Consider the following 272,379-nt stretch of genomic DNA (forward strand, 5'->3'; position numbering starts at 1 on the left):
AAATAAGTAAATAAAAATAAAATATTTTTAAAATATTAAAGCACCACAGAGAGAGGTCTAGGGAGATAGCTCAGTGTTAAAGGAGCTTGCTTGCAAAGCCTGTCAGGCCAAGTTCAACTCCCCAGCCACCCACATAAAGCCAGACAGGCATTTGATTGAAGCAGCAAAAGACTCTGACACAGCCAGGCGTGGTGTCACCTGCCTCTAATCCCAGCACTCGGAGGCAGAGGTAGGAGGGTCACCATGAGTTCTGGGCCATCCTGAGACTACATAGTGAATTCCAGGTCAGCCTGAGCTAGAGTGAGGTCCTGCCTCAAAAAAAGAAAACAAACAAATAAAAAAATTTTTAAAAAGACTCTGATACACACATACATGAAAATAAATTTAAAAAAAAATTTTTTAAAGCACCAGTGATCAAATGGCTTAAACAACAAACACTTGTTTCCCACAGTTCTGAAGGCTGGAAGTACAAAATCAAAGTCTTGGGCACTTTATGGGGGTCTCTTCCCAGTTTGCAGATGGCCATCTTCCTGCCATGTCTTCACAAGGCATAAAAGAAAGACAAAATACACTCTCTCCAGTCTCTTCCTCCCTCACCTTTTGATTTTTGTTTTTGTTTTTCAAGGTAGGGTCTCAGTAGCCCAAGCTGGAATTCACTATGTAGTCTTAGGGTGGCCTTGAACTCACAGTGATCCTCCTACCTCTGCCTCTCAAGTGCTGGGATTAAAGGCATGAGCCAGCACACCCTTTTGTTCACCTTTTGATTTGTGTGTGTGTGTGTGTTTTCAAGGTTATGTGTTCCTCTGGTCCAGGCTAATCTGGAACTCACTCTGTAGCTCAGGCTGGCCTCAAACTCACAGCAGTCCTCCTACCTTGACTCCCATGCGCTAGGATTACAGGCATGTGACACCACATCCAGTTTACGTGGTACAGGGCTTTGTGTCTGCTAAGCAAGCACTCTACCAACTTAGCCACATCCCTATCCCCAGCCCTCCTTTCTTTTATATATATATTTATTTATTTGCAAGTAGAGAGAGAGAATAAAAGTGGGCACACCAGGGCCTCTTGTCACTGCAAACAAATTCCAGGTGCACTTGTCATTTTGTGCATCTGGCTTTATGTGGCTGCTGGGGAACGGAACCTGAGCCATGAAGCTTTGCAAGCAACGTTAACTGTTGGGCCACCTCTCCAGTCCTCCAGTCTCTTCTTATAAGGGCACTAATCGCTTCCCCAAGGCCCCATCACCAAATATTGTTGGGAATCAGAGTTTCAACATGGGAGTTCCAAGGGAACACACACATAGTCTACAACAGAGTGACCCCACATACAAAATAGTGCCAAACCTGGAAGCCCATCTGAGTTTTATTGGTGGGTCAGTCATATAGGGAGGTGAGTCCACAGAGCAGTCCTTAAAATGCAGGCGTCCTGTCCCTGCAGAGACCAGATGGACACAGCAGAGCCCAGGGCTCCAGGTGATCAAAAACAGGAACTCACCACAAATCATGTGGCAGGGCTAGGAAGGCAGCTTAGTCGTAGAGGACTTGCTTAGCATGTGTAAAGCCCTGCATTCAATCCTAGCACCTGAGGGGAAAAAAAAAAAATCACACTGCTAACATAATCTATCTTGGGTACCCCAGGGTGAACCTCAGGTGAACAAACAATGCTCTTGTCAGGAAGGATTTTCCAAAGTTTCAGAGCTTACCTCCCAGGAGCCAGGAGGAGCCTGTCCACTCTTGCAACATGTGGGTTTGGGGCAGCCCAGGCTTGTTCCACTAATCCTTTATTGCAGAGTTCCCTGTGTGTACAGGCAGTTACACAGAGTTAGATTCTAAAGTGGGGCCAGAGGCTGGAGAGATGGCTTAGCCATTAAGATGATTGCCTGCAAAGCTTAAGGACCCATATTTGATTCCCCAGTACCCACATAAACAAGGTGGTGCATGCATCTGGAGTTGTTTGCAGTGGCTAGAGGCTCTAGCATGCCCATTCTCTCTCATTTTCTTCCTCTCTCTCTCTTTCCCTCTCTTTCTCCTTGCAAATGAATAATTTTTTTTTTCTTTTTCTTTTGTGGTTTTTCGAGGTAGGGTCTTGCTCTAGCCCAGGCTGACCTGGAATTCACTATGTAGTCTCAGAGTGGGCTCAAACTCAAGGCAATCCTCCTACCTCTGTCTCTTGAGTGCTGCAATTAAAGGTGTGCCCAGCTAAATAATTTTTAAAAATTTTAAAGTGTGAGGCCACAGTCACATGTAATCAGTTACCCTGGAACATTCCTCTGGACCATGCTACCTTGGAACCTTCATCCCCAGTCAGGACTCCATCACAGCCAGACTTCCCTCCGGGACTGCAGCTGGCTTACCCAAGACTACGTGTGTGAAAAAAACGCACTCTGCAAGTCCTAGCTGGCTCCAGCTGCAAACCCAGCCCTGACTCTCCACCCGCAGCTGCACCTCAGAGGGGCCTCTCCCACCTGTTCCAGGACTGGCGCCCAGCCAAGGGGTTTCAGCAACATGCAAATGACTCATTCTCAGTGGTTTACCAAATGTGTGTTTCATCCAAGTCCGCTCCAGGGAATAAGTCCTCTCCTTGGGGCAAAGTAAAGAATAATGCTGGCCTGGAGAGATGGCTTAGCAGTTAAGGCACTTGCCTGCTAAGCCTAAGGACCCATGTTCAACTCCCGAGACCCCACATAAGCCAGACACACAAGGTAATGCATGAGCTAGGTTGCACATGTGCAAAAGGTGACATATGTGTCTAGAGTTCAATTGCAGTGGCTGGAAGCCCTGGTGCTCCAATTCTTCACCTCTTTCTTTCTCATTAAAAATAATAATAAACCCAGACCCAGAAAGCCAAGCGCCACATGTTCTCTCTCATATGTGGATCCTAGCTACAGATGACTGGGCTTCTGCGTGAGAAGGAAAATACTTAGTAGCAGAGGCCAGTAAGTTAAAAGGGAGACATAAAGGGTAGAGAAAGGAAGAGAGGAGGATACTTAATAGGTTGATATTGTATATATGTAATTACAATGATTGTTTGTTAGCAGAAATAGGTTTTTTTGTGTGTGGGGGGTAGGGGATGCTAGGGAGCTGATCAATGGGTAAAGGCCTTGCCACATAATTGTGAAAACCTGAGTTCAGGCCCCCAGCACCCACATAAATGCTGGGTGAGTGTGGTGGCTTGCTTGCAACCCTGTCACTTAAGAGGCAGAGACAGGGTCCCAGAGCAGGCTGCCTAGCTGGACTACCTGAATGAGCAAAGTCTGGGTTCAACTGACATATCCTGCCTCTCAATAAATGAAGTGGAGAGGAAGGATTGACATTGACTGTCAACCTCTGGCTTTCACACACACGTACATACATGTGTACGCATACCCACATGCATACACTATACACACTCATGCAAAAAAGAGAGAAATAGATTTTTTTAAAAAAATCAGAATTTAATGCATTTAACACAACTATGCTACTGAACACATCTTCAACACAACGTACAATTGCTTCTTCTGGTGACAAGAACCTGTGGCTAGCTCAGAAAATTTCAAAATGCAGTGGGTTCAATCCCCAGCATAAAATGAATGAATAAATAAAAAATATGGGACTGGAGAGATGGCTCAGTGGTTAAGGTACTTGCCTGCAAAGCCTAATGACCTGGATTTGATTCCCCAGTACTCATGTAAAGGCAGATGCACGAAGTGGTGCATGTAGTACCCATTCTCTCTCTCCCTCTTTCTCACTCTCTTCTCTCGGTCTCCCTGCTTGCAAATAAATAATTTTAAAAAATAATAATAATAATAATGCTAACAGGAAGTAGGGAGATGGCTCAGTGGATAAAACACTTGGTGTGTAAGCATGAAGGCCTGAGAACGCCTCATTCGCCCTGAGTTCAATTCCGTGGCACCTACATAAACAGCTGGGCATGGCCACACATACCTGCAAACCCAGTCTTGTGAGGAGCAGTGATGGGACAGTCGCTGGGGCTTGCTGGTCAGCCAGTCTGACCAAAAACAGCAGCTCTGGGTTCAGTGTGGGACTCCTTCTCAACAAATGGATGAGCAACAAAAGACACCCGCCATTCTCCTCTGGCCTTTGCAGGCACTTACACAGGTACACACGTGTGTACATACACCACAAATATACCAGTCCCGTGCCAAACATGTTACAAACACATCCACAGAAAAATAAGAAGAATAAGGGCTGAAGAGATGGCTTAGTGTTTAAGGCATTTGCCTACAAAGCCAAAGGACCTCGGTTCAATTCCCAGGACCCATGTAAGCCAGATGCACAAGGTGGCACATGTGTCTGGAGTTCGTTTGCAGTGGCTAGAGGCACGCCTATTCTCTCTCTCTCATTCTCTCTCTCTCTGTCTCTCTCTTTCTCTCTCGCTCTCTCAAATAAATAAATAAATAAATATTTTTTTAAAAAAGAAGAAGCCTGGCGTGGTGGCACATGCCTTTAGTCCCAGCACTCGGAAGGCAGAGGTAGGAGGATCGCCGTTAGTTCGAAGCCAGCCTGAGACTACAGAGTGAATTCCAGGTCAGCCTGGGCTAGAGTGAGACCCTACCTTGAAACACCAAAAAGAAGAAGAAGAAGAAGGAGGAGGAGGAGGAGGAGGAGGAGGAGGAGGAGGAGGAGGAGGAGGAGGAGGAGGAGGAGGAAGAGGAGGAGGAGGAGGAGGAGGAGGAGGAAGAGGAGGAAGAGGAGGAGAAAAAGAGGGATGTTACTACATGGTGGGCTCTTTCTTTGGACAAGTACATTCTTTTTCTGTTTTGTCTTGTAGCATTTGCAATTTTAGTTTTTTGCTGGTTTGTTTTTGTCCTTGGTCTTATGTAGCCACAGGCTGGCCTACAGCCAAAGATGAACTTCTACTTCCGCTTCTTATCCTCCTGCCTCTACCTCCTAAGTGCTAGGACCATGGAGCGTGCCACTGTGCCTGGCACGGACTTCGTAGCTTCACCTGTACAAACCCACTGGGCTTTGACGGCATCCCTCTGAGACAGGATAATACACACATTCTGCACATTAGGAGACCAAGACTCAGAGAGCTTAATAGTGTGCCCAAGTCACACGGCTGGTCGGTAGAAGGGCTGGTGCCTTACAGCAAGGCAGGCTGGCACTCGGTTCTGATCTTAACAACCTTCTGCTACTGCTCAACAGACAAAGCAATGGACTTACTGAGAGCTCAAAAACTAAGACAAAGATGACCCCTCCAAAATGCCCTCTAGATACATATGTTTATGCCAATATGTTAATGCTACTCTCAGTTTGAGTTAGAGAAACTTTTCTTTTCTGATGGCAGTGACCACTGGGCAGAATCGAAACTCACTGACGTGCTGAGAACTGACAGTGGACACTAAATGAGGCTTCTCTATCATGTCCTCCAAGGCTCAGGGACCACTTTGGAAGAGAGAGCTTTGAGTTCAAGGGAGGCAGATGTGAGCAAGAAGGTGTGCCCAGAGACATGTGACTGGAGGACAAGAAACTCCTTAGTCTGGGGATGTTTCAGTAGTTAAAGGCACTTCCTTACAAAGGCTGATGGCCTGAGCTCCATTCCCCAGTACCCATGTAAAGCCAGACATACAAAGTGGCTCATGTGTCTGGAGTCCATTTGCAATGGCGGAAGGCACTGGTGCATCAGTTCTCTGTCTCACTCTCAAATAAATAAAATATTTAAAAAAATAAGTCAAGGGGCTGGAAAGATAGCTTAACAGTTAAGGCACTTGCCTGCAAAGCCAAAGGATCCAGGTTCAATTCCCCGGGACCCACGTAAGCCAGATGCACAGGTGGTACATGAATCTGCAGTTTGTTTGCAATAGCTGGAGGCCCTGGAACACTCATTCTCTTCTCTCTCTCTCTCTCTTTCTGTCTCTCTCTCTCTGCCTCTTTCTCACTCTCTCAAATAAATAATTTTTATTTATATTTATTTGAGACAGAAAGAGGGAGAGAGAGAGAGGATGGGTGTGCCAGGGACTCTAGCCAGTGCAAACAAACTCAAGATGCATGTGCATCTGGCTTACAAAGGACCTGGAGAATCGAACTGGGGTCCTTAAGCTTTGCAAGCATGTGCCTTAACCACTAAGCAATCTCTCCAGCCCAAGTAAATAATTTTTTTTAAAAAAACACCCTGGCCAGGCGTGGTGGCACACGCCTTTAATCCCAGCACTTGGGAGGCAGAGGTAGGAGGATCGCTGTCAGTTCAAGGCCACTCTGAGACTCCATAGTGAATTCCAGGTCAGCCTGGACCAGAGTGAGACCCTACCTTGAAAAAGCAAAAGAGAAAAACCAAAAAAAAAAAAAAAAGAAAGAAAGAAAAACACCCTGATTATATAATCAGTTTACCATGTGCACAAGAGAAATTTTTTAAAAAGTCAAAAGCCAAGCATGGTGGCACATGCCTTTAATCCCAGCACTCGGGAGGCAGAGGTAGGAGAATCACCTTGAGTTCAAGGCCACCCTGAGGTTATATCTGAGACTACATAGTGAATTCCAGTTCATCCTGGGATACAGTAAGACCCTACCTAGAAAAAAAGAACCAAAACTAAATAGATAAATAAGTCAAGGGACTTCTCTACAGTCACTGATCCAACAAAGTGACTTAGAAATGAGAAACCCACTATGGATCACCACACAAGGTTGAGCCAGAAGACTTCAGAGCAGGTGGCTGTCAGGAGCCAGCACCCCCAGAGCTGCAGCCCTGATGTTAAGGAGAGGTGCACCCCACAGGTGATTTCAGAAAGTGAGGCGCATTTGAGAGAAGGCTAGGAAGATAAGAACAGAAGAACAGGACTGGTCCTTAAGTTCTAGGGTGTCTCTGTGGGTTTAGGCTGAGATGACAGGTCAGAGTGAGACCCTACCTTGAAAAAGCAAAAAAGAAAAACCAAAAAAAAAAAAAAAAAAGAAAGTGCTTAAACCCTAAGGCAATGTGCTAAACCACCTTTGAAGCTGGGAGCCAAACTGAGCAGCCACAAGTAGATACCAACTAGCTCTGATGTTGGGTGGAGAGGGGGAATGAGCTGGGGGGGGGTGGCTTGTCAAAACAAAAGGGACTTGTGCAAAATCATCCCTAGTGACTTGCTGTCTGTCACCGTGGGGATGCCACAGGGTGGGCTCTGCAGGGTTCCCGGTCTGTACTGTCATGGCCCCTCAGTAGACAGAAACCATGTGCTTCTTCACAAAAGAAATCCAACATAAAGAATTACTAGCACATGCTTATAGCCCAGCTCTTGGGACACAGAGGCAGGAGGATCACAAATTGGATGTCAGCCATGTCAATGAGATCTTGTCTAAAACATGAAAATCTGAGGACTGGAGAGATGGCTTAGTAGTTAAGCGCTTGCCTGTGAAGCCTAAGTACCCTGGTTCTAGGCTCAATTCCCCAGGACCCATGTAAGCCAGATGCACAAGGTGGCACGTGTATCTGAAATTTGTTTGCAGTGGCTGGAGGCCCTGGTGTACTCATTCTCTCACTCTTTCTTTCTCTTCTGTCTGTCACTCTCAAATAAATAAATAAAAATAAACAAAAAAAATTTTAGATGCAAATCTGCCTAAAAAACTGAAGACTCCACATGCCAGGGCTGCAAGATCACCAAGAAATCAATCTGGGGCTGAACTGTAAACCTCCTCCCTCTAGACCAGCTGACTGAAAGCTGGAAAAAACTGCCTTGCATGCAGCTCTATAGGCAACAGAAGCTATCAGTGGTGAAAACAGTGGATACTGCAAGCCTCAAGTTTGGCCAGCCAGGCCAAATGACCATATGGGTGCAATAGTGGCATGTCTGTTATGGGAGAAACCAACTGCTCTCTAACTGGACTAGAGGCCCACTCTATGGGAGGGAATACATGCCCTATACTGAAAACCTAATCAAAAACCTATGGTGGGGGAGGTTATGAGCCTTAGGAGTGTAACACCTGCTGTTGTCTGGCTAAATGCATATATTATGCTCACCAAACTGCCCTGTAGGCACTTTATTTAAAGTTCATACCCATATATTAATGCTACTGTCACTTTTCAGATGGTGGTGACCACTGGGATGACTCAGAAGGCACCATGGTGCTGAGAAGAAGTGACAGAGGAGTGTTCTGCCCTGAAACGTCTCTATCACATAAGGCTCCAGGTCCAATGTAGAAGAGGTGGTGGAAAGAATGTATGAGCCAAAGAAAGGGTAGGACTCCTTACAATGCAATTGTCCAGACAGAAATTGGCCTTGATATACATGACCTCACAGTGCCTAGGACAGTGCCTAGAGTCACAAGACCCTCATAATAAGAGGAAAAGATGATGACATCAAAATAAAAGAGAGACTTGCCGGGCATGGTGGCGCATGCCTTTAATCCCAGTACTCGGGAGGCAGAGGTAGGAGGATTGCCATGAGTTTGAGGTCACCTGAGACTCCATAGTGCATTCCAGGTCAGCCTGGGCTAGAGTGAGACCCAACCTCAAAAAAAAAAAAAAAAAAAGAGGGGCTGGAGAGATGGCTTAGCGGTTAAGCGCTTGCCTGTGAAGCCTAAGGACCCCGGTTCGAGGCTCGGTTCCCCAGGTCCCACGTTAGCCAGATGCACAAGGGGGCGCATGCATCTGGAGTTCATTTACAGAGGCTGGAAGCCCTGGGGCGCCCATTCTCTCTCTCCATCTATCTGTCTTTCTCTCTGTGTCTGTCACTCTCAAATAAATAAATAAATAAAATTTTGAAAAAAAAAAGAGAGAGAGAGAGAGACTAATGGAAAGGGGATATGATGGAGTGTGGGTTTGCTTAGAAGCAAGTGGGGGAGGGGAGGGAATTCTTATGGTTTATTGTCCATAAGTTCAGAAGCTGTCAATAAAAAAATAAATGAAATGAAAGTCTGTTGCCAAGTGGGGTGATGCACACCTTTGATCCCAATACTTGGAAGTCTGAGGTAGAATTACCACAAGTTTGAGATCAGCCTGAGACTAAAGGGTGAGTTCCAGGTCAGCTTTGGCTAGCATAAGAAACCTGCTTCAAAAAAGAAAACAAGGGGCTGGAGACATAGCTTAGCAGTTAAGGTGTTTGCCTGCAAAAGCCAGAGGATTCCGGTTCGACTCTCCATGACCCACGTAAGCCAGATGCACAAGGGGGCGTATGCATCTGGAGTTCATTTGCAATGAGTAGAGGCCCTGCTGTACCCATTCTCTCTCTCTCGATAAATAAATAAAAATATATTTAAAAAAAAAAAAACAGCTGGGTGTGGTGGCGCACACCTTTAATCCCAGCACTTGGGAGGCAGAGGTAGGAGGAGCACCATGAGTTCAAAGCCACCCTGAGATTACATAGTAAATTCCAGGTCAATCTGGGCTAGAGTGAGACCCCACCTTGAAAAAAAATTAAAAATAAATAAGTAAAAAGTGATTGATAGGTATTTGCTTTATGATTGTGGTTGGGATGTGATTTGAATGGATGAACTCCAAGGGTTTGTGTGGTGCCCAAAGGTGCAGCCTTTGGGATGGTTAGATCGGATAATACCCATGGGTGGAGCCCCATGATTGAATATAAGAAGAGGGGGAGCCAGGCATGGTGGCACACCATGTAATCCCAGCACTCAGAAGGTGAGGACAGCAGAATCAGGAGTTCAAGGCCAGCCTCTTCTACATGAGACCTAGTCTCCAAGAAAAATAAAAAAATAATAAGGGGGTGATGGGCTTGGGGATACGGCTCCGTGGATAAAGTGTTCGCCATGCAAGCATGAGAGCCTGAGCTTTGCATCTTCAGCACCCGTGGAAAGCCAGATGCAGCAGCACGTGCCCATAATCCCCGTGTGCCTACGGCAAGACAGAGGTGGGCGGGAGAATCCCAGAAGCTCACAGGCCCGCTAGCCTCACACTCACAGCAAACAAGAGACCCTGCCTCAAGCAAGGTGGACATAGGGTCAGATTGTCCTCTGACCCGTGCATATACACCATGGCATGCGCACATCCAAACTCACACACAAACATGAACACACACATACACACACACCATATGCACACAGGATTTTTTAAAAGATAGATGCAAGAAACCAAGAAAGAGAGCAAGAGGGGCTGGAGATATGACTCAGTGATCAAAGGTGCTTGCTTGCAAAGCCCAATGGCCTGGGTTCAAGTCCCAGTACCTAAGTAAAGGCAGATGCACAAAGTGACACACATGTCTGGAGTCCGTTTGCAGTGAATAGAGGCCCTGGCTCACCCATTTCCTCATTCATTCATATTCTCTCTCTCTCTCCTTTTTCTCCCCTTGCCAATAATTAAAAAATAAAAGAGCAAGGAACTGTTAAATTCTGAAGAATAAGCATTTTTAGAAGAGGAGGAGGAAGAGGAGAGAGAAAACCCAGAGGGGACACACACACACACACACACTCCCTGTCTCTTGCCATGTGACGCCCTGTATCATATTGGGACTCAGCCAGCAGGAAGGCCATCATCAGTCGCCAGGCTGGGTGACATTGGACCACCAAAACAAACCTCTTTTCTTCATAACTTACCCACCCTCGCATATTTCAGCATAGTAATGAAAAATGGACTGATAGCACATTGAAGAACTGAAAAGGCACAGGAGAGAAGTCTGAGGTACCAGGCTGTGGTCCTTCTGGAAACAACACTGTGTCTAGGGCTGAGGGGACAAGTTAGGGGGTGGGATGACAGAAATCTAGAAGTTCAGAGAGCATGGACCATGAAGAAGCAGACCTGGCCAGAAGGCGCTGCCATCTCTGGGACCTTCAGGAGAGAGTGCCAACTGGATCCAGCTGTCACGCAAGAGGGAAGCCCTCAGGTGACAGGCAGCTAAATGGGTGATGCCCACAAGAAGCAGACAGGAAGGACCACAATCCTCACTCCTCTTCCAACCACCCAACAGGGAGACGGCAGGCAGAGGCAGCAGAAATTTGGTTTTCAGAATCACGACATAGTGCACAGGACATTTGGAGCTGACAAATAAGAACTTGGTGGCTGTCAACTTCCACTCCTTTGACTCCCTGGCACTTCTACACCCTCACTGCATGCATTTTTTATTTATTTTTATTTTGGTTTTTCAAAGTAGGATCTTGCTATAGCCCAGGCTGACCTAGACAATGCAGTCTCTGGCTGGCCTCAAACTCACAGAAGTCCTCCTACCTCTGCCTGCCAAGTGCTGGGATGAAAAGTGTGCACCACCACACCCAGCTGTTTGTTTGTTTGTTTTAAATATTTTATTTATTTATGTGCAAACAGAGAAACAGAAGGGGGGCTGAGAAATGAGCACTTATTGTGGGAAAACCTTTTCCCTCGAGTGACACAAACACAGATTATTTATTTATTTATTTATTTATTTGAGAGAGAGAGAGAGAATGGGTACGCCAGGGCCTCTGGCCACTGCAAACAAACTCCAGATGCATGCACCTCTTTGTGCATCTGGCTTACGTGGGTCCTGGGGAATCGAACCTGGGTCCTTTAGCTTTGCCGGCAAACACCTTAACCACTAAGCCATCTTCTCCAACCCTGTTTTTTTGTTGTTGTTGTTGCTGCTGTTGTTTTGTTCATTTTTATTTATTTATTTGAGAATGAGAGAGAGAGAGAGAATGTGCATGCCAGGGCTTCCAGCCACTGCAAATGAACTCCAGACGTCTGCAGCCCCCTTTGTGCATCTGGCTAACATGGGTCCTAAGGAACTGAGCCTCGAACCAGGGTCCTTAGGCTTCACAGGCAAGTACTTAACCACTAAGCCATCTCTCTAGCCCTGTTTGTTTGTTTGTTTGTTTGTTTGTTTGTTTTTTAATCAAGGTAAGGTCTTGCTGTAGCCCAGACTGACCTGGAATTCACTATGTAGTCTCAGGCTGGCCTCGAACTCACAGCTATCCTCCTACCTCTGCCTCCTCAGTGATGGGATTAAAGGTGTGTGCTACCACGCCCAACTATGTGCATTTTTTCCAACTTCCTTATAACAAATTCAGCCCTGAGGACTGGGCATAGAGCTCAGTAAAAGAGTGCATGCTCAGCATGCATGATGCTCCAGGTTCTTTCCCCAGCACTGCAGAAATATAAAACAACTCGGGCTTTATGTGGTAAGGTAAAGTCATCCTTCAGACAAAGACACACTGTCATCCCATGTTTGTCTGTTTAATAAAATGCCTCAAAGTGGCCTAAACTCCTAGAGAAATTTATAGTATCAGTTTCTGGCAGCCAGAAGTTCAAGACCAGCATGCTGTCAGGTTTGATTTCAGTGTATGTTTGGGAGAAGAGCTTTCTGGCTCTTCGATGTTCTCCTTACTGTGGAGAGAGACAGAGAGAGAATGAATATGAATTCCTGAATTAGAGCAATTTGGCAAATAAAGTACTCAACAAGTCTCCAGACTACACGCCTGCAGAAACATGTAAACAGACTAGAAGGTGAGAGCAAAGGAGATGGCTTAGCAGTGAAAGGCACTTGCTTGCAAAGCCTGTCTTCCCGAGTTCAATTCCCAATACCCACATAAAGCCAGTTGCACAAAGTGGCACATGCTTGTGGAGTTTGTTTGCAGTGGCAAGAGACCCTGGTGCATCCACTCTTTCCCTTTCTCTCTCTCTCTCATAAATAAAAGTAGGTTTAAAAACCATCTGGGGGGGCTGGAGAGATTGCTCAGTGGTTGATGTGCATGTCTGTAAAGCCTAATGACCCAAATTTGATTCTCCGGTAGCCACGTAAAGCCAGATACACAGTGGCACATGGATCTGGAGTTCGTTTGCAGTGGCTGGAGACCCTGACGTGCCCACATTCTTTCTCTCCCTGTCTCTCTCCCTTCCTCTTTCTCTCTCACTCTCTCTCCTTGCAAATAAATAAATAAATAAAATATTTTTAAAGATAAAATTAAAAAACGGCTGGGTTGTAGCTCAGTGATTCCATGGGTGAAAGCACTTGCTGTATAACCATGAGAACCTGAGTTTGATCCCCCCACGTAAAAGAGCCATACATGCTGGATGTGGTAGAATATGCCTTTAATCCCAGCACTCGGGAGGCAGAGGTAGGAGGATCACTGTGAATTCAAGGCCACCCTGAGACTACATAGTGAATTCCAGGACAGCCTGGGCTAGAGCCTACCTAGAAAAAATAAAATTAAAAAGCTGAACATGCCCATGCACATCAATAATACCAGTCCATGAGGCAGGGGTTGGGCAGAGACCAGAGACTCACTGGAGTTCACTGTCAGTCAGTCTCAAGGGTGAGGGAGAGAGCCCCATCTCTAGAACATGTATGGCTGAGTGATAAGACACCCAACATTCTCCCCTGGCCTCCACATGCCTGTGTATGGTCAGTGCACATCTGCACACACGTGAATACACCACACACACACAAAAAGTCAGATGTGGTCATGCATACAACCTACAATCCCAGTGCTAAGGGAGGTGGAAAGAGAAGGATCTCTTGATAGATGATTGATAGATAAATGATTGATAGATAGATAGATAGATATCACAACTCCAAGTTCAGGGTCAAGGAAATACAGGAGGAAGGGAGATAGAAGAGCACACCCAACATCCTCCTCTGACCTCCCCACACGCGCGTGAGGCACACACATTTTAGCAATGTCCCCCCGAGCACCAGCTGGGAACCTCAGTAGGGAGCAGCCCCAGATTGAAATAAACCGAAAGCCTGACCCCCAACACAGAACTGTACCCCAATGTCAGGGTAGAAAAAGCTCACATTAGACAAGTCCCAGAAAATTCAGAAAACAGTGGAAAAAGACAGGCCGCCTCAGGACCTCTGGGGACACCGACGTGGGAAGCCTCCACAGCTGGGCGTCGGCGCGGCTTCTCCAGCGAGACACCTGTGGCCCCGCGTGGCTGCTAGAAGTGGAGCGCTGGGCCGGGGATGACCCAGACAGCTGGGGGGCCCAGCCCATCCCGAGGAAGAAGAAAGAGAAGAAATCTGAGGTGCAGAGCAGGACCTACGGAATCAAGACCTTTGAAACATGCAGGAACAGGGTGACCTGAAGAGGGTGCAAGGAGCCTTGGTTAAGCCCTAGAGACCTATAGGCACACTAAGGCAATTTTTTGTTTGTTTGTTTGTTTTTTGTTTTTTGTTTTTTGTTTTTCTGTTTTTCTGTTTTTCCGAGGTAGGGTCTCCCTCTAACTCAGGCTGACCTGGAATTCACTATGGAGTCTCAAGGTGGCCTCGAACTCACAGCGATCCTCCTACCTCTGCCTCCCAAGTGCTAGGGTTAAAGGCGTGCGCCACCACACCCACTATAGCAAAATTTTAACTGAGCCAAAAAGACAAGTGTCCCTAGAGCCTGTACAGAAAGGAAGCTGTGATCTTGAGTGGCTAGGGCAGTTTCTACCAGTGGACTTATTGTTTTGTGTTTTGTTCCTTTCTTTTCCTCTTGTTTTTGCTGGAGACAGGGTCTCACTATGCAGCCTCGGTTGGCCTGGAATTCACTGTGTAGACCAGGGTGGTCTTGAACTTTCAGCAATCCTCCTGCCTCTGTCTCCTGAGATTATAGGCATGTTCCCTGACATCATACCTGGCCCCTGTAGAATTTATTTATGAGAGGGAGAAAAAGAGGTAGAGAGAATGGGCATGCCAGGGCCTCTTAGCCACTGCACACAAACTCCAGACCATGCGCCACCTTGTGCATGTATCTTATGTAGGTACTGGGGAATCGAATCATCTCTCCAGCCCGCCCTGCCCCCACCAGTGGACTTTAAATCATGAGTAGTGAATTTCTTGTATCCTGGTGACACTGGAACGCATTTTCATCTGTCCCCTGTGTACTGTGTGTTCCACCTGACCTTCTCCAGCTAACACCTATGCAAGGCTGGCCGCTGCCAAGTGAGCTGGGGCTGGAGCTGGCTCCCTGGGCTTGCAGCCAAGTGACACCTCTTCCTGTATTTGATTGTTATATTGTGTGGGTGCGAGGCTGGAGCTTGTGTGACTGCCGGACTGGGCAAGCCATTCTTGGCTACATAGCAAATGTGAGGCCAGATTAACCTACATGAAACCCTGCCCCGCCCCCCACCAAACAAAAAAGCAGCTCATCACAAAGAAGTAGAGAAAACAATAGTTCCCAGATAAAGGAGATAAGACGTTGGTCAGGGAGTCTAGTGTCACAGTTGGATGGGAGAAGTGAGTTCTACTACACCGTAGCTAGAAAAGAAGACTTTTGTTTTGCTCTTTTGGATTTCTTCTTTTTTTAATATTTTTATTTATTTTGGGGGCTGGAGAGATGGCTTGGCAGTTAAGATGCTTGCCTGAAAAGCCTAATGACCCGGTTTCAATTCCCCAGTACCCACGTAAGCCAGATGCACAAAGTGGCAGAGTTCGTTTATACTGAGTGGCTGGAGGTCCTGGTGTGCCCATTCATATTCTTTCTCTCTCTTCTTGAAAAATAAATAAATAAAATAGTATATTTATTTATTTACAAGCAGAGAGAAAGGTAGGAAAAAAGAGAAAGAGAGAGAGAATGGGCACACCAGGGTTCCAGCCACTGCAAACAAACTCTAGATGTATGCACCACCTTGTGCTTTTATCTCTACGTGGGTACCGAGGAATCAAACCTGGGTTGTAGGGCTGAAGAGATGGTTTAGTGGTTAAGGTGCTTGCCTGCAAAGCCAAAGGACCCAGGTTCAATTCTCCAGATCCCACATAAGTCAGATATACAAACCTGGGTGGTTAGGCTTTGTGGGCAAGCTCCTTAACCATTGAGCCATCTCTCCAACTCCACTTTTGGGTTTCTTTGTTTCAAGACCCAGGCTCCCTACATTGCCCAGGTTGGCCCTGAATTCCTGGGTTCAAATGATCCTCCTGTCTCAGCCACCAGAGTGGCCAGCTGGAAGAATAGACTTGTACCACTACAGACTAAAGAGAAGACTTTGAATACTTCACTAAAAAGAAATGATAAATGAGGCTGAAGAGATGGCTTAGCAATTAAAGTGCTTGCCAGCAAAGCCAAGGGATCCAGGTTCAATTCCCCAGTACTCATGTAAAGCCAGGTGCACAAAGCGGCACATGCGTCTGTAGTTCATTTGCTGTGGTTAGAGACCTGGTATACCTATTCTGTGTCCTCCCCCCCCCTTCTCTCTCTCTCTCTCTCTATGTCTCGTAAATAAAAATAAAAATAAAAATAAATGATAAATGTCTGAGGTGATGGATCTGCTAATTACCCTGATTTGATCATTACATGATGTATAAGTATACCAAAACATCCCTTTGTACTTCATAAATTGGTATAATTATTAGCCAATAAAAAAAAATAGATGGGCTGAGTTCCCAGACTTGTGAGGAAAGAGTGGGGGTGCCAGCCAGGACTGGAATGGCCTGGCTTGGTGGTGTGCAAGCGTCCTGAGGCCATCAGAGTTTGGTTTGAGCCCCAACGCTGAGCCTTGAGGCAAGAAAGTCTCTAGTTCTCAGTGTCTCGGCTTTAAATGGAGCTCTGGTAGGACCTACCACGAAGGCTCCTTTGAAACTTAAAGCAGTTATACCTACCACATAGTAGACACTCTTACTGTTTTTTGCCTAGTCACAAGGTTCCCAGACAATCAAGCTCTTTCTCTCCTCCTAGGGCACCCCAGTCACCTCCTGAGCCCTGCTGGCCTCTCAGTCCAATTGCAGGCTAGGAGAGACCACCTAAGGCAAATTGTTGCTGTCAGACAGCGGGCCAGCGATGGCTGCCCTGCAACTTAATGAATTCACTCACCAGCTCATAAATCACTTCCTGCCACAAGCTTGGTCTGGTCCCAAGAGAACATCTAAGCTCAGAGGAGGCCACGGCTGGTGCAACATCTCCCAAACTACATTCCAGGGAACCTGGCTCTCCCCAGATGTGCTTTGGGAACGCCTAGTCAAACAGGTGGGTACAGTACAGGATTTGGCAGAGCCTAAAGCACACTCAGAGACTTCATGGCTTTCTGAGAGGCGACTCAGTGATGAGCACATCACAGTGTCTCAACAGCAATCTGGAGCCAGCTTACTTACTCCAAGGAGCACAGTTTTAAAAACATTCACAGAGCCAGATGTGGTGGTATACGCCTTTAATACCAACACTCAGGAGGCAGTGGTAGGAAAATTGCCATGAATTCAAGGCTACCCTGAGACTATGAGAGAATTTCAGGTCAGCCTGGGCTAGAGTGAGACCCTACCTCAAAAAAAAAAAAAAAAAAAAAAAAAAACACACTCATAGAAGGGTTAGCACTTAAGGTGCTTGCCTGCAAAACCAAAGGATCCTTGATATGCCCATTCTCTCTCTCCCTCTCCCTCAAATAAAATTTAAAAAGAAATTAACAGCTGGAGAGATGACTTAGTAATTAAAGCATTTGCCTGCAGAGCCAAAGGACCCCAGGTTCAATTCCCCAGGATCCATCTAAGCCATATGCATAAGGTGGTGCACGCATCTGGAGTTCATTTGCAGCAGCTGAAGGCCTTGGCATTCTCTCTCTCTCTAATTAATTAAATAAATTTAAAATAAAAAAAGAAATTTAGGGCTGGAGAAATGGCTTAGTGGTTAAGACACTTGCCAGCAAAGTCAAAGAACCCAAGTTCTATTCCCCAGGATCCACATAAGCCAAATGCACAAGGGGGGGGGCACGTATCTGGAGTTCATTTGCAGTGGCTGGAGGCCCTGTCGTGCCCATTCTCTCTCTCTCTCTCTCTCTCTCTCTCTCTCTCTCTCTCTCTCTCTCTCTCTCAAATAAATAAAGAAGAAAATATTTTTAAAAGAAATTTTAAAAAAATTAAGAAACTGGGCTGGAGAGATGGCTTAGCGGTTAAGTGCTTGCCTGTGAAGCCTAAGGACCCCGGTTCGAGGCTCGGTTCCCCAGGTCCCACGTTAGCCAGATGCGCAAGGGGTGCACACATCTGGAGTTCGTTTGCAGAGGCTGGAAGCCCTGGCGCGCCCATTCTCTCTCTCTCCCTCTATCTGTCTTTCTCTCTGTGTCTGTCGCTCTCAAATAAATAAATTAATTAATTTAAAAAAAAAAATTAAGAAACTGGGTGTGGTGGTACATATCTGTAATCCCAGCACTTGGGAGATGGAAGTATGAGGATCACAAGTCCAGCCTTGGCCATATATCAAATCCAAAGCCAATCCAGGTCCCATGATACTGTCAAAAAAATAAAATATAATATAAAAGATCTGGGGATAGCTGAGCATGGTGGCACACAGCTTTAATCCCAGCACTCAGGAGGCAGAGGTAGGAAGATTGCCATGAGTTTGAGGCTGCCCTGAGACTCCATAGTGAAGTCCAGGTCAGCCTGAGCCAGAGTGAGACTCTACCTCAAAAAAAAAAAAGAGCTTGGGAAATAGTTCCGTCAATAAAGTGCATGCTTCATAAGCACAAGGATGTATATTTGGTTCCAAGTACTCTTGTAAAAGGCCAGGCATGGTGGCATGGCTTTATAATCCAGTGCTGGAGGAAAGAGACAGAAGGATTCCTGGGGCTTGCTGACAAGCCAGGCTACCCTATTTGGTGAGTTCTAGACCAACGAGAGACCCTACCTCACAAACAAAGTAGATTGGGGCTGGACAGATGGCTTAGCGATTAAGGCACTTGCCTGCAAAGCCAAAGGACTTTTGTTCAATTCTCCAGTACACACGTAAGCCAGATGTACAAGGTGGCACATGCATCTGGAGTTTGTTTGCAGTGGCTGGAAGCCCTGCTGTGCCCATGTTCTCCCTCTCTCTCCTCTTTCTCTCTCTCTCTCATAAATAAATAAAAACAAAATATTTAAAAATTTTAAAAAAAGGGCTGGAGGGATGGCTTAGCCATCAAGGCATTTGCCTGCAAAGCCAAAGAACCCAGGTTCAATTCCCCAGGACCCACATTAGCCAGATGCACAAGGGGGCGCACATGTCTGGAGTTCATCTAGAGGCCCTGGTGCACCCATTATCTGTCTCTCTATATATATATCTTTCTCTCTCTCTCTCCTTCCTCCTTTCTCTACCAAATAAATAAATAAAATCTTAAAAAATAAAAAATTACTGAGTGGCGGGGGGAGGAAGAGGGCAGGCGCTCACTGAGCGGTGGAAAAAATAAAAAATGAAAATAAATAAAAATGTAAAAAGAAGAAAAAAATAAAAATAAAAAATTTTTTAAATTTTAAGTAGACTGGTGCTGGGGAGATGGTTCCATGGTTAAAGATGCTCACTTGCAAAGCCTGCTGGCCCAGGTTTGATTCCCCAGTGTGCACAGAAAACCCCATGCACACTTGATGCATATGTCTAGAGGTCATTTGTAGCAGTCAGAAGGCCTGGCACGCATGCCCAGTCTCTCTCTCTCTCTCTCTCTCATTAATAAATAAACAATATTTTTTAAGGAAAAGTAGATGGAGCGGGGTGTGGTGCACATCTTTCATCTCAGCACTCGGAGGGCAGAGGTAGGAGGATCGCAATGAGTTCAAGGCCACTCTGAGACGACATAGTGAATTCCAGGTCAGCCTGGGCCAGAGTGAGACCCTACCTCAAAAGAAAAAAAAAAAAAAAAAAAAACAGAAAAAGTAGATTGGGCTGGAAAGATGACTTCATGGTTAAAGGCGCTTGCTTGCAAAGCCTAATGGCCTGAGTTCAAATCCCTGGTACACACACACAAAGTGACACATACCTCTGGAGTTCACTTGAAGTGGTTGAAGTGGCAAGAGACCCTGGTGCATCCAATCTCTCTCCCTCTTTCTCTCTCTCTCTCTCTCTCTCTCTGCTTGCAAATAAGAAAAATTGTAAATATCGTTTTAAAAGTAGCTGTTGGAAGGGCTGGAGAGATGGCTTAGTAGTTAAGCACTTGCCTCTGAAGCCTAATGACCCTGGTTTGAGGCTCAATTCTCCAGGACCCATGTAAGCCAGATGCACAGGTGGCACATGTATCTGGAGTTCCAATTCTCTCTTTATTTATCTCTTTCTCCCTCTATCTGTAGTTCTCAAATAAATAAAAATAAACAAAAAAAAAATTTTAAGTAGTTGTTGGGGGCTGGAGAGATGGCTTAACAGTTGAAGCATTTGCCTGTAAAGCCAAAAGACCTCGGTTCAATTCCCAAGGACCCATCTAAGCCAGATATACAAAGTGGCACATGTGTCAGAAGTTCGTTTGCAGGAGACCCTGGCATACCTGTTCTCTCTTTTTCTCTCTCTCTCTCTCTCAGCCTCTCTCTCTCTATCATTGTCAAATAAATGGCTAACTGTATATACTATGCTTATCAAACTGCCCAGTAAGCACTTCTCTTAATGTTCATAGCCTTCTATTAATGCTACTGTCACTTTTGGTAGAGAATCTTCTCTTTTCAGATGGCAGTGACCTTGGGAGGACTCAGAAGGTATCATGGTGCTGGAAAGAAATGACAGGAGTGCTCAGTACTGTAACATCTCTGTCACACCTTCCAAGGCTCAGGGTCCATTGCGGAAGAGGTGGCAGAAAGAATGTAAGAGCCAAAGGGATAGGACTCCTTACAATGTGCTCCCCACAGACACAAAATGGCCTGGATATCCATGACCTCACCGTGCCTGACAAGACCATCATAAGAGGAGGAAAAGATCATGACATCAAAATAAAAGAGTAAGCCGGGCGTGGTGGTGCATGCCTTTAATCCTAGCACTTGGGAGGCAGAGATTAGGAGGATCATCGTGAGTTTGAGGCCACCCTGAGACTACAGAGTAAATTCCAGGTCAGCCTGAACTACAGTGAGACCCTACCTTGAAAAACCAAACAAAAATTAAAAATTAAATAAATAAAAGAGAGACTGATTGAGATGGGGAGGGGATATGATGGAGAACGGAGTTTCAAAGGGGAAAGTGGGGGGAGGGAGTCTATTACCATGGGATATTTTTTATAATCATGGAAGTTGTTAATAAAAATTTGAAGCCGGGCGTGGTGGCGCACGCCTTTAATCCCAGCACTCGGGAGGCAGAGGTAGGAGGATCGCCATGAGTTCGAGGCTACCCTGAGATGACAGAGTTAATTCCAGGTCAGCCTGGACTAGAGTGAGACCTTACCTCGAAAAAAAAAAAAAAATTTGAAAAACAAATTAATTAATTAATTAATTAATTAAAAGTAGTTGTTAGGGGTTGGAGAGATGGCGTAGTAGTTAAGGCACTTGCCTGTGAAGCCTAATAACCCAGGTTCAACTCTTCTGTCCCATGTAAGCCAGATGCACATAGTGGTATGTGTCTGGAGTTCATCTGCAGCGGCTAGAGGCCCTGGTACACCCATTCTCTCTCTCTCTCTCCCTCTTTCAATCACTCTGTCTATAATCAATAAATAAAAAAATGAAAAGAGGGGGGAAATGTAGATGGCGGGCTGGAGAGATGGCTTAGTGGTTAAGGGCTTGCCTGCAAAGCCTAAGGACCCAGATTTGACTCTCCGGAACCCACATAAGCCAGATACATAAGGTGACCCATGTGCATAGGCGGTGCATGCACACAAGATGGCACGTGTCTGGAGCTCATTTGCAGTGGCAAAGGCCCTGACATGCCAATTCTCCCTCTTGCTTGCTCTCTCTCTCATAAACAAACAAACAAAAAAACGTAGATGGGCTGGGCATGGTGGCGCACACCTTTAATCCCAGCACTTGGAAGGCAGAGGTAGGAGGATCATAGGGAGTTCAAGACCACCCTGAGAATACAGAGTGAATTCCAGGTCAGCCTGTGCTACAGTGAGACTCTACCTTGAAAAACAAACAAAAAAAAGTATGAATAAACAAAATATTTTAAAAGTTAAAGGGCTGTTGGGGAAAGGTAGGGAATTATCATGGTTTATTGTCTGTAAATATAGCTGTCAATAAACAATAATTAATTAATTAATTAAAGTAATTAAGGGGCTGAGATATGACTTAGTGGTTGAGGCTCTTGCCTGCAAAGCCAAAGGACCCAGTTTCAATATTCCAGTACCCACATAAGCCAGATGCACAAGGTGGTATATGTGTCTGGAGTTCATTTCCAATGGCTAGAGGTCCTGGTATGCCTATTCTCTCTATCTATCTGCCTCTCTCTCTCAAATAAATAAATAAAAATTTTTTTAGGTCTGGAGAGATTGCTTAGTGGTTTAGGCGCTTGCCTGCAAGGCCTAACAACCCAAGTTCAATTCTCCAGGATCCACATAAAGCTAGATGCTCAGTGCACATGCATCTGGAGCAGCCGCAGGCCTTGGCATGCCTGTTCTCTCTATCTCACTTCTCTCTATCTCTCTTTGCTTGCAAACAAATAAAAATATTTTTAAAAATATTTTTTAGGGCTGGAGAGATGGCTTAGCGGTTAAGCGCTTGCCTGTGAAGCCTAAGGACCCCGGTTCGAGGCTCGGTTCCCCAGGTCCCACATTAGCCAGATGCACAAGGGGGTGCACGCGTCTGGAGTTCGTTTGCAGAGGCTGGAAGCCCTGGTGCGCCCATTCTCTCTCTCCCTCTATCTGTCTTTCTCTCTGTGTCTGTCGCTCTCAAATAAATAAATAAAAAATTAAAAAATATTAAAAATATATATATATTGTTTGGCCAGGTGTGGTGGCACACGCTTTTAATCCCAGCACTCAGGAGGCAGAGGTAGGAGGATCACTGTGAGTTTGAGGCCAGCCTGAGACTACAGAGTGAATTCCAGGTCAGCCTGGGCTAGTAAGACCCTACCTCAAAAAAACAAATATGTATATAATATATATATATATGTAGATGGTGTTCCTAAGGCTGATGTCTGAAGTTATCCTCTGACCTCCACATTCACACACACGTGTACATATTCCTAGACACACGTGCATGTGATGCCATATAGATGAACACACATACACATGCAAAAAAAAACTTAAATAAAAATTTTTAAAGAGAGCTGGAGAGATGGCTTAGCTGTTAAGACGCTTGCCTGAGAAGCCTAAAATTGCTTGTTTGAATGTCCAGGTCCCTCACAGGCAGATGCAAAAGTGACCCAAGAATGAAATGCTGCGCATTCCCACAAGAGGGTGCACAAATCTGGAGTTTGTTCACAGCGGCTGAAAAGCCCTGGCATGCCCATTTTCTCTCTCTCTCTCTCTCTCTCTCTCTCTCTCTCTCTCTCTCTCTCCCTCTTTCTCTCTCTCTAAAAAATATAATAATTTTTAAAACAGATTTAAAGCTGGGCATGGTGGCACACACCTTTAATCCAGCACTTGGGAAGTAGAGGTAGGAGGATCACCTTGAGTTCGAGGCCATCCTAAGACTACAGAGAGAATTCCAGGTCAGCCTGGGCTAGAGTGAGGCCCTACCTTGAAAAACAAACAAACACACCAAAAAAAAAAAAAAAAAAGATTTAAAAATATTAAAAGGAGTAGCTGGACATGGTGGAGCATATCTTTAATCCCAGCATTCAGGAGGCAGAGGTAGAAGGATCTCTGTGAGTTAGAGGCCACCCTGAGACTATGTAGTGAATTCCAGGTTGGCCTGGGCTAGAGAGCAAGACCCTACCTCAAAAACACAAAATAAAATAAAATAAGAAGTTGTTCAGAGTGCAACTCCCAATGAGTTTCCTGAGAAACTGAGGCTAAACAACACTCCCACCATCAGCAGGGGGCTGAGGAGTTGAACTGTTCTCCTGGGAAAAAGGTAGCACAGGGCTTGTGTTTTGTTTATTTTTTGTGAAAGTGTAGGTGTTTGTGATGTATATGCAAGTATGCGCGTTTTGTGGGTATAAGCTCACATGTGTACACACATTTAAGTATGTGTGCGTATGAAGGCCAGAGGTCAGCATCGGGGGTCTTCCTTAATCGCTCTCCACCTGAACCAGCTTGCCAAGGGAATCTGTTTTACTCTTCCTTATGAGAGCTGGGATCCCAGGCAGGCCACTATAGCCACCTGGCATTTTATATGGATGCTGGGGGCAAATCAGGTCTCCAGTCTTGCAAGACACACACTTTCTGACTTAAGCCATGTTTGCAACCCCTCTTATCTGCTTTCTGTTTGTTTGGGTGAATTGGTTTGTTGAGGGTGTTTTTGTTGTGTGTGTGTGTGTGTGTGTGTGTGTGTGTGTGTGTGTGTTTAAGTAGGGTCTCAATCCAGTCCAGGTGACCTGGAACTCACTCTGCAGCCCAGGCTGGTCAAGAACTCACAACAATCCTCCTGCCTCAACCTCCTGAGCACTGGGACTAAAGGCGTGCACCACCACACCTGGCTGAGACAGGGAGGGTCTCTTGCTAATGCAAAGGGCCATCAGACTACCTCGTTTTTGCTTTTTGTTTTGAGATAGGGTCTCAGGTAACTAGCCTTGTGCTTGAATTCCTTAAGTTGTTTAAGATAGTATTGAACTCCTGATCTTCCTGACTCTGCCTTCCAAGTGCCAGGATTACAATGTACACCACCATGTCCAGCCACATAGGTTTATGAAATTTTTGCATCGTTGTTCAAGTTGATGACAAGTGACTATGTCCTTTGTCCAGCCCTGTCCCCTGACCTGTTCATCAGAGAAGCTTCTTTTTTGCAGTTGGTGGTTACTATAGAGACACAAAACTCATTGAAGTGCTGAGAATATGTGACAGTGGAGTATTCAGCACTAAATGAGACATCTCTATCTCTCCCTCTAAGGCTCAGGGGACATTGCAGAAGAGGTGGCAGAAACAAGCTAAGAGCCAGAGGATGGGGTAGAGTGCTTTGGAACACTGTCTTCCAGACAAAGTGGCCACTGCATTCATGGCCTCATAGCAGCTGCCATTACCTACATAAGACCTGCATAATATCGGGCCCATCAACATTCTGTCATGGATGCTAGAGGAAGGGGAGATAAGTCAAAATAGAAGAGAGAGCTGAGCATCATGGCTCACGCCTTTAATGCCAGTGGAGGCTGAGGAAGGCGGGTCACTAAATTCAATACCGGCGCTGGCCTACAAAGTAAGTTCCTGGAAAACCTGGGCTAGAGTGAGATTCTACCTAGAAAAAGAAAATAAGAGCCAGGCATGGTGGCTCACGCCTTTGATCCCAGCACTCGGGAGGCAAAGGTAGGAGGATCACTGTGATCCTTTTGAGGCCACCCACCCTGAGACTACAGAATGAAGTCCAGGTCAGCCTGGGCTACAGTGAGACCCTACCTCAAAAAAAAAAAAAAAGGAGGAGGGCTGGAGAGATGGCTTAGTGGTTAAGTGCTTGCCTGTGAAGCCTAAGGATCCCGGTTCAAGGCTCAGTTCTCCAGGACCCACATCAGCCAGAAGCATAAGGGGGCACATGCATCTGGAGTTCATTTGCAGTGGCTAGAAACCCTGGCACGCCCATTCTTTGTTTCTCTATCTATCTGCCTCTTTCTGTCACTCTCAAATAAATAAAAATGAACAAAAAATTATTTTTAATTATTTAAAAAAAGAGGAGGAAAAAGAAGGGGTTCAGGTGCAGGAAAGATGGCTCAGCAGTTAGAGGTGCAGTCTCCCAGAGCACCCACATAAAGCTGACTTGGCCTTCATTGTTAGCGGCAAGAAACCCTAGTACGTACATATGTTCATTTATATGCACATACGTACATACACATATATACCAAAAAAAAATTCAAGGTAGGGTCTCCCTCTACTTCCAGGCTGACCTGGAATTCACTATATGTAGTCTCAGGATGACCTCAAACTCAGCAATCCTCCTGCCTCAACCTCCCAAGTGCTGGGATTAACAGCATGTGCAACCACACCTGGCCGTTTTCATTTTTTTAATATTTTATTTATTTATTTGCAAGGAGAGATGCTAGGCAAGCCAGGGCCTATAGATGCTGCGAACGAACTGCAAACACATGTGCCACTTTGTGCATCTGGTTTTATGTGGGTACTGGAGAATTGAACCCAGGTCATTACGCATTACAGGCAAGTGCCTTAACCACTGAGCCATCTCTCCAGCCCCATACATACATTAAAAAAGAAAGTTCTGTGGAAGGAGATAGGAGACAAAAGGAGGTAAAAGGAGGAGATTATGGTCAAGATACATTATGTACATGAATGGGATTTATCAAAAAAAGAAAGATTAGAAAGAAGAAGGATAGTTGGGATGGAAGAAATAAAGGTTACATGTGTCTTTAAATCCATTTGGTGTTATCATGCTTCGATTAGCAAATATGGAACAGGCTGAGGAAATAGGGGCACCTTGGGACCCCCATTATATACAGGTCCAGCTTCAAAATTGAAAGGGATCTATGCACTACACTCAAACCTTTGGCATCAGTTAAAAATTCACCTGCCTTGGGTTGGAGAGATGGCTTAGCAGTTAAGGCTAAGCCAAAGGACCTCAGTTCGATTCCCCAGGACCCATGTAAACCAGATGCACAAGGTGGCGCATGTGTCTGGAGTTTGTTTGCAGTGGCTGGAGGCCCTGGAGCACCTATTCTCTCTCTCTCCCTCTCTCTGCCTCTTTCTCTCTCTCTCAAATAAATAAAAATAAAGTTTTAAAAAAATTCACCTGCTTCCAAGTTACAGAGAACCAAACTGACAGAGACTAGGCAAAGATGGAAGTTAAGGGCTGGAGAAATGCCTTAGCAGTTAAAGTGCCTTCCTGTGAAGCCTAAGGACCCAGGTTCGATTCCTCAGTACCCATATGAGATGCATAAGGTGGCACATCAGGCCCCCATCTTGAGGTCACCCTGTGATCACAAAATAGCTACTATAGCTCCAGACATCACATCCACGCTCCAGACAGTGAGAGTAGAGAGAGGAGGCTCTCTGCCAGTGTTCCCACCCAGGACCTTGTTCTCATCCCTGGAGCTTACAAGTCTATCACTGTTGCAGTCAGGTTTGCATTGCTGGCAGAAAACACCCGACCGAGAGTAGCTAGTGGGAACAAAGATTTATTTTGCCTTACAGACTTGAGGAGAAGCACCATGATGGCAGGGGAAAACAATGGCATGAGCAGAACAAGGTGAACATCACCTCCTGGCCAACATCAGATGGGACAACATCATCAGGAGAGTGTGCCAAACACTGGCAAGGGGACACTGGCTATAACACCCATAAGCCCGCCCCTAACAATACACTGCCTTCAGGAGGTGTTAATTCCCAAATCTCCATCAGCGGAGAACCTAGCATTCAGAACACATAAGTTTATGGGGGACACCTGAATCAAGCCACCTCAACTACCATACTCCAGCACTATGAAGTGTTACAAAGCCAAAGGACCCAGGTTCGATTCCCCAGGACCCACGTTAGCCAGATGCACAAGGGGGTGCACACCTCTGGAGTTTGTTTGAGTGGCTGGAGGCCCTGACAGGCCCATTTTCTTTCTCTCTCTCTCCCTCTTTCTGTCAAATAAATAAAAATAAACTATTAAAAAAAAAATAAAGCCAGACCGGGTGTGGTGGCTCATGCCATTAATCCCAGCACTTGGGAGGCAGAGGTAGGAGAATCACCATAAGTTCGAGGCCACCCTGAGACTACATAGTGAAGTCCAAGTCAGCCTGCGCTAGAGTGAAACACTGCCTCAAAAAAACAAAACCAAAGAAAACATAAATAAATAAAAATAAAGCCAGGCACAGTGAGACATACCTGTGGCCCTGGCTACTTGGGAGACTGAGGCAGGAGGATTGCTTGAGCCAGAAATTCAAGACTAGCCTGATCAATACAGCAAGACCCCATCTCAAAATTTAAACTAATTTAAAGACTTACTCCTTTAAACCCAGCACTGAGGAAGCTGAAGTAAGAAGATCACTATGAGTTCAAGGCCAGCCTAGGCTAGAGACCCTGCCTCAAAAACTTAATTAAAAAATTGGGTTGGAAAGATGGCTTAGCAGTTAAGGCACTTGCCTGTAACTCAAGTTTAATTCACGAGGACCCACGTAAGCCAGATGCACAAAGTGGCATACGTGTCTGGAGTTTGTTTGCAGTGACTAGAGGTCCTGGCATGCCCATTCTCTCTATCTGCCTCTCTCTGGAACTTACTATGTGGTTTCAGGGTAGCCTTGAGATCACAGCCATCCTCCTATCTCTGCCTTCCGAGTGCTGGGATGAAAGGCATGAGCCCTCCCCGTTCTTACAAGGAAAGTAATTTTTTAAAATATCTATTTATTGTCAAAGCCGTGTGTGGTGGCGCACGCCTTTCATCTCAGCACTTAATAGACAGAGATAGGAAGATCACTATGAGTTCGAGGCCACCCTGAGACTACATAGTAAATTTCAGGTCAGCCTGGGCTAGTGTGAAACCCTACCTCACAAAACCAAACAAAAAAAAAAAAAAAAAGAAAGAAAGAGAAAAGAAATACATATCATAGTCTAGAGACATGGCTCAGCACTTAAGACCCTTGCCTAAAAAGGCTAATGAACCAAGTTCAACTCCCCAGTACCCTTATAAAGCCAATGCACAAAGTGGTACATGCATCTGGAGTTCTTTTGCAGCAGCTAGAGGCCCTGGCACACTCATTCTATCTGTCTCTCTACTTGCAAATAAATAAAATATTTATTTTATTTTTGTTTTATTTATTTATTTATTTATTTATTTATTTATTTATTTATTTATTTTCAAGCAGAGAAAGAGAGATAGAGAAAGGAGACAGACAGAATAAGCGTGCCAGGACCTCCAGCCAATGCAAACAAACTCCAGATGCATGCACCACTATGCATCTGGCTTATGTGGGTACTGGGGAAATGAAACTTGGTCCTTTGGCTTCACAGGCAAACACCTTAACCACTAAGCCATCTCTTCAGTCCCATAAAATAATTTTTAAATATTTATTTGCAACCTGAGGGATGGAGAGAGAAAAAGAGCATGCCAAGGTCTCCCGTCACTCCAGATGCCCAAAATCCATATGCCTGCGCCACTTTGTGCATCTCGCTTTATGTGGGTACTTGGGAAATTGAACCCAGGCCACCAAGCTTTGCAAGCAAGCACCTTTAACCACTGAGCCATCTCCCCAGCCCCAACAGAGATGTTTTAAAATGCAGCTGATCAGTACTCACTAGAAATTGGAGGACTTCTCTGACATTTTCAAGCTTGCGCCTCCTCTACCCTTTGTTTTCTGGCCTTTTTCCCTTAAAGCAATTCATTCTGGCACTCCGTTTCCAGTCTTTCCAGAGACAGTCTTCACATTGTGGTTTCAAATTGTTGACCAGAATGGAAAGCTGAGCTCAGATGAGGGATACCACAATGTCAAGTGATGACTGATGTGAAGCATTTCATAAAGACAGTGAAGTGAGCCACTGAGCTGGCCAGGCTGTTTCCAGCCCGGAGCCGGGAGCTGGCACTGCATTGTTTCCAGCTGTACCGACTCCAAGCCAGCACCAGGTTCCCACCCACGAAAGCTGAAATGTGAGCAGAAGAAAGGAAATGGCCACACACGTGGTCCAGAGAAACCGCTGGCCAGCTGGAGCCAGCTCTCAGAGGCAACATCAAGCCAAGGTTAAGAGCTGGAGTGTGAAGAGGCCCTTGTCCTTAGCTACAGCTCACAGCACTTGAGAGGTGGAGGCAGCAAGAGGAGGAGATGTTAGTTCAAGGTTGGGACTGAGGAGATGGATCAGCATTTAAAGGCACTTGTTTACAAAGCCTGCAAGCCCAGGCTCTATTCCCCAGTGCCCATGTAAAGTTAGATGCACAAAGGATTGCATGCATCTGGAGTTAGTTGGCAGCGGCAAGAGGCCCTGGTGCATCTGCTATTTCTCTTTCTCTTTCTCTCTCTCCTTGCAAATAAATAAACAAAATATTTATTTATTTATTTATTTATTTGAGAGCTACAGACACAGAGAGAAAGACAGATAGAGGGAGAGAGAGAGAATGGGCGCGCCAGGGCTTCCACCCTCTGCAAACGAACTCCAGACGTGTGCGCCCCCTTGTGCATCTGGCTAACGTGGGACCTGGGGAACCGAGCCTCGAACTGGGGTCCTTAGGCTTCACAGGCAAGTGCTTAACTGCTAAGACATCTCTCCAGCCCAAACAAAATATTTTTAAAAAGAGAGTGTGGTGGTTTGATTCAGGTGTCCCCCATAAACTTAGGTGTTCTGAATTCTAGGTTTCCAGCTGATGGAGATTTGGGAATTAATGCCTCCTGGAGGGAGTGTATTGTTGGGGGCGGGCTTATGGGTATTAAAGCCAGTTTCCCCTTGCCAGTGTTTGGCACACCCTCCTGTTGCTATGGTTCACCTTATGTTGGCCAGGGGGTGATATCCACCCTCTGTTCATGCCATCCTTTTCCCCTGCCATCGTGGAGCTTCCCCTCGAGCCTGTAAGCCAAAATAAATCTCTTTTTCCCAGAAGCTGCTCTTTGTTGGGTGATTTCTACCAGCAATGCGAACCGGACTGCAACAGAGAGAGAGAGAGAGAGAGAGAGAGAAGGGCTGGGTGTGGTGGCACAATCATAATCCTTTAATCCCAGCACTCAGGAGGCAGAGGTAGGAGAATTGCCATGAGTTCAAGGCCACCCTGAGACTACATAGTGAATCTCAGGTCAGCTTGGCTAGAATGAGACCCTATCTCAAAAAAACAAAAGAGAGAGGATGACAGAGAGAGAGAGAAAGAAAGATAGGAGGGCTGGAGAGATTGCTCAATGGTTAAAGCTTTTGCTTCTGAAGGCAAATGACCCAAGCTTGATTCCCCAGTACCCATGTGAAGCCAGGTGCACAAAGTGGTGCATGCATTTGGAATTCAGTGGTGGCAAGAGGCCCTGACGTACCCATTCTCTCTGTCACTCTTCTCTATCTCTCTCTACTTGCAAATAAACAGACAAGCAAGCAAATAAATAAATAAATGAATAAAAATTTTTTTTTGGTTTTTCGAGGTAGGGTCTCACTCTGGTCCAGGCTGACCTGGAATTAACTCTGTCATCTCAGGGTGACCTTGACCTCATGGCGATCCTCCTACCTCTGCCTCCCGAGTGCTGGGATTAAAGGCGTGCAGCACCACACCCAGCTTTTTTGTTGTTTTTTGAGGTAAGGTCTTGCTGTAGTGGAGGCTGACCTGGAATTCACTATGTGGTCTCAAGGTAGTCTTGAATTCACAGTGATCCTCCTACCTCTGCCTCCTGAATAAAAATATATTTTTAAAAATGAGAAGTTCAGACCGGAGAGATGGCTTGGTGGTTAAAGCATCTGTCTGTGAAGCCAAAGGACCCAGGTTCAATTCCCCAGGACCCACATAAGCCAGATGCACAAGGGGCACATGCATTTGGAGTTCATTTGCAGTGGCTGGTGGCCCTGGTATCCTGGTGTGCCATTCTCTCCCTCTCTCTCTCTCTCTCCCTCTCTCCTTATATATAAAGTAAATTATACTTTTTAAAATATTTTTATTTTTATTTATTTGAGAGAGGGAAAGAGGCAGAGAGAGAGAGAGAGAGATAATGGGCACACCAGGGCTTCCAGCCACTGCAAACAAACTCCCGACACATGTGCCTCCTTGTGCATCTGGCTTACGTGGGTCGTGGGAAATCAAACTGAGGACCTTTGGCTTTGCAGGCAAGTGCCTTAACTGTTAAGCCATCTCTTCATCCCAAATTATACTTTTTAATTAATTAATTTAATATATGTATGGGCATGCATGTAAAAGTCAGAGGACAACTTCAAAGTGTCTGTGTTCTACCTTCTTTTTTATTTTTTTAAATATTTTATTTATTTATTTATTTGAGAAAGAATGTTGGGCCTTAAGAGGCCCAGACGTGAGGCTGAGTGGAACTTCCTGAGCCTAGCTAAAGCTTGGCAACCTGTCTCTGGCCAGCTAGGACTCAGCAAGACACCTAATGGTTTCTTGCCTGCTACTTCTGCACAGGAGTTGGAATTATCATTTCAATAGTCACAGTTTACTATTGGCCCTTACCTCTCCCCCATCCTACAACCCCCTCCTTCGTTCTCAACATTATATAGGCAACTGCCTGTAACAATAAAGCGAGTTCCTGCTTCGACAAGACTCCCAACTCAGTGTGGTTTTTCTCCGGCGACTAGGAGAGGTTCTGAGTCGTCTGACGCTCACCCTCTTCCTCAACCCCTTGGGAGGAACCAGCAGGCCTGGTCCTTCCTGAGCACTACCCACCAGGGGAGCCCGGCAAAAGAATGGGTGTACCAGGGCCTCTAGCCACTGCAAACAAATTCCAGATGCATGTGCTTATCTTATGCATCTGGTTTATGGGGGTACTGGGGAATCAAACCTGGGTCCTTAGGCTTCATAGACAAGTGCCTTAACCGTTAAGCCATTTCTCCAGCCCCTATTCCTTTTTTCCTTTTTGGCTTTTTTTTTGTTTTAATATTTTATTTATCTATTTGAGAGCGACAGACACAGAGAGAAAGACAGATAGAGGAGAGAGAGAGAATGGGTGCGCCAGGGCTTCCAGCCTCTGCAAACGAACTCCAGACGCGTGCGCCCCCTTGTGCATCTGGCTAACGTGGGACCTGGGGAACCGAGCCTCGAACCGGGGTCCTTAGGCTTCACAGGCAAGCACTTAACCGCTAAGCCATCTCTCCAGCCCCTTTTTGGCTTTTTTGAGGTAGGGTCTCATTTCGCCCAGGCTGACCTGGAACTCACTCTGTAGTCCCAGACTGGCCTCAAGCTCACAGTGATCCTCTTACCTCTGTCTCCTGAGTGCTGGGACTAAAGGCACATGCCACCACACCCGGCTTGTTCTATCTTCTTTGAGACAGGGTTTCTTTCTTTCTTTTTTTTTTTTTTTATTGTTTCTCCAGCAGCAGTCGAACTCCAGATGCGCGCACATGTGTGACCTTGCACACTTGCGTTACCTTGTGCATCTGGCTTATGTGGGATCTGGAGAGTCAAACATGTGTCCTCAGGTTTCACAGGCAAGCACCTTAACTGCTAAGCCATCTCTCCAGCCCAGACACAGGGTTTCTTGCCACTGCAAATGAACTGGCAGACTGTAAAGGACCCTCAGACAAGCTGGCCCATGGGCTTTGGGGTCTCCTGGTTCTGCCTCCTATTGTCATTGGTGCACTGGGATCACATATGCATGCACCACCTTTCATCCAGTTTTACATGGGTGCTGGGAGTTGAACCTAGGCTGGCAAGCTTTGCAAGCAAGTGCCTTTAACCATGGATTAATTTAGGGGGCCATCTCTTCGGCCCCCTAAATTATGTTTTGAAACATGGGAGGCCTATCTTTGCTATTTCACACATTCCATTTTGAACTGCAGTGGAAGTTAAGAGACAGATTATGTCAGTCACAAACTCAAGGCCCTAGTAGAGTCAAGGACATGGAGGGTAGAGCCAGTGTGATACCAGGGTGTAATGGGGATGGTGACAAGCTGGACAGTAGAGGCCATATGTGTGGTGGCAGAAGAATTCTGCTCAGGATTAGACACAGGGCTGCCAGCCTTCTCAATGATCAATAAAGGTCAAACATGTAGACTTAATAGGCATGGCCTTGTAGAATATGAGTCTCTGCACTAGGAACAGGCCCACTTATCCCCTCTACATTACTGTGGGCTATTTTTGTTTAGAGGCCCAGAGAACACTAGGGAAAAGCAACTTGCCACTGATCACACAGTAGTTACTCCAAGATACAGACTACACCAACACCCCAACTTCAATTCTAACTCATTAGTTAACCATGACTGGGCAAGGGGGAGGTTCACAGGGTGCTGGCCCCTCCTGGGACACCAGCATTTCACTGGAGGAGAGGGCCCTAGAATGAAAATGAAAGCAGGCCCATGGCAGGAGGCTAAGGCCCACCCCAGCACCCCTGGAAGGGGAGAGCCTCCGTATAAGGCTGGGTTACTCAGGTTGAGGTCAAGGTATAGAAGCCAGGGCTGGGGTATAGTTCAGTAATAAAGCCATTGGCCAGCATGCATGAGGCCCTAGTACCAGAAAGGAAGAAAAATAACCAATAGAAAAAAGACAGACCCCAATCATCCTCTTGCCTTGGCTCCTCTGCCAGCCTCCACATTGCTGGTCCACACCCTGGCCAGCAGGTAATCATCACCTGTCCTAGCTTGAGGGTGGCCTATCCTCTGAGCTCAACTTCTTCTAACCACACCACCCCCTCCTCAGGACCACTTCTATCACCTGACCCCCACTTTCTTCACCTAAGCACACCTCTTCTGTAGGGTAGGTTGGGGGGTGTCCTGAAATTGAAGATAGGAAACATTTTTTCTTTTTTGATTTGTTTTTCAAGGTTAGGTCTTACTCTAGTCCAGGCTGACCTGGAATTCACGATGTCACCTCAGGGTGGCCTGAAACTCTCGCTGATCCTCCTACCTCTGCCTCCCAAGTACTGGAATTAAAGGCATGCACCACCATACCAGGCTGGAAACATTTTTTTTTTTTTAAATTTTTATTAACATTTTCCATGATTATAAAATATATCCCATGGTAATTCCCTCCCTCCCCACCCCCACACTTTCCCGTTTGAAATTCCATTCTCAATCATATTACCTCCCCATTACAATCATTGTAATTACATATATACAATATCAACCTATTAAGTATCCTCTTCCCTTCCTTTCTCCACCCTTTATGTCTCCTTTTCAACTTACTGGCCTCTGCTACTAAGTATTTTCATTCTCACACAGAAGCCCAGTCATCTGTAGCTAGGATCCCCATATGAGGGAGAACATGTGGCGCTTGGCTTTCTGGGCCTGGGTTACCTGACTTAGTATAATACTTTCCAGGTCCATCCATTTTTCTGCAAATTTCATAACTTCATTTTTCTTTACCGCTGAGTAGAACTCCATTGTATAAATGTACCACATCTTCATTATCCACTCATCTGTTGAGGGACATCTAGGCTGGTTCCATTTCCCAGCTATTATAAATTGAGCAGCAATAAACATGGTTGAGCATGTACTTCTAAGGAAATGAGATGAGTCCTTTGGATATATGCCTAGAAGTGCTATAGCTGGGTCATATGGTAGATCAATCTCTAGCTGCTTTAGGAACCTCCACACTGTTTTCCACAATGGCTGGACCAGATTGCATTCCCACCAGCAGTGCAGAAGGGTTCCTTTTTTTCCACATCCCCGCCAACATTTATGATCATTTGTTTTCATGATGGTGGCCAATCTGACAGGAGTGAGATGGAATCTCAATGTAGTTTTAATCTGCATTTCCCTGATGACTAGTGACGTAGAACATTTTTTTAGGTGCTTATATGCCATTCGTATTTCTTCCTTTGAGAACTCTCTATTTAGCTCCTTAGCCCATTTTTTGATTGGCCTGTTTGATTCCTTATTAGTTAACTTTTTGAGTTCTTTGTATATCCTAGATATTAATCCTTTATCAGATATATAGCTGGCGAAGATTTTTTCCCATTCTGTAGGTTGCCTCTTTGCTTTTTTCACTGTGTCCTTTGCGGTGCAAAATCTTTGTAATTTCATTAGGTCCCAGTGGTTAATCTGTGGTTTTATTGCCTGAGCAATTGGGGTTGTATTTAGAAAGTCTTTGCCAAGACCAATATGTTGGAGGGTTTCCCCAACTTTTTCCTCTAGCAGTTTCAAAGTTTCCGGTCTGATGTTAAGGTCTTTAATCCATTTGGACTTAATTCTTGTGCATGGCGAGAGAGAAGAATCTATTTTCATCCTTCTGCAGATATTTATCCAGTTTTCAAAACACCATTTGCTGAAGAGGCTGTCTCTTCTCCAATGAGTATTTTTGGCATTTTTATCGAATATCAGGTGGCTATAGCTACTTGGGCTTACATCTGGGTCCTCTATTCTGTTCCACTGATCTACATGTCTGTTTTTGTGCCAGTACCATGCTGTTTTTGTTACTATGGCTCTGTAGTATAGGTTAAAATCAGGTATGGTGATACCACCAGCCTCTTTTTTGTTGCTCAGTATTATTTTAGATATTCGAGGTTTTTTATGATTCCAAATGAATTTTTGGATTGTTTTTTCTATTTCCATGAAGAAAGCCTTTGGAATTTTGATAGGGATTGCATTAAATGTGTAGATTGCTTTAGGTAAGATTGCCATTTTCACGATATTGATTCTTCCAAGCCAGGAACAAGGGATGTTTCTCCACTTTCTAGTGTCTTCTGCAATTTCTCGCTTGAGTGTCTTAAAGTTCTCATTGTATAGATTCTTTACTTCCTTAGTTAGGTTTATTCCAAGGTATTTTATTTTTTTTGATGCAATTGTGAATGGGAGTGATTCTCTGATTTCATCCTCTGTGTGTTTGTTGTTAGCATATATGAAGGCTACTGATTTCTGTGTATTTATTTTGTATCCTGCTACATTGCTGTAGGTTTTGATTAGCTCTAACAGCTTGCTAGTAGAGTCTTTAGGGTCCTTTATGTATAGAATCATGTCATCTGCAAATAGTGATAACTTGATTTCTTCCTTTCCAATTTGTATCCCTTTTATGTGTGTCTCTTGCCTTATTGCTATGGCTAAGACTTCCAAAACTATATTAAATAGAAGTGGAGACAGTGGACACCCTTGTCTTGTTCCTGATTTTAGTGGAAAAGCTTCCAGTTTTTCCCCATTTAGTAATATGTTGGCTGTAGGCTTGTCATAAATAGCCAGGCTGGAAACATTTTGTTAATACTTATTTATTTTTATTTATTTGAAAGAGAGAGACAGCGAGATAAAGAATGGGCATGCCAGAGCCTGTAGTTGCTGCAAATGAATTCTAGATGTATGCACTACCTTGTGCATCTGGCTTATATGGGTCCTGGGCAATCGAACCTGGGTCCTTTGGCTTTGGCAGGCAAGTGCCTTAACTTATAAGCCATCTCTCCAAACCACTCCATTTTTAAACAGATAAAACATTTTTATGTGTCAAATCTACACATGGCAGTGTCCCATACTTGTGTCTGAGGATATAGACATTTTTCTCTTGTTTTATTTAGACAGGATCACATGTATCCCGGACTGGAAGACCTTGAGCTTCTGATTTTGGAATTACAGGTGTGTGCCACCATGCCCAATGTTTATAGGTGCTGAAGCTCAAACTCAGGGTTTCGTGCATGGTAGGTCAGCACTCTCCAAACTGAGCTACAACCAAGCCATTTCTTTAACCGTAGTTGTTTCACAAAACTCATATGTGATGAGAGAGAAGAGGCATGCCAGGACTTCTTGCTACTCACTGGATACAAACTCTAGATGCTTGCATCACTTTATGCATCTGGCTTTACATGGGTGCCAGGAAATTAAATCTGAGTCAAGGGGCTTTGCAAGCAAAAGCCTTTAATGGCTGAAATCATCTTCCCAGCTTCAAACTATAGTTTTTTAAAAAGTTTTTTTTTATTTATTTGAGGGAGCAAAAGAGGCAGAGTGTTGGGGGGGAGAATGGGCATGCAGGGGCCTCTAGCCACTGCAAACAAACTCCAGATGCTTATGCCACCTTGTACATTTGGCTTTATGTGGGTACTGGGAAATCAAACCTGGGTCCTCTGGCTTTGTACAGCACCCGAACTGTAGTTTTTATGAGGCTGCTTTCAGTCCTTTCTTGGTAGTTGTGATCAGAATATCTCCTGCACCGTGCTCTTCACGGTCTCTCCACCACAGCCTTTGAGGGAGATGCTTGTAACTTTTTACTGGTGTGTGTGTGTGTGTGTATGTGGTATGTGACATGTGTGCATGGCATGCGTATGTGTGAGCAGACGCACACCCCAATGTGCACATGTGCAGAGGCCAGAAGAGAATGTCAGGTGACATCTTTTTGCTGATCCCCATGTTTACTTGAGGCAGAGACTCACTCAACCCAGAGCTGCTGTTTTCAGCCAGTGAACCCCAACAATTCTCTTGTTTCTGTCCCTCAAAAGACTGAGCTGACAAGTACATATGACCATGCCCAGCATTTTAGCTGGGTGTTGGGGAACCAAACTCAGGAGACAGTCTCAAGACAAGCATTCTTACCAGCTAAGCCATTTCCCCCATCCCCAATGTTTATACTTTAATGCTGTCTTATTGATTTATGTTTTCCTTTCTCTTTTCCTTCCTTCCTTTCTTCCTTCTTCCCTCCCTCCCTCCCTCCCCCTCCCTCTCTCCCTTTTTTTTGGTTTGTTTGTTTGTTTGTTTATGTATTTATTTATTTATTTATTTGAAAGTGACAGACAAGGGCTGGAGAGATGGCTTAGCGGTTAAGCGCTTGCCTGTGAAGCCAAAGGACCCCGGTTCAAGGCTCGGTTCCCCAGGTCCCACGTTAGCCAGATGCACAAGGGGGCACACGCGTCTGGAGTTCGTTTGCAGTGGCTGGAAGCCCTGGCGTGCCCATTCTCTCTCTCTCCCTCTGTCTGTCTTTCTCTCTATGTCTGTCATTCTCAAATAAATAAATAATGAACAAAAAAAAAAAAAAGAAAGTGACAGACAAAGAAAGAGGCAGAGAGAGAGAGAATGGGTGCACCAGGGCCTCCAGCCACTCCAAATGAACTCCAGATGCGTGTGCCCCCTTGTGCATCTGGTTTACATGGGTCCTGGGGAATCGAGCCTTGAACCAGGGTCCTTAGGCTTCACAGGCAAACACTTAACTGTTAAGCCATTGCTACAGCCCCCTTCCTTTTTTTAATATTTTACTTTTATTTATTTACTTGAGAGAAAAAAGCAGAGAAAGAGTGAGAGAGAAGGGGCACGTCAGGGCCTCCAGCCACTGCAAACGAACTCCAGACATATATGCTACCTTGTACATCTGGCTTATGTGGGTCCTGGGGAATTGAACCTAGGTCCTTTGGCTTTACAGGCAAGCACCTTAACCGCTAAGCCATCTCCCCAGCCCCTTCCCTTCCTTTTGAGATCAAGGACTCAGTATGTAGCCCAGGCTGGCCTGGCACTCATACATTCTCCCTGCCTCAGGCTCTCAAATGCTGGGATTACAGAAGCACACCACTACACCCAGCTCCATTTTCTGTCCTTTTAGTTTGTTTGCCTTCTTTTTCCAGGCAGGGTTTTACTGTAGCCCAGGCTAACCTGAAACTCACTCGGTAGCCTTGGGTTGGCCTCAAACCTCCAGTGATCCTCCTACCTCAGCCCAGCCTCCTGAGTTATGGGATTAAAAGTATACACCATCATGTCCAGCTTCCATTTTCTATCTTAAAATGGATTTCCATGTGAAATGCTAAGGAGGGGCCCTGCATATTGAATTAACTCAGCACTTATTGGCTGAATGACCACACTCTGACACCTGTTAATACCTAGTGCCTTCTTGTAACACATGGGGAAGCCAGGGCTACTAGGTGACTGGCTTGTCACACACACACACACACACACACACACACACACACACACACACACATGGAGAGAAAGAGAGTCAGAAGTAGAGATGTGTCCCTGCCTCTTAGGAGCCTCACTCAGGGCCCTTCCTTGTTGCCCTCTCAGAACACCAGAATAGGACACAACCGGGCACCCCACACCACTCAGGTACACTTCCAAAGGGCCCCAACAGCCGGGCGTGGTGGTGCACACCTTTAATCCCAGCACTCAGGAGGCAGAGGTAGGAGGTCACCATGAGTCCAAAAGACCACCCTGAGATTATATAGTGAATTCCAGGTCAACCTGAGCTAGAGTGAGATTCTACCTTAAAAAGAGAGAGAGAGAGAGAGAGAGAGAAACAAAGAAAACCAAAGGGCCCCAACAGCCTGTCAGACCAGCAGCCTGTGCCCCAAGACCAACCTGGTTTTACCCTGACATAGGCACCTGGGGCTCTGCTCAGACCCTCAGGCTTCTGGGTGTGGTCTCCTCCAAAAGGCAAATCCAGGACAGTCCCAGAGGACAGCTCTGGGGAAAAGGGCTCAGGGGTGGCAAGGAAGGTGCTGTCCAGGTAGGACTGGCAGGATGTCCATATCATATGGATGCAAAGTCCTGTCCTGACCTGGAGGCTGGGGAGAAGGCTCATTCAGGAAGAGCACTTTCTGCACAAGCATGAGAACCTAAGCTGTGATCCCCAGCAGCCACATAAATGCTGGGCATGGCAGTGGTGTCTGGAACCCCAACACTGGGAAAGTGAAGATAGGCAGATCCCCAGGGTACACTTGCTAATTAGTCTAGTAAATTGGTGACCTTTAAGTTCAGCGAGAGACTGTGTCTCAAAACACAAGGTGGAAAGCGATAGGAGACACTGAATATCAACCTCTAGCCTACACACATGAAATACACATGCCCATGCATGCACACCACACTGAAAGAAAAAAGAAAGAAAGAAAGAAAGAAAGAAAGAAAGAAAGAAAGAAAGAAAGAAAGAAAGAGGGAAGGAAGGAAGGAAGGAAAGAAAGAAAGAGCAAGCCAGCAAGCCAGCCAGCCAGCCCTGACCTGGGGTGCCAGTAAGGAGGTGAAAGCCTAACTGCCCCAGGACCCTTGTCCCCAGGAAGGGTCTCCCAGAGAGCAGTGTCACACACCCTGGTGGAGGGCCAGACTCTACTGCTCTGATCCTTCCTGGTCACTGAGGCAAGCCATGTCCAGCTGAACCCACTGGCACCTTCCTCTACTCACCGCCCAATGAGCTCCAAGGAAGGAAATCTATAATCCAGACCCAAGCCATCACTGCATGGCATTCCCAGTTACCATGACTGGTTAAGGTTATCCACATAACCTAAGGGCACCCAATCAGAGTACAATTCAGGACTTCTTTGAACAAGTCAGCACTGAAATCTGAGTGCAAGAGTTTATGTCCACAGTCCCATCTCTAGCTAAGGTGCATAAAAAGAAGGCACTGGGTGGGGGGGGCTGGAGAGATGGCGCAGTGGATAAAGGCACTTACTTGAAAAGACTGATGGCCTGGATTTGATTCTACAGTTCACACATAAAGCCATATGTACAAAACAGCACCTGCCTCTGGAGTTTATTTGAAGCTGTCGGGCTTAGCATGCCCATATTCACTCTCTGTGTCTGTGTCTCTCTCAAATAAATGAAGAAAATAAAAATTTTTTAAGAGCTGGGCGTGGTGGCTCATGTCTTTAATCCCAGCCCTTGGGAAGCAGAAGTGGGAGGATCACCATGAATTCAAGGCCACCCTGAGACTAAATAGTGAGTTCCAGGTCAGCAAGACCCTACTTCGAAAAGAAAAAAAAAAAAAAGAAGACAGTAGCTCTGGGAGATGCAGTCCAGAGCATATGTTTGCACCCAGTTCAGTTTTAGAAGGAAGCTGCACTAGATTATGTGGTTACAAGAGCCTTAAAAAAAAAAAAAAAAAAAAACTGTTTGGGCTGGAGAGATGGCTCAGTGGGTAAAGTTGCTTGTTTGCAGAGCATGCCAGCCTGGGTTCAATTCCCCAGTACCCACATAAGTTAGATGCACAAAATAGCACGTGTCTGGAGTTTGTTTGAAGTGGCAGGAGGCCCTGCCATGTCCATACTCTCTCTCTCTGTCTCTCAAGTAAATAAATAAAAATATTTTTTTAAAAAGCAGGGCTGATAGCTTAGTGGTTAAGGTACTTGCCTGCAAAGCCAAAGGACCTAGGTTCAATTCCCCAGAACCCATGTAAGCCAGATGCACAAGGAGTTTGTTTGCAGCAGCTGAAGGCCCTGCCATGCCCATTCTCTCTCTCTCTCTCTCTTAAATAAATAAGGTAAATTAAAAAAAAAAAAAAGAGGTTAAGGATCACTGTGAGGTCAGCCTGGGCTACAATGAGACCATACCTCAGGAAAAAAAACAAAAACTGCATTTTGCTTAAGTAAGTTTAAGTTGGGTTACAACCACAAGGATCCTGATACCTGGCAGAGCTGCCCAGGCACACACCCAAGATTTTGGCCCTCTTACTGCTCATGTCAAAAGCCAAGGGCAGGACTGAGGATGTAGCTCAGTTGGTAGACTGCTTGCCTAGCACACAAGAAGCCCTGGAAGTGATCTCTAATACCACATAAAGCCAGGAGTGGTGACACGCTCAGCACTGGGAGGTGGGGGCAAGAGGATAAGAAATTCAACGTCATCCTTGGCTACATAATGAATTCAAAGCTAGCCTGGGTTACCTGTGTCAAAATAAAGGGCCAAGGACAAAGGCTGCCTGCCTTGTGGATACCCGGAGATCTACCCTGTTCCTCCCTCTGAGGTCCCAGACCCCAGTGGTTGGCAGTCTGCCTGCCCCTCTATTTCAGACACCCCTATCATGAACATAGGCACAAGGATGCCACACACAGCACTGAGTAGACTCTTATTTTAAAGTCAAAGGCACAGCCTGGAGGGGCTGAGGGAGGGGTTTCACCCTCAGCCAGGAGCAGCTGTGGTCAAGGGGAGTGGGGGCTGAGAAAGGGAACCCCACCTTTTAGGGCTTGTCTACTTCCTTCCTTAACCCCAATAGGGAAGAAGCAAGTGACATAAGGTGAGGCAGAAATGTATCATGGGGGGGGGAGGGTTCCCCCAGGGTCTTTCTCTCTCATTCCCCCAACACAGGTCTTTGGTGGACATAATTGCACACAGTCCATAAAGTGACATCTTGAGAGGTTCCCCCTCCGAGGGGTAAGGCCTGGGGGAAGTACAGGGAACCCCCATTGCTCCGCTGTGACAAGGAAGTGCTTAGGGATGAAGGTAGGAGCCCTTCAAGTAGTGGTGCAGCCCTCTTGAGAGAGACCTTCTGTCCCCTGAGGCAGCGTTGAGAACCTCCTTGCTCCTCCGCAAGTCCCCTCCTTCCCAGCGACCCTGACTATCCCGTAAGACATTAAAAAAAAAAAATCTTTGCTTATAAAAATACTTCTGCTCTGTCTGGGAGTGGGGGTGGGGGCAATTCCTGGGGATCTGTGCGCAGCTGCTGTCAGAAGGTCACAGTCCTATGAGGAAGGCGGGATCACAGTGGTGGGGGCTAGGAGGGGGACAGGGGGCCGTTGGCTCTGCGGGGGGGGCCCTTGGCCGGCGCCGGGGAGCCCCGACGGGAGGCGGCGGCGCTCCGCAGCTTCTGCTTGCGGCGCTTAGCGAGCGGCGCGTTCTCCACGCTCTTCAGAAAGAAGCCCTCGCGCTTGCCGCGGTTGAACGCCTGGGGTTTGGAAAGGAAGGACGCGTGTCTCCATCTGGCCTGACCCCGCCTCCCGATCTTCACTCTGGCCACTCCCCGACCTCCAGCCTCCAAGGTCAGGACCCCGACCCACCGGGGGAGGGACTCCGTCCGTCCCAAATTTCCGGGTTCTCCGCGAGACCCCGCCCGCCCACGGCCCCGCCCCCTTACCATGAAGGTGGCGTTGAGACCCGAGCGCACCGCGGGCCCGGAGGATTCCAGCACGTCGGGCGTGCGGAGCGGAGGCGAGGAGCGCGCGCTGCCGTCCTGCAGCCACGAGCTGCCCCGCAGCCCCTCGAGCTTCAGCCTCTTGGCCGGGTCCACGGTGAGGAGCCCTGGTGGCAGGTCAGCGTCGTGTTGGGGAGGAACCTTGCGGAGACCATGGCCCCAGAGAGATCCGGACCTCCCCCACCCATCCTTCAACCAGGACGTGCGACCCCACGTCTGTGCCGGCCCCGCATAAGTCATCCTGCCCGACGCCCTCCAGCTCCGCACCTCGGACCAGCTCCTTCGCTTCTTCGGACACGCCCTGCCAGGCTTCCCCATCCAGGGAGAAGCGTCCCTCTCGGATCTTGCACATGATTTCGGCTGCCTGGCTCTGTCCACCCTGGCCTGAGGACCCTTGGAAGGGGACCTGTCCCGACAGCATCATGTACTAGGAAGAAGTAGGAGAAGAGAGACCGATCCAGGCAAGGCCAGCGGTAGCCTCAACCCACCCATAGACCCACCAACCCAAGCGTGATGGACCGTGGCCCCGCACCGCGGCGACCCTGCCTCGGATCCTAGCCTCAGTAGAAACTCCCCACCAAGGTGACCAGACGCATCCAGAAGGATCATCTCTAACCCCAGGTTCGGGTGACCTTGAGCCCTCCTCGGGGACGAGAACCATACCAGAATGACACCCAGGCTCCAAAGGTCGCAGGACTCGTCGTAGCCCTGCTGCGCCAGCAGCTCCGGGGCCGCGTACTGCAGCGTGAAGCAGGGCGTCTGCATGGGGCCCGCTGGGCTCTGCGGCCGCAGCCGCGCGAACCCGAAGTCGATAATCTTCACCGGAGCCCCGGGCGTATCGTCGGCATACAGGATGTTCTGTGAGGGTGGCGGACAACAACGGTCAAAGGCGAAGGCCCGCCTGCCCCATAGCCCCTGCCTCTCATGGCGAGGCCCAGCGCCCACCTCGGGTTTGAGGTCACGGTGCACCACGCCCGCCTCCTCGTGCATGAAGCTCACGGCCGACACGAGGCTGCGCAGGATCTGGCTGGCCTCCGACTCGCTGAAGTGCCGCTTCTTCCGGATGTGCTCCAGGAGCTCCCCGCCCCGCAGCAGCTCCAGAACCAGGTACGTGTGCAGCTGCAAGGGCCGCAGAGGGCCGGTCACCACCAACAAGAGACCGACCGGCGACTCACAGCAGGCAGGCCAGTTCCCAGACTCTCAGGCACCCCCATGTCCCAGTCCCAACATCAAAACCACCCAAGAGGGGCGGGAGCGATGGCTTAACGATTAAAGGAGCTTGTTTGCAAAGCCTTGATGGCCTGTGTTCAATTCCCCGGCTCCCATTGTAAAGCCAGCAGCAAAGTGGCTCATACATCTGTGATCCCAGCCTTCACTGAGGACAATGGGATGCGGAGCCAGGAGTAATCAAAGCTCAAGGGTGACTTACTAGCAGCAGCACAAGACCATGTCAAGGTGAAGCACCCACCCAGATACATATACATACATATATGTACACACATGCAAATAAAGTAAATAAATTTCAAATTTTTAAAAATAATAAAACCACCCCCAAGACCATGCCTGGACTTCGTTTCAGGTCTGGGCCCATTGCCTTACAGGACGCCCCCCAAAAAAAACAACTTTGACCACCTTCGACCCCCAACCTCTAAAATCCTACCCTCTGAGTATCTTCAAATTCCCTTTATTCAGCCATCCTCAGGCTCTACGAGCCTTAGATCCCACCTCCCGGGGCTACAGGTACGTGGCCCCGCCCATGTCGCCCTCGGGCCCCGCCTCCTGATCTTTTTTCTCCCCTCCTCTCCAAATGCCTCCTCTGGCATCTGTCCCTGAGGTGCCCCCAGACTGGAAGCCATCACCTGGTCATGATGCACCTCGTGCAGATTCACCACGTTGGGGTGCGACTGGCACAGCCGCAGGGCGGCCACTTCGCGCTGCGTGTTCTCCTCCAGCCTGGGGGCGGGGCAGATGGGGTTACAGCGGCCGCCCCGCCCCCACGCGCGCCGCGGGCCCCGCCCACCCCGGCCGGCCGGCGGGCTCCGGGCTCGCACCTGCGGCTGAGGATCTTGACTGCGAACTCCTGGCCGCTCTGACGCTGGCGACAGCGGCGACACACGGAGAAGCTACCCTGGCCCAGCGCCGGCTCCCGCAGGTCTAGCTCATACTGCTGGAAGAAGGGCGAGTCCTGGAGGCGAAGGGGGGTTGCTGTCAGAAGCCTAACCATGGAGCGGTGCGACCTGCCACTCCCCTCCTCCGACAGGCTGGGGACTTCACACAAGGCCGCCAGAGCCTGGTGGATCCAGACCAAAGTCCTCCGACGTAAATGTCCCTCCTCGCCGACACACACACACACACACACACACACACACACACACACACACACACACACAAAACCAATATCTCACCGCCAGGCTCACCTGCATCATGGCGCTCCGGGCAACCGCGGCCCGGCCGGGCCTGTCCCCAGCACCAGGCGCCTGCAGCACGTCAGTCATCACCGCGTTGTTGCGGTCGAAGAGGATGGACGGGGCCACGAACGAGTATCCCTGCAGAGACGAGGGTCAGGGGCGGATGCGCATAGGGGCTGGGGTGCAAATGAGTGGAGGGGGTTGGCCTGTCAGAGGGATGACCGAGGACAAAGGGGATACTCTCCTCGCGTCCAGGTGCGCACAGCCTGTGGGGACACCTGGGAGGGGGGTTGTTGCTGCCGCTGCTCCTGCTGTTGTTTTTTGTTACTTTTTAATATTGATTTATTTATTTGAGAGAGAGAGAGAGATAATGAATGCACCAGGGCCCCCAGCCACTGCAAATGAACTCCAGGCACATGTGCCACCATGTGCATCTGGCTCACGTGGGTACTGGGAAATTGAACCTGGGTCCTCAGGCTTCACAGGCAAATGCCTTAACCGCTAAGCCATCTCTCCAGCCCATGTTTTGTTTTTTAAGATGTGTCTTTAGCCCAGGCTGACCCAGAACTCACTCTGTAGCCCATTCTGGTCTCAAACTCACATCTGTCCTCCAACTTCAACCTCCAGAGTGCTAGGATTATAGGTATGAGTCACCACACCCAGCTCCCACCTTGTTTTATAATCACTTGGCGCCATGTCTGTGTCTCCTCTAGTCTGTGGTCCCTTCCCCCCCTCCCCATTCCAGTGATGCCCCTCTTCCTCAAGCATCTGGCACAGAAAATGATGGGCCAAACGCATGGAAGACTGTTCCTAAAGTTATGAACACCTAGCCTACAAGACCTTCTATGCAGAGGGGGAAAAGACAAACAATACAACTTCATTCTTCCCCTTTAAACCAGACTTTGGCCTCCTCTGCAAGGCGGGGCTGCTGAAGAAACGCAAAGAAAAATGAAAGTCCTTCTTTGCCTTTCCTACAGACTCATGTTCTCAGAACTTCAGAGATTTTTCTCTTTTTTTACATTTTGTACAGGGACTTGCTATGCAGCCCAGGATGACCCCAAACTCATGGCAATCTTCCTGCCTTGATGCCCCAAGTGCTAAGATTTCAGATTTACACTATCATAACAGAAGTGACTTGATCACACCTAATGTTAGTCTTTTTTTTTTTTTTTTTTTGGTTATTTTTCAGGTAGGGTCTTGCTCCAGGCTGACCTGGAATTCACCATGTAGTCTTGCGGTAGCCTCAAACTCATGGCAATCCTTTTATCTCCGCCTCCCAATCGCTGGGATTAAAGACATGCACCACCACACTCGGCCTAGCACTCACTCTCACTTGAACTCTGGGAGGTCCTCTTACCTCAGCATCCCCAGTACTGAGATTATAGCATGTTCCACCACATCCGCCTTGACAGTCACCTATTCTTTTTAAAAACACATTTTTAGAGCTGGAGAGATGGCTTAGTGGTTAAGCGCTTGCCTGTGAAGCCTAAGGACCTTGGTTCGAGGCTCCATTCCCCAGGACCCACGTTAGCCAGATGCACAAGGTGGTGCATGCATCTGGAGTTCGTTTGCAGTGGCTGGAGGCCCTGTTGTGCCCATTCTCTCCCTCTCCCTCCCTCCCTCCCTCCCTCTCTCTCTCTCTCTCTCTCTCTCTCTCTCTCTCTCTCTCTCTCTCTGCCTCTTTCTCTGTCTGTCTGTTGCTCTCAAATAAATAAATAAAAATAAACAATTTTTTTAAATATATATATATTTTAGCTGGGTGTGGTGGCACATGTCTTTAATCTCAGCACTTGGAAGGCAGAGGTAGGAGGATTGCTGTGAGTTTGAGGCCACCCTGAGACTACAGAGTGAATTCCAGGTCAGCCTGAGCTAGAGTGAGGCCCTACCTTGAAAAACAATATGTGTGTGTATGCGCGCATGTGTGTGTGTTTGTTTATTTATTTATTTACAAACAGAGAGAAAGAGAATGGGCATGCCATCCACTTTGGGAATCTGGCTTTATGTTGGTACCAGGGAATCAAACATGGAGCTAGCACCTTTAACTACTGAGCCACCTCTCCAGCCCTCTTTTTTTAATATTTTATTTATTTGAGCAAACAAATGCCTTTAACTACTGAACAGTCCCAATTTAATTTACTTGAGAGACAGGCAGAGAGGAGAGAGACAGACTGAGTGCACCAGGGCCTCCTGTCATTGCAAACAAAATCTAGATGCATGCACTACACTGTGCATTGAAAGCGAGCTCCTTTAAGTGCTAAGCCATCTCTCCAGCCCATTATTGGTCTATTTTTACTGAATATGTTTGGACCATGTCCTTAGGCTGCACCTCTGGCTCTGGACTGAGCCTAGAGACACATGAACCAATTACACAGTCCCACTCCTCAGGGACTTCCATCCCCATCAGTCATGACAAACTGCTTGGCAAAAGGTACTGTGGGCCCAGGCTAACTTGGAACTCACTCTAGTTCCAGGCTGACCTTGAACTCACAGCAGTCTTCCCACCTCTGCCTCCCAAGAGCTGGAATCAAAGGTATGCCATCCCACTAGTTTTGGAGGGATATATATATGTATGTGTATATATATATATATATATATATAATACTTTTTTTTTTCAAGGTAGGATTTCACTGTAGCTCAGGCAGAACTGGAATTCACTCTGTATTCTCAGGGTGGCCTCGAACTCATGGCGATCCTCCTACCTCTGCCTCCTGAGTGCTGGGATTAAAGGCATGCACCACCATGCCCGGCGATATCTTATATGGCTTTAAACTTCAATGCTTCCAACTACTAATAGCTCCATCTTCCTCTCTAGCTGCTCTGCAGTGCCAGCTGTTCTCTGCACCACTGCTTCTTTTATACCACTTGTCCTATTACACTTCTAATAGGTCTTCATTAACATTCAAAGTCTGACTCAAGGCCGGGCATGGTGTCCCAGTACTCAGGACGCAGAGGTGGGAGGATCACTGTGAGTTCAAGGCCTGCCTGCAACTATAGAGTGAATTCCAAGTCAGCCTGGGCTAGAAGGAGATCCTACATCCAAAAACCAAAAAGGGCTGGAGAGATGATTTAGAGGTTGAGAGGCTTGTCAGCAAAGCCAACGGACCCAGGTTCAATTCCCCAGTATCCACATAAAGCCAGCTGCACAAGATGGCATGTGCTGGAGTTCATTTGCAGAGACCTTGGCATGCCCATTCTCTATCCCCCCCCCACCCCGCCTCTTAAAAAAATAAATAATTTTTTTAAAGGTACTGTGGCCAGTGGGCTGGACACAGGAAAGGCTGGCCAGGGTACCAGGTAGGTGAAGAGACTTGACCATTAAAGAGCTTTCAGGGCCATTACTATAGCCAGGCCTTCAGGTAGAGGGAGCAGCTTGTGCAAAGCACAGAGGTGTGCTTGGGAGCCTCTGGCCAGTGAAGCGGTGCCCTATGGAGCATCAGGCAGGAAGATGGTGAGCACGACGTACTGAGATGAATAAACCACATCATCAGGCCTCGGAAGCTGAGCTAAGTAAGACAGGCCTTACTCAACAGCCCTAAGCCTCCAAGCAGCTGTGTGATGTGCTGTGCCAGTGGCTTGCTAAGTTGTGGTATTAGCGTGGCCTCTCTCCCTAGGTGCCCACTTAGTCATTTTGAAAATTAGTAAGAAAAAAGCAATACATCACTAATAATATTTTTTCAGAGCCCCGGCTAGCCTTGACCTATGCTATGTAGCCAAGGATGATCCCCAAGTGCTAGGATGACAAATACGTAGTACCATATACAATTTTATGTGGCACTGGGGATCGAACATGCTACTAAGTGAGCTACCTTCCCCAGCCCTTGATTAATAATTTAAAGCAGTCTTTTTATATAACAAGGAAATGGTTCAGTAAAAAGGAAATTAAGAACAAGGCCTGAGGGCTGGAGAGATGGCTTAGGGGTTAAGGCATTTGTCTCCAAAGTCAAAGGACCCCTGTTCAACTCTCCAGACCCATGTAAGCCAGATGCACAAGGGGGCACATGCTTCTGGAGTTTGTTTGCAATGGCTGGAGGCCCTGGTGCTCCCATTCTCTCTCTCTCTGTTTCTTTCTGCCTCTTTCTCTCTGTCAAATAAATAAATAAAAATAAAAATATATTTAAGAAGAAAAAGAACCAGGCATGAGGCCAAAGAGATGGCTCAGTGGTTAAAGCACTTGCTTGCAAAGCCTGAGGGCCTGGGTTTGATTCCCTAATACCTACATAAAGCCAGATGCTCAAAGTGATGCATGCTTCTGGATTTCATTTGCAGTAGCAGGAGGCCCTGGCACACCCATACTCATTCTCTCCCTCTCAAATAAATAAATAAATACATTTTTTAAATATTTTTTTGTTCATTTTTTATTTATTTATTTGAGAGCGACAGACACAGAGAGAAAGACAGATAGAGGGAGAGAGAGAGAATGGGTGCGCCAGGGCTTCCAGCCTCTGCAAACGAACTCCAGACACATGCGCCCCCTTGTGCATCTGGCTAACGTGAGACCTGGGGAACCGAGCCTCGAACCGGGGTCCTTAGGCTTCACAGGCAAGCGCTTAACCACTAAGCCATCTCTCCAGCCCAATAAATACATTTTTATTTACTTTTTTGCTAGGAGCAAGAGAGGAGAGAGAGCAAGAATGGGCACACCTGAGCTTCTTGCCACTACAAACTCCAGATGCTTGTACCATTTTGTGCATCTGGCTTTATATGGGCACTGGGGAATTGAACCTGGACTGTCAGACTTTGCAAGGAGGCACCTTTAACAGCTGAGCCATCTTTCTAGCCCAACAACAATATTCTTAAAATAACAGGTGTGGTGGGGCATGCCTTTAATTCCAGCACTCTAAGGCAGAGGAAGGAGGATCACTGTGAGTTCAAGGCTACTCTGTGACTACATAGTGAATTCCAGGTCAGCCTGGACTAGATTGAAACCCTACCTTGAAAAAAAAAAAATTTTTTTTTAAATAACCCAGGCCTGGCTGAAGATGCAGCTTAGTGGAAAAGTGCTTGCCTAATATGATCGATCATGGCTATAGATTCGATCCCCAGCACCATAGGAAAAAACAAAACAAAACAGGTCTGACAGTGCAGGCTTGAAGGAAGGCTGAGGCAGGAGGATTGAAAGTGCAAGGTCTGCCTGGGCTAGATAGTGAGTTCAAAACAATCCTGGGTAACTTGAGACCCCGTCTCGAAATAAAAAGTGGGGCTGGAGAGATGGCTTAGCAGTTAAGGCACTTGCCTGTGAAGCCTAAGGACCCAGGTTCAATTTTTCAGGTCCCACAGAAGTCAGATGCACATGGTGGAGCATGCATCTGCAGTTTGTTTGCAGTGACTAGAGGCCCTGGTGTACCCATTCTCTCTCCCTCTCTCTCTCTCTCTCTCTCTCTCTCTTTCTCTCTCTCTCTAATAAATAAATAAATATTAGAAAAAAATACTTTTTTTAAATAAAAAGTGCAAAAAGGCTAGGGATGTGGCTCAGTGGTAGGGAGCTTGCATAACTTGCTCCAGGCCATAGGTTCACTCCCCAGCACTGAAAGAAAACTACAAAAAAATGAAATTAACATGAAGATTAAAACTAACCCATGGAAACCAAACACATACAGTGCCTGTGGTCTCTAGAACTGACAATTGCAGATAGGCACCCTGGTGAGTGGAGAGGTCTTGGGAGGTGTCCTGAACAGAACCTAGGGCCTATGCAGAATCCAGGCCAGCAGGGCAGGGGCAGGCAGCAGTGCCCAGCGTCTCTGCCGTCTGGGGTCCCACTCACCTGAAAGATTCGAGGGTCACCAGGTGGAGGACTGCCAGCAGGAGAGTAGACAGGCTCCAGCCGAGTGAATTCCTCAGCAAAGTTGCCCACATCCAGCTCTGAGCGGATCTGAGGCCGGAATGGGGCTGGGATCTTCCTGGCAGCAAGAGCAGCCCAGTCCAGACCCTGCGAAGAAGGAATCAGGAATGCGGGGTGAGAAGGCTGGGTCCGCTGGGGTTCCTGTATGCCACAGGGAATAGCACGGAGGCTGTAGGTAGCTTTGAATGACTCCAATTTATAAAGCAACAGCTTTGACTTCTGTTGCCCCATTTTGAGTCTAGGTGCCAAGAAAGAATGACTCTATCTTGTTTACGCAGGTACACATTCACCTTCTGCCAGCATGCCAGAAGGTACAACCTGATAAACATTTGTGCCAATTAATAATGACACCAAGAGCCAGGCGTGGTGGTGCACACCTTTAGTCCCAGCACCTGGGAGGCTGAGGTAGGAGATCACCATGAGTTTGAAGCCGGCCTGAGCTACAGAATAAATCCAGGTCAGCCTAGCAAAAGTAAGATTCTGCCTCAAAAATAATAATAATGACAACAATAATGACACCTGAAAATACACCAAATCATGGGCTACAGATGTGGCTCAGCTGGCAGAGTGCTTGCCTAGCATGTACAAAGCCCTGGGTTCAAGCCTCAGCACCACATAAACCCATCGTGGTGGCATACAGCCATAGCCTCAGCACTCCAGGGGTACCATACTGACAGACAGACCCAGACTCCTAGGATTAACATGACCAGGTGGTAGCGGAGAGAGAGGGCTATGGAAAGAGAGCTCTGAGACTCTAACACGAATGATGACCCCTCCAAAAGAAGCAGAACCAAGCTAATATAACAGAACCTGATAAGTATCTGCCTGGTAGCCATTCTCCCACTCGTTCTTATCACCACAATCCAAATATTTTTGTCCCAAGAACCAATAAACATAATCAAAAGAAACTATTCTCAAAAGCCGGACATGGTGGCGCACGCCTTTAATCCCAGCACTCAGGAGGCAGAGGTAGGAGGATTGCCATGAGTTCAAGGCCACCCTGAGACTACATAGTGAATTCCAAGTCAGCCTGAGCTAGAGTGAGACCCTGCCTCAAAAAATTTAAAAAAGGGCTGGAGAGATGGCTTAGCGGTTAAGCGCTTGCCTGTGAAGCCTAAGGACCCCGGTTCGAGGCTCGGTTCTCCAGGTCCCACGTTAGCCAGATGCACAAGGGGGCGCACGCGTCTGGAGTTCGTTTGCAGAGGCTGGAAGCCCTGGCGCGCCCATTCTCTCTCTCCCTCTATCTGTCTTTCTCTCTGTGTCTGTCGCTCTCAAATAAATAAATTAAAAAAAAATTAAAAAAAAAATAAGAGAGAGAGAGAGAAAGAAATACTATTTTCTTTTTGTTTGTGTTTTTGTTTTTTAGTTTTCTTTGTTTCTTTCTTTTGGCTTTTCAAGGTAGGGTCTCTAGTTCAGGCTGACCTAGAATTCACTATGTGGTCTCAGGGTAGCCTTGAACTCTCAGTGATCCTCCTACCTCTGCCTCCGGAGTGCTGGGATTAAAGGACTGTGCCACCACACCCAGCTTGATTTTTAGTTTTTGAGATAGGGTCTCGCTCTTGCCCGTGCTGACTTGTAAATTCACTATGTAGTTTCAACTCACGATAATCCTCCTACCTCTACCTCCTGAGTGCTGGGATTAAGGTGTGTGCCATCACACTTGGCCTGTTGTTGTCTTTGGATGTTTGGTTTTTGAGCTCTCACTGTAGCCCAGGCCGACCTAGAATTCACCCCAGTGCTCTCCCGGTACCCGGCACGTATGCAGCATGAGCTCAGGAAGGCACACTGGGCCATCTCCATGACTCTCCTCCTGCCCACCCCTCCACATAGGGTTGTGCACCTCAGAGACAAGGACGCAAGTGTGAAAGCAACACAGAAAGCCCTTCCAGGCTGGGATCCCAGCACAGAGGCCACAGGAAGTGCCCACTACTAAGTGCCCGGGATGCCATGTAAGACAAGTGCCAAATCTGATGCCCACATGCAAAGAGAAGGCTGCAGCTAAGAGCAAAGCAGTCAAGCCACCCATGCTGCAGCCTAACCTAGGCATGTGCAAGGAGAGGAGGGTCCCAGGTCAAAAGCTCTCCCGGAGAGCCAGGCGTGATGGCACACGCCTTTAATCCCAGCACTCGGGAGGCAGAGGTAGGAGGATCTCTGTGAGTTGGAGGCCACTCTGAGACTACGTAGTGAATTCCAGGACAGCCTGGGCTAGAGTGAGACCCTCCCTAGAAAAACAAACAAAAAAACAAGCTCACCTGGAAGAAGGGATGGCTCTTGACTTCCTGTGCACCCTGGGGACCAGCGCCCAACCTCTTCTTAGGATCCTTACACAAGAGCCGCTGCAGCAGGTCCTGAGCCACAGGCCCAATCCGGAGGGGGAAGGGAGGGGAGCACTTCAGGATCCGTCTGGGAGGATGGGTGGGGGCGTCAGGGGCAGTGAGCCCCTCCCCCATCCCAGCCTAGGCAGGCCCTACAGCCCAGGCTGCCCTCCTTGCTCGACTCACCGGGACACCTCGGCCTGCGTGTTCCGCTCACCCTCCAGCGTGAAGGGCGACGCCCCCGTGAGCAGCTCGAAAAGCAGGATACCCAGGCTCCACCAGTCCACAGCCTGTGGGGCAAGGCCAGGGTAAGAGACTGGGACCTTCTTACCTCACCCCTGCCAGCCTGTCCCCCCAATCTGCCTTCCCACCAACCCACCTTGCCGTGCCCCATCTTGCTGCGGATGATCTCCGGGGCCATGTACTCAATGGTGCCACAGAAAGAGAAGGTCCGCTCTTTCTAGGGGGACAAGAGCACCCAATTGGATGGCCAAGCTTCAGAGTGCCTCAGAGGCTGCCAGAGCTCAGAGCAGGACTGGCTTGACTTGAAATGTTGGAGGGGTAATTGACAGAAACCTCTCATCCCCAAAGGGTGAGCATGGAGCAGAGGAGACAGGCCGAAAGTCCAGAAAGAACCTGCTGCCACTTACCTCCTCTGTCAGGAACTCCTTGCTCAGTCCAAAGTCCGTGAGGACAATGTGGCCCTCTGAGTCCAGCAGCACATTCTCCAGCTTCAGGTCTCTGTAGATGATGCCCAGCTAACAGGAACAAAAGGGATACTAAGGACTACCTTGATTGAGACTGCCCCAGTTCCTAGAGTCACAGCCCAGCACTAGGTCCCACGGGATAAAGGTTGTCAGCCTCCAGAAGGATCTCCAGGGCAGGAGTGGGCCTGAGTAGAGCTGGCTGGTAGGTAAGGAAGACGACGGAAGCCAGGCACAGTAGTGAGTTCCCTTTATGCCTGCATTCAAAGAGGCTGAGGCAGAAAGCCAGTCTGGGCTCCATAGTGAGTTTCAGGAGTGCCTTGACCATAGCATGACTCTGTGTAAAAAAGTAAATAAATAAGCTGGTCGTGGTGGCGCACGCCTTTAAAGCCAGCACTTGGGAGGCAGAGGTAGGAGGGTCACTGTGATTTCGAGGTCACCTTGAGCATACATAGTGAATTCCAGGTCAGCCTGGGCTAGAGTGAGACCCTACCTCGGAAAAAAAAAAAAAAAAAAGTAAATAAATAAATAGGGAAATAAGGATTGGGGAGATAGCTCAGTTGTAGCCTAGCATGCACAGAAGCCTGGGTTCAGTCCCCAACACTCAGCACTTTACATCCCAGCATTTCAGAGATGGAGGCAGGGAAATCAGGAGTCCTCAGTTACATAGCAAGTTTGAGTCCAGTTTAGGATACATGCAATCTTACCTTAAGAAAGAAAAGAAAGGGCTGGAGAGATGGTTTAGCAGACAAGGCACTTGCCTGTGAAGCCTAAGGACCCAGATTCTATTCCCTAGGACCCATGTAAGCCAGATGCACAAGGTGGCTCGTGCATCTGGAGTTCGTTTGCAGTGGCTACAGGCCCTGCCATGCCCATTCTCTCCATCTCTCTCTCTCAAATAAATGAATAAAATTTTAAAAGAAGAAAGAAAACGGGGGGGGGGGGGACTGGAGAGATGGCTCAGCAGTTAAGTTGCTTGCCTGCAAAACCTAATAACCAACCATCGTAAGAGGAGGAAAAGATCATGACATCAGAATAAAAGGGAGACTGATTGAGATGGGGAGGGGATGTGATGGAGAATGGAGTTTCAAAGGGGAAAGTGGGGGGAGGGAAGGTATTACCATGGAATATTTTTTATAATCATGGAAGTTGTTAATAAAAATTTGGAAAAAAAAAACACTAATAACCAGAGTTCAATTCCCCAGTACCCACATAAGTCAGATGCACAAAGGAGTGCATGTATCTGGAGTTTGCAGTGGAGAGAGGCCCTGGTGTGCTCATTCTCTCCATGTGTGTCTCTGTCTCTCTGCTTGAAAACAAATAAGTAATTTAAAGACCCTGGAAGAATGGCTTAGCAGTTAAGTCATTTGCCTGCAAAGCCAAAGGACCCAGGTTCCACTCCCCAGGACCCACATTAGCCAGATACACAAGAGGGTGCACATGTCTGGAGTTCATGTGCAGTGGCTGGAAGCCCTGGCATACCCATTCTCTCTCTCTCTCTCCCTCTCCCTCTCTCTCTCTCTCTCTCTCTCTCTCTCTCCCTCTTTCTCTGTCAAATAAATAAATAAATAATTTAAAAATTAAAATGAATTGTAAAGAAAAAGAGGGCTAGAGAGATGGCTTAGCAGTTAAGGCACTTGACTGTGAAGCCTAAGAACCCATGTTCAACTCTCCAGATCCCACGTAAGCCAGACACACAAAAGTGAGGCAAGCAGAAGGTCACACGTGCTCACTAAGTGGCGGAAGTGTCTGGAGTTCAATTACAGTGGCAGAGGCCCTGACACACCAATTCCCACTCTCTCTGTGTCTCGCTCTCTCTGTCTCTCTCTCTCTCTCTCTAAAATAAAAAATAATAAATAAATATAGTTATTTCCTGTTGCAGGAAACTTTTAATTTTTTTTGGTTTATTTATTTATTTGAGAGCAACAGACACACAGAGAGAAAGAGACAGATAGAGAGGGAGAGAGAGAGTGGGTGCCCCCTTGTGCACCTGGCTAACATGAGTCCTGGGGAATCAAGCCTCAAACTGGAGTCCTTAGGCTTCACAGACAAGCAATTAACCACTAAGCCATCTCTCCAGCCCCTGCAGGAAACTTTGTAAAAGAGAAGGAAATGCCAGGCATGGTGGCACACCTTTAATCCCAGCACTGGGGTAGGAGGATCGCTATGAGTTCGAGGTGAGGCCTCCCTGAGACTACATAGTGAATTCCAGGTTGGCCTAAGCTAGAGTGAAATCCCAAAAATAAATAAATAAATAAAGGGAAATAAAAGAGGAGAAAATAAAAGGCTACTATAGGGGCTGGGAAGATGGCCCAGTGGTTAAAGGTGCTTACTGGCAAAACTCAGCAACCTGTGTTCAATTCCCCAGCCACTCTCACAAGCTGTATGAAAAAAAGTGCCCCAAGCGTCTGACATTCATTTGCAGTGGCAAGAGACCCTAACACAAACACACACACACACAAAAGTAAATATGTTTTTAAAGGCAAGAAAAGAGGTCCCATGGCACAGAGAGAAAATGTGACAACAGCTTGGTTTCACAAAGGCCTTGCAGGCCACAGAGACATGACACCTTTATTTGAGCAAGTCCGGTGAGAAGGACCCAGCACCGGGGAGGCAGAGGTGGAAGGAGCACCCTGAGCTGGAGGCCACCCTGAGACTACATAGTGAGTTTCAGGTCAGCCTGGAGTGGAGCGAGACCCTACCTTGATAAGAAGAAAAAGAAAAAGCAAAGAAAGAAAGAAAGGCCTTTCCAGGAGGTGCCAGGCAGAAGACCCTACTAGGTACTGTTGAAGCTTCCAGCCAGTCAAAAGCCCTGGCGCAAGCAGCTCTGTTCCCACTGAGGCCACCACTGCCGGCAAAAAGCCCCCTCCCCGGGTGTAGTGGAGCACACCTTTAATCCCAGCACTTGGGAGGCAGAGGTAGGAGGATTGCCATGAGTTCGAGGCCACCTTGAGATGACATAGTGAATTCCAGGTCACCCTGAGCTAGAGCGAGACCCTACGGGGGGGAAGGGGGGGAATACTGTATACACACACACACACACACACACACATACACTATATATATATATATATATATATATATATATATATATATATATATATATATATATAATACTATATATACATATATGTATATACATATACATATATATACATACACATATAATGCTGGAGAAATGACTTAGTGGTTGAGGCATTTGCCTGCAAAACCAAAGGACCCAGGTTTGACTCCCCAGGACCCACGTAAGCCAGATGCACAAGGTGGTACATGCATCTGGAGTTTGTTTGCAGTGGCTGGAGACACTGGCACGCCCCTTCTCCCTCTCTCTTTCTCCCTACTTCTGTATCTCTCTCAAATAAATAAATAAAATTTTCTAAAAGACCCCTCATCAGACCAAAAGCAGATTGCCATTGGCAGTAGCCAGAGCCAAATCCTCACGTACCTTGTGCAGGTGCTCCAAGGCCAGCACGATCTCGCCCCCATACACCCGCACCTCAGCCTCCTTGAAGTACTGGCGCTGGTAGAGGTGGGTGAACATCTCGCCGCCACTCACATAGTCTGAGGGTGCAGTGGAGGTTGGGATGTGTCCCCATCGGATGACCACCTGTCCCAACTCTTGCACCCCAAGTCAATATGTGACGTGACCTCACCCAGGATGAGGTGCAGCTTGGCATCCGTCTGGAAGGCATAGTGCAGTGTGACCAGGAAGGGCGCCTGGCGCACCAGCTCCAGCACCGAGCGCTCGGTTCGCGTGTGCTCCTGTGTCTTGGCGCGCTGCACCAACGCTGCCTTGCGTAGCACCTTCATGGCATACAGCTTCCCTGCATCGTGCCCGCCCGCCTTCCTCACCAGGAACACTTTCCCGTAGGCTGTGGGAGCAGCAAGCGGGAGGAGGGTGGGCTGTGAGTGGGAGGACGGCGCAGACTGGTGGGAAGGAGTGTCAAATGCGAGTGGGAGGCAAAATGCTGGGAGACTCTTGGAGGAAAACGGTATGCAACCCCTAGAAGGTGCTCGGCAAGGCCAGGGAAGCGATGCGCGAGTCAGCCTAGGGAGCACGCTACTCTAGAAGCCTCCAGGGTCGGGAGGGAGTGGGGCGTGTGCAAACCTGCAGAAGATCAGAGGGCTGAGGAAGGATGAAAACGCAGGCTAGGGAAGCAGTGGTGCGCTTGCCGCCACGAGAGATGCGCAAACGAGAGTTGAGGAATTTGCAAAATACGCGAGGGTGCCTCGCTATAGGAGAAAGGGGAGGAGCTGTGCAAAGCAGTTAGGAGGAGGCAGGCCCCCAAAGAGGCCAGCAAGTTGCCGCAGGGGGGCATGCACTCATAGGACCTGGCAAAGAGGAATGATGTCAACGTGGACGCCCTGGAAGTGGGAATGCAACCCTGGCACAGTAGGGCGGGGCAGGCAAGGTGAGCTGTGCCCGGGAAAGGACGGGGGGCCTGCTCCAGCCGCCAAGCCCAGGCCCAGAACGAGTGGCCGAGCAAGGAGGCCTAAGGCACCATGCCTTGGGACATCAGTCGGGTGGATAGGGTTCCTCACCTCCCGTGCCCAGCACCTTGAGCAGCTCGAAGTTTTCCACGCTCACCTTCTCCTCGTGCCCGGTTAGGTTGGCTGTGGGCACACAGGGCGGGGGGGGGGGGGGGCGCAAATGAGCCCAGCAGGTCTCTGACCCCTGGCCACCCGCTTGAGGCAACCATCTCCAGACCCCGCTACCCACCTTCGGTGATCTGCAGCTCCAACGCGCAGCCCTCGTCCTCATCCTCGTCCCCCATGACGGGCGGGTCTCTGGGGCCCCCGTGAGGCTCGGGCAGCGGGCGGCGCCGGTTACATGGCGGCTCTAGCCGGGGCGGGTGCTTCCTGGTGCCGCCTCCAGGGCCGAGCGGGCGCCGGCGCCGCCTCCCGGCTCCCCGCCCCGTGTGGCCTGAGTCAGGCGGCTGGAACGTGACAGCGCCGGGCTGCCGGTGGGCAGCCGGCGCGGGGGGGGAGGTTGTGTCCCCGGCGTGGGGCCGGGGTCGGGGCAGCTCGCTAAGGGAGCCCACTGGGCCTTCTCGAGGCTGGGGAGTTGGTAAGGCCGGTGGGAGCCACGCGGGCAGCTGCATTGCACAGAGCTTCTGTGGGGTGCGCGCCCAAGCCAGGTGTCTCTACCCATTGTGCTCGCAGCTCTTGGGGTGTGGAGGACACCAGTTTGGGGGAGAAGGGCATCCACATAAGTACATCAAGCCCTCCATCTCACGGGGCCCCTTAGCCACCTGGCAAAACAAGCAGTTTAGCGCAAATACAGCCCAGCCTCCTTTCTAATAGCTCCTTGACCTCGTCAAATAAAGAATCCTCATGTTCCCTTGACATAGAAGCCCTGGGCTCCGGAAACTGGACCAGTAATGGAGACATTAGGAGTAGGCCTCAAAAAGAGGGGAACCAAGCCTGGTGTGGTGGCGCCCACCTTTAGTCCCAGCACTGGGGGAGGGGGAGGGCAGAGGTAGGAGAATCACTATGAGTTCAAGACCATCCTGAGACTACCAGTGAATCCCGGGGGTCAGCCTGGGCTACAGTGAGACCCTACCTCAAAAAAAAAAAAAAAGGAAGGGAGCATGCAAGGCTTCTCATTCAAGGATCCCATGCGACCTTTCCCCAAGAGCTGGAAATGCCAGTGAGAACTGGAGAAATCCTCTCTCCCATTAGGCGCAGAGCCCCTGGCTGGCTTATCCTCCAGAGCCACCAAGCAGGGTTGAGCAACCATCAGAGCAGTTGCGTGTACACACAAACCCTACATCTGAGAGCTATGGGAAGAGGCCTTTGAGTTCTCCCCTTGCTGGAGGGCAGGGGCCTGATGTCATTGTCCTTGGAAGCTTCCACTGAAGAGGAAGGTGTCACACCATTGCAGGTAGCCCTGGGGAGGCAAGACTGTCTGCCTCTCCCAGCTCTGCCCATCATCAATTCATTCAGCCTGCCTCATCTCTGCCCTAAGCAGCCTCACCCTCCCCTGGGTGGCCCCAGGTACCCTGACTCACATCCTGCCACCCAGTCTAATTGTTCCTCTTCCCAATCATCATCTTAGCTCAGAGACTCGGCCTCCCATCTCTTGTGGCAGCCTCTGACACTAGGTGACAATTTACCGGTCCGTGAACTCCCTAGGATGGAGAGAAGATGAGGAAGTAGGATGAAATGGAGAGAGAAGGGGCTGCCCTGCCCTATACCCCAGACTCCATCCACTGTTGGCTCCTCACCACATCCAGGTTTTGGCTTGTCACATCCAGGTTTTGACAAGACTTATTGTATACGCCCAATGCCCTTTGCTGCCTAGTCCAGGCAGGGGCCCCCTGGCCACAGATGCCCACCAACAGGAGGTGTTTCTAGTACCTCCAGGTTCCCTGAGCCAGCCAGCAGACACAACCCAGATTCAATAGGTTGCACCTTTATTCTCATGTCCCAAATAAGGATCAGACATCAGCCCAGGCCTCTTGGAAATGTGCCTTGGGTCCCCATGTGGACCCAGCAAGGTGCTTTCTTGCCGGTTCCTGCCAGCCTCCTTCAGCTGGGGGATCTCCCAGTGATCGCCTCCTCACTGATGGCCATGTGGGGAAGCCAAAGCCCCGGCCAGAAGACGTCTTTTGAGGATAGCCATCCCACCTGTCCACAAGTCTGTCACAGTTCCATCTCAGGGTCCCAGTGCAGGCTGTGGAGGTCCTGGGGACAAAGGTCTCTTCGTTCAAGGACTCCCCTTGGGGTCCCTGACTCCCTCTGGGGGCCCCACTGATGCTCCAGAGGTGGCGGTGGTGAGAAGACTGCACTGCCAGGCCCTCTGTCCCCATGTCACTGGCTGAGGGAGGGCGTGAGGGGTTGCCTCTCCGGTTCCTGCTCCTGGATGCCTAGAGAGAAAGGCTAAGCTCAGGCCCTCCTCCCCAGGGAGGCTCCCAAAAGACCCTACAAATTCCGGCCCCCCTCTGCCCCTCTAGCCTCCTCCATACCACCTGCACCAGCCCATTCTTGACCATACTGAGCCCTTCTCTCTAAGCTGCTCCTAAGCTCTCACCTCGAAGCTTGTCTTAGCTTCACCTCCTCACACCCCCACTCAAATCCCAACCTGTCCCTAGGACTCCTGATCCTCACCTCCATTTCTTCCCTGGCATTTATCACAGCCTGTGTGTCTGGGTTGACCTGAACCATATACTGTGTGCTTGTGTGTAAAAAGCCCACTGGAGCCAGGAGTGATGTCGCACACCTTTAATCCCAGCATTTGGGAGGCAGAGGTAGGAGGATCATTATGAGTTAGAGGCCATCCTGAGAGTACAGAGTGTGAGTCAGCCAGGACTACAGGGAGACCCTACCTCAAAAAACAAACAAACTGGGCGTGGTGGCACACGCCTTTAATCCCAGCACTCAGGAGGCAGAGGTAGGGGGATCTCTTGAGTTTGAGGCCACCCTGAGACTACATAGTGAATTCCAGGTCAGCTTGAGCTAGAATGAGACCCTACCTCAAAGAACCAAAAAAAGAAAAAGAAAGAAAGAAAGAAAAAAAAAAAAAGCCAGGAGCTGGAGGGATATGGCTTAGCAGTTATTAAGGCACTTGTTTATGAAGCCTAAGAACCCAGGTTCAAATCCCCAGGACCCACATAAGCCAGATGCACAAGGTGGTGCATGCATCTGGAGTTCATTTGCAGTGGCAAACCCATTCTCTATCTACCTACCTATCTGTCTATCTATCTCATAAATAAATAAATAAATATTCAGGCCTTTAATTCCAGCACTCAGTGGGAGGCAAAGGTAGATCACTATGAGTTTGGGGCCAGCCTGTAACTACAGGTGAGTTTCAGGTCAGCCTGGGCTAGAGTGAGACCCTACCTCAGAAAAAAAAAAAAAAAAACTTAGCAGGAGGCTAGAGAGATGGCTTAACAGTTAAGAGCCAAAGGACTCAGGTTTGATTCCCCAGGACTCACATAAAGGCAGATGCACAAGGTGATACATATGTTTGGAGTTCGTTTGCAACAGCTGGAGGCCCTGGTGCACCCATTCTCTCTCTCTCTCTCTCTCTCTCTCAAATAAATTATTAAAAAATATTTAGGACTGGAGAGATGTATTAGTGGTTAAGGTGCTTGCCTGTGAAGCCTAAGGACCCATGTTTGACTCTCCAGATCCCATGTAAGCCAGATACACAAAGGTGAGGCAAGCACAAGGTCGTACATTCCCACTAGGTGGCGCAAGCATCTGGGTTCGATTGCAGTGGCTGAGGCCCTGGAGAGCCAATTTTCTCTCTGTGTCTCTGTCTCTGTCTATCTGTCTTTCTCTCTCTCTCTCTCTCTCTTAAAAAAAAAAAAAAAAAAAAAAAAAACAAGATGATCAAGAATTTGAAGCCAGCTGGGCGTGGTGACACACACCTTTAATCCCAGCACTCTGGAGGCAGAGGTAGGAGGATCGCCATGAGTTCAAGGCCACCCTGAGACACAGTGGATTCCAGGTCAGCCTGTGCTACCTCGAAAAAAGAAAAAACATTCTCAAGCTGGAGAGATGATACTTGCTTGCAAAGCCTGCCTGTCTAGGCTCAATTCTCCAGTACCCACATATAGCCAAACATGGCATATACAGTGTGTTGAGCTCATTGCCAGTGGCAAGAGGCCCTGATGTGCCCATACTCTATCTCTATCTTTCTACTCACAAATAATTTTTTTAAAAAATTTAATCTCATTTGCAATGTTTTACACAGATGACTTGTTGAAAATGGCAGTTGATTAGGTATATAGTTAAATAAGGTGCATTGTTAAAACTCATTTTAGAGCTGGGCGTAGTGGCACATGCCTTTAATCCCAGCACTCGGGAGGCTGAGGTAGGAGGACTGCTGTGAATGGTAGGCCAGCCTGGGACTACAGAGCGAGTTACTGGGCTAGAGTGAGACCTTACCTCAAAAAAAAAAAAAAAAAAAACCAGAAAGAGAAGAAAAGAAAAACTTCATTTTAACCTCTTGTTACTAGGAAAGTAAAATTCCCTTCCACACAGTGTGGTGGCACACGACTTTAATCCCAGCACTTGGGAGGCAGAGGTAGGTGGATCGCCATGAGTTCAAGGCCACCCTGAGACTACATAATGAATTACAGGTCAGCCTGGGCTAGAGTGAGGCCCTACCTGGAAAAACTTTAAAAGGGCTGGGGAGATGGCTTAGCAGTTAAAGTGCTTGCCTGCAAACCCAAAAGGATCTCAATTCAATTCTTCAGGAGCCACCTAAGCTAGATGCACAAGGAGGCGCATGCATCTAGAGTTCATTTGCAGTGGCTGGAGGCCCTGGTGCGCCCATTCTCTCCCTCTCTCTCTCACTCTCCACCTCTTTCTCTCTCAAATAAATGAAGAAGTATTTTTTTTAATTCCCTTCCCTTTTGGGGGCAGGGGGAGAGAGATCGGGTCTCCCCATGTTGATACTGGACTTAAACTCACAATCCTCCTGCCACAGACTCCCAGGTACTAGGATGGCATGTGACTGTGGCCATGGTGGACTCTACTGTACTGGGGGAGGGAACAGGGCTGATGTAGGAGAATGACTAGCTTTACACCCAGGGCTTGCTGTCTGCCTCCCTGTACCAGCATGTTCCCTGCTGTATCCCCCAGAAGCACACCAGCTGAAACCTGGAGAAGGGTCCTTGTTAGATGACAGAATGGATGAGTAAGGTATGCCAGGGGCCCAGACAAAACAGATACCTTCAGTCTCTCCCCAGGCCCCACTCACCCTCTCCCTTGCCATCTGCTTCATGTTCTGAGAGGGTGTCGACAGATCCGTCCCACTCCACGCCAGATCCTGGCGATGAGAATGCAACCACTGGGCCAGGGGTTGGGAGGAGGGCAAAAATGCCATAGGGTATGCAAGGCACAATGAATAGGAAGAGGCCCCCACCTAAAGAAGTGCTGGGTCCACGGGCTATTGAGGGCTCAGATGCAGGAATCCTTTCCCTCACCTTTGCTGTGGATGCTGGGGGCTCCCAGAGGGCCTGGTCGGCGCTGTCGGAACCGCTGCCGGGGAGTGTCCCCAGGGCTGAATGACTCAGAGCTTCGCCCCACTGGGAACCTCGAACTGAGCTTCCGCCGCTGCCTACCTGCCAGGGTCTCTTCGCACAGGCAGAGAGAGCTCTGGGCCCGGCGCATGGGTGCCGGTAACGGGGACCCTGAGAGAGGCACATGCAGTGGGAAGGGGGTGTCAATGAGGTACAAGAGCGACCAGCTGAGCAAAGGGCCCATGGGTGAAGCTGCACGGGGCAGGGAGAGAGGCACAGAACAGAGTGGGAAGGGGACCAGGCAGACGAGGGTGGTTCCATAGGAGGCCTGGTCCAGTGCTGGCTCACACATTAACTCACTGTGTAATTTTAGGCAAGGTGCCCCCCCCCTCAGTTTCCTCCCCTGCTGTCTAGGATGCCCTGAGGTCCTGAGGTCCTAGGCACCACTGAAGATGGGCTAGGAATGGGCAGGAAGCAGCACAGGTAGAAGAAAGGTGCCCGTGAGAGGGACCCTGCAGGCCTAGTCACTCAAAGCACCAGAGAAGGGTGGGAAGGGACGTGTGCAAGCCACACACTACAGCAGGCTCCAAGCAGAGTAGAGACATGGGGTATGGGCCTCCTGGTCACTTGGTCCCCAGACCCACCTGTCCCATCCGCCTCCCTGCCCTCGGGGAGCTCCGTCTCCAGGGGAACCCCCAGGCTCTCGGTGCTGCCAGCCCCATCGGCCCCCAGGCGTGGTCCCCCATGGAGGCCTCCCTCCCGCCGGGGCCGAATCAGCCTCTTCACCTTGTCTGCCAGCCAGCTGCCCTTCCTGGGGGCAAGAGGGCACAAGAGGGAATAAGCATACGGAGGAAGGAGGGTCCCACTGGGGATAGAAAGGGTTAGGCCGACCCGCGATGAGATCTGCACCCCAGCGGGGCCTACTGGATGGGGCTGGGGTCAGAAAGCAAGGCAGGGCAGAGGTTCGTAGGATCCCAACCCTGGAAATGTGAGCCTCACTTGGTCCGGGGCAGAGGCCCAGGCTCCAGCACCCGGTACTGGTCCATGATCTTCTCGACCAGCTTCTGCTTCTCACGGCGCAGGGCATTAAGCTGGTCTCTGGTGGGAGGAAGGGGAGAGGAGTAGGCAGGCCGGCAGGTGGGGGTGAGGCCTGGCTGGTAGCAGGGGCTGACCGCAGGTGAGGCTGCCCTCTGAGGTAGGCTGTGACCTTTCCCCAGCCCCGCCCCGAATGACCTCAGAGGTATAAGCCCACTCACAGGTACTCTCGCTGCTCCCTATGCAGGTGGTCCCGGCTCTCCAGGCTGCGCTCCAGCAGCTCTCTGTTCTCCCGGCTCAGGGCCTGTACTTCGGCCAGCAGCTGCCGGTTCTCCTCCTCCTGGGCGCTGCGCAGTTGGGTCAGTAGCTGTGGTAGTGGCAAGGATGGCTTGAACCTGCTTCAGCTTGGCCTGCCCTTGGCCACATTCCACCCCAGTCATTCCCTCTCCCCCCACCCCCTCCGGCTGCCACCACTCTGCGTCCCACCTCACACTGTGTGGTCAGCCGGCAAGCGCTCAGGTCCAGCTGCTGGTTGGACTCACGCAGCTGCTGGCTCTGCATCTCCAGCTGTGCCCGCTCCAGCTCCAGCCGTGCCAGGCGGCCCCGCAGCTCCCCACGTTCGCCTTGCAGCTCCCCTCGCTCCCGGGATACCTCAGCCAGCAGCATCTGAGCTCTTTAGAAGCAAGGAAAACTGCTCTCTGAGAGCAAGAGAAGCCACGCCGGGGAGAAGAGGCAACGCAGGATGTACAGGGACAATGACCCACGCGCTGCGGCCCACTTCACAGATGGGAAAACTGAGCCACCGGGCCCCAGGGGTGGAGAAGCAGGCCTGGTACCTGTCATGCTCGCTCTGCAGCCTCCGCAGCTCCTCCTCCAGGCCCCGCTGCCGATGCCCATCCTGCATCAGGCGCTCACGCTCTGCCAGCAGGGCGACCTCCTGCGCCTCCACGCTGGCCCGCTGGGCTTGCAGCTGCTCATGCCTGAATCAACAATGGGCTAAAAGAGCTGCAGAGGCCCCGGGGCCACGGCAAGCAGACACTGCACTGTGGGGACTTGGGGGGGGGGGTCTGACACTTCCTAGGCATAAAGCTCCCCAAGCAAGGCCACAGAGCAGAATGTCATGCCAGGTGCTACTATTCCTAATAGGTAAGCCCAACTCATAAATCAGGGAGCCCAGCCCCTCAAGAGGATACAGCAACAGCTGGGGCGTCACAGAGCTGGACAGTATGGGAGGGGTGTAGCACTTCCAGGAGGCTCAGACCTCCAGGCAGGTGGGCATGCCAGGAAGAGAGTCTGGGCACTTGGGTAGCCTCACCGGCCCTGCAGCTCTCGGTGGGCCAGCTCCAGCGCACGCATATTGGCCTTGAGGTCTCGATGCCGCACCAGCAGCCCCTCCAGCTCCGTCTCCTGCCGTCTCTGCAGCTGGGCGAGGGCCTCGTGGTCATGAAGCAGAGCCTGCTGCTGCCCCCGGGTCTCCTCCTGGGCCTGCCGGGCTGCCCTCACTTCCTCCTCCAGCACCCCCAGCTTCCTGTGTAGCTCCTGGCCCTGCATCTCCATCATAGACTTTTCAGCCTAGGGCAAAGCAGGAAGGCAGGAGCGCCTCAGTGGGGCACCAGCCAGGGAAAGAGGTAAGAGGCAGGGCTTAGACCCGAGGACTTGGAGGGAGCTGTGGTGGAGGCACAAGGGCAGCTGAAGGCTGAGGCAAAGGCACACGTAGGAAAGAGACATAAGTGGGGACTGGGAGGTGTCAGGTCATACCGGAGAGAGCAAGAGGCCCTGCACAGAGCATGGAAGAGGTGGGGCTGGGGTGAAGGGAATGGGAAAAGGGTGAGGAGTAATGACTAGCTGTGGAGGAGAGGGAGTGGGTGCAGATGTGGGAGGTGGCGGTACCGACAGGGAGAAGGGGTGCCAAATGGGATACCTGGGGTCCGAGGGCAAGCATAAATATGACTAGGGAACAGAGGTGAGACAGCCGGTTGGAGTAGAGAAAAGGGCACAAAATGAAATCAGACGGGCAGGGGACAGCCTCCAAGCAGCTGTGTACCTGGAGGCGGCTGCTGTGCTCCTGCGCCCGCTGGCTCTGAAGCAGGAGCTCCTGCGCCCGGCCCTGCAGGCTCCCTAGCTGCCCCTCCAGGTTGTGCAGCTGCCCCTGCAAAGCCGCCTTCTCAGCCACCAGGGTCGCGTTCTACAGGAAGAAGGGGTCAGCAGTGGCTAGGAAGCCAGTGTCCCAACCCCAGGATCCCTCCACAGTCCCCCACTCACACTCCGCTCCACTTCAATGAGCCGCCCGCTCTGGGTCTCCGTGGTCTGAGGCTCACTGTGCCGCTCTGATCCCAGTCCCACAGGGCCATGACGAAGCTGCAAGGACAGGATCAGGAAGGTCACGCGGGCCCACATCCACTCCAGGAAGTGGTAGATCACAGGCCAGAGAGAGCAGACATTTTAAAAAGGGGTCCATTGCGAGCCGGCATGGTGGCGCAAGATCCCAGCACTTAGGAGGCAGAGGTAGGAGGATCGCTGTAAGTTCGAGGCCACCTGAGACTACATAGTGAATTCCAGGTCAGCCTGGCCTAGGGTGAGATCCTACCTCAAAAAAAAAAAAAAAAAAAAAAGAGGTCCATCTGCTTGAAGAATGGAAGAGACAAGGCTGCAAGAAGGCCACACACCTGACTCCTAGCATATTGCTCTCTCTAACAGGCTCCAAAGAGGTATAAGGCTAGGCAGGATAGCCTTGAATTCAGGGTCAGCCTGGGCTACATAATAATTTTCAGGCTAGGGGATGAAGAGATAGCTTGGCAGTTAAGGTACCTGCCTGCAAAGCCTAAGGACCCAGGTTTGATTCCCCAGGACCTAGGTAAGCCAGATGCACAAGGTGGTACATGTTATTAGCAGTGGCTGAAGACCCTGGAATGCCCATTCTCTCCCTCTCTCTATATTATATATATATAATTTTTATTTATTTATTTGAAAGAGAGAAATAGGTGGGGCAGAGAGAAAGAGAGACATTGAGAATAAGAGCACCAGGGCCTCCAGCCACTGCAAACAAACTCTAGATACATGCACTCCCTTATGCATCTGGCTTACGTGGGTCCTTGGGAATTGAACCTGGGTCCTTTGGCTTTGCAGGGAAGTGCCTGTACCTCTAAGCCATGTCTCCAGCCCTCCCTCTCTTAAATAAATAAAATGAACTAAAAATGGTTTTTTTGTTTGTTTGTTTGGTTGGTTGGTTGGGTGGTTGGTTGGTTGGTTTTTTCGAGGTAGGGTCTCACTCTAACCCAGGCTGACCTATGGACACTATGGTGTCTCAGGGTGGCCTTGAATTCACGGTGATCCTCCTACTGCTGCCTCCCAAGTGCTGGGATTAAAGGCATACACCACCACGCCTGGCCTAAAAACGTTTTTTAAATAATTTTCAGGCCAGCCTGGACTATAGTGTGAAATCCTCTAAAATAATAATGATGATGAAGGGGCTGGGGAGATTTCTCAGTGGTTAAAGGCACTTGTTTGCAGCCTGCCAGTCCAGGTTCAATTCCTTAGTACCCACAGAAAACCAGAGACACAAAGTGGTGCATGTATCTGGATATCATATGCAGTGGCAAGAGGTCTTGGCCAACCATTTATTCTCATGCTTTCTCCACTGCCCCCCACCCATCCCCCTCTCTCCCTCCCTCCCTCCCTCTCTCTCTCTCTCTCTCTCTCTCTCTCACACACACACACACACACACACACAAATAAATCTTTCTGTTTTGGTTTTCAAGAGTCTCGCTCTAGCCCAAGCTAACCTGGAATTCACTATGTAGTCTCAGGCTGGACTCAAACTCACAGCGATCCTCCTAGTGTTGGAATTAAAATTAAAGGCAAGCACCACCACTCCCGGCAGTAAAATATTTTTTAATATTTTATTTTTTTATTTATTTATGAGAGAGAGAAGAGGTATAGAGAGAGGGAAGGAGAGGGAAAGAATGAGTGCACCAGGGCCTCCAGCCACTGCAAACAAAATTCCAACGCATGCACCACCTTGTGCATCTAGCTTACCTGGATCCTAGGGAATCAAACCTGGGCCCTTCAGCTTTGCAGGCAAGTGCCTTAACTACTCAGCCAAGTATTCATCCCCCCCAAAGCCAACAGGGCCCAGTAGAAATAACTTAAATGCTTATCTGGTGTTTGGCATGAGATATTTATTTTGTGAAACAATGCAAGTGATTGTAAGTTCCCACATACTATTAAGTGCAATAGCTACAGTGTGTAATCACACAGTAGCATCAATCTTTTGCCTTCAATTATTGCACAAAAAGACCAGTGAACAAGACATGTGGACTCAGACAGGCAAATGGGTCTACACAATGAGAAATTAGACTGACTGGAATGGTAAAATAATTTAAGTCAAATGTTTTAATGGTGCAATTAAAATCAAGGGTCCAAATATATTTTTTTCAATATATTAATTTCTTTAAAGTCACGTCCAGGCAAGGTGCTGTTGAAAAAATACTATTAGCTTTGTCCACAGTTGTTAAATTATCAAAAATTACCCAAGAGGTAATGTTGACGTTGTAGCTTTAAACAAAAAAAGTTTACTTCTTGGGCTGGAGAGATGGCCTAGCCGTTAAGGCTCTTGCCTGTGAAGCCTAAGGACCCAGGTTCGATTCTCCAGGTCCCACTTAAGCCAAATGCACAAGGTGGTGCATGCATCTGGAGTCCATTTGCAGTGCCTAGAGACCCTGGCACACCCATTCTCTTATGTTCTCTGTCTCTAATAAATAAATATTTTAAAAAAAAAAGTTTACTTCTCAAAGCAAATTTATACAATGAGCCCTCAAACTTGTAAACTAAACATTCTGACACAAGTGCATGAAATTAAGTTGGCAACATTAAAGGTCACATGTCTATGTTAAAAAAAAAAAAACGGAGCAAAGCTTGGTGATCTTGCAGACAGCCACTCATCTGGAGCGAGACAGGAGCCCCAGCGGCTGTGGCTGTCCACAGGCAGACTTGGGCAAGGGCAGGCACCTCGGCTCTTACTCTTACGGCAGCCTCACCTGGAACAGCTCCTCTTCCAGCTGCAGGGCTCGGGTCTTGAGCTCCATCAGTGCTTCCTCCTTGCTGGTTGCTGCTGCCTGCAGCTCAGCTTCCAGGCGCTGCTCCAGACCCTGGTACCTGCCAGGAGAAGCCTTAGCACCCAGCCTTACCTCCCTGCCCCCCTCTTTTCCCGAGACCCACTCTCACCTCTGGTGCTGACTCTCCTGCTCTCGGAGGAACTCCTGCCGCTCCAGGGCTGCCTGTTCCAGCTCCCGCTGCAGATGCTCCAGCCGGGTCCCCAGCTCCTTGCCCCGCACCACTGCCTTTTCCAGCTCCTGAGAGCAAGCAGGCAGGCTCAGTGGGGAGGGATGGAAATTGGGGATACTCCTCGTCCCCAGGGATAGAGGGCAGAAGACAGGTCTGAGAGGGGAGTCACTGGGCTTCCTGCCTTGCTCTGCCACATAGACAAATGTCTTAAACTTAGGGTCTCTACACCCCTACCTAGCTAGGCATAGTGGTTCACACCTGTGATCCTAACCCAGCATTGAGAAAGCTAAGACAGGAGGAGCACCTCAAATTTGACGCTAGCCTGGGCTACATAATGAGTTTTAAGCCAACCCAGACTACAGTGGGAGCTCCTGTCCAAAAAAAAACACAGGAGCAGAGGCTGGAAAGATGGCTCGGTGGATAAGAGCCCTTGCCACTCAAGCATCAGGGCCTGATTTGCATTGAGTTCTATTCCCCAGCACCCACATAAACATCTGGGCATAGCCATATGTGCCTGTAACCCCAGTTCTGTTGGGAACTGTGACAGAAAAATCCCGGGACTCACTGGTCAGCCAGTGTGAACAAATATGCCAGTTCCAGGTTTAATGAAAGACTCCGTCTCCAGGAAACATGGGAATGAGCAATAGGACCCCCATGTTCTCCTCTCGCCTACACACACACACACACACACACACACACACACACACACACACACAAAACAGGGGGCAGAATCTGGCGGCTTTTCAGGGTGCACATGAAAGAGCTTGGGCACAATGAGCCTGGTAGGGTGTGAGGGTGACATCCAGGCAGAGAATCAGAGATGTGTGCTAGGTAAGTGTCTTCACCTGTTTGAGCCCATAGTTTCTCATGGGCACAGGAGAGAGACGAGCCCTTCGGGCAGCCATCTGAGGGCAGAAGGGTCTTAGAGGTGACCTGCAAAGCGCCCTCTACCACAGGCTCCAGAGGGCAGGTAGCAAGCACAGGGAACTTGGAGATCAGAGGTCGAACTACCGTGGAGGCCTGGAAATGTCCCCCCAGGGTGCAAGGCCTTCGGCAGTTGGGCCACACCACTTCCAGGACAGGGGTGGGAGGTCCACTGGCTTATAAACCCAAGGGGTGGGGGGGAGGTAGGCCAAACCACTCTGCAACATGGGGAACCCGAGAGGACGAAACTGAAGGATAGTGACAATGCCTGACCACTGGCCACATCCTTCCTTTGGAAGTCCAACCTGCACAGACGCTGCTGAGCAATCCTCCTCAGTAACAAGGCTCCAGGCCTTGCCCTGGACACTGCACTGCCCAACACCTGCGGCCAGAGCCACTGGATAAAAAACTACAATTCCCACAAGGCATTGCTGCCTAATCAGTCATTAGGGTCCTGGCCCAGCTGGTTGGTAGGAGAGCAGTAATGCAGATAAAACCTGAGGTGGGTGCTCTGCCTTCTCCCCGAGGCCACTGGCCACAGCCTTCCCATGCACCCCTCCGCCCAGCCTGAGAGGTCTTCATGCCCTCCTAGACAAATGCGAGCCCAGTGTCCCTGCCCTGCCAGCCGGTTCCTCTAGTGCCACACCCAGGTGGTACCAGGAACTACAACAACCAGGAAATTCCCAAACTCCTCCTGTTCCCACCTTTTCACAACCAAGGGATCTTCAAAGCCGGCTCTTCCTGCCTCCAGCCCCACCCCTACCTTCACCACCCACTATCCCCCCTCCTGAGAAACTGCAAGTGTACTAGGGGTACGCACACCCCACGCTCTCTTCACTCGGTATCTCACATGCTCCTATGAGGCAGGAAGGAATACTTTTTGTTGTTTTGGTTTTTTTGAGGTAGGGTCTCCCTCTAGCCCAGGCTGACCTGGAATTCACTCTGTAGTCTCAGGGTGGTCTCAAACTCACTGCTATCCTCCTACCTCTGCCTCCCAAGAGGCATATTAAAGGTGTGTGCCACCACATCCAGCCAGGAATGCTTTCTTTGTTTGTTTGGCTTTTTTCTATATTTATTTATTTATTTATTTATTTGAGGGGGGAGGGAGAAAAAAGAGAGAATGGGCACGCCAGGGCCTTCAGCCACTGCAAACGAACTCCAGAACATGTGCCCCTTTGTGCATCTGGCTTATGAAGGTTCTAGGAAATTGAGCCTGGGTCCTGTGGCTTTGCAGGCAAGTACCTTAACCGCTGAGCCATCTCTCCAGCCCTGTTCTTTGTTTTTTAGGTAGGGTCTTGCTCTAGCCCAGTGAATTAGTATCAAGCTGACCTTGAACTCGGGGATTAAAGGCCATCACGCCTAGCACTTCTTCTTTTTTTTTTTTTTTTTTTAAGGCAGGTTCTCACTCTCTCCTAGGCTGACCTGGAACTCATTCCGTAGTCCAAGCTGGATTTGAGCTCATGGCAATCCTACCTCAGCCTCGCTACTGCTGTGTGCCTCCAACCATATCCAGCTCAATTTCTGCTTTTTAATTTTTGCTGTTTTGATGTTGTTGTTGTTGTTATTTTATCTGAGGTAGGGTCTCACTTTAGCCCAACCTGACCTGGAATTCACTATGTGGTCTCAGGCTGGATTTGAACTCAGGGTGATCCTCCTACCTTGCTTTTTGGTTTTTAACTTGCCTCTCTCTTTCTCTCTCTCTCTCTTATTCTCTCTCACTTTCTGCATCTCTATCTCTCTTGTTATTTCCCTTTGTTCTTTTTTTTTTAATATGGTTTCTCAAGGTAGAGTCTCACTCTAGCCCAAGCTGACCTGGAATTCACTATGCAGTGTGAGGCTGGCCTCGAACTCACAACAATCCTACCTCTGCCTCCAGAGTGCTGGGATTAAAGGTGTGTGCCACCACACCTGGCCCTTTGGTCATCTGAAGCCCAGGCTGGCATTTAGCTCTCAATCCCCCTGCCTCAACCTCCCAGGTACTGGGAGTACTCCACCATGCTGGATGCAGGCAGGCAGGTACATTTTTATTTCACTTTACAGATGAGGAAAACAACATTGGGGGAGGGGAAGTAACTTGTTCCAAGCCACACAGCTGAAATGCAGGAAGCCAGGTCTCTCAGACATAATTCAGTCCCTTTGGCCTGGCAGCGTCTTTGCAGAGTGGACCCTGAAGACAGCCTCTCCCTCTACAGCCTCAACTGCACCCGTTCTCACATTCTCTGCCCCCCCTTCCCTGATGCCTGCCCTGAAATGCCTACCTGAGGCAGCCCAGCTTTGTGTATCCCACTCCTTATCATTGGGAGCAAGGTGCTCTTTCTGAGCCTATGTCCTATCTGCATCCTGGGTAGAACTGGAAACACTGTGCAACCAGTTCCCCAACCCCCACCTGACTTGTGAGGCACCCACAGCTCCAAACCCTTCCTACTGCCCTGTGGTACCCTCCACTTTGCCTGAGATGCCTCCTGATGCAGAATGACCATTGTGCTCATCTTGGGCCTACAGTGGCTGCCAATCAACCATAAAAATAAAATATTTGAGCCGGATGTGATGGCGCACCTTTAATCCCAGCACTCAGGAGGCAGAGGTAGGAGAATCGCTGTGAGTTTGAGGCCACCCTGAGAGTACATAGTGAATTTCAGGTCAGCCTTGGCTAAAGAGAGAGACCCAACCTTGAAAAACCTAAATAAATAAATAAATAAAATAAAATATTTGGATGGGCTGGAGAGATGGCTTAGCGGTTAAGCGCTTGCCTGTGAAGCCTAAGGACCCCAGTTCGAGGCTCGATTCCCCAAGACCCATGTTAGCCAGATGCACAAGGGGGCGCACACATCTGGAGTTCGTTTGCAGCGGCTGGAAGCCCTGGCGCGCCCATTCCCTTTCTATCTGTCTCTTTCTCTCCCTCTCTCTCTGTCACTCTCAAATAAAGAAATAAAAATGACAAAAAATATTTTAAAATATTTGGAGCTGGAGAGATGGCTCAGCAGTTAAGACATTTGCCTGTGAAGCCTAAGAACCCAGGTTTGATTCCTCAGGACCCACATAAGCCAGATACTTGCGTCTGGAGTTCACTTACAAGAGCAAGAGTCTCTAGCATGCCCATGCTTGTTTACTCTCTCTCTCTCTCTCTTTCTGTCTATCTCTTGCACAAATATATATATATGAAATAAATAAAACTTTTTAAGAAGATTTTTTAATTTTATTTATTTATTTGAGAGAGAGAGAGAGAAAGAGGCAAAGAGAGAGAAAAAATAGGCGTGCCGGGGCCTCCAGCCACAGAAAACAAACTCCAGACACATGTGCCACTTTGTGCATCTGGCTCACGTGGATCCTGAGGAATCGAACTGAGGTCCTTTGGCTTTGCAGGCAAACGCCTTAACTGCTAAGCTATCTCTCCAGGCCAAATATAACTTTTTTTTTAGCCGAGCGTGGTGGCACACGCCTTTAATCCCAGCACTCGGGAGGCAGAGGTAGGAGGATCACCATGAGCTCAAGGCCACCCTGAGACTACATAGTGAATTCCAGGTCAGCCTGAGCTAGAGTCAGATCCTATCTCAAAAAAATGGGGAAAATAAAAGAAGAAGAAAAAAAAACTTTTTTTTAAAGCCCTAGCCTCTCCCTCAGTGAGAGATGCTGCTTCCACCCTGCCAGGCAGGAAACCTACTTAATTCATCCTCAGCGTCACCTCACTATGCGTACCTCAAACTTGGGCCTATCCTTCTGTCCCCTCCAGGAAGTCTTTCCTGGTGGGCCCTCTGCCAGGTCACCACTGTGTTCACAGCCTGGTCCAAGGCCCCACAGGAATGCTCACAAAGTATGTGAGTGAATGAGTACAAGTGTTTCCAGGCATTCTCCTGAGCCTCTGCCCTGGCCAGCCTCACTTGCCATGGATACCACCACCACCACCTTCTGATAACCCCAGGCTCCCCAACAACCTAGGCGACTCTCCTCAAACCCAGTCCCACTCAGGTCTGCCCACATCTGAGGTGGCACTCCCTGCCCAGGAACGGAGTAGCAACCCCTTCAAAGCTGGTGCCGGCCCCCACTCTTTCAGGGTCTCTAAGCATCTTCAGTGATAGTCCTGATCATGCCCCTTGCCCTACCACACTCCTCATTCCCCCTCCCCACACCAAAGCCCAAACAAACACCAGTGCCCCTTCCCAAGAGTGGCCTCTACTAGCACTTCATCTTGAGACATCTCTCTCTCTCTCTCTTTTTTTTTTTTTTTTTTGTCTTGTTTTGTTGAGACAGGCTCTCACTCTAGCCCAGTCCAAAATTAAAACTCATTCTGCAGGCTAGTCTGGTCCAGCACTCATGCCAATTCTCATACCCCAGCCTCCCGTGCTAGAAGTGCTGGCTTTTAAATATTTTTAGGGCTGGAGAGATGGCTTAGTGGTTAAGATACTTGCCTGCAAAGCCCAAGAACTCGTTTTTGAATCTCCAGGTCCCAAGTAAACCAAATACAGATATGCAAGCACACAATGTCGCATATGCACACAAGGGGGCAGATGTGTCTGGAGTTCATTCGCAGCAGCCAAAGGGCCCTGGCATGCTCATTCTCTCTCTCTTTCTCTCTCCCTCTTTCTCTCTCTCTCTCAAAAATAATAAGAGCCAGGCATAATGGCATATGCTTTTAATCCTAGCACTGGGGAGGCAGAGGTAGGAGGATCATCATGAATTCAAATCCACCCTAAGAATACGTAGTGAATTCCAGGTCAGCCTGAGCTAGAGTGAAACCCTACCTCAAAAAAAAAAAAAAAATAGGAAAAATAAAAAGGGCTGGAGAGATGGCTTAGGGCTTAAGACATTTGCCTGCAAAGCCAAAGAACCTCAGTTTGATTCCCCAGAACCCAGGTAAGCCAGATGCACAAGGGGGCGCATGTGTCTGGAGTTCATTTTCAGTGGCTGGAGGCCCAGGTGAGCCCATTCTCTCTCTCCCTCTCTCTGCCTCTTTCTCTCTCAAATAAATAAATAAAAATAAAGTAAAAAAAAAATAGTAGGGCTGGAGAGATGGCTTAGCAGTTAAGGTGCATGCCTGTGATACCTAAAGACACTGGCTCAATTCTCCAGGTCCCACGTAAGCCAGATACACATCATGGCACATGCATCTGGAGTTCATTTGCAGTGGTGAGAGGCCCTGAGATGCTCATTCTCTCCCTTTCTCTACCTCTGTATCTAATAAATAAATTAATTAATTTTTAAAATAAATATTTTTAGACAAATTCTCATAGAGCCCAGCCTGGCTTCCTACTTCCACTTCCCAAGTGCTGGGATTACAGGCATGTAGCACCACAATGCCAAGTGCAGGCCTTGCTGGGGATCAAACCCCAAGCAATCCTCTGCCACCTGGTCTACATCCCCAGCCCCTGAGTAAACATTCACTGATCACTTATCAGTAGGTCTTGGCCTCAGGCTGTTTCCATTATTATCTCCTGCTCTGCCAACAGACCCCAGAGGCAGCAAGGCACCACATCCCCATTTTGCAGGAGGTACTAGGGTAAAGGGGGAGAGACCACCACAGCCAGAGCACAGGACGTGTCACACCAGCAGCATGAACCCTCCTGCAACCCACCCCATCAGAGGCAGTGACCCCCGGCTGTGTCCTAGAATGGCAGGGCTATGTGTGGCCTTTCTACCCCCTGCCCCAGCTCAGGGCTGGGCACTCAGTAGCTGCTGATGACTCCGTGCCCTACAGGCCAGCAAGCACAGGGGGGCTGAATCCCTGTTTCCAGATTTGGCTGCAAGGCTCCACATACCTCCCTGAGGGCTTGCTTCTCCTGATGCTCCCTCTCGGCCTTGTCCTGGTGACTGCAGACCTCGCCCTCCAGGACCTGCACCCGCTGCTCAGCAGCCTCCACCTGGGCTCGTAACCTGGGCCCCTCACGTTCCCACTGCCTCCGCTCCCGGCCTGCTGCTGCCAGCGCCTCCGCCAGGGCATCCCGCTCCCGCGATGCGGCCTCCAGCTCCCGGCCAGCTGTGTCCACTGCTTCTCGCAGTCGAGCCTGCTCCTGCGCCTGGGCTTCTGCTTCCTGGTGGGCCTGGGCCTCTGCCCTCCGTGCTTGGGCCAACTCCTCGGAAAGGCGGGCAGCCTCTGCACCTCGAGCTTCCAGCCTTCGGGCCTGGGCTTCCAACTCAGCACCAAGGGCCACCACCTCTCTCCTCAGCTGTGCCACCTCCTCTCTGAGGACCTGCTCCTCTGCAACAGGGCTGGCCAGGGTTTCCCTTGGGATCGGGATTGGCTCTTTCCAATTCTGGGCATCAGGAGCTCCTTCTGACTCAGGCTGTGGTTTCTGCAGGGCCTGTTTACCCATACCCTCTGGCCTCTGTTCATGCCCTCTGGCCTCTGTCTGTTGCTTAGACAAGTCCAGCCTCTGGCCAAGGGTCTCCGGTTCCTCCAGGGGCACCAGGTGGCTGAGCTCTGAGAGTCCTGGCCTGTGCTCAGGGCCCTCCTGTCTCAGGATTTGGGTCTTGGGCCCCAACTCCCTTTGGGGAGTCTCCCTGCCCTCAGTCTCTCCTCCCAGCAATTGCTGCACCTGAGTTCTGATCTCTGGACCCTGTGGTGAGGCCATGGAGGTGGAGACCTGGAGACGGCCTCTGTAGCTAGCCTTCTGCAGGGACCCGTGTGTCTCCACAACAGGGTCTAAGTCTTGCAGAGGTAGGGCTGAGGTCTGGGGGTCCAGGGCATCCATTTGAAGGGATCTCTCCACCAGCTCTGGGTGTGTATCGGGTGCCTGGAGACACTCAGATGACCTGTTGGTATCAGACTCCAGGGTCTCCGAGCCATCATCCCCCACCCGGCAAGCCAAGAATTGGGGACTGCAGTCTGGAAGCAGGGGAGTCCGGGGAGCCCCATCATGCACAGGGGGTGCTGAGTCCTCACTGGGCTCCTCCAGCAGGGAGTTCTGAGGGCATATAAGAACAGTCAGGCTCAGGCAAATAGAACAGGGAGCAGTAAGGATGCGGATGGTGGTGTTGGGGTGGGGGTGATTCACCTGGCTGTCCAGCTGCCCCTGCAGCACCTGCAGCAGGCTTCGAAGCTCCCGGTTCTCTTGTTCCATGGTCTGGAGCTGCCCAGCCTCCGCCTTCCTCACCTCATCCTGCAGCGAGGGTACTGCTCCTGGTAAAGGGGCTGGGGGACGCGGAGGGCCAGGTCAGGACCCGGCCCAAACTCCCTGGCTCCTCACCAACGCTCCTCTGAGACTTTCCCCACTACAGGTGGAGGAAAAATGCAGACGGACTCGGCTTCACACTCCCATTCCCACCGACAGCGTGGCAGCTCACCCTCTGCAGGGGAGTCCGGGGGCGGTTCCTGGCTCCTCCGCAGCTCCAGCTCCAGCTCCACATTCTCCTCCACCAACTGCTCTACCTGATGCCGCAGAGAGTCCAGCTCCTGGGGAGTGGAAAGGCAGGTCAAACCAGCCCTCCCTACTCTGCCTAAACTAAGTGTGCAGGCGTAAGGGGTCCCTACAGATCACAGGAACCACTAGGGACACTTAGGGCATCCTTAGGACCATGAACGCACAGTTCAACCCAGCTGGGATCAAGCAAATGACCTTACCGCATGGGCCTCGCCCAGCCTTGCCCGCAGCAGCAGGCTCTCACGCTGGGTCTCGTGCAGCCGGGCTGTGCGCTCTCGGGCAGCCTCCAGCTGCTCTTCCAACAGCACCTTGGAAGCCTCCAGGGCCCCTGAGAGCACGCGCTCCTCCTGGTAGGAAAGCCGAGCGAATCAGTGATGTGATACAACCCCTATGCACTCCAGGATCTGAGAAGCCCGAACCCCTTACCCCGGGACAGCCTCCTCTCGCCACCTCTCCTCTCTCCAGGGTCTCCACAGTACCCTTCCCTGGCACCTGCCCCAAGGACCACCTTCCAAGGCCAGCCACATTTTTTGAGTCCCATACTAGGGTCTCCTCGCAGACTCAAGGCCCCTACCCTTGGCCTGACCCTCCTCTCCAGGACCTACTCTTACAATGCCCCCTCCCCTTCATCTTCCCACCCTCGGACCCCACCTGTCTACACCCTCTACCCATGCCACTGGGACTTGTTCCCCCAGCAAAGCGGGCCCACTCTTCTCCAGGCCCAATCCCCTCCCGCCCGCTCCGCCTCCAGACAGACCACGCCCGCGGCAAGCCCCGCCCCGCGCTGGCCCCGCTGGCCGCCTCACCTCCAGCTGGCCCTTGTAGGCCTCGGCCACCTGCAGCCTCTCGCGACAGCGCCGCAGCTCCTCCTGCAGGCGGGGCAGGCGGCTGACCCTCTCTCGCAGCGCATCAGCCTCCTCGCGGTACAGCTCGGCCCGCTTAGCTGGTCCCGACAGCGCCTGGACCTGGGCCAGTAGGTGTGCACTTAGGACCGCGCCGAGGAATGGCTCGCAAGGCGGGGAGGCAGTCACGGGGGACACCTGAGCGCACCTCCTGGCGGAGCCTTCGAATGTCCGTCTCCAAGCCCTGCACCTCGGCCTGGGAGTCCAGCAGCAGCTCAGCTTTCTCCTCCCTGGAGGGAAAAGGTGATGGAGGGCGACCCACAACCGCACCCCCAGTGCTGCCTAGGCCTTGGCCCTCCCGTCCGCATCTCCCCTTGCTCAGCCTGCGGGACACTCACAGCTCCTGCCGCAGGCGCCGCAGTTGAGCCTTGGCATTGGCCAGCTGCAGCGCCAGATGATGCGAGGGACCCTCCGCAGGAGCCTCCAGCTGCTGCTGCTGCGGCAACGGGGCCAGCTCCCTCTCCAAGAGCAGTTCAGCCACCCTCTTGGGAAGTCGAAGGTCAAAGGTCAGAGGGAACCACCCCATGCCCCTCCATAGCACCATCCTCACCCCAACCACCGCGAGTTGTTACAGCTGTTGACAGTCAGGCTCCAGAACCCCATCTCCCCTGAACCCGCTGGACGTCTCTGCTGCCCCCTCCCTACCTGCGCCCCCAGGTCACGCTCGCGGAGGAGCCTTGACAGTGTCCCCATCAGGCTCCTGGACAGCATCTCCAGTTCCGAAGTCCCCAGCTCTCCAGGCTCTGGCCCAGCCTGCGCCAGCACCACACCTGCACCAGGCTGGGTCACCTGTGGGCACACAAGGAGCAAGAGGGAGGCGAATATGAAGGATGTCTCTAGTGGGGGTGCTTGTCTCGGGCTGTCCTCCTGCCCCCGTACCTCCTGGATGGCAGCGGCCAGTTCACTTTGGACATCAAGGCTAAGGCCTTGGATGTGGCGAATGAAGAGTTCCCTGTGCCCACACTGCACGAGACAGGGGAGAGGAGGTTGGCACAGGGTCTCCATCCTCCTTGCCAAAACTCTACCGACTCCTCCCCTCTCACCTGCACTGAGGCGCCCAACAACAGCCGAAGGAGGCTTTCCAACTCCTCCACCGCCTCCTCTGCAGGGCACAAGCCACAAGGGGTTAAGAAGGAACAGGGGACTTTGGAGGCAGAGATAGGATCACCACGAGTTCGAGACCACCCTGAGTGAATGCCAGGTCAGCCTGAGCTAGAGTGAGGCCCTACCTCGAAAAAAAAAAAACAAAAAGAAGAGGAAGAGGGAGCAGGGGAGAGGAGGAGAGGGTCAGAGGCAGAAGTCTGGAGGGCTGGTAGGGAACAGCACCTGAAAGGGGGTCAAACCCCAAGGTCTGGAGGTCTGGGGGTGGCGACAGGATCAGCAGCTGCAGTTCCTCCTGGATCAAGACACAAGGACATGAAAGGCACCACCCACAGGGGGCACCCAGCCTCCACCTCCCCCACCCCATCCCTCACCTGGTAGAAGTCTCTCAGTCGGCCCCATAGATGATTCAGGTTGCACACCCGCCAGGCTGCGGGGCTGTCACGGCCCATGACCATGCGAGGTCCCCCTCGGGAACTGGGAACACTGTGGACACAGGGGGCCCAGAATCAGAGGTGGGCTTGAGGAGCCGCCTCTCTTAGAGAAGGCTCAGCCCTCCATCCTCAGATGCTTCCCACCACCCAGCTGCGGGGGGGCGGGGGCTCTCCTCAGGCCCATCCCTGATGTCACTTACATGATGTCCAGCACTTGGAGGAGCAGGGCCCCATCGCTCAACCGCAGGAACCTCTTCTGGGAGCAAAGGGGCCCTTCTTCCTCCTCTCCCTCCTCTTCCTCTGTTCCTACTGGCTCCTCCACCTCCCCCACCAGCCCTGCCAATCCCAGAGCCTACAGAGGACAAAGAGGAGTCAGCTGGACAGGTGGCACCCCAGCAAAATAAATCCTAAGCTTCCTTGACTTGTCCCAAGGCACTGCAGCACTCCCTTCTCACCAATTCCCAGCCCTCCCCCCCCAAAAAAAGTTCCTGGTCCCAAGCTCCAGACCTCCTCCCCCTCCCCAGTAGGCTGGACTCACCCCTGCAGAGAGCCAACGCTTCCCTAGCCTGCTTTGCCCGGCTGCTTACTTCCCCTCCCTGCCCACCCACCTGCCTCTTACCCAGGTTGCCAGGCTCCCATTCAGGAAGTCTCCGAGTCTGGGTCCCCTGCCCCCCTCCATCCTGGGGTCAGGGCGTCCTCCTGTCCCGCTGAACAGCTACACCTGCTGTGAGAGGAAGAGGAAGTCCCTGGTTGGGGGATCCCAGGGCCAGCCACAGACACCCTATGTAGCTTCCTCCTTCCGGGTTCCCGGGCCAGTCGCCCCCAGAGTCCTACCTCAGCACCCTCCTACCGCATCCTCTCAAGTCTCAGGCAAGGCCAGTTGCAAGGTTGGAGGTTAGCCGGGGTGGTGGCGCACGCCTTTAGCCCCAGCACTCGGGAGGCAGAGGTAGGAGGATCACGTGAATTCGAGGCCAGACTGAGACTACAGAGTGAACTTCAGGTCAGCCTGGGCTAAAGTGAGACCATACCTTGTTGGAGGTGCTGGGGGCGGGGGGAGATTGGAGGTTAGCTGAGACAAAGGCCCACAGGATTTTGGCATCCAAGGTCAATGTGAGGGAATACTTCCCACCTCTGAGCCAGAGAGGGTGACTTCAGCATCCTCCAGGGCCATTAAAGAACTCTGACCTCTCCATGGAGTCTGGGTACCAGGCACGAATCTTCTGCTATGCGGGGCTTCATTCAACAGCACCTCCTCACCTCCAGCCTCACACAAACCACCGCGATCCTGTGCCTGCCGCAAGCAGCCTCCTGCAACCCCAGGAGGCAGCACACTCCATACTCCAGACACACTGGACTGAGGAAGGATCCCGAACCACTGACCGCAGCTGGCTAACCTGTTTCCCATCTGTAAACCACCTCTGAAGGAAACAACACTATGCCAAGCCCAAGTTCTGGGGATACACAGACTATGGGCAAGGAATATAGCTCAGTTACAACGCTTGCCTAGCATAATAAGGCCCTGGGCTGGACCCCAGCACTGCCCAGATCACATGTGGTGATCTACATCTGTAATCCTCATAGTCAGGAAAGAAGAGGAAGTGATCAAAGGCAGCCTGAACTACCTATAGTAAGTTCCAGGCCAGCTTGATGAGACTTTGTCTCAAAAAACAAGAGTTCTGGGACTGAGGAGATGGCTAAGTGGTTAAAGGTACTTGTTTGCAAGCCTACCGGCCCATGTTCAATTCCCCAGTGCCCACATAAAGATGTAAAGTGCCCTCTCTCTCTCTCTCTCTCTCTCTCTAATAAATTTAAAAAATAAAATAGATCCTAGCTGGGCATGGTGGCGCATGCCTTTAATCCCAGCACTCAGGAGGCAGAGGTAGGAGGATCACCGTGAGGTCAAGGCCACCCTGAGACGACTCCATAGTGAATTCCAGGACAGCTTGAGACCCTACATTGAGAAAAACAAATAAATAAATAAAACAAGAGTACCAGGAGCTGGAGGTTTAGTTCAGTGGAAGAATGCTTGCTTAGCAAACGCAGGGCCCTAAATTCAGTCCTCAGCACAAAAAAAAAAGAGAGAGAGAGAGAGCTAGATGTTGTGGTGCGTTCCTTTAATCCCAGGACTCAAGAGGCTGAGATAGGAGATTCTGAGTTCAAGGCCTGTCCAGGGCTACGGAGTGAGTTCCAGGTCAAACTGGGCTGGAGCAAAACCCTACCTGGCAGTGGGGCAGTGGGGGTGGGGAGGATGAGGAAACCAGGAAAATAAAAAAAGTCCCCGGCCCCACTTAGGGCGACATAGTGAGGCCCTGTCTTGGGTAGAGGGGGTGGAAATCCCATGCTAAGTGCATGTTGCAGCACAACTAGGTGGATGTGACCTTGATGGGAAGGTCAGAGAAGGTGTCCCACAAGGGGGACATCAGGAATGACAGGTAACTAAGCAACATGTTGAAAAGAAAGGGAACAGCGTGTGCCAGGCCTTGGAGGCAGCTGGAAACGTGGCCAGCGTGAAGATCAGGAAGTACTCATGTTCAGTCTACCCCAAGATGCCTTGGATTTTTGCAATTAGCGCCTGTTGTCAGGTGATACAGTTACCTTGCTTGTCCTCCAGCTGGCTTCAGTCCCACATAGCTGTCATTGCCACCAAATGCCCACACTTCAAAAGCCCCAGTGTTGAATCTTGAGAAGAAACTGTCAGCCTTTTGGAAGAGAATCCAGGGGGAGGGGGCAGGAGCGGGCACAGAGGACTCTCAATCCAAGTCCCAAATGCTGGGAGGGACAGAGAGCGGGCTTGCTCTGGGGACTGCAAGGTGGTGGCAAGGCTCCAGATCTGTTTCAACTGTTGTGTGAATCTGTAGGAGTGCCACTCTTGTTCTTTTCTTTCTTTCTTTTTTTTTTTTTTTTTTTTTTTTTTTTGAGGTAGGGTCTCACTCTAGCCCAGGCTGACCCCGAATTTACTATGTAGTCTCAGGGTGGCCTCGAATTCACAGTGATCCTCCTACCTCTGCTGGGATTAAAGGCGTGCGCCGCCATGCCCGGCAGGAGTGCCGCTCTCCACAGCCGGAGGAGGAGCTGGCAATGAAACAGACAAGCTGGCTCTCACGCCAGAAGAGATCTGCCAGAGTTGGCCTTTAAATGGGAAGTTTCCCAGCTGCACTAACCAATTTGTTTTGTATCTATTATCATTTTATGTGTGTATCAGAATTATATATGATGAGAATCAACATCTAAGTCAAGCCGAGCACTTCTGGGAATTATAAAATGAAAGTTCTAGTGATAAACGAGGCTTGGAGTATGGTTAACAGACAGCATTCTTTTTGTGTTAATGGCATTTTCTACAACTGATGACATCTCAGAATTGATGAAATATGAGGCAATAGTAGCAACGGAACCAGGCAGGGTGGCATGCGCCTGTAATCCAAGCACTCACGAGGCCGGGACAAATGGATCAAGAGTCCGAGGCTAAACTGAGCATGGTAGCTCATGCCTATAATCCCAGCACTCAGAGGCCGAGGCAAGAGGCCATAAATTTAAGGCCAGCCTGGGCTACAGAGTGAGTTCCAGGTCAGCCTGGGTGGAAAAAAAAAAGTTCAGCCAGGCGTGGTGGCACACACCTTTAATCCCAGCACTTGGAAGGCAGAGGTAGGAGGATCGCCGTGAGTTCAAGGCTACCCTGAGACTCCATAGTGAATTCCAGGTCAGTCTGGGCCAGAGTGAGACCCTACCTTGAAAAACCAAAAAATAAGAAATTCTTAAAAAAATAAATAAAAAGTTCAGGGCAGTAAAAGTCTGTCTCTAAATAAATAAATAAATAATAAAAATCAGGTGTAGTGGCACTCTCCTTTAATCCCAGCGCTCAGGAGGCAGAGGCAGGAGGTCAGCCTGGGCTAGAGCAAGACCCTACCTCAAAAAAAAAAAAAAAGCTAGGTGTGGTGGTGCATACCTTTAATCCTAGCATTCGGGAGGCAGAGGTAGGAGGATTGCCATGAATGAGTTCGAGGCCACCCTGAGACTACATAGTGAATTCCAGGTCAGCCTGGGCTAGAGCGAGACCCTACCGTGAACACCCACCAAAAACAAAAAAGGTCTGAAGAGATAGCTTAGTGATAAAGGCACTAGCCTGCAAAGCCTAAGAACCCATATTTGAATTTCCAGGTACCAGGTAAACCAGATGCCCAGTGACACAAACCTGCAATGGTGCACATGTGCACAAGGGGCACAAGGCCCTGGTGCACCCATTTTCTCTCTCTCTCTCTCAAAATAAATTTTAAAAAAATAGGGCTGGGGCTGGAGAGATGGCGTAGCGGTTAAGCGCTTGCCTGTGAAGCCTAAGGACCCCGGTTCGAGGCTCGGTTCCCCAGGTCCCACGTTAGCCAGATGCACAAGGGGGCGCACGCGTCTGGAGTTCGTTTGCAGAGGCTGGAAGCCCTGGCGCGCCCATTCTCTCTCTCTCCCTCTATCTGTCTTTCTCTCTGTGTCTGTCGCTTCAAATAAATAAATAAATAATTAAAAATTAAAAATAAAAAAAATAAAAAAATAGGGCTGGGGTGATGGCACATGTCTTTAATCCCAGCACTCAGGAGTCAAAGTTAGGAAGATTGCTGCCATGAGTTCAAGGCCACCCTGAAACTATATAGTGAGTTCCGGATTATCCTGGGCCAGGAGACCCTACTTCAAAATAAAACAAAATAAATAAATAAATAGAGGGCTGGGAAGATGGCTCAGTAGTTAAAGGTACTTGCTTGCAAAGTTTGACAGCCTGGCCAGGCACAGGCCTTTAATCCTAGCAGAAGTAGAAGGATCACTAGGAGCTGAAGGCCAGCCTAGAACTATAAAGTGAATTTCAGGTCAGCCTGGGCTACAGTGAGATCCTACCAAAAAAAAAAGAAAAAGAAAAAAATGCCAGGCGTGGTGGTACATGCCTTTAATCCCAGCACTCAGGAAGCAGAGGTAGGAGGATCACCATGAGTTCGAGGCCAGCCTGAGACTACACAGTGAATTCCAGGTCAGCCTGGACTAGAGTGAGACCCTACCTCGAAAAACCAAAAAAAAAAGGTGGACAGCCTGTGTTCGATTCCTCAGTACCCACATAAAGCCAATGCATAAATTGGCACATGTATCTAGAGATTTAAAAAATAACAGCAGTCATAGTAAACATAGGCTTCCCATGAGACAGACATAATAAGTGTCAACATTTTAATTTATTTGCTGTGGCCTTGCCTATGAAATTAAAACCCACGGATTATCCCTCTATTTTACAGAGGAAGAGAGGCTAAGAAACTTAGTTAAGGTCACCCAGCTGTGAAGTGGCAGGCCGACTGAGGAAAGGTAGAGTGCAAAGACAGGATGGTGAGGAGAGAAGTGCATGTAGTTGTTAATTGTTTTACGCATCTGGAAATGGAGATTCTAGGCTCAAGGCGTGGCAAGGAGTCTATGAGCTGGGGCCCAGCACTGTCGTTGGTTTACTAACCCAGATGTGGCCCTGACCTTTGAACCAACAATATCCAGGGTGCCTCTGGCATGGAACCTCATCAGACCTCATTGCCATTTGCATCTAGAGGATGACAGTCCATGAATTGGTTGGAACGCAGCTGTGCTGGCCCAGCAAGTCCTCAGGGCCAGCCAGGCATGGTGACTAGCGCTCACTTCCGCTGTGGTGGCTGGAGGGAGGCCCCTGCCTTGCTCAATATCTAAGTCACACCCTTCCTTGGGCCTCTGAGGCAGGGACCATGTCCGGATTGCTCTCACATCCGTCACCCGGACAAGCCTGGCTGCACCTTGATAGAGTCCTCAGAGAGCTGAGTCTGAGGGAGGCTGGGGGAGGGTAAGACCTGGAGCCCATCAGCCCATACTGACATCCTGGGTTTCCAAGGCTCAGTCAGATATGGAGGGAGCACATGATAGGCATCCGCGGTCCTTAGGCTTGATTTCTCCTTTAAACATTTTCAGATATGTGCACAGGATTCAAAATGTTAAGAATCAGGGCTAGGAAGATGGTTTGGTGGTTAAAGGTGCTTGCTTGCAAAGCCTGCTGGGCAGATTCAGTTTCCCAGTATATAAGTAAAACCATATGCACGAAGTGATGCATGCTTCTGGAGTTTGTTTTCCCTGGCAGACCATTTCCCCACTCTTTCTTGCTATCTCTAAACCATATATATATGTAAAAACTTTGTTTATTTGTTTTTTGGATTTTGGAGGTAGGGTTTCACTCTAGCTCAGGCTGACCTGGAATTCACTATGTAGTCTCAGAGTTGCCTCGAACTCATGGTGATTCTCCTACCTCTGCCTCCTTAATGCTGGGATTAAAGGCGTGCGCCACCACTCCCAGCTAAAAATATTTTTTATTTTCTTTTTTTTTAAATATTTTAGATTTTAATTTTGTCTACTTATTTATTTGAGAGTAGTGACAGACACAGAGAGAGAGAGAGAGTATGGGTGTCCCAGGGCCTCCAGCCACTGCAACCAAACTCCAGACACATGCATGCCACCTTGTGCATCTGGCTTATGTGAGTCCTGGGGAATCGGGCCTCAAACCAGGGTCCTTAGGCTTCACAGGCAAGCACTTAACTGCTAAACCATCTCTCCAGCCCTTTTTTGTCTTTTTTGAGATAGGTCTCACTGTAGCCCAGGCTGACCTGGAATTCACTATGTTAGCATTTTTTTTTTTATGCTAAGCATGGCATGGAGGCATCACTTATAACCCACTGCTTGGAAAGTTGATACAGGAGGGTTGCAAATGAGAGGCCAGCCTAGAGTACATAATAGATCCCTGTCTAAAAACAAAAACAAAGGGGCCTGAAGGAATGAGGCAATAATTAAGGCTCTTGCTTGTGAAGCCTACCCACCCATATTCAAGTTCCCAGCTGAATGGGAGGTGGCCTGAAGCATCAAGAGACCCCAATATGCACACACATACATAAATAAATAAGTTGTTTAAATAGGGGCTCTGGAAAGATGGCTCAGCAGTTAAAAGTGTTTGTTTACAAAGCCTGATGGGCTAGATTCAATTTCTTAGCACCACGTAAAGCCAGACACAAGAAGCGGTGCAAGTATTTGTCACTGGTTTGCAGTGGCTACAGACCCCAGTACACCAAGACACATATGTGCAAATAAGTAAATAAAATTTAAAAGCCAGGGATTGGAGGATATATATATATATATATATATATATATATATATATATATATATATATATAATTTTTTAAAGAGAGAGGGCTGGAGAGATGGCTTAATGGTTGAGGCACTTGCCTAAGAACTCCTGCCCCAATCCTCCAGATCCCACATATACCCAGACGTGTGACACAAGTGTGCAATGCCACGCATACCCACAAGGGGACACATGCATCTGGAGTTCGTTCACAGTAGCTGAAAGGCCCTGGGGCACCCATTCTCTCCCTCTCTCTCTCTCTCCCCCTCTTTCTCTCTCTCTCAAAATAAATAAATAAGAAAGGTACAAAGAGAAACTCGAGTGTCCTCCCCACACACACCCATAACCCCCATCCTCCTGGCTACAGGCAACCACTGGTCCATTTTCTGGTGCCCTACTCAGCCTGATCCTTTCCATTCAGAATCATTGACCTTGACTTCTAAAGAGCTGCACAGGGTGCTTGCTTACAAAGCCTGATGGCCTGGGTTCCATTCTCCAATACCCACTTAAAGCCAGATGCACAAAGTGGTACATGTGTCTGGAGTTCATATGCAATGAATGAGGCCCTGGAGTGTCAGTTTCTCTCTCTCTCTCTCTCTCTCCTCTTTCTCTGTCTGTCTTGCTTTCAAATAAATAAAATAAGCTGGGTGTGGTGGTGCATGCCTTTAATCCCAGCACTCAGGAGGCAGAGATAGGAGGATCACCAAGAGTTCAAAGCCATCCTGAGACTATATAGTGAATTTCAGGTCAGCCTGGGCTACAGTGAGACCCTACCTAGAAAAAATAAAATAAATACATAAATAAAATACTAAAAGCTAGGCATGGTGGCACACACCTTTAATCCCAGCACTCGGAAGGTAGAGGTAGGAGAATTACCATGAGTTCAAGGCCACCCTGAGACTCCATAGTGAATTCCAGGTCAGCCTGGGCTAGAGTGAGACCCTACCTCGAAAAACCAAAACATAAATAAATAAATAAAATATTAAAACCTATCTTCAGGATTTCATTTTTATTTTATTTATTATTTACTTATTTGTGTTTTTTTGGTTTTGGGGTTTGTTTTGTTTTGTTTTGGTATAGTCTCACCCTAGCCCAGGCTGACCTGGAATTCACTCGTAGCTCCAGGCTGGTTTCCAACTCATGGCACTCCTGCTACCTCTGCCTCTTGAGTGCTAGGATTAAATGCATGCACCACCACACCTGGCAATATTTTGTTTTATTGTTACCCCAACTCCACTTAGTCTCCTGATAATATTGTAATATTCGCATCCTTTTCCATTACTACAACTTCCATGAAGAAAGGCTTCCTTAGATATATTGTTTTCAGCAACATTCCTCAAATTAAATTATTATTATTATTATTATTATTTTGGTTTTTCAAGATAGAGTTTCACTCTAGCTCAGGCTGACCTGGAATTCTCTATGTAGTATCAGGGTGGCCTCGAACTCTGCAATTCTCCTACCTTTGCCTCCCAAGTTCTGGGGTTAAGGTAGTGCACCACTACACCTGGCAAATCTTAAATATTTTTATTTATTTGTGTGAGAGAAAGTGAGTATGGGCATACTTGGACTTCTTGCATCTGGCTTTACATGGGTACTGAGAAATCAAAGCCAGGATAGGCAGATTTTGCAAGCAAGGGCCTTTAGCCATTAAACTACCATCCCAGCCCTAAACTGACATATTTTTTTAAATTTTTATTTTTTATTATTGACAACTTATAGACAATAAACCATGATAATTCCCTCCCCCCTCACTTTCCTCTTCAGAACTCCACTCTCCATGGTATCTCCTCCCCCTCTCCATCAGTCTCTCTTTTATTTTGCTGTCATCATCTTTTCCTCCTATTGTACCAGTATCCTGTAGGTAGCGTCAGGCACTGTGAGGTCATGGATATCCAGGCCATTTTGTGTCTGGAGGAGCACGCTGTAAGGAGTTCTACCCTTCCTTTGGCTCTTTCCATCATCTCTTCTGCAATAGACCCTGAGCCTTGGAAGGTGTGATAGAGATGTTTCAGTGCTGAACACTCCTCTGTCACTTCTTCTCAGCACCATGGTGCCTTCTGAGTCACCCCAAGGTCACCGCCATCTGAAGAGAAGATTTCTCTAACCAAAAATGAGAGTAGCATTAATATATAGGTTTGAACATTAAGAGAAGTGCTTACCAGGCAGTTTGGTGAGCATAATATATGCATTTAGCCAGACACCAGCAGGTGTTGACTTCCCCCGTCATAGGTTTTCAGTATCAGGTATGTATTCACTCTTGTGGAGCAGGACTACAGTCCAAGTAGAGAGTGGTTGGTTTCCCCCATAACAGACATGCCATGATTGCACCCATTAGCTCATTTGGCCTGGCTGGCCCAACTTAAGGCTTGCAGTTTATCACCATGGATGACTTCTCTCTCTCCCATGAAGCTGCATGCAGCATAGCTTTTTGCAGCTTTCTGTCAGTTGGTCTATAGGGAGGAGGTTTTCAGCTCAGCTCCAGCAGGGTTTCTTTTTTTTTTTTTTTTTTTGTGGTAGGGTCTCACTCTAGTTCAGGCTGACCTGGAATTTACTATGTAGTCTCAGGGTGGCCTCGAACTTTTGGCAGTCCTCCTACCTCTGCCTCCCAAGTGCTGGGATTAAAGGCGTGTGCCACCACACCCAGCTTCCAGCAGGATTTCTCAGTGGCCTTGCAGCACAAGCATGTGCAGTCTTCAGCAATAGGATCTTACCATTTTTTCCTGGTGGGAAACCAAGAGCCTTGGCAATGGCCTGCAATGTTTTGGGGATATTAGGGACCTCCCTGACCAACAACTCACTGGAAAGTAGCCCATCCCTGGCACTGAAAATTTTCTAGTAACAATCTATAACTTCTGGATGCACCATTGTCCAAAAATGTAGGCTTCCATATGACTTATTCATACCTTCTTAGATTCTGATTAACCCTCCCCCACCCTTCCTTTACTCAATCTCTTTTTTTTTTTTTTTTTTGAAGCAGGGTTTCACTCTAGCTCAGGCTGACCTGGAATTCTCTATGGAGTCTCAGGGTGGCCTTGAACTCACTGCAATCCTCCTACCTCTGCCTCGCAAGCACTGGGATTAAAACCACACCTAGCTCAATCTCTTTAAGACAGACAGAGAGAATAGGTATGCCAGGGCCACAGGCCACTGCAAATGAACTCCAGATGCATGTGCCCCTTGTACACTTGGCTTACATGGGTCCTGGAAAATTGAACCAGGATCCTTTGGCTTTGCAGGCAAACACCTTAACCACTAAACCATCTCTCCAGCCCTCTTCATTTTTTTTATTTTTTATTTTTTTATCGATAACTTCCGTACTTACAGACAGTAAACAATGCTAATTCCCTCCCCACCTCACTTTCCTCTTCACAAATCTACTTTCCATCATTCTTTTGTTTTTAACTTTTTAGAAAAATATTTAATTTGGGGGCTGGAGAGATGGCTTAGCGGCTAAGCGCTTGCCTGTGAAGCCTAAGGACCCCGGTTCAAGGCTCAGTTCCCCAGCAGGACCCACATTAGCCAGATGCACAAGAGGCGCATGCGTCTGGAGTTCGTTTGCAGTGGCCAGAGTCCCTGGTGTGCCCATTCTCTCTCTCTTCTTCTCTCTCTCTCCCTCTTTCTCTGTCAAATAAATAAATACAAATAACAAATTTTTTTAATATTTAATTTTTATTTATTTATTTGAGTGTGACAGAGAGAGAAAGAGGCAGACACAGAGAGAATGGGCGCGCCAGGGCCTCCGGCCACTGCAAATGAACTCCAGACGCGTGCGCCCCCTTGTGCATCTGGCTAACGTGAGTCCTGGGGAATTGAGCCTCGAACCAGGGTCCTTAGGCTTCACAGGCAAGCGCTTAGCCGCTAAGCCATCTCTCCAGCCCTTCTCTGCAGTTTTTAAGAGGGTGCACCCCTCTGTGCAGCAGGAGGTAAACAAGAAGCTGAGCAGGATAGACAAAGGGCGCACCTCAGTGTCTGCGCAGGGCAGGGCCGGGAAGGACTCCATGCCACGGTTCTCTTCTGGTTCTGAGTTTTCTCCATCTCCCTAGTCCAACCAGAGGCCAGCAGCACGAGGGCGCTGGAGTTTGGGGCAAGCAAGTACCAAGGCCTGGCCAACCAGCCTGAGCCACACTGAGGCTTTTTCTCCCTCCCTGGAAAGATCCAGACGGGAGGTGGGGGAAACCTCATCACCCTGGCTGAGGTTCATCTCTGTATCCACATTGACTCCAGGCTCAAAAGTGAAACCAAAATCCAAAGCCTCCGGGGGGCCTGCTGGCACCTGGACCTGATAAAAGACCGCACCCCCTCCTCCACACCCAAGCACCAGAGAAGCCAGTAAGGTCAGAAATGTCCAGTGGCAACTCCAAATAGGCTACCTAGGAAGTGGGAATCCAGATCCATCAGGTTCCACCCGAGCTCTCTAGCAGGGGCCCACTCTGTGCCTAGCTCCGTTGCAGCTGGCAAAACTTGGGCCCAGCAGCTGAAGAGAGCAGAGCAGAGCCAGCCCAGGCTTGCCACCTAGCCAGGCTTGCCTGCCTGCTCTCCCCAGCAGCCAGCTCCTGGGACACCCACCCTGTCTGTCCCTGAGCTTCCAGGTACCCCTGGGACACACCTTAATCCTCCTCCAGGCCAGTCATTTAAAAACAAAACCTGCTCCTGTGGCTTCTCCCTACACTTTGCATCAAGGTGGAATTCTCCACAACCCTAATGTTAGGGTATGAATCTGAAACGATCCCCACAGGCTCGTTATTTGAAGGCTTGGTCCCCAGATAATGGCACTATATGATCCTAACATTTGGAAGGTGGAGGCAGGAGGATCAGGAGTTCAAGGCTAGCCTCAGCTACATAATGAGGAGGGGAAGGAGGGAGTGGAGAAGACATTCTGGAAACCTTGGGAGGTGGCACCTACCTGAAGGAAGTAGGTCTCTAAGGGCAGGTACTTTGGGGGTATAGAACCCCTAGCTATCTCCTGTCTTATCTTATGACTTTTGTCTGCCATGATGTCAACTAAGCTGTTCCATCATGCCCTACCAGTACAATGGACTCTGCTTTCTGAAACTACCAACCAAAATAAAACTTCGCAGGCTGGGAGGGAGCTCCATTGGTAGACTGCTTGCCTGGCATGTAGGAAGCCCTGCATTCAATCCCCAGCACACCAGGCATGGATGGTGCAAACCTGAAATCCTAACACTGGGGAGGTGGACGTAGGAGAATTAGAAGTTCAAGGTTATGAACGCTAAGACCTTTCCTTTCTGTAGTAGACCTCAGCACCCAACAATTCCTGTTACGTTCTGTGATAGCCTTGCTGATACAAGAACTTTGAGGTTCCTTGGCAATGCATCAGTGTGATACAGGAATTGGGGTTCCTCTGCCAGTGTACCAACATATGCCAACACACTGATACAATAGGAGAATTTTGGGCTGTCCCCAGATTCTTGTTTTATGAAGTCAAAGGATTGAAATACACAGACCAAAGTGTAAGGTATAGAGATATTTTATTAGAATAAGAGATGCAAAGAAAGCTGGGCATGGTAGCACATGCCTTTAATCCCAGCATTTGGGAGGCAGAGGTAGCAGGATCACTGTGAGTTCAAGGCCACCCTGAGACTACATAGTGAATTCCAGGTCAGCCTGAGCTGGAGAGAGACCCTACTTCTAAAAACTTAAAAAAAGAAAAGAGAGAGAGATGCAAAGAGAATAGAGAATAAAGAGCTCCTGCCCATGAGAAGGTAGGAACTTATAAAGCCCATCTAGAGACCCACATTGAGGTCATTGATTGGCTGAGCTAACCAGCCTTTACACCAAGTTTATTGTTGTTGTTGTTGTTATATATTTATTTGAGAGTGACAGACAGAGAGAAAGAGGCGGGGCGGGGGGGGAGAATGGATGTGCCAGGGCCTCCAGCCACTGCAAACAAACTCCAGACACATGCGCCCCCTTGTGCATCTGGCTAACGTGGGTCCTGAGGAATCGAGCGTCGGACCAGGATCCTTCGGCTTCACAGGCAAGTGCTTAACCACTAAGCCATCTCTCCAGCCCTATACCAAGTTTTGATAGCTAAGCTAAGCAGCCGCTATGACAGATTCAAGTTTAATCCTTCCAGGAATCTTTTTGTAAAATATGTTTTACTTGTTATTTATTTGCAAGAAGAGAGAGAGAGAGAAGAAATGGGCATGTCAAGGCCTCTTGCCCCTGCATACGAATTCCAGATGCATGTATCAGTGGCTTTATGTGGGTAACTGAGGAATTGAGCCCGGACTGGTGGGCTTTTCAAACAAGTGCCTTTAATCACTGAGCCATCTCCCTCCCCACTTCAGGAATCTTAATTCTAGGAAAGGAGAACACCTTCCTAGGGAGGAGGAATTCAGGTTGAGTTCTAGGGAATTCCTTTAGGCAACAAGAGAGGCTGTACCCTTCTCTGACCATTAGGGGATGCTGTATGGGCAGGCTCAAAGACATTTCCTACCTTCCCTTTGGGGGGCCTGCTACCCCTAAAATACCTTACTGCATCTTCTGTGTCTTGGCCACAGTCTGCACAGCCATGGGGCCTGTGGCCACCAGAGAGTCAACATTTGCCAGTGATTCCAGTGTGTCCAGCACTGAACCTGTCTTAACCCTTCATCCTCAGCCATGAAACAGGAGAAAGAGACAGATAAAGAGAGAGAATGGGCATGCCAGGGCCTCGAGCCACTGCATACAAACTCCAGACATATGTCCCCTTACATGGCTTACATGGGTCCTGGGAAATCAAACCCTAGTCCTTAGGCTTCATGGGCAAATGCCATAGCCACTAAGCCATTTTCCCAGTCCCCAAAACAGGCATTATTATCACACCCACTTTACATGGAAGAAACCAATGGTCAGAGAGGTTAAATCACTTGCTGAAGGCTGTACAGCCAGGAAGCTTTGGAGCCAAATTACAGCTCTTAACCAAGATTCCTACTGAAGAGAAAGAAAATGAGCCTCCAACTAGGTGAGATGCAGAAAATCCTAACATTTGGGAGGTGACCAGAGAATTAAGAGCTCAAGACGACAAAACAAAAACAAAAAAAGAAGAGGGCTGGAGAGATGGCTTAGCGGTTAAGCGCTTGCCTGTGAAGCCTAAGAATCCCGGTTCAAGGCTCAATCCCCCAGGACCCATGTTAGCCAGATGCACAAGGGGGTGCATGCTTCTGCAGTTGTTTGCAGTGGCTGAGGGCCCTGGTGTGCCCATTCTCTTTCTCTATCTGTCTCTTTGTCTGTCGCTCTCAAATAAATAAATAAATAATAAAAAATTTAAAGAAGAAAAACAAACACAAAAGAAAAAAATAGATCAAGACGAGCCTCCTCTACATACTGAGTGTGAGGCTGGCCTGGGCTACAGGAGACCCTAAACAAGGGAGAGAGAGGGGGAGTCTTAGAACCAGGGGTGGTAGTGCACACCTATCATCCCAGGTGAAGCTGAGGCAGGAGGATCACTTAAGACAAGGACACCATGGTAAGACCCTATGCAAAAAAAAATAAAAAGAAGAAGATGAAAGAAAGAGAGAGAGAGAGAGAGAAGGAGAGAAAGAAAGAAAGAAAGAAAGAGCATTGTGAGGCAGAGGTAGGATGATTACAATGAGTTCATGGCCACCCTGAGACTACATAGTGAATTACAAGCCAGACTGGGCTAGAGTGAGACCCTACCTCAAAAAACAAAACAAAAACCCAGCTTAGTGGGAAATGGAGAAGCAGAGCAGTTGAGAGTGAAACTCAAGTCCAAGTCCTCTGACTCTGCTCCCCTGGCTCTGCAGCTGCTCAGAACACAGAAAGATGCCCAACCCTGCCCCCCAACAAGGTGGAGCCCCAGGGCCAGCTCTAGTCACCAGCCGCCCTCATAATTAAAGACATACTAAAGGGAGCTCCACGTTGCTATTAATCAGGAAAAAAAAAATCCAGAAGGTAATATGGGCCAGCACCCTGTGGAGAAGTGCAGAAGCATATGCCACAGAGGCCTCAGGGTTTCCAGAGACCAAAACTGCCTTAGCCCTTGAGCCCAGCACTTGGAAAGTAGCCCAGAGGAAATAGAAATATAGCTGGAGCTGCTACTCACCAAAACCTGGAGATACCAGAGGTCCACCAAGACAGCCCAACAATAGAGCCACACTTAGAAGCGATAAACCATCTCTGACTAACTACACCCAGACCTCCCTCTTCTTTCTCCCTATAGGCCTCAGTATAGGCTGTTCTCACCTCCTGGAACACACTTCCAGCGTGGGGCCTACAGAGTCCATGCCTGGTGGATGCACTGCTGTTGCCCCGGAGGCCAGCCCAAGGGCTCAGAGATGACTCTCAGAAAATAGCCACAGAGAGACACCTTGTGTAAGTGTGAAGGGATATGGGGTGAAAAACAGCTCACAGGCCTCTCATAACTCTGAAAGGACTGTGATGCTCACAAGAGAGAGGAGTGAGGGATATCACTGACATAAAGAATCCATCTCGGGCTGGTGAAATGGCTTAGCGGTTAAGGCATTTGCCTGCGAAGCCTAAGGACCCTGGTTCAATTCCCCAGGACCCACATAAGCCAAATGCACAAGGGGCCGCATGCATCTGGAGTTCATTTGCAGTGGCTGGAGGCCCTGGTGCACCCATTCTGTCGTTCTCCCTGCCTCTCTTTCTCTCTCTAATAAGTAAATTAATACAATTAAAAAAAAAAAAGAATCCATCTCATAATGTTAGGCCTGGAAGCCATGGATTGTTACCAGGAAATTTCACTACAGGCTATTGCCAAGGCTCTGGGTGGCCCACCAAAACTAGATGGTAAGACCCTATAACTGAAGACAGCACATGCTTGGGCTGAAGGTCATTAAGAAATCAAGCTGGAGCCGGGTGTGGTGGTGCACGCCTTTAATCCCAGCACTCGGGAGGCAGAGGTAGGAGGATCGCCATGAGTTCAAGGCCACCCTGAGACTACATAGTGAATTCCAGGTCAGCCTGAGCCAGAGTGAGACTCTACCTCGAAAATCAAAAAAAAAAAAAAAAAAAAGAAATCATGCTGGAGCTGAGCTGGAAGCCTCCTCCCTGTTGACTAGCTGACAGGATGCTGGAAAGATCTATGCAGCCTGGTGGGGAAGAACAGTCCTCAATGGTCTTAAGCAGCAATGGATCCTGAAACCTTTACAGCTGGCCAGCCAGGTGCAATGGTGGTTTTGCTGTTATGTTATGCAGGAAACCAGCTGCTCACTGACTGGACTTGAGACCCACTCGATGGGAGGGAACTCCTGCCTAGCACTGAAAACTTAACGAAAAGCCTATGGCTGGGGAGGTCACAAGCCCCAGAGAGCAATTACTACTGTTATCTGGCTAAATGGATATATTATGCCCACCAATTACCCCCTAAACACTTAACTTACATTTATGCCCATATATTAATTCTACTCTCAGTCTAATTTTTTTTTATTTACTTACTTTGTTTATTTGAGATAGGTAGAGGGAAAGAGAGAGAATGAATATGGGCACGCCTGGGCCTTCAGGCACTGCAAACGAACTACAGATGCATGTGCCACTTGTGTATCTGTCTTACATGGGTACTGGTGAGTCAAATCTGGGTCCTTTGTCTTTGCCACTAAGCCATCTCTCCACCCCTACTCTCACTTTTGATTAGAGAAGCTTCTTTTCAGATGGTGCTAAGAGGTGACAGAAGAGTGTTCAGCACTGTGACATTTCTATCACACCCTAAGGGACTGTTGTGGAAGAAGTGGAGGAAAGAATGTAAGAGCCAAAGGAAGGGGAGGAGTGCTTACAATACTGTCTTCCAGACACAAAGTGGCCAGGTATTCATGGCCTCACAGTGGCTGACACTACCCACACAAGACCTGAATAATAAGAAGGGGAAAAAATAGAAGAGAAGCCAGGTGTGGTGGCGCCCATCTCTCTCTGCCTTCTCTGCCTCTTTTTCTCTTTGTCACTCTCAAATAAACAAATAATTTAAAAAAATAAATAAAAGAACACCTAGAGCTGGGGAGAGAGCTCAGTTGCTACAGGGCTTGCTAGCTTGCACAGGCCCTGGGTTTGATGCTCAGCACCCAAAAAACCAGCATCATGGTGCTTACTGGAAATCCCAGAACTTGGGAGGTGGAGGGAAGATCAGAAGTTCAGGTCAGCTGGGTGTGGTGGTGCATGCCTTTAATCCCAGCAGTAGGGAGGCAGAGGTAGAAGATTGGGGATAATTGGAGGCCACCCTGAGACTACATAGTGAATTCCAGGTCAGCCTGGGCTAGAGCAAGACCCTACCTCGAAAAAACAAAAATAAATAAATAAATAAATAAATACAAAGGAGAAAGTGTGGGGGGGGATTAACATGTTTTTTTTTTATAATCATGGAAATGCTAATAAAATTTTTTTAAAAAAGAATAAAATAAAATATTATTTAAGGGGACTTCCGGTTAAGATGGCGGCGTAGGTACCACGCCAAAGCAGCCTAGGGGGGAAAAAGACCAAAAAAACTCAGCAAAATACACACTTTTACTAAAAAGTGAGGTGTATAGGAAATTGAGGCGGCAGCGGAGAAGTAGAAGAGTTCCAGAGCATCCAGAGCCTGCACAGGCGGGAACAGCGGCTCCGGGGCGGCTCGGCCACCCGCCACAGCCGCGGAGTGGCAGAAAGCAGCCGGACTCTCAGCTCGAGCCGCAGGACAAGCCAGGTGCGAGATTTTCCCCTCACACCGCACTCTCCACAACTCGGGAAACGTGAGGGGAGAGCGGCAGTGAGCAACGGAGGGAGGAGCAGACCGCGAGGTAGAAGCACACGTGGAGAAGCGATACAACCAGAGCAGCCGCGGCTCCCTCCCCTCCCCCACCACCTGAACCCAGCTCCAGCGAACACAGCAGCGGCCCGGGACCCGGCCACGCCAACTTGGGCTGACAACGGGACACAAGCAGGAGCAGAGTTCGGCAGCAACTTCAGCGGCTCCAGCACCGGTACCAGTGGCCCCAGCAGCAGCGGACCCAGGAGCGGCAGCGGCGGCAGATCCCGCAGCAGCGGCTTTGGGGTGAGCAGCGGCGGTGGACACGGCAGCGGCAGCTTCAGCAGCGGTGGTGGCTCCGGGGGTGGCAGCTACAACAGCAGCAGAGGCAGCAGCAGCGGCTCAGTTTGCCCCGTAGGAAAAGCAAGTGCCCAGCTCCAGAAATCAGAACAGCAGCCCGACGACCCAGGCAGCAACTTGACTGAGACCACAATCACCCAAGGTAACTGGGATTGCACCAGGGAAGGGTCTCACTTGGTCACAAGCTGACTTGGATACCTCAACAGACCAGAAATCTAAACCTCTTTGTTGATAGAGGATCTGGTCATTATAATAACTACTCTTGCATACATACTCGGGGCTGTTTTTGATGGAATGTGTACAGTGTTTAGTTAAATTTTAGAATCTACCAGTATTTTATTCCACTCAGCCTGCTTGAATACTCCTATAGCAGGGAAACTCAACCCCTAAGAACATCTTTGTAGATACTCTGAGAGTCTTAAGAGCCACACCTAATACCTTAAGGTCCTACCCTGAAAATATATTACATCAAATCAATTGATACAGCTAAGAATACACAGCTAGCTAGAAAATCCAAGCATTAACTTAATCCAAGATGCAAAAATATATACATTATAACACAAGAAACACTAAAAAGCAAGACGATATAAATCCACCTAAAAGTATTAATGCATCAGAAATGTCCTCCAGTGAGAAAGAGTTAGAGGAAATGCCTGAGAAAGAGTTCAAAAGAATAATTATAAATATGTTCAAAGAGGTCAAAGAACACATGAAAACAATCAAAGAAGAAATCAAAGAGGAAATCAAAGGAATCAAAGAAGAGGCAGGACACCAATTTAATGAAATAAAGAAGGCAATACAAGACATAAATAAAGAAATAGAAATAATAAAGAAAAACCAGTCAGAATTACTAGCAATGAAGAACACAGTCAATGAAATAAAAAACTCTGTAGAAAATCTCACCAGTAGGATGGATGAGGGAGAGGACAGAATATCTAAGCTAGAAGATCAGGTGGCAGACCTAATGCAGTCCAACAAAGAGAAAGACAAACTTATAGAAAAGTATGAGTGGGAATTTCAAGATATTCGGGACACTATGAAAAGATCCAATATAAGAATTCAGGGCATAGTAGAAGGAGAAGAACTCCACTCCAGAGGCATAGTAGGCATCTTCAACAAAATCATAGAGGAAAATTTTCCCCAAATTGGGAAAGAGGTGCCAATACAGATACAGGAAGCCTTTAGAACCCCAGCCAGACAAAACCCAGAAAGAAACTCTCCTCGCCACATTATACTCAAACTTCCAAACACACAAACCAAAGAAAAAATATTGAAAGCAGTTAGAGAGAAAAATCAAGTTACCTACAAAAGCAAGCCCATCAGGATTACAGCAGATTATTCAACACAAACTTTTAAAGCCAGAAGGGCTTGGAGTGATATATTCCAAGTTCTGAAAGATAACAACTGTCAACCAAGGTTACTTTATCCTGCAAAGTTATCCATCCAAATAGATGGAGAAATAAAGACATTCCATGACAAAAGCAGGTTAAAGGAGTATCTGAAGACAAAACCAGCTCTACAGAAAATACTTGATAGAATCCTCCATGCTGAACAAAAGGAAAAGCACACATATAAGGAACCAAGAAAAAACCAGCTATACTCCAATACCAGTTAACAGAAGAGAGCACAGGTAGAACAAGTAACACACACACACACACACACACAAATGGCAAACATAAATACACACCTTTCAATAATATCTCTTAATATCAACGGTCTCAATGCCCCAACGAAAAGACATAGATTTGCAGACTGGGTTAAAAAGCAGGATCCTACAATTTGTTGTCTCCAAGAAACTCACCTTTCTACAAAGGATAGACATTATCTTAGGGTGAAAGGTTGGAAGACGGTGTTTCAAGCAAATGGGCCTAGAAAACAAGCAGGGGTTGCTATCCTAATATCAGACAGGGTAGACTTTAGTCCGACGTTAGTCAAAAAAGATAAGGAAGGTCACTTTATATTGATTAAGGGCACACTCCAACAGGAGGACATTACAATCCTAAACATATATGCACCTAACATGGGGGCTCCCAAATTCATCAAACAAACACTATTAGAACTAAGGTCACAGATAACACCAAACACAGTGGTGGTGGGTGACTTTAACACCCCACTCTCATCAATTACAGGTCATCCAGGGAAAGAATAAACAGAGAGGCATCTGGACTAAATGAGGTCATAGAAGGAATGGACCTAACAGATATATACAGGACATTTCATCCAAAGGCTGCAGAATATACATTCTTTTCAGCAGCACATGGAACATTCTCTAAAATAGACCATATATTAGGACACAAAGCAAATCTTAACAAATTCAGGAAAATTGAAATAATTCCTTGCATTCTATCTGACCACAATGGAATTAAACTACAAATCAGTAGCAAGAAAGGCTATAAAGCATACACAAAATCATGGAAACTAAACAATACACTACTAAATGATGAGTGGGTCAATGAAGAAATCAAAAAGGAAATCAAAAAATTTATAGAGTCAAATGATAATGAGAACACAACATACCAAAATCTCTGGGACACAATGAAGGCAGTTCTAAGAGGTAAATTTATAGCCTTAAGTGCCTATATTAAGAAATTAGAAAGGTCGCAAGTAAACGACCTAATGCTTCGCCTTAAAGCCTTGGAAAAAGAAGAACAAGGCAAACCAAAAAGTAGTAGACGGGAAGAAATAATAAAGATTAGGGCAGAAATTAATGAAATAGAAACAAAAAGAACAATCCAAAGAATTAATGAAACAAAGAGTTGGTTCTTTGAAAGGATAAACAAGATTGATAAACCCTTAGCAAATCTGACCAAAAGAAAGAGAGAAGAGACACAAATTAATAAAATCAGAGATGAACAAGGTAACATCACAACAGATTCCAGAGAAATTCAAAAAATTATAGGGACATACTATAAAAGCATATACTCCACAAAGTATGAAAATCTGAAAGAAATGGATGATTTCCTTGATCTATATGACCTACCTAAATTAAATCAAAATGAGATTAATCACTTAAATAGACCTATAACAAACATGGAGATCCGAGCAGTTATCAATAATCTCCCAACTAAAAAAAGCCCAGGCCCGGATGGATTCACTGCTGAATTTTACCAGACTTTTAAGGAAGAGCTAACACCATTGCTTCTTAAGCTTTTCCAGGAAATAGAAAAAGAAGGAATCCTACCAAACTCCTTCTATGAGGCCAGCATCACCCTGATACCAAAACCAGGCAAAGATAGAACAAAAAAGGAAAATTACAGACCAATCTCCCTCATGAACATTGATGCAAAAATTCTCAACAAAATATTGGCAAACAGAATACAAGAGTATATCAAAAAGATCATTCACCCTGACCAAGTAGGCTTTATCCCAGAGATGCAGGGATGGTTCAACATACGCAAATCTATAAATGTAATACATCACATAAATGGGTTGAAGGACAAAAACCACATGATCATCTCATTAGATGCAGAGAAAGCATTTGACAAAATCCAACATCCCTTCATGATAAAAGTCCTACAGAGACTGGGAATAGAAGGAACATATCTCAATATAATAAAGGCTATTTATGACAAGCCTACAGCCAACATATTACTAAATGGGGAAAAACTGGAAGCTTTTCCACTAAAATCAGGAACAAGACAAGGGTGTCCACTGTCTCCACTTCTATTTAATATAGTTTTGGAAGTCTTAGCCATAGCAATAAGGCAAGAGACACACATAAAAGGGATACAAATTGGAAAGGAAGAAATCAAGTTATCACTATTTGCAGATGACATGATTCTATACATAAAGGACCCTAAAGACTCTACTAGCAAGCTGTTAGAGCTAATCAAAACCTACAGCAATGTAGCAGGATACAAAATAAATACACAGAAATCAGTAGCCTTCATATATGCTAACAACAAACACACAGAGGATGAAATCAGAGAATCACTCCCATTCACAATTGCATCAAAAAAAATAAAATACTTTGGAATAAACCTAACTAAGGAAGTAAAGAATCTATACAATGAGAACTTTAAGACACTCAAGCGAGAAATTGCAGAAGACACTAGAAAGTGGAGAAACATCCCTTGTTCCTGGCTTGGAAGAATCAATATCGTGAAAATGGCAATCTTACCTAAAGCAATCTACACATTTAATGCAATCCCTATCAAAATTCCAAAGGCTTTCTTCATGGAAATAGAAAAAACAATCCAAAAATTCATTTGGAATCATAAAAAACCTCGAATATCTAAAATAATACTGAGCAACAAAAAAGAGGCTGGTGGTATCACCATACCTGATTTTAACCTATACTACAGAGCCATAGTAACAAAAACAGCATGGTACTGGCACAAAAACAGACATGTAGATCAGTGGAACAGAATAGAGGACCCAGATGTAAGCCCAAGTAGCTATAGCCACCTGATATTCGATAAAAATGCCAAAAATACTCATTGGAGAAGAGACAGCCTCTTCAGCAAATGGTGTTTTGAAAACTGGATAAATATCTGCAGAAGGATGAAAATAGATTCTTCTATCTCGCCATGCACAAGAATTAAGTCCAAATGGATTAAAGACCTTAACATCAGACCGGAAACTTTGAAACTGCTAGAGGAAAAAGTAGGGGAAACCCTCCAACATATTGGTCTTGGCAAAGACTTTCTAAATACAACCCCAATTGCTCAGGCAATAAAACCACAGATTAACCACTGGGACCTAATGAAATTACAAAGATTTTGCACCGCAAAGGACACAGTGAAAAAAGCAAAGAGGCAACCTACAGAATGGGAAAAAATCTTCGCCAGCTATATATCTGATAAAGGATTAATATCTAGGATATACAAAGAACTCAAAAAGTTAACTAATAAGGAATCAAACAGGCCAATCAAAAAATGGGCTAAGGAGCTAAATAGAGAGTTCTCAAAGGAAGAAATACGAATGGCATATAAGCACCTAAAAAAATGTTCTACGTCACTAGTCATCAGGGAAATGCAGATTAAAACTACATTGAGATTCCATCTCACTCCTGTCAGATTGGCCACCATCATGAAAACAAATGATCATAAATGTTGGCGGGGATGTGGAAAAAAAGGAACCCTTCTGCACTGCTGGTGGGAATGCAATCTGGTCCAGCCATTGTGGAAAACAGTGTGGAGGTTCCTAAAGCAGCTAGAGATTGATCTACCATATGACCCAGCTATAGCACTCCTAGGCATATATCCAAAGGACTCATCTCATTTCCTTAGAAGTACATGCTCAACCATGTTTATTGCTGCTCAATTTATAATAGCTGGGAAATGGAACCAGCCTAGATGTCCCTCAACAGATGAGTGGATAATGAAGATGTGGTACATTTATACAATGGAGTTCTACTCAGCGGTAAAGAAAAATGAAGTTATGAAATTTGCAGAAAAATGGATGGACCTGGAAAGTATTATACTAAGTCAGGTAACCCAGGCCCAGAAAGCCAAGCGCCACATGTTCTCTCTCATATGTGGATCCTAGCTACAGATGACTGGGCTTCTGTGTGAGAATGAAAATACTTAGTAGCAGAGGCCAGTAAGTTGAAAAGGAGACATAAAGGGTGGAGAAAGGAAGGGAGGAGGATACTTAATAGGTTGATATTGTATATATGTAATTACAATGATTGTAATGGGGAGGTAATATGATTGAGAATGGAATTTCAAACGGGAAAGTGTGGGGGTGGGGAGGGAGGGAATTACCATGGGATATATTTTATAATCATGGAAAATGTTAATAAAAATTAAAAAAAAAAAGAAAAAAAAAACGAAAACCCCCCCCAAAAAAAATATTATTTAAAAATAAATAAAAAAATAAAAGTCAGAGTTTTCATAAAAAATAAATAAATAAATAAAAGGAGTTCAAGCTATACAGTGAGTTTGCGGTCAGCCTGAGCTACATGAGACCCTGTCTCAACAAAAATCAAAACAGGGGTTCGCCCACCATGACAGCATCTTAGGACACTACCAAACTGGAAGCGGAAACGGCCGGGGAGATCGGAGGCATGTGAACCAGACTGACATGGCTCGCCTCTGTCTCCCGCCCTCTCTTGTCTCGAAAATAACTTTTCTTTAAAAGGGGGTAAAACAACAACAAAAGATAATTCCAGTAGCCGTCCCACCCCCCTCCTCCGCCTTCACACTCTTCTTTTAATTTTTATTTTATTTATTTGAGGGTGCAAGACAGGGAAAGAGGTACACACACACACACACACACACACACAAAGAAAGAGAGAGAGAGAGAGAGAGAGAGAGAGAGAGAGAGAAAATAGGCGGGCCAGGGCCTCCAGCCAGTGCAAACGAACTCCAGATGCGTGCGCCACCTTGTACATCTGGCTTATGTGGGTCCTGGGGAATCGAACCGAGGTAGTTTGGCTTTGCAGGCAAAGTCCTTAACCGCTAAGCTATCTCTCCAACCCCACACTCTTATTTTTTTCCTCCCAGTCGTGTCTGGTCTGTGAGGGGAGCCGGGGGTTGGGGGAGGAGCGGTGTCCTCCGGTCCATCTCAGTCCGTCTGTCGGGGCGAGGGGCCGATCCCCGGGCCACCCTACACTCGGGCTGCCACCATGATCTGTGAGATCGCCACCGCCGCGTCCTTCGTCTCCAAGTTCCTCGGCACCACGGGGCTCACGAGCGAGCGACAGCTGCAGACCTTCAGCCAGGGCCTGCAGGAGCTGCTGGCAGCACATTCCGAACGTCACTGGTTCCCAGAAAAGCCGCGCAAGGGATCAGGTTACCGTTGTACTCGCATCAACCATAAAATGGATCCACTGATTGGAAAGGCGGCCCGGCGGCGGACCGGACTGAGCAGGCAAGACTTGTTCAGGCTTCGTCCAAGAGAACTCGCCCTTGGCGCGGACCCCTGCGAAGCGTCCTACAGAACTGGACGGGACCGCTCCACCTGCGTGCCGGGCCGGGCGAAGGCTCACCAGCAGGAGGCAGCACTCAGCACACCGACGCGCAAATAAATGGCAGACCGCAGAATCAGCGGAAAGCAGGAACTTCTCCCCCTTCCGAGAACTACAATATGATGACTGTATCGGGCTAAGATATAGTCTATGGGGCTGGAGACATGGCTTAGCGGTTAAGCGCTCGCCTGTGACGCCTAAGGACCCCGGTTCGAGGCTGGATTCCCCAGGACCCAAGTTAGCCAGATGCACAGGGGGGGGCACACGCGTCTGGGGTTTGTTTGCAGTGGCTGGGGGCCCTGGTACACCCATTCTTTCTATCTGCCTCTTTCTCTCTCTCTCTCTCTGTCGCTCTCAAATAAATAAAAATGAACAAAAAAAAAAAGATATACTCTATGGCTGGATCATCTTATAATGGATGGATAAATTCGACTTTTGCTTTGGGTGGCGCTCCTCTTGGGGAAGGATTATGGACTTTAAACCATGTCACAGCTGTAAAGATCTGGCACAAGATAGAATGGTTTTTTTTGTTGTTGTTTTGTTTTTTTTTTTTTTTCCAGGCAGGGTCTCACTCCGACCCAGGCTGACTTGGAATTAACTACATAGTCTCAGGGTGGCCTTGAACTCATGGCAATCCTCCTACTTCTGCCTCCCAAGTGCTGGAATTAAAGTCGTGCGCCACCACGCCCGGCTGGTAATTTTTTTTTTTTTTAAGTGACAGTGTCATAGTTTGGACAGTACCTTTAGTGATTTAATAGCCTGTGAGTCCACGTTAATGATGATCACTTTATTTGCTAGGGAGTGAAGTCCTAGGGCAGTTTCAGTTTCTCCCAGACATCATACCTAAATTTTCACATCAGTTCGTACATTTAAGGAAAATCTGTATTTCAAAGAACCTTCCTTGCAGTAGATCTTGCAGAAGAGTTTGCACTTATCAACGACTGCTTTTTGGCAGCTCAGTAGGAAAGCTCAAAATTTTAAGCATGGTGGTACCAGAAACTTTACCTAGCATTTAGGTGTATAAATATACATACAAACTAGTACACATGACCTGGGAAAATTATCAGACCTTGTATTGTGTTTTTTGGCTTTGAAAGTAGCAAGTGACCAGAATCTGCCTTGGCAACAGGCTTTTTGTTTTGTTTTGTTGTGTTGTGTTGTATTGTGTTGTTTTTCGAGGTAGGGTCTTACTGTAGCTCAGGCTGGCCTGGAATTCACTAAGTAGTCTCAGGGTGACCTCAAACTCACGGCGATCCTCCTTCCTCTGACTCCCAAGTGCTGGGATTAAAGGCATATGCCACCACATCTGGCTGGCAACAGGCTTTTAAAAGACCTTCAAAAGACACTGTCAGGGCTGGAGAGATGGCTTAGCTGTTAAGTGCTTGCCTGTGAAGCCTAAGTACCCCGGTTCGAGGCTGGATTCCCCAGGACCAAAGTTAGCCATATGCACATGGGGGCACATGCATCTGGAGTTTCTTTGCAGTGGCTGGAGGCCCTGGTACACCCATTCTCTCTATCTGCCTCTTTCTCTCTGTTGCTCTCAAATGAACAAATAAAAATGAACAAAGAAAATTAAAAAAAAAAAAGGCACGGTCATCCAGGCGTGGTAGTGCACACCTTTAATTCCAGCATTCAGGAGGCACTGGTAGAAGGATCGCCATAAGTTCGAGACCACCCAGAGACTACATAGTGAATTCCAGGTCAGCCCGAGCTACAGCAAGACCCTACCTTGGAAAAACAAACAAACAAAAAAAAGACACTACACTATCTCAACTGTGGTTGTTAGTACCAGCCAGCTCTCTGTACAAGCTAGCTTGTAGTTTTCCTTTTTTTTTTAAATATATTTTCTTAAGATTTTATTTTTATTTATTTATTTGAGACAGAGGGAGAGAGAATGAGAATGGGCATGCCAGGGCCGCTAGTCACTGCAAACAAACTCCAAATGGATGTGCCACCATGTGCATCTGGCTTACATGAGACCTGGAGAATCAAACCTGAGTCCTTAGGTTTTGCAGACATGCACCTTAATTGCTAAGCCATCTCTCTATCCCTAGTTTGTAATTTTCTAAGACTGAGTAAACTGCTTATTTTTAGAAAGTAGAGGTCTGGTTTGTAACTTTCCTTGTACTTAATTGGGTAAGTCTTTTCCACAAACCACCATCTATTTTGTGAACCTTCTTATTCATCTTTTATTTGGTAACTTATGAACTGGTGTAAATTTGTACAGTCCATGAATATTGATTGTGGCAAAGTTGCATAGATTTCTATATTTTGGATGAGAAAATTTTCTTCTGTCTATAATACATTGTTTCTTGTCTTGGCATTAAAGAAAAATCAAAACAGGGCTGAAGAGATGACTTAGAGGCTAAATGACCTTGGGCTAGAGAGATGGCTTAGTGGTTAAGGTATTTGCCTGCGAAGCCTAAGAACACATGTTCAGATCTCCAGGTCCCAGGTAGACAGATGCAGTGGTGCAAGCATGCAATGTCGCCCATGTGCCACAAGAGGATGCACATGTCTGGAATTCATTCAACAGGGGCAGATAGGCCCTGGTGTGCCCGTTCTCTGTCTCTCTCTCTCTCTCTCCCCCTCTTTTTGTCTCTCACTCAAAGAAAAAAATAATTTAAAAAATTTTTTAAAGAAGTTAAATGACCTTGCTTGCAAAGTCTGCAGGCCCAAGTTCAGTATTCTGGTAACCATATAAAGCCACCGTGATCCCAAAGCACCTATGACAATAGATGGCGGAGCCAGGAAAATCTGAAGGTGATGGGCCAACCAATCTGACATTTGTTTGCAGGGGCAAGTGACTGTCTCAAAGAAGGTGGAGGTTATTGTCAATGTGTGATTTGTGTTTCTGTTTTACAGATGATCTAATGTGATAGACCAGTTTTTATAATGATATTTAGATAATACTAATAACTGTATATTTGACAACCTATTAAAATGTTTTGCATTGGAAAAAAAAAAAGAAATCTGACATCCACACACATCCTCCCCCAAATAAATAAATAAATAAAAGCTTTATTACAGGTATGTATGTAAAAGAAGAAATATAATATATACAATGTGTCAGGCATCTACTGGATGGTCTTGAAGCATGCCTCCCTTGGATAAGGGAATCACTGCACAGCAACTTTCTGAAAAACATTTTTTGTTGTTTTTTTTTCAAATTTTTATTAACAACTTCCATGATTATAAAAAAGATCCCATGGTAATCCCCTCCCTGCCCCCATTGTTTGTTTGTTTGTTTTGAAGTAGGGTTTTGCTTTAGCTCAGGCTGACTTGGAATTCACTATGTAGTGTCAGGGTGGCATCGAACTCACAGCAATCCTCCTACCTCTGCCTCCCGAGTGCTGGGATTAAAGGTGTGTGCCGTAACACCCGGCCAGAAAAACATTTTTTGTTGTATGTATATGTTTGTTTGGTACATGCTTGTGGATGTATAGGTACATGTAGAGGCCTGGGCTTGATTTTGTATGTCTTCCTCAAACACTGTCCACTTTATTTACTGAAGCAGGACCTCTCACTTGAAACCAGAACTGACTAAACTAGTGGAGCTGGCCAGCTTGCCCCAGGGATCCCCAGTCTCCACCTCCAAAGCCTGGGATTGTTGACCAGCCCACCTACCACACCCACCTAGTACAGAAAACTTTGAAAAGGTCATGGGATATTTTTTCCTCCACTTCCTCCTTCCTATTAACTAGACTACAGATGTAATGCCTGGAATCCAGCAGCCATATTGATTCTTAAAGTAATAGAGTATGTTTTATTAACCATTTCTTTTTTTTATTTGAGAGAGAGAGCACGCACTATGGCCTCCAGCCACTGCAAATGAACTCCAGATGCATGTACCATCTCTCCAGCTCAAGGACGTATGTTTAATGTGGTAGGGAGAGCAGATAAAATAGACGCGTGTGTCCCCAACAGTTCCATGGCTGCCACTGTAACCTTAGTACATCTGTGAGCTAAGCCTCCATCTCAAATCACTAGCATCCAAGAAGGTGGGGAAAGCTTCCTGCTGCCTTCCCTCTGTGAGGAGTGTTTCCTGGGTAAGGCATCTTACCTCTACAAAAGACACAGCTCAGGCTGGAAGAGTCAGTGCATGTTTATTAGCCTTAAAGGTATGCATTCACACCAGGCATGGTAGCACATGCCTTTAATCCTAGTACTTGGGAGGCAGAAGCAAGAAGATCACTATGAATCGGAAGCCACCCTGGGATTACATAGTGAGTTCCAGGTCAGCCTGGGCTAAAGCGAGACCCTACACTGGAAAATAAATAGTATGCATTCACACAGACCTACTCAAGCTGCTCCTCGTTACAGAGATGCACACATATTTTATTTATGTTTTATTTATTTATTTGAGAGAGAGAGAGGAAGAAAAACAAGCAGAGAGAGAGAATGGGTGCCAGGGCCTCCAGCCACTGCAAACGAACTCCAGATGCATACCACCCCCTTGTGCATCTGGGGCTTACGTGGGTCCTAGGGAATAGAACCACAATCCTTTGGCTTTGCAAGCAAATGCCTTAACCACTAAGCCATCTTTCCAGCACCTTGTTTTGGTTTTTTAAAAATATTTTATTTAGGGGCCGGGCGTGGTGGAGCACGCCTTTAATCCCAGCACTCGGGAGGCAGAGGTAGGAGGATCGTCATGAGTTCGAGGCCATTCTGAGACTACATAGTGAATTCCAGGTCAGCCTGAGCTAGAGGGAAACCCTACCTCAAAAAAAAAAAATTATTTGAGAGAGGAGGCAGATGGGGAGAGGATGGGTGTACCACGGCCTCTAGCATGCACCACCTTATGCATCTGGCTTATGTGGGTACTTGGGTCCTTGGTCTTCACAGGCAAGGGTCTTACTTGCTAAGCCATTTCTCCAGCCCTGTTTATAAAATTTTTTTAATTTAAAAAATATTTTATTTATTTATTTGATAAAGAGAAAATGAGAGAGAGAGAGAGAGAGAGAGAGAGGAAGAATGGGTCTGCCAGGGCAACCAGCTACTGCAAACGAACTCCATATGCATGCACCACCTTGTGCATGGATGCTGAGGAATAGAACCTGGGTTCTTTGGCTTTGCAGGCAAGTGCCTTAACTGCTAAGCCAATATTTTTTATTTTTTTATTTTTATTTTTTTCTCAATTTTTATTAACATTTTCCATGATTATAAAAATATCCCATGGTAATACCCTCTCTCCCCCCCCCACTTTGCCCTTTGAAATTCCATCTCCATCATATCCCCTCCTCATCTCAATCAGTCTCTCTTTTATTTTGATGTTATGGTCTTTTCCTCCTCTTACAATGGTCTTGTGTAGGTAGTGTCAAGCACTATGAGGTCATGAATATCCAGGCCATTTTATGTCTGGAGGGAATGGTTTTAAGGAGTCCTACCCTTCCTTTGGCTCTTACATTCTTTCTGTTTAAATTTTTTTTGTTTATTTTTAGTTATTTGAGAGCGACAGACAGAAAGAGAAAGAGGCAGATAGGTAGAATGGGCACACCAGGGCCTCCAGCCATTGCAAACTCCAGATGCATGCGCCATCTCGTGCATCCAGCTTATGTGGGTCCTAAGGAGTCAAGCCTTGAACCAAAGTCCTTAGGTTTCACAGGCAAGCGCCTAACCGCTAAGCCATCTCTCCAGCTCCCCCTCCCTGTTTGTTTGTTTTGTTTTGTTTTGTTTTTAATGAGAGAGAGACAGAACTGGCACACTAGGGCCTTTAGCCACTGCAGTCAAATTCCAAACACAGGTCCCCCCTTCAGTGCATGTGTGACCTTGCATCACTTTGTGCCTCTGGCTTATGTGAGATCTGGAGAGTCGAACATGAGTCCTTAGGCTTTGCAGGCAAATGCCTTAACCGCTAAGCCATCTCTCTAGCCCTATTTTGGGTTGTTTGTTTGTTTGTTTTGTTTTGTTTGTTTTTTTCAAGGTAGGGTCTCTCTCTCTCACTCTAGCTCAGGCTGACCTGGAATTCACTATGGAGTCTCAGGGTGGCCTTGAACTCACAACTATCCACCTACCTCCAACTTCCCATTGCTGGGATTAAATGTGGGTGCCACCACGCCCGGCTCCATTCTGGTTTTTTGAAGCAGGGTCTTGGGAGCAAGACCCTACCTCGAAAAACTAAACAATTTTTTTTGAGGGAGGCTTCAATGTAGGGTCTACTCTAGCTCAGGCTGACCTGGAATTCACTCTGTAGTCTCAGGGTGGCCTCGAACTCAAGGCGATCCTCCTACCTCTGCCTCCCAAGTGCTGGGATGAAAGGCATGCACCACCACACGGGTTTAATTTTTTTTTTTTTAAAGGAACAAGCCCCGTGTGGTGGTGAACACATTTAGTCCCAGCACTTGGGAGGCTGAGTAAGGAGGATTGCTGGAGTTCAAGGCCACCCTGAGACTCCATAGTGAATTCCAGGTCAGGTCAGTCTGAGCTAGAGACCCTAAGTAAAAAAAAAGTAAAATAAAATAAAAAAGAAAGAAAGAAAAAGTCTATGTCATCCAGGCTGGCATTGGTCTCACACTCCTCCTTCTACCAACACCAGTGTTAGAATTCCAGACGTGCACCACGCCAGACTGGGCTAGTCTCTGTCCTGTCTCCTTAGTGCCATATGGCCAAAACCCAACCACTACCAGCACAGTGCATTCCCCTGTGCCAGCAGCCTCCATCGGCCTACTCATGATCTCAGCATGGATAGAGCCTAGGCTTGGCCTAGGCCAGCGGTGCCAGCATCCCCTGTCCCCCAGCAACTCTCTCTCCCAAGTACAACCAACTCCCAAAGGGCTGGCTCCCCAGCTCCTTCCCTGTGAGGCTCCATGCCCAAGCAATAAGGGAGAGCCCTGGGGTAAACTAATGGGACCATTTGCATCATATCATGGGATGGGGAGCTCAAAGCACTGACCATAGGACTAGGATTTGGCTTCAGTCCCCACTTGGCACTTTTCCAATGAACAGACTTCATTGAGAACAAGTTTTTTGTTTGTTTGTTTGTTTGTTTGTTTGTTTGTTCGTTCGTTTTTTGGTTTTTCGAGGTAGGGTCTCACTCTAGTTCAGGCTGACCTGGAGTTCACTTTGTTGTCTCAGGGTGGCCTTGAACTCAAAGTGATCTTCTGTGGTGGTTTGACTCAGGTGTCCCCTATAAACTTAGGTGTCATAAATGCTAGTCTCCCCAGCTGATGGCAATTGGAAATTAATGCCTCTAGAGGCGCTATATTGTTGGGGGCGGGCTTATGGGTGTTACAGCCAATTTCCTCATGCCAGTGTTTGGCACACTCTACTGTTGCTTTTATCCACCTTGTATTGGCCAGAGGATGATGTCCACCCTCTGCTCATGCCATTGTTTCCCCCTGCATGATGGAGCTTCCCCTTGAGCCTGTAAACCAAAATAAACTTTTTTTTCCTCCAAAGCTGCTCATGGTCGGGTGATTTCTGCCAGCAATATGAATCTGACTGCAACATCCTCTACCCCTGCCTCCTGAGTGCTGGGATTAAGGGCATGTATCACCACACCTGGTGAGAGCAAGGCTTTCTAAATTGTCTTTTTGCTTTCTTGTTTGTTCTTGTTTATTTTTTCCATTTATTTTTTTTTCAAAGTAAGGTCTCACTCTAGCCCAAGCTGACCTGGAATTCACTATGTAGTCTTAGGGTGGCCCTGAACTCATGGCAATCTTCCTACCTTTGCCTCCCAAGTGCTGAGATTAACAATGTGGCTGTTCTTGTGTTTTATATAGGGTCTCATACCACCCACGTTGTCCTTGAACTTGTTAGGTAACCCAGGCTGGCTCTGAATGGCTGATTCTCCTGACTCCATCTCCCAAGTGCTAGGATTACAGGCCACTTCACCATGTTCACCTCTTTTGATTTCTTCAGAATCATTTATTGAGATGAGGGATGAAGCTCAGTGAAGCGCTTGCCTGGCATGCATGAAGTGCCAAGTTCAAATCCCCAACACCACATAAAGGCGATATGGTGGCTCATGTGAGTAATCCCAGCACTTGGGAGGCATTACAGGATGATTTCCACAAGTTTGAGACCAGCCTGGGCTACTGAGACCCTGTCTCAAAACATGAAAAAAAGGCCTTCTCGGGGCTGGAGAGATGGCTTAGCAGTTAAGTACTTGCCTGTGAAGCCTAAGAACCCTGGGTTCGAGGCTCAATTCCCCAGGACCCACGTTAGCCAGATACACAAGGAGGCGCATGCATGCATCTGGAGTTCGTTTACAGTGGCTGGAGGCCCTGGCACGGCCATTCTCTGTCTCCATCTGCCTCTTTCTCTTTCTGTCTGTCACTCTCAAATAAATAAATAAAAATAAAAATAAACAAAAAAATTAAAAAAAAAAAGAAAAGAAAAGAAAAGGCCTTCTCCAGATGCAGGATCTTGACCCTGACCTTCCAACCTCTAGAATCCAGCAAGGCACAACTTTTATTGGTAGGGTCCCACTTTAGCCCAGACTGACCTGGAATTCACGCCCAGCACAAATCTCTTCTTTAATTGCCAAATGTCCAGCTTCCTGCTATAGTAACAGAAACTGGACTAAGCCAGTATGTGTTGAATAGCTATTTTGCTCAATGGTTTGGTTTTCTAAACTGGCCCTTTGGCCTCTACAGTCCATGAGACAGGTACACCACTTTGTCAGGTGTAGCCTCAGGCATCTAGGGCCTGGCCGGACTTATCTCAGGCTTGAAGCCCCGCCGCCTGTCCCCTGGGAGACAGCTCTGCCACATTCTCCTGTCAGTTGTTGCTTGATTCCCCACTCTCCCTGCGGGGCCTGGAGAAGTTCCAGGACTGGCCCAACCTGCTGTACTGCTCATCTCAAGAAGCTGAGCCCAGCCCCCATCAGTTTGTCCTAAGGGGCCACCAGGACCCTGGAAGCCCCCTTATACCAGACTAGGGGCCTACTGGCAAGAGACCATGGAAGAGACACTTCATCCAAAGCCTCACAAGGGTGGCTATGTGAGCAACAGAGACTGGGCTTCTGCTGGTGGCATGAGGTTATAGGGAGGATGAAAGAGCACAGGCCATGGGCAGCTGTTCTCTGCTAGCCCCATACACTGATGCAGGCTTAGAGGCACACAGGTTCCCTGGTAAGAATCCCATGCCTCAGTTTCCTCATTCACACCAAGAGGATCTAAGAGAAGTGAGATCAGGGAAGAAATGGGCCTCTGAACCACACACTTCAGGAAGGATTGCACTGTGACCCAAGCTTGACCTTGGGGAGGGTCTGGTGGGTGGCTGCAAAAGAAACTAGAAGGGTGCCAACCCCTGCTCCACCTTCAAGACCTGAGGGTTGGCAATTCAGACAAGACAACAATGGAACGAAGGCTGGAGCACTGAGCCCTACTGTCACCCCCAGCCATCTTCCCTGATAGCCAGTGGCCCCCATTCCAGAACCCTCACGGATCCTTCAATGCCCCAAGGCTTGAACGTGACTTCACTGCCCTGAAGAAATCTCCCGGTAGTTGAGATGCCTGTGGACTGGAAGGCAACCCACTTTCTTACTGCTCTCAAGGTCCACTGACCTCATTATGTCCTCTGAGCCCAGCAGCCCCACACCCCTCTAACTCAATCCCATAAGTCTCTAGTCTACTTGACTCTGAAGGACCTCTTCCATCCTGCCTGATGTCCCAGAGAGTGAGGGCTGCTACAAAGCCATCTCTAGGCCAGCACACATCTTACTGTGACTGCAGAGCAATTAGGTGCAATTAGGCTTCTTCTCAGGAAGGCTTCTTGACCGAGCTAGCCCTGCAGGCTCTAATGAAGACATCAGTGCTAGCAGCCTTCCTGGGAAAGGGAGCTGAGAATCCTCCTAGAAGTACTGGAGTCTGACAGACGGGAGGCCTGGAGCTAACCTTCCTGTTCTGGGCATCTGGGATAAGTGACATCAGCCAGCTCCTCAGGCCAGGCACCAGAGAATTCAGATTCCACTGGGCTGGCACCAGCCTGGACTACCCTTTGCCCTGTGCCCAAGCCAGGCTTTTCTCTGCCAACTCTGGCTCCTCAGCTTCCAGAGGCCTGCCATGGCCCTCTTTAGTGACGCTGGGGCTCCCCCTTTCCTTCCCCTTCCCCCACCCCAAGCCCTGCCCCTGCCTAATGGCCTTGATCCACCAGTGACTATGCTATAAGAACCTTGGCAATACAGCAATTCCACACCAGGGGCACAAACCCTGAACCAGAGTATTATTTATTTATTGCAGAGATATGGCCAAGGTTCCAGTTAGTTGGCCCCAGCTGAGGTAGTGCTGAGGCTCTTGGCCCAAGGCGAGGGAGATGAGAAGAGCAGAGGGCCCACATCTGGCTGGGGCCTCAAAGCTGTGAGAGAATGTTGGGTGCCAGGCTGCAGGTGAGGCCTGTACCATCCGGTTCCAAGTTCAGGGCCTTCACTTTGCCATCCTCTATCACCATGGAGAACCTGCCGGAAAGAGGCACCAGGCCAGCTGCAGGAGCCCAGCCTGGAAGCAGCAATCCAAACCCCAGTATGCCACATGGAGAACTTGCCCACTCTACCTTTTGAGCCGGCGATTCCCAAAGAGGGGCACCAGTGAGTCATCTAGCAATAAACCTGTCTCCTGGATTAAGGACAGAGAAACCCATCAGAAGACCCCAAAAGAGGTCAGGGGCTTGTCTCCACATCACATGATCCTCCAAGGCCTGGCCAAAGACAGAACAAGGGGCACACTCACCTTTCCAAAGGCCCCAGTGGGGTCAGCTAGGAGCCGAACCTGTGCAACAGAAAGTAAAGGTCACAAACAAACCTCCTATCTGGCCCCAACCACCTGCAGCCTTCATACCTCACCTTGCCTTTGGCCTTGTGGGCTCGACCCCACTCTTCAGTAACAAAGACATCGTTGACACTCAGACATGCCAGCACCTCAACACCCTTGGCCTTCATAGCCTCAGCCTGCTCCACAAACCCAGGCAGGTGGGTCTAAGACGGGAAACAAAGCATCAACAGAGGGACAATGCTTTGTGCTCCTCAGCCCACCCTTTCTTCTTCACTTGCTTCAGTGTGAAACATTCCAGTTCCTTCCCGCCTTGGCTACTAGGAAGCTCAAATCCAGATGTCCTATTGTCAAAACCATAAAATTCCAACATAGGCAAAAATGGCTTATTTGTGCCAGGCATGGTAGCGCACGCCTTTAATCCCAGCACTCGGGAGGCAGAGGTAGGAGGATCACCATGAGTTCGAGGCCACCCTGAGACTACATAGTGAGTTCCAGGTCAGCCTGAGCTAGAATGAGACTCTACCTCGAAAAACCACAAGAAAAAAAGTCTATTTGCCCTTTTACCAATTAACTTTCACAGTGCTTGCCATCCAATAGGATCAATCAACTGTTAGGTTCATTGGTCCTTTTCTCCTACAGGTCTGATGCTATGACCTGCCCAGGCCCCCTCGTATTTCTAGCCCAGAACACACTGAAGTGCTTTCCTTTTCTGCTTTTTACTTTTATTTATTTATTTTTGTTTTTTCGAGGTAGGGTCTCACTCTGGCCCAGGCTGACCTGGAATTAACTATGTAGTCTTAGGCTGGCCTCGAACTCATGGCGATCCTCCTACCTCAGCCTCCCAAATGCTAGGATTAAAGGCGTGCGCCACCACACCCAGCTTTTATTTTTATTTTAGTTTTTCGAGGTAGGGTTTCACCCTGGAAATCACTATGTAATCTCAGGGTGGCCTCGAACTCATGGCGATCCTCCTACCTCTGCCTCCTAGTGTGCTGGGATTAAAGGCACGCCACCACGCCCAGCTCTGATATGCTTTCTTAAATGCCATATTATCTGCACACTCTGGCTGTAAACACACAATTAAAGAATACAAAGGGCTGGAGAGATGGCTTAGCGGTTAAGCGCTTGCCTGTGAAGCCTAAGGACCCCGGTTCGAGGCTCGGTTCCCCAGGTCCCACGTTAGCCAGATGCACAAGGGGACGCACGTGTCTGGAGTTCGTTTGCAGAGGCTGGAAGCCCTGGCGCGCCCATTCTCTCTCCTTCTGTCTTTCTCTCTGTGTCTGTCGCTCTCAAACAAATAATAAAAAAAAAGAATACAAAAGGGCCAGGCGTGGTGGCGCACGCCTTTAATCCCAGCACTCGGGAGGCAGAGGTAGGAGGATCGCCATGAGTTCAAGGCCACCCTGAGACTACAGAGTTAATTCCAGGTCAGCCTGGACGAGAGTGAGACCCTACCTCGAAAAAAAAAAAAAAAATACAAAAGATCCCAATTTCTGACTCTCAGAGGGAAGGCCTCACCTTAGAACAGCCAGGAGTGAATGCCCCAGGGACTCCAAACAGCACACCCTTCTTACTCTTGAACAGTTCTGCCAGGTTCACCTTGTTCCCAGGCTGCTCTTCAAACACCTCCACGGAGGGGATAGCATCTCCTACCTAGAAGCAAGGACTCCAGGGTAAAGGGGGCGAGGAAGGCACACAGCAAACCACAACCAAGAGACAGCCCAGTGTCTGCGGAGCCAGTGTGGTAATCCAACAGAGAAGCACTGCCTGCCAGTTTCCAGGGGCTCCTTCCCGGTGCCTTCTTTGGTATCTCCTGATCACCCCACATCTTCCAAGTTTCAAGGAAGCCCTGCTCAGCTTAAAGACCTGCTGGTGGCAAGCGAGAAAGGGCGTGGGAGGCCTCAAGTATTGCGACACTGTATAGACACACCATCCATTTTAAAGAAATGTGGGCTGAAGGGATAGCTTAGCGGTTAAGGCGTTTGCCTGCAAAGCCAAAGGACCCCGGTTTGGTTTCCCAGGGCCCACTTTAACCAGATGCACAAGGGAGCGCATGCACCTCGAGTTCTTTTGCAGTGGCTGGAGACCCTAGCGCACCCATTCTCTTTCTCTCTCTCTCCCTCTTTCTCTGTCAAATAAATAAATAAATGAAAATAAAATATGTTTTAAAAAATGTATCAATGGACAAAGAAGGGGTGTGAAGGACTGTGATTGGGGGCAAGGAGGCCCTGGCAACAGGAAAGGAAATAATCCATGTCAGTTCTGAGGGTTCCAGCTATGCCAAAGAGAGGATGGAAAGTTAGGTGCTGGGAAGACAGGTGAGGTGCGCAGACCCCAACACTGGGAGCGGCGGGGGGTGGGGGAGGCAATCTTTAGGAAGCCCAGAGCTGGGAGTAGGATGAAATAGAAGGTGGAAGTCTCAGCCGGGCGTAGTGGGGCACGCCCTTAATCCCAGCAGAGGTAGGAGGATCGCTGCGAGTTTGAGGCCACCTTAAGAGTCGGTGGTGAATTCCAGGTAAGCCTGAGCTACAGTGAAACCCTACCTTGAAAAACAAAACAAAACAAAAAAGAAGGTGGAGGTCTCAAAAGAGTGGAGAAAAAGAAAGATCCAGAGGCTAATGAGAGACGGAACAGAAGACAGAGGAATCAGCCACAGAGCAGAGACAATAGTGGGGCGGGGGGGAGCTGAGGAGGAGCACCTAGGGGCTCCAAGGGACCATAGCTGTTTCAAACCATGGGATGATGTCTAGTGCTGTCGTAAAAGGTGGCCTCAGAGTTTGAAAGGGGGTCATGCTGCAAGGAAAATGCTTCCAGAAGATAGGATGACAGAGCATTAAATCGCCTGAAAATGGTGAAGGCCTGTCACCAAGTATCAGGTCAGTAGATGGGTCCGGAGGTGACTGAGAGGTTCGGGGGTGAGGGGGATGTCCCAGGAAGGAAATGAAGCTCGAGGACCCTAAAATGAGCAAGAAGGAAGGGTAGCGGAGAGGTCTTCTTGAGAGGTTGAAAGTGCAACGGGTCCCCAGGGCAGCAGGGTGGGAGTCTGGAGGGCAAGAAAGTCGGCGACAACCTCAACGGGCGAGACAGGGTCGGCCTTAGGAAGATGGGGAGAAGGGGTCGGGCCCGGCCGGGCCAGCAGTCACCTGGATCGGGGCCATAGCTGCGGCGGTGCTACTGAAAGTGCACACCCTGTCACGCGCCCACCCTCTTCGTCCTTCCCGTCCTGGTCCAGCTGCCGCGCTCTTAAAGGAAGCCGCACCACTGAGCACCGAGCCCGCTCTGCGACCCAGAACACCAAGCCAGGTCAGCCCCATGCCCTCCCAGCAGCTAAAGCCCACCCACCAGGCAGGGCCAAGGCAGAGGCGCGACCTCGGCCGGCCCCGCCCCCCGCGCGTGCGCCAGCGTGCGGGGCGGAGACTTCAGGGGTCGCGCACCTAACTTGCAATCCAGCCGTGCCCGTGTTTGGAGGCAAACGTACGAGTAGGGAAGGGAACCTTTCCCTGAACGGAAAGCCAGAGTCGGAAGAACCGTATGGGTCGCCTGCGTGGGCCTAAAATATGCTTTTAGACTGTGACGAGAGAGCCTGCAGTGCAGCTGTCCTTACATAATTTGCATTTTACGTGTGCTTTACAAAGTGTGGGCTCCGGCATTCGCCGTAGCAATCGGCTGGTGAACCGCTTCCGGCAGCAGCGTGTGACTCAACCTCAGGCCTCTCACTGGCTCTGCTCCCGCAGGCGCGAGAGGCGCTGGCAAGATCACCGCTTCCGGTCCTCGCTGCCGCCCAATGGCGTAGAGCGCATCCGTGACGTCATCAGGACTGCGCCTCCTCGCGGTTCCGGCCTGGGGAGATCGAGAGGCGCGACATGAAGCTGCTCACCCACAACCTCCTCAGCTCGCACGTGCGCGGGGTGGGGACGCGCGGCTTCCCCCTGCGTCTCCAGGTATGGCGTGGGCTCTCTCGGTCCTCTCCTGGAGGGATAAACTGCGGTCCCGGCCCTAGCTGACCAAAGCTCCTCACCGCGCAGGCCACCGAGGTCCGCGTCAATCCCGTGGAGTTCAACCCGGAGTTCGTGGCGCGGATGATACCCAAAGTCGAGTGGGCGGCGCTCGTGGAGGCGGCTAATACCGTGAGGACCTGACCCTCCATGGCCGGCCGGGGAGGGGCGGGATTGGGTGCCTAGAAACCATCTAAGCCTTTTGCCCACAGCTGCACCTGGCTGAGATCCCCACAGAGCCGGCTGAGGGATACGAGCACGATGAAGCGTTTCTGAGGAAGATGCACCACGTACTCCTGGAGGTGAGAACCTCTCCATCACTTGCTTCCCGCCCCACACACCTCCACCTCCCACGCTGAAGCTGCCAGGTGCTCAGCTCTGCTCCATTCCCTCGCAGGTGGATGTGCTGGAGGGCACCCTGCAGTGCCCAGAATCTGGTCGTCTGTTCCCTATCACCCGAGGCATCCCCAACATGCTGCTAAATGAGGAGGAAACGGAGACTTAATCGTGCTAGCCACCACTTGCATTGTGTGACCCATGCATTTCTCTTGTGTATCTTGTGTGCTAATTTTTCTGTGTAACCCCTCCCTCCCCCAGCCTCTACCCATGGACGCACTGAGCACAGCGTTCTTGAGCTCCATAGTATATTTTTTTTTTCTCATTAAAGGTTCAAAACCAAAAGCGGTTTCTCTTTGCAGCAAATATACATTAAAATAGAGTCTCTGTACAGCCCAGGGCTCTGGGCCCAGGCTCGCCCCATGTCCCTGCGCCTCCCTGGCCAAACCCAAAAATAAATATAGTGTTATTGCTCTGCAGGGCATAGAGGCAGTGCTCTCCCCGCCCCCTGAGGAGGCTGGGTGAGAGCTGATAGGAGGGGCCCTGGCCACCCCAGGGGTCCAGGGGCTGGAGCCGGCTTGGAGTTATTGCTTCAAGGGGGGGGCACTAATGCCCAATGCAAATGAGAGGAGCGAAGGGGGCAAGGGCCTTTGCTCTCCGAGTCCCTCTGCACTGGAGAGGGTGTTGGATTAAGCAGCAGCAAAAGCATCACCCACTGGGAGACCCTGGCCTCCATCCCCTTCCCTCCCTGAGATCAGGTTTCTGCCTCCCACACATCCCCTGCAGCCCCCTATGGCTTCCGCAAGGCCCCCAACACACTTGGGGGGCATGTTATGGCTTGCAAGGGGCAGCACTGTGCCCAGCTCTGGGCATTCACTTCCCAGCTTCTGACACCCCCAAAAGGGGGGAGGGGAGGGCATGACGCCTGCTCCCAGGGGCTGATGGCATTGCCCTGGCCCTGCCAGCAGGCTGTGGCACTACCCAGACCCCAGTTCTGTCCCTTTGGGGACTGACCCCACATTGGGCAGATCCTTCCAGCACCCCCACCCATCCCACCCTTCGCCTCAGTCCATCATGGCCTCAAGCATCTCCAAAAAAAGCTTGTGCATGGGCACTTTGCCCTCCAGCTTCACCCCGTAGAAATGGGCCAGGACTTTGCCAGCTGTCTGGCGGAGAAGCGGCAGTGTGAGCAGCAGCCTGCCGGCCCGCCGCCGCTCAGCACCCCCTCCAGGGCCGGCCCGGCCTGCTTCGTACTCTAGCAAGGCCTCGTGTAGGGCTTCACGCAGCTGCTCCACAGCCTCAGCATCTTCAATGTGCACAGAGTCTGAGGAGGGGAAGAGAACTGTTAGCCAGGGCAACCTCTGGAAAAGCAAGACACATCTGCTCGGGCACTGCTCGGTGGGGCCTGACTAGCTGGCTTAGGGACACCACTCGATGCTTTGCCCATGAGATGAGGCCAACCCTTTGTCCCTCGACTATGGTCACCTCTTACCGTCCCCATCTTCCTCTCACTAAACAGTTTCTGTTCCTGCGGGCTCTGAATCCCTGTGCAGTTCAGGGTCTGCCTTGTTCTCCTGAACTGCAAATGCAAGTGCACCATCATCACAGTTCACAACTTGAGGGCCTGAGGGGGAGACACGGGAAGGGGGGCTTCCCTGCACACTCACCAGAATTGGCAAGGGCAAGAGCCTTTAGCAGGACATACTCCTCACGCTCCAGCCGTAGGGCCTGCAGTCGTCGCACCAGCTGCAACAGAGCTGCCCCCAGTTCCCCCAGGCCAGCTGCCCGTGCCCCCTCTTCATCCAGGACCAGGTCCTCGGCAAAGGCCAGTTCATCCTGCAGTGGCAGAGAGCGCTGAGCCACACCCAGCACCAGCACCTCCATCCACACGCTCTGCAGTACTGACATCTGGTCAGACAGCGACAGCGACGAGAAGCCTGGAGGGCGATGGGGAACAGAGCCCGCTGAGCAAATACAAAGAGCCAAGCGCAGCCTGCCCCACTCAGAAAAGCCCCTGGCCACGGGCCCTTTACCTGGGATGCTCTTGGCCCAGCTGATGGTGACCACAATCTCACGGTCGAAGAGGTCACAGAGGGTGGCCACAGCAGGAAGGTGCCCATCAGGGCCTGCTGGGTCGGGCATGGCATACAGCTTCTCAGGCTCAACCACCAGCAGGTGTGACACCAGAGCATTTACTGGGGCTGTGGACAGACAGGCACAGGATGACTATCACAAACACTGGGAACTGGCAGGCTTCCCAAGCCCCTTGGAGTCAAGTGTCTTTTCACTGTTTGTGGGCAGGCTCTTGGCATTAGAAAGCCTCTCCCCAAGGCTGGGTGTGGCTCACTTACCATGCCAGTCTAGCATGTGCTAGGCCCTGTATTCCAACCCCAGCACTGGTCACAGACATACTACTTGGCATCCTGACACTTCAAGATGTTTTCATAAATATCTCTCGGGGAATGAGTCAGTAAAGGAGATGTGGGTCCCAGGCGCTGTTAGGATGCCCGATAAGCCTCCCATGGCTGCTCCACCCCCACCTTCTATGGACCACAGTGCTCTCACCTGTCTTCCGGGGGCCTCCAGATACTGCCAAAGGGCCAGCAGGGAAGGGGCCTGGAAAGGGCAACGGGTCCACTTCTGGCCGCCGTTTGTATTTCTGTCGCCCACCCCGGACACGGTCCAGACGCACCCCTTGAATTGCAGGATGGGACTATGTTGATATGCTTGATCAGTTGAGCCCTTCTCCCTAGCCCATTCTCCACCCCTTCCCAGGCTTTTGCCCAGCCCACCCAACTGCCCACCCCGTCTCCCCCACAATCTGCCCAGCACTCACCCTCCTTGAGCATGCCCACCCGCAGGCACTTGGTGAAGCGGCAGGCCTGGCAGGCCTTGCGTCTCCGCTTGGTGATCTCACACTCATTGGAGGCCGGACAGCTGTATTCGATGCTCCCTGCCAGGAAGAGGCAGGGCTCCAGTGGCGGCCTCCTGAGGCCCAGAGGGGACCCAGCTGACAGGAGAGCCCTGACTCACCCTGGGCAAGCATAAGTCTAGGGGGCATGGGGAGGAAAGGGAGAGCAGGATGCCATGAGCAGGGCAGGAAGTGGGACAGCCATTGGGTGGGGACATCCACAGGGCAGGACCCAGGCAGCCAAGTTGCATCTCTGCCTTAAGCCATGCCTCTGGGCTGCACTGCCCTCATCTGCGGTCAGGGGCCACAGTGACGTCCAGGCTGCTAAACCCAAGTCAACCATGAGTTGTCCAAATCCAACACATTGATCACTTTTTACTACTAGAAACTCCTGAACACTTCCTCCCAGACTCTTCTGTCCTCGTCCTCCTCCCACACTTGGGCTGCTTTATGACTTCTGTGAACCTCACTGAAGCAGCTCAGGGATGGTCTACCTCATCTTCCTTCCCTCCCTTCCTCCTTCCCTCCCTCCCAGGCTTTCACATTCTGAGCTGTAGCCTAGAAGCCTTGTGTTCTAGATGTACACATCCAATGGCCCTCTGGACATCCTGTAGGCTGGAAGGCTTCTCATCTACCAGATCTTACACCTCCAAGCCTGCAGCCACCTTCGCTTGCCCAAGCAGAACCCTGGGCTGCATCTCCTCTTGCACTCATATCCCACTCACTGTCAGCGCTGGGGACCTCTCCTCTCCCAACCAGAACCCAACTCCTGCCTCAGCCTCCACCCTTGACAGGGGTCAGTCACCTCTTGTTGTCCCTATTCTCTGCACAGCAGCTAGAGGGATCCCATCCTTCCTTTCCCCAAACTCTCAATGACATCCCTTGAGTGCAAGCACGAATAGATCCACAGCCTATGGGTTCATATATGCCATGGGTGTCTGTCACCTTTGTGACCTCTGCTTCCTGCTGTGTCCCTCAGACAAGACCTTGTCTCAGGGTGTGCAGCTCACACTATCTCTCTTACCTCCTTCAAATCTGTTCTTGTTATGCAATCCAAACTAGCCTAGAACAACTCCACATGCATAGCACAGGCTAGCTTCAAACTCATAATCCTTCCACCTCAGCATCCCAATTGCTCGATTCCAGATGTGTGCTACAGTGCATGGTTTACCCTGTGTGCTATCTCTGCCTATTTCTCCACCACGGCTCTGACTGCCCCCATGGCCAGTAATAAAACCTGGTGTGGAGAAGGTGCTAGCAGCCCTCCCAGTCTCACAGGCAGGCCTGTCCCAAGCGTCAAATGACCCAAGTAGCCAGCAGGCGCTTTGCATACCTCCCCTCCTGCAAATACCCAGCAGGGCAGCTGAGCTCAGCTCAAGATGCCTCCTCAGGGAGGCCTCCAGAGCCCTAGTTCTCAGCATGCATACTGCTCCTTGCCTTCCAGCACATACCACAGCTGAAACAAGGCAGTTCTGGGCAAGTCAGTTTCTCCTCCCCCAGCCTCAGTCCCAGTGTCCTCAGAGCCTAGAACTAACCATGGCAGCAAAGCAGTCTGTGAAAAGCAAAGGGCAAGCCTGGCATGGTAGTGTACTCCTGTAATTCTAGCCCTTGGGGGCTGAGGTAGCAGTATTGTGAATAAGAAGGGAGCCTAAGTTTCAAAGCAAGTAAGACAAAAAAAAAAAAAAAAGTGGGGGGGGGGTTCTGAGCCATTCTGATAACAGCACTTAACAACTAAGCAACCCTCAGGCATTTCCTATACAACCTTGTAAGCCATTTTCCCAGTTGCAGAACTAGCATTATCAAAGCGGAACTTGGAGTTAGTGATTTAGCTCAATGGCACAATATGTACCTAGTGTACATGAGGCTCTGGGTTCCATTCCCAGCACCAAAAAGAGCCAGGTACACTGGCTCACACCTATAATCCCAGTACTCAGGAGGCTGAGGTAGAAGAATCACCATTAGTTTGTGGCCAGCCTAGACTATAGAGTGGGTTCCAGGTCAGCCTGGGCTAAAGTGAGACCCTGCATCAACCCCCTACCCCCTCCCAATAAAAAACATCATGCTCACAGCGCAAAGGCAGGCAAGAATGAGCAGGGGTCATCTACAACAGTTAGCATGGCTCACAGCACTGTTGCTCAGTAAATGACTACTGTGCATAGTGGGCAGTGTTGGCCCTCAGACTGAATGAAGGCTTCCAGGATAGGTGGGAGGTACCCAGCCCTGGCTCCACTGCCTCACTGTCCTCACAGCAAGGAAAAGTTTTACATCTGTGCATATTGGCCAAATCAAAACTCACTGAACTGTCATAATCAGTGGCCCAAAGTCCAGTTATTAGTAATACCCAGAGGCAGCAGTCTGCCATTTGAATGCAGCTCAATAGTTCTGCCGTTTTTTCCTTTTTTTAATTTTTTTTTTTTAATTTGTGTGTGTATGGGTGCACCAGGATCTCATGCCACTGCAAATGAATGCCAGATGCTTGTGCATCTAGCTTTATGTGGGTGACTGGGGAACTGAACCTTAGCCAGCAGACTCTGCAAGCAAGTGGCTTTTTAATTGATGAGCCATCTCCTCAACACCTGGTTCTGCTACTTCCCTCCCTCCCTCCCTCCCTTTCTTTTTTTCTTTCTTCTTTTATCTTTCTCAAGGTAAGATCTCACTCTAGCCAAGGCTGACCTGGAACTCACTCTGTAGTCCCAGGCTGGCCTCAAACTCTCAGCGATCCTCCTACCTCTGCCTCCAGAGTGCTGGGATAAAAAGCGTGCACCACCACACACAGCTCAGTTCTGCCATTTTTACCTGAGAGAACTGTGCAATTTAAGAAGCCATCCTGGGCCTCAGCTCTAACACGGACACATCACATGATTGCTGTGTGTGTGAGTGTGCATAGGGGAGGGAGATCATAACAGGGAAAGGACAGGATGCACATGATAAGCAGTCAAGAAAACAATGTTTTCACACCCACTGTGGTGGTGCTTGCCTGGGAAGTTGAAGCAGGATGTTTAAGAGTTCTAGGCCAGCCTGGAAGACATAGTAAGTTCCAGGCTAGCTACATAGTGAGACGCTCTCAAAACCTTTTTTTTTTTTTCTTTTTTTGAGGTAGGGTCTCAATGTAGCCCAGGCTGACCTGGTATTCACTATGTAGTCTCAGGGTGGCATTGAACTCAAGGTGTTCCAACTACCTCTGCCTCCCAAGTGCTAGGATTAAAGACATGTACCACCACACCTGGCTACCCTCAAATTTTTACCTGCTTTCTTTAAATAATAATAATAATTGCTGTTGGACATGGTGGTGCACTCCTTTAATCCCAGCACTTAGGCAGAGGTAGGAGGATAGCTGTGAGTTAAAGGCCACCAAAAAATAAAAACACTGCTTACATTTTAGAGAGAAAGAGTATATGGGCAGGCAAGGGCCTCTTGCCATTGCAAACAAATTCCAGAAGTATGCCCATTTCATGAGTCTGGATGCTTGTGCAACCAGCTTTACATTGGTACTGGGAATCAAACCCAGGTCAATAGGTTTTGCAAGCAAGTGCCTTTAACTGCTGAGCCATCTCCCCAGCCCTTGATCTTTCTTGAGGAGAAAAAAACAGTGTGGATTTTAAGAACAAGAATGCCTTTTTTTTTTTTTAATTTTTAAAAATGTGGAACCAGAATTCAGGAGGCAGAGGTAGGAGGATCACCATGACTTTGAGGGCACCCTGAGACTACATAGTGAACTCCAGGTCAACCTGGGCTAAAGCGAGACCCTATCTCAAAAAAAATAGTGTTATTTTGTGTGTGTAGTACATATGTGGGCTATGCCAGAGGAATATGTTAAGGGTCCTCTATTACTCGAGAGTCTCTCACTGAACCTGTTGTTTCCTATTTTTCAGTTAGAATGACCAACTAGAGAGCCTCAGTGATCCTCCTGTGTCTACTCCACTCAATGCTGAGGTCACAGGCACATGCAAACATGCCCAGTTTTTTACAGTCCTCATGCTTAGGCAAAGAGTTTTTACCCACTGAGTTATCTCCCTAGCCCCCAATGCCTATGTTTAGGTTGAGTCCTAAATGATAGCATACACTTCTCAGTTATCCATAAAAACCTGCCTGGACTTGGTGGTACTCTGTGGCAATCAAGAAAAGGGGAGACCTATTCTATGCTAATGAGTGGTCAGCAGTTACCAGAAGCAAGTCAAAAACAAAGTCTGGGGCTGGAGAGATGGTTTAGCCGTTAAGGCACTTGCCTGAGAAGCCTAAGGACCCAGGTTTGATTCCCCAGAACTCAAGTAAGCCAGATTCACATGGTGGCACATGTGTCTGCTTGCAGTGGCTAGAAGACCTGGTGTGCCCTTTACAAAAAAAAAAAAAAGCCTGAATCTGGGCTTGGTAGTGCATGCCTTTAATCCCAGCACTCCAGCACTCTACTCAGGAGGCAGAGATAGGAGGATCAAAGTAAGTCTGAGGCCACCCTGAGACCAGGTCAGCTACCTCGAAATCCCCTCCTCCCAAAAATGTCTGGGGATGGAGAGATGGCTTAGCAGTTAAGGTGTGTTTGCCTATGAAGCCAAAGGACCTAGGTTCCATTCCCCAGGACCCAGGTAAGCCAGATGTACAAGGTGGTGCATGTGCCTGGAGTTTGTTTACAGTGGCTGAAGGCCATGGCATGCCCATTCTCTCTGTCCTTTCTCTTTCAAATAAGTAAAATAGTAAAAATTAAAAATTTAAAAAAAAATTTTAATTCTGAGAACAGGTACAGGCTACTGTAAAAGGGGTCAAACCTACAGCTTTCAGAAACCAAGGCAGCAGGCAACAGCATCATTTCTCACATCCCATTCCAATCAGGTCTCATGCAGCCCAGGCTGGCCTTGAACTTGCTATATAGGCAAGATAACATGAAACTTCTGATCCACCTGTCTCCACCTCTAAGTGCTAGGATTACAGGCACACATTACCACACCCAGTTTATGCAGTGCTGGGGACTAAATTCAGGACTTTGTGCATTCTAGACAAGCACTCTACAGCTGCACCATATCCTCAGCCATCCTTTCTCTTTTAAGGGAAAAGATGTACCTGGGAACTCCAGACTGCTAAAGTTAAGCAGTACCTGGGCAGGTTCAAGGCCTCCTGAACCTAACAGTGTACCTGTTGGAAGGTGCCCAAAGGATATAGAGGAAGGGCACAGAAGCAAGGTGGGGGCTCACCCTGGATGGTCCTCTTGAAGAAGGCTTTGCAGGCCTCACAAGATGCCACACCATAGTGGTAGCCGGAGGCCACATCCCCACAGACCAGGCAGAGGCGTTTGGGCAGGGAGCTGAGCACCAGCTTCCCACCACCCTGCTCGCCAGGCCCAGCCCCCTCCCCATCCTCTTCCTCCTTGTGCCCTGAGAGGCAGCGGGCTGGAGCTGGACCCGGAGCCAGGGTCACCGGGGGTTCAGTCTCAGTCTCGGAGGAACCCTTTGGACTGTCAGGGCTGGCTGGCTCTGCCTTGATGTAGAGAGGCTCAATGCCCACCACCTGGCTGGACATGGCGCTGGTCACCTGCAGGGAAAGACCGTAAGGGTCACAGGGAGGCACCATGCCACATAGGTTGCCCAACACTGGGGCTAAGCCAGCCTTCCAGACTCAGCCAAAGGGAGGGAGTAGAGCAGAGTCCAAGGAAGAGCTGCCCAAGTAGGCCCCCAGCTATCACCATGGGAACAGTCTCAAGAGCCTCCAGGGACCCTAACTGACAGTAGGTCTACCTCTTGGGAACCTGAGGGACACTTGGCAAGCCTGACTCCCACCCAGGTCAGGAAGCAGGGTAACCTCAGCCACTGGGCAACCGTCAAGCAGCCCTGGAACCCTCAGCCAGAAACATAGTACCTCCTCCAAGTTTTCTCCAGTCCATGGGGGGCCTCCCACATGTATAGGCATTCTATATCCAAGAGAGCACACTGAGGCATACAGGCCCAAGGGAAGCGGATGCATTCACTCTCATCATACTCGACTCACCTAGGCTTCTCAGTTGTCCCACATGCCCACACATGCTCGCTTACACGAATGGCCTTTCTCAAGCCCCAGTCCTCATACACTTCCCCCAGAGGACACACTCCATAAGCAAACCTTCACCCAAGTCTCACAATCACAGATGCGCACACGCTCTTTCACCAGGTCCCCCACATTCACACACAGGCAGGCTCCCGTGAAAGAGAAAAGTCTCACCCTTGACACGCCACCCTCCTCCTGCCCCAGCATGCCCAGTCCAGAAACACGGTGTAGGGCGCGGCTCCACCTCCTTGCACCCTGGGCCTGCACAGCTCATTCTTACACTCCGGCTGGGCTGCCGCAGAGTCCACCACCTCCCGGGCACCCTGCCCCCCTCAACCTGCGCACACCTATGGGAACTTGCCCGAAGTTGCCTGCCTTCCCTCCCCCACTGCCCGCGGAGGGGGGGGACTTCTATCAGGTTATCAGGAAGTAAAGGAGCAAGAAGGAAGAAGTTCTCCCCGCCGGTGTGATGACCTTTGACCCAGAGAAGAGGGTGGCCCAAGACTCGGGGAGCGCCCCCACGTGGTCTTTCAGAGCCCCCTTCTCCCACTGAGAATCCTCCCCATCTTCCACCCCAACCCGCCCCAGGTACTTCGGAATGTTCCAAGTGACAAACTGAACCCTACCCCGGGGTTGGCTGCATCGGAGGCCTGAGGCTAACCGGGGCCTGGACACAGAGCTCCAGCCAGAGCCAGACCCTGACCCAGGCCGGCCCACTACGACTGGACTCGGACTCCGGATCCCGCCCAGACCCTGACCCCGTCCGGCTCTAGCTCGAGTCCGACGGTGACCCCGGCGGGCCCTGGAGCCGCCCCCCCCCCCCGCCCGAGCCCGCCTCCGCCCGCCTCCCGGGCCGCGCTCGCACATGGCCCCCCGCGCCCCGCCCGCCCGTCCGCCCACCCCCGCGCCGCGCTCCCCTTCGGCCCCGGACCTGGGGCTCCGGCGAGGCTGGCGGGCAGGCATGGGGGCCAAGCGGCCCGGAGCGCCGGGGTGAGTCGGGGGCCGCGGGCGGCCCCTCCTCCGCCGCCTCCTCCGGCCGCGCCGCCCCGCCGCGCCGCGTCCCCTCACTCGGCGGCGCCGCTGGCTGCTTGTAGGACACAAAAGGACATCGCGGCCGCTTCCTACTCCGCTTCCTCCAGCTGACAGCGGGGGCGGGGCCGGCCGCGCGCATGCAAAGCAGGGGGTGGGCCCCGGAGCCCTATGCTAATCAGGCAAGTGAAGCGGGCAGCGCCTGCGTACCCGGAGCTTGGGGGCGGCGACCGAGGGCCGGTGGGCGTGTCTTCTCTTAGGCCCCGCCCCACCGCCGCGGGGCCTCAGCCGCGCTCACGCGTACGCGGCCGCCCGAGCGGTGGGGCCCGAGAGCCCGACCCGCGCTGGAAATCCGAGCCTGGAGGGGGTGGAGCCAGGCGCTCCCATTAACGGAGAAGGCGGGGCGCGCTTTGCCAGAGAAGATTGGGCGGAGGTCACTCAGTGGACGCAGTGCGGGGGCAGAGGGAACATATGTAAATTAGGGGGCGTGGTTAGCGAAGGGACCGTGTATTTGCATATGCATATGGGGTGGAGCCTAAGGAGACAGCTACCCCTTTCCGCGTTTCCCCTTCCCCAAAGATAAGGTTTGGGAGCACTTGAACCACAGACTCAATAAGCTGTCCAAAACTAGAACCCCGAGTAGGAGGCGCAGACCTAAAACATGCAAGTAGCCTGGGATCGCTCGTCCCTGGAAGGCACGGCCATGAGACCCAGCGAGAAAACTCAAGGTCACTGCGGTGACCGAATGAAGGTCATGGGGAAGGGCGGAGCCACGTGCGTCCGCCTCACGCAGGCAGCCACGCACTGACTCAGGGACCATGCATAGACTCTTTAATTTCTCTAGGGTTTAAATTCTACACAGATGGGGGGGGGGTTCAAGCTTAGGTCTGACGATGGGATTGGGCACAGGCGGGATAGAGTTGGGGCGGCTGCGTGGGTGGGAGGTTCTCTAAACTATACAGTACAGCCTCTGGTTCCGGCGCTTTCTGAGCCCATCGATGTATCGCTGCAGCTCTTTAGTCATGAAGTGGGTCCTGCCGACCTTGGACTTGTAACCTAGAAAGAGGGCACAGGTGAGTGCAGGGCAGTGAGCATTGGCAAAGCTTTCCCCCAAGGGGCTCCACCCGTGGGATCAGAGGAACGGCAGGTGATTTGGGGGCGGGGCAGTTATGCTGGGCGTTTGGGTATGGGTTAGTATGCGGAGGACTTTGGATCCTCAACGTGCGGCTTGTTAAGGTGTAGGGATGAATGAGAAGGCTGAAGAAAATGCTGCATGACTGAACCAGGTCACTGAAATCCACCAGCTTCACAGCCACATCCTGGGCCACCCAACTCTTAAGTAGTCACCTGGTCCTTTCATAAACAGCTGTTTACCTAAATAATCCAGTGTCCAGGGCTGGAGAGATGGCTTAGCGGTTAAGCGCTTGCCTATGAAGCCTAAGGACCCCGGTTCGAGGCTCGGTTCCCCAGGTCCCACGTTAGCCAGATGCACAAGGGGGTGCACGCGTCTGGAGTTCGTTTGCAGAGGCTGGAAGCCCTGGCGCGCCCATTCTCTCTCTCTCCCTCTCTCTGTCTTTCTCTCTGTGTCTATCGCTCTCAAATAAATAAATAAATAAATAATTTAATAATCCAGTGTCCAATAAATGTACCCGAATGATCTAGACGCATCGTATCACAGCTTCCCACGCAGGAAGCCAAACTCACACAAGTAGGTTGAGAAAGGTAACTGACTAGAAAGCCCTGGCTTTAAGGCCTCCAAATCATCCCATCCCATGCTCTTGCCACTGGGTTACCCTGTGCCTGGTCTCTCAACGTTTAACTTTTGGGGCGCCCTTGGGATATCTGTAACTGCAAAATGGATATGACAAGGCATATGCATCCTAAAACCCTGTTCCCACAGCCCTGAGTCTGCCCAATCCGCCAGGGTCTTTGGTGGAAGCTGTGGGGTGGGGATGGGTGCTCACTATTGAGGGCTTTGGTGAGGATTTCTAGAGCTTCATTCTCCATGACTTCCATCAGAGGCAGGGGCAGCTGAAAAAATGGTGAGAGATTCAAACACCCATAGGAACCTAGTTCTGCCCACAGCTGAAATGTTCTGATCCCTCCCCACACCAGCCTGCCTACACCTCTGTTTTACTATCCACCCTCCCACTGGTACAACCTTCGACTTGCCCACCTCTCATCCAACAACCCCCTTCCCAGCAGTAACCCCAGGTTCCTCCAACCCTGTTCTGCTGCTCTTCCCAATAGGCTCGATGAGGTGTGTGCTCGGAGATGCTGGTGGATGACTCTGAGTTCAACTTATCTAGCAGAAGAGAAAAAAAGGAGTCAGTCATCTACAGGATCCTGGGTCTGCCCCAGAGCAGAGATGTATGAATAAGCCTGGTAGGAGGAAGTAGGGCTCAGATACCAGGTCCACTGCTTACCTCAATTGAAGACAGGGTGAAACTGTGGCTGCAATCCTGGGCTTTAAAATCCCACCCAACTGGGTTCCAGTACTGACTACCTCACTATGTGAGACTTAGGGCCAGTGATTGAAATTTTCTGACCCTCAACTACTTCAGCACCTGTAAAATGGGGTCATAACAATAGACTCCCCCCCAAAAAAAAATAGACTTTTATAAACCAGGTGTGGTGGTGCACGCCTTTAATCCCAGCACTTGGGAGGCAGAGGTAGGAGGATCACTGAGTTGGAGGCCAGCCTAAGACTTCACAGTGAATTCTAGTTCAGCCTGGGTTAGAGCAAGAGCCTACCTCAAAGAACAAAACCAAAAAGAAACCCTTGGGACCAGAGAGATGGCTTAGTAGTTAAGGCATCTGCTTGCAAACTTGGTGGTCCTGGTTGGAATCCCTAGCATCCACACTAAGCCAGATGCACAAAGGTGACAAATGCATCTGAAGTTCCTCTTCAGTGACAAGAGGCCCTGGAGGGCCCATCCTCTCAATATCTCTCTCCTCACCCTCTCCTTGCTTGCAAATAATAAATAAAAATTTTTAAATTTAGCCAGGTGTGGTGGCACATGCTTTTTACTTATTTATTTATTTATTTATTTATTTATTTATTTATTTATTTAAGAGTGACAGACACAGAGAGAAAGACAGATAGAGGGAGAGAGAGAGAATGGGCGCGCCAGGGCTTCCAGCCTCTGCAAACGAACTCCAGACGCGTGCGCCCCCTTGTGCATCTGGCTAACGTGGGACCTGGGGAACCGAGCCTCGAACCGGGGTCCTTAGGCTTCACAGGCAAGCGTTTAACCGCTAAGCCATCTCTCCAGCCCGGCACATGCTTTTAATCCCAGCACTCAGGAGGCAAAAGTAAGAGGATCTCTATGAGTTCAAGGCCACCCTAAAACTACATAGTAAATTCCAGGTCAGCCTGGGCTACAAGATCCTACCTTTAAAAAAAAAATATTTTAAAGAGGGCTGGAGAGATGGCTTAGCAATTAAGGCAAAGGACCCAGGTTAGATTCCCCAGGACCCATGTAAGCCAGATACCCAAGGTGATGCATGCGTCTGGAGTTCATTTACAGCAGCTGAAGGCCCTGGCGTGTCCATCCATCCATTCTCTCTCTCTCTCTCTCTCTCTCTCTCTCTTTCCCTCTCTTCCTCTTTCTCCCTCTCTCAAATACAGATTTAAAAAAAAAACTACTAAACTTTTATAATACAACGTGTGTGTGTGTGTATGTATTAACAAGGGATTGAACTCAGGACGTTGCACATACTAAGCAAGCACTACCATTAAGTTACATCCCCAGCCCAGAATGGACTCTTACAGAAGTTATGATGTTAAAAGATCACAAGGAAGACCTTTGCTTGACACATAGCAAGTTATCAACAGTGTGCCAATTGCTATGTTATCAGCAGTTCTGATTCCCTGGTGAAGGTGAACAGGGAAGGAAAGTGAGAGAGGGGCAGAAGGGTTGGTGCTTTAAACTTCTAACCAGGGCTGGAGAGATGGCTCAGTGGTTAAAAGCAGTTGCTTGCAGTCTGCTGGCCCAGGTTCAATTCTCCATCACCCACGTAACGCTGATTGCAGGCCAGACTGATTTGCAGCAGCAAGAGACCGTGGGACACAGATAATTCCTGCCACCTCCACATGCAGGGTGGCATGCATGTGTGTGCATGAACACAACACACACAAAATAAAATGTAAGAAAAGACTAGTATTTTAAAAAGGAAAGAAGTGCCAGTGTAGTGGTGCATGCCTTTAATCCCAGTACTCAGGAGGCAGAGGTAGGAAGATCAATGTGAGTTTGAGGTCACCCTGAGACTACATAGTGAATTCCAGATCAGCCTGGGCTACAGTGAGATCCTACTTTGGAAAAAAAGAAAGAAAAGAAAAGAAAAAGTAAAGCCAGATATTGTGGGACACACCTTTAATCCCAGCACTCTGGAGACTGAGGTAGGAGGTTCACCGTAAATTCGAAGCCATTTTGGGACTACAGAGTGGGGTCTAGGTTAGCCTGGGGTAGAGTGAAATACTGCCTTGGGGCGGGGAGGAAGTAACCACCGTCTAAAAGAAAGAACCCTCTACCAGGCAAACACCCCGAAAGGGAGTTAACAATTTTCTTTCAACTGGTGCCGTGGTTCCGTTAAATCCGCAAGCCCGTGCTGAGAACATAGGGCGCTTGTCTGTCGTGCTTAAGGGCTTAGGTTCGACCCTCACTCAGCACCACATTCAGCAAACCCAGCGTGTCCTAGGACACTTGGCTTGCCTTCCGCGAGTTCTCGGTTGACTCTCCGGCTCCGCGTGGTAGGACGCCTTGCCGGTAGGGGGCGCGCAAAGAATATCGGGTTCAGTGAAAGCGTGAAGTTAGCTCTAGCGCCCCTCCCAGGGAACCCTAGAAACTCAGATCCTACGAGCCTCTCCCCACCCCCACCCACCCCGCTGCCCCATTTTACAGAAGGGAAAATTAAGACTCTGACCCGCCCTCTACCCTTGGGAGGCCACACTGACCGAACTCCATCTTGAGGGCTTGGTTTGCATGGCTGTCGTGGCTCCCGTCCTGCCCCAAGGATGTCAGGTCTTCTAGCTTGAGGCTGAATCTTTCTTTCAGAGACATGGTCCGTGAGTGAAGCTTGCCTACCTCTCTGCCGTCGTCGTCGAAGTTCTCGCAGACATCATCCAGGGGCACGTCCACTTGTGCTTGTGACAGCGTGGCTGTGCTCCACAGATTGCTAACATCACTGTGTAACGACCTGCCGGAGCTACGGCGGTGCTCCGAAGGTCTGACCCCCGCCTGTGGGTCACATACGAGAGAAGCCAAGGGTGGCAGGGAGAAAGGAACTGGGGCAGGCGGGGAGGGCAGGCTGGGCTGGGCATCCTGGACCAGGCCTGTCTGAATGGGGGATTCGGTGGGACATGGGAATCGGTGGGAGCAGACAGGAGCTAAGACTGAGTGACAGCTTACTCCCAGGGCCTCGGATGGGTCCTAGGAGGAGTCTGGGCTCGGGGAAGAGTTCTTACTTTGGAAGACAGTTCCTCCATGGTTCCTGCCCCAACGGACCCCAGTCTCGCCACAGGCCTCGGGCGGGCAGGGAGGAAGGTGGGGAGGGTCACGCTCCAGGAAGAGGGAGGGGCAGAGCCTCCTTCTGGAATGGCGAGAGTGGTCTCGCGGGAGGAGACTTCCAACTACAGCCCTCCTCGCCAGATGCCACCATGTATCCCCCATCCCTCCCGACCCACGCTCGGTACAGGTGCGGAGGTACAGGAGCGGACGGTTGGAGATCCAACATCCTAGCGGGTTGACTCCAAGCAGAAACGCCAATCTGAGCACCGCCAGGAAGACCTGCGACTCGACCGAGCGTGGGTGCCCAGGGGTGACAGGGGGCCAACCCGAGGAAAGCACTCCCCCCCCACACCACCCACTCGAGTCTCCGGAGCGCGCACTCCCGCGGCGGTGCAAACTCTTTTGTTTATTGGATGCAGGCTTTGAGGCACAGTCGTGAGGTGTGGTGTGGTGACAAGCCCGGCCAGGGCACAGACATAGAAAGACTTGGGGTGAGGGGGGGTCGGGAAATAGGTAGAAGTGAGGAAGAGAGCAGGAGCGAGTGGTGGTGTTTTTTGTTTTGTTTTGTTTTTCTTTAGGTAACCCTTGGCGCCAGCCTTTAGTGGCATCGACGAAAGAGGGCTCTTTGGTCAAACAAGCCAAGCATGCCAAGAAAACAACAGAACCGAAGCCCTTGGAGGGGCCTGGGCCAGGGGTCCTGTCCCTAAACCCGCACGGCCTTGTCTCGGGGACGCCCGGGACCCCGCGGCCTGGCAGGCTTCCTGGAAGGGTTGGGACGGCGGCGCCCGCGCGGCGCGCGGGGCAGGGTGCAGCCGCGCTCGCTCTGCGTGTCCGAGGACTCGTCGATGAAGGCCAAGTTCTCGCTGGGATAATCGAGAGCCGAGGCCGTGGGAGGGGAAGGGGTCTGGACCTTCTCCGGGGGCGCCGGGAACTGAGGTGTGCCGACGGGCGGTGCTGGACAGGGCGGTGGGGGTAGGAGTCGTGGCTCCTTCTCCGGGGGCGCGGCGGTGGGCCCGCCTCGCTGTGTCACCCGCGCCGTCACCGTGCCGGTCCAACTGGCAGCCTGCGCCGTGAGGCCACCCATCTGCGCGGGGGAGGAAAGGTAATCCTCTACCAGGATCCTGGACAGACTGCAACCCCGGGAGCTGCCCTGTCTCCAATCGCATCCTCCTTTTGTGGGTTCCCCCAACCGCAGCTGGCCAGAGAGGTACGCTTCTCCGCCCTGCATCTGCCCGCAGCACCCCCCTTCTTCAGCATCCTTTCTAGAAAGCCCCAGGTTTATTTCAGCCTCAGTTGTTTGCTGCCTCTACGTTGTCGGATAATAAAATGCAGGTACCCTGGTTAAATGTGGATTTCAGATAAATAACAAAACGTTAGTATAAAGTATGCCTCATACAATATTTGTGACATGCTCTGAAATCTCATTCATCTGAAGTTAAAATTCACTTTTTTGGGGGGTGGGAGAGTTCCAGGTAGGGTCTCACTCTAGCCCAGGCTAATCTGGAATTCACTATGTAGCCTCAGGGTGGCCTCGAACTCAGTGATCCTCCTACCTCTGCCTCCCGAGTGCTGGAATTAAAGGCGTGCGCCACCACGCACGGCTAAAATTCACATTTAACTGGGATTTCTGCTTTTTTTTTTTTTTCTCTCTTTCTTTTCGAGACAGGGTCTCATGTAGCTGGCCTTAAACTCATAGCAGTCCTCCTGCCTCAGCGCCATCAAATAATAGGATTACAGACGTGCACCACCACTCCCTGCACTTTCTGAAATTTTATTTGCTGGCGACTGTATCCTTGAGAGTGGTCGAGTCGCTGGCAAAACTGAATTTCCTCTCTACTCTCGGTGGGACATACTCGGGGTCTCAGTCCCCGAGGAACCCACGTTCTGGAGGGGAGGGAAGAGACTGGTCAACCAGCTTGTAGTCTACAGCATGCAGGCGTCGTAGCGCATGCGCGGTGTGGAGGCGACCCTGGAGCCCATACCTCCGCCCGGGTGCGGCGGGACACGGCTCTCAACCAGTTGCCGATGGTGGTGAGCACCGAGGCGAAGTAGGCCAGGCCGAGCAGAATCCAGAACCACACCAGCGGCTGGTAGGCTGGATGTTCCTGCTTGGGGTCGGCGCCTGGGGAGTCCACCAGGAGGGAGAAAAGAAGTTGATTGTGGGAGTTCCCCCACCTTGTCAAGCAAGAACGCCCTCCCCAGGGCAAAAAAGGTTGTGCTAGCGTGTGGACGCGTGCAGGCAGATGAGTGTGCGGGAGTAAAAGTTGTGCGAGATCAGAGCACGCAAGAGGGGGGTGCCCCCCTAGAAGGTCACACATATGGGGGTCATGCTTCGTACACGTGTGAGCATGCGTGTGATGCAGATCACGAGTACGCAAGAGGTGCTGCATGCCTGCATGACTGTGATGGTGCATTCCTAGGCCAAGTAGGAGTTGGAGGGAAAAGCTAGCGTGCAGCGCTGGAGTGCGGGAGGAAAGTCGGTTGGGTTGAGGGCAGGAAGGGCAGCCTCACCCGCCACATAATCGCCGAAGCCCACGGTGGTGAGAGTCACTATGACGAAGTAGATGGACTCCAGCTTGCTCCAGTTCTCCATGTAGCAGAACACGAATGTGGGCGTGAGGACGAAGAGCAGGCATCCGATCACCAGGAACAGCACCGCCGACAGCACTCGCACCAGCCCGGCTGGCACGTGCCATTTCTGCGAAGCGGGCCGGTAGGCAGGACCGTGGAGATGCCAGTAATACGCCACTCCCATTCTCCACCCACTCCCATCCTGCCACACGCTGAGAGAGGCTCCTGCCCTCTACGGGGGTGTGATCACATGCCGGGGATCAAGGGAAGGGTACCCTCAAGCCCAGAGCCAGTGCACAATGGGCTTGAAGCAGCTCACCAAAAAGATTGCTTCGATATGACCGATGCCCCGGCGCAGAGAGGAGCCCAGCCGGTCCCCGACCCCCGCCAGCAGCATCCCAAACAGCGGGATCCCCACCAGTGCATAAAAGATGCAGAAAAGGCGCCCGGCATCCGTGTGCAGGGCTGCATTGCCATAGCCTGAGCACATGGGGGCGATACAGGAAGTCTAGGTGCTGCCTGGCACCCCTGCCTCTCCCTGCACCTTCCCCCAGAAGGAATTCCTTGCCCCCTTCCCCAACCAAATGCCCCGTATTCTCCCCCACCGATAGTAGTGATGATGGTCCCAGAGAAAAAGAAGGCGCTGCCCAGGTTCCAAGCGGAATGGTTGCCATTAGTGGTGGAGTTGGTTTCTGGGTCCGCACCCCCTCCCAGGGCAGCAGCTACCTCCTGCAGGACAAGAAGGAGGATCCTCAGTCCTGGTCTGGGCTAATTTCCTGCCCTCCTGCCTCTAAAACGTTCAGCCTTTGCCTTCCAACTCTCCCCTTCCCCCTGTTCTAGCTGAAGCCTGAAGGCAGTCCCTTACAGCAGGTGGTAAATTTTGTAGCCCAATTCACCTACAGACAACTTTGTGTGACTTTCAAGGGTCTATAGAAATATTTGAGTTTTGGAACCCTAATTTCCGACAATAAATTCTATCTTCTATCTGTCTACTACCCATCTAGCTTCTTCTTCTTTTTCTGTTTCTGTTTTTGTCTTTTTGTTGTTGTTGTTTGTTTGTTCTGTTTTGTTTTCAAGGTAGCGTCTCACTCTAGGTCAGGCAGACCTGGAACTCACTATGTTATCTCAGGCTGGCCTGGAACTCATTAGCGAACTTCCTATCTCTGCCTCCCAAATGCTGGGACTAAGGGTGTGCAACACCGTGCCCAGCCCTGGCTAGCTTCTTAAAGGTAAATACTTTATTTAGGGTTGGAGATGTGGCTTAGCGGATAAGGCGCTTGCCTTCGGAGCCTAAGGACCTGAGTGCAATTCCCCAGTACCCACAAAAATCCAGATGCACAAAGTGGCATATGCATCTGGAATCTGTTTGCAGTGGGTGGAGGCCCTGGCACACCATTCTATCTCTCTTCTAACCCTCTCTGCTTACAAGTAAATAAATAATATTTTTAAAATATTTTATCTATTTATTTGAGAGAAAGAGGCAGATACAGAGAATGTGCTCACCAGGACCTCTACCCACTGCAAACAAACTCCAGACACATGTGCCACCTTGTGCATCTGGCTTATGTAGGTACTGGGGAATTGAACCTGGGTCCTTAGGCTTCATAGACAAGCACCTTAACCACTAAACTATCTTTCCAGTCCTTAAAATTTATTTATTTGAGAAGAGGAAGATAGAAAGAGAGAGAGAATGGGTGTGTCAGGGCCTCTAGCCACTGCAAAGGAACTTCAGACACATGCACTAGCTTGTGCACCTAGCTTTCTGTGGGTTCCGGAGAATTAAACTAGGGCCCTTAGGTTTTGCAGATTGAACTCGGATACTTGAGCTTTGCAGGCAAGCACCTTAACCACTAATCTCTCTAGCCCTCTAGCTAGCATGTTTCTTCTGTTTGCTGGTTGGTTTTTGTTTTTTGTTTTTTTTTTTTTTGGTTTGGTTTGGTTTTGGTTTTTCGAGGTAGGGTCTCACTCTCTCTAGCCCAAGATGACTTGGAATTCACTATGTAGTCTCAGGGTAGCTTTAAACTCACGGTGATCCTCCTACCTCTGCCTCCCGAGTGCTGGGATTAAAGATGTGTGCCAGGCCTGGACTTGGAGTCTTAATTTTAGCCGGGAGCACAGACCCTGGAACCAGGCTGCCTGGGTTGGAATCTTGGTGCTGTTCAACCTTACACAAGTTAACTCTCTGGGCCTCAGGTTCTCTTCTTTTCTCTCCTTTTCCTTTCCTTTCCCTCCTCCTCCTTCTTTTTTTGTTTTGTTGTGTTTTTGTTTTTCCGAGGTAGGGTTTCACTCTAGCCCAGGCTGACCTGGAATCCACTACGTAGTATCAAAATAGCCTCTAATTCACAGCGACCCTCCCACCTCTGCCTCTCAACTGTTGGGATTAAAGGCATGCACCACCACACCAGGCATGCATATCTACCAAATGGGATGATGGTTATAGCACCAGGCTCGTAGATTAGATGTAAAGAGCAAGAAGGTCATTGGATAACTTCCCATGTGATGATTATGCCCTGTGATTTCTAGGTTGCCACAGGTGCCATCACTCCCATGTCTCTTTGGAAAGTAAGTTTGAGTGCCTTTCCTTAGGCAATCTAATGAAAGGTAGGAACCTCCCTTTAGAAAGGTCCATATATCATCAGATTTTGTGGCCAACTTTACACACACACATACACAACTCCACTAATACCCAGTGTTTCATACTGAGTACTCAACAAGTTTTGTTAAATGAGTATATGCCTGCCCCTCTTGCCATCCTGAAGATTACTATGTGTCTTATGAGTGCCTACCTTGAGAGCTGGGAAGATGGCTTTGCAGTTAAGCACTTGCCTGTGAAACCTAAGGACCTTGGTTTGAGGCTTTATACCCCAGGACCCACGTAAGCCAGATGCACAGGAGGCATATGCGTCTGGAGCTCCTTTGCAGTGGCTAGAGGCCCTGGCGCACCCATTCTCTCTCTCTCTCCCTCTCTCTCTCTGTCGCTCTGAAATAAATAAAGAAATGAGTGCCTGCCCTGAGTGCTGGGAGGTCAGAGTATAGGGAGGAGGAGATGAAGAATGGCCCCTTCCATAAGGCGCATACAGTGTCCTTCTGGAAGTTCACAACCCATCTTTTTTTCAATATTTGTGTTTATTATTTATTTGAAAGGGGGGAGAGTATGGGCGTGCCAGGGCTTCCTTCCACTGTGAATAAACTTCAGATGTATGCACCACTTTATGTGTCTGTCTCCATGTGAGTATGGGGGCATCAAATCCAGGCCATCTAGCTTTGTAAGCAAGCACTTTTAACCACTGACCCATCGGCCATCTCTCCAGCCCCCACAACTTTTTTTTTTTTTTAAGCTCAGGCTGACCTGGAATTCACTCTGTAGTCTCAGGGTGTCCTCAAACTCACAGTGCTCCTCCTACCTCTGCCTCCCAAGTGCTGGGATTAAAGGTTTGTGCCACCACACCTGGCCACAACCCATATTTTATCTCCTAACTAAACTACTACAATCTTCATTAGCCAGACCCACTCCAAGTTCATCTTCCTAAAGTGACTGCTGCACCTCCAGGTTCCCTTCTGTCTGCAGAAGAATCTAGGCTCCCCAGCCCAACATTAACTTTAATACACAAACACTCTCTCCTCTCCTTTTCGCTGTTTTTGGTCTTACTGAGTAGCTGAAGCTGGCCTGGAACTCACAACAATCCTTCTCCCTCACCCTCCCAAGTGCTGAAATTACAGGTGTGAACCACCACACCCAGTTTCAAGCACTTAAAAAATATGTGTACTTGTTTTTGTTTGTTTGTTTGTTTTGAGGTATCTCTAGCCCAGGCTGACCTGGAATTCACTATGTAGTCCAGAGTGGCCTCGAACTCATAGCTATCCTCCTACCTCTGCCTCCCCAGTGCTAAGATTAAATGTGTATGCCACCACGCCCGACTCTTTTTAGTAGTTTTATTTTTACATGGGTTCTGGGGATTAAACTCAGGGCTTCATATTTGCCAGGTAAGTACTTTACCTCCTGCGCTCTCTCTCCAACCCTCACTTTTTCATACTGATTTCAACCTCCCTTTGCCCAGTCTTCTCTCCTGAGACTCTCATTTGGCACCCCACCCTTCCCCCTAGGCTTTCTGAGATTATTCCATTTTCTGTAATAATTATTTTTAAATAAAGGCAAGAGGAGAAATATTTGATTAAAATGATTAAATTTTTATTGTGTAACATTTTTTTTGTCCAAAAAATTTCCTTTGTCATCCTGTGTGTCCTAATTCCTGCTTCAAATGACTAGGCATCTGCTTTCTCTGGGTTCTGCAAAACACTCAGAGCTTTCCAGCTTCCACGCCTTTTCCATGCTGTTCCTCTCTGGGAGTCCTATGTGCCACTGTCTAAACCCTACCCCTCTCACCTGGTTCTCTTCAAGAGCCATCTCTTCCCAAGACTCCTGCAGCTCCCCAGCACCCAGCCCAGGGCCCAGCATACAGTGGATGCTTAACAATAAAGGAAGGAAGGAGACCTCCCTTTCCTCTGCATCCTATAGTGATCTGGCTGTCTATGGATCTGTGCCCTTGACTAGAAATGGAACATTCTCCAGAGAGAAGCCTGTATCTGTGCCACCTCAGCATGTTTCCCTATGTGCAACACCACAGCACACAGTAGGTGCTGCATGATGGGCGTTCAAGGTGTGACTCTTCCATGTGAAAGAGAAGCAGGACACCAGCCGGCCACCTATCCTTATAGGTCCTGACCCTCCTTTTCATCTTCCTTCTTATTCAAGAATAAAGCAATTGCATTGTGTAGATAAAATAGGTCAGATTCCCTCCCTCACTTGGCCCTGTGATCTGGCCACCACCCTCGCTGCCCAGGCTTCACTGAGCTGAGCTTGCCCTGCTTTTTGGAAATGTGAGAGACATGTCAGGTGGCCTATGTCCAAGCTTCACCCCACTCTAATCTCTGCACTGGATCCCCTGGAATGTTGAGGCTTCCACTCTGCTGAATAGCCCCTCCTTCTACAAAGAACAAGCAGGGAACAAGGGGTATTCTTCCATCAAGTGAGAAAAATCAGTTTATTAACTTAAACGAGAGCTTTTCATCACAGTAACTCAGAAGTCACAGAAGCAACACAGGAGCTCACCAACTGGACTCCCAATGCTGTAGCTTTCTTACTGGGTAAAAGGAGCCTCATCAAAAGTGCCTTAAGGAAGCCTGACTCCTCACCCCCTCTTTTCTCTCTCTCTCTCTCTCTCTCTCTCTCTCTCACACACACACACACACACACACACACACACACACACACACACTTGCCTGCCTGGTAACCATACGCCCTGGGGAAGAAGAGTCACGAACCTGATAGCCACAGTGACATGGACAGGAACCCTCCACAATCATCTTCACATGCGTATTTGCACACTTGGGGACACAGAGGGAGCTATTCACAGTATGCTTGGGCTTCTTTAAGGCACCTGTGACTCCAAAAATATATGAAAGCTAGTGTGGTAGCAAGTAAAAAAAACATTGCAGGGAGCCAAGCAGGGTGGTTCAGGCATTTAATCCCAGCACCTGGGGGCTGAGGCAACAGGATTGCTGCAAGTGTGAAGAGGGAGCCTGGGTTACAAAAGTGAGTGCCAGGGCAATCAGCGCTACATAACGAGATTCTGCCTCAAAACAAAACAAAACTGCAGGGGATATATTAAAAATGCATTGGTCGTTTAGCTGAACTTTACAGGTAATTTAGCATCCTAGATTTTTTTTTTTTCCTGACAATGTAATGGGGTTAGATAGTTGCAGATATCCTCTGTGCGATTCATTCACTCACTTCCTTCCTTCAGTCAACATCACACAGAAGGAGGCATTCCAGGAGCTCTGCCCAGAGCCAGGCAAGGAAAATAAAGGACCCTATGGCCACCACAATGAAAACAGACACCTGGATCCCAGCAACCTTCCCCCACCCCACCCCCAGTGCACCCAATCCTCAGAGATACAGGTCTGGAAGCAGCACTCGGAGTAGAGACCCACTGTAGGACCGCTGACTTGGCCTTGCGCCCTCATGCCACGCACCTGAATGAAGGACCCCAACTCCTGCTCGCTCACACATGGGTGCTCCCTCAGGAACTTCTCTTGAATCTGCTCCAGCTCCCTCTGGGCCTGCTGCAGGGCTTGCTGCTCATGGGGTTGCTCCAGGGCCTGGAACACCAGGGCACCCGACACCAAGTAGAGTAGGACCAGAGCCAGCAGAGCCAGTAGTGTGGTGCTGCGCATGGCGCGTCCGGGGACAGCTCGGCTGGCCGTCTGGGGAGGAGGAGCAGGGGACTCCTGGGGAGCAGTGGTCACTGAGAGCAGAACCAGGGATGTCGGGGTCAATAAGAGGTCTGACACTACACCCTAAGGTCCTTGGAGTCCCCAACCTTACTGTCTATAGATGTGCCTCTGTAGATGTGGCTAGATACTTGGTGCCAGGGAACACCCAGTGCCTCCACCAGCCTCCCTCTTACCTCCACTGCAGGCCATCAGGAGAGTGGGAGAAGGAGAAACTAAGCCTGCCTCGTGAGAGGGGGCATAAAGAAATGGTCTTGGAAAAGAAAGCTGAGGGGGCCAGAGGCACGCCGAATGTGCCTGAGGAGAGGTCAGAGTGCGCAGGGCGGGACCCAGACTGTGGGTCTATCCATGGCTCTGGGGTGGTTGGTCTCCGGCTCCAGGCTTAGGAGGGACTGCCAGTGCAAGGAGCCTCCGGGGTCCACCGTGCTTTCGAGGAACGCTGGGGCGGATCCCAGCCCCAGGGTAGAGGAGCGGGGAGGAGGGGTCAAGGAAGGGGGAGAGGTTCCCCGGAAAGTGCGGGGAGCTGGGTGGGGGGAAGGGCTGCACCGGTGCAGCAGCCCCGGAGACATCTGTCATCTCCGCGGGAGCAGACATCGGCGCACACGTACATTCACGCTCCCTGACACGCTCCACCGCGCTCGGCACAAAGACCTGTGCGCCCACGCTCCACCCTGCGGCCTCAGTCCCGCAGCTGACCCGGCTGCATTGCACCGGCACACTCCCGAGGACCCCCGACACACCCAACACCCCGATGAGGTCCACGCACGCGTGTGCTCACACACCAGACCGCGCGACCACGGCGCAGCGCCCGCCACTCGCTCCCACCGCCTCCCACGCGTCCTCACGCCGACGCGCCCGAGCGTGACCGGCGGCAGTCAACCACTCCTGGAGGTGCTCATGCGGGGAAAGTGGAAGCCCCGCCCGGACCATTGCTCCCCCGCCGCCCTAGCCCGGGAGTCCCCCAGCCCTCCCCGCACTTACTGTCCGCCCCTCTGCAGCAGCAGCTGCGGACCGGTCTCCCGCGCCGCCTCGCCGGTGCCGGTGTCGGTGCCGGCGGGCCGGCGGAGGCGGCGGCAGCAGCTGGGGCGGAGCGGGCGTCTCCCGGGGCTGAGACCCCCCTCCCGCCGTCAGAAGCCCCCTCCTCTGGTGTTTAACCCCTCCAGCGCCGCATTTCCTTCGGTGCTGCGCCCTCGCCACTGCCGCTCGCAGCCATCAACCTAGTACCAAGCCCTTTACCTGCGGCCTAGGGGCTCCCCAATCCTGGCTTGTCATAGGCACTGGGTGGCAGAAGAAGAAGAGAGGTCGCTTCCACCTTGGGACCCGAGCCCAGGGTGGCCAGCACCGCGGACCTGTAGTGGGATCAGCTGGCCCAGGTCTCCCGGTCAGCGACCACGCTCGCTCATCTTTTGGCATCTTTCGTGTAGTCCCATTAAGGGACTGGGAAGGGCCCTCATATCTCCGCCCCTGGGGGCAGTCTGGCCCTTGGGCTCAGCACTTAAGAGGGAGAGGCCCTCAGGGACAAAGGGTTGGGAAAATCTCCCAGAGATCACCTGTATCTGACCAGGCATGGGAGTTGAGTCCCAGCTTTGGCAGATCAATGTTGGAGGGCCTTCTGCTCTTCTCCCTGCATTCCCAGCTCTGATCCTGTCTGATCTGTCTACAGGCTCACTCCCAGGGGCATTAGCCAAGGTCCAGGCCCATCCTGCTTCTACCCGTCCCTGCTCCCATCCATTTCTTTACATCTGCTGTCCCCAAAGTCCCTCCTCTGCCTTTTAGGAACCCAAGCCTTTGTGGTCAGGGCTTTTAAGCCTGATTAAGGTACCTGGGCAGGTTACCAAACTCATATTTTCCCTTTTTAGGAAGTTTTTGTTTGTTTGTTTGTTTGTTTAAGAGTGATAGAGAGAGAGAAAGAGGCAGATAGGGGGAGAGAGAGAGAGACAAAGAGAGAATGGACGTGCCAGGGCTTCCAGCCACTGCAAACAAACTCCAGACGCATGTGCCCCCTTGTGCATCTGGTTATCGTGGGCCCTGGATTCTAGGAAATCGAGCCTCAAACAGGGGTCCTTAAGCTTCACAGGCAAGTGCTTAACTGCTAAGCCATCTCTCCAGCCCATTCCCCCCCTTTTAATATTTATTTATTTACAAGCAGAGAGAGAATGGGCCCGCCAGGACCTCTAGCTGCTGCATGAGCCACTTTGTGCATCTGGCTTTGTGTGGGTACTGTGGAATCGAGCTCGGGTCATTAGGCTTTATAGGTAAATGCCCCTAACGGCTGAGCCATCGCTCCAGTCCCAGGTAACCAAGCTCTTTAGACTCTCCTGTTTCTACTTACAGGAGAAAAAAAAAAAAAAAAAAGGAATAATTATCTCTGGATGCTGTTTGGAGTATTTAAGAGGTCAGCGTTTATAAATGCTTAAAGCCAAGCTTGGAATGTACAATTAAGTGCCATAGGATGTGAGGAACTTTCCTTTCAACAAAAAGTGATTGTTCAGCCTCATGCTGTTTCTGAGTCTCAGATGATCCTCTGGAGGCCCTGCAGGCCTGGCTCCAGGATAGACCCAAGCAAAGCATTTCAAGGCAGACTTGCTGCTAGGTCCCTGACCTCTGGGGAGCTGGAACTGCCAGGTACACAGACAGAAGACACAGGCTGATAGAAAATTCCTAGCCCTAAGACACATCTGCCAGGGTGTCAGGAGCACAGGGCCCTGACTAAACTATTGGGAACAGCCAGGGAAGAGGGCTAACAGAACCAAACACATCATGCAGGCAGCCCACCCATCTGGGTAACCACACACTCAGGTGGAGAGATGGAGGTTGCTCTGCACACACACACACACACACACACACACACACAAAGCAATACCTCCTCTTCAGACTATATATCTATGTTTATATCTATATCTATATCTACATCTATATCTATATATATGGCAGAGAAAGAGAGAGAATGGGCGTACCAGGGCTTCCAGCCACTGCAAACGAACTCCAGATACGTGCGCCCCCTTGTGCATCTGGGTTATGTGGGTCCTGGGGAATTAAGCCGAGGTCCTTTGGCTTTGCAGGCAAGTGCCTTAAGCACTAAGATATCCCTCCAGCCCACTTCAGACCCTTTCTAACCCAAGAACCTGAAGATATGTGGGGTGGTGAAAAAAAAACAGGTCTATAGAAAGCCCAATTCATTGAGGGTCAAGATGCCTAACAGGACTGGTGTGGCTGTGCACACTCCTGTCATCCCAGCACTTGGAAGGTGAAGGCAGGAGGATCAGGAGTTCAAAGTCTCCCTTGGCTACATGAGACCCTCCCTTCTGCCTAATAACCACACAATCACGGTGCTGTGTGGCCCGGGGGTGGGGGGAGGAGAGGGCTATGGCTCCCCACAGAAAAGAAGGGAAATCACACAAAGGGAAAGGAAAAACACAGCCTTCAGCATTCAAGACAAATGCTCCCTTACCAAGCCATACCCCATACCTTGTACAAGTGATTTTTAGGCCAGGCATGGTAGCATACACCTGTGGCTCTAGCTATTTGAGTTGAGGTGAAGGCAGGAGGATCATTTGAGCCCAGGGCATTGTGGCCAACCTGGATAAAACAGGTTATTCTGGGCCAGAAGAGTTTGCAGAAAAGAGATCTGTAAGTCTCGGTGCCCTTGAATGCTGTTGTTGATAAAGGTACATGACTCCTATAGTTCATGTCAAGGCCCAGTATTCAATTAGCCCAATACCAAACAAGCCAAGGTGAGAAGGAACACAAAAGAGACAAGCGATAACCAGGTGAAGGGACAGGGCACAGACTCTATTTATTGAGTGATAGGCACAGGAGTGGTAGCTGGCTCCAGTGTAGAAGCAGAGGTGGCAGGTCATGCCAGGGCACTGTGGGCATCTGGCAACCTGGGCCATGTCCCCCATCCTAGTGGGACAGCACAAGCTCACTACAACAGGAGTGGCAAAGAGCCGGCCAATGAGGGGGTGGCCACAGCCCCTGGGATCCTGGGCAAGAAGCGGCAGATGAACTTGGCACAGGGGCCTGGGGTGAGGGCAACTGGGGTCTGGGTGTTCTGGGGGAGGGCACAGGGGGGATCACGTCTGTGGGGTGGAATAGAGGCTGTGGTGGTGGCCGCCAGGTCCCGGCACCTGGGAGAAGAGCAGAGGGGTAGTCCTCGTCTGACTGGCTCCACACCAGCCCGGCTCACGCCCGATGGCTCCATACCAGCTACCAGAACCTAGGCTGCCCGACATGCTGCAGGCAGAGAAGTAGGATCAGTCCCAGGCAGTGAACAAGGTCACAGTCATGAGCAGGAGGTTGGAAGAGTGACTTAGAACTGAATCCCTATGCCCAGACCCTCTGGATCTAAAGTAAATTGCATCCTGGGGCAAGGTGAGGAAAGGTTAACCCTGGGAACCCAGAGGAGACCTCCCTCAGAACTGATGGGGAAACAAAGACCTGGTTCTTTGTTCCCGCTGTCTCATGGAGCCTAGATGAAGACCAAGGCTCCTCAGATAGAGTGAGGACTCCTACCTGGTGCTCTCACTCCGGCTGTGCTCCCAGGAGCAGCCCTCATCCTCACAGTGCCCGGCCCGGTCAAAGAAGTAGGATCGGGAGCCAAAAACCTGCCCATTGAGGATGCGGCTGGTGCTCTAGAGGGAAAGTTACTGCTATGAATAGCTGCCACCCACAACCATCCCAGGACCCCAGCCCAGGGTTCACAAGGTCCAGCTCTCCCCACTGGCACCAAAGGCCTATGAGAGCCCTACCAGGTCCTGTGGGGGCCGGTGTACCCGGAAGAAGCCCACCAGCAGGGTGGTGGGTAGCAGCTCCCACACAAAGAGGATGAGACCAAACACCAGGTAGCCTTTGTTCCCCAGGTCATTTACTAGGTCCGCCTGTGGAAAAGCAATGGGTGGGGGTCAATCGGCCACCATGCAGAACAGTAGGAACATGGAGACAGGGTCTTGGCCACCTGGAGGCCAGGCTCCACAACTATTAAGTAAGTGACAAACATGTGATGCATGCCTACCTGGTCAGATACGTTGTACCAGTCATAATCAAAAGCATCCAGCCGGCTCCGTGGGGCCAAGGCCAGAGCTGCCAGGTTGTAACAGGCCCGGCTGGCATACAGCAGGACCATGGCACTTCCCATGGCAGCTGCCTGGCACACACTGGTCCCCTGGTAGAGATAACAAGAGGACCTTCAGGGAAAGGAGGATCCTAGCTTCCTTCCTGTAAATTCTGAAGCCCTCTGTCCAAAGATGCCCAAGGACATCTGTACATCAGTGTTTTGTGGCCCTACCTTGGCCTCCAGGTAGATGCTAGTGGAGGGGGCCCTCCGGGCGACAAGACAGAGGCAGGCAGCAAGCGAGAGGGCGCAGATAACGAAGAGGGAGTCGCTCACCAGGACACGCACCAGCAGTAGGCCCCAGGGCTGCGCCCGTCGCCGGCGGGACAGCACTGCACACAGTACATTCACCAGCAAAAAGAGCAGCGAGGCACCCACGAAGGCCCCTCGGACAGCCAGCCTGCAGCCCATAGCAGAATTAGCCTTAGACCATAGGTCACCCTTGGCACTACCTCCCCAGGACACTTCAGGGTTAATCAGAATTAGACTTTCCAGTCTGAACCCTCCACCTTCATTCTGTTCTTGGATAGGCTCTCATAGGGTTCCAGGCCCAGACTGGCTTTGAACTTGCTATGTAGCTGCGGATGACGTTGAACTCTTGATCTTCTTTCTGTCACCTCACACGTGCGGGAGAATCAAACCCAGGCCTTTGTGCATGCTGGGCAAGCACTCTACCAAATGAGCTACATCCTTTCTTTAACTCCTGCTCCTCCAGTTTTGTAAATGGGGAAACTGAGGCTCAAAGGTGACTGACAGCTGTGGCACTTTGGAAAATGCACTAGATTGGGAGGCAGAAATCTGGGTTTGAGGCCTGGACCAGCCTCCTCCTAGCTATGTGACCTTGAACATGTTGCTTTACCTTCCTGGGCCTCAGTTTCTCCATTGCTCAAATGAAAATAAGAATAACCTCTCAGGCTTAAGGTTTAAGAAGAAAGATGCTTGTGACACCTCTTTATAAGCCAGAAGACATGGTTCAAAGAGAAGAAGCAATGCAGCCAAGGTCACTGAGAAATGCTGTAGGGCTTTGTAATTTCCATAGATTGGAGCCTTCAGCTCTGTCTCCACCTCTGCGGGAGGAACATGGCTCTTCTCATTACAGTCTGCTGCCCTCATGGAGGCAACACCTCTGCTGGGCCATCTGAACCAGATGCTTTTGTTTTTCCAAAGTATGTCATAAACATTCCCTGGGTTGTCCCTGCCTCAGCCCTGCAGTATGGACGCCTCCCTGCTTCTGACCACCCCAATGTCCCAAAGTACTTACAAGCCCCGGCTCATCTCTGGCCTCCGCTTTGCCTTAGCCTTAGCCTTGAACACCACCTGGGAGCAAAGACACCCATCACTCCTTTGGGCCCTTGGGCTCCACCCCTCCACCACCATCCCACCCATTCCTATGGTTACCTGGGCAAAGTAGAGGTTCATAAGCGTCAGTGTGAAGAACTGCAAGCAGACAGGGCAACAGTAGAGAAGCCAAAAGGGCAAGGGCCCTAGACGGTTGGCCCGGGCAGTATCTCGAAAGTAGAAGGAGAAGAGGGTGGTCCGCAAGGCGGCCCAGAGCAGGCAGAGTGCTAGGAAAACCGTCTGATAGCTGAGACGTTTGTGCCCATACAAAAGCACCAGCCACAGCTGGGCATACACGGAGAAGAAGAGCAGAGCATACAGGGCCGTATAGGCAGCGGTCAGCCCCAGAGTCACGGTAGGCGGCAGTGCAGGAACCAGCCCCGCAGCAGGCACCAGGCCAGACAGGTTACTCTCCATGTCAGGAAGAGAGGTCTCGATCCAGGAGACAGAGGGCTGGCCAGGGACCAGGGAAATAAATACAGAAGGGTGGGAACTGCAGGATGTGATGGGAAATGGGGATTCTGGAGGGAAGAAGTTGTGGCTGTCAGGCCGTTCCTTCTCAACAGAAACGCTCGCTCTTGGGGGACACAGGAAGCCTGGGCCCTGGTCCCCTCAGTCTGGAATGTGAAAGGACAGTCTTTCCTACCCAGGGCAGATGGAGTGAGAGCTGTTGAGTGTCTCTCCCTGGGCCGGCCCCAGTGCCACGGGGGATGGGGAGATGCAAGAGCTCAGAGAATCCCTGGCCTTGGTCGCTGGCAGGTGTTCGGCTGGCAGGAGGGGGAGAGCCGGCCGATGCCCGTCAGCTCAGGGCAGCGGCCGCCACGGGGGCGCCCAACGCCCCGCTCTCCCCCTCCGCAAGCTTGGGGCTCTTTCCCTTCCAATAATCCGGACTGGGGAGGGGTGGCCTCTTCCTCCGTCCTCGGGGTTCCCGACGTTGCCCCCCTCCCCCACCGCGTCTATTGTCGGCCGCGGTGGGCAATAAAGGATCGATGCCCAGCCCTCAGGCCGCTGCTGAGAAAGCGGGATACGGTCGCCAGGACGCCGTGCTCGGGCTCCCCGGCTCCCGCGACTCCGCCCCCTCCTGCGCCTGCGCGGGCCGCGGTACGCTACGTAAAGCGCGCAGGGCCCGGCCACCGGTCCGCGGCGGCACGCGGCGCGCGGCGCGCAGGTGTGAGAAGCGGCGCGAGGTGCGCTACGGGCGGGCAACCCGGGGTTCACCCGTAGCGGCGGGCGGCCGAGTGGTGAAAGTCGCCCTGCGCTCAGCGGGGTGTCTGCGTGGTCCATGCCTTAGACCTCCGGCCCCTGATGTCTGGGAGAATGCCAGTTCCCACGCTTAGATCCCCCCCCATCCCAGAAATCGGGATCGGCGTGCCCGGCTTGGCTGGGGGCGGGGGGAAGAGGGGGGACAACGACGTCCCCTCACCGGGTCCCTGAAGGAAACTTCCGCCCACAGCCAAGATGGCTCCCGGGCCCCGCCCCCTCGCTCCGGCCCGCTGGGCCCGGGAGTCCCGCGCAGGCCCGCCGGCCCCACGCCCGGCCTTGCGGCCCCTCGAGTTACCTGGAGGGCAGCCGAGCCCCCACGGTTCGCCCTCACGGGGACCCCTGTGCCTTCTCCCGCGCGCGGGCAGTCATCCTGCCAGAGAGCAGGCAAGGGCCTTCTCTTATCTCGAGGGCTCCGGAGATGGCGCGGGGAGGTGTCCCTGATGCGGGCGGCGCGACGCCTCCATGCCCGCGAGGAGGAGGAGGAGGAGGAGGAAGCGGGACTTCCCGACCCGGTCACTTAGTCCCTGCGGAGCAGTAACAATCGCAACAGTAATTGCATCCAGCGGCCGAGCTTCCATGAACGGCATTACAAAGTGCTTTCGCCCACTGTAATCACCGCGCTCTGTTTACAAAGTTTTCACCAGCTCCCGAGGGGTCATTATCCCCATTCTACGTGGGGAGGGGGAGAACTAAGGTCCAGAGGGACTGGAGGACTTGTCAGCAGAAGCAGGCCTCCAGGTTCCAAATGGGGACTCCAAAGAAGCCATCACTGCCTCCCACAGAACCTCAAGGCGTGAGGAAGTCGGAGCCTGGCATCCGGAGCCTCGGGAGCGACGCCGGAGGAAGGCGGTGGCGACTGGCAGGTCGGCGGCGGGGGTGGGAACCGGCCAAGGGGTGGCCCCGCCTCCTGGCTGACCCGGGATTCATTTCGAGAACTGATTGGGTCGGATCGGTGACAGTTCCCGTTACCCAGGAAACTAAGGGCCGGGTGCCCTTACTACTAGAGAGAGGCGGCGGGCCGGGTCAGGGGCCTCGAGATCGGGCTTGGGGTGAGACCTATGCACGGTCACTGCGGGCGGCCGGGGCGGGACAGGGCCACCAAGGGAGATTTAGATGCCCAGATAACAGCCGGTGCTCTCTGCCGAGCCAGACGCAGCAGATAGATGAGGGCCTGGAAGGACTGGCGGGTTTGGGGCGATCCAGAGGAAGAATGAGCCAGACACACCTGTCCCCTGCCTCTTACTGACCATCTGTGACTTGACTACTTATCATTTTGCCCCACAGCCCAGAGCATGTTCCAGATCCCAGAGTTTGAGCCAAGTGAGCAGGAAGAATCCAGTTTCTCAGAGAGGGGCCTGGGCCCCAGCCCTACGGGCCCCCGACAGGCTCCAGGTCTCTTGGGGGACATCAGTTACCGGCAGCGGCCGCAGCCATCGAACAGCAGCCACTATGGAGGTAGGATCCCCACCATGACCCCTATCTGCCTACCTACCTTGTCCCTAGTCAGTGGCCAGGAAGGACTGGATGACTTCTTAATATCTTTCCACATATACCTGCTGTCTCTGGGATTGGGTCTCATCTCAGCCAGTAAGATCTTTTTCACTCAGTGGCTCACCCACAGTAGGACTGTCCTTGCATTGGTGAGGGACAGGTGACCCCAAGAGGGAAATATCCTTCCCATCAGCAGGCCATTGTGGGCACTGGGAAGCCTGAGTGCTAAGATGGAAGGGCGCTGGAAGACGCTAGCCATTTCTTGGTAATCTCTACCTCCCCAGTGCTGGAACATGGCCTTGGCACCTAGGACAGCCACAGAGATCTAAAAGCAAGTCCAGGTCATGTCACTAAAAATTAAATGACTACTCCCCCCCCCCATATACCCTTTTTTTTAAGAGACATGTAGCCAGACTGACCTCTACTTGCTTGCTATATAGTCAAGAATGGCCTTAAACTTCTGATCCTCCTCCACCTCCCAAGTGCTGGGATGGAGGACGTGCACCACAATGCCTAGAGCGCTGGGGGTGGAACTCAGGGCTTCATGCCTGCAAGCCACTGTATTTAACTGAACATCCCTAGCCCTGTATTTCTTTCAATGTCCAGATTTCACGCTTGCTGTTTTTCTACTCACTACTGGCACCTAGCTCTTCCTCTCCACCCCCTGGGGTGGGTGGGGCTCACTTCCAGTGCTGAGTGCTTATTAGGTGACACATGGAAGGATCTTCCCCATCCTCTAGGGGATGGGACAGACCACAAAGAAAGGATGACAAAAGTAAATTACACAATACGTAGATGATGTGCTGGAGGGCGGTGGAGGATAAACAGAATGGGATTCCTGGGGCTGTGGAGTGACTGTGACCTAGTGACTGACAGAGGTGGTCAAGAGCAGCCTTGGAAAAGAGTAACCCCGGACACAAGGCTACAGGGCATAAGGTGAACCCCATTCTCATGCTCATGGGGAGAGTTCTAGGCAAAGGGAGGAGCAAGTGGGCAGGCCCCAGGACAAGACTGCTCCTTGGCTAGAGCTCCAGGGGAGCAAGGTAGAGAAAGGGGGGGGGGGAGTCCTTATCCAGTACACGCTGTGCAGGGTCTTGAAAGGCACTATAAGGACTTTGAGTGCTCAGAAGGAAATCTCAGATTTTTGCACAAGCTGGGCAAAAGCTCTGCCATTGAGCCACATCCCCAACCTTGGATTTACACTGAAGGATGGCCAGTAACCCCACGTTGCTAACTAAATTGGGGTGTGAAGGAAAGAGGTATCAAGGAAGACACCCTGGAATTTGGCTTGAGCAACTGAAAACATGAGTCACCCTTGACAGATAGAACAGAGAGGAGTGGGAGCAAATCCAGAGCCCTGGTGGGACCTTTAAGGCACTTCACTAGGATTTCAGGAAGCTGCTGATGGGAGTGGTGAGGAGTTCATCAGGGCAGTGTTTATGTGGGCCTGCCCATGGGTGGGGCTGGAGGGTATGTGCAAGGAGGGAATGGTGGGTGTGGCAGTGAGCTGACCCAGCCTGCTGGAGATGAGTGTCCTGGGGAGTACTAACGAGGTGGGATACAAGCGGGCCAGCCAACAGGAAGAGGTAGCAGTAGCCAGAGGCATTAGGTATTTGATGGTGACAAGATCTAGGTTAGGCCCATGAAATGAGAGTCTGTGGGAAGGATAGGCTCGGAACATGGGAGTAGAAAGGCAATGAGATCAGAGGTTGAGATGGACCACTCAGAGCCCACAAACTCAGGGAGAGGGTAGTTGGCAGAGAACTGGAATAGTATGTCCACAAAACAGGGATGAGCCTGGGGCATGGAGGAGAGGTGACAGGCTCAGAAAACCAAGTTTAGGGGCTAGAGAGATGGTTCAGTGGTTTAAGTGCTTGCCTGCAAAGTCTAAGGACCCAGGTTTGATTCAGTACCCACACACGGGGTGGTGGATGTGTGTAGAATTCATTTGCAGTGGCTAGAGGCCCTGGAACACCCATGTTCATTCATTCATTCTCTCTCTCTCTCTGCTTACAAATAAATATTTAAGTTTTATTTGTTTATTTGAGAATCAGAGAGAGAGAGGGGGACAGACAGACAGAGAGAATGGGCATGCCAGGGCCTCCAGCCACTGCAAATAAACTCTAGATGCATGTGCCACCTTGTGCATCTGGCTTACGTGGGTCCTGGGGAATCGAACCTGGATCCTTTGGCTTTGCAGGTAAACGCCTTAACTGCTAAGCCATCCCTCCAGCCCAAATAAATACTTAAAAAAAATAAAAAAAAAAAAAAACAAGCTGGGCATGGTGGCACACACCTTTAATTCCAGCACTCGGAAGGCAGAGGTAGGAGGATCAGAGTGAGTTCGAGGCCATCCTGAGACTACATAGTTAATTCCAGGTCAACCTGGACCAGAGTGAGACCCTAACTCGAAAAACCAAAATAAATAAATAAATAAACAAACATCAGATTTAGGGAAGAAGGTGTGAGAAAGGGAGGCAGCTGCAAAGCAGCTATGAATTAGCCACCTTTAGGGAAGGAGTCTGGGATATACTTCTCTCTGCTTTCCCTTCCTTCCTCCTTCCTTTCCATGCTAGGCATGGACTCAAATGTTGAAACCGCCACCTCTGCCCATGCCCAAAATTTCATAAACATTTAATTTTCAAGTGTTTGAAAATTAAGCCTGGCAGCATGGTGGTACATGCATTTAATCCCAGCATTTCACTCAGGAGGCAGAAGTAGGAGGATCACTGTGAATTCAAGGCCACCCTGAGAGACTACATAGTGAATTCCAGGTCAGCCTAGGCTAGAGCAAGACGCTACCTTGAAATAAACAAGCAAACAAAAAGCAAATGATTTCCCATAAGCAATATGCAATCAGGAACGTTTCTGTTGTTTTGTGTTTTTTTGAGGTTTTTGAGATGGAACCGAGAGTCTCCAGTCTCCTATGCGAATGCTCTACCACTGAGCCCAATCCCTATCCCATGTTTATTTGTTGAGATGGGGTCTCACTGTCTTGCCCAGACTGGTCTCTGGAACGCCTGGTCTAAAGCTATCCTCCCATGTCAAGGAGCTGGGACTATAGCAGGCCTATGCCACTTCTTCTGGCTTCAGGAAGCTTTTATTTTTATTTATTTATTTATTTATTTATTTTTGAGGTAGGGTCTCATTCTAGACCAGGTGACCTGGAATTCACTTTGTAGTCTCAGGGTGGCCTTGAACTCACAGCGATCCTCCTACCTCCACTTCCCATGAAATGCTGGGATTAAAAGCATGTGCCACCTCGTCTGGCCTCAAGAAGTTTTTGTTGTTTTTAAAAATATTTTCATTGGGCGGGAGAGATGGCTCAGTAGTTAAAGGCACCGGGTTGCAGAGCCTGATAGTCTGTGCTTGAGTCCCCATTACCAAGTAAAGCCAGATGCACAAAGTGGCACATGTGTCTGCAGTTTATTTACAATATCAGGAAGCCCTGTTCCCATATTCACTCTTTCTGTCTCTTTCTCTCAAATAAATAAAAATATTTAAGGGCTGGAGAAATGGCTTAGTGGTTAAAGTGCTTGCCTACAAAGCCAAAGGACCTAGCTTCAATACCCTAGGATCCATGCAAGCCAGATGCAAAAGGTGGCGCATATGTCTGGGATTCATTTGCAGCAGCTGGAGGCCCTGATATGCCCATTCTTTCTCTCTTTTCTTTTTTTTTTTTAATACTTTATTTTTATTTATTTATTTATTTGAGAAAGATTAAGATGCAGAGAGAGAGAGAGAGAATAGGTGCACCAGGGCCTCCAGCCACTGCCAATGAACTCCATTTGCATGTACCACTTTGTGCATCTGGCTTACATAGGTCCTGGGGAATTGAACCAAAGTCCTTTGGCTTTGTAGGCAAGTGCTTAACCACTAAGTCATCTCTCCAACCCCTCTCTCTTTCTATCTGCCTCTTTCTCTCTCTCAAATAAGTAAAAATAAGATACTTTAAAATAAAAATAAATATTGGAGGGAGGGAGATTGTGTGTGTGTGTGTTTGAGGCCAACCTGGGGTTACAGAGTGAGTTCCAGGTCAGTCTGGGCTAGAATGAGACCCTGCCTGGAAAAAACAAATAAATAAAAAATTGCCAGGCATGGTGGCACACACTTTTAATCCCAGCACTTGGGAGGCAGAAGCAGGAGGATTTCCATGAGTTAGTTCATGGCCACCCTGAGACTACATAGTGAATTCCCCAAGTCAGCCTGGGTTACAGCGAAATCTACCTCAAAAAAATGAATAAGCTGGGCATGGTGGCACACACCTTTAATTCTAGCACTTGGGAGGCATAGGTAGGAGGATCACTGTGAGCTCATGGCCACCCTGAGACGACATGGTAAATTCCAGGTCAGCCTGGACTACAGTGACATCTTACCTCAAAAAACAAAACAAGAAGTAAACAAACAAACAAACAAAAGACAAATAAATAAATAAATGTAATATAGAGCTGGAGAGATGGCTCAGCAGTTAAGGCACTTGCCTGCAAAACTTAATGACCCAGGTTCAATTCCCCAGTACCCATGTAAAGCCATGTATCTGGGAGTCCTTTGCAGTGGCTGAAGGCCTTGGCATGCCCATTCTCTCTTTCTTTCTCTACTTGAAAATAAGTAAAGTATATATACCCACACATACATATATTTGCAAGCAGAGAGAGAGAGAGTGGGAAGGGGGGAACATGGGCATGCCAGGGCCTCTTGCTTCTGCAAACTCCAGATCCTGACCTGGAACTCACTCTTTTTTTTTTTTGGTTTTTTGAGGTAGGGTCTCCCTTTAGCCCAGGCTGACCTGGAATTCATTACGTAATCTCAGAGTGGCCTCGAACTCATGGCGATCCTCCTACCTCTGCCTCCCACGTGCTGGGATTAGAGGAATGCGCCACCACACCCAGCTTTTTTTTTTTTTAGTTAATTTTATTTACTTTCATTTGAGAAGGGGGAAGGAGGAGAATGGACATGCCAGGGCCTCTAGCCACTGCAAGCAAACTCCTGACACATGTGACCTTGTGCATCTGGCTTACATGGGACCTGGAGAATCAAACCTGGCTCCTTAGGCTTCGCAGGCAAGTGCCTTAACCGCTAACCCATCTCTCCAGCCCTGGAACTCACTTTCTAACCCAGGCTAGGCTTTGAACTCATAGCCATCCTCCTCCCTCAGCCTCCTGAATGCTAGGATTATAAGCATGAGCCATTAAGCTCAGCTTTTGTTTGAAATATTTATTTATTCATTCATTCACTTAGAAGCACAGGCAGATACAGAATGGTGCACCAGGGCCTCCTAGCCACAGCAGATGAACTCCAGACACATGCACCACCTTGTGCATCTGGTTTACATGGGACCTGGGGAGTTGAACCTGGGTCCTTTGGCTTTGCCAGCAAGCTCCTTAATCACTAAGTCATCTCTCCAGCCCCATGCTTGGCTTTCAAAGGTTTCTTTTCTTTCTTTTTTCTTTTTTTATTTTTCGAGATAGGGTTTCACTCTAGCACAGGCTGACCTGGAATTCACTGTATTTTCAGGGTGGCCTTGAACTCACAGCAGTCCACCTACCTCTGCCTCCCAAGTGCTGGGATTAAAGGCGTGCGCCACCACGCCCAGTTTCAAAGGTTTCTTTTAAAAACTCATTGACATGGGTTGGAGAGATGGTGTAGCTGTTAAGGCACTTGCCTGCAAAGCCTATCAATCCATGTTTGACTCTCCAGGTCCCACATAGGCCTGATGCACAAGGTGAAACAAAAGTCACACATGCACACATTTGGAGTTCAAATACAGTAGCTGGAGGCCCAGGCATGCCAATTCTTTCTCTCTCAATTAAAAAAAAGTCACCGACACAGGTCTGGAGCAATGGCTTACTGATTACTGGTTAAGGCACTTGTCTTCAAAGCCAAAGAACCAGGTTCAATTCTCCAAGACCCATGTAAGCCAGATGCAAAAGGTGGTGCATGTGTCTGGAGTTCATTTGTAGCGGCTAAAGGTCCTGGTGGGCCTGTTTTCTCTCTCTGCCTTTCTCTCACTGTCTCTCAAAAAAAAATGAATATCATTTTTTAAAACATATCTTATGTATTTATTATTTGGTTATTTACTTGAGATTGAGAGATAAAGAGGTAGAGAGAGGAGGAGGGGGAAGAGAATGGGTCCACCAGGGACTCTAGCCACTGTAAACAAACTCCAGACACATGTGCCACTTTGTGTATCTGGCTTACGTGGGTACTGGGGAATTGAACCTTGGTCCTTAGGCTTTGCAGGAAAGTGCCTTAATTGTTAAACCATCTCTTCAGCTTTTTTTTTTTTTTTTTTTTTGGTTCTTGAGGTAGGGGCGCATTCTAGCCCAGGCTGACCTGGAATTGAACTCAACTCTGTAGTCCAAGGCTGGCTGGCCTTGGACTTGACCTCCTACCTCAGTCTCCTGAGTGCTGGGATTAAAGGTGTGCAGAACCACACCTGACTGGGTGTCATTTTGATGATGGGATGATTTGGCAATCCTGAATGCATATGGTGACAATCTTCCATGCTACAGGACAGGCTCCTAGTATAGCTGACAATAGTAGAAGGTGTGGCTTCCCCAAATTGGTCTTTGATCCTCTTGGAGGGTGGTTTGGAACACAGATACCTGGAGCCAGACTAGTTGGGTTTAGATTCATTCTCTTCCCTTACTGTGAAACCTTGGGTAAGCTATTCACCTTCTCTGGGCCTTAGTTTCCTCCTCTGTAAAATAAGTTCCCTGATTGCATATGGCAACCCATAGGAATCAACTCATAGGAAACTTCCCACCTGACCTGGCCAGTGTTATTTTTTCTGCAGTGCTGGGGATGGAACCCAGGGCCTTGAACAGCTGGGCAAGACCTTTATCCCAGCCACACCAGCTGCACACTCCTGCTTGTTTTGCTTCTGGGTGAGTGATGAAGGACTGGGCTCAGGGTAAGGCCCACCTGGAAATCTCTCACCTTCTGACTGCCAGGCCCCAAGCAGGAAGGCTATGCTCAGATCCAGCTGAGAACTGACTTCCCCTGGGCATTCAGGGGAAGGCAGGGTGTGCTACAGGTGTCTATGCACAAATTCCTAACTTCTGTGCCTCTGCTTCCTTCTCTATAAGATGGGAGTAATTCTATATCTGCCACACTGGGGAGCTGAGAGGCTTCTGGATGTGCAAGGGATGAGTTGGGGTACTTCCCAGTATGGTCTATGCTCATGGTAGTCTTGGGATACAGAGGCTGATCTATGCCACAGAGACAGGTCCCAGGAGAACAGAGGTCCAAGGTCATAGAGCAGGAACACCTAGCTTCTGGTCCATTTTACTGCCCAAGCCCAGGGACTTGGAACTCACTCTGCAAATAGACCATTTCACAAGAGTCTTCTCTCTCGGCCCTGTCCTCACTTCTGACTGCTTGTGGGTGTCCTCACCCAACCTCAGGCCAGGAGTTCTGAGAACACTCTGAGGCCAGGCCTCAGTCGCATGTCTGGAGCTGGGATCCTAAAGCCTGTGGCTGAGGTACCAAAAGACTCTTGAGGGAAGGGAGGCAACCTGTGTTAACTTCTCACCCAATCCTGGCCTTGATCTTAACCCTGCAGACACCCGACCATGGGCCCTGCACTGTGCCTTGGCTTTCACTCCTCAGCTCTGGACTTTGCCCCTGGGAGTGGTTCTAGGTCTTGGTTGGTCTCATCAGAGGAGTACAGACAGCAGGAGCCAGGGGATGGCGCACAATACTCAGGTCAGCCAAGCAGATCACAGCAGGGGTGTTACTCAGTAACATCCCACAGTTTACCTGATGGTCACAGGGCACACCTAGGCTCTGACATGACCTTCACACACACAGGCATTGGGAGTGATGTTAGCCCTATCCCTCATGAAGGGGAAGAAACTGGCTCAGGGAGTGGAAGGGTGGGAGTGCAAGGGATGAGCAGCTTAGCCTGAAGGACTCTGCGTTCCAAACCCAGGGCCCTCTGGCCTGGGCCTTCACAGCTCTACCATCCTGAGTAAGCTTGGCTTCTCTGAACAGTGTTGCTCCTCTTTTCATTTTTGCAAGATAGGGTCTTCTGTAGCTTTGGCTGGCCTTGAATTACTGATTCTTTTGTCTCCACCTCACAAATGCTAGGAATACAGGTGTTCACTATTACCAGCTCAAGCTTTTGTGTTCTGCCTGTAAAAGAGAAACAATGCAACAGTCACCCTCCCCCAAGTGATTACGACAACTTAGCACATAAATGCCCCTCCCAAAAAATGCTACCTAAAATGTCAGCAGTAACAGGGAGTAGTGAGACAGCCATCCTAGCACTCAGGAGACTGAGGCAGGTAGAGTGCTGTAAATTGAAATCCTGCCTGGAAAAAAAAAATTCTGAACATGTCTATAAAGCAGGTGTGGGGGGGGGGGCCGTGTAATGGAGCCAAGGCCCTGTCCCCAGCCACTTGGGGCAGGACATCTCCCTGTCTAGGGTTTGCTGTGATGCCTCATGAAGGTCTTGTATTAATCATTACAATTACACCTCTATTTTGTGGCAGGCACAATGGAAACTCGCTTTGTATGTTAAAGGCATGCTCCATTAATGACCCTGGATAGGATTTGTGCAAGTTAACTCGATTCCTCACAAAAGTCCTCTAAGCTTCCCTTCCTTCTTTCGGAAAGGAGGGACTATTCTATTGGAAGGCGACTGTGACAGACATCAACCATCCGGCTGATTACCTAACGTGAGCGCACCGAAGCGGAGATTCACGTTTCCCCCATTCCCTGACCCTTCCTGCAGGCGGCGGGGCTTTGGAGACCCGGAGTCGCCACAGTTCGTACCCTGCGGGCACCGAAGAGGATGGAGGCATGGAGGAGGAGCTCAGTCCCTTCCGAGGCCGCTCGCGCTCGGCTCCCCCCAACCTCTGGGCTGCCCAGCGCTACGGCCGCGAGCTGCGGAGGATGAGCGACGAGTTTGAGGGTTCCTTCAAGGTGAGCGCCGGCGCTGGGCGTACTGGGATGGGCAGACCTAGGCGGCCAGCCACCGACCTGCCAGTCTCTTCCGAGATCTAAGGCAATCGGGATCTGTAGTCTCTGATCACTTCCGACCAATTTTTCTACTGCATGCCGGGAGTTGTAGTCTCAAGCTGCCATTCGCCTCGCCTTTCCATTGTGTCCAGGAGCATGCCGGAACCTGTGGTCCAATAATTTCCCCCAACTCCGGCCTTTTCCTCCTTGGTCCGAAGCCTCACCCCCTGGTGGCTTGCCATTCTTCTGCTCCCAGGACCCCGACCCTCCCACAGGCCCGTCACTTAAGCGTCCAGGCATCTTCCAGGGCCTCGAAGACTCATTCTAGGCCAAAGTTCTGAGTTGCCCGGATCCTTAGAGGACGGCCTTTTATGGGTTAATGAGTTCTTCAGCTCCGACTTCGGAGCCATTTGTTTAATTCTTTTATTAAGCTTTATTATTTTATTATTATTATTTCAGAGAGAAATTGAGAAAGAAGGAAGGCAATGGGAGTGCCAGGGTCTTTTGTCACTGTAAATGTAGTCCAGATGAATATTCCATCTTGCGTCTGGCCTCACATGGGTACTGGGGAGTTCAGTCCTGTCTGGTAGGGTTTGCAGGCAAGAGCTTTTAACTGCTGAGCCTTCTCCCCAGCACCCCCCCCCTTTTTTTTTTCGATTTAGGGTCTCTCTCTAGCTCAGGCTGACCTGGAATTCACTATGTAGTCTCAGGGTGGCCTTGAAATCACAGCCATCCTCCTATCTCAGCCTCCGGAGCTGGGATTAAAGGCATGCACCACCATGCCTGGCTTCCCCAGCCCTTTTTATTATAAATTTGTTTTGTTTTGTTTTAAGGCAGGGTGTTACTCTAGCCCAGGCTGACTTGAAATTCACTATGTAGCCCCAGGCTCACTTTGAACTCACAGCCACCCTTCTACCTCAGTCTCCCGGGTGCTGCACTGAAGGCGTGCACTACCACTCTATAGCCAGTATTTTTTTTTTTTTTACTATTTATTTGTGTGTTCATGTGTGTGTGTGTGTGTGTGTGCATGTTCGTATCTGTACCTCCCATCTCGAAGTGTGCTGGGATTACAGAACCCTGTCACAGCTCAAACTCGAGTACTCCAGCTTGAGTGGCAAGGCAAACACTTTACCATTGAACCATCCCCTAAGCCCTTAAATTTTAATAACTTTTTATGTATTTTGTGTGTGTATGGGCACAGTTGTTTACATGGGTGGCTAGGGAATTGAATCCTGGCCAGCAGGCTTTGCAAGCAAGCGCCTTTAACCGCTGAGCCATCTCCCCAATCCCCTCCATTTGTTTAATCCTAAAATTGCAATCCCATCCTCTAGGTAATAGACCTCTGGTGCTGACTTTTCTCATTAAGGTCCCAAGAGTCCTACCCGGCCCCCAGCAGGGTATTTGGGGAGATGTTCTGCTCCAAGAGCCAATTGGATTTCCGTGTTTCCTTGACCTCTCAGTACAGTGCCAGCAGGTGGCTGTGGTCTTTGTAATCCCTTTGAGATCCGACTTCGGGCTTGATGGTGGGACTTGATTCCGGCCATCCGAATAACGTTAACTCATTTAACCCTTCTCTCGTCCTACCCCGAAGGGGCTTCCTCGCCCAAAGAGCGCAGGCACGGCGACACAGATGCGGCAAAGCTCCAGTTGGACCCGCATCATCCAGTCCTGGTGGGATCGAAATCTGGGGAGAGGAGGCCCCGCTCCATCCCAGTGATCCTGTGTCTGACATTCTCGGAACTCCGCCCGCCCGCTCCCGCCATTATTAGTGTGGGCGGAAGTCGCCCACGGGCCTTATGCAAAAAGAAGATCGTTCTGTCACTTTCGCTGGGAGACCCTCCTGGGTTAAAGAGCTACGAAGTGGGTGGGGTAGATCCCATCGGCCGCCGGAAGGGGTCTCATGGCCCCGCCCTCTGGCGCTGGGCTTCCCCAGGCGCCTGCGCCAATTTGGGAGCCAGGCTAGAGCATTTTCCCGCAAGTTAGGGACCATGAGCGTGACAAACGTGCAAATAAAGGCTGCGCATGTGCCGCTGAGTCTCCTCGGTCATTTGGGCTTCTGCAGACCCGGATAGCTATCACTGCTTGTTTAAAAAGATGTCCCCGTTTTACACTTGAGGGAAACAAGCTCTCTTGGGTGACATCTAAATCTTGAAACCAAGTCGGAGTCCAGGCTAGCAGGGCTGGCTGCTCTGCTTCAGGGCGGTGTAGCGCGGCTGGACCCCAGGGACCACCAGGCCCTTATCTCTAATGTGGTAATTGGGAGCTGCAGCCCAGCTGGCCGCTGGACTTCCACACTCTGCAAACCGTGTGGTGGCTCCCCAAGGGGGGGGGGGGGCTGTCACTAGTTCTTATTTGGGTCAGTCCTTTTGAGCAGCTACTGTGTGGCCGGCCTGGGGCCAGGCGGCTCAGGGACCTGGCAGGGCACTTAGGGCGGGACGGCGCGATCACCAGGGAACCAAGAAGCTTTGCACTGGGACTAAGCCGGGCGCAGAGCTCTCAGTTCCAAGATTTATTGGTGTCCCTATATCCCAGGCTAGTACTGTGTTGGGTGTACAGTTGAATTGCGCCACAGGCAGCTCGTTGAAGCTTCCTGGAACTGGGGAGCTCCCTCCCATAGAGAAGTCTGTAGTGAGGTTAGATCTGCTGTTCAAAAGGTGAGGCCAGAGCTGGAACTGTCTGCCTAAGCAGAAGGGCTTCTGGGGACTCAGGTAACAACTGATGTTTGGAGGTTAGCTTGTGTTTGAGGACTCTGAACACAAATAGATTGTTGGTAAGTGGAAGCCAGTCAGTCCAGAAAATAGGAGTCTGCTGCTCAGGGGTCTGGCCAAGGAATGGGAGATTTGGGGCAGGACAAGGTCTGACAGCAGTAGCAAGGGCCCACAGAAGAGGTGCTAGCCCTGGGAAGGGGCAGGCCATCCAGTTTCTCTAGCCTTCCCACCCCATCTGTTTGCCTGAGGCTGCAGCAAAAACAAAGCAAAGAAAACACTTCATTGGCAGGAGATAAGCCCAGATAAGAGGCTGCCTTCCTCTGGAGGAGGGAACAGCCAGCCCCAGAGCGCCAGGAAGCTGGGAGAGGCCTTGAAGAGGTGCCAGCCTGCCCCTGCAGCAGGGCCTGACCCGCCTTGATGCCAGTTTTCTGCACTCCCGCTGGTCCCAGGCATGGAGTAGGTTCTCCAGGCTGGCGAAGACAGTCTGCCACAGAGTGAGGAGCGTCCAGTCCAGACCACCCTGACATCTCCACTTAGCTGTGGCCAGGCACACGTGGTTTCCATTTGGAGCCTCAGTTTCCTCATCTGCAAAACAGGCAGAACATCTCCCTCACAGAGATGAGAGGGCTGCAGGGTGTCCCAGGCCCTACATTGTCACTGTCAGCCTCCCTACTCTGAGGACAGAGTCATGGGCAGGACCCCTTCCCACTAATCTGAAAGCCCAGCCCCACCCACCTGCTCCATTCTAGGTCAACTTCCTGTGCAGGGCCCTCAGCAGCCCTGACAGAAGGTGCTGGGCACTTGGGTCTTATCAGGTAACAGAAAGGGAGACAGGAGGGCTGGAGAGATGACTTAGCAGTTAAGGCACTTGCCTGCAAAGCCAAAGGACCCAGGTTTGGGCTGGAGAAATGGCTTAGGAGTTAAGGCACTTGCCCGCAAAACCTAAGGACCCAGGTTCGATTCCCCAGTAACCACATAAAGCCAGATGCCCAAGCTGGCACATGCATCTAGAGTTTGTTTGCTGTGGCTAAAGGCCCTATCATGCCCATTTTCTCTCTTTATCTCTGTCTTTCTACTTGCAAATAAACTTACAAAAAAAAAAAAAAGAAAGAAAGAAAGAAAGGGGGACAGGAAAGGCTTCCTGAAGCAGGTCTGAGCCTTGGCAGGGAGAGGCTGGGAGACAGCCATGAGGTCAGGAAAGCAAGGACATGGGCCTGGGGAGGCCAGAGCTGCCTCTGACACTGAGAAAGGTCTCTCTTAGAGTACATGGGCAAGACAGTCAAGTTCTAACCTAGCAAGTCTTTGCAAGGGTCTGATCATGTGCTACCACATTATGGCTGAAGAAGAAATTGAGGGCCCAGAGGGAGCGGCAGCCCAGACCCAGGACCCATAGTCACCTCACCCAAACCACACTGCACACAGGGTCCCTGACATCCAGTTTTATTCATATAAAAAATCTCTAAAGAGTACTGGGTGACACGCCCACTTCCTAGGGCTCCAGATCTCCACCCAGTGCTCCCTGGGGAGTGGGTGAATGATGCCAATCTTGGGTGGATGTCATGGGGTATGACCCCCCAGTCCTTTCCTTAGGTCTGAGGTTAGAAGGTGGAGCTGGGGACTGATGGGGCCCGAGACATGAAGGAAGGGAGTTAGTGTAGGGCACTTGCCCCAGGTTTAAAAAAATAAAATTTCTAAAGATAAAAACTTTTTAAAAACCCTAAAGCATTATTAGTGTCTTCTACCCAGTGCCCAGCACCCACCCTGGCCCTGTGGCCACCTCCTGCTTATCCATCTCAGAGCTGGGTGTTTTCCTCTTGGTTCTCCAAGTCAGTGCTAGACAGGTGCCCAATGCTCCCGGGCGTGTGGCCATTGCTGGCACAGGCCACTAGGGGCCCGTCCCCCAGTCCCGCCGGCGACTCGCCCAGCAGGCACCGGCGAATCTCCTGTGGCAGCCTCGCCCGCTGCTCCTGACATTCTTGGGTCAGCTTGGCCAGCAGCTGCAGGAGGAGGATGGAAGGCTGGTATTCCATGGTGGTCTGGCTCCCCAGCTCCCTCCTGCCTACCTCTTCCAGGCCTCACCTTAGGCTCCTCTTCTGCCAGCTGCTGAACAACCTGCTGTTGACCAGCCACCAGACGGTCCTGCCGCTGCTTCTGGGCTTCCTCCAGCTTTGAGGAAGGGCAAGGAAGGTTCAGCAGGGGGAAGGCAGGGCCCTGGGGCTCTAGCTGGCCATGGTGGTGGGAAGGAGGGGGTAAGGTGATCAAGCCCAAGGACTTTAAGGCTTTAGATATGATGTAGGGCACTGGGGGCTGTTGGCCGGGGGCGGGGGGAGGAAAAGGCACCGGGAGCCCTTCAGAGGCAACATGACACCACAGCAGGCTCAGGTGCTGGGTTTCTGATCAGTGAGAAAGGGAGAGAGGCCGAGGGATCACGCCCACAGGCTTCGCTCACCCGTCTGATGGAGTTGACTGACTCAGTGATGTGCCGCCGATTGATCTCGGTCAGTTCTCTGCAGAGGTAAGAGAAGATGGCTCAATGTCAGGGATTCCACCCTGCCTCTCCAGCACCCAAATGGCTCCGGGCCCCAACACCCTTACGCCTCCTTCTTATGCTTCTCTCTAGTCTTGGCCTCTGAGATACTGTTGTGGCGCTTCCGGTCCAGGATCTTCTGCAGCTCCTTCTTCTCCCTGGGGCGGGAAGGAAGGGCAGAGCAGGGCAGGGCAGGGTCAGAGGCAGGCTGGGGAGTCCCCACCTCACTCATACCAGAACCTTTGCCTTTACCTCTCATTCATCTCCTTCAGCCTCTTCAACTGAGTGGCATGTGCATCCAAGACAACCTCGCGGAGCCGTTGCTGAGCCTGAGGACACAGGCAGCCAGTGGGTGACACAGGGCTGATGACAGGTCCACCCAAAAGGCTGCTCTCCTTGGCCACAACCATATACCCCGTCACCTGTCTCAGGTGTTCCAGCTTCTGCTCGGCCTCTACATCTGCCTGGGCTTCCCTCAGCTCCAGCAGGCTCTGAACCTGCCTGTTTTGGAAGTCTCTATACCATGTCACATCCTCTGCCTCCTCCTTTATGTCCACATCTGTGGCCCTGCCCCTGTGAGAGAACCTTCTGAGTGATGCAGGGCAGGGCCCATGCCAGCAGGTAATGGCAGATACCACCCAGCTAGATCTGCTGTGCAAATTAAAACCACATTAAAAAAAAATGTTGGATATGGTGGCACAAGTGTTTAATCACAGCACTTGGGAGTCAGAAATGGGAGGATCACTGTGAGTTCAAGGCCAGCCTGGGACAAAAGAGTGAGTTCCAGGAAGGCTTGGGCTAGTGTGAGACCCTACCTTGAAACACACACACACACACACACACACACACACACACACACACACACACGGCTGGGTGTGGTAATGCATGCCTTTAATCCCAGCACTCTTAGGAAGCCAAGATAAGAGGATCTCTGTGAGTTCAAGGCCAGCCTGGGACTAAAGAATGAGTTCCATGTCAGCCTGGATTAGAGCAAGACCCTACCTCAAAAAAACAAAAAAACAAAAAAACAAAAAAAAAGGAAAGGAAAGGAGCTGTGTGTGGTGGCACATGCCTGCAATCCCTTCCTTGTGAGGAAGGGTCAGGAAGATCTCTGGAGGCTCAGTGACCAGCCAGTCTAGCCTAATTGGTGAGCTCCCTGCCAATGAGCAACTCTGTCTCAAAAAAGGTGGACAGTACCTGAAAAACAGTACTCAAGGTTGTTTTCTGATGTGTGCGTGTGCACATACACAGACACACACACACACACACACACACACACACACACACGAGAGGTGTCACTCCCAGAGGGAAAGAGTGTGGATCCACAGTAAGGACACAGGGCACTCACGGGACACTGGGTGAGGGCCGGCACCTGCCCTCAGCCCTGGCCTGGGTCAGGCTGTCCAATAAGCGGCGGGTGAGGGCCACAGCCTTGCGCTGATGCTTCTTATGCAAATCCCGCAGGTCTCGCTCCTGCCGTCTCTGGAGTTTCACCAGAGCCTTGTGACTTCGAAACTCCTCCAGCGAGGTGGGCATCACCTCTGCGAGGCACAATAACGGGGGCTGGGTGATGGATGGGGCAAAGCAGATGTCCTCCAGGTGGCCCCACCCCAGATCAGACCCACTCCTACCTGACAGGATGCTGGCGATCAGATCATCTCGCTGCCCTGGAGAGCAGAGACCTAGTGAGAAGCCGGAGGGCCAGGGCCAGGGGACTCCCCTCAGTCCACCCCTATCACATGCTGCCCCTTACCTGGGCTACTGAGGGAGGTGCTAGTGGGCGAGGTAGCAGAGCCTGGGGGACGGCGGGGAGGGGTGTCCACTGGGCTAGGTGTGGGGTTTTGGGAGAGCTGTGGTCCTGGCTGTTGAGACTGGGTCTCTTGGCACATCTCTGGGTTGGCTTGAGCCTGTGAGGGAGAGAGCAGAGTGTTCTTTCCAGAAAGGCTGCTCTCTTCATCTTTCTGAGCCTTTTGATCTCCCAGGTACCCCATGTTCCTGCCACCTTCTCAGCCTGCTGGGCTGCTGGATTCCTCTGATATAAGCTGTCTGAACATCTGCAGAAGAATTAAAATGTACAACTGGTCAGGAAAACTGTGCACCAGGCTTGCTGTATTTACTCAACAACTCCCAGATAGTTCTGGAAAGGCCTGGACCAGCCCCGAGTCTTCCTTCTGTCTCTCCTCACCCTTGCCTAGTTGCTCATCCCTCTCTTCTCCTCCCTCCTCATCTCCTGATTAAATCAGCAAAGGAAACAAGCACCAAGTGGGCACCAGCCTCTGCTGCTAACAGCTCCTTGCAGTCCTAATTGCAGTCATCTCCTCCCCTGGCCGCCACAGGCCCCATGGGGACTGGGTCAGGACATGTGGCTAAACCTCTGCTCCTGATACTTCCCCACCAAAGCCACTGCCTCCTCATGGCTTCCACAGCCTCCAACTATCCCAGTGTAGCTAGGAACCCTGTACCCCAAGTATTGACCCCATCGGCACTAGAAAAATCCCAGACCAGGTCTGACCCAAAGCCTGTCCAATGCAAACAGGTGCAGTCTCTTTTCTTAAGATTCCACAGAAGGGTTCAAACTGTCTATCAGTGGTAGAGCACTTGCCTGTCACGTAGAATGCCCTGGGATCCATCCCAAACATTGCAAAGTAAAAAACAAAACAAAAAAAAGCCCCACAGCCAATAAGTCTGCTGCAAGCCACCCGAAGTTCCTGCACAGTGCAATGTGTTAAAACTGCCCAGCATGTGAGGGCCAATAATGAGCTGGAAGCTCACCCAGGCTGTTTGGAATAAAGCCATCTCCTCAGTGTCCCACCTCTGAAGGGCATGGCAACGAGCCAAGGAAGTGGCCAACTTCACACCAGGCTTGGTAGCAGGCTGGTGCTTAATAAGCATTATATTTTATTTTTTTTTTATTTGCATGTGCATGTGTGTGGATGAGCACATGAGTGACTTTTGCCCATGCGCACAAATGCTAGATGCCTGCACCACTTTTTGGTTTACATGGGTAGCTTGGGAACTGAACCCAGGCCTGCAGGTTTTACAAGCAAATGTCTTTAACCACTGAGCCATCATTCTAGCCTCTTAACAAGAATTTGATTTCTGTTTTGAATGAGACACAACAATCCAGAAAGGGGGGTGGAGCAAGATCACCAGGCATGGGTCAGGCTAGTGAGGTGCAAAGCTGGCATCTGTAATAAGGCACCAATAGCCTGGCTTGGGCTGAGGAGTCCAAGTGCTGGGCTGTGAGGAGGGCAGTAATCCACGGTGGGTATCCATTGGCTCCAGGGTCAAGACAGGCCCAGCTGTGCCCACCTGTACTGGCACCTGCTTACCTCGCTTTCCCCAATGAGGGCAGCCAGCTGTTTGGCACGCTGGTCCATCAGGTTGACATGCTTGATGGGGTTGATCAAGGCCTCGGCATAGTCTGGGGAAGCAGAGAAGAGGTCTTCAGACCAAATCCTGGGCTATAGCCTCCTGGGTGGTCAGAGGTGGGCTACAGAGCCTGCCCCTGGGACTGTTTACCCCCTGAACTGAACCACCAGGTCCAGCCACATCCACACCTAGGTGATGGCCTCCTAGGTCTGACCCTTGACCACTGCCCCAGCTCACCTTGATGGTCATCAGGGATATAGTCGGAGGCTTCAGTGTAGATGAGCAGAGCTGGCAAGCACAGTGGTTGGTTGGCCTCATTTCGCAGGCAGATGTAGTGGTACCCTGGTTGGGGAGGAGGGCAAGGTCGGCTGCGCCTGGCCAATGTTCCATGCCACCCTAGTGCTGCCAAAAGCCCATGGCCTCACCTGAGCGGATTGCAGAAACAGGCAGGATGCGGTGCCCAACAAATCTGCCGCCCTCCTCAAAGGCTGCGATGCGAAGCGAAGCCAGTGTGGGCAGCACCACCTGAAGGCCCAGACAGCTGAGCCAGGGCCACTGTGTCATGGCCATCAAGGCCTCATCCTCAGAGCAGAGACTCAACAAGCTGACCAATGCTGAGCATGGGTCACCATCCCCACACCTAAGGCTCAGACCAGTAATGACCAGGGACCATCAAGCCCTAAGCCAAGAGCGCACACAGCCAGAAGCCCTCAGGGCCATCACGGGACTGGCTAGGTCATGTCACGGCCTGCTTAGCAGCTACAGTGAGCCGTGCATGTGAAACTCAGGACACACTTTATCCATGTCTGGAGCAGAGGCTCTAACCATGTGAGACCATGGAGGTGGATACCAGCTTGAGGCTGTGTTCTGAAACAATGCTTCCTGCCTGGTAATGGGACATGGCATGTAAGCTCCCCACGGAGTAGGAGGGATAGGGGGATGCCCAGAAACAGAACACCCTGCATCCCCCTACTCCTCATCTCCTGTCACCCACAAGAGGGCAGGGAACCCAACACTGACCCTGGGATATGCAGGGCCTGGGTGATTCAAGTGACTTCTTGATCCCTCTGTTGCCATTAAGGTACATGGACCCTGTTTCTCCAAGAGCCCTTACAGGTCTGGGTGGGTCTGCTCACCACAGCATAGGCTCACCTTGGGGAAGTCAAAGGGCTCCTCGTCCCACACAGGGTTGAATGAGTTGCCCTGTGACGTCCGTGTGCGGTATTTGCGCCTTGTGTCAACCGGGAGACCGAACATATCCACCTCCACATAGATGCCCACCTTCCTGTCAGACAGGAACTGCCCCGAGATCACCTGAGGCAGGAGGAGGGCCAAGAGGGGTAAGGCAGCTGCTGAGCCTTACTCTCAGGACAACCCAGGGCTGAGCCCTCCCCAGCCCCACCTTGACCCGCAAAGCATTAGCCACGATGCCATCCACGATGACCTCGGTGAAAGGGTCGAAGGACTTGTCTGGTCGCCGCATGAACTCAGGCTTGAGCAGGTACCCACTGTGCCCATTGTACTCAAACACACCTGCGTTGAGCTGCATTGGAACATCTGAGGGCAAAACAGGCAGGGCAAGTGTCAGCCAGCTGACCCAGTGAAGTCAGGGGTCACTGGGGCTCAGGTAGAGTTTAAGGTCGGGAGCAGGCTCAAATGGCTTTGGAGGTCCAGATTCAGAGCAACCAGACAGGTAAGGGGTTTGGAGTTAGCTAAGGTCAGGGCTCAGGGCAAAGTCAACATTCAGTTTCAAGGATGTGGAATTATTAGGTAAGGTCAGAAGTCAGTAGATGTGCTCAAGGGTCAAGGGGCCAGGGCTCACCCAGGGTCTGGAAGTTGAGTGCAACAAGCTGGCAGCCCACATTCCAGAAGAGCTGGGGCATGTAGTTGGAGGAGTCTACACGGGTGCCCTTGGGGTAGATGCGGCTGAGTTGCTGTTTGTTGTATCTGAGATCAGCGGTCAGGGCCATACGGGAACCAGTGCCTGCCCTCTGCAGCCTCTGACTAGGGTACCAGCCCTATGCTGCTAGAATTCTACCCCTTGCAAAGCCACCTCAACTGACCACAGCCTCCAGCCTCTGCTTCTTGGCCTACTCAGGCCTTTGTACAGGTGAGTCTCAGTAGGGTCAGGTAAGATCCTGAGGCTCCTGTGTACCCACCCAGCTCCATCCCATACCCATCACTCGGGGAGGATACTCCACAAACTCCATGGGACTCTTCGTCAGCTGTTCCATGGCCTTGGTCTCCACAAAGGACGACATCTCAAAACACTTGTTCCTTTCTGGGAGTAGTGAAGGAAAAGTGTCACATCTGGCAGGACCAAGTGGGGCCAGCTCCCATACTCACCCAGCCCCACTCACTTCGAGCAGCCTCGAAGGACTTGAACTTGACAGGCTCAATGTAGTTGACAAGTGTTGACATCTCCTCAGTAGCATTGACCTCACTGCTGGCAGTGCCCTGTGGCCCCCAAGCCCAGAATTAGTAGCGCCAGATGTTCCTCTATGTGCACCCCCCATGAAAGGGGCACTGGCCCCTTCCTCACACCTGAGGTCATACTTCCCAGTGGTCTTCTGCAAAGAACCCAGCACTCAACACCTTGCTATCCCATCTCAGCTGCTTTTTCCTTTTATATTTTTTTTTTTTTTTTTGAGGAGGTAGGATCTCATTCTGGCCCAGGCTGACCTGGAATTCACTATGTAGTCTCAGGCTGGCCTCAAACTCACAGCACTCCTCCTACCTCTGCCTTGTGAGTGCTGGGATGAAAGGCATGTGCCACCATTCAGCTGCTTTGATACAGACCTCTTGCTGCCTTGCCCATACCCTCCTCTACTCAAATCTGCACCCTGACAATAGTGAAACTGCCCTTTTGTTACCCCCCACTTCCCATGACTTTCCTTCATCTTGCACTGGTCTCTTTGCTCCTGTGCTCTGACCCTGCCACAGAGCCCTGAAATATCTACTCCCACTTTCTCAGGTATGCCTGCCCCTTTCCAGGTCAGATGCCTATTCCCCCCAGTTCTGCAGTTAACTATTGCATGCTATTTACCGAAGATCCCGCACACAGAACAAGCTCCAGGATGGCAAGTGCCCAGCACCATGACCGACACCTAGCAAGCACTCAGCAACCCTCCCACTGCCCACCTATGAGCCTGACCTCATCCGTGGTGGGCTTTTTGGGATCTGTTGTTTCCTCTTCTTCCTCATCTTCCTCTTCATCTTCACGGTCAGCAGGTCCAAGAATGTCAGGGCCCCGGTTCAGGCCCTCCTCGCCTAGAGACTTTTGGGGCTCCAGGCTGGGTTTCTCAAGCCCCACCTCCTCTCCATTGCTCAGGCCTGGGCAGCTATCAGAGCTGGGAGACCCTGCACAGAGGCCGGATTCAGAGGTCAGGACCAGTGATGCGAGGGAAGCCGGAGGATTAAGGTCTGTGTGTATGGAGGCAACTTAACAGGGAGGTCAAGGGACACTCCTAGGGGAACGTGCCTTGAGGAGAGAGCTGAGGTCAGAGGTTGGATGGCATTAAAGCCAGGGGTAGTTCAGAGGGTGACAGGTCAGAACGACATGCCACAGGGAGGCAGGTAAGGTGTCTCGGATGGATGAGAGGTCAGGAACTAGAAGAGCCTGTGCATCTAAGTACATAGTGACAGGGAAAGGGTGCAGGTCAGAGACAGCCAGAACCATACCCAAGGGGGAGACATCTGTTAGGGTGTCAGGTGACCAGGGACCTCAAAATAGGGACAGGACAGCTGGGTGTGGAGGCACATGCCCTTTAATCCCAGCACTCGGGAGGCAGAGGTAGGAGGATTGCTGTGAGTTCAAGGCTATCATAAGACTACATAGTGAATTCCAGGTCGGCCTGGGCTAATGGGAGATCCTACCTCAAAAAACCAAAAAAAAAAAAAAAAGTAGGGGGACAGGGCAAAGGTCAGCTAAAATTATAACTTACTGAATAGGTAGGATCAGAGTAGGGTCACAGAATGCATATCAGGGGCCTAAGGGTCACAGCCAAAGGATGGGAAGGGGTTCACTGAGGTTAGCAGTAAGAAGCCAGAGCATTACCCCAGCTGGGGCAGGAGGTGGGAGGGAGGCAGAGGTCAAGGGGTTCAGACCAATGCCACTGGGTAGCGCTCGGGCATGAGACAGGACTAAGATTCCCACTCAGCTGAGAGGTGGTGAGAAGAGAGGGGAGAGGGAAAGTTAGGGTCCGGATCAGGGCCATACCGAGCTGGGGCGAGGAAGGCTCGGTGGGAGCTGAGCTCTCACTCAGGGCAGAGTTGCTTTGCTCCAGCGGCCGCTTGCGCACCGAGCTGTCAGAGGCACCTGCGCTGGGCCGGTGCCGCTTCTTGTTCTTCACCAGGATGCGGCCCATCAAGTCCTGTGGACTGGGCAGGGGGACGCCCGGGGCCAGCTGGGCGGCAGGGACAGGTCAGGACCTATTCAAGCAAGTGGCCTTCACCCACATGTGCCCTACCTCGGGTCCAAACCCCCATACCGGATACTTGTCCAGTGGGTCAATGAGCAACGCATCCCCAAAGATGGAGCGGCAGTACTCAGCCATCTTGGCCTGCTGCTTCGCCCTGTGGGGAGAAGATTGGAGGTTCCTGGAGGCGGAGCTGAGGCAGGACAGGTCAGTGGCCCACAGGTAGGTGGACGCCCCCAAGGTCTGAGCATGATGGAAGGGCTGTGTTTGGGTCCATATGGGGTCTCCCCATCAGATGCTGTCATATTAGGGATTCCCCAGGATAGGTCCACTCACGAGTCCACATGGTTCTCAAAGGATAGGATGACGGGGTAGGGTGAGGTCTTAAAAGCAGTCTCAGCGATGGCCTCAAGCACATCACGCAGTGGCACCTCGGTGGTCATGGTGAAGCCGTGGGTAATGAAGGGCTCTTCCTCAGGTGGCCGCCCTTTCCACACATCCAGCTCCACGCAGCGGCAGCCCCACAGCAGCGCTTGGCGGTACATCTCCACCGATGAAGTCCCAGCCAGCTGTCCCGCTGTGAGCGAGACATTGTCACCCATGCTTGCCAGTGCGCCTGGCTCCCTTGCAGCCTACTCTAAGCAGCATGAGCCCATACTGGGCCCACAGAGGTCCCTGCTCAGCTCACTCCAGCCATGGCCCGCTCTGGCCAGCCCATCACTTCCTCACTCACTGTAGAGCCAACACTACCTCCCCCAGAAGCCCCTGGGTCAGGGTGTGTGTCCTGGCCCCCCATCCCCACAACCGTTGGTGTCTACCTGTGGTGGCCACAGAACAGGCATCCCACAATGCTTATGTTCTCTCATACAAACACCTTCCAGTCACTGCCCCACCAGCTGAACTATGGGAGTCCCCCCAACACTGGACCTTACCACTGCCTACATGTCTATCCTGCCATCCACCTCTGCGCTGCAACGGCCTCACTACCTCCTGCCTGAAGGGCCATGGGCCCCTCCCTGCCTCCAGTCAATTTCTACAGAGCACCTGACATCTGCCCTGGCAAAATGCCAGGTCACAGCTCTGCCCCTGCTTCAGGTCCTCTGAATAGCCTTGTTTGTGCTCACAGTTGGTGCGGAAGCCTTCTAGGCCCAAGGCTGGCCCTGCTTCCCCTCCTGACCTTCCTCCTCTGTGTAGCTGCCCACAGTCCATGCCCCACCTATCTCCCTGGCTTCCTTTCTCGTTCCCTTTGGGACCTCACAGATGCCAGGCAAGTATTCTGCCACTGAACTACTCCCCCAGCCCGTTCTACATCTAAAAGCCACCAAGTGGCCTTATACTCAGGCCTGCACAGGCAGCTCCTCCACACCCCAGTTGCTATGGCCTCAGCCGCTCCCTAGGGATACTTCAAGACACCCATCTACAGAGTATGCTCCACAGAGACGCAGGCTCCAGGGAAAGCTGGCTATTCTCTGCCACCTTCCCAGTATTGGCCCATGAATGTGACAGTCAAAAGATCTGTACCCCAAAAGGGGAGTAAGGCAGTATAAGGGAAGAGGGCACGGGCGCCTCTGCACCCTATTCCTTCTTGCTTACCAGTGAGGTAGGTGTTGTGAGAAGAGCTGATGAAGTAGGAGCTCAGTGGCTGTGTCATGTCCATGCTCAGATCCAGGGCCTCCAAGGGCAGAATGCCATTCTCCTCCCCTCCCAGGTACCGGCTGAAGCCCTCCATAGACATCTGGTCTGGGGTGAGGAGTCGGCAGGTCAGCAGGCCCGGCCTTTCTCACCCACCCTGTGCCCCAAGCTGCGCTGCCATGGGCCGCCCCATGCTCACCGCGCTCCAGGAACTGCTGGTTAGGCTCATACTTCTCAATGAGCTGCCGGGCCTGTGAAGGCCGCAGGGGTGGGTACAGCACTTCATTGAGTCTTGGGTCCCTCTGCTTCTGGTTGATGAAGTCCATGAGCTGCTCTAACGTCAGGTACGGCTTGCCCTTGGCACCTCTGGAGGGGGCCAGAAGCCGGACCAGACTGCAGCCTCAGCCCCCACCCATGCCAAGCCTTCACCCTGGGAGAGGGAGTGGGAAGGCCTGCACCTGGCTCTGACAACCACAGAATGGGACTCTGGGTCTCAGTCTCCCTGTCCACTCTCCAGTCCACTTGATTTGGCCTCAGTATTCCCAAGGGAAGCTCAACGTTCAGCCCACCACCCTGTGCTCCCAGACTTCAGCTCCAGCCTATGTGCTGTGTAGGCTCAGGCAGGTCCCACATGTCTCAGCCTCGTCTGAGGTTCTCATCCTCAGAGTGACCTGATTAAGCCATCCCTGGCAAAGAGTTGACATAGAGCTATCCTTAGCAGAGCTCTGAAAACCACATGGGTACCTCTTGGGCAAGTCCCCCTCTCACTCCAACACCTCAAGACCTGCCCACTAAGCAGAGGACAGACAGGGGAGCCCCACCCTGCTTACATCTCCAGCAGAATTTTGTCAATGTCTGGCCGCAGACACAGCTTGTTCAAGAATCGCTCAAAGATTTCCAAGGAAAATTCATCAGGCCGGATAGACTCACTCTGGGAGTGAAGAGTTTGGGGTGAGAACATGGGACGGCCAGTGCCAGAGGAGTGGGCACCCACTGTGACATGACACCCCACCCTACTCTACACACCCGGTTGAAGTTGAGACCACAGGACTCCAGGGCGGTCTCTACCCGCTTCTTGTCTGCTGAGAACATCTTCAAAATGCTGATGCAAGGGGGAGGGGGCAAGGTCAGTGGGAGGGACAAAGGTCATCAGGGTCAGGGCAGGACGGGGATGGTGAGGGAAAAGAGGTGCTTACTTCTTGACTGGGATCCGCCCATCCTGGTTCACCTGCAGCTTCAGCTTTGTGTATCTGTGGAGGCAGGTACAAGGGTCAGCACTCTGAGACTGGCCACAGGCACCCCCAGTCTTCCCCAGGGTGGCTTGGAGCTCACGCTTTACGCAGGAAGGTGTTCCGGGAGGCATTCTGGGCCAAGATGTTCATAGCCAGCTTGAACAATTCCTCTGACCAGACCTGGGGAGGTCAGTACACAGGACAAAAGTTGAGGGGGACAGAGGAGTTGGCCTAGCCACAGCCTACACTTAGAACAGGGTCTGGTGAACAAAAACAGAACAAAGCTGGGTATGGTGGCTAATGCTGGTAATCTCAGCATGTGAGAGACTAAGGCAGTATGACTGTCATGAGTTCAAGGACAGTCTGGGCTAGGTGAGTTACAGGGAGGCATCAGCTATCTCCTGGGTTGTCCCTTGGCCCCAGCCCACCTTGACTGTGTCATCTTGGACAGCCATGAAGTTCAGGAATGTGGTGTTTACTGGGTCTGGCCCAGCCACTACTGTCATCAGCTTCTCCTCCATCCGGGCATCAGGGCCTCCAAAGCCCAGCACTTCCCGAATCTTGGGGTCCTGTAAAGTGAAAGCCAAGGGCGAGGAGGAGTATCCTGTCCCCCGCAGCCTTATCCCCTCAGTCTTGGGTCACTTCCCTCACCTTGGGCAGGCGGGCATAACGACCTGTCCGAGTGTCCCTGATGGAACTGATGTCCAGTGTGTCCACCTCCTGGAGAAACCAGAGCCAAGGTGGGTAGGTCTGAGAAGCTACAGTAATGGGGGGGAGGCGGGGAGGGGAGAGGGGAGGAGGGGGGAGGGCTTAAGCTCCCCACCGAAGCTGGGGAGTGGCTACCCCCATCAGGATCCCCAGCCTCCATCCCCGCCCATAGCATTTCCTGTCTGGAGAGGCATGGGAAAGGTCAGCCAGTGGCTGGGCCCCACCCCCAGATCAAGAGGTCTGGGCTGGGGTCTCCAGCAGGAGTCTATCCTAGAGCAAGCAACACCAGCACCAGCCTCACCATGTTGGGTCCTGTCCAGTATAAGAAGAAGCCATTGGGGTCCACACGCAGGGTCACCAGGTTCCGACTGGAGGCCTCCTGAAGACAGCACAGGAGGCCAGGGTCAGCGAGTGAGGGCAGCAGCAAGCTCAGTGCCTGGACCTCCTCTAGCTTTCGACACCAGTAAGCCAAGAGGAAGACTTATCTGTGGTTCTCAAATCAAAGCCAAGGTCATCTGCAGTTTGGCCTCAACACCCCTCACAGCTGTAAGTTTGTCCTAAGACTCAAAGGGCCACTAGCTAACCTGTCCCAATTCAATGTTTCCTGTGCTCAGACTAGATATCCAATTTGGGGAGAGGGCATTCTTTCTTTCCCTCTATACCCATGAATTCCACATCACCTGCTGGAGAGGCTTCCCTGGCCCTATTCAGACCTCAGTTTTTCCAGAAAGCCTAAAAGCTCTGTGATACAGGAACCCCCAGATCCACTGCCCCTTACGTGAACACTCTACTGTTTTTGTTTGGTTTTGGTTCTCTTTTATTGAGGTGGGTTTTCATATATCCCAAGCTAGCTTCAAACCTGCTGTGTAGCAGAAGATGACCTTGGACTTATGATCCGTCTGCCTCCACATCCCAAGGACTGAGATTACTGGCATAGGCTATCATACCCAGTGTACTCAATGCTAGGGATGGAACTCAAGACCCTATGCATTCTAGGTAACCGCCTGACTGGGCAACATCCTCAGCACCAGAATGCTTACAGGATGAAAGCAGAGGGTCTGGAAGTCTAGTCCTAAAACCTCCCTGGGTCTCTTGGAGCCCCACAATGGGCTATCTTTCAATCTCAAAATTACATGCCACTCTGAGGATCCTTGCAGCCTCTGGGCTCACCCCATCTTATAGAAGAGTACCCTCAGAGGGATGAGACAGGGACTCTGTCTTCTCCCAACAGCCTTGTGACTGGTGAGGAGGGCAGGTAAGAGGGCATGTGCCCCATTTTTGATGAGGACCTAGTCCCCAACATATGCCCAGGGCCATCACATGAAACTCAGTAACAGCAGCCTGCAGGAGGATGTCAAGAGTTTAAACTTCATCAGGGCTGAAGTGGCCATGGAGCCACAGGAAGAATTCCTCTCCACCCAGAAGACCCCATTCCCAAACTGCTCCTCAGTCTGGCAGACAACTGTATCACCGAATATACAATGGCTCATAGTTCTGTGGCGCCAACTGTGTGCCAGCTAACTGTAGTTCTATGTATGCAATGAATATCAACAAGCCCCCTTCAGCCTCTCCACAGCCCTTTAAGGGATGTACTGCAGTCTATCCTACTTCACACAGAAGCCAGGATTTGCAGGCAATGCAATTTGCAAAGTCCTGTGACCTGGGAAGCATGGTGCTAAGGCCTCTGCAAGACTCCCGGATCCTAGCCTCAGCCACAACCTCACAGTGGGGCCTGCCTTAAGCCTTCTCCTTCCAGACCTCAGTTTCCTCTTTGGAGAATGGGAATTACACAGCCCCACCCAGCGCAGGGTTTGCTTACAAAGAACAGCAATCTGATCTGGGGACAAAGGGGGAAAGTGGCTCTCATACTTTTCGAAGACAGGGTCCTATTGTCCCAGCAGACACTGGCCCCAGGAGATTCCTAACCCTACCCTGGGGTTATTGAGTCTCTTCAATTGTGCCAAGAGAGGGAAGGTCTGTATTATTCCCAGAGCCCCCATGGACCTCTCTCAGGGGCCTGGTCTCCAAAGGCCATCCAGGGCTCTCCTCTCCAGCCCCAAAACCTAGTCAGCATCCCCACCCCACCCCCAAGCCCTCTCCCTGTTCCCACTTCCTTATTTGGGTTTATCACACTGATACAAAAAGGAGAAACTTTTCCCTTCAGGCTGGCTTGGTGGAAGGGTCTCCCGGGCCCCTTGGGGTGCCTGGGCACCCCAGGCCCAGCACACCTGCGGCTCAGGCCACGCCTCCAGCCCCTCCCCCCCGGCTCCCACGCCCGCCCCACCCAGCCGGAAAGAAACCCAGCGTCTTCCAGGCCTCTGGCCTGACTGGGAAGGAATAGCAAGAAGCTCTGGCTGCTGCCGGGTGGAGGCCTTGGGGAAGGAGTGGCCCAGGGGGCAGAGGAGGTGAAAAAAAACACGGTGGGATGTAGGATCAGCATGTGTGGAAGCTGCAGGTGGGCATCTGGGAGGTGCAAGAGGCAGGGCAGATCAAAAATAGGGGCCAGGATTTATTGGGGTTCAAAGTCCCGAAGAATAAGGAGTGGGGAGTAAAGTTCCCAGAGAAGGAGGAACTTGGGGGGCAAAGTCTCCAACAGAGGTGACTTGGTGCTCCCACCTGGGCAGATAGCTCACTGGCATATAGAAGCAGGGCAAAGGGGTGCCAACCAGAGGGCGAAAAGTGATGAATGGAAGAGGTCCGCTCAGGCTGGGCACTGTGAAGATAGGAATCTCAATGGCACCAACCCAGGATAAGGATGTCCTGAGCCGCCTGGGAGCCCAGTGCAGAGCGCAGGGGTCTGGAGACCAGACCAGAATGGAGGAACCAGAATTAGTGTGGTGAGGGAAGGGTGAGGAAAACCGAACAAAAAGCGGGGCAGGATTTATCGGGCTTCAAAGTCTCCGTGCTAAGGAAAGGAGAGTCCAATTTACCACAACTTGAGGGACTGGGGTGGGGGGACAAAGTCGTCAATGACCGAGGCGACAGGGGAACTCAAGTTTCCGGAGTGCAGAGAGGCTGGGATGGGGGGGTGCCATGGTCAGGAGAGGCTGACGTGGGGGGGGGGGTCCCAGACATCTGACCGAGCGTGGTGAAGGAGTGCCCGGATCTAGGCGGGGCAGGGGACAGCAGCACTTACCTCGTCCCATTTGATGAACTTACTCCCGCGCCGCAGGGTCTCCACGACGGTGGGCGGCTCCAGCTGCAGCGCGTGGACGCCGGGCCTGGCGCCCGCCATGGCCGGGCCCGGAGCGGCTCGGGGACCCACGGAGCCCCGACGGGAACCGACGGCGCCGCTTCGCTCCCCGCACGCTCGCGCGCGGCCCGCTTCGGCCCCGCGGCGTCAGCGCCCGCCCGCCAGCCAGTCTGTCCGGGACGGACCGGAGACTCCGCGCCCGGCCTCGGCCCCGCCCCCGGCCCGCCCCTCCGGGCGGTGCCGCCCCCTCCCACCGCGCCCGGCCCGCGGCGGCGCCCCCTGGCGGCCGGGGCGGCGGCGGCAGCCAGAATGAGGGGGATGGGGCAGGGGCTTGAACGAGACAAGTTGGGGGACTTTGTTGGCGAGCCCCCTAGGAACAGAGTCTTGGGTGTGTTTGGGGGTAAATGGAGAGAGCTTGGGGGCCGTGGGGTTTGTTGGGGTGCAGCTGGGAGGATGGGTGTTGAGAGCGCTGCTTGAGACCGTCCAGGGCCAGCCTGCTGAAGCTTCCGAGTAGCAAGGCTGAGACATTAAGGCTGAGGGGCGCAGAGCCTTCTTCCCATGCCTCTCCCTCTCCTGCAGCATTTGGCTAAGTGCAGGAAATAATCCCCCTCCCACACACAGTCTTACAATCCCACCCCACCCACTCCCGTGCCCTCACTTCCCCTCACCCCATCGTATTGAGCACGCCCCCCCACAACAAGGGAGCACTTAGCTGGCTAATGGGCCTCCCGCTGGCTGGCCCCCCTCCTCCGTCCCAAGCCTAGGGAGGCCAGGCGCCTGCCATCTCCTTTGAGGACCCGGGCGCGGGGGTCTGAGGACCAGACCAGGATTGAGGAACCGGGAGCTCTGGCGCAGCCCACTTCTTGTGCTGCTGACCCTATGATGAGGGCCTGTCTTTGCGAACCTCTTGGTTGAAAACTGCGAAGTGAAAGCTGCTTGTTTGCCCAGAGGGGCCAAGAGCCTCGTGGGTGTCCCCAGAGGAGGGGCTCTGCAGCACCTGGCCCACAGCAGGTGCCCTGAAATCTATGTTCCAGCAATGGGAGGAGCTGCAAGGGAAGGCAAGCACATGGACACTAGGCTGGGTGGGAGCTGCAGCCCCTCCCGCAGGGCTTGGCTGGGGGGGGCTCCTGCCTGGGGGCCCCTGTGGGAGCCCCCCCAATACAGAGGCGGCGGCAGCAGTAGGTTTAAAGTAGAACTCATCCAGAGGGGCCAGCCATGTCACCTAGAAACCCAGAAAGAGTTGGAGCTGGCTCTGGGGGAGGAGGGTCAGCCAAGGAGGAGCTTCCCTGCAGGCCCCTTTGCCCCAGGCTCTCAAACCTCAGGGGGAGTCCTGCCTGGCACTGGCTGTTCTCCAAACCCTCACCATGTTGGCAGCCAACTTAATGAGTCTCCTTGCCTTTGGCTGTGGCCCTATGCATTGGTGTGATTAAGATGTCCACTTGAGGCCCAGAGAGGGTAAGGGACTTGCCCAAGGTCACACAGCTTCATAGGAGAATGTCAGCCCTCTTTCTGATTTCCTGCCTTAATTGACTTGAAGAAATCAGAGGGGAGAGGGGAGAGAAGGACAGGAATGAAGCCTGTGAGTCTCCTTTTCTCTCATAACAATCACAAAGAAGTATCCCTCAGAGACACAAGGACCACCAACTTCACTGGGTGAACAGAGCTATGCAGGATGGAGGTTAGCCTGTGTACCCACAGGCCTGGGTTCAGATCCAGAGCTTGTGAGCAGCAGAAGATAACTCTGTGTCTAAATCCCCTTATCCAGAAGCTGGGGGCTGTCAGGATAAGCATGTGTGTGGGGGGGGAGAATGTCTCCTCTATTGACAGCAAGACAACAGGATGAAAGAAAAAAAAAAAAAAGACAACAGAATGAAAGGTTGTACATGCATCAGGGAGAAAGAAGGAATGACAGTTCCAAGACAGGGTACCCTCTGGCCAGCACCAAGGTTAGCAGAGCCTGGAGCCAGAGTTTGAGGTGAGGGAACCTGAACCTTGGATCTTGAGTAAAGAACTTTCACAGAAGCATCTAGAAGCAGCTCTTTGGAAAACAGGATGGTAGCTGCTTGCTGGGCCAGGGCCTCTTCCTCCTGTACCACGAGTCTCCTGAGGCCAGGCAGCCCCCCATTAGAGAGTTTCTTCTTCCTCAGCCACTTTCTTCCAGCCCTGGAAATGGTAATGGGGTTTCTCGGCATGCAGTAATGGTGAACGAAGGCAGCCCTTCCGGCCTCTACACTCGATTAAGGGAGCGGTCTTGGCCCACGGGACCCTCCCCAGGGCCTCTGCTGCAGGGAGGCGCTGCATGCAGCCTTAGCTGCACTCTGGTGAAGGGGGGGGCACAGCTCTGGGAGGGGTGGGGCTCTGATCTGGAGGCAACAGCCTGAGGCTGGATAAGAAGCCAGGCACACTTCTGTCATGGGGGGGTTGAAGGGTGAGCCATGGCAGGATGAAGGCTCTAGTCCCCTGAGCTCTAAGTCACAGACAGACCAATATCCTCAGCTTTCTGAAGGTGGCTGTGGGCAGATGAGGGACTTCCCCACTACCTCTCAGCCTCCTGGACAGAGCCAGGATTTGAACCCAGGCTTTGCACTCAAAGGCTAGAGTTCTGTGCAGGACAGCCCAGCCTCCAAGAAGGCTGCAGACAGCTCATCCAGCTGTGCCTCATTCTCAGCATGGGTGGTCACTGAGGAATCACCTCCAGGAATGGGAGGATGCCCTGGGGATGGTACAGGAGGTGAGCAAAGGGAAAGGAAGGATGTGCATGCTCTTGAGAGGGGCATAACACTTGGACTGGACTGAAGATCGCACTACCCCTGAGGGTATGAGGGTCAGAGAAGTTATCGCTCAGTATCAGCATCTTGGGGGAACAGCTGGGGGCTGGAGGCCTTCAGGGCCACAAACCTCAGTCTCAAGGTAGCTGTTGGGTACTAGGAGTCATTTGAGCATATCCCACTCTTTTAAAAAAAATTATTCATTTGAGAGAGAAAAAATGGATGCACCAGGCCCCCTAGCAACTGCAACCAAACTCCAGGCATATGCCCCACCTTGTACATCTGGCTTTACATGGTACTGGGGAATCAAACCAGGTCCTTAGGCTTTGAAGGCAAGCACCTTAACCGCTGAGCAATCTCTCCAGCCTGTGTATCCCATTCTTTAATCCATGTAACCCTAAGATACCTATCAATGCTGGGGTTCAAAAAGAGCTTCTCTGTGGGCTGGAGAGATGGCTTAGCAGTTAAGGCATTTGCCTGCAAAGCCAAAGGACCTAGGTTTGATTCCCCAGGACCTACATAAGACAGATGCACAAGGGGGCACATGCACCTGGAGTTCATTTGCAGTGGCTGGAGGCCCATTCTCTCCCCCACCCTTTTCAAAATCTCTGTCAAATAAATAATTTTTTTTTTAAATGAGCTTCTCTGTCCTGGTTGGGTAAGGTGGTATATATAGGAAATTTGGACCTGGTTCAAGTGACTCTCCTCTTAGGCCAGGCATAGAAAAGAGACCAGTCTCTCTGGATAGCAAGGTCCTACCTAGTCATCAGAGCAAGGGTCAGTCCTTCCCTGGCCCCACAGGGTAGTTGAAGGAAGGCTAAGGTCAGGAGATGGACTGAAGAGGGAGGGAACATTAGTTATCAGTGAGAAGTTCACCTCACACCTTACAATCACTATCTTCTGACTTCTCATTTTATTTTAATTAATTATTTATTTATTTGAGAGCGACAGACACAGAGAGAAAGACAGATAGAGGGAGAGAGAGAGAATGGGCGCGCCAGGGCTTCCAGCCTCTGCAAACGAACTCCAGACGCGTGCGCCCCCTTGTGCATATGGCTAACGTGGGACCTGGGGAACTGAGCCTCGAACCGGGGTCCTTAGGCTTCACAGGCAAGCGCTTAACCGCTAAGCCATCTCTCCAGCCCTCATTTTATTTTATTTTATTTTGATTTTTCGAGGTAGGGTTTCACTCTAGCCCAAGCTGACCACTGTGTAGTCTCAGGGTGGCCTTAAATGCACAGTGATCCTCCTACCTCTGCCTCCCAAATGCTGAGATTAAAGGCTTGCGTCACCACACCTGGCCCTCGGTTTATTTTCGTGTTAGGGTTTATGCCCAGGTTCTTGTACAAGCTAGGCAAATGCTCTACTACTGAGCTATATTACCAACTTTGTCTTCTCTTTGTGCCTTCTCTCCAATTATAAAGGAGGAGCCTAAAATCCTGGACCTGGGTTTGGATGCAATCCCAACTAGGAGTCCCTGGACCAATACCTGCTCTGAACCCCAACTGCTCAGCCGCTTCTACCAGTAGTATCCAGAGAAAGCATATCTATGTATAAAGGGCTATGACTTGTTGCCCTTGGGATCCTGAGACCCTCTTGGGGACTGCAGAGGGTAAGCCAGCCTGCAGCCATAGCAACACCCCAGGAGGTGCTGCACAGCCTGGTTGGAGGGGGCCTAGTAGCATCCCTGCGGCTGGCTGGCCTTGGAGGTGAGTCACACAGCCTAGGCTCAAAACCCCAGCACCCTTTTTATCTAGCCTGATGATTTAATCAACCTGTGTTGTCGCAAGTGGACTTTCCACGGATTTTCCTGTTTAATCTTTACCACAGCTTTCAGAGGAAGCCGTTCATTCTTTTACGGTCATTTGTTCAGCCAATAGGGTGGAGCCACCTGCCATAAGTCGGACAGTTCTAGGTGCTGCGATTCTGCAGGGTATTTTTCCTAACGTCTGTGGGTTTGACAAGAAACAGGCTGACCCAAGCCCCGGGCATCGCAAACAAGGTCCGCACGGATTTGGGCTACAGGAACTCAGGGTTCTAGATGTAGGAAGCAGACAATAAATAAATGAACGAGACCATTTAAAGATCAGACGATCAAAATGAGGGAATGGGATGCACGGACTCTTTAGGAAAGGTCTGAACCACCGAGGAGGTACTGAAGACTGAAGAGGAAGTGCACTGTCCCCGTGGTGGAACCGACCGGGTACCGGGCGAGGGGTCGGCAAACACGCTGGTTTCTGGGTCAGATGCTATTATTACCTTTTCTTTCTTTTTTTTTTTAATCATGCGTCTCGGCTCCTCCAAATGCCAGCTTTTTGCGCCAGAGTTTTCTCCTTTGCACAGGCTCAGGCTGCGGCGAGCCGAGAGCCGCACCCAGGACAACCCGCCCAGGGAGCGCGTCCCAAACAAGTTTGCGCTCGACGGCCAGCTCGGCGGAGGGCGGGAGCGGCCTCGTGGGGCCACCGTCAGGACTACATTTCCCACAATTCTGCACGCGCAGCCATCTTGGCCAGTGGGCGGTGGCTGCCTCGGGTCTACCCCTTGAAGTGGAGAGACTGACTTCTGCACACCCCCCACCAGGGGCCTCCCGCGTTGGGGCCTGAAGGTGGTGGGTCGGGACCAAGTAGGACGTCCGGGCACCTGGGTAGTTCCGGGAGCCCCATTCACTTGTGTGTCCGCGCAGAGAAACCCACTCGTCTCTGGCTGGTCCAGGGTCGCACGATCGAGACATCACTTTCTCGCACGTTCCTCAGCGCACCTGCGCCCTGCCCTGCACGTGGCGCCTACTCGGCTACGTTCCTAGGCGGCCTCTGTTCCAGCCTCAGTGACACAATGAGGCAGGATGACAAGAGGACTAGGGTCTTGGACGCACATCTCTTGGTACCAGGCATTTAGAAAGCCTGGCTCTGGGACCAAAAGGATAAAAATCAGGGCATGGTGGACAGCCAGGACGGGACCCTAGCCCACTATAGACTCTCCCCTGGTCCCTTTCCGGAGGCGGGGCGCGAGTGAGGGGCCTGAAGTGGGGCTGGCCCTTTAAGGGGGTGTGGTCGGGGGGGCGGAGGAAGAGCGCGAGACAGAGAAAGCGGCTTCGGCGGCGGCGGCTCGGGCGGCGGCCGCGGGGGACAAAGGGCGGGCGGATCGGTGGGGAGGGGGCGGGGCGCGGCCAACAGGCCCGGGGGCTCCGCATGCTGCAGCTCCCCCCGGTCGCCCCCGCCGCCGCCCTCGCCGCGGAGCCGCGCGGAGCGGAGCCCGGGAGCTAACCGGAGCCAGCGGCCCGGAGCCAGCCGGCGGGCGTCCGGGAGGCGGTGGCGCAGGGAGGGGCCCTACGCGCGCACGTGGCCCCGGCGGCCGCCATGGCGGACAGCGGCCCCGCAGGGGGCGCGGCGTTGGCCGCCCCGGCCCACGGACCGGGCAGTGGCGGCCCAGGGCCCCGCGTCTACTTTCAGAGCCCTCCCGGGGCCGCAGGCGAAGGCCAGGGGGGCGCGGACGACGAGGGCCCGGTGAGACGCCAAGGGAAGGTCACCGTCAAGTACGACCGTAAGGAGCTACGGAAGCGCCTCAACCTGGAGGAGTGGATCTTGGAACAGCTCACGCGCCTCTACGACTGCCAGGTGTGTCCCTTAGCCCGCGCCGACGCTCTAAAACCGGTCCTTGGGTCTGTCTGCCCGGGATCGACTCCGTGAGTTCGGCTGTCACCAGAGTCAGTGGGATCTCCGTTTCCCAACTCATCTCCGGTCTCCGCACTCCCCGCCCCCCAGTGTGTGCTCTTTCTCTCCTGACCTAAGTCGCTCCAGCTTTCTCCACTGCCTCGGACCCTACCTCCCTGTCCACTCCTCAGGCCAAGCCTGATGTCCCCCCGAAGCCTTGTGAACCAGCCTGGCAGGAGGCTAACCTGAGCTGGTAATGGAAGGTTAACTTGCCTAATCGCGCCAGCGTGGACGCTACTTAAAAGGCAGACTGGCCAGGCCGTCGAGAGTACCATAAAGGGGTCTAGTTTATTTTAGTGCGCTAGCCTGGATCTCCATCTTGGTGTGGGGGCACGTTAGCCTGCTCTCCGAGGTCTGGGTCCCCACCCCATGACTCCCTGCTTGCTCAGATGGTGACTCAGGCCCCCGGGGGTAGGGTGGAGGAGTGGTTTTGCCCCGTGCTGTCTACGGTGGCCTAGCCCTGGAATGCAGCTGGCTCCAAACTGTATAGCTCTTCCCTGGGGGGGGTGGGGGGGAGGGCTGGTGGGCACTCCTTCCCTCCCCCAAAGCATGGGCTCTTTGTTTCCCCTTTACCAGGGATAGATCCTTCCCCCTGACCCTTCACCCTTCACTTCCTCCTCCTTCCCAGGAAGCTGTGACAGGTGTTTGGGGGAGGGGGCTGTGATGAACTGGGACAGCTGGCCCCTCCAGTGCTCTGGTGAGCTGTGGACCCGGATGCTGGAGAGACACATCTGCTGGGTTCGCAGCCCAAGGTTCCTAGCTCTGGCTGTCTGGCGCCCCTGGTGCCCACTGGCAGGGACAGGAAACGCCCCCCCCCCCCCAATTGGGCAATTTGCCTTGGCACATGCTTGATCTGTTTTCCTTCGCAGAGCAGCTGTCGTCTGCTGAGCTGAGGGCTGGGCTAGTCCTGTGGGATAGGCAGGAGCCCCTTTCCACATCCTCTCCTGACTCAGGCCCCCTTCTGTCCCTCCTCCCCCACCCGTCCCAGGAAGAGGAAATCCCAGAGCTGGAGATTGATGTGGATGAGCTCCTGGACATGGAGAGCGATGATACCCGGGCTGCCAGGGTCAAGGTGAGCTGGGGTAGTCAGGTGAAGACTGCTCCTTGGGGAAGCAAGATGCCAGAGCTAGGCACTCTTCAGTCTCTCAACCAGTTTAGTGTCCTTGGGCCTCAGCTTCTGCCTCCAGAAAATAAGGCTGCTAGAAGTAATCTAGCTATGATTCCTGTGTTCACAGCTGGCCCCTGTTCCTTCGAAGTGGGTACAGGTGAAATGTAAGCCTCCATCCAAGAGAACTCATTATGTTCTTCTCCCTCTACCCCACTAGGAGCTGTTGGTTGACTGTTACAAACCCACTGAGGTAAGTACCCCTCACCCTGGGCAAAGGAGGGCCTAGATTGAAATCTGGGTGCCTCCTTAATGGCTACCTCCTGTCTAGGCCTTCATCTCTGGCCTGCTGGACAAGATCCGGGGCATGCAGAAGCTGAGCACACCCCAGAAGAAATAAGGGTCCTGACCCAGGTGACCGGTGTCTCCCACAGGACAATCGCTGCCCCCTGACCTCGTAGCAACAGCAATACTGGAGCACCCTGTGGCCAGGCCTGGTGCCATGAGCAGGGCTCCCCATGCCCCTGGCTTAGGGGCCTCTTCCCTTGCCCCCTCAGTTTTCCATTTTTGGGGTTTTTTATTGTTATTAAACTGATGGGACTTTTTGTGTTTTTATATTGACTCTGCAACACGGGCCCTTTAATAAATCTAGGAGGTGCCTTTGGAGCAGCTAATGGGCTTGGCTGGTCTTTGGGGAGGGGGCGCAACAACACAGTGCTCTACAACTACTGCCAGTCAGCTACTCCCCAGGTAGCCTGGGGGGGGGGAGGGAATGTAGCCATAGCAATAACCCAGTGCTAGCTTGCTCACCAGGTACATCAAGTGGCTAGGGAGCTGGAGGGAGCAGTGTCGCCATTAGCTGCCTTGAATATTTTTTATTCCCTGCAGACAAGGGTCATCATGCCATTGAGCCTAAACTCCAAGGAAAAGAGGGTTTTTCTTTGACCAATACTGGAACTTGAACTTAGCGCCTGTGCTCTACCACTGAGCTACACACCTAGTCCTAACGCTGTGGTCTTAGACTTTATTTCAGAAAACACAAACACAGACTCAGTCCTTGGTTTTTAAGGTTTTTTGTTTTTAAGCAGTCTGGTCCCTGATGGGGCCTCGCCCCCGCTGCAGCCTTCTACAGTTCTGAACGTCTCTCAATCTTGAGCAGCTCCACCTCGAACACCAGGGTTGCTCCGCCTAAGAGGGAGAAGTGGGGTCAGACTGCGACCTGGACCCCAGATAGCCCCGCGATTAGTGATGGGGGTTAAGAAAGGGTATTACCTGGGATCTTTGGGGGTGCTCCCCGTTCTCCATACCCTGTCAGAGGTACACAAAAAAAGTGAGCTGTGGCTAGGTCCCCAGACAGGCCCAAGATGGGGGGTGTGATAGAGATGAAAGGGACCCCAAAGCCCTGGTTGAGGGAAGTCTACACACTACAGCTTAGTCCCATGAGTTTTGCCACTAGAAAGAGAAGCTTGCAAGAAACACACTCCAGGGACTGGATAGGGTGGAGACCGATGAAGCTGAAGCGACCTTCTCCCCTCCCTAGGCACATCCCAAGCCCCATGCATGTCTTCTCCCCTCCCTAGGCACATCCCAAGCCCCATGCATGTCTCCGTTCCATGAAGGGCTTCTTACCCAGCTCAGATGGGATCACCAGCTTCCTCTTTTCCCCTTCACACATCCTGCAGGATGACACCTGCTCAGCACTTGCCAGGGCCCCATTCCCCCCCCCCCCGCCCCATCTCGGACTTAAACCCCACAGTTCCCTTTCTGGATCAGTGCAACAGGTGACATAGACTCACCCCAGCAGCCCCTGGTCCCACCCCTTGATGACTTGGCCGGTACCAAGGGAGAAAACAAAGGGCTGGTTCTGAGGCAGACTGCTGTCAAACTCTGTTCCATCTTCCAGCTTCCCCTGTGAGACGATGAGAAAGCTAATAAGGAAGAGGGACCACTCCCAGTCCCTCTCATTCAACTATTCCACAGCACTGGTGTCCACAATCCTTAAAGGGTAAAATGTCTTGAGTAGCTCACTTTGCCTTTGCCTGCTGAGACCACCTTGGGGCGTGGACTGAAAGACAACTGTGGAAAGGGGCGATGAGACTTGTTCAAGGTTATGTATCTGGTTGGGAAAGGAACCAGATTTTTTTTTTTGAATTAGGGGTTCACTTCAGCCCAGGCTGTCCTGGAATTCACTATGTAGTCTCAAGGTGGCCTCAAACTCATGGCGATCCTCCATCTGCCTCCCCAGTGCTGGGATTAAAGGCGTGCACCATCACGCCCAACTCTACAAACCAGATTCTTAAGCCCTTTCTGGTCCCCAGTAGGTCTACCCCCATACCTACCGTGTAGTGCATATGTAAGACATCTCCCTTGCGCGACTTGATAGGACAGTGATCTACTCGTTTCTTCACCCCGATCTGCAGCTTCCGTTTGCCCTCGGCTCCCGTGGCCGAGGCCAGGGGGCTCAGGCAGATGGACAGTATCGTCAGGACCCAGCTCAGCCTCATGGCTCTGTAGACACAGATCCCCGGCCAACTGGTGGGGGGAGGGCATGGGACCCCAGCAGGCACCAGAAAGATGTCACCCCCATCGTGCCTTGTCTGCCCCTGGGGAATCCCCTGACCCAGCTCACCGCCCTCTCCCCTGGGCTCCGCGGCCACACTTACCAATCCAGTGAGAAGGGGGCTTGGCTGAGGACCCCAGCAGCGAGGGGAGGGGACCAGGGGAGGCCACAGCAGCCAGGGCCCCGCCCCTTTGCTCACCTCCAGACCTTCCCTCCCTCCCGGCCCCCACTTCTGCTCTTCAGTTCCCACCCGTCCCTTTACGCAAAGTCCAGACCTTATCTGGTTGCACGGGAGTTGCTCCAACCGGGCGACCCCACTCACGCCACACCCAGCTGCCCCCTGTCCAGCACACCCACACTTCTGCAGCTGCTGCAGGGGGTCGGCCACGAGGCACCCACACATCTCCACTAGGCGGCTCCGGGGAGCCCTGGTCCTCCGGAGGTACACCCCAGCCCGGCCCTGAGCCTCCCCCACCTGGGGCGCCGCCCCAGCTCTGAGCTCTTGGAGGTCTCCGGGGCACCCAGACTGGCCCCGAGTCAGCGGGCCTTCCAGCCCGCTCCACCCACACCACCTCTCCTGGGGGAGTCCTCGGTCTCCCTCGTCCCCAAGCCCGGCCACCGCGGAGACCACCCCCACGTGGACGTCCAGGACCATTACTAGGGCTTAGACCTTCCCTAGGCTCCTTGGCCCCGCCCTTCAGAGCGCTTAGCTCCGCCCCTGATCCTTCAGCCCCGCCCTCAGAAATACTAGATCCCTTCTCCTTTGCAGGAGCCCCGCCTTCCACCAGCTGAAGTCCCGCCCCTAGCGCTTGGGCTACGACACCCTGGGCCTCCAAATCCGAGGCTCCGCCTTCCACCTCCTCCTCCAAGCGCCAAGCCCCGCCCCCCAGCCACCCTAGCTCCGCCCCCGACCGCTGGGCTCCGCCTTCCACCCGCGGAGGCTCGGAGGTCCCACCCGTCTGGGTTCCGTGTCCCGCCCCGAGTCCCAAGGCTCCGCCCCGTGCGGCGTGAGAACCCTCCCCCTGCGGCATCTCCGCACCACTCCGACCCCAGCCCCAATTCCTTCGTCAGGTATCCCCCGTTGACACGCGGAGCACCAGCCCTCTTCTGCTCAGCCTGACCCAGCCTGCCCTCCTGCACCCCGGCTCCCCCCAGCCCGGGCTGTGGCCCCCGCTCACCTCCTCGCCGCGCCCCCGGAGCCAACCCCGCTCGTGCTGTCGCCTCTGCGCAGGCGCGTCCCAGTCGCCACAGGGCGGGCCACGCCGCCCTCCCTCATTGGACGATCGGAAACCCGCTGCCCCACGCCCCTAGTGAGTCTTCTCCTTGGCCCCGCCTCTCGGGGGTCACGTGATCTTGCGTCACTTCCGGAAGAGGTCTCCAGTCAAGCTTAGTGAAAGTGACTTCCGATAGGACCGAGGACCCTTCCGGTTGAGGTGACTTTCCGGTCAAGAAAGGATGAGTTCTCTTGAGGTGTCACTCCGCCAGACCCCGCCCTAGACGCTCTTCCAGCAACCTGAAGGATCGTCCACCCTTCACCATCCGTTTTGCTTCTGGCTAGTTGTTAGGCAGAGTAATGGCAGGTTCCAATTCCAGATCTGCTGGTGGTTGGCTAGCTATGTGACCTTGAGCAAGTCAGTAGACCTGATCATACTCAATCCTTGCAACCCTTGTGGGATAGAGGCGTTGTGCCGGATGAAGGGCTTGCAGCAGTCCGTCTGTCTTGTCTCCCTCAGCATCCGTGCCCATCTTTTTATTTGGCGGGCGGGGGGGGGGGGTCGAGGTAGGGCATCACTCTAGGCCAGGCTGACCTGGAATTCACTATGTAGTCTCAGAATGGCCTCGAACTCATGGTGATCCTCCTACCTTTGCCTCCCTAGTGCTGGGACTAAAGATGTGCTCCACCATGCCCGTCCAAGCCCATCTTTGCACCCCATCATGCATCATGACTGTAATGGCCCTGCTGAGCCTGGTCCCCCAGCACCCAGCAGTTAATGGAACCCACAGTTGAGAGGCAACTAAACCCGAGTTGAGTTAGGGAGACGGGCAACTTAAAGCCAAGTCCCACATCGTTTTCATTTCTGATAGTATATACTCAGGTGCTAACGGTAGACAACCAGGATGCTGACCCTAGCACCGAGGACAGCTCACAGGTGCCTAGGAAACATTGCACATGTGCGGTACAGGTTGTAGCTCAGGATCCCTGACCCTCACCCAGTTGCCGAGGACATATGATTTACAAGTTACAATCCTAGGGGCTGGGAGATGGCTCAGTAGTTAGAAATGCTTGCTACACAAGTCTGATGACTGCATGTTAGGCTGGATAAAGTAGCACACTGCACTTATCTGTAACCTCAGTGTACCTATGGCAATGGGAGACACAGAATATGAAGCTTCTGGACCTGCTAGTCTGCTTTCACAGAAGCCAACAAGGCTTCTCAGACAAGGTGCAACGCCAGGACCAACACGCCCAGGGTTGTCCCCAGACTTCATGACTTCAGACACGCATGCTGTGGCACACATGCAATAATCAGCCAGGCATGGTAGTACACATCTATCATCCTGTCACGTAGGAGGAGGTGAGGGCAGGAAGGTCAGCAGTTCAAGGCCAGCCTGGGACACTACATAAATGACAACAGAAAAAATAGCAATCACTGTCAGGAATTATCTCAGCCTATCCCACTGGTGCCTTGGTCCCACCAAGATGGTGACCACACCTTCCAACCCAACCCATCAGAGAAAGCCAGCATTAGGGTGGCTACTTTGGGTTAGCTCTGTCCCTGGATTTTGTGCTGCAGTAGGGTAAAGCCTTGGTGTCCCACACTGAACATGCCATTCAGCCCTGCATACTGGAGACTTCAGGGACAAGGGTGGGCACTGAACTTGGGTCACACAAGAATTTTAAGCAACAGCTGATGAGGGAGCCTGGGGTGTCAGAGGTGGAAGAGATCATGTGGATTGGGAATCAACAGCTTGTCTTCAGAACCAAGCCCACCAGCTGAATCTCTGCTATTTCTCTTTCACTGAAGTGGGAGAGGCGTGGACAGAGCAGGTATGCCTTTGGAACTCAGCCAGAGAGAGCAAAAATCAGCAAACACTGAGCATGTGCCCAGCAGGGAGAGTAGCTGTTGTCTTTTATGTGAAGGAAGACTCAAACTTCAGACCCTAAATGCAGCAATCATCTTCTCTCTCCAAATGGACCTGCAGAAACAGCTAAGACAAGGGCAGGGAAAAGCAAGGGCCCTGGGAAGGTCTGTGTGCAGCCTCAACCCACTGACTACAGCAGGTACAATCTTGGTGATGAACAGGGACAGAGCCTCGGTGGTCTGCCAGAACAAGGATCTGATGAACCTGCCTGGGCTCTGCCTTTGCCTTGAGGCTGCTACGGAGTCCTCACCTCAAATTTCTTCACTTGCAGGATGGGCTAAGGCCAGCTCCAGGTCTGGGAGGCAGTGTGGCAGACATTGCGGCACAACTGGCCAGCTTAGACAGCAGCAAACAGTGACACAAGCAATGACAGTTCCATCTTTTATCAGGGTTAGGGGGATCACAGTTATCACACTAGAGACCAAATCCCATTATTGCAGAGGTTTGGGTTCTTCATAATGGGGGGAGGGGGGAGTGGCAGGAAGATGCTCACTTGCCCACAGTGGTTAACAGACAGCATACCACCCTCCCTAAGCCGGGACATGACTGCTCTGGCTGCTGCCGTTACTCTCCATCAACTGTATTAGATGGCAGGCTCAGGAGAAAAAGGACGGCAGAAGAGCCCTCCAAGAAGCAGTTTCTTCCTGGGGCTGGGCTATTCTGCCCAGACTCCTTTCCTCTCTCACTGACGTGGGGCTTGGAAGGGAAAGGCCCCTCTGAGTCTGAAAAGCAACATGTCACCTTCGAAGCTTCCGGCACCTGGGGAGAGGAGGAAGGGATGTTAGTGCTGGTTGTTAGTGCTTAGCCCCAAGCTCTTATTTTCATGTTATATTATTATTATTATTATTATTACTATTGTTATTTCTTTTTGTTTTTTTGAGGTAGGGTCTCTCTCTAGCCCTGGCTGACCTGGAATTCACTATGTAGTCTCAGGATGGCCTCAAGCTCACAGAGATCCTCCTACCTCTGCCTCCAGAGTGCTGGGATTAAAGGTGTGTGCTATCATGCCTGGCTGTGAACTATATATATATATATATATATTTGAAAGACAGTGTGAGAGAGATAAAGAGGATGGGCATGCCAGGGCCTCCAGCCACTGAAAACGAACTCTAGATGCAAGTATCAGCTTATGCATCTGGCTTACATGGGTACTGGGGATTTGAACCAGGATCCTTTGGCTTTTCAGGCCGTATCTCCAACCCTCATTTTTTAAAAAAATGTTTTGTATTTTTATTCATTTAATTTAGAGAAAGTGACACGTAGGGAGAGAGAGAGAATGGGTGTGTCAGGGCTTCCAGCCACTGCATACAAACTTCATATGCATGTGCCACCTTGTGTATTTGGCTTACATGGTTCTGGGGAAATAAACCTGGGTCCTTTGTCTTCAGAGGCAAGTACCTTAACCATTAAGCCATCTCTCCAGCCCTCTTTTTTTGTTTGTTTTTGCTTTTCAAGGTAGGGTCTCACTCTAGCCCAGGCTGACCTGGAATTCATTATGGAATCTCAGGGTGGCCTTGAACTCATGGCGATCCTCCTACCTCTGCCTCCCGAGTGCTGGCTGGGATTAAAGGCATGCACCACCATGCCTCCAGACCTCTTTAAAAAAAATTATATATATATACATACATACATATACACACACATATACATACATACATACACACATATACATATATATATACATATATATATATATATATATATATATATATATATATATATATATATGAGGTTTTTATCGGGGCTGGAGAGATGGCTTAGTACTTAAGGCACTTGCCTGCAAAGCCTAAGAAAGCAGGATCAATTCCCTAGTACCCACGTACGCCAGATGCACAAGGTGGTGAGTGTGTCTGGAATTTGTTTGCAGTGGCTGGAGGCCCTGGTGCACCCAGCCAATTTTCTCTCTATATCTGCTTCTGTATCTCCCTCTCTCAAATAAATAAATAAAAATAATCCTTTTAGCCGGGCATGGTGGCACATGCCTTTAATCCCAGCACTCGGGAGGCAGAGGTAGGAGGATTGCCATGAGTTCAAGGCCACCCTGAGATGACAGAGTTAATTCCAGGTCAGCCTGGACCAGAGTGAGACCCTACCTTGAAAAACCAAAAAAAAAAAAAATAATAATAATAATCTTTTAAAAAAAGTTTTTATTTATTTATTTGCAAGCAGAGACAGAGAGATAGAAGAGGGACAAACCAAATGGGTGCACCAAGGCCTCCAGCCACTGTAAATTAACTCCAATCACATGTGACACCTTGTGTATCTGGCTCTTTGTGAGCACTGGGAAATCCAACTCTGGTCATTAGGCTTTGCAAGTAAGTGCCTTAACCACTAAGCCATATCTCCAACCCTATTTAGAACTCTTGGTCCTCCTGCATCTAATTTGGGAAAGTCCTGGGATCACAAGAATTCACTTGGTAGTCTCAGGATGGCCTTGAACTAACAGTGATCCTTCTACCTCTGCCTCCCAAGAGCTGGGATTAAAGTTATGCACCACCACACTTGGCTAATTTTTGGTTTTGGATGCTGTTTATATAAATATACATACGTAGTCCAAGCTGGCCTCAAAATCATAATTTTCCTGTCTCTGCCTAGTAAATGCTGGAATTACAGGTGTGTACTACAATTCCTGGCCCTTACTCTTTTTTATTTTATTTTTCCCCTAGCCCACACTGACTTGGAATTCACTATGTGTTCTCACGGTGGACTTGAACTCACAGCAATCCTCCTACCTCTGCCTCCCAAGTGCTGGGATTAAAGGTGTACACCACCATGTGTGGTTCCAAATCAAGAGCTGGTCATTTTATTTTATTTGCAAACAGAGAGATACAGAGAGAGAGAAGAGAGTATGGGCCGCCAGGGCCTCCAGCTACTGCAAAAGAACTCCAGGCACATGCATTGCTCTGTGTATCTGGCTTATGTAGATACTAGGGAATCGAACTCAGGTTATTAGTCTTGGCAGGCAAGTGCCTTAACTGCTGAGCCATCTCTCTCTAGCCCATATGTTGGTCAATTTTGCTTTGTTGGTTTTATTTATTTATTGAGACAGGGTCTCATGGAGTCCAGGCTGGCCTCAAACTCAGAGTGTAGCTGAGGATAACCTTGAACTTCTGGTCCTCCTGCTTCCACCTCCTGAGCACTGAGATTACAGACATGTGCCACCATACCTGGCCGGCTATCTCAACATGCTGGTATGTTTCCTTCCATGAGCCCCATTCTCTCCTGTCTTTGCTGAGAATCCCCCTCATATGATATCACCCCATGGCCTCACTGTGGAACACAGTAGTCAAGAAGAGCATAGGGGGTATGGAAGAATGGTTTAGTGATTAAGGAGATTACCTGCAAAGCTTAAGAACCCAGGTTCAATTCCCCAGATCCCACATAAGTCAGATGCACATGATGACCCATGTATCTAGAGTTCATTTGCAGTGGCTTGAGGCCCTGGCATGCTCATTCTTTCTCTTTTTCTCCCTCTCTATCTCTAATAAATAAATAAAATATTTAAGAAAAAAAAAATTTTTTTAAAAAAAGAAGACTATGAGAAGGTTAGTGAGATGGCTCAGCAGTTAAAGTGCTTATCTGCAAAGCCAAAGGACCTAGGTTCAATTCCCCAGGACCCATGTAATCTAGATGCACAAGGGGGCACATACATCTGGAGCTCATCTGCAGTGGCTGCAGGCCCTGGCATGCCCATCCTCCCTCTCTCCCTCTTGAAAATAAATAAATTAGGGCTGGAGAGATGGCTTAGTGGTTAAGCGCTTGCCTGTGAAGCCTAAGGACCCCGGTTCGAGGCTCGGTTCCCCAGGTCCCACGTTAGCCAGATGCACAAGGGGGCGCACGCGTCTGGAGTTCGTTTGCAGAGGCTGGAAGCCCTGGCGCGCCCATTCTCTCTCTCTCCCTCTGTCTGTCTTTCTCTCTGTGTCTGTCGCTCTCAAATAAATAAATAAAAATTTAAAAAAAAAAGAAAATAAATAAATTAAATAGTAAATAGTACCATAGGGCCGGGCATGGTGGCACTAGAGAAACAGAGGTAAGAGGACTGCTCTGAGTTCAAAGCTATAGAGTGAATTCCAGGTCAGCCCAGGCTACAGTGAGACCCTACCTTGAAAACACTTAACACCACCAAAATCTTAGTACCATCGAGGGGCTGGGAGGTGGTTCAGAGGGTAAGAGAACTTCCTGCACAAGCATGAGGAACTGAGTTCAATCCCCAGCACCCACATAAGAAGCCAGTCATGGCTGCACATGCCTATAACCCCAGTGCTGAGAGGGCAGAGACAGGAAGGTCACTGGGGCTCCCTGGTCAGTCAATCTAACCAATAATGGAGAGCTCCGCCGGGTGTGGTGGCCAACGCCTTTAATCTCAGCACTCGGGAGGCAGAGGTAGGAGGATTGCCATGAGTTCAAGGCCACCCTGAGATGACAGAGTTAATTCCAGGTCAGCCTGGACCAGAGTGAGACCTTACCTCGAAAATCCAAAAAAAAAAAAAAAAAAAAAGGAGAGCTCCAAGCTCAGTGAAAGACTCTGTCTCAGGGAAACATGGCAGAAGAGAGACAGAGGACACCTTACATCTTTTGCTAAATTCTGCACATGTGCATATGGGGTATGTACATTTGTACACAATGCATACACCACACATAACACATACCATCAACACCCAAAATAAAAATAAGATAAAGAGGAGGTGGTGAGATTGCTCAATGGATAAGGTACTTGCCTGCCAAGCCTAATGGCCTGGGTTTTATTCCTCAGTACCCTCATAAAGCCAGAAACAAAAAGGTGGTGCATGAGTCTGGAGTTCACTCACAGCTACTAAAAGCTCTGGTATGCCCAGAATTCTCTGTTTCTCTTCTCTCTCTCTATGCTTGCAAAATAAATAAATAAAATATTAAAAATAAGATAAAAAGAGCTGCAATGTTGGTGAGGTGGTGATGTCCACCCTCTGCTCATGCCATCATTTTCCCCTACCATCATGGAGCTTCCCCTTGAGTATGTAAGCCAAAATAAACCTTTCCCCTCCCACCACAAAAGAAAAAAGGTAAAGAGGGATAGAGAGGTGGCTTAGTGGTTAAAGCATTTACCTGTGAAGCCTGAGGACCCATGTTTGACTCCACAGACCCCATGTAACCCAGATGCACAAGGTGACGCAACCACAGAAGGTGATGCATGCATCTGGAGTTTGACTGCACTGGCTGGAGGCCCTGGCATGCTAATTCTCTCCCTCCCTCCCTCCCTCTCTCTCACGAAAAACAAATCAAGTAAAGATAAAAGCACCACCAAACAAAAGTAGAAGGAGTTTGGGCTGGAGAGATGGCTTAGTGGTTAAGCACTTGCCTATGAAGCCTAAGGACCCCAGTTCAAGGCTAGATTCCCCAGGACCAATGTTAGCCAGATGCACAAGGGGACACATGAGTCTGGGGTTCATTTGCATTGGCTGGAGGCCCTGGTGCACCCATTCTCCCCCCCCCCCCCCACCTCTTTCTCTTTCTCTCAAATAAATAAGAAATAAACGACAAAAAAAAGTAGGAGTTCTAGTAATCCCTGCTCGCTCTCTCTCTCAGAGCCCAGGTAGTGGGACCAATGTCTCTCACAGAAGTTTCTGGAAAACCCAGAGCTCTGCAAACTGGAAAGTGGTCTTTTTCAGGCATATGGCACCTCCTGCAGAGGTGGATGGCTGACTGTTCAGAGATGAGCATGTCAGGTTCACCTGGCGCAGTGCCTCAGCGTCCTACCCTTGCCACTGCTGTTACCTCTCTCCGTTTCTCAGTTTCTTTCTCTCCTTTTATTTTTTATTTATTTTTAATTTTTTTATAATTAACTTCCATGATTGTAAACAATATCCCATGTTAATTCCCTCCCTCTCCACTTTTTTTTTTTTTTTTTTTCAAGATAGGATCTCACTCTAGCCCAGGCTGACCTGGAATTAATTCATTATGTAGTCTCAGGGTGGCCTCAAACTCACAGCGATCCTCCTACCTCTGCCTCCCGAGTGCTGGGATTAAAGGTGTGCACCACCACGCCTGGCACCTCTCAGTTTCTGACTCCCATATCCAAATGGGTTTCTGCACACCCCAGTGCCAGCAGACACACAGCAAATGTTTGCTCAACACATTCCCTTTCCTTGGCCTTTCTCCCACTGGCAGGCTCACCTGGACCTGCTCCAGGACATGTCCTTGATACCTTCCTAAACAAGTGCCACCCCACAGACTCCTCACCTGCAAGTGTCTGGGTTGAGCTCTAAGCCCCGCCCTTGGCAACGGAGGAGGCTGCGGTGTCGGCAGCGACAGCGGCAGGTCCGGGGGTCAGGGCGCTGTCGGCGCTGGGTGCAGCGTGGGCAGTGGATCCTGGGGCTGAAGTGGGATGTATGATGTCAGCTGGGGAAGGTGCTCCGGGGACAGAGTCCCAGCCCGGAACAGAGCGGGGCTGGGGATGGTGGTGGGGTGTGGCAGCCCTAGGAGGAGAAGCGACATGTCTGGGGTGGGAAGGAAGAGTCTTCCCAAGAGCTCAAGTTGGGAGAGAGTACATGGAGCTGGGGAACAGAGCCAAAGGGAAGGGGAGCTGAGTTGGAAGAAAAGGAAGGGAAGGAGCTACAGGTACCTGGCTCACCCGTGTGCTTTATCCTGCTGCTGGGCCAGTAGCAGGAGCCCGAAGTACTCACCTGTCCAGCTTCACAGCACTCTGCTTTGTTTTTGGTCTGAAAAGTGAGAGAGACGCGATCAGGAGACCCAGGCATCCACCCTCTTGCCCTATATCCAAACCTACCTCTGGCTCTACTCTTAGACACTTGGTCTCCATCGTTCTGCACCCCCAGGTCTGACACCCTCACACCCCTGCCCTGGTGCTGGACTCCACAAGCTCAGAAGTTGGACCTGGTTGGCACCTGCATTCACACTGGCTGTGTTCTTCCAGAAACATCTCCTCCAGATGACTGCTTGGGTAACGGATCATGAGGATCTGTGTTGGGGAAAAACATGAGACAAGACAGTGAGTGGTGGGTGACAATTGGAAAACAGAGAAAGGGCACACCACGGGCTAGAGAACAGCTTATCCAAGAGCCAGGATTCCCCCCCCACCACCAGCCTCCAGGGTACCTGTCTCTGGGATGGCCCAGCGCCCAGAGCATCTTAACCCACCTGCCCCACTGGACCGAATACCTGCATTCGGACTTGGTGCTGCCCAGTGGGCACACATTCCAGGCCATCGTCAGGACAGCAGCCACCGCAGCGCTGCAAGGTCACACAGCTGGGCACCATTTGTTTGGCCACAGAGCCCATGAGCTCCATAGTGAGGGGCACCACCACCTCCCTGGGTTGGCAGGTGGCACGAGAATACACATCTATCCATGACACCACTGGGGGCAGAGCCAGAAGGGTTAAGTTCCCATTGGGTTTCCTGCAGCTGCTCTCAACAGCTGTCCTCCCAGTTTCTCACCTCCCACACCTTCCAACCTGTCTTCCCCAGCCTGACTTCTCAAGAAACCATTAAGTTCCCTGCCTCATTCCCTCCTCTGTGAAATGGGCATTTTTCAGGGAGCAGAGATCACATAAGATGATGGACATAAAATCAGGGCATGTGACAAACCATCTAAACGCTGGATGATTTAAGGATATTATAACTATTACCTTTCTTTGGGTGGCCGGGAGCATCGTGCTGGGAGACAGGGGTCTGTGGGAGAAAAGACACCTAGACTAAAGGTGCACTGTAGAAGGACTGGCCCTGTGGCCATGCCAGGGCTCTGCCCTTGAGTCAGGAGGCTTCACCTTCTCTCTGACATCTTTCCAGACTGCTGTTCCCAGGACCTTTGCTTTAACTTTACTTGTCCTCTCTACACCTGGGACTTGCCTGGCCCAGGACCAGCTAGGCATGCTAGTTTGCACGGGTGTGTGTGTGTGGGGGGGGGTGGACATCCAACCTCCAAGCCTTGAGACAGGCTTGTTGAAGTCTGGATCGGGCACAGTGGGCTGTGAACCAGGTCCTGTGGGCACTGAGGCAACTCAGCCCCTCCCAGGCGCCCTGGGGATGGGGTGGGGCGTGGGAGTGGCCCCAAGGCAAAGCTGGCGGGCTGGCGGTGAGGGGTACCTCGGGGGGTGGGGGATGTCCGGTTTGTCCACGATGCCCCAGTTCAAGGCCAGACCCGCGGATCCCCTCGGTAGAGGCCGCTCGACACCTCTCCACTTCCGCCAACCTTGAGAGGGCACGGCCCGCGGGCGGGATGTCGGGGACGCACGTACCTGGGTGCGGGCCAGCTGCAGGAGCGCGGCGAACAGCAGGCGGCGGAGCAGGGGGCTCATGGTGCCCGCGGGGGCCGCGTGCCGGGGACGCCCGCATTGCCCTAGCCCGGCGGCGCGGGGGGCGGCGGCAGCCAGAGCCCCATGGCGCGGGCCCGGGCGCGGCGCACGGGGGCCGGGCGCGGGGGTCGGCTCCTCCGCGGCCCCCTCCCGAGCCCTAGGCGCAGGCAGCGCAGCGCAGCGCGGCGGCGGCCGGAGGAGCCGGGCTGGAGGGCGGCCGGTGGCGACGGCGACGGCGGCGGCGGCGGCGGCGGGGACAGCGGGGACGGCGGGGGGCCGGGCCCGGGCTGGCGGGCGGGAGGCTCATGTGACCCAGACACGCGCTCCCCACCGGGCCGCGGGCGGGGGCGGGGTAGGGGCGGCGGGGGCGGGGCCGCCCCCTCCACACACACACACACACACACACACCCTCCCGCCGCTGCAGGGGAAAGGGGACGCGCCGCCCAGGGGGCCGGGCTCCTGGGTCGGGACACTGTCCCAGGGCCGCTCCAGGCAGGGGGCGAGGGACCTGAAGGAGAGGGCTGGACCGAAGTCTTGAGAATTAACTTTATTGCACGAGTTGTGGGAAGTTAGCGGTCCTGGGCAGACAGCAGGGATCCCAGGGCAGACCCCATCTAGTTGAATCCCTCACGGGCTGGGGTCCTCTGGCAAGATCTCGGGGCTTTCGGGAGGTCTGGAGGGTGATGGCGGTTGCTGCTGCCTCTGCAGGCGCTCCTGCTGGAGCCTAGCTCTGTTGGCCCTGGAAGAGAGGGGGCCTGGGTGATCAGAACCAGGGGACTTGGAAAAGGCGGGGGAGTGCTGGGACGTGGAGTGGGGCAGGACAAAGCACGGACAGACCTGGCTCTAGCCCGAGTGTCATTGTAGATGGAAGTGATGATCCGATCCTTTTCATCCATGAAGCTCCGGTGCACTTGCTCCAACTTCCTGCAAGGGAGTTGCAAATGACCCTGGGTCTGCTGTCCCTAAAGTCCCAGGGCTCTGGTATCTCTCAGTTTTACATCTGCGGCCTAACAGTGACTGTGGTACATGGAGAGCTACAGAACTACTATGCAGGCCTTACTGGTACCCCAAGTCTCTAGTTGTCCTGCTGCAGATTGGTGAGACAGCTCTGAAGGAGGAGGTACTCCTCCCAGAGATTAGAAAGGGCTGTCCATCACTAAACTAGGCCTTGCTCACAGTGGGCACTGGCCCTTAGGCTTCTTTGCTGCAGAGAATCTGTTGTAATAGCATGATGGGGGGAGGTGGTGACACCCTGTGGTGGTTTGATTCAGGTGTCCCCCATAAATTTAGGTGTTCTGAATGCTAGGTTCCCAGCGGATGGAGATTTGAGAATTAACACCTCCTGGAGGCAGTGTATTGTTGGGGGCGGGCTTATGGGTGTTATAACCAGTGTCCCCCTTGCTAGTGTTTGGCACGCTCTCCTGTTGCTATTGCCTACCTTATGTTGAACAGGGGCTGATGTCCACCCTCTGCTCATGCCATCGTTTCCCCCTGCCATCATGGAGCTTCTCCTTAAGTGTAAACCAAAATAAACCCCTTCTTTCCCAAAAGCTGCTTCTGGTCTGGTGATTTCTGCCAGCAATGCCAACCTGACTAATGTTGGTACTGAGGACTGGTGTCATTTGCTGCTAGATGAATGTGGATGAATTTGAAACCTTGGCCTAAGCGATACCTTGCAGTGCTGTAAGTACACCTTGATGAACTGGTGTGAACAGAGGGATATGGTACAGAAAGAAATCTTTGGGCTAAAACTGTGCTGCCTGTCCAGCTGCGACCCTATGAGAGATCACAACCATTGAGATTTGCCAGCTGAACTGCACTGAGACAAGAGAAAGAATGCAGTCTTTGAAGGGGCCTGAATGTTCAAGGAGTGTCCTGTTCTTCTAAGTCTGCTTTATTCCCTCCTGGATTAACAAATTGGCACCCCACCTGGTATTATGGAGTATAAGAAATTCAGAAAGAGAGGGTCATTGAGTCTGTAAGGCTGTCCTGTGTTTTCAAAATGGCCATGGTTAGTGTGAAGTAGGTTTGCTGGATGCCTCATGGCGACCCAGTGGAATCCTGAGAATGAACCATGGGCTGCAATGGAGACCCAGTGGAGATGATGGGACCACAAGCGATGGCTGCCAAGGAAAGTTGCCAGCCCAGATGAAGTTTTCCAGGACTGTGAGTAGCCTAGCTGGAGGGGCAGAACTGGAACTCGAGTCTGGTTGCTAGTTAGAATTATCGGACTTGGCCGGGCGTGGTGGCACACGCCTTTAATCCCAGCACTCGGGAGGCAGAGGTAGGAGAATTGCATGAGTTCGAGGCCACCCTGACACTCTATAGTGAATTCCAGATCAGCCTGGGCTAGAGTGAGACCCTACCTCGAAAGAAAAAAAAAAAAAAAGAATTATCAGACTTGGAGACTTGTCACTGACAACAGTTGTTGTACTTGTAGATACAGAATTTGATGTTTGCCCTGTTTAAATCTTGTACTGGTTGAATTTTTTGGGAGGGGAAGTTTAGGGTAGAGTCTTGCTCCAGCCCAGGCTGACTTGGAATTTACATGTAGTCTCAGGGTGGCCTCGAACTCACAGCAATCCTCCTACCTCTGCCACCCGAGTGCTGGGATTAAAAGTGTGCGCCACCACACCCAGCTGGTTGAATATTTCTTTGCTATGCCCAATGCCATCTTTTACAATGTGAGTGTTTATTCTGTGCCATTATGGGTTTGGGGGAATTTGTTTTTTAATCCCAGCACTCGGGAGGCAGAGGTAGGATAATAGCCGTGAGTTCAAGACCACCCTGAGACTCCATAGTGAATTCCAGGTCAGCCTGAGCTAGAGTGAGACCCTACCTCAAAAAACAAAAAACAAGACAAAACAAAAAGCACCTTGGACTATGGGGATATTTGAACATCATTAGGATTGATAAAATCTATGGGGACTTTTAAAGTTGGATGAATGCATTGCATTTTACCTTATGTATGGTTATCAGCTAATGGGGGTCAGGGGTGAAATGTGGTGGTTTTTCGGGTGTCCCCATAAAGTTAGGTGTTCTGAATGCTAGGTTCCCAGCTGATGGAGATTTGGAAATTAACACCTCCTGGAGGCCGTGTATTGTTGGGGGTAGGCTTATGGGTATTATAGCCAGTGTCTCCTTGTCAGCGTTTGACACACACTCCTATTGCTATTGTCCGCCTTATGTTGGTCAGGAGGTGATGTCCACCCTCTGCTCATACCATCGTTTTCTCCTGCCATCATGGAGCTCACCCTTGAGTCTGTAAGCCAAAATAAACTTATTTTTTTCCCCAAAAAGTGCTCCTGGTCTGGTGATTTCTGCCTGCAATGTGAACCTGACTGCAACACATCCCACTGCCAAATGAGGACTGTCTCACTTAGAGTACACTTGTTTCTTTTTCTTTTTACTCTCCTCCTCTTTTGTGGTGTGGGGGGGGTGTGCAGATGTGCACACCCCATGCACATGTCAGAGGAGGACATTGGGCGCCCTCCTCTAACACTCTTCTACTTTATTTCCTTGAGACAGGGTCTCTGGCTGAACCTGGAGCTTGCCATTTTTCTTTTTTCCTTCCTTCTTCCTTCCTTCCTTCCTTTCTTTTTGTTTTTATTTTTTTATTTTTTGAGGTAGGGTCTTGCTCTAGCCCAGGCTGACCTGGAATTCACTATGTAGTCTCAGCATGGCCTCGAACTTGTGGCAATCCTCCTACCTCTGCCTTCCAAGTGCTGGGATTAAAGGCATGTGCCATCACCCACCCCCACACACACCCCTTTTGAAACAGGGTCTTATGTAGCCCAGGCTGGCTTCAAACTCATTGTGTAGCCGTGTTCTGATCCTCCTTCCTCCATCTCCACCCCAGTGCTGGGATTATAGGTGTGCACTACCCTACCTGGTTTATGCAGTGCTGGCGATGTAACCCAGAGCTCCATGGATGGCAAGCAAACGCCAGCAACTGAGCTAATACATCCCCAGTCCTGCATTGTTTCTTCCACACTATTTTAGTTGGCTCCAGCCCTGCCGGCAACCAGCACCAAAGATTAACGTTCCAATTCTGAGAAACTGAAAATGACATTAGCCCTTCATGAACTGCTGTCTTTGCTCAGCAAGCAGAGGCTCCAAAGCCTGACCTCATGCGGCTCTCAGTTTGAGAGACAAAGTGTTGCGGTGGCTAGGTGGATGACCACACCAGGCTTCCCTCGCCTTCCTGCCCCTGCCCAGCACCCTAGGAAGGGTAGGAACACACCTGAAGGCGACATAGTGCAGGGCCATGCCTGCCAGCATGAGCAGGAGGCAGTACCCCAGCACCTGCCGGTTGTGCTTGTGCTGCTGCTTCCTGAACTCAGGCCCCTGCCGCCTCACACCAGGAAACTGGGCCCAGTAGCGTGCGTTCGGATCTTCCCAGGAGCTGCTGGTGAGCAAAAGAAGGGGCAAGGTGGGCTAGAGAGACGGCTTAGCGGTTAAGGCGCTTGCCTTCAAAGCCAAGGGATCCCGGTGCGATTCTTCAGGACCCACGTAAACCAGATGCACAAGGGGACGCACGCATCCAGAGTTCATTTGCAGTGGCTGGAGGCCCTGGCGCGCCCATTCTGTCTCCCTCTCTACCTCTTTCTCTCTCAAATAAATAAATAAAATATATTAAAAATTAAAAAACAAGAAGCAGGGGCAAGGTGGAGGTGAAGCTGCCAGGATACTTGCAAGAGTGGGGACAAGCAGGCAGGGCTAATATACCTGTATGTTTGTCGTGAAGACTTGGGATGGGCTGTGGTCCCTGGAGATTTGGGGGGGCTGGCTGAACGGAGCTGCTGGTCATAGCTGCGACGGCTCTGCTCACGGCTGAGCACTCGGTATGCCTCATTTAGTTCCACAAAGCGGCTGTGCAGGGCTGGGTTCCCAGGGTCTCGGTCAGGGTGCAGCTGGGGTGGGACAGGGGCTGCTTTATCTTATTTTCTTTTTCTCTTTTTTCGAGGTAGGGTCTCGCTCTAGCCCAGGCTGACCTGGAATTCACTATGTCGTCTCAGGCTGGCCTCAAACTCACAGCAGTCCCCCTACCTGTGCCTCCCAAGTGCTAGTACTCAAGGTGTGTGTCATCGTGCCCCACTGCCTTTATCTCAGATGTCCCCACAACCCACCTGAATGCTGTCTACCTACACAGGCTAACATCATTCCCAGACGCCCTGCCAGGGTCATAACCCTCATTCATAGGCCTTTTTTTTTTTTTTGGTTTTTCGAGGTAGGGTCTCACTCTGGTCCAGGCTGACCTGGAATTCACTCTGTCATCTCAGGGTGGCCTTGAACTCACGGTGATCCTCCTACCTCTGCTTCCCGAGTGCTGGGATTAAAGGCGTGCGCCACCACGCCCGGCATAGGCCTTTTTTTTTTTTTTTCTGGCTTCTTTTGTTTAATGTTACACTTAGGAGAATCTCACATGTCTCAGTATTAATTAAATATTTTTCATTGTTGGGTAGTATTTCATTGTATGGATATACCACAATTTATTCATTCATTCCCTTTTGACAGATATGTGAATCATCTCTAGTTTTTGGCAACTATGAATAAAATCAATATTTATGTACTAACAATGAGTCATAAGCTAGGCACATGTTTAACTTTAGTGGATATTTCCAGTTTTTCCAAAACGATTCTACCAACGACCACTTCTGTTGGCTACGTGTGTGAATTCAGATGATCTTTTTGGCATGACTGGTCTCTTTGCCCATTCTAAGGAGTCCTTTTTTTAAAAAAAAAAAAAAATTATTTGTTGAGATCAACAGACAGAGAGAGAAAGAGGGAGAGAGAGAGAGAGGATGGGTGTGCCATGTCATAGGCCTTTTTTAAATCTCTTCTCCTTGCAAAAAGAAGGCCAGAGATTCAGGAAGTACAGATTCCTGTCCTCCATCAGGTCTTCTTTAAAAGTTTCTTAAAGGCTGATCAGTAGGCCACAAACAAATAAATAAAACAAGTCAGGTACGGTAGCTCTCAAACTTATAATCCTAACACTAAGGAGGCTGATGTGGGAGGCTTGGCATGAGTTCAAGACCAGCCTGGGTTACATAATAAGTTTCAGGCCAGCATGGGCTACAGAATAAAACCTGTCTCAAAAAAAGGATGGGGGAGGGGAATAGGGACATGGTTCAATCAATAAAGTACTTGCACAGACTGGAGAGATGGCTTAGTGATTAACACGCTTGCCTACAAAGCCAAAAAGCCTAGGTTTGATTCCCCAGGATACATATAAACCAGATACACAAGGTAGCACACGCATGTGGATTTCGCTTGCAGTGGCTGGAGGCCCTTGTACACCCATTCTCTCCCCCCCACCCAAATAAAAATAATTAAAGTACTTGCAGCAGAAACAGGATTCCCAGGGCAAGGTGACTAGCTAGACTAGCTGAATCAATAAGCTCTGCAGCCCAGCATGGTAGTACACATCTTTAATCCCAGCACTCTGGGAGGAAGGCGGACCTCCATGAGTTCCAGGTCTGCCTGAGACTACACAGCAAATTCCAGGTCAGCCTGGAAGACCCTGCCTCATTGGGTGGTGGGGGAGGGAGCCCTGGGTTCAAGCGAGAGACCTTGCTTCAGTAAAGTGGAGAGTAACTGATCAAGGAAGAGGCCTCAGGTCAACTTTTGGCTTCCATATACAGCTGAGAGCACTCATATGCACACCACACACACAGAAACGGGATCCCTGAATTTGAGGCCAGCCTGGGACTACAGAAAGCGGGCAGATCTCGAGCACCTTCCATCCCCATACAAGCTGACGGAATGGGGTACCAGGTAGAGAAAGCTCTATTCTCAAGAACTGCACACCTGTATTTAGCTGCAGTGTCTTCCTCCCTCCTCACATTGGGGACATTAACTAGTACCTCTTTGGACTTGGTGAAGAAGGCGCGTTTAACCTCTTCAGCACTGGCATCAGGATGCACACCCAACAGTTCATAGTAACTGCCAGAACCAGTCCTGTGGAGAAAGGGCCAAACCTGTAGGGGTTTAGGAAACCAGAGGGCCCTAGTGCCCTGCCCTCTCAGTCTCCTGGATCACACCCTCAATTCAGCCAACATGAGCTCAGAAGGTTGACACAGGTCCCAAGACAGACCACCCCTCTGTTGTGAAGCGTTTCAGGAATGGTCTAGGTCAGGACTTCTCACAGTATAGACCTTTGTATCACAGACATATAAAAAACTTCTTTTAGCTGGGTGTGGTGGCACCTTTAATCCCAGCACTTGGGAGGCAGAGGAAGGAGGATTACCATGAGTTTGAGGCCATCCTCAGACTACATAAAAAGCTTCTTTGGGGATGGAGAGATGGCTTAGTGGTTAAGGTGTTCACCTGCAAAGCCAAAGGACCCAGGTTTGATTTCCCTGGGCCCACATAAGCCATATGTACAAGGTGGTACATACATCTGGAGTTCATTTGCGCAGCTCGAAGGCCCTAACACCATTCTCTCTATCTGCCTCTTTTTCTCTCCCCACCCCTCTCAAATAAATAAATAGAACTTCTTTTGCCAGGCTTGGTAGTACATGATTTTAATCCTAGCACTCAGGAGGCCAAGGCAGGAAGATTACTGTGAGTTCAAGGTTACCCTAAGACATAGTGAATTCCAGGTCATTTTAGGATAGACTGAGACCCTACCTTGAAAAACAAACAAACAAACCTTCTTTAAAACAGCAGATTTTGGGAGCTGGAGAGATGGCTTAGCGGTTAAGGCATTTGCCTGCAAAGCCAAAGGACCTCGGTTCGATTCTCCAGGGCCCACGTAAGCCTGATGCACAAGGGGGTACATGCATCCGGAGTTCTTCGTTTGCAGTGGCTGGAGGCCTGGTGCACCCATTCTCTCTCTTCCTCTCTCAACCTCTTTCTTTCTCTCTCAAATAAATAATAAAAATAATAAAAAAATGATGATTTTAAAAAGAATGCAGCACCTCTCAGAATATGATTAAAAAGTAATTTAAGCAAGGCATGGTGGTGCACGCCTTTAATCCCAGCACTTGGGAGGCAGAGGTAGGAGGATCGCTGTGAGTTTGGGGCCACCCTGAGTTTACATAATGAGTACCAAGTCAGCTTGTAGTGAGACCCTACCTCGAAAAAATAAATAAATAAATCAGCAGATTTCTCCATGTTTGGTGGCATACATGTCATCCCAGCACTTGGGAGGTGAGGTAGGAGGATGTGGGTGTGGGAGTTCAAGGGCATCCTCAGCTACATATTGAGTTGGAGGCCAGCCTAGGCTATATGAAACCCTGTTTCAAAAAACAAACAAGGAAGCTGGGCGTGGTGGTGCACATGCCTTTAATCCCAGTACTCGGGAGGCAGAGGTAGGAGGATCACCATGAGTTCGAGTTCAAGGCCACCCTGAGACTCCATAGTGAATATGAATTCCAGGTCAACCTGGGCTAGAGTGAGACCCTACCTCAAAAAAAAAAAAAAACAAGGGCTGGAGGGAGGACGTAGTGGTTAAGGTGCTTGCCTGCAAAGCCAAGGGACCTAGGTTTGACTCCCCAGGACCCCATGTAAGCCAGATGCACAAGGTGGTGCATGCATCTGGAGTTCATTTGTAGAGGCTGAAGGCCCTAGCATGCCCATTCTTTCCCTCTCCTTTACCCTCTCCCAGTCTCTCTCTCTCTCAAATAAATAAAGTAAAATGTATTTTAAAAAAAATGCTGGAGCTGGGTGTGGTGGCGCAAACCTTTAATCCCAGCACTTGGGAGGCAGAGGTAGGAGGATCGCCATGAGTTTGAGGCCACACTCAGTTAATTCCAGGTCATCAGAGCTAGAGTGAGACCCTACCTCGAAAAACAAAAACAAAACAAACAAACAAAAAAATCTGGGCATGGTGGCACAGGCCTTTAATTCCAGCACTTGGGGGGCAGAAGAAGGAGGATCACCTTGGGGCCAGCCTGGAAGTACAAAGCAAATTTCAGGATCAGCCTTGGCTAGGTGAGGCCCTGCCTCCAGAAAAAAACAAACTGCTGGGTGTGGTAGCGCACGTCTTTAATCCCAGCACACACCTGGGAGACAAAGGTAGGATTATCATGAGTTCAAGGCCACCCTGAGACTACATAGTGAATTCAGATCAGCCTGGGCTAGAGTGAGACCCTACCTTGAAAAAACAAAAAATCAACAAACAAATATGGTGTGGTGACACATGCCTTTAATCTCAGCAGTCAAGAGGTTGAGGTAGGAGGATCACTGTGAGCTCCAGGTCAGCCTGGGCTAGAGTGAGACTGACTCAAAAAAGGGGGGAGGGGAGGCTGGAGAGATGGTTTAGCCATTAAGGCACTTTCTTCGAAGCCTCAGGACCCAGGTTTGATGCCCCAGTATCCACATAAGACAGATGCACAAGGTGTCCCATGTTTACAGTGGCTGGAGGTCCTGGTGCACCCATTCTCTCTCTCTCCTCTCTCAAATAAACAAATAAATTAAAAATATGTTTAAAATATGTTTTAGTTATTTGAGAAAGAGAGAGAGTGAGAGAGAGAATAGGTGCACCAGGGCCTCCATCCACTGCAAATGAACTCCAGATACATGTGCCTCCTGTGCATCTGTCTTAAGAGGGTCCTGGGGAATAGAACCGAGTCCTTTGGCTTTACAGGCAAGCACCTTAACCACTAAGCCATCTTCTCCAGCCCTAAAAAATATATATGTATGTGGGAAAGAGAGAGACTAGCAGGCCAGGTCTGTAGGCCCAGCTACTCCAGAGACTGAAGTGGAACTAGCACAGCAAGGTCAGCCTAGGCTATTTAGGAAGACTCCTTCTCAAAAGAAAAAAAAGATACCCAGGCCTCACCTTATTTGTCCAGACCAGCAGTCTCAACCTTTGTACTCAATCTCTTTCCTAGTGTATGCCCCAAAAAGTTTTTTTTTTTAATTTTTTATTCATTTTTTTAAACTTATTTGATTTGGGGTTTTTTGTTGTTGTTGTTGTTTGTTTTTTGGTTTTTCCAGGTAGGAAAAGGAAAAGGAGACCACTGTAGCCCAGGCTGACCTGGAATTCACTATGGAGTCTCAGGGTGGCCTCGAACTCATGGCGATCCTCCTACTTCTGCCTCCCGAGTGCTGGGATTAAAGGTATGCACCACCACGCCCAGCTTTTTAACTTATTTGAAAGCAACAGACACAGATAAAAAGGCAGAGAGAGAGAGAAAGAGAGAGACACACACACAGAGAAAACGGGCACGCCAGGGCCTCCTGCCACTACAAACAAACTCCAGACACATGTGCCTCTTGTGCATCTGGCTAACGTAGGTCCTGGGGAATTGAGCATCAAACCGGGGTCCTTAGGCTTCCGAGGCAAGCGCTTAACCGCTATCTCTCCATCTCTCCAGTCCACCCCAAAAAGTTTGATTCCCACTAGAGCTATGGAAAGAGCATGGGATTTGACTTGAATTCAAATTCCTGATTGGCCACTTAATTCACTGAATGACCTTGGGAGACTCATCACTTCTCATCTTAGTGTCCACTGTCGTCAGGGTTATCTGGGACATGTCTATACGGGCACCTGACACGGACTGCAGACACCACAAAGATATGAGCACTTCGGGCAGGAACCAAGCAGGGCAGGTCCTCAACAGAAATCCACGGAACAACCGGGCCAGGCCCTGGTACTAAACTCACCGCTGCCCGGTGGCTGCTGTGAGAAGCCGAGTAGGAGGGCTGCGGGGCCACAGCCGGCACAGGCGCAGGGGCAGCAGGAGCAACAAGGGTGGCATGGTGACCGCGGGCGAGCAGCTGGGGAAAGAAGACCACCCAGAGAGGTGCATTGGGACCAGATCAGGCCACACTTCGGGGGCCTGAGCAGAAAGGAGCACAAAGGAAGGAGAAAGCACTTCCCGGGACGGCCTCTACTCAGAATCGGATCCCTGAGTCCTGGCCCTTCGCGGCAGTGGCTTTGAGGCCTGGACCACCCTCCCAAGGGCAGGACCCCCCAGCCCGCCCGTAATGTTTGGGGAGAGGGCGAAGGAGGAGCCACGACCAAGCCCCGCCCCACTCACGGACTCAGCGGTCACCGCCATTTCCTGCGCTTGGACAGTCCCCACCCCCAGACTCTCATTGGCGGAAACTTACAGGCCACGCCCACAAGGCAAGAGAGCGGGGAAGGCGGCAAGGCCACGCCCTCGCACGCTCATTGGCTCTTGACCCCCGGGCCCGCGAAGCGGAAGCCAGTGTATCTCTGGCAAAAGGCGCCAAAGCCGCTCCGCTAGGTCGGAGGGAGGGGCAATTTCCGCAGTCTTTCCTGTGGCCTTCCCCCTTTCCGCGGACATAGCAGTTGCTCCGCTCAGCGTCGAGCTGTGCTTTCACCGCAAAGCTGTCCTGGAGCTTAGCCCGCGAGGCACAGCTCTCATCCCGGCTTAGGGGGAAATGAAGGTTGAGCTGTTGGGCTCTTGTTGGTTTTTCCCTTTCCATCACATGTTATGTCGCTTTCGCCAACCCCAGGGCCCCTCTATTTCATGGAAGCAGCAGATGCCAATGGGATCCAAGAATAAAGTCCTTTATTGCCTGTAGAGCTGCAATGATAGGGCTGCACCCGAGGAAGACTCAGGTAGGACTTCCCTGTACTCGATTGTACAGGAGGATGGCACCTTTGGCAGAGGGGCAAAGCTCAGACCACATCTCAGTCTCCTGCAGTCTCTGCATCCGCTGTGGGAAGACAGATCCAGACATCAGGGTCGGACCTCCCCTCCGGCTGTACCAAGAATTGCTAAGCAGCTCTGGATTGTTCCTAGGACCACGTATTGAACAAGTAACTTTCCTCTCCCTTGGGCAGAGGCCAAGCCTTGTGCCTGTGGAAACACACAGATCTGGGGGTCCTCTGTCCCACCTAGCCATCTGCTCGCCACCAGACATGCATCACCAGACTTCTTTGTAGAGCCCAACCCCACACCTGTGTTTCCACAAAGATGATTCCTGTAGATTCGTGTGCCTCGGGTCCCCCACTCAGGTAGTAGTTCCTCACCTCCTCAGAAGTCAGGCTGCACCTGGACAAGGACACAAAGGTGGTTTTGTAGGTGCTCAGCCTCTGCAGAACCCCAGCTGCTTCAGCTCCAGCCCTTTCCACCCACCTTCCCCAGAACCAAGGGTCCAGTGCCCCAGATCCCACTCACTGAACATAGAACTCCGCACTGGCTCTGCCGGCGCTGGTCTCATTGCAAGCAATGCCCAAGAGCAGGGGCTGACTCAAGGTGAGAAGAGGCAAGTTCACCTGTGGCAGACAGTCCCACCTGTTAGGGCCACTGCCCACACTTGAGCATCTCTCGGTGGAGAATAGCCTGTTCCCCTTGCATTTGGTTTGTAGATCTAATGCCCCATATCACAGACTGAATGTCAGGTGCTGAGCAGGTTCCACAGATGGGAAAATTGACAGAGTTCAAACAAATTGACCAGGGAAGTCCCTTCACCCAAGGGATGTTAATTTAGTAACTGTGGTTTTCATTCATTCCTTTTTCAACAAACTTAGGGGTAGGCAGGACATGCATCATTGTTTCTACTGTAAAGGGAAATAACCCAAGGTCCAGGGAATGGAGCACTAGAATTCTACTTTGCATATATATAGTATCAAAACCAAGCTGTTCCCTTAATGTCAGCCAGACTCATGTAGAGCCACCACTCCAGACCTATGAAATTCCAACCCCCTCCCTCTTGCCCACCTTGCTGTTCAGGCCATGCCTCACTCACCTCATCACAGATCTCCTGTAGGACACTGGAGAACAGCTCACGTACCACCAGCTCCCCACGGAGGTCCTTATGCTGAGGGCTGTGACCAGGGCACAGGGCCTGTGAGAGGTCAGACTCAGCCTGTCTTCACCTCTTCTCACTATGCCCTCCCCTTTGTTGGCCCTGGTGGCCTGGGGTGGATACAGTGTCTTGGTGAGCCTCTAACCCAGACCCTCCTTGTCCAAATGAACAACCTCCTGGGCCTAACTAGGTAGGGCTTACGCAGCAGGGGTTTGAGTGGGATAAGACTAAGCTAGAGTCTTTCTCCTCTACCACTGTTTTAGAGATTCTCACAAGTGTGTTGCAGGTTAGACCTACAGCTGGGTCTGTACCTGCTCCTGGACAGCTCTCTAGTACAAGCTGTAAGGGTGGCTACAGGCTGGAAAACACCAGCCAGTTTTCCCTTTAAGGCAGATCAGAAAACCAGAGCTAAGAGAGCTTGGACTTTGTGCCTTTATACTCAGCTGCTCATCTCACCTGAGGCTCAGGGTGCCCACCAGGCACGTCCACCAGCCCAGGGGCCTCGGCCACCTGCAGAGAACGGCGCAAAAATATATGGAAGTCATCTGCAGTGACCAAGACAGCGCCCACCCCCAGTGGGTCTGCCAGATAGGCTTGCTTGTCACCCCAATCTACAGCTCCCTGTTGTCGGAGCCAAGAGGCTGAAGTGGACCAGTTGGTGCCTAAGAAGTCCCGGTACGAAGTCAGACCCAAGCGCAGGAGCAACTGTGGCCCGGCAGAGCTGGGTGCTAATGTGGCTGAATGCAGGCGGAACTTGGGGGCATCAAAGAGCCAGGGCTGGGTCTGTAGGCGCTTCTCCCAGATGGCAGCAATAGTCTTGTCCCCTCCTGGCAGTGGGCGACGGTCATGGGCTGGGCTCAGCTCCACCCCTACCTGCTCCTGGGGCAGTCCCCCAGGAGGGCACAGCAGCAGCAGAGACACCTCAGGGTCCATGGTCAGACAGGGCAGCTCTGAGGAAAGACAGATGGCCACTCGGTCACCCTAGGGAAGCGCTGACCCTCTCTCTGCCACAGAACTGAGGGAGTCCCCGGCTCTTCTAAAGCTGCCGGATCACTCCTGGACAGCGAGTGTCGCAGCATCCCAGAAAGAGCCCCTGAGCCCTGGACTCCTGCTGCCCCAAACCCTGCCACCCCGAGGTCCCTGGGCTCCCCAAATGCTCGTGGCCCCCAAACCCAGAAGTCGTGCCTCCAACCAGGACTCGCCGGGACCCCTCCCAGAATCAAGACGCTCCGGCCACAGACGACATTGAACCGGATTGCCAGAAGGAACCGCAGGCCCCGCCCCCTCCCGTAGCGGAAGTACCGCCCCCTTTTCCGCGTCTTCTTATTGGTCAATCTGGTCGCTCCGCTCTCCGCAATGGCTGTGTGGGCCTGGTTTTCAGACCTCGGCCCTGTCCTTTGTCAGCCCGCACGCCGGTCCCTCCTCTTCGGCCTCCTGGCCAGCACTGCTGCGACCCTAGAGCGCTGGGCTTGGCTCCTCTGGGTTGCCGGTGTGGTCGGCAGGGAATTAGTTTTCCTGTGTGCACCAGGGGTTCGAGGGTGGGATGAGCTGTATTTCCACTTCCCAGTTCTCTCGTCCTGAGCCTTCGTGACTTACTGGGCTGGGTGAGAACTTGTGAGGGCCCTTAAGGAAGTTTGCCCACGTCAGTGCTCCCCACAGGACTTGGCCATGAATTCCTCTGGAGGAAGGAGACAGGAAGCGGCAAAGCCCATGGGTAAAAGGGCTCGCAGACCACGGGAACAGGTGCGCAACTCTGCCCTCACCCCCATGGATGGAGGACAGGGGAGAGGCTAATGGATTATGTTGGTCCCAGAGACGGTGTTCAGGTAGGAAACAGGGCAGGGTCATCACAGAGACCCATGCCCCCTTTGGGCTTTTTCAGGACCGAGATGTGCAGCTGTCTAAGGCGCTGTCCTATGCCCTGCGCCACGGGGCCTTGAAGCTGGGGCTTCCCATGGGGGCTGGTAAGTGAGCAGCTTGGAAGCTGTGAAGAGTGGATGGAGCCCAGAGCAATTTGAGCCTGTATGCCCTCTCCACCCTGGCTCCACGGCTCTTGGGACACCACTGACCCAAGAGGAAGGCCCTATGTATAGGGAAAACAAGGCCGAGTCCTACCATATCCCCGGGAAGCGACCTCTGTCTAGGTCAGGCCTTGTGACATCCCTTCCAGATAAGTGGCCCAATAAACACTTCCGAGGGTGAGCATTGGAGTGGTGCAGGGCATCGAGACAACGAGACAACTGGTGTTTGTTGAATATCCAATCTAGATGAGCATTAAGCACTTTCCCTGTATGACTCTCCATGAAGCAGATTCCGTCACACCCAAATTGTTCTGAGATACGGTTTCACTCTAGCCCAGGCTGACCTGGAACTCATTTTATAGCCTAGGTTGGCCTTAAGTTCATGGTGATCCTCCTATGTTAGCCTCTTTAGTGCTGGGATTAAAAGCATGAGACATCATGCCTACTTTTTGTTGTTGTTGTTGTTTTGAGACAGAATCTCACTCTAGCCCAGGCTGGAGGCTGGACTGGAATTCACTCTGTAGTCTCAGGGCAGCCTCGAGCTCATGGCAATCTTCCAACCTCTGCCTCCCAATGTGCCACCCTGCCCAGCTAAAGTTTTTGTTTTTGAGACAGGGTTTCAATGCTCATGTAGTCAAGGCTGGCTTCAAACTTTATGCAGCCAAAGCTGGTCTTGAACTCCTGATCCTGCTGCCTCCACCTCCTAGGTGCTGATAACACAGGTGTTGTACTACTACCTTAAACATGAGGAAGATCCTTTTCCCATATAAGTTAAGGAAACTGAGGCCTGGGGTAGATATGTAGCTTTGAGGGCTTACCTAGCATATACAAGGTCCTGGGTTTCATTCTCAGCACACATGCACACATACACACAGACTCACAATCAGAAAGCAATGAGATGAACCAGACATGGTGGTGCATGTCTTTAATCCCAGCACTCCATAGGCAGAGGTAGGAGGATCACTGTAAATTCAAGGTCACCCTGAAACTACATAGTAAATTCCATGTCAGCCTGGGCTAGAGTGAGACCATACCTAGGAAAAAAAAAGCAGTGAGGCCTAGAAAGGGGAGATTTTTCTCTAGGTCACATAGATGATACCCACATGACTTCTGAGCCCAACCTTTTGTTTTGTTTGTTTTTCTGAGGTAGGGTTTTACTCTAGCCAAAGATGACCTGGAATTCACTATGTAATCTCAGGGTGGCCTCAAACTCACAGCGATCCTCCTACCATCTGCCTCCTGAGTGCTGGGATTAAGGACATGCACCACCACACCCAGCCTTGAGCCCAACTTTTGTTCCAGCTACCTGTGCCCCTCCCCTTAATCGTGGCCTACTCCTGAACCCCCATCTGCCTATAGATGGCTTTGTGCCCCTACATGCCCTCCTGCAACTGCCCCAGTTCCGCAGCTTCTCAGTAGAAGACGTACGCCGTGTAGTGGATACCAATGGAAAGCAGCGTTTCACCCTGCAGCCAGGAGAGCCCAACACTGGTCCCCTCATCCGGGCCAATCAGGGCCACTCCCTGCAGGTAGGTTCCAACAGAATAGATGGGAGAACCAGATTGGACCCTGATCCATGGAGGGAGTCTCACTTCTGTTTAAACACTCATCCCAGGTGCCTGAGTTGGAGCTGATTCCCCTAAAGATGCCACAAGCCCTGCCCCTGATGCTCGTTCATGGTACATTCTGGAAGCACTGGCCATCCATCCTGCTAAAGGGCTTATCGTGTCAAGGAAGGATGCACATCCACTTGGCTCCAGGACTGCCTGGGGACCCTGGTGTCATCAGTGGTCAGTGTGCCCCTTCATCCACCTCTCCCCACTCACATTGTCCTCCCAGGTCTCCACCAAGGGTCACAGCTTCCTCTGTGTGCAACTGCCCGCCACCCTGCATGGAGCAACACTCCTCCCCACCCCCTCCTTGGGACCTCATACTGCCAAGGTACCTAAGGCCTTAGCTCCAGTTGTCCCTTCAGGCATGCGCCTCAATTGTGAAGTAGCCGTGTTCATTGATGGACCCCTAGCCCTGGCAGGTGAGTGTGGGCCCTCCAAGGGACTGTCCTAGACCTTTGGGAGAGGGACACAAGTCACATCTCTAGTTATGTGAGCAGATGGAATCCCTTTCTTCCGTTCTGCCAATGGAGTGATCCTGACTCCAGGGAATGCTGATGGCTTCCTGCTTCCCAAGTACTTCAAGGAGGCCCTGCAGCTACGCCCTACCCGTGAGAACCATCACCCTACTTGTGTGCCTGAATCCTGTGCCCTTTTGCATGCAGGCTGCAAACTCTTTCCCAGCCGCCCACCACAGACTGACTTAGATATCCCTTTCTCTAAACAACCTTTGTCTCCACCTCAGGAAAGCCTCTCTCCTTGGCCGGTGATAAAGAGACAGAGTGTCAGAGTGGCCCCAAGCTCAGCTCCAGAGGAAGAATGATCCAACAATAAAATATTTATTTATTTTAAAAATCAGAAACAGTCACAAGGACTCCAATCTGGAACCAGAAGCCCTCATTCTGTCGCTAAAACTGGCCTTCCTTGTGTGCTTAGGGTCTACAGATAGGTCAAGGCATGGGCTTCAGCCATGAGGACAAGGGAAGGGGCTCTGTGTAACTCAGGGCCCCACCATCCTTAGCCTGGGAGGTGACAGTCTGGCCCAGCCAGGACCCTGGTCTGCCAGTGACAACAGGTGAAATTACCCAGTGTGATACGTGCTGGGAGGGGTGGGGCAGTGAGTCCAGCAGTGGGTGTGGGATTGGGACACACTGTGCCAGGTGGTGAGCAGGGGCAGAGACGGTTGGGCTGCTCTTAGAAGGCCTCATGACCACCTGTGAGCTGCAGGAAGAGGTCCTCGTCCAGCTCCTCACCACGGGCCCGCTCCCGAGTAGATAGGAAAATGTAGCCACCAATGTACTCATGTACAATGCGGCAGCTGGCAGAGACACAGCTGAAGGCCACGTTGATGTGCTCGTCGAATTCGATGGCCACCTGTGGGTATGGGTAGTCAGAGGACTAGCTGGGCAGCGGGGACAAGGAGCTACCAGCTCCTGTGCCTTCCCTCCATCCAGGCCTACCTGCCGGATGTCCCAGTTGACATTCCACTGGCGCATGTTGCTAAAGCGCCAGGTCTTGACTACGTCACCCATAGCCAAGTCTATTCGGATCAGTCGGTTGTTGGCAATGCCCAGGATCTCATCTTTCCTGCTGCCCTTGAACCTGATTCCCCAGGGGGACAGAATATAAGTGAGAGTTTCACCCTCTGTGTACGCATTGCTCCGGAGCCTATGTGGTAGATAGCTGTGTCCACCCCAGCTCTTTAGCTTAAAAGCTATGCAGCCCTGAGTGAATTCAGGCTCTCTGGGCCTCAGGTTCCATATCTGGAAAGTGGAATTATTGATAGAATCATCATGGTAGCCAGGCATGGTGCTCAACGACTGTTACCCTAGTACTGAGGCTGAGGCAGGAGTTCTTGTCAGACTCCTTACATGGTGAAGGCTGTCTTAAAGTAAAAGAAGAGGTCATCATAATACCATTTAAATCAGACAGGCAGGGCTGGAGAGATGGCATAGTGGTTAAGGCATTTGCCTGCAAAGTGAAAGGATCCAGGCTCGATTCCCCATGACCCACGTAAGCCAGATGCACAAGGGGCATAATATGTGTCTGGAGTTCATTTGCAGTGGCTAGAGGCCCTGGTGTGCCCATTCTTTCTGTCTCTCTTCTCTTTACCTCCCACTGCTTGCAAATAATTAAATCAGACAGGTAGTGTGTGCCTTTAAATAAGTATGTCTATCATCGTGCCGGTCATATCCTTGCAGGCCTGGGTGAATACTCAAGGGCGGCCTCCCTGCTACAGCACCCAAAATGGGGAGCATCCGTGGCAGAGCTGGGATAAACACTGTTTCCTGCTTTCCTGTCCTGGGCTTACTCTCTGGAATTTGTTGTGGGGGTTACACACTGAAGAATACACAGGGCACCCCAGGGAGGTGTGCCCACAGAGACATTGGGATGCCTGCCTGGGACCCTGTCTTGGGACATGTACACACAGTGGCAGGCAGTAGGTGACAGCAGAGATGACGCTTGAGGGCTGGGATCATACCTGACCATCATGTAGGAGATGCCAAAGTCGGGCAAGGACTGCCAGGCCTGGATAAAGCGCAACTGGGCCTCAGTCAGAGAGAGCTGGGCCACGTTCTGGTGGGCTTCCAGGATCCGTGGGGTGAGCTGCAGGGCCATACTGTTAAGGGGCTGGCATGGATATTCCCCTCCCAAAAAGTCCCTGAGACCCTTGACCTGCCCCTGTCACAAACACAGGACGCTATGCTTGGGGAAGGGACAGTGGCCATTATGGGGCTACCAGAGTGCAGATATCGCAGAATAGGAGTGTAACCGCTCCCAGAGAGGTGGGACGCAGTGAGAAACGGAACAAGTGAGTTCAAAGCTTCCCTGAGGGGGAAGGCTCTGTGGAGATCCAGGGGTCAAGGGCATCTTGGTAAACACTGATTATTCCTCCCCAAACAATCCCTTTAGTACCTGTTTGGCCTTGAACTTGCGCTGGAAGCGAGGAGCAACAAGGCCATAGGGATTGAGGCCTTCAGCAGAGGCATCAGGGCCCTGGGGATGGTTCCCTGAGCCACCACCGCCTGCACGTTGCAGGCTGAGGAAGGCCAGAATGGCCTGCACCTCGCTGGCATAGCTGCTGTCTGCCATGGTGCGGCCCTTGGAAGCCAGTCGGCAGCCAGCCATCCACTGGGCATACTGCTGCTCCTGGAGGGATGGCGGTGGGGGGGGGAATGGTGAGCAAGGCCCAGACATGTCCACTCCTATCCTGAATGCCACTCACTCTGGTTCCACTCCCTGCCTGCTCCTGTTCTGATCATCCACTCTTACTCACATCCTGGCACCGTAGGTAGATCTCACTCATGCCCTCTGGGGAGGGCACCAAGAGTTTGATGCAGAACTTCTGCCCAGAGATGTTGACATCAGGGACCACCTCACAACCTGGAGGAAAAATGTGTGGGCTGGAGGGCTTCCAGGGAGAGGCCCTTTGTGAAAGCCAGCTCCATAAGTACAGCCATCTCAGGACAGAGGGAGTCCTCCCCAACCCAAGGAGGAAACTGAGGCAGGGTGGGATTAAAACCTGCCCCATCCTCATTCCCTCACCCTTGAGGTTGAGCTGCTGAATGGGGTCCCCTGGGGCATCGTCCTGGCTTTTGTAGTAGGACAGTGTGGTATCCTTGAACACCACCCAGTGCTGTCGGTAGCCCTTCAGGGTCAGCTTCCGGGGCCTGTTACCAGGGAGTGGGAGGCTTGTGAACAGTGGCCTCCCTACCTCCCCCCTCCTCCCTCTCTCTGAAGACAGGCCCCACACATAACCGGAAGATCCGGAGGTGGTCCTTGAGCTCTGGAATGGTGGTAAGACTGTCCTGGGGGAGAAGAAAAGTCGGAGGAGTCCTGGGTTGTCTCAGCCTGGCCCTGATCCCAATCCCATGACAGACCCAGAGCCCCTTCTCACCAGCACATCTGTGGGCGCTGATCCCTCCAGCTTCACCTCCAAGTTGTTCAGGGCTGTATCTAGGTCATCCAGCCCCAGGTCCCCGCTGGCTGGCTCACCCAGCTCCCCGCTCTGCGACAGCTTGTTGATGTGGTACTGAGGGCGTGTGACCAGGGAGGGATGAGTTCAAGAGGCCGGAGTCGCCAGATGGTCCCACGAGCCGGGCTTCCCTGGAGATGGGCTCCTTCAGAAGGCCCTTGGGCCCCCACCCCCACATCCCCACTCCCAGGCCCCGGGCACCTGCAGGGCAGCGAACACCATCATCTCTTCCTCGGTGCAGTCTATCTCCTCCAGCAGCAGGTCCCAGCGCGCCTGCTCATATAGCTGGGTCAGCCGCACTGGGTCTGTCTGGAGCGGCAGAGGTCGTAGAGACCAGGCTGGTCAGATGCCAACTGTCCTGAACGCGCGGGCCACAGCCCAACATGGGTGGCAGATTCTAGCCTCACCCTGTTGGCCTGCTAGCCCCCTAGCTGTCCAGACAGTCAGCCTATTTTCCCCCATACATCTCTGCCCCAGTCTGCCATGCTGGCCACAGCCCTGAGTGAGGGCAGGAGAGGTAGGAGGATCGTCCTTAAAGCGAAGCAGTCCCAGGCTGGGGTAAAATTGGAAGAAACGGTTTTCCTGGGGGCATCCCCCTTACCCCTCAGTTAAGGGCCCCACGAGAAGTCTGCTGGTGATGAGAGAGTAGGCCAGGAGGTAGGTCTCAGAGAAAGCATCCCAGAGGTGACCTAATGGGCAGAGACCTGCAGAGCGACAGTGGACCACTAAAGAGAAGAGTGAACGAAAGAAGATGGAAAGACACAAAGGACACCCCAGGTCCTCATGGAAGTGCACACTAACACCTACCCAAAACTCATGGCAAGGGTAAAGAAGCTCAAAAAAAAAAAAAAAAAAAAAAAAGCTGGGCGTGGTGCCACCCACCTTTAATCATAGCACTTGTGAGGCAGAGATAGGAGGATCACCATGAGTTCTGAGTTCATGAGTTCAAGGCCACCCTGAGACTACATAGTGAATTCCAGGTCAGCCTGGGCTAGAGCAAAACCTTACCTCAAAAAGCCCAAAAATAAAAAATAAATAAACGAAATAAAATAAAAACATGTCTATGTATACTCAGATGGTACATGGCTGGATCCCAGCACTTGGGAAGTAGAAATTAGAGGATCAGGAGTTCAAGGTCATCCTTGGCTGCTTAGGAAACTCAAAGTAGCACAGCCACTTGAGAATCTGGCTCAAAAATAAATAAAAATAAGCTAGGCATGATGGCACACGCCTTTAATTACAGCACTCTGGAGGCAGAGGTAGGAGGACTGCCATGAATTCAAGGCCACGCTGAGGCTACATAGTAAATTCTAGGTCAGCCTGGGATTGAGTGAGGTCCTGCCTCAGAAAAAACAAAAAAAAAAAAAAATTAAATTAAAATAAAGATGGGCTGGGGAAATAGTTCAGCAGTTAGAGGTGCTTGCTTGCAAAGCCTGATGTCCTGGGTTTGATTCCTCAATGCTCATATAAGCCCAAATGCACCAAGTGGCACACGCATCTAAAGGTTTGTTTGTTTCTTTCTTTTTTTTTTCTTTCTTTTTTTTTCCTAAGTAGTCCAGGCTGACCTGGAATTCACTCTGTAATACCTGGCTGGCCTCAAGTTCATGGTGACCCTCCTACCTCTGCCTACCAAGTGCTAGAATTAAAGGCATGTGCCACCATACCCAGCTGCATCTGGAGTTTGGATGCAGTGGCAAGAGGCCCTGGTGTGCCATTCTCTTTCTTTCTCTCTTCCTCTCAATCAAATGAATAAATTAAAAAAAAAAAAAAAACTTTTGAGGTAGGATCTCATCTCACTCTAGCCCAGGCTGACCTGGAACTCACTCTGTAGTCCCAGGCTCGCCTCTGACTCATGGAAATCCTCCTGCCTCTGCCTCCTCAGTGCTGGAATTAAAGGCATGTGCCACCACACCTGGCTTTTTTTTTTTTTTCAAGTAAAACTATTTTTAAAAATAAAGCCGCCTGGCTAGAGAGATGGCATAGCACTGAAGGCACTTGCCCACAAAGCTAAAGGATCCAGGTTTGACTCCCCAGGATCCATGTAAGCCAGATGCACAAGGTCATGCATGTGTCTGGAGGCCCTGGAGCGTCCATTCTCTCTCTCTATGTGCTGTTCTCTCTCTTCCTCCCTCTTTCTCTCAAATAAATAAATAAAAATAAATTAAAAGGCAAAGCTTCAAAGCACTGAGACAATTTAAAGGTAAGGCACAAGACTGGAGAAATAGCTTAGTGGTTAAGGTGCTTGCCTACAAAGCCAATGAACCCAGGTTCGATTCCCCAGGGCCCATGTAATCCAGATGCACAAGGGGGTGCAGGCATCTGCAGTTCATTTGCAGTGGCTGGAGGCCCTGGCGTGCCCATTATCTCTCTCTCTCTCCCTCCCTCCTAGCCTATTTCTCTCTCTCAAATAAAGAAAATTTAAAAAAAAAAAAAGGTAAAACGCAGAGGAAAATATATTCACAATGCATCTACTTTACACTCATATCCAGAATATACAAAGAATGCCAATGGACCTACAAACCAATAAGGAAAGATAACTCAGTGTAGAAATTGTCAAAAAAAAAAAAATGGGGCTGGAGAGATGGCTTAGCGCTTGCCTGTGAAGCCTAAGGACCCCGGTTCGAGGCTCGGTTCCCCAGGTCCCATGTTAGCCAGATGCACAAGGGGGCGCACGCGTCTGGAGTTCAATTGCAGAGGCTGGAAGCCCTGGCGCGCCCATTCTCTCTCTCTCCCTCTATCTGTCTTTCTCTCTGTGTCTGTTGCTCTCAAATAAATAAATAAAAAATTTAAAAAAAAATGCCTGTGGCTGGAAAGATAACTTAGCAGTAGGAAAGAGTGCTTTCCTTGCAAGCATGAGGGCCTGAGAAGTCCTAAATCTCCCTCAGTTCGATCACCAAGTACCCATTTAAATAGTTGTCAACACACTCCGATAATGTCAGTCCTGTAGGGAATAGAGTCTTCTGGCCAGCTAGTCTGACTGAAACAATGCAGCCCTAGGCTCAGTGAGTTGTCTCAAGGAAGCACATGAATGAGTGACAGAGGACCTCCATTGTTCTCCTCTGGCCCGTGTGCCACACAGAGCATGTGCACACAAGCACACATACAGCACAATACTACACACACATGCAAAACAAATGTGCCTGGTGGGTGTGCTAGCTCTCATCGGTGACCTCAGCACTTGGGAGGCTGAAGCAGGAGTGCAGTGGGTCTCAGGCCAGCCTGGGCTACAGAGTAAGACTGTCTCAAAAAACGAAAGGAGGGTGGCTGGAGAGATGGCTCAGTTGTTAAGGTGCTTGCCTGTTTGATTCCTCAGTACCCACGTAAAGCCAGATGCACAAAGTGGCACATGCATCTGGAATGTTTGCAGGGGCTAGAAGCCCTAGTGCTGCCCATTCTCTCTCTCTCTCTCTCTCTCTCTCTCTGTCTCTCTCCCCACCCTCTCTATTTCCTTGCAAATAAATAAATAAATAAAGTGGGGTTTTTGTTGTTGTTGTTTCATGGGAGGGTCTCACTCTAGTCCAAGATGACCTGGAATTCACCATGTAGTCTCAGGGTGGCCTCGAATTCATGGCGATCCTCCTACCTCTGCCTCCCGAGTGCTGAGATTAAAGGCGTGTGCTACTACTTCCGGCTTAAAATAAAGTATTTTTTTAAAGAAATTTTTTTGAAGAAATGAAAAATTTGGTAAGTTCCAGGTGTAGTGGAACATACTGTCAGCACTCAGGAGGCTTAGACAAGAGATCAGGAGTTCAAGGTCATCCTCATCTACCTAGTGGAATAGAAGCCAGTCTGGGCTAGATGAGATCATGTCTCAAAAAAGAGGGACATGGGCTGGAGAGATGGCTTAGCGGTTAAGCGCCTGCCTGTGAAGCCTGAGGACCCCGGTTCCAGGCTCAATTCTCCAGGACCCACGTTAGCCAGATGCACAAGGGGGCACATGTGTCTGGAGTTCGGTTTGCAGTGGCTGGAGGCCCTGGCGCGCCCAATCTCTCTCTCTATCTGCCTCTTTCTCTCTCTCTGTCGCTCTCAAATAAGTAAAAATAAACAAAAAAAAAAAAAAAAGAGGGACGTGGGAAAATAGCTGGGAAGAGTGCTTGCTCCACAAGCAGCATATTGGATTTGATCCCAAGCATCCACATAAACAGCTAGGCATGCCTGTAACCCCAGGGCTGAGAGGGTGGAGATAGGGGGAACACAGGGATGTCCTGGTAGGCAGTCTAGCTGAAAAACAAACAGCTCCAAATTCAGTGACAGCATCTGTTTGGGGGCGGGTCATGGAAAAGCAATAGAAAAGGTCATCTGAAGTTTTCCTCTAGCCTTCCAAGAGTGCACCTGGGGCTTGTGCATCTACATACACAATCTCTCTCTCATTAAAAAGGGAGAGCTGAGGTTATAGCTCAGCTGGCACAGTGCTTGCCTAGCATGCACAGAGCTCTGGGTTCGATCCTCATTTCCTCATAAACTCAGCATGGTGGTTCATCCTACAATCGCAGCACTCCAGAGGTGAGACAGGAAGATCAGAAGTTAAGGTCATCCATGGCTACATAGTGAGTTTGGGGCTAGCCTGGTCTATATGAGACTGTCTCAAAAAACAAAAAGTGGTCGGGCATGGTGGCACATGCCTTTAATCCCAGCACTTGGGAGTCAGAGGATTGCCATGAGTTCAAGGCCACCCTGAGATGACAGTGAATTCCAGGTCAGCCTGAGCTAGAGTGAGACCCTACCTCAAAAAAAAAAAAAAAAAAAGGGGGACTGGAGAGATTGCTTAGTGGTTAAGGCATTTGCCTGCAAAGCCTAAGGACCATGGTTCGATTCCTCAGGACCCACATATGCCAGATGCACAAGGAGCACATGCATATGGAGTTCATTTTCAGTGGCTGGAGGCCTTGGCATGCCCATTTTCTTTCACTTTCTCTTTCTTTCTCTCAAATAAATAAATAAAATATATATATATAGTTTTTAAAATGGGGGCTGATAGATGGCTTAGCAGTTAAGGTGCTTGCCTGCAAAGCCCAAGGCCCCAGGTTCCATCTCTCTTCAGATCCCATGTAAACCAGATGCATAAAAGTTAGGCAAGCACAAGGTCACATATGCCCACTAGGTGGTGAAAGCGTCAGGAGTTCAATTTCAGTGGCTGAGGCCTTTGCACACCAATTCTCTCTCTCTCTCTCTCTCTCAATCTAAAATAATATGGCCCGGGCATGGTGGCGCACGCCTTTAATCCCAGCACTCAGGACACAGAGGTAGGAGGACTGTCATGAGTTTGAGGCCACCCTGGGAGTACAAAGTGAATTCCAGGTCAGCCTGGGCTAGAGAACAAGACCCTACCTTGAAAAACAAAAGCAAAACAACAACAAAAAGTTTTCAGGAAAGTGTCTACAGCCAAGGATTCTCTACCCAGTCCAGTGACTTCAGCAGACTGTGCAGGATTTCCCAACATTTAGTATCATGTATACTTCAGAGGAAGCTCCTAAAGCATGATTACAGTGTCACCAAGAAAGACAGACAAACCAAAAAAAAAAAAAAAAAATTTTTTTTGCCTGGCGTGGTGGCGCACACCTTTAACTCCAGCATTTTGGAGCAAAATTAGGAGGATCACCCACAAGTTGAAAGCCGCCCTGAGACTACATAGTGAATTCCAGCTAAGCATTGGCTAGAGTGAAACCCCACCTGGAAAAAAACATTTAAAAAAAGAAAGAAAGATGCAAAAATCAAGAAAAAACTCCAATATAGGAATACCCAGGAAATCAGCAAAGTCCAAGAATGACAGTCACAGAGGTCTGCAGTGAAAGTAGCCCACAGTTCAAAGAAAACAAGATGGGTGGAGGAGATGGTTCAGTGGGTAAAGGCACTTCTTTGCAACGTCTGCCAGTGAAAGTTCGATTCTCCAGCCTAAGAGGAACTAGCATCTGGCATTTATTCACAGTGGCAAGAAAGCTTGTGCTTGCCTCACTTTTATGCATCTGGTTTACATGGGATCTGAAGAGAGATGGAACCTGGGGCCATGAGTTTGAGGCTACCCTGGTACTACATAGTGAATTCCAGGAGGTCAGCCTGTGTTACAGTGAGACCCTACCTTGAAAAACAACAACAAAAAATGTATGCGAGAGTGAGAAAAACAGACAAAGGGGGAATGCGGAGGCTGGAGAGATGGCTAAGTGGCTGGAGGCTCTGGCATGCTCATTCTCTTTTTCTCTCTCTCTGCCTTTTTCTCTCTTACATAAAAATAAATAAATAAGTAATAAAGAAAGAAAAGTGAATATGGGTACACCAGGGGCTTCTGCCACTGCAAACAAACTCCAGATGCAGGCACCATTTTGTGCATCTGGCTTTACATGGATACTGGGGAATTGAACCTAGGCAGTCAGGCTTTATGAGAAAGCACCTTTATCCACTGACCTATTTCTCTACCCCTAGCTATATTTTTAGTTTGAAACAAAATCTCACAAAACCACTCATGCTGGCTTTGAACTCACTCTGCTGCCCAGGCAATTTGAATTTTTGATTCTCTTGACTTAGCCTCCTAAACTGCTGGGATTCCAGATCTAGGCAACCACACCTGGCTTTGATCACTTGTTCCAAAAGGAATGCTGGAAGCAGGGAGTGGTGGCACATAACTTTAATCCCAGCACTTGGGAGGAAGAGATAGGAGGATCACTATGAGTTCGAGGACACCCTGAGACTACAGTGTGAATTCCAGGTCAGCCTGGGCTAGAGCAAGACCCTACCTCAAAAAATAAAAATAAAATAAAATAAAAACCCAAAGAACAAAACATAGCAATTTGGGCTGGTGGTTCAGCTCAGCGGTAGAATGTGTGCTTAGCGTGCACAAAGCCCTATGTTCATACACAATACCAAAAGAGAAGAAAAAAAACCTCACAACTCCAAAGAGCTCCAAAGACATTTGACCATGAAAGGAAATATAAGCATGGCTATTCTAGGGTTCTTCTAAGAACACTATTTATGTGTTACTATTTGCAACCATAGTCACGTTGTTTTTAACCAAAGACTATAAACACTACTTGATTAGTAAGACTCAAGGAAATGTGTGTTGTGTGGGAGGGGAGAGGGTATAACATGGCCAAGCCTTCATCTTTCATACACAGTCAGTAGAAATATGTGAAATTACAGAATCACAAAAGAGGAAGCTGGCTCAGTAGTGTGCACCAGAAGCCCAGGCATGGTGACACACTCCTTTAATCCCAGCATTTAGGAGGCAGGGATGGGAGGCTTTCTGTGAGGCCACCTGAGACTACATAGTGAATTCTAAGTCAGCCTAGGTGTCCTGAGTGAGACCCTACCTAGAAAAAAAAATATGTTTAAAAAACCTAGGATATTTCAAAATGACTAGAAAAGTATGAAGTTCTTAATACATAAAATTTGCTGATAGTGGGGCTGGAGAGATAGCTTAGCAGTTAAGGCATTGACTCCAAAGCCAAAGGACCTAGGTTCAATTCCTCAGAGCCCACCTAAGCTAGATGCACAAGGTGGCACATGTGTCTGGAGTTCATTTGCAGGGGCTGAAGGCTCTGACGCACCCATTCTCTCTCTCTCATAAAAATATAAAACTAAATTTTTAAAAAAAAGAGGGAAGGAGAAAGAGGGGATTTGGGACTTTTGTTCCAGGAAAGAGCAACAGGTAGAGGTGAGGAGGAAAAGGACCCAGATTTTTATTTATTTATTTATTTATTTGAGAGCGACGGACACAGAGAGAAAGACAGATAGAGGGAGAGAGAGAATGGGCGCGCCAGGGCTTCCAGCCTCTGCAAATGAACTCCAGACGCATGCGCCCCCTTGTGCATCTGGCTAACGTGGGACCTGGGGAACCGAGCCTCGAACCGGGCTCCTTAGGCTTCACAGGCAAGCGCTTAACCGCTACGCCATCTCTCCAGCCCAGGACCCAGAATTTTTATTTTATTTATTTATTTATTTATTTATTTTTCTTTTAGGTAGGATCTTACTATAGCCCAGGCTGACCTGGAACTCACTTTGTAGTTGCAGGCTGGCCTCCAACTCAGCAATTTTCCTACCTCTGCCTCTCAAGTGCTGAGATTAAAGGTGTGCGCCACCATGCCCAATTTAGAATTTTTATGTTACATATAGGGTCTCTTATAGCCCAGGCTTCAAATTACCTATGCAGCAAAGGATGACTCTGAAGTTTTCTCTTCTTTTTTATTTTTATTTATTGAGGTATGGTCTCACTCTAATCCAATCCCTAGTCTTGGGGTAGCCTTGAACTCACAGCGGTCCTCCTACCTCTGCCTCCTGAGTGCTGGGATTAAAGGTGTGCACCACCACACTCGATGACCCTGAAGTTGCTTTTTTCTTTTTTTAAATTTATGGACAACCTCCATGCATACACACAATGTACCTTGTCCATAATCCTCTCCCACTAAACTCTTTTGTCCCCTTCCCTGAATTCCTGATCCTCCTGCCTCCACCTCCCAAGTGCTGGGACTACAGAAGTGTACCACCATACCCAGCAATGCAGTGCTGGGGATCAAACCCATGAATTCACACATGCACTGGCAGGTAGGTTACCAGCTCAGCCGCATCTCCAACCTGGAATGTTGTAAAGGAGAGACTTCTGCCCTGGATGGATGCAATAGCAAGTGTTGCAGGTGCCTATTAGGCCCTGGGGCTAAAGTTTACTCAGAGATAGCAGGCAGAAAAGCACTAAGCGGGTAGAGGCAAGAGGAGGATCATGAGTTCAAGGCCAGCCTGAACTACATGAAATTCTGCCAAAACCAAAAAAAAAAAATTAGCCGGGCATGGTGGCACATGCCTTTAATCCCAGTACTCAGGAGGCAGAGGTAGGAGGATCACCACGAGTTTTAGGCTACCCTGAGACTACATAGTGAATTCCAGGTCAGCCTGGCCTAGAGTGAGACCCTTTCTCGAAAAACAAAAACAAAAATTAGGACCAGGGAGATGGCTAAGTGGTTAAAGGCATTTGCCTGCAAAGCCTGCAGACCCAGGTTCAATTTCCCAGTATCCACATAAAGCCAGATACACAAAGTAGCAAGTGGGTCTGTAGTTTGTTTGAAGTGGCAGGAGGCATGTCCATACTCTTTCTCTCTCCTTGCAAATAAATAGATAAATATTTTTTTTAAATTTTTTTTTGTTCATTTTATTTATTTATTTATTTGAGAGCGACAGACACAGAGAGAAAGACAGATAGAGGGAGAGAGAGAATGGGCGCGCCAGGGCTTCCAGCCTCTGCAAACGAACTCCAGACACGTGCGCCCCCTTGTGCATCTGGCTAACGTGGGACCTGGGGAATTGAGCCTCGAACCGGGGTCCTTAGGCTTCACAGGCAAGCGCTTAACCGCTAAGCCATCTCTCCAGCCCTAGATAAATATTTTTTTTTTTTAAAAAATAGAGGGCTGCAGACTTGAGAGATGCCTTAGCGGTAAGCCAGATGCACAAGGGGGCACATGCATCTGGAGTTCATTTGCAGTGGCTGAAAGCCCTGGCATGCCCATTCTCTCTCTGTCTCTCTGCCTCTTTATCCCTCTCAAATAAATAAATAAATAAATAAAAATATTAAACCAGTAGAGGGCTGAAGAGATGGCTTAGTGGTTAAGGTATTTACCTGCAAAGCCTAAGGACCCAGGTTCAATTCCCCAGGACCTGCATAAGCCTACACAAGGTGGCACATACATCTGGAGTTTGTTTACAATGGCTAGAGGCCCTGACATGCCCATTCTCTCTTTATCTGTCTCTTTTTCTCTTTCTCTAAACAAATAAATAAAATATTTTAAAATGTTGAGGCTAGGGACATTGCAAAGCCTGCCTTCCTCGGGTTTTATTCCCCAAAATTCACATAAAGCTAGATGGACAAAGTGGCACATGTGTTTAGAGCTTGTATACTGCAGCAAAAGGCCCTGAGACACCCATTCTCTCTCTGCTCATAAATCAATAAATTAAATAAAAATAAAGGTAAGGCCAGGCATGGTGGCACACGCCTTTAATCCCAGCACTCAGAAGGCAGAGGTAGGAGGATAGCTGTGAGTTTGAGACTACATAGTGAATTCCAGGTCAGCCTTGGTTAGAGTGAGACGCTACCTCAAATAATAATAATAATAAATATATAAATAAAGGGACTGGGGGATTGCTCAGTGGTTCAAGGCTTGGGAAGCCTGCCAACCTGAGTTTGATTCCCCAATATCTATGTAAAGCCAGCCACACTAAATGGTGCCTGTGCCTGGAGTTCTTTTGTAGCAGTAAGAGGCCCTACATATTTATTATTTTACTCTCAGATATGCCAGGCATGGTGGCACACACCTTAAATCCCAGCACTTGGGAGGCAGAAGTAGGTGGATCACCATGAGTTAGAGGCTACCCTGAGACTACATAGTGAATTCTAGGTCAGCCTGGGCTACATTAAGACCCTACCTTGAAAAACAAAAAATAAAATAAAACAAAAATAAATGTTTTTCCTTTCTTTCTTTCTCTCTCTCTCTCTTTCTTTCTTTCTTTTCTTTTCTTTTTTTTTTTTTTTTTTTTTGAGATAGGGTCTATCTACCTCTAACCCAGGCTGACCTGGAATTCACTATGTAGTCCCAGGGTGGCCTCGAATTCACAGTGATCCTCCTACCTCTGCCTCCTGAGTGCTGGGATTAAAGGCGTGTGCCACCATGCCCAGACTTTAGTATATATATATATATATTTGAGAGAGAGGGAGAGGAAGGGAGAATGGGGGGAGAAAGGAAAAATGGGCACACCAAAGCTTTCAGCCACTGCAATCAAACTCCAAATACATGCGCCTCCTTGTGTGTCTGGCTTGCATGGGTCCTGAGGAATTGAACCTGAGTCCTTTGGCTTTGCAAGCAAGTGCTTTTACCAGTAAACCATATTTCCAGCCCTTTGTTGGTTTTTGAAGGCAGGGTGTCTCTAGCCCCCTGACCTAGAACTCATTCTGTAGTACCAGGCTGGCCTCATACTCACAGGGATCCTCCTACTCAGCCTCCTGAGTGCTATGACTAAAGGCATGCATTACCATGCCTTGCTAAAATAATTTTTTAAAAATTTTTACAACTTCCATAATTATAAACAATATCCCATGGTAATTCCCTCCCTCCCCCTACTTTCCCCTTTGAAACTCCACTCTCCATCTAAATTTTTTTTTTTTAATAAAAGGCTGTGGTGTACTTGGTGGTAGAGCACTAGCATGTGCGAAGCCCTGGGTTCTGTCCCCGTACTCCTCCCTGAGAAGAGTGGTTGGGACGGAAGATATACAACATGGCGGGCATGGCCACCTCAGGAGCAGGTGCTCTTTTATATGTGGATGGGGACAGAGGACACCAGGTCAGGTTTGGCTGAGAAGAGAGTGATGGGAACAGGAGTGAGTGTTCTGGAAACAACCATGTGGGCATTTTACAGCAGCAACAGAGAAGTGGGGTCACAAGAGGAGGAGGCACAGAGCACGCTGCTGGGATGGAGGGCGGAAGGGCCACAGATGGGGCACAGTGAAGACACCTGCCAAGCCTTCTCCTCGATGCCTAGTTCCTGTAGGTCCCGAAAGGCGCCCTTGGTTCAGGCCAGAGCCTCTCTCCATGGCAGTACTCAGCCCCCACCATTGGCTACACAGGTGTTTGCCATGTTCTCCAGCAGGTAAGTCACAGTAAGACTAATACTGTTTCCACCCACCATGGGCACTGGGGCCCAAAAGTGTTTTATTTTTTGTTGTTGTTTTTTGGTTTTTCAAGGTAGGGTCTCACTCTGGCTCAGGCTGACCTGGAATTCACCATGTAGTCTCAGGGTGGCCTCGAACTCTCGGCGATGCTCCTACCTCTGCCTCCCGAGTGCTGGGATTAAAGGCATGCGCCACCACACCCGGCTCAGAAATGTGTTTTTGAGAACCACATACAAAGACATGGATGGATACATGGACAGATGCTCTGACCCCTATAACCGGCTAACCTTCCAGAGCCCTGATGCTAAGCACCCACACCCCAGACCCACTTCTTCCAGAGCCTGGCTCACCTTAGGGTCCAGGTCAAAGAAGCTGTAGTACTTGAAGCGCAGCCAGAGCACATCTCCAGCCATGACACCCTGCTGCATGAGGCAACGCGATGAGTCCAGCCACCTGGGCACAGCAGGGACAAAGGGCTGGAACTGGGCCACGTAGAGGGCACACGCAGAGGAAGGGGCTGGAAGCAGGAGGCGGGGTGCAGGGAGCACAGTTTCCCGGGAGGGCCACGCACCTGCTGTGGAGCTGGGTCTTGTCAGACAGGGAACTGGGCCTCGGCAGGCGCTGGAGCAGGTGGGGGTCTGGTGGTGGCTGAGGACGGCTCAGCATGTGGTAGCAGGCCTCGGTCTGAGCACTGTCTGAGAAGTGGGCTGGCATGCCCCGGAACAAGGCTGGTGCCACACCTGCAGGGCAAAAGTGGTAGTCAGCTTGGACTGCCCCCAGCCCCTGGCCTCACAGACCCTGCCTGCCTTGGCCCCGACTCAAGCCCGTCCCATCCACTCACCCCCAGCCAGGACGACCTTGGTCAGGTCGTACACTTCTTCCTCCAGCTCCTTCTCTTTCTTCTTCTTCTCCTTCTTCTCCGGCGCCCGCAACAGGGACAGCTCCTCAGGGTGTCGGATGCCTGTAGGGAGTGGGCGTCAGTGCTAAGGACTTGCTCGGGTACCTTCCTACCCCTCCCTCAGGCCCCTTGGGGAGGTCACAGCCTTGTGAGCAGGATGAGAAACGGGAAGGACGACAAGGTCAAGGTTATAGGGCTGTGCCTGGGAAAAGAGGGGAACTGGGCAACTCACTGAGGAGGCGGCAGATGGCGGCCACAGCCTGGAAGAGGGGCTTCGAGAAACTAGCTTGCAGGCGCACCACACGGCGGTTGGGCAGCCTCAGGATGACTGGTCGGTGCTGTGGCCCAAAGAAGAGGCGGGCATCGGCCAGGATGCCATACTTGTCTAGCGTCCAGTGTGTCTGCAGCAACCACTGTTTCTTTTGCTCCCACCAAATGGCATGGTCAGACCAGTCCTGCTTGCGATCTGTAAGAGCCCAAGGGTGCACACTGGCCTTGGACGTCCCACTTACCCTTTCTCACTTCTGCCCCGGGGCCGAGTACAACGCAGGGTCCTGAGGCTTGACGCCGCAGGTAGACCAGGTTGGTGTGGCTTCAGGTAACAGCAGCTGACCCCCACTGATCCTTCTGTACTCAACTGTTATACCACTTCCCAGGGTAACCCCCAGCCCAGCATCTGAGTGTCTTAGTTTCAGGGGCTTCACTTCATGTTTTCCAGCCCACTGGGCCCCCTCAGTACAGCTTCCTTCTGTCCCTAGGGGATAGTTGGTTTAATGGCCTCTCTCTTGTGTTCCTGGCATCTTCAGGAGACAGACCCTGTGTCTCTGTGCCCTCAGTGCCTGGGATTTACCCAGCAGGTACCCCGCCAACATTCACTGGTTACTAGGTGTGTAACCTTGGTCATGACAGTTAACCACACTGGGCCCCAGTTTTCTTTTTGTAAGATGTAACCATCAGCCCGACTCATGGCTGCCAGCCAATGCCTTCAACTTGGAAAGTACAGAGTGTGACATATTTATATACTGCAAATTTGTCACAGTATATCTACATGGTGTGCATATTTACAGAGTGCACATGAGTGAGCATTCAGTTGACAATGTGACTATGTCGCTCATCTGGCCAGGAGCTGGGAAGGCAGCAGTGGATGGCACAGGAGGACTGTGGCAGTAGCGTCCTAGAAATGGGGGGATAGAAAGCTGCTCTGCGGCACAGTCCTTTGGAGCTTGCAAAGCTCCTCTTTCTTCAGTTGTTCTTTTTCTTTCTTCCTTTCCCCCTCCTTTCTTGTCTTTTTTTAAAATTTTTATTTACTTTTGTGCATGCATGCATGTGTATGGGTATGCCAGGGTCTCCTGCCACTGTAAACTAACTCCAGAAAATATGTGCCAGGCTTTACATGGGTGCCGGGAAATCAAACCTGGGCCAGCAGGCATTATGAGTGAGTACCTTTAACCTCTGAGCCATCTCCCTAGCACTTCTCTCTCTCTCTCTTTTGAGGTAGGGTCTTGCTGTAGCCCAGGCTGAACTGGAATTCACTATGTAGTTTCAGGCTGGCCTTGAACTCACAGTGATCCTCCTACCTCAGCCTCCCAAGTACTGGGGATTAAAAGCCACCATGCCTGGCTCCCTTTTCCTTCCTTTCTTCATTTCTTCCTTCCTTTCTTTTTTTCTTCTTCCCCATCTGTCCTTTCCTTTTCTGTCTTTTTGTCTTTCCCTCCCTCCCTCTTTTATTTTATTTATTTATTTATTTGAGAGCAACAGACAGAGAGAAAGAGACAGAGAGAGAGAGAGAGAATGGGCGCGCCAGGGCTTCCAGCCTCTGCAAACGAACTCCAGACACGTGTGCCCCCTTGTGCATCTGGCTAACGTGGGTCCTGGGGAATCGAGCCTCAAATCGGGGTCCTGAGCCTTCACAGGCAAGCACTCAACCGCTTAAGCTATCTCTGCAGCCCCTTCCTCCCTCTTTTATGTTCAAAACTTCCTTCTGATAACTTTTACTCTGTATCCTTTTCAGCTGGTTCTCCGAATCTGCCCCTTCAGTCTTGGGCCTCTCCCTGTCCTTAGCCACTTACTCTTCCTGGGAGGTGGTTCCCCTGTTATGGCTTCAGCTGCCACCCCCTGCTGGGAGCTCATGGCACTGACCTCCACTCCAGACCTTGCTCTGAGCCGCAGACCAGAAACCTACGTGCCGCTAGATAAAGAGCTTGTCTACCGAGAGCCGGGTGTGGTGGCGCACGCCTTTAATCCCAGCACTCAGGAGGCAGAGGTAGGTGGATCGCCATGAGTTCGAGGCCATACTGAGACTCCATAGTGAATTCCAGGTCAGCCTGGGCTAGAGCGAGACCCTACCTCGAAAAACAAAAAACCAACCAACCAAACAAACAAACAAACAAAAAAGAGCTTGTCTACTGACTTCTTTCATTTCAAATGCCTGTTTACCTGGTTTGTACCTAACGTGGGGACTATAAATGCACTGACTCCTAGCCCCAGGCTTCAGTTTACTCTGCGGAAACTCACTCTGGGAAGAGGTGCTCCCTCCTTCCTACCTCCTCCTTGCCAAGGGCCCTCCGAGAGCCCTAAGCATCACGTTTTCCACTTTTTTTTTTTACACACACACACACACACACACACACACACACAGACACACGTTCACCATATCTGCAGAGTTAGCCAGTGAGCCCCCTAGGGAATCCCTGTCTTTGCCGCCACTGTGTTAGGATCATAGGCATGTGCCACCATGCTTGGCATACAAATGTTTATTTCGGTTCTGGAGTTAATAAACTCACTTCCTAAATCTACCTTGTCTCTATCTACTCTACCCAGCCTCTGGAGGCCTTGTCACCTCTCACCAGGACAAATAGATGGCCTGATTGTCATCTCTCCTGAGAAAAGTGGATGGCCTGTTGTTTGCCCCCATTAATGATAAAGGCCTCTGCCCATAGGTCCACCTTCAAGTGACCGACTCTTATGGAAAACCCTGGGCCTGTCATACTCCAGACATCCTCACTACTCAGGAACCCTAACTCAGAGTAACCCCAAGTCCCTGACACCACTACCATTCTTCTGTAACCTAACTACCTCTCAGGCCTCAGGGCTCATTTGAGTGGCCTTCTCTGTAATCTGCTGCAGGCTGGGGCAGCCCCTATGAGCAGGTCTGTCTGTCTGGCCCCTGCACACAGCACTGGTCAGGCAGCAGGAAGGTTGGCCTCATCACAAACTAGGAATGAGCGGGATGGGGACTATGTCCCACTTCAGGGGTCTGACATCCCCAAAGTGAAGGGGCTTGCCCTGAGGTGGCCGGTAGTGGTACTGTGGTGTCTGTCTGTCTGTGTGGCTCCAAGTGCTCACGTGGCACACCCTGGGAGGGATCAGGCCTTATCTTGGCTTAGTCTAGTCTCTAATTCAGTCTGATACCTCATTCCCCAAGGGACCCTCTGCTCCCCACTTCTGCTTTCACAGCCTCTGGCAGCTCCCCCTCCATGCTTCAGTCCTGTGATGATCTGGCTGTTCTGGGGCCTGCCCTGCTCATAGTCACCCTGATTCCTGTCTTGGGCTATGCATGGTGGGTTGTCTGGGTCTACAAAGCCTCCTGTCCTTTCCCGTCCCACCCTCAACAGCCTAAGTGCCAGGCTCCTGGCAGAACTCTTGTGGGCTTGTCTTCTAGCTCAGGCTATTGGGTGTTCCTGCCATCCTCCCGGGAAGCAGTAGCCCCCATCCCTGGCTGGGAAGGTCGATGCCAAGCCTCTGTCACTGTTACTGGCCCTGTGAATTTATGTCTGATGCCACAGGCTGCTCTGCTGTAACTTCCTGTGGGGGCAGGGCCCTCCCACCCGCCTGCCACCCAGCCTTCTGAGTGCCTTACTGGGGAGGAAGTGTGAGAGCAGGCCCTCAGCTGTCCCTCAGGCCTCAGTCCAGGCAAGGCCTTCCTTCCCTTCTGCCTCTAGAGGGTAAATGGGGGCACTGTGGACTCGCTCTGTGTTCCCCCTGGCACCGGACAGAACCAGCAGGAACAGGAGGGAGGCAGGGGAAGTTGAGGAAATGCCTTTTGTGGAACCAAAAGATTAAGCTGGTGCCTGAGTCACTGTGACACTGTTATCATGAGTAGTGGGGCAGGGATGGCCCGGAAATACAGCCGTTGTGGTCGTCTGTGGGCTAAGTTGGGCATGTGAGGGTAGTGGGGACTCACTGATCTGTTCCACAATCTTCAGGAGCACCCCGCCAATGTGAGACTCCCCTGTAACCCGGAGGGTAACAGACTGGGCTTCAGGGTCCTCCTCGCCCACAAACACTCGCAACTCCCAGGAAGAGTCAATGTAGTCCCCGGAGGCTGTCTTCATCCCCGCCATGGCTGCGGCTTCTTCTGCGGAGGGTGAAGGAGGCTAGGTGAGCAGGCACTGGGGCTTGGTGGGCTGCTGCCTGTGGTTAAATGGGAGTTCCATAGTGCCTGATTAGGTGGCAGGCCAAGGGGCAAGCCCACAGTCCCACATGCCCTGGAGGCTCTGACACACAGCAGCAGCAGGGCTCCAGCCAACCCCACACGCTCTGTAACGCGAGCTTGAGCTGAAGGGTCCCTTGGAGATCATGTTGGCCAGCCCACTCCCACCTCACAGATGGGAACACTGAGGCCTGGTATGAAGGGCTCACTCAAGATCATCATGCTAAATGTCAGAGCTAGACTACACCCGGGGTGCTTTGCAGTCCACGGCTCCCCCCTGGTCTATCAAGCCCATAGTCATGGCCCACAACTCACTCCCAGCCCACAGAGGCAGAAAATGCAGCTATGGTATGTGGAGTTAGAGCAGTCAGAGGCCTCTGGAGGTCAGGGGACAGAAAGGCCCTAGGGTTTCCCTTGAGCTTACCTGGCCTGCGACTGTAGGCGGTGGTAGTCCCGGCCACCCCTGGCGTGGGGCTGCCTACCCTGCTTTCTCTTTGGAGCTTCCTTCTGAGGACAGCCTGTAGCCTTATCACGCAGGGCGGGCCAGCCCCTCCCCAGGGCGGGCTGGCGCTGGGTGCAGGAAGCACATTGCCAGCATGCAGAGGGCTACAGAGGGCCCCTGCCTTTGCCCCCAGAGAATGCAGGAAGTGAAGGAAAGTGGGGCTTATGGGTGCAGCACCACAAAATGTGCCTCAACTTGTCTGGAGGGACGCTTGGTTCAAACTAGAGGGGCATGGGGAACAGTGGTGGGCACAGCTGCCTTCCAAACTACGAGTCCCATTTGGGTTCACCGTGCGCTTGGTTGGGTAGGATTCCTTGCCTTCAGCCTGCCATGAGCTGGGGCTCTGGACCATGGAACAGTTGTACTGCCCACAGGACAGCAAGTTGAAAGGATTGGATCCAGTTCCTTTAGCAGTCAGCAAGTGTAAAAACAGGGTGTGGTGCAGTACACCTGTAATCCCAGGCAGAGGTAGGATTGCTGAGTTAGAGGTCACCCTAAGACTACATAGAGAATGCCAGGTGAGCCTGTGCTAGAGTGAGCCCCTACCTAGAAAGAAAAAAAAAGTCAGCAAGTGCAGGCTGCCCCTGTCAGCCACAGACCCCTGAAGACTTGAGGGAAACCTTCCCACTTTTGTTTTTGTTTTGTTTTTCAAGGTAGGGTCTCACTCTAGCCCAGGCTGACCTGGAATTCTCTACATAGTCTCAGGAGGGCCTTGACCTCACCATGATCCCACCTCTGCCTCTCCGAGTGCCGGGATTAAATGTGTGCACCACCATGCCTGGCTCACTTTTATTCTGAGGTAGGGTCTCACTGCAGTCCAGGCTGTCTTCACAGCAATCTTGTGCTTCCCAAATCAAGTGCTGGGATTAAAGGCTTGAGCCACTCTGCCTGGCCCTTTTCACTTTTTCATATCCTTAGGTAGTCATTTCTTAGATCTGCCAGGGTGATAGTCACCAGCCACAATTTACCTTTCCTCAGCCCCACACCTACCTGCCTCAAGCACACCTCTTCTTTCACAGTACTTCTGGCTAAGATTATTCCTACTATCTCCTCAGAGGATTTTGGTGGCCTAACAGGCTCTAATTCACTTCCCCCATTAGTACACAAGCTTCATTTCTTTCCAGTGCTAATGAACTCTTGGGGCTTGGAGGCTGGAGTGTGACAGTAGCAGACCCTTGTGGCAAGGCCTAACTGCCATGTGGGTGGAGGAAGACTGTTCTGGGGATTCCCAGGGCCAGGGGCAAGCTGGTAGGTCAATGCAAACCCAGGGCATCGGAGTGCAGCCTGCTGCTGGTCTCAGTGTCTCACTGGCGCATAAAGCAGCACTCTGGAAGATGAGGAAGTTCACTGATGCCCCAGGAACCTCCACAGCCCACAGAGCTGAAGGCGGAGGCAACAGCATGCTACTACCCTGAGGGAGCATGAGCCCTTGGAAAACCAACATCAATAGAGCCACTGATGTCAAAGTCTCTCCCAATCAACTTTGGTTCTGGGCTGTATCCAGAGTCTCTACATTTAGCTGGTTTATATGTGATTATACTGTGGAGAATTAACAGATTGGAAGTTGGGGGTACCCAAAATTGAACCCTTGTGGCACTATGGTCTGGGGGAGCCTTAGCTGTTGAGAAACCGCACCACCTAGTGGCTAGCCTTGGAGCCAAACAGCTCATACACATGTTTTCACAAACACATCAAAAAGGAGGACCAGGCCAGGCTCTGCTCCTAGCCTGCACAATTTACCTCTCCCAACCTACCCCAACCGTAGAGGGGAAAAAAGTCACTCAAGGTCATAACAACATATAACCACGCCCAACTGGCTTTATTGAAGAAGGGACATGGAGTCAACAACGTGAAGACAGCTGGGACCCCAGGTTGGGAAGAATACCCTCCCCTCCCCGTATGTGCCCACTGCCCCAAATAAAAAATAACAACTATGGGGGAGCAGCTGAGACAATGATCAGGGGCAGGGGAAGGAGACACGGACTCAAGGGCAGCAGTGAAGAGACCATGCGTGTGCTGGGAGGGCCCAAGGTTGCGCTGATGAGTCTGTCTTCCAGGTAGGCATGTATAAATATAAAGATAAGCTGTTCTTTCCCCCCCTCCCTTTGCCCTGCACTGCTTGCTGCCGTCCCAGCTTGTTTCTTCACATGGGCCGGAGGGAAGACAGGGTAACCAAGTCATCACCGAATTGCAATCAGACCCACATCCATCAGCTTCTGGATCTTCTGTGCTATTACAGGATTCTTTAAATGTCTAAAAAAGAAAAGGCAGTTGCTTAGAACTTGACCTTTAAGAGCTGTCTTTGAGCTGGAAAGATGACTCAGGGGAATATACCCCAAGTCAACCTCTAAATGCACCCCCCCCACACTTTTTAAAATTTTTTTAAATTATTTTTATTTTTATTTATTTATTTGAGAGTGACAGACAAAGAGGCAGAGAGAGAGAGAGAGAGAGAGAGAGAGAGAGAGAGAGAGAGAGAGAGAGAGAGAGAGAGGGAGGGAGGGAGGGAGGGAGGAAGGGAGGGAGGGGGGGGAATATGAATGGGCGCGCCAGGGCCTCCAGCCACTGCAGACAAACTCCAGATGCGTGCGCCCCCTTATGCATCTGGTTAAACGTGGGTCCTGGGGAGTTGAGCCTCGAACTGGGGTCCGTAGGCTTCACAGGCAAGCGCTTAACCGCTAAACCATCTCTCCAGGCCTATTTTTTTTAGCTGGGTGTGGTGGCATATGCCTTTAACAGCACTGGGGAGGCAGAAGTAGGAGGATTGCTGTGAGTTCAAAGCTTGTCCTGAGACTACATAGTGAATTCCAGGTCAGCCTGAGCTAAAGTGAGACCCTACCTGGGGGGGTGGGGGGGGAGGAACGACAACAAAAACACTTAACCTTTAGGACCAGGATACTATTCAGCATTCTTCATTTAGGTCTTCTTTCACAACAAGTTCCTTCCTTCCTTCCTTTTTTTTTTTTTTTTTTTTTTTTTGCTTTTGGAAGTAGGGTCTCACTCTAGCTCAGATGGACCTGGAATTCACTATGTAGTCTCAGAGTGACCTCAAATTTATGGCAATTCTCCTACCTCTGCCTCCTGAGTGCTGGGATTGAAGGCATGCTTCACCATGCCCAACTAAGATTTTGCATTCTTATTAGCTTGCACCTTCAGTGAGATAAGTGAGTTGCTCTCAGGGCAACTTTCCGATTGCCCCAATGAAGAACAGCTGGCCCATCTTTTTTTAAAAATTATCAATTACTTATTTGCAAGCACAGAGAGAGAAGACAGAGAGAATGGGCTTGCCAGGGCCTCTAAGCTACTGCAAACGTACTCCAGATGCATCTGTCCCTTGTGCATGTGGCTTAAGTGGGTCCTGGAGAATTGAACCTGAGTCCTTTGGCTTCTCAGGCAAACACTTTAACCACTAAGCCATTTCTCCCAGCTAGCCAAGGTTGACCTGGAATTCACTATGCAGTCTCAGGGTGGCCTCAAACTCATGCTGACCCTACCTTTGCCTCCCAAGTGCTGGGACTAAAGGTATGTGCCAGCACACCTGGCTCAAGTTTTTTTTTTTCTGTTTAGGTAAGTAAGGTCTTGCTCTAACCCAAGCTGACCTCCCAAGTGCTGGGGTGTGGACCACCACACCTGGCTTTAAAATTTTTTTTAAATATTTTATTTATTTGTGAGAAAGGCAGAGAGAGAGAATGGGCACACCAGAGTCTCTAGCCATTTCAAACTCTAGATGCATGTGCCACCTTACCCATCTGGCTTACGTGAGTACTGGAGAATTGAACCTGGGTGCTTAAGGCTTCACAGGCAAGTGCCTTAACTGCTAAGCTCTCTCCCCCAAGTCCTTTAAAAAAACCAAAATGGTTCCTCTATTCAGAGCAAGCTCTTAACCCTGCAAGAAGCCAGGCGTGGTGGCCCATGCCTTTAATTCCAGAGGTAGGAGGAGCTCAAAGTCAGTCACCCTGAGACTGCACCACCCTGGGCTAAAATGAGACCCTCCCTTGGAAAAACTAATAATAATAAAGTGGCTCAAGTGCCTGGTATTCATTTGCAGTTGCCCTGGCATGACTCCCTCCTCCATCCATACATACCCGGCGGTGTTGGGAAGCAGCACCTGGTCCCAGGAGAACATGGCAAATTGCTAAGAAACTCCATCAAGCTCACCACACACTACCAGCCCTTCTAGTTCTAACAATCAACCCGAGTCTCCTGGATAGATCACAATAGCTCACTTTTCCTTCTTGCCCAATTGTGCGTACTTACTCGCTGAGTGCCTGGGGATCCTTCTGCATCTGCTCCAGGATGAGCCGCATGGCTGGGTCACTCATTATCTGCTGTACCTCAGGGTCAGCCATGGCTCGCCGCTTCACGTCCTCAGGGCTGTCATGTCGGTTGTACTGTGCCATCATACAGCGCTGATAACCATCTGCAGCCTCCTGCATCCCAGAAAAGACCAAAGGGAGATTGTGTCAGCAGGCCTAAGACAAGAGATCACTGACAGGAGGAGACAACAGAACTTCAGGAATGAAGAATCGTCAGTCAGCTATCCCAGCAAGATCCAAAGAACTGGACAGGAGCAACCCAATGAAGACCAGCAGTAGCACACCTTACAGCTGGAGTCCAGATCCAGCGCCTTCTGATACACATCCATGGCTTTTGTATAGTCCTTCATGGCTTCCAGAGCGGCTGCTTTCCGCGTGTACCCCTTGACTATGGACAAACAGGAGATGAGACACCAGCAAAGCAGCTTCTGGCTCTGTGGCCCTCTCCCTTTACCCAATTCCCCTTCTGCCTGTCAATACTCATTGCTACAGTCCCCAAAGACCTAGTCCTCAAATCTTTGGGCCAAAATAGGAACTGGGGTATGAAAGGAACTTACTGAAGGTTGGCTCCAGCTGGATACATTCCTCGCAGTCCTAGGAAGAAACATAAGGAATGAGACTTTTACCCTTGGAGGTGGTCAGCAGCCAGCCTCCCAAGGTGCTGTTAGAAGCCTTGGCTTTGCTTCTGTAGTTGAGGCCCCTGGAGTTACAGGAAAGCAAGTTAAAGAGGAGAAAGACTGGTAGAATACCAGAAAAGACACTCCAATACAATGACAACCTGTGAGCCTGAGTCCATGAGGCTACGAGGAACAAAAAAGGGTGTGGGGGAGGGATTTTGAAAAGAGAATACAGAAAATAATACTGATATTTGTTGTGAGCTCAAAAAACATTTGCATCTTCACACAAGCAGAAAATTTGGAATGGATGGACAAGAGGACATGGTCCTCCATCTTTTTTTATTCTCCGTGAAATGCGGTCTGATGTTACCCAGAATGGGGTCAAACTCATGGTTCCCAGAATCTAGAACTGCAAATATGTTCTACCACACTCAGCATTAAGAAGCCAACATTATTAAATTTTTTAGGATTTTTTATTTATTTGTTAGAGAGGGGGGAGGGAGAGAGAGAGAGAATGAATGGGCACAACAGGGACTCTAGCCACTGCAAACAAAATCCAAATCCATGTGCATCTGGTTTACATGGGACCTGGAGAATCGAACCTGGGTCCTTAGGCTTTGCAGGCATGTACTTTAGCCACTAAGCCATCTTTCCATTAACTGCTAAGCCATCTCTCCAGCCTCTCTGTAAGTTAGGAAGCACTGTTGGTAGCCTAGGCTTAATTTCTCCTTTCTACTATGAAGCTCTAATGTCCTCAGTTATTTCCTTCATCCCGTAAGCACAACAGGGAAAATACAGCACCATCTACCAGGAGGTCAACAACTGACTACCTTCTGCCACAAGTAAACATCCTTTGACATCACCCTTGCAAGTCCCATCCTATCCATCCATGAATGAATGAATAAATGAGAGTGAGAGGGTTGGTGTGCCAGGGCCTCCAGCCACTGAAATCGAACTTCAGATGTGTGTGCCATCTTATGCACTTGTGCAAGCTTGTGCGCTTGCGTCACCTTGTGCAGCTGGCTTGTGTGGAATCTGGAAAGTTGAAAATGGGTCTTTAGACTTTGCAGGCAAGCACCTTAACTGCTAAGCCATCTCTCCAGCTTGCAGTCCTAACCAGCAGTGATGTCATCTATAAGCTGTAACTCCAACACTCTACCACCAAAAAAAAAAAAAAAAAAACACCCAAAACCCAAAAAACCAAGCTGGACACAACAGCACATGCATTCAGTATGTCTTACACAGACCCCAAGGTCTCACCTTGAGAGCCAGCTGAAACTCCAGAAGCTTGGTGTAGCAGGCAGCTCGGTTGCTGTACAGTTTGGCATCTCGAGGGTTCCGTTTAATGGCTTCTGTATAGTGCTTCATGGCCTGGGGGTAGTCCCCTAGATTAGGTAAATAAGACAATTTGAGACAGGGTCATGCTATGTAAGTCTGGTTGGCCTGAAGTCACTAAGTAGCACAAGCTGGTCTTACCATCTCCTGCTTCAATTTCCTAAGCACTGGAATTACAAGCATGCACTACCATGCCTGTCTTGTTTTCAGACAGTCTCACTCTGTAACCTAGGCTGTCCTGGAACAGCAATCTGCTGGCCTCAACTTCTCAAGTACTGGGATCACAGGTGTATGCCACCACAGCTGGCTAGAAAAGGTTATCAGGAAGTTTTTTCCAGGTTTTTTAAAGTAGGGTCTCACTCTAGCCCAGGCTGACCTAGCATTCACTATGTAATCTCAGGCTGGCCTAGAACTCACACACCTCAGCTTCCCAAGTGCTGGGTGGGATTAAATGTGTGTGCCACCATACCTGGCCTAGAAGAGGTTTTCTATGAGACCAAACCCCCTGGACAACTGCTCAGCAGTGAGGCACAGAGAGCACTCCCATACCCTACCCCACCTCTCATGGACAAGCACTGGCACCTTTCTGAAAGCATTCGTTGCCCTTGTTCTTCTCCTCCAATGCCAAGTCGGGGTTGATGTAGGCCAGCCGTTCTTGCTCCTTCAGGATTTTCTCTGCCTAAGAAGAGAGATTCTTGTGATAGTAACTTCAGCTATCTGAAATATTTAAATACTGAGCTAACAGTTCTAATTAGAATTTTGATTTTTAGAGTTCTGCAGACAAGATCTGCTTTAGAAACTTCACATTCCTAGACTGGGAACATTTGGAGAGTGCGAACAGCATACTTGAAGCCTCCATTTCTCATTAAGGTATGCTGTGAAACAAAAATATTGACACATATCTGGTTCAAAACTAAGCCCTATATGGGCTGAGGATGTAGTTCAATTGGTATAAACTGCTTGTCCAGCTTGCAGAAGGCCCAAGAGTTCAATCCCATAGCACCATATAAAATTACGTTGCATGGAGGTTGGGAAGATGACTCAGTCACTAAGAGAATACAAAGCCTAATGGCCTGGGTTCAATTCAAGCAATCCCAGGTTAGTTGGACTCAAAAGGTGCACATCTAGCATTTGTTTGAAGAGCCAAGAGGCCCTGGCTCACTCAAATGTGTAAATTTTAAAAATCTTGGAGCTGGGTGTGGTAGCAATGCCTGTAATCTCAGCACTTGGGAGGCAGAGGTAGGAGGATCACCGTGAGTTCAAGGCCATCCTGAGACTAGAGTGAATTCCAGGTCAGCCTGGATTAGACTGAAACCCTACCTCAAAATTTAAAAAAGCAATTAAAAAAAATAAATCTTTTATGTATTTATTTGCTAGGTTCTTGCTCTAGCCCAGCCTACCTGAAATTCACTCTGTAGTCTCAGAGCAGCCTCAAACTCATGGCCATCCTCCTACCTCTTGCCTCACCAAATCCTGGGATTAAAGGGATAATATACCACCAGGCCCACTTTTTTTTTAAAATTAATTTTTATCTATTGGGGAGGTAGAGAATGGATGCACCAGGGCCTTCAGCCACTGCAAACAAATTCCAGATGCACATACCACCCTGTGTATCTGGCTTAGGTGGGTCCTGGGAAATGGAACCTGGGTCATATGGCTTTGCAGGCAAATGCTGTTAACTGCTAAGCCAAAGGACCTAGAGCAGTGAAGGATAGCTCAGTTGGTAAGCTGCTTGCCTCACAAGCATGAGGACCTGAGTTTAATCCTTAGGACCCATGTAAAAATGCACATGTGGCACATGTGTCTATAATACCAGCACTAGGGAGGGTGAGACAGGCTGATCACTGGAGCTCACTGATCAGTTTAGCCTAACTGGTAAGATCCAGGCCAATGACAGAACCTGTCTCAAAAGTGGATGGCACCTGAAAATACCCAAGGGTGTTCTCTGGCCTCTACATGCATGCATATATGCACATACACACACTTAAATGATGGATGCCTTAAATATTAAATAGCACATGATTAATTTTCTTTTCTTTTCTTTTTTTTTTTTGGTTTTTCAAGGTAGGGTATCACTCTGGTCCAGGCTGACCTGGAATTAACTCTGAACTCACAGCGATTCTCCTACCTCTGCCTCCCGAGTGCTGGGATTAAAGGCATGCGCCACCACGCCCGGCACATGATTAATTTTCTAACCAGGAGTGGAGAAATGGCAGTCAAAGGACAGAGATTCAACTCCCCAGTACCCATGTAAGCCAGATGCACAGGGTGGCATGTGCATCTGCAGTTAATTTGCAGTGGCAAGAGGCTTTGGTGTGCTGGGCAGGAGAGAGAGCTTAGCGGTTAAGGCACTTGCCTGTGAAGACTAAGGACCCAGGTTTGACTCCCCAGGACCCATGTAAGCTGAATGCACATGGTGGTGCATGTATTTGGAGTTATTTGTAGTGGCCAGAGGCCCTGGAACACCCATTCTCTATCTGCCTCTTTCTCTCTAATACATATTCTTTTTCTCTGCTTGCAATTAAATTAAAAAAAATTTTTTTTCTTTGTTTTTTGACCTGGAATTAAAACCAGGGCATGGTGAAATTCACTATGTAATCTCAAGGTGGCCTCAAACTCAGTGCAATCCTCTACCTCTGCCTCCCAAATGTTAGGATTAAAGGAATGAGCCACCACGCCAGGAAATGAAAAGTTTAAAACAAAAACCTCAGTACTGGAGACATGGCTTAATGGTTAAGGTGCTGACCTGCAAAGCCTAAGGACCAAAGTTCAGTTCCCCAGTACCCACGTAAGCCAAATGCACATGGAGTTTGCAGTGGCTAGAGGCACAGGCACACCCATTCTCTATCTGCCCCTCTCACACACACAAATGAATAAATAGAATAAATCAAATTAAATCACAGTAAAACTAATCTTATTAATGCAAAGGCCATACAAATGAAGATTCATGAGCTGGGCATGGTGGCACATGCCTTTAATCCCAGCACTTGGGAGGCAGATGGGAGGATCGCGCTGAGTTTGAGGCCACCCTGAGACTACGTAGCGATTTCCAGGTCAGCCTGGGCTACAGCAATATCCTAACTCAGCCCCCCCAAATAAAGGCTCATTACTAAAGTTGTAATCCTCCTATCTCTGCCTCTTGAGTGCTGGAATTAAAGGCTTATGACACCATACACTCCCTCTCTCCCTATTCCTCTCAGACCTACCTGCTGGCATTTCTTCAGCACATCTGGGGTTCGGTGCTCTGCCAGGGATTTGTTGTAGAAATGGATGGCATCCTTGTACTTTTCTTCTTTGAAATAGGAATTGCCAATTCGGGCATAGGCTCTAAGAAAGACAAGAAGGAAAGTATATGCAGAGGACAGAAACAAGATTAGCTCTGCCAGGAAAAAACACAATTACAAACAAGGCTTGGGTATACGCCACTCTTTCAACACCTCTCCTTCCATGACCTTCTTTACAGCTCCCAACAGGACAAAGTTCAGTGGCCAGCAACCCTCTTCCCCCATGCTGGGACAGTTTAAGCTCCCAACACAACTCAAGGTACTCTTGAAGGTCTTCCATACTTGGCAATCTGCCGATAATCTTCTCGGTTCTCTCTCCCCACTTCAATGGCCTTCTCACAAAGCTCCCGGCATTTATTGTAGTCACCCTTTTCAAAGTACACAGCTGCAGGTGGGAGAATACAATCAGTCCTTCCTTCTTCCTTCAGTTCTACCCAACAGCTCTCTTGTCCCTGTTTTTTGGGCCTCACCTGCTTGATTGGTTATGTAAGTCATGTTGGTGGGGTCCAGTTCCTTGGCCCTGTCATAATGCTTCAGTGCTGTGTCGAAGTCTTTCTTCTTATAAGCATCATTCCCCAATTCCTTCTCTTTCAATGCCTAGATGGGTTTGAAAGACATCATTCTGAGCAAACCCAACCCAAATGCCACAGAGCAAGAGTCTATGATGTCACAGGAACTCATACAACCTAAGTGTCTAGGAAGCAAGTTATCTTACCAAAGGCCTCCTCAACATCTTCTCAGGGTAAGACTAAGACTCAAATATTAGCAAATAGGATTTAAATGTATTTTATCTTTTATCCTCTCAGGCTCCCTTTTTCTACCCCTTTCCCAAAAGAGGGTTTCTCTTAAGGAGACAAAATCCTCAGCTCAGAGAAATTATTGAGGACAGTGCAATTTGGTGCCAGGTTTATTCTGACAGGCAGCTACAAAGCTGGCTCTGCAGTGTGGTTCCTTGGGGTCTTAGTTATCAGGGAACAGCAGGAATGGTGTGATCAGAAGGGGACAGAGTGGCATAAGACTTGGGCACAGTTCCCTACCACCCACACTGAGGGCCCTTTTCCAGCTGAGACAAATCTGAACAACCAACGCTCACCCATTTAAAGGTACTAAATTTGGCAACAATCTGCAGCTCCTGCTTACAAGAAGGAAAATAAAATCCTTTAGGCACATGCCTCCTGCTCTAGTAGCATTGCTAAGTGTACACCCTTCAACCACATACATATCCAACCAGTAAGCAAAACCTGAGGGTGATACAGACACTATTCCCTGGATCACAGCAGGGACTGGACCACTCACAACTGCTCCATCTACCCTGCCCCGTGCCAGTGGTGGCAGCACCTACGCTGGCGCTGACATACTTCTGCTGCTGAAGCACAATCAGTAAGTAAGGAGTACTGGGAGATGTCTTAAAGAGTATGCTCTTTTTATCTTTTCTGATACATAAACAGTATGTTTTGTTTTTGACGTAGGTTTTCACTCTAGCCCAGGCTGACCTGGAATTCACTATTACGTCTCAGGATGGCCTCAAACACAGTGCATTCCTCCTAACTCTGCCTCCCCAGTGCAGGGATTATAGGTGTGCACCACCATGCCTGGCTATGAACAATTAAAAATATTTTTTATTTATTTGGGAGAAAGAATCAGATAGAATGGGTACACCTGGGTCTTCAGCCACTCAGGGTGGCCCTGCACTAAGTGCTGGGATTAAAGCATTAACAAATTTTTACATGCAATTTTTTCTTCAGCTGCAACCTCACCGTGGTTGCCCAGATTAGTATCAAACACTTGGCTTGGATGATACTCCTGTCTCAGGCTCTCAATGCTCTAACCTAAGTTTAGCACATAATAAGCACTTAAATCCAAGTTAGGTGTGGTGGTCCAAGCCTATAATCTCACCACTTAAGAACCTGAGCTCAATGCCAACCTGAGATGGATCTCAGCAGAGGAAGGAGGATCACAGTGAGTTTGAGGCCAGTCCAAAGCTATAGAGTTTCAGGTTGGCCTGGGCTAAAGTGAGATCTTACCTAGAACAAACAAACAAACAAAAGGCAGGGAGATAGGCTAGAGGCACAGTTCAGTTCACAGAAAATCTCAAAAGTTTGGGGCTGGAGAGATGGCTTACTGGTTTAAGCAAGTCATAGGATGATGGTTTGATTCCCTAGGCCCTACATAAGCAAGATGCACAAGGGGGTACATGCATCTCTTTTTGGTTGTATGTAAACACGTAAGTTTTTAAGGTGAAAAAGTGAGACCTGTTTCTTATTCTCTGGAAGATCTTCTTCCATTGGCTCTGGTTTAGCCTCCTTTTTGGGAGGAGGTGGGGGTGGGGGTGTTGCAGCCTCTTCCTCTTCATCCATACTGCCCAGATCAACCCCCAATAGGACACTGAGAGTGGTCATGATCCTAGGATCTTGTAGTTTCCTAGATTTAAAACAACAACAACACATAAGAGTCACCCAGTTGGTTGCAGGTTTGTACCACTGATCTCAAACCTTTTTTACTGTTAACAGATTCCAGCACACAGAACTTCTCACCCACCCATGAATGGCTTGAACTGGGGAGAGAATTCAGAGACAGCACATGCCTAACATTTGGGTTTGAGCCTCAGCACCAGAAAAATCACCAGTGAAATTACAATTCTAGGAGAGAGAGAATTAAGCATGTGTTGAAATGGGAAGAATATCCTACATTACTATGTTATATGGTCCCCTTAACCCCTTCTATAAATGAATAACCAACCCGCCAACTCAGTAGATAAATAGCAAAGGCAGAAACTCTGTACGGGGCCAAGGGGACTTCTGTCAAGAGTCTCCATTCATTTCCAGACCCAATGAATGTCCTGTTTCTACTTACGTGCCCAGGTCTGATGGCTTGTTTCGTAGTTGCTCTATCAGTTCCCTGTAGGTAGGATCATTGAGCAGTGTCCTTGTCCTGGGATCATTCTCCAACTTCTGGTATAGATTAGGCATGTTGAAAGGGTTCATGAATTTCCTCTCTGTCCAAATGAAGACAAGTACATTACCATGAAAAAAGCTTACCTGATTTCAAAGGGGAAAGTGGGGGGGGGGAGGATATTACCATGGGGAGGATATTACCATGGGATTTTTTTTATAATCATGGAAAATATTAATAAAAATTAAATAAATAAAATAAATAAAAAAAAGAAAAAAGCTTACCTGAATTACTGTACTATCATTCTCAGTACACTGACAAGGGGAAAGGCACTACTGCATTCAAAATTAATGCCATTAGGGAAAAAGGCAGGTGTAGGAAGAAGATCACTGTGAGTTCAAGGCCAGCCTGGGACTACAGAGTGAGTTCCACGTCAGCCTGGGCTAGAGTGAAACCCTACCTTGAAAAACCCCCTCTCCCAAAAAAGAAAAAAACCAAAATAAGTAGAAGAAAAAAGTATGTTACACCTACCTGCCAACCGGGCCTCCATATTCTGTAAACCTTCCTTTAGCTGCAGACTGTTTGCTTCATGTTTTAGACCCTCTTCATAAGTTCGCTTGGCTTCTTCAAATCGGTTCAGGAACTCAAGAGCTGCTGCTTTTCTGGAATAGCCCTTAAGAGTCCCCCAGAAAAGATACAAAATAAAGAACAGGCGCAGGTTAATCCAAATCAACTCAAACAGCCTACTTTGTCTATTTTTTATTTACTTACTTTTTATGAAACAGAGAGAAAAAGGGAAAGACAGAGAGAGAGAATATGAATGAGCATGCCAGGGCTTCTAGCCACTGCAAACAAACTCCAGACACATGCCCCACCTTGTGGATCTGGCTTATGTGGGAACTAGGGAATCAAACCTGAGTCCTTAGGGTTTACAGACACCTGCCTTAACCACTAAGCCATCTCTTCAGCCCCACTAATTTTTATGGACCCAAATAGCTATTCACATGAAGGCCAATGAGTATATAGGGAGAGGGGGACACAAAGATGATACTGGAAGATACACATCCTTCCCACCCCATTTGTTGACCACACACTGTCTTTTTTTGTTGTTATTGTTTTGTTTTTTTGGCAGTAGGATCTCACTCTAGCTCAGGCTGACCTGGAATTCACTGTATGTAGTCTCATACAGTATTTAAGGGTAGCCTTAAATACATGGCAATCTTCCTACCTCTGCCTCCAGAGTGTTGAGATTCAAGGTGTGCACCACCACGCCTGGCTCTTTAGCAGTATTATAAACAATATAAATAATAAGGCCTGTATTAAAACTGATGGGGAGATGGCTTAGCAGTTAAGCGCTTGCCTGTGAAGTGTTTAAGGACCCCGGTTCGAGGCTCGATTCTCCAGGACCCATGTTAGCTAGATGCATAAGGGGGTGTACGCATCTGGAGTTCATTTACAGTGGCTGGAAGCCCTGGGGTGCCCATTCTCTCTCTCTGCCTCTTTCTCTCTGTCATTCCCAAATAAATAAAACTGAACAAAAAAAGTATTTAAAAAAACTGATGGGAATATAAGACTTGTCAAAATGGATTACTTCAAGGGGCACATTCAAACAGGGAGGTCAGACAGGTAGGGAACACAGCACCCCCATCTTACCTTGCCCCAGTCAGGTTTTAGGTCAACGGTTTTGCAACCATCCTCGTAAGCCTTCTGGTAGTCTCCTTTCTTGGCATAGGCTGCAGAGCGGTTGCTATAGAGCACATGGTTCTGGGGATCTAGTTTAATTGCTTCAGAATAGCACTGCAAGGCATCATCAATGTTACCAGCACTCAGGGCCTTATTGCCCTTCTCCTTTAGCTCATTCACCTGAGGAGTAAAGGTAAGAGGCAATGTAGTGTCTCTCCACAACAGGTCATTTTCTCCCATATCACCTCCATAGGTTTGATGATATTCTTTTTTCTTTTTGTTTTCTGAGGTAAGGTCTCACTCTAGCCCAGGCTGACCTAAAATTTACTATGTAGTCTCAAGGTGGCCTTGAACTCAAGATGATCCTACCACTGCCTCTAGAGGGCTGGGATTAAAGGTGTGCACCACCACGCCCAGCCAACGATACTTATTATTTTCTGCAGGTATCAACTAGTAGGTTACTGATTAGAAGAAAGAAACTGCAGGCTTATTCACTCACACCCCTGGAGCCAACAAATAAAAAACAAAAAGGAGGGCTGGAAAGATGACTTAGAGGTTAAAGTTAAGGCATTTGCCTGCAAAGTCAACCCAGGTTTAATCCCCCAGGACCCACATAAGGCAGATGCATAAGCGACGCATGTGTCTGAAGTTCGTATGCAGTGACTGGAGGTCCTAGCGCGTCCATTCTACCTCTTTTTCTCTCTCTCCAATCAATGAATGCAAGAAAAAGAAGCTATGTCTCTGCCCTCTACTGACCCAAGCAAAGTGCTTAAGAACTCCAGCACTCTGCCAACTCTCACCTGGAACTGGCGGAGCCACCCCACTAACCCACATGGTCCACCACCATGGAAAAGCAAATTCATCTATCTGTCCCAAGATTTGTAGAGTCCAAATAGTAAACTAAGCACATGAAGGAAGTGAACAGAGTATGTGCAGACATATGCTTAGCAAAGCCAGTATGGCAGCACAAACAATGTAATCCCAGCACTGAGGTTGAAGGAACTCTCTAGTACCAGGCCAGTCTAGGCTACATGGTAAAACCATGTCCAAACAGGGTTTCTGATTAAAAGTTCTCATGGCTTAGTGGTTAAGGCATTTGCTGCAAAGCCAAAGGACTTCAGTTAATTCCCCAGGACCCATGTAGGTCAGATGCATAGGGTGGTGCATGTGCCTGGAGTTCATTGGCAGTGGCTGGAGGCCCCCAGAACACCCAGGCTCTCTGTCTCTTTTTCATTCTCAAATAAATAAAAGATTTTTTAAAAAGTGCCTCTCTTCCCGGCTGGAGAGATGGCTTAGCAGTTAAGGTGCTTGCCTGCAAAGCCTAAGGACCCAGTTCAGCTCCCTAGAACCCACATAAGCCAGATGCAACAGGTGGCACATGCGTCTAGAGTTCGTTTGAGGAGATTAAGGCCCTGGCATGCCAATTCTCTCTGTTTGGAATTCTCTATGCTGTCTTAGGGTAGCCTTGGACTCAAGGAGGTCCTCCTATCTCTGCCTTCCCTAGTGCTTGGATTAAAGGACTGCGCCACCACACCACCTTTTTTAAACATTATGAGACAGGTTAAGTTGCCCACAATTGAACTCCCTCGGTAACCCAAGCAGGGTTTTGAAGTTGAGATCCTCCAGTAGTACGACTTCCAACTAGCTGAAACTACAGGCATAACCCCTCCTCTGGAGAGTCTCACTCTAGCCCAGGTTGACCTTGAACTCAGTGACTCTATCTTAGGAAGCTCCAGAGTGCTGAGATCAAAGGTATATGTCACTACACCCCAGCTGCTATAAATGAACTCCAAATGCATGCACCATTTTGGGCATGTGGCTCTACGTGGTACTGGGGAATCCAACTCAGGTCATTAGGCTTTGCCATCTCTCCATCCCAGACGCTTTTCTTGCCAGGCTTTACCTACAAAAGGTCAGAAGCCTCATAGTAGCCTAACTAAGGGAAAGCCATATCTCAACAGCTTTCTAAATGCAAACAAAGGATTAACATGATATAATACTTCTAAAAATGTCATAATGAAACCCATTGTTTTGTATGCTAACTAAAAAAATGTTTCTAAAAATGCATTCTGTGGAATCAAGCTATCAGTCAAGTTACTAAATCTATCATATGTTTATCATCTACTCATGATTCAGTAGATCAATGCAACAATTCAACTTCTTTGAGATGACTTTGGAATACTGAGGCACCCATAAAGACATCCATGCACCAGAGACCTTAGTGCACAAGTAAACTGGACAAGGTGGCACACAAACCTGTAACTGGATTCTCAAGAGAATCAGGAATTCCAGGCACAATTCATGAGACCCTTCCTCAGAAAAAAAGTACAGATAAGGGCAGAGGGAAACTTCCAATATTTACAAAGAAAGGGCTGAAACTTTTATAGCTCTGAATGGAGACCAGAAAAAGTTGGAAACATACTGGATGTGGTGGTGCACGCCTTTAATCCCAGCAGAGGTCTAGGAGGATCATCGCCATGAATTTGAGGCCACCTGAGACTATATAGTGAATTCCAGGTCAGCCTGAGCTAGAGTGAGACCCTACCTCAAAAAAAAAAAAAAAAGTTGGAAATGCCTTCAACTGGTGTCAAGAAGTGTAGGGAAGTTTTGTGAGGCTCTTGCCCACACTATAGAAAAGCACTACTGTCTCTTTTCTTTTGGTTTTTCGGATAGGGTCTCACTCTAGCCCAGGCTGACCTGGAATTCACTATGCAGTCTAAGGGTGGCCTCAAACTCATGGCAATCCTCCTACCTCTGCCTCCCCAGTGCTGGGATTAAAGGCATGTGCCACCACACCATGTGTGTTTTTGACTGAGGTTTCACATAGGTAGCCCAAGATGAACCAAAACTTACTTAGGCTGGCATCTTGTCTGAAGTGCAGGGTATACAGGTGCAAGCCACCATGCAGGGCCCAGAAGTGTCTTTTAAAATGTGTCTGTACCACCTCAGTGGGTCAGTAGGTCATGACTTTTTAATTTATTTGGTTTTTTGAGGTAAGATGTTGCTCTAGCCAAGGCTGACCTGGAATTCACAATGTAATCTCAGGGTGGTCTTGAACTCACAGGGATCCTTTTATCTCTGCTTCCCAATTGCTGAGATTAAAGCCAGTGCACCACATCCACCTTGACCATTTTTTTAAAACTATTGTGGATACTTAAGCAGGTATTCACTTTCCTATGACCACCACTTTAAATGATCAAGTGAAACATAGTTTCATTAAATGAAAACTACACAGCCAGATAGGTGGCACACACCTACAATCCCAGCCTTGAAAAGCTGGAGGCAGGAGGCTTAAGTTCAAAGCTAACCTAATCTACAGCCCAGTGACAACATAGTCTACCAGCATTAAGTGAGGCTCTGGGTTCCATCCTCAACACAAAAAGTGAAGCCAAAAAAATTTATGATTTAATAAAATAATTCTAGAATGGGAGAAATGGCCTAGCAGTTAAGGTGCCTTCCTGACATGCCTAAGGACCCAGGTTCAATTCCCCAGTACCCACATAAACCAGCTGCACAAGTTGGTGTATGCATCTGGATTCCTTTGCAGTGGCTGGAGGCCCTGGGGTGCCTATTCTATCTGCCCCACTCTCTCAAAATAAGTAAAAAATTTAAAAAATAATTCTTAAATCCGGCATGGTGGTGCACACCTTTAATCCCAGCATTTAAAAGGCAGAGGTAGGAGGAACAACGTGAGTTGGAGGCCACCCTTAGACTATACAGTGAACTCCAGGGAAGTCTAAGCTAGAGTAAAACCCTACCTTGAAAAGCCAAAATAATAATAATTCTAAAGGAAAAGCAGAAAGTGAAGCTCAACATGGTGGCTTACACTTGTAGTCCATAGTCCCAGTCAATCAGGAGGCTGAAAGCAGATCATTTGAGCCTAGGAGTTCTGGGCCAGTCTCAGGAACTTGTAGATCAATGGAGATTTTATTTTATTTATTTTTATTTGTTTGTAAGCAGAGAAAGGGGTGTGTGGTGGGGGGGAGTGAGAGACTGGGTGCACCAGGGCCTCCAAGGGTACTGGGTCATTAGGGTTAGCAGCCTTAACCACTGACCCATCTCCCCCCCCCCCTTTTTTTGAGGCAGGGACTCACTCTGTAGCACAACTGGCAACTGGCCTCCAACTCACAGTGATTCTCTTACCTTAGTCTCCAAGAGGCGAGAGCACACACAGCCTGAGGAACTTTTAAGAAAATCAGAAAACTGCAGTACTGAGTTTAGGCCTTAACTTACAGTCTACCTGTAGAGTAAGCACACTTCTATAATAGCTAGCAAGCCTTCCTTTTTTAAAAAACAATTTGGGGATGCCCCCTTGGTGGAGCATAAGTTTTGAATGTTCCAGGCTATGGGTTCAATCCCAGCACTACACACTAAAATTTGCCAGGAGCAAAAGCAGACCTTTTTTCCTGTTACTCTCGTAACACAGCTAAATATTTCAAAAGCCTTTTGGTCCCTCAACAGCCAACCTATCCCAGACACACCTTACCTCCTACAAGGGAAGAAAAAAAAGTTGGTTAACCACTCCATTTCCAGCCTGTGTTAGAACCTATCAGGGAGGCCCCACCGTTGCCTACAGAGGCTATACCAGAACAAAAGGTTCCGTTTTTGTAGATCATTCTAAAGAAGCTATTTTTCCCCCTCATCGATGAATCACGACAGTTCCAAGGCAACAAACCCTCTTGAGGCCTCTCTCCTGTTGCAGCCACCGTGGACCGTGTAAGAAAAAGCGGACCGTACATAAGTCACCAAGGTTACGATCAGCAGCTTCCACTCTGCGCCCCAGATACTCAGAGGAGACTAGAACTCGCAGCCCACAGGACGACCTCAGTATTTATAGCTACTGCATCCTGTTATCACAAACCGACGTTCCAAGGGTCGGTCCACGGTCACCCGTGAACACAAAATAGGGAGTGGGGCGGTACAGGCATTTGTGAGCCAAACGATGTGATTTCGCTCAAGGACTCGGAGGCAAGCGACGGCGGCCGGCTGCCCCGAGCTCACTCCACATTCGTTCCGTCCCCTTCTCAGGCGCATCCGCCCGGTCTCAGGCTGTTGAAAGTCGCGGAGAACTGCCCTTTCCGCTGGCCCGAAGGACTCCAGTTGGGTTCACAGGGGCCTTGTCGTGGGACGCCCCTCGCCCAGCTCCAGCCTCCCTGCGCGGCCCGCACCATACCCCCCAGCCCGCGGCGCCCTCGGAAGACCTCCGGGACCCGGCCTATGGCCTCTCAGTCCCCCGCGGCCCGAACCCTGGCCTCCCCTCGCCTCACCTCGTAAGGCCGCGGATCGATGGGCGCTCGAACGAATCGCCCCACCACCACCCAAGACGCCCGCCGGCCGCGGCCCTCACACCCTCGCCTCCCGCCGCTGCTTCGCGCGGCCCGGACCAAGCCGGGCCTGGCACCCGCCACATCGCGCCTCTCGGCCTGCCACGACCTAGCCTGGCCGGGTCACGAAGGGTGCCGGGGCCTCCGCCACCCCTCCCCCTTTACCTGCTCCATAGCTTGGCCCGGAACCCCGTTGAATAGAATTCGTCCGCTCCGCGTTCCCAACCGCACGCGCCTCCTTCTGGAACCTACTAGAAGCTGCCGGGACTCCGGCTCCCCGCCCCTTCCTCACCTGCTCACTGGCGGAGCTCCTCCAGGCGGGTCTCCGTACTCTTCTACTATTGGTGAGAACTTCAGCCAATCATCTTTGCATTCCTCTCATTGGACAGTCGAGAGTAGTCTCTGCAACCCTGCCTCCTCTGCGCCTCATGATTGGTCGCACCCGCCAGAGCCCCGCCCACCTAGGATCTAAGAAAGGGAGGGAGAAGCGTACTTTTACTACCTGGATTGGTGACTTGGTACGCCAATCTTGTCCGAGTTGGCCGCGCCCATTGGTCCTGGTCTTTCTGGAAATTTCCACGTCTCTCATTGGGTTGCCGGACTCCATGACGAAACCGTCTTCGAATAAAATTTTTTTTTTTTAAAGGAAGCATTGATTGGGCGGGGACTCGCCCACACTCTGCGCTGATAGGTTGAAGTTGCTGCTGTGTAAAGGGGCGGGCTTCGCCGCGTATGAAGTTTGTGTGAGACCGAGATCGGCCGGGAGTGTTGCTGTGAGTCGGCGGCAGCGCGAGTTGGGCTGAGATGATCCGGTCCATTACGCCAGCACAGAGGGGCTTCCGGACGGCTGCTGGCTGCCTAGGCCTGGCTTTTCCTCGCTTCGGATCTGTTAGGTCCGAATGTCCCAAAACTGCCGTCGGGCGGTGCACGTGCGAGTTCAGGCCTGCGCCCTCATCGCCATAGAGCCATGGGCATTTTTTATAGAGCAATGCCCAGTGGAGATGTAATATGAGATGAGGGGCTTTGCAGATCTGGTTTCTGGGAGAACTACTGCTGGGTGAAGATTTGAGACTTGCCCCTAAGGACAGAATTTCATTTAGGATTCTGAAGCTCACCTACTTCTGTGGTCCCTACTCCTGAGTCCTTGGGAAAGAGACTGAATAGTGGGGAAACGGGGCTGATGGGAGGAATGAAGGGGAAAAAGAGATTTCTGTTCAGTTCTGTAAGCCTATATGCAGCGCCAGGCCCTGTGTCAGATATTTGGGGGACTAGGGTGATGGTAGCTATTATCTCATCATCTAATCATTAATCAACTGCTTGAGCCCAGTCCAGGACCTCATTACCCAGACTTCCGTCTTAGGTGTCTCAGCCAACCTCATGCCTATAAACACCGCCTTGGTGACTCCCAAAGTTCCAGCTTGAGGGGGGAGGGAGGGTATTACCATGGGATTTTTTTATAATCATGGAAGTTGTTAATAAAAATTTGGAAAAAAAAAAGGTCCCAGCTTGAGCTCACTCCTAAGATTGAGGTCGTCTGTCCAGCTGCCCCCAGGTTCTTCCCTTGATGGCAAATATGCATCCAGGAGTTCAAGTAGGGCTGGGACTACACAGTGAGTACACTGCAGACATCTTTGACTTCTGCTTGTTTTTATCTCCTCTTGAAGCAGGGTCTTACTCTGTAGCCTCAGAAAGGCCTCTAGCTCATGGCCATTGTCCTACCACAGCCTCCCAGTGCTGGGGTTAACTTTTCACATAAAAAAAAAGAAAGAAAGAAAGGTTAGCGGTTAAGGCATTTATTTGCCTGCAAAGCCAAAGGACCCCGGTTCGATTCCCCAGAACCCACATAAGCCAGATGCACAAGGAGGTGCATGCATTCCTTTGCAATGGCTGGAGACCCTGGCGCGCCTAAGGCTGGGCGTAGTGGCGCATGCCTTTAATCCCAGCAAACCAGAGGCAGAGGTAGGAGGAGTTCGAGGCCACCCTTAGACTACATGAATTCCAGGTCAGACCCTACCTTGAAAAAACAAAAAAGGAAAAAGAAAAAAAGTCGGGTATGGAGGTGCAGCACACCTTTAATCCCAAACTGACCTGGACTCACTGTGTAGGATTTGAGGCTAGCCTCAAACTCACAGCGATCAATCTTCCTACCTCTGCCTCCTAAGTGCTGTGATTAAAGGCGTGTGCTACCAAGCCTGGCTCCATTTTCACATATTTTATTTCATTTCACTTATGTGAGAGAAAGAAAGGCAGATAGAGAAAATTAGCACACCAGGGCCTTAAGCCACTGTAAACGAACTCCAGACCCATGTGCACCTGGGTTCTTTGGCTTCACAGGCAAACACCTCAACCACTAAGCCAGTCCCCTTTTGCTTTATTTGAGACAGGGCTTCATGTAGTCCAAGTTGGACCCAAACTTGTTATGTAGCTGAAGATGACCTTGAGCTCCTCATCCTCCTGCCTCATGCTCTTGAATGCTGGCATGGGATTACAATCATACACCACCACTCCAGACTTCCTTGGGTCTTCCAGTTCACATTCCATATCCAGCCCATGAGCAAGTTCCGTCAGTAGCATGGGCCCCCACATTAAGAGAAAGGCATGTTGTCTCCTGAGCTGGTAACCAGAGGTTTGAGTGGTTAACTTTGTAAGGCACTTTGCAGGTACCTTCCAGCCTCAGCTCCTAGGTGATGTCCTCAGTGAGAGATTGGGTGGGAGATGGACAGGGACCTTCTGTCCTTCAGGGAACTACTGAGGTGAGACCAATGGAGGACCACCACATCAGCGATGACAAACAGGAGATTAGAGCAGCTCCCTCCCCCGACAAAGGACTAAGGAGTCACACCTCCCAATTAGGGATAACTGCATGGGGAAGGGGAAGTTTTCTGGGAGGCAATTTCCTGACCACTGGGATAGATAGATAAGGCAGAGGCATTGAGTCAAAATGTGATGATTCCAAGGCAGTGGCTGTCATTCCAGGACAATTGTGTTCTCAGATGGCCTTCAGCAATGTCTGCACACAATTCAGTTCACTTCTATATATATGTCTATATTTGGGGGAGAATGTATGCTCATGTGTGCATGCCTGTATGTATGTTCAAATGCATGTGAGTGCATGTACAAGTGTGTGCTCAAGCCAGAGGTCAACATCAGGTGTCTTAATCACTGTCCCTTAAGGGCATGGGATATTCGCATTTGCTGTCTTAGCTGGGTATGGTGGGGTACAGCTATAATTTCAGGACTCAGAAGGCAGAGGCAGGAGAGTTCAAGGCCAGTCTATGGTACATAGTAAGGGCTGAGATGTAGCTCAGTTAGTAGAAGTGCTTGCCTGTCATACATAAGGCACTGGGTTTGATCCCTGGCACTGCATAAACTGGGCATGGTGGTATACATGTGCAATCCCAGTGCTCCACAGATGGAGGCAGGAAGATCAGAAGTTCAAAGTCGTCCTCATCTATAAATCCAATGCATTAATTATTATTCTAGATGATGCAAAGGAGAATCTCCTGATAGAGAAGCGACATGGACAAAAATTGATTGAGGTGGTGGAGGTGCAGCAGCTCCGCATGCAGGAAGCCATGGATGCCATGGTGAAGAACGTGGAGCGAGAGAACATCGGGAAGATGCAGGGCCTCATGTTCCGGTGCAGCGCTGGCTGCTGTGAAGACAACCAGGCATCCATGCAGCAGGTGCACCAGTGCATCGAGCGCTGCCATGCGCCTCTGGCTCAGGCCCAGGCCTTGGTGACCAGTGAGCTGGAGAAGTTCCAGGACCGGCTGGTCCGGAGCACCATGCACTGCAATGACAAAGCCAGAGACGCCATGGATGCAGGGAACAAGGAGCTGCAGGTAGAACGGCAGCTGGACAGCTGTGTGGCCAAGTGTGTGGATGACCACATGCACCTTACCCCAACGATGACCAAGAAGATGAAGGAGTCTCTCTCATCCACTGTGAAATAAACAGCTTTGCCAATAACCATTGGAACTGAGGGCAGGAATCTGTTTTACAAGAATGGAAACGTCTTTTAAGTCAAGATTATGAGTAGGGAAACCCACAATGGGAACAAATGAAGCAGCTCATTGGTCTTTGAACACTGGTTTCTCGTATGTTTTGATCCTAGGAAGTGAAATGGGAAAAAATGGTGCTAAATGTTGGGTCAGAGGTTGCACACACGAATGTTTAGACCCTAAATTTCATGTGGCAAGTGCTTATCCCTAACAGTAAAGACTGCCCTCATACCAACCCAGAGACCACGATCCTGGATTCTCTGACTGCACAGACACTCACGGGGTGGCAATTTCCTCCACCTGGCCCATGATCTAGACAAATTGGAGGAGGAGTGTGTCTGTTGCCAATCTGTTTACCAAAAGTATCACCACACCATTTTGTATAAGCTATAAAACAAAACTTAGGGAAAAGGAGCCAGGCATGGTGGCACACACCTTTAATTCCAGCACTCAGGAGGCAGAGGTAGGAGGATCGCTGTGAGTTCAAGACCACTCTAAGACTACATAGTAAATTCCAGGTCAGCCTGAGCTAGAGTGAAACCATACAAAAAAAATTTATTCATGTTTTCTGCATGTTAAGAAAAACCTTATTGGAGTGCTGGATAGATGGCTTAGTGGTTAAGGCACTGCCTGTAAAACTTAAGGACCCAGATTCAGTTCTCCAGGTCCCACATAAGCCAGTCTCACATGGTGGCCCATACGTCTGGGGTTTGTTTGCAGTGGCTAGAGGCTCTGGTACACCTATTCTTTCTCTCCCTCATTGTCTCTAATAAATAATAAATAAAAATAAATCTTAAAAAAATCTTATTGTACCAATTGGTAAACTACTAAATGCCTATAAAACTAAAAAAAAAAAGTTGTCCTCATCCTTGGTTATATAGCAGGTTCAAGACTAGAGTGGGCTACCCTGCCTCAAAAGAAAAGAAAACAGGGGCTTCAGAAAATGTCTCAGCAGAGCCAGGTGTGGTGGCGCACACCTTTAACCCCAGCACTTAGAAGGCAGAGGTAGGAGGATCACCATGAGTTTGAGGCCACTCTGAGACTACATAGTGCATTCCAGGTCAGCCTAGGCTAGAGTGAAACCCTACCTTGAAAAACCAAAAAGAAAGAAAAGAAAATATCTCAGCAGCAAGAAAAAGCTCTTAGGGCACAATAATAAAGACATGCCCAGCACCCACATAAAATGCTGGGCATGGACATACACTCCTATAACCCAGTCCTGTGTTATGGACTGGAAACTAGAGAATCCCTAAGGCTCACTGGTCAGACAATCTGACCAAAAAACCAACAGCTCTAGATTCAGTGAGAAACTAGGTGTGAACATAAAGTGTCCCTCATAGCCCCATGTGTTTGTGGTTAAGCCTCATACTTGATCCCAAGTGGTAAGGCCTTTGGAGGATGGAGCCTTGATGCAGGAGGTGTGTCACTGGGGACAGACCTTGCAGAGCATTAGCCCAGCACCACAAGGTCCTCCTAGCTACCTTACTCTTGCTCCTTGCTCCTTGCTGATGTGACTAGATGTGATACCAGGCTGTCTTCTTGTGCCCAGGCTTTCCCTGCCATGATGAATCCCCCCTTCAAAACTATAAATTAGAAAATAACCCTTTCCTTCCATAAGCTGAGTAGTTGGTGTTTTCTTCCTGCGAGGAGAAGATAACTACGACAGTTCTCAAGGAAAAGTGAAAATGAATATACTGGGGCTGGAGGGATGGCTTAGTAGTTAAGGCATTTGCCTGCAAAGCCGAAGGACCCAGGTTTGATTCCTCAGGACCCACATTAGGCAGATGCACAAGGGGGCACACACATCTGGAGTTTGTTTGCAGGGGCTGGAGGCCCTGGTGTGCCCATTATCTCTTTCTCTTTCTCTGTCTCCTTCTTCCTCTTTCTCCATCAAATAAATAAATACATAAAAATAAAGTTAAAAAAAAAAGAATATATTGTTGGGCTGGAGAGATGGCTTAGTGATTAAGGCACTTGCCTGTGAAGCCTAAGGATCCAGGTTCGATTTTCCAGGCAGAGGTAGGAGGATCACCCTAAGTTCAGAACCACCCTGAGACTATATAGGGCAACCCTGGGACTACATAGTGAATTCCAAGTCAGCCTGAGCTTGAGTGAGACCCTACCTCAAAAAAACAAAAAAGGGGCTGGAAAGATGGTCTGCAAAGCCTAAGGACCCAGGTTCAATTCTCCAGGTCCCATGTATGCAGATGCACAGATGGTTCTAGAGTTCATTTGCAGTGGCTATATGCCCTGGCTCACCCATTGTCTCTCTCTCTCTCTCTCCCTGTCATAAATAAATAAATAAATAAATAAATAAATAAATAAATCTATCTTTTTAAAAAAAGACATGGACCTAGGGGTTAGGGTTCAAGGACTTTCCTGAACCCTTAGCACCCCATTACACTCCTACCTCTGCCTCCCAAGTGGTAGGATTAAGGGCATGAACCACCACATATGGCTCCAGACCAATTTTTTTGCTTTGTTTTTGCTTTTGGTTTTTTGAAGAAGGATCTTGTTCTAGCTGAAGCTGACCTGGAATTCACTATGTAGTCTCTCGGTGGCCTCAAACTCATGGCAATTCTTCTACCTCTGCCTCCTGAGTGCTGGGATGAAAGGCATGCACCACCACGCCTGCATTTCCAGCACAATTTTTTTAAAAATATTTTTATAGGCTGGAGAGGTTGCTTAGTGGTTAAGGTACTTGCCTGCAAAGCCAAAGGACCCAGGTTCAATTCCCCAAGACCCATGTAAGCAAAATGCACAAGGTGGCATGTGCATCTAGAGTTCATTTGCAATGGCTGGAGGCTCTGGCATACCCATTCTTTCTCTCTGTTTCTTTCTCTATCTCTCTCAAATAAGTAAATAAAAGTTGAAGTATTTTAAGCTGGGCGTGGTGGCACACAGCTTCAATCCCAGCACCTGGGAGGCAGAGGTAGGAGGATCCCTGAGAGTTTGAGGCCACCCTGAGACTACATAGTGAATTCCAGGTCAGCCTGAGCCAGAGTGAGACCCTGCCTCGAAAAAAAAAAAAAAATTTTGGGCTGGAGAGATGGCTTAGCGGTTAAGCGCTTGCCTATGAAGCCTAAGGACCCCGGTTCAAGGCTTGGTTCCCCAGGTCCCACGTTAGCCAGATGCACAAGGGGGCGCACGCGTCTGGAGTTCGTTTGCAGAGGCTGGAAGCCCTGGCGCGCCCATTCTCTCTCTCTCCCTCTACCTGTCTTTCTCTCTGTGTCTGTCGCTCTCAAATAAATAAATAAATAATTTTAAAAAAAAGAAAAAAAAATTTAAAGGCACTTACCTGCATATTTTCTCTCTTGCTATTGCAAACAACTCCAGATGCATGGGCCTCTTTGCACATCTGGCTGTACATGGGTACTGGGAAATCAAACTCATACGGACAGCCTTTGAAAGCAAGAGCCTTTAATCCCTGAATCACCTCTCTAGTCCCACAGATAGAAGATTTAATCAATGTGGTCACATTGGGAATATCCAGTAAACAGGTCTGATCACCCCAAACCTATGTGTGGTGTGTGACATGGGCTCTTGATTTAAATAAAGACCTGCAGCAAGTGGTAAGAGATATCAGTCACCACATGGTCTTGGTCAAGGTGTGGACTTCCTGATTGTGGTGCTCGTCGCCCCTGGGACAAGCTTATTCTCTGGATATGGTCACTTCTGCTCCAGGGTGCAGCATTGCCCAGGTGGATAATGGCTGTCCTCTGGGGGCAATTACTCCTGTCAGCTGTTCCTAGAATTAGAGGGGACTGCAGGTTTAGGATGATAATTTTCTCTAGTCCTTTAGCCTTGAAAGGAGATGAGATAGGTTTAGTTTCATGTCTAGGTAAAGTTAAACAAAGGATACCCTCCAAAAAAAAAAAAAGAGCTGGGCATGGGGGTGCATACCTTTAATCCCAGCACTTGGAAGGCAGAGGTAGGAGGGTAGGAGGACTTCTGTGAGTTCAAGGCCACCCTGAGACTACAGAGTGAATTCTGGTCAGCCTGGGCTAGAGCGAGACCCTACCTTGAAAAATAAAAAAGTTAAACAGAGGCTTGCCCAAAGTAAAAGAAACATAGAAAATGAAGATAGGGCTAGAGAGATGGCATAGCGGTTAAGCGCTTGCCTGTGAAGCCTAAGGACCCCGGTTCGAGGCTCGGTTCCCCAGGTCCCACGTTAGCCAGATGCACAAGGGGGCGCATGCGTCTGGAGTTCGTTTGCAGAGGCTGGAAGCCCTGGCGCGCCCATTCTCTCTCTCTCCCTCTACCTGTCTTCCTCTCTGTGTCTGTCGCTCTCAAATAAATAAATAAAATAAAATAATTAAAAAAAAAAAAAAGAAAATGAAGATAGACACCAATGGTGATACTCAACAGTGGACACAGCAAGCCTTAGGTTTGGCCAGCCAGGCCAAATGAGCCAATGAATGCAATAGTGGCATGTCTGCTGTGGGGGAAACCAACAGCTCTCTAATTGGACTGGAGGCCTACTCCATGGGAGGGAATAAATCCCTGATTCTAAAAACCTACGGGGTATAATGTCTGCCACTATCTAGCTAAATGTATATACTGTGCTAACCAAACTGCCCAGTAAGCACTTCTCTTAATGTTTATACTTATATGTTAATGCTACTCTCAATTTTGGTTAGAGAAGCTTCTCTTTTCAGATGTGGTGACCTTGGGATGACTCAGAAGGCACCATGGTGCTGAGCAGAAGTGACAGAGGAGTGCTCAGCACTGAGATATCTTTATCATACCTTCCAAGGCTCATCTATTGTGGAAGAGGTGGCAGAAAGAATGTAAGAGCCAAAGGAAGGGTAGGACTCCTTACAACGTGCTCCTCCAGACACCAAATGGCCTGGATATCCATGACTTCACAGTGCCTGACACTACATACAAAAGACCTTCATAACAGGAGAAAAAAAATCATGACATCAAAATAAAAGAGAAGGCAGAGGTAGGAGGATCCCCATGAGTTCAAGGCCAGCCTGAGACTGCATAGTGAATTCCAGGTCAGCATGGGCTAGAGTGAGACCCTGCCTTGAAAAACCAAATAAATAAATAAATAAATAAAAGAGAGACTGATCGAGAGGGGAGGGGAGATGATGGAGAATGGAGTTTCAAAGGGGAAAGTTGGGGGAGAGAGGGAATTATCATGGGTTATTGTCTACAATTATAGATGTTACCAATTAAATGAATAAAGAAATAAAGAAATAAATAAAGAAAGAAAGAAAGAAAGAAAGAAAGAAAGAAAGAAAGAAAGAAAGAAAGAGGGAGGGAGGGAGGGAAGGAAGGAAGGAAGGGGAGGGGAAGGGAGGGGAGGGGAGGGGAGGGGAGGGGAAGGAAGGACAGGACAGAGGTGCCAGGCCTACATCTGGATTTTTTTTTTTTGAGGTAGGGTTTCACTGCAGCTCAGGCTGTCCTGAAATTCACTATGGAGTCTCAGGGTGGCCTCAAACTCACGGCAATCCTCCTACCTCTGCCTCCTGAGTGCTGGGATTAAAGGCATGCGCTACCATGCCTAGCATACATCTGGATTTTTTAATTTAATTTTTATTTTTTTAGTGTGTGTATGTTCGTGTGTGCTTGAATGTGGCTATATGAAGGTCAGAGGACAATGCAGAGTATCTGTCTGTGTCTTCCCCCTCATTTGAGGCAGGGTCTCTCATTGCTCACTGCTGTGTTCACCAGGCTAGCTAGCCCATAAGCTTCCAAGAGATTCTCCTGTTCCCATTTGGTGCACTGGGATTATAGATTCCTGTTACAGCTTCTGGTTTTACAAGGGTTCTGGGAATTTTTTTTTTTTTTTTTTTTTTTTATAGATAGGCCCAGGCTGACCTGGAATTCACATATCCATTTAGCCAGACAACAGTAGTTGTTTCTCTCTAGAGCCTATGATCTCCCTAGCCATAGGCTTTAAATTTGGTTTTCAATACCAGGTGTTAA

At 50.3% G+C, this 272,379-nt stretch overlaps 19 protein-coding genes, 1 long non-coding RNA gene and 1 pseudogene across 36 annotated transcripts; 6 read left to right on the top strand and 15 right to left on the bottom strand.

Annotated features, from left to right (window-relative positions):
- Nucleotides 1-41,804: 41,804 nt before the first annotated feature.
- On the bottom strand, nt 41,805-58,989 carry Rps6ka4 (ribosomal protein S6 kinase A4). 2 transcript variants are annotated; one of them, XM_004656613.3, is made up of 17 exons: nt 58,870-58,989; nt 58,692-58,763; nt 57,803-58,021; nt 57,595-57,710; nt 54,096-54,203; nt 53,825-53,905; nt 53,632-53,735; nt 53,383-53,533; nt 51,053-51,217; nt 45,301-45,429; nt 44,935-45,068; nt 44,743-44,836; nt 43,829-44,002; nt 43,547-43,741; nt 43,151-43,310; nt 42,827-42,990; nt 41,805-42,637 (listed from the first exon to the last, which is right to left on the bottom strand). In XM_004656613.3, the coding sequence occupies exons 1-17, from the start codon at nt 58,922-58,924 to the stop codon at nt 42,467-42,469; spliced, it is 2,292 nt and encodes a 763-aa protein (XP_004656670.1). In that variant the 5' UTR covers nt 58,925-58,989; the 3' UTR covers nt 41,805-42,466. The 2 variants fall into 2 exon arrangements, with proteins under 2 accessions (XP_004656670.1, XP_004656671.1); XM_004656614.2 differs by having other exon boundaries at nt 58,738-58,763; nt 58,870-58,959.
- Nucleotides 58,990-60,548: 1,559 nt separating this feature from the next.
- Ccdc88b (coiled-coil domain containing 88B) lies at nt 60,549-81,836 on the bottom strand. Its single transcript, XM_004656612.2, has 27 exons — nt 81,777-81,836; nt 81,358-81,509; nt 81,098-81,209; nt 80,949-81,018; nt 80,666-80,724; nt 80,502-80,585; nt 80,268-80,411; nt 79,961-80,106; nt 79,771-79,852; nt 79,527-79,685; nt 78,921-79,067; nt 78,644-78,752; nt 78,355-78,491; nt 77,119-78,264; nt 70,382-70,509; nt 70,195-70,312; nt 67,421-67,516; nt 67,203-67,343; nt 66,474-66,730; nt 65,995-66,138; nt 65,645-65,831; nt 65,380-65,525; nt 65,123-65,221; nt 64,768-64,934; nt 64,088-64,294; nt 63,862-63,930; nt 60,549-61,018 (listed from the first exon to the last, which is right to left on the bottom strand). Exons 1-27 carry the CDS (start codon nt 81,834-81,836, stop codon nt 60,963-60,965), a joined length of 4,422 nt encoding a protein of 1,473 aa, XP_004656669.2. The 3' UTR covers nt 60,549-60,962.
- A 24,089-nt stretch (nt 81,837-105,925) lies between these two features.
- On the top strand, nt 105,926-106,419 carry LOC101594265 (annotated as a pseudogene).
- Nucleotides 106,420-116,431: 10,012 nt separating this feature from the next.
- Nucleotides 116,432-120,362, bottom strand: Prdx5 (peroxiredoxin 5). The gene is made up of 6 exons (XM_004656455.3): nt 120,135-120,362; nt 118,510-118,644; nt 117,063-117,194; nt 116,950-116,988; nt 116,774-116,835; nt 116,432-116,678 (listed from the first exon to the last, which is right to left on the bottom strand). The coding sequence occupies exons 1-6, from the start codon at nt 120,303-120,305 to the stop codon at nt 116,573-116,575; spliced, it is 645 nt and encodes a 214-aa protein (XP_004656512.3). The 5' UTR covers nt 120,306-120,362; the 3' UTR covers nt 116,432-116,572.
- A 107-nt stretch (nt 120,363-120,469) lies between these two features.
- Trmt112 (tRNA methyltransferase activator subunit 11-2) lies at nt 120,470-121,683 on the top strand. Its single transcript, XM_004656611.2, has 4 exons — nt 120,470-120,932; nt 121,017-121,118; nt 121,199-121,288; nt 121,384-121,683. The coding sequence occupies exons 1-4, from the start codon at nt 120,855-120,857 to the stop codon at nt 121,489-121,491; spliced, it is 378 nt and encodes a 125-aa protein (XP_004656668.1). The 5' UTR covers nt 120,470-120,854; the 3' UTR covers nt 121,492-121,683.
- A 696-nt stretch (nt 121,684-122,379) lies between these two features.
- Esrra (estrogen related receptor alpha) lies at nt 122,380-131,272 on the bottom strand. Of its 2 annotated transcripts, none has more exons than XM_045157627.1 (7): nt 131,174-131,272; nt 129,417-129,753; nt 124,159-124,275; nt 123,888-124,016; nt 123,356-123,523; nt 122,990-123,259; nt 122,380-122,646 (listed from the first exon to the last, which is right to left on the bottom strand). In XM_045157627.1, the coding sequence occupies exons 2-7, from the start codon at nt 129,739-129,741 to the stop codon at nt 122,387-122,389; spliced, it is 1,269 nt and encodes a 422-aa protein (XP_045013562.1). In that variant the 5' UTR covers nt 129,742-129,753; nt 131,174-131,272; the 3' UTR covers nt 122,380-122,386. The 2 variants fall into 2 exon arrangements, with proteins under 2 accessions (XP_045013562.1, XP_045013557.1); XM_045157622.1 differs by lacking the exon at nt 131,174-131,272 and adding an exon at nt 130,869-130,888.
- A 911-nt stretch (nt 131,273-132,183) lies between these two features.
- On the bottom strand, nt 132,184-137,007 carry Catsperz (catsper channel auxiliary subunit zeta). Its single transcript, XM_045137487.1, has 6 exons — nt 136,958-137,007; nt 136,739-136,863; nt 136,229-136,660; nt 133,497-133,576; nt 133,236-133,302; nt 132,184-132,327 (listed from the first exon to the last, which is right to left on the bottom strand). The coding sequence occupies exons 1-6, from the start codon at nt 137,005-137,007 to the stop codon at nt 132,221-132,223; spliced, it is 861 nt and encodes a 286-aa protein (XP_044993422.1). The 3' UTR covers nt 132,184-132,220.
- A 160-nt stretch (nt 137,008-137,167) lies between these two features.
- Nucleotides 137,168-146,066, bottom strand: Kcnk4 (potassium two pore domain channel subfamily K member 4). Its single transcript, XM_004656453.3, has 7 exons — nt 145,820-146,066; nt 145,386-145,657; nt 139,958-140,081; nt 139,672-139,832; nt 139,293-139,479; nt 138,764-138,903; nt 137,168-137,865 (listed from the first exon to the last, which is right to left on the bottom strand). Exons 1-7 carry the CDS (start codon nt 145,833-145,835, stop codon nt 137,485-137,487), a joined length of 1,281 nt encoding a protein of 426 aa, XP_004656510.2. The 5' UTR covers nt 145,836-146,066; the 3' UTR covers nt 137,168-137,484.
- Nucleotides 146,067-149,579: 3,513 nt separating this feature from the next.
- On the bottom strand, nt 149,580-154,219 carry Gpr137 (G protein-coupled receptor 137). Of its 3 annotated transcripts, XM_045152750.1 has the most exons (8): nt 153,653-154,219; nt 152,741-152,861; nt 152,018-152,615; nt 150,931-151,156; nt 150,658-150,807; nt 150,395-150,523; nt 150,159-150,277; nt 149,580-149,879 (listed from the first exon to the last, which is right to left on the bottom strand). In XM_045152750.1, the coding sequence occupies exons 3-8, from the start codon at nt 152,509-152,511 to the stop codon at nt 149,720-149,722; spliced, it is 1,278 nt and encodes a 425-aa protein (XP_045008685.1). In that variant the 5' UTR covers nt 152,512-152,615; nt 152,741-152,861; nt 153,653-154,219; the 3' UTR covers nt 149,580-149,719. The 3 variants fall into 3 exon arrangements, with proteins under 3 accessions (XP_045008685.1, XP_045008678.1, XP_004656664.1); XM_045152743.1 differs by lacking the exon at nt 152,741-152,861; XM_004656607.3 differs by lacking the exon at nt 153,653-154,219 and having other exon boundaries at nt 152,018-152,073; nt 152,155-153,175.
- On the top strand, nt 153,638-165,846 carry Bad (BCL2 associated agonist of cell death). Of its 2 annotated transcripts, none has more exons than XM_004656605.2 (4): nt 153,638-154,220; nt 154,642-154,812; nt 163,586-163,776; nt 165,404-165,846. In XM_004656605.2, the coding sequence occupies exons 1-4, from the start codon at nt 154,103-154,105 to the stop codon at nt 165,527-165,529; spliced, it is 606 nt and encodes a 201-aa protein (XP_004656662.1). In that variant the 5' UTR covers nt 153,638-154,102; the 3' UTR covers nt 165,530-165,846. The 2 variants fall into 2 exon arrangements, with proteins under 2 accessions (XP_004656662.1, XP_045008705.1); XM_045152770.1 differs by lacking the exon at nt 153,638-154,220 and adding an exon at nt 154,280-154,406.
- LOC123461600 lies at nt 162,570-163,869 on the bottom strand. Its single transcript, XR_006637735.1, has 2 exons — nt 163,525-163,869; nt 162,570-162,984 (listed from the first exon to the last, which is right to left on the bottom strand). It is a non-coding gene; the product is annotated as an uncharacterized LOC123461600 (long non-coding RNA).
- Nucleotides 165,847-166,306: 460 nt separating the features above from the next.
- Plcb3 (phospholipase C beta 3) lies at nt 166,307-183,660 on the bottom strand. 3 transcript variants are annotated; one of them, XM_045154701.1, is made up of 32 exons: nt 183,546-183,660; nt 180,711-180,788; nt 180,353-180,421; nt 180,130-180,270; nt 179,802-179,881; nt 179,666-179,719; nt 179,496-179,571; nt 179,300-179,400; nt 178,669-178,835; nt 178,431-178,577; nt 177,174-177,414; nt 176,910-176,994; nt 176,639-176,825; nt 175,574-175,779; nt 174,780-174,876; nt 174,616-174,700; nt 174,242-174,366; nt 173,822-173,976; nt 173,572-173,733; nt 172,845-172,944; nt 172,657-172,761; nt 172,380-172,471; nt 170,801-170,954; nt 170,679-170,714; nt 170,396-170,588; nt 169,470-169,620; nt 169,300-169,376; nt 169,116-169,205; nt 168,970-169,027; nt 168,600-168,686; nt 168,298-168,517; nt 166,307-167,105 (listed from the first exon to the last, which is right to left on the bottom strand). In XM_045154701.1, the coding sequence occupies exons 1-31, from the start codon at nt 183,642-183,644 to the stop codon at nt 168,314-168,316; spliced, it is 3,702 nt and encodes a 1,233-aa protein (XP_045010636.1). In that variant the 5' UTR covers nt 183,645-183,660; the 3' UTR covers nt 166,307-167,105; nt 168,298-168,313. The 3 variants fall into 3 exon arrangements, with proteins under 3 accessions (XP_045010636.1, XP_045010631.1, XP_004656660.1); XM_045154696.1 differs by having other exon boundaries at nt 168,281-168,517; XM_004656603.2 differs by lacking the exon at nt 166,307-167,105 and having other exon boundaries at nt 167,945-168,517.
- Nucleotides 183,661-189,558: 5,898 nt separating this feature from the next.
- On the top strand, nt 189,559-191,859 carry Ppp1r14b (protein phosphatase 1 regulatory inhibitor subunit 14B). Its single transcript, XM_045130488.1, is given in 6 exon segments — nt 189,559-189,592; nt 189,595-189,701; nt 189,703-189,984; nt 191,069-191,152; nt 191,406-191,438; nt 191,517-191,859. Coding segments are annotated over 6 exon segments (609 nt in total). The 3' UTR covers nt 191,586-191,859.
- Nucleotides 191,860-192,195: 336 nt separating this feature from the next.
- On the bottom strand, nt 192,196-195,025 carry Fkbp2 (FKBP prolyl isomerase 2). Of its 3 annotated transcripts, XM_045130886.1 has the most exons (7): nt 194,924-194,978; nt 193,849-193,872; nt 193,525-193,693; nt 192,982-193,094; nt 192,815-192,861; nt 192,458-192,493; nt 192,196-192,373 (listed from the first exon to the last, which is right to left on the bottom strand). In XM_045130886.1, the coding sequence occupies exons 3-7, from the start codon at nt 193,687-193,689 to the stop codon at nt 192,312-192,314; spliced, it is 423 nt and encodes a 140-aa protein (XP_044986821.1). In that variant the 5' UTR covers nt 193,690-193,693; nt 193,849-193,872; nt 194,924-194,978; the 3' UTR covers nt 192,196-192,311. The 3 variants fall into 3 exon arrangements, with proteins under 3 accessions (XP_044986821.1, XP_004656658.1, XP_044986806.1); XM_004656601.3 differs by lacking the exon at nt 193,849-193,872 and having other exon boundaries at nt 194,924-195,025; XM_045130871.1 differs by lacking the exons at nt 193,849-193,872; nt 194,924-194,978 and adding an exon at nt 194,021-194,512.
- Nucleotides 195,026-197,256: 2,231 nt separating this feature from the next.
- On the bottom strand, nt 197,257-205,221 carry Vegfb (vascular endothelial growth factor B). 2 transcript variants are annotated; one of them, XM_004656600.2, is made up of 7 exons: nt 205,122-205,221; nt 204,513-204,555; nt 204,045-204,241; nt 203,771-203,844; nt 203,549-203,584; nt 203,106-203,240; nt 197,257-197,648 (listed from the first exon to the last, which is right to left on the bottom strand). In XM_004656600.2, the coding sequence occupies exons 1-7, from the start codon at nt 205,179-205,181 to the stop codon at nt 197,627-197,629; spliced, it is 567 nt and encodes a 188-aa protein (XP_004656657.1). In that variant the 5' UTR covers nt 205,182-205,221; the 3' UTR covers nt 197,257-197,626. The 2 variants fall into 2 exon arrangements, with proteins under 2 accessions (XP_004656657.1, XP_004656656.1); XM_004656599.2 differs by having other exon boundaries at nt 203,106-203,341.
- A 489-nt stretch (nt 205,222-205,710) lies between these two features.
- On the bottom strand, nt 205,711-216,214 carry Dnajc4 (DnaJ heat shock protein family (Hsp40) member C4). Of its 3 annotated transcripts, XM_045130545.1 has the most exons (7): nt 216,170-216,214; nt 215,793-215,906; nt 212,045-212,138; nt 209,907-210,091; nt 209,422-209,586; nt 206,016-206,102; nt 205,711-205,917 (listed from the first exon to the last, which is right to left on the bottom strand). In XM_045130545.1, exons 2-7 carry the CDS (start codon nt 215,885-215,887, stop codon nt 205,806-205,808), a joined length of 738 nt encoding a protein of 245 aa, XP_044986480.1. In that variant the 5' UTR covers nt 215,888-215,906; nt 216,170-216,214; the 3' UTR covers nt 205,711-205,805. The 3 variants fall into 3 exon arrangements, with proteins under 3 accessions (XP_044986480.1, XP_004656655.2, XP_044986476.1); XM_004656598.2 differs by lacking the exon at nt 216,170-216,214 and having other exon boundaries at nt 209,422-209,583; nt 215,793-216,152; XM_045130541.1 differs by lacking the exon at nt 216,170-216,214 and having other exon boundaries at nt 215,793-216,150.
- A 436-nt stretch (nt 216,215-216,650) lies between these two features.
- On the bottom strand, nt 216,651-219,198 carry Nudt22 (nudix hydrolase 22). 2 transcript variants are annotated; one of them, XM_045160573.1, is made up of 7 exons: nt 219,096-219,198; nt 218,784-218,860; nt 218,367-218,420; nt 217,851-217,949; nt 217,280-217,377; nt 217,060-217,153; nt 216,651-216,815 (listed from the first exon to the last, which is right to left on the bottom strand). In XM_045160573.1, exons 2-7 carry the CDS (start codon nt 218,841-218,843, stop codon nt 216,714-216,716), a joined length of 507 nt encoding a protein of 168 aa, XP_045016508.1. In that variant the 5' UTR covers nt 218,844-218,860; nt 219,096-219,198; the 3' UTR covers nt 216,651-216,713. The 2 variants fall into 2 exon arrangements, with proteins under 2 accessions (XP_045016508.1, XP_004656653.1); XM_004656596.2 differs by having other exon boundaries at nt 218,367-218,860.
- A 59-nt stretch (nt 219,199-219,257) lies between these two features.
- Trpt1 (tRNA phosphotransferase 1) lies at nt 219,258-222,399 on the top strand. 2 transcript variants are annotated; one of them, XM_004656592.2, is made up of 7 exons: nt 219,258-219,653; nt 219,793-219,874; nt 221,291-221,460; nt 221,547-221,721; nt 221,907-221,963; nt 222,042-222,152; nt 222,287-222,399. In XM_004656592.2, exons 1-7 carry the CDS (start codon nt 219,579-219,581, stop codon nt 222,373-222,375), a joined length of 759 nt encoding a protein of 252 aa, XP_004656649.1. In that variant the 5' UTR covers nt 219,258-219,578; the 3' UTR covers nt 222,376-222,399. The 2 variants fall into 2 exon arrangements, with proteins under 2 accessions (XP_004656649.1, XP_004656650.1); XM_004656593.2 differs by lacking the exon at nt 222,042-222,152.
- A 22-nt stretch (nt 222,400-222,421) lies between these two features.
- On the bottom strand, nt 222,422-242,986 carry Fermt3 (FERM domain containing kindlin 3). Of its 3 annotated transcripts, none has more exons than XM_045136001.1 (15): nt 242,910-242,986; nt 242,237-242,472; nt 238,286-238,519; nt 237,997-238,116; nt 237,727-237,895; nt 237,506-237,608; nt 225,719-225,826; nt 225,440-225,574; nt 225,301-225,350; nt 225,088-225,212; nt 224,819-224,925; nt 224,458-224,691; nt 224,024-224,148; nt 223,002-223,143; nt 222,422-222,915 (listed from the first exon to the last, which is right to left on the bottom strand). In XM_045136001.1, the coding sequence occupies exons 2-15, from the start codon at nt 242,394-242,396 to the stop codon at nt 222,736-222,738; spliced, it is 1,992 nt and encodes a 663-aa protein (XP_044991936.1). In that variant the 5' UTR covers nt 242,397-242,472; nt 242,910-242,986; the 3' UTR covers nt 222,422-222,735. The 3 variants fall into 3 exon arrangements, with proteins under 3 accessions (XP_044991936.1, XP_044991932.1, XP_004656652.2); XM_045135997.1 differs by having other exon boundaries at nt 242,237-242,466; nt 242,910-242,981; XM_004656595.3 differs by having other exon boundaries at nt 242,237-242,410; nt 242,910-242,976.
- A 1,795-nt stretch (nt 242,987-244,781) lies between these two features.
- On the bottom strand, nt 244,782-262,747 carry Stip1 (stress induced phosphoprotein 1). The gene is made up of 14 exons (XM_045141965.1): nt 262,604-262,747; nt 257,085-257,294; nt 255,963-256,104; nt 255,393-255,534; nt 254,792-254,960; nt 253,010-253,136; nt 252,822-252,924; nt 252,462-252,582; nt 249,838-249,934; nt 249,181-249,305; nt 247,861-247,897; nt 247,588-247,691; nt 247,245-247,417; nt 244,782-245,240 (listed from the first exon to the last, which is right to left on the bottom strand). The coding sequence occupies exons 1-14, from the start codon at nt 262,610-262,612 to the stop codon at nt 245,168-245,170; spliced, it is 1,632 nt and encodes a 543-aa protein (XP_044997900.1). The 5' UTR covers nt 262,613-262,747; the 3' UTR covers nt 244,782-245,167.
- A 1,195-nt stretch (nt 262,748-263,942) lies between these two features.
- Nucleotides 263,943-266,394, top strand: LOC101617697 (protein FAM136A-like). The gene is made up of 2 exons (XM_012948319.2): nt 263,943-264,048; nt 265,922-266,394. The coding sequence occupies exons 1-2, from the start codon at nt 264,003-264,005 to the stop codon at nt 266,392-266,394; spliced, it is 519 nt and encodes a 172-aa protein (XP_012803773.2). The 5' UTR covers nt 263,943-264,002.
- Nucleotides 266,395-272,379: the final 5,985 nt, after the last annotated feature.

The sequence above is a fragment of the Jaculus jaculus genome, chromosome 1, assembly GCF_020740685.1.
Source record: "Jaculus jaculus isolate mJacJac1 chromosome 1, mJacJac1.mat.Y.cur, whole genome shotgun sequence".
Taxonomy (NCBI): domain Eukaryota; kingdom Metazoa; phylum Chordata; class Mammalia; order Rodentia; family Dipodidae; genus Jaculus; species Jaculus jaculus.

What these genes read in the sequence shown, in the direction of transcription:
- Rps6ka4 (XM_004656613.3), bottom strand. Translation starts at nt 58,924, where the DNA reads ATGGGGGACGAGGATGAGGACGAGGGCTGCGCGTTGGAGCTGCAGATC. An exon ending in ACGAGGTGCATCATGACCAG is followed by an intron (nt 44,003 to 44,742) that starts GTGATGGCTTCC and finishes CGGCCCTTGCAG; the next exon opens with CTGCACACGTACCTGGTTCT. An exon ending in GTCTCAACGCCACCTTCATG is followed by an intron (nt 42,638 to 42,826) that starts GTAAGGGGGCGG and finishes TCCAAACCCCAG; the next exon opens with GCGTTCAACCGCGGCAAGCG.
- Ccdc88b (XM_004656612.2), bottom strand. Translation starts at nt 81,836, where the DNA reads ATGGAGGGGGGCAGGGGACCCAGACTCGGAGACTTCCTGAATGGGAGC. An exon ending in CGGCGCCTGCGGCAGGAGCT is followed by an intron (nt 79,853 to 79,960) that starts GTGAGTGTCCCG and finishes TTTTCCCTCCAG; the next exon opens with GGAGGAGAAAGCTGAGCTGC. An exon ending in AGGGAGCAGCGAGAGTACCT is followed by an intron (nt 65,222 to 65,379) that starts GTGAGTGGGCTT and finishes TCCTCCCACCAG; the next exon opens with AGACCAGCTTAATGCCCTGC.
- Prdx5 (XM_004656455.3), bottom strand. Translation starts at nt 120,305, where the DNA reads ATGGGGCTGACCTGGCTTGGTGTTCTGGGTCGCAGAGCGGGCTCGGTG. An exon ending in CAGCTATGGCCCCGATCCAG is followed by an intron (nt 118,645 to 120,134) that starts GTGACTGCTGGC and finishes CCTTGCTTCTAG; the next exon opens with GTAGGAGATGCTATCCCCTC. An exon ending in CCCACAAGGCCAAAGGCAAG is followed by an intron (nt 116,989 to 117,062) that starts GTGAGGTATGAA and finishes TCTGTTGCACAG; the next exon opens with GTTCGGCTCCTAGCTGACCC.
- Trmt112 (XM_004656611.2), top strand. Translation starts at nt 120,855, where the DNA reads ATGAAGCTGCTCACCCACAACCTCCTCAGCTCGCACGTGCGCGGGGTG. An exon ending in GCTTCCCCCTGCGTCTCCAG is followed by an intron (nt 120,933 to 121,016) that starts GTATGGCGTGGG and finishes CTCACCGCGCAG; the next exon opens with GCCACCGAGGTCCGCGTCAA. An exon ending in TGCACCACGTACTCCTGGAG is followed by an intron (nt 121,289 to 121,383) that starts GTGAGAACCTCT and finishes ATTCCCTCGCAG; the next exon opens with GTGGATGTGCTGGAGGGCAC.
- Esrra (XM_045157627.1), bottom strand. Translation starts at nt 129,741, where the DNA reads ATGTCCAGCCAGGTGGTGGGCATTGAGCCTCTCTACATCAAGGCAGAG. An exon ending in TGGAGGCCCCCGGAAGACAG is followed by an intron (nt 123,524 to 123,887) that starts GTGAGAGCACTG and finishes GTCTGTCCACAG; the next exon opens with CCCCAGTAAATGCTCTGGTG. An exon ending in CTGGGCCAAGAGCATCCCAG is followed by an intron (nt 123,260 to 123,355) that starts GTAAAGGGCCCG and finishes ATCGCCCTCCAG; the next exon opens with GCTTCTCGTCGCTGTCGCTG.
- Catsperz (XM_045137487.1), bottom strand. Translation starts at nt 137,007, where the DNA reads ATGTTGGATCTCCAACCGTCCGCTCCTGTACCTCCGCACCTGTACCGA. An exon ending in CCTCCGCACCTGTACCGAGC is followed by an intron (nt 136,864 to 136,957) that starts GTGGGTCGGGAG and finishes TCGCCATTCCAG; the next exon opens with AAGGAGGCTCTGCCCCTCCC. An exon ending in TGGAGGAACTGTCTTCCAAA is followed by an intron (nt 136,661 to 136,738) that starts GTAAGAACTCTT and finishes ACTCAGTCTTAG; the next exon opens with CTCCTGTCTGCTCCCACCGA.
- Kcnk4 (XM_004656453.3), bottom strand. An exon ending in ATATCGAAGCAATCTTTTTG is followed by an intron (nt 139,480 to 139,671) that starts GTGAGCTGCTTC and finishes CCCGCTTCGCAG; the next exon opens with AAATGGCACGTGCCAGCCGG. An exon ending in CCCGCCGCACCCGGGCGGAG is followed by an intron (nt 137,866 to 138,763) that starts GTATGGGCTCCA and finishes TCCCCCGCGCAG; the next exon opens with ATGGGTGGCCTCACGGCGCA.
- Gpr137 (XM_045152743.1), bottom strand. Translation starts at nt 152,511, where the DNA reads ATGGAGAGTAACCTGTCTGGCCTGGTGCCTGCTGCGGGGCTGGTTCCT. An exon ending in CCAGAGATGAGCCGGGGCTT is followed by an intron (nt 151,157 to 152,017) that starts GTAAGTACTTTG and finishes TATGGGCTGCAG; the next exon opens with GCTGGCTGTCCGAGGGGCCT. An exon ending in GCATCTACCTGGAGGCCAAG is followed by an intron (nt 150,808 to 150,930) that starts GTAGGGCCACAA and finishes TATCTCTACCAG; the next exon opens with GGGACCAGTGTGTGCCAGGC.
- Bad (XM_004656605.2), top strand. Translation starts at nt 154,103, where the DNA reads ATGGGGACTCCAAAGAAGCCATCACTGCCTCCCACAGAACCTCAAGGC. An exon ending in AAGGCGGTGGCGACTGGCAG is followed by an intron (nt 154,221 to 154,641) that starts GTCGGCGGCGGG and finishes TTTGCCCCACAG; the next exon opens with CCCAGAGCATGTTCCAGATC. An exon ending in GAACAGCAGCCACTATGGAG is followed by an intron (nt 154,813 to 163,585) that starts GTAGGATCCCCA and finishes CCCTTCCTGCAG; the next exon opens with GCGGCGGGGCTTTGGAGACC.
- Plcb3 (XM_045154701.1), bottom strand. Translation starts at nt 183,644, where the DNA reads ATGGCGGGCGCCAGGCCCGGCGTCCACGCGCTGCAGCTGGAGCCGCCC. An exon ending in AACACCTTCCTGCGTAAAGC is followed by an intron (nt 179,720 to 179,801) that starts GTGAGCTCCAAG and finishes CTGCCTCCACAG; the next exon opens with ATACACAAAGCTGAAGCTGC. An exon ending in AGCTGGAACACCTGAGACAG is followed by an intron (nt 169,377 to 169,469) that starts GTGACGGGGTAT and finishes CTGTGTCCTCAG; the next exon opens with GCTCAGCAACGGCTCCGCGA.
- Fkbp2 (XM_045130871.1), bottom strand. Translation starts at nt 194,400, where the DNA reads ATGGTCCTGGACGTCCACGTGGGGGTGGTCTCCGCGGTGGCCGGGCTT. An exon ending in TCTTACATATGCACTACACG is followed by an intron (nt 193,095 to 193,524) that starts GTAGGTATGGGG and finishes ATCGTCTCACAG; the next exon opens with GGGAAGCTGGAAGATGGAAC. An exon ending in GGTGATCCCATCTGAGCTGG is followed by an intron (nt 192,494 to 192,814) that starts GTAAGAAGCCCT and finishes TACCTCTGACAG; the next exon opens with GGTATGGAGAACGGGGAGCA.
- Vegfb (XM_004656599.2), bottom strand. Translation starts at nt 205,181, where the DNA reads ATGAGCCCCCTGCTCCGCCGCCTGCTGTTCGCCGCGCTCCTGCAGCTG. An exon ending in TGCAGCTGGCCCGCACCCAG is followed by an intron (nt 204,556 to 205,121) that starts GTACGTGCGTCC and finishes TTTCTCCCACAG; the next exon opens with ACCCCTGTCTCCCAGCACGA. An exon ending in TCCCGGCCACCCAAAGAAAG is followed by an intron (nt 204,242 to 204,512) that starts GTAATAGTTATA and finishes CTCTGCCCCCAG; the next exon opens with TGGTGTCATGGATAGATGTG.
- Dnajc4 (XM_045130541.1), bottom strand. Translation starts at nt 215,938, where the DNA reads ATGCACCTCTCTGGGTGGTCTTCTTTCCCCAGCTGCTCGCCCGCGGTC. An exon ending in ACAGCAGCCACCGGGCAGCG is followed by an intron (nt 212,139 to 215,792) that starts GTGAGTTTAGTA and finishes CTTTCTCCACAG; the next exon opens with GACTGGTTCTGGCAGTTACT. An exon ending in TCTTCACCAAGTCCAAAGAG is followed by an intron (nt 210,092 to 212,044) that starts GTACTAGTTAAT and finishes GTCCCACCCCAG; the next exon opens with CTGCACCCTGACCGAGACCC.
- Nudt22 (XM_004656596.2), bottom strand. Translation starts at nt 218,843, where the DNA reads ATGGACCCTGAGGTGTCTCTGCTGCTGCTGTGCCCTCCTGGGGGACTG. An exon ending in GTGGGCACCCTGAGCCTCAG is followed by an intron (nt 217,950 to 218,366) that starts GTGAGATGAGCA and finishes GACCTCTCACAG; the next exon opens with GCCCTGTGCCCTGGTCACAG. An exon ending in AGTGCGGAGTTCTATGTTCA is followed by an intron (nt 217,154 to 217,279) that starts GTGAGTGGGATC and finishes GTCCTTGTCCAG; the next exon opens with GTGCAGCCTGACTTCTGAGG.
- Trpt1 (XM_004656592.2), top strand. Translation starts at nt 219,579, where the DNA reads ATGAATTCCTCTGGAGGAAGGAGACAGGAAGCGGCAAAGCCCATGGGT. An exon ending in GGGGCTTCCCATGGGGGCTG is followed by an intron (nt 219,875 to 221,290) that starts GTAAGTGAGCAG and finishes ATCTGCCTATAG; the next exon opens with ATGGCTTTGTGCCCCTACAT. An exon ending in CCTGCAGCTACGCCCTACCC is followed by an intron (nt 222,153 to 222,286) that starts GTGAGAACCATC and finishes TCTCCACCTCAG; the next exon opens with GAAAGCCTCTCTCCTTGGCC.
- Fermt3 (XM_045136001.1), bottom strand. Translation starts at nt 242,396, where the DNA reads ATGGCGGGGATGAAGACAGCCTCCGGGGACTACATTGACTCTTCCTGG. An exon ending in GAAGATTGTGGAACAGATCA is followed by an intron (nt 238,520 to 242,236) that starts GTGAGTCCCCAC and finishes GGGCTCTTACAG; the next exon opens with ATCGCAAGCAGGACTGGTCT. An exon ending in TCTACCTACGGTGCCAGGAT is followed by an intron (nt 224,692 to 224,818) that starts GTGAGTAAGAGT and finishes CCATCCCTCCAG; the next exon opens with GAGCAGCAGTATGCCCAGTG.
- Stip1 (XM_045141965.1), bottom strand. An exon ending in CAACGAATGCTTTCAGAAAG is followed by an intron (nt 249,306 to 249,837) that starts GTGCCAGTGCTT and finishes TACCTAATCTAG; the next exon opens with GGGACTACCCCCAGGCCATG. An exon ending in CCAGCTGGAGCCAACCTTCA is followed by an intron (nt 247,692 to 247,860) that starts GTAAGTTCCTTT and finishes GTTTGTCCATAG; the next exon opens with TCAAGGGGTACACGCGGAAA.
- LOC101617697 (XM_012948319.2), top strand. Translation starts at nt 264,003, where the DNA reads ATGGCAAATATGCATCCAGGAGTTCAAGTAGGGCTGGGACTACACA. An exon ending in AGTAGGGCTGGGACTACACA is followed by an intron (nt 264,049 to 265,921) that starts GTGAGTACACTG and finishes TTATTATTCTAG; the next exon opens with ATGATGCAAAGGAGAATCTC.